This window comes from Acomys minous (genome assembly GCF_964271855.1).
Source record: "Acomys minous genome assembly, chromosome: 1".
Taxonomy (NCBI): domain Eukaryota; kingdom Metazoa; phylum Chordata; class Mammalia; order Rodentia; family Muridae; genus Acomys; species Acomys minous.
The window spans coordinates 25,601,049-25,871,047 of record NC_140483.1 but is presented as its reverse complement, the minus strand read 5'-3'; the positions used below and the strand labels follow the sequence as shown (position 1 = coordinate 25,871,047).

The 269,999-nt window shown below is 45.7% G+C and overlaps 1 protein-coding gene across 1 annotated transcript; it reads left to right on the top strand.

The window, feature by feature from the left end:
• Positions 1–45,124: 45,124 nt before the first annotated feature.
• On the top strand, positions 45,125–191,137 carry LMX1A (LIM homeobox transcription factor 1 alpha). Its single transcript, XM_084776742.1, has 10 exons — positions 45,125–45,506; positions 45,640–45,794; positions 46,256–46,352; positions 48,485–48,671; positions 148,811–149,043; positions 180,578–180,750; positions 182,719–182,796; positions 184,223–184,292; positions 187,259–187,429; positions 189,052–191,137. Exons 3-10 carry the CDS (start codon positions 46,277–46,279, stop codon positions 189,210–189,212), a joined length of 1,149 nt encoding a protein of 382 aa, XP_084632868.1. The 5' UTR covers positions 45,125–45,506; positions 45,640–45,794; positions 46,256–46,276; the 3' UTR covers positions 189,213–191,137.
• The last annotated feature ends 78,862 nt before the right edge of the window (positions 191,138–269,999 follow it).

Here is a 269,999-nt window from a genome sequence, read left to right as displayed (position 1 = left end):
ATTCTCTCTTGACTTCCGTGTGACTGGCTGCCTCAAGTTCCTATCTTGGTTTCCCCACAGTGATGGACTACAACCAAAATTGTAGCCAAATAAGACCTTTTTCCTTAAAGCTGCGTTTCTCAGAGCATTTGATTACAATAGCAGGCAATGAATGTAGCTCACTTCTTCAAACACTCAGTTCTCCAGTGGGCAGAGGAAAGGAAGACACAAAAGAGAAGCAATGGTAGGGGAAGTGGGACCAATAGAATGCGCCATAAACTTTGGATGAGAATGCATGTTTCAGTGACTGAAATGAGTTATTTTGAGCATCATCCTAGGTACTGTCAACAGGCAAGGAGAAGGAGCACAATGGAGCTGGGTTGAAGGCTGTGTAGGGGGAAAAAAAAGCCTTTTCCAATTCACAGTCTATGTGTAGGAGGCACCGCTTACAGAAAGCATTAGGGGAAAAAACCCCACAGAATTGTTAAATGTGCAGGCTTCTTTCTTCAAGGGAAGAAAATGACTGATACAGTGGATGCTGTCTAACAACTTGGTGATCCTTTGCTGTTCTATGGGGCCAGGTTTCACCTGAATCCCCCCCCCCCCAAATCCTGGTCATTGTTTTGGCCCTAATATGAGCTTTGTCTGTCAATGAATAGAACCTTTCCTGACGAAAGAGGTCCCGTGTACTTTGCATTCTCAGTTAATAGAACTCCTCATTCTTATTACAAATCCTTCCTCCTTAGGCCCTTATCCTAAACACTTTCTCTTCAAATAAGAACTCATTCTTACTTTAAAGGTCACAGGTGCTTCCCTAGAGATATACTTTGCAAGAGAGGTTTGTTTGTTTGTTTGTTTTTTGTAGTCATGTTGAAAGCTTTGTTGTGATAATTGTCACTTGGGAAACTTTTTTCAAGGTTTTACTGGGTTTAAATGTGTAAGGAAAACAAACCGCTTGGTCAGACTCTGGAAATTTTTGACCCAGTGCCTGCTAAAATGGCACTGCTAAAGTTTCAATCTTTACTACATGCAGATCACATCCCTGCAGTAACATTTGCAGGGACCCCAACAGTCTATATACTTTGGATGCCTAACTATATGAATTGCTCTAGTAAATGCCAAGGCAGCCTTCTTAGGGTATTCACACTTTCAAGCTCAGTAAGATCATTCCCACTCCCCACCAGAGGGATAGCCTAGCTGAGGTCTCCTGTCCAAGACATCAACTGTTAAGGAGAGAGGCAATCACAGTTATGTCCATAGCTGAGTCTTAGAGAAAACAAGCCTTAGTGTTTTCTTCCTTCTTCTCCTCATCCTTTTTCTGTTGATGCTAGTTTTAAAACTCTATTTCATTTGAGTTATTTACTCCCTCTACCTCTTTTCTTCACCTCAACACCTTCTGACACCCCAACACTAGGTATGAGAGAAAGAAGGTTAGTAGAGAGAGGAGGTGTAGACCTCTTTACTTCTCCCAGCAGTTTAGGGTCAATTGAAGCCCCCCCCCATCTGGAAGCCCTGCCCTCCTTTCAACCCTCATCCCTCTTTCTCTCTAGGCTCTCATACTTATACCCTCTCAGAGTCCACCCAAGATGTCTTCCAGCTGGCAAAATCCATGCTTCTGCACAAGGCAATCTCTTGCTAACAAAGATCGCATAACCTCTCACGAGGCTCTTACTGACTGTGGACAAACTGGAGCAGCCTCCATATCCTATACCTGGGATTAAAGCCAAATGTGCTTACATAACATAAAAGAGTTTTTAAAGCAACCAAAACTTCCTCAACCTTCTTCTTCTTCTTCTTCTTCTTCTTCTTCTTCTTCTTCTTCTTCTTCTTCTTCTTCTTCTTCTTCTTCAGACAGAGTTCCTCTGTATAGCCTTGGCTCTCCTGGAGTTTACTCTGGAAATCAGGCAGGTCTTGAACTCAAAGATTTACCTACCTCTGCCTCCCCAGTGCTGGGATTAGAGGCATGTGTCACTATTACCTGGCTAGTTTTTTAGTTTTCTCTTTTATACATCTGCAGCATACTCATTCCAGCCAGGCTAGCTCTTCCACCAAGCAGCCACTGCCCATGTGTTTGCGTTGACTTCTCTGTCTGGCATGACCTCCTTTTCTAGTGGCACATGTTCCAGCTCCACTTGTCCTTTGAGCCTGTCACGTCTCTACACAACCATTCATGATCTCCTTACCTCTGTAGTATTTCATATTATTTTGTGTCTTCACTTGAACACCTTTCACACTATGCCATAGTCTATTAAGTTTGCTTGTAAACTCCTTGAGCAGAGATCATGTCTGACTGAACTATGTCTCCAAAACAGCTTGAAACCAAGCACCCAGTTCAAAGTTGGCATTCATTTTTTCCCACAGTTGGTACCTTGGGTTTCATTATTAATAGGAGGCATTCTATTGCAAACAGAGCAGTCCCCTTGCCAGACTAGGAGGTGGAGAACCAGACTGTGAACAGCCAAGTTACTCTTCAGGGGCATGGTGGGCAGCGGCCAAATAAATTCATGCATGTTCATTGCCTTAAGGGAATTCATGCATGAGCCAGGCAGAGAACATTAAGATCAAAATTAATTATGACTTACATATCAAGGGCTGAAATGATGGGAGATGGCCTGGTAGGTAAAGTGCTAGGTGCACAAGCATGAAGACCTGATTTTAGTTACCCAGCTCTCACACAGCAGCCTGGTGTGGCAGTGTGCGTCTGGACTCCAGCATGGTGAGGGGTATACAGGTGGATTGTGGAGAGCAGCCAAAGCCCTGACTGAATGTATACTGTTGACATGAGCCCAGCCATGTCAAGGACCCCAATACTTCAGACCATGGCAACTGGCAAAGCTGGATCAGGCTCAGGGAGCTGGTCAGGCCTTCCTTTAGTGCCAGTGCAAATGTTGACAGTGTATGCAGCAATGGTGAGTCATAGCTTCCTCTCCAGGGCTCATTCAGCCTGAGACTTCTCCCCACAGAGACTTCTTACCAAGATTAGCAAAGCCTGCCTCCTTGTTCTCTGTATGCCATGGACCCACCTTCTTATTCATCTGCTTACAGGAAACCCAGCTCCTTGATTCAGATGTATAAAATAAGCAGGCTGAGTTTCTGGGTTGCTGTTTCTCCATCAGAGCAAGCACAAGCCACGAGATCCCAGTGTTTCGGTACATGCAGCCGTATGCCTGTCCTCCCTTCATTCTCTCACAACCCTGGTTAGATAAATCCTGAAGCAGTGCAGGATACGTCAGTGGATCCCAGAGGATCCCAGGCCAGCTCGTGTAGCTTCGGGTTTAGTAAGAGGCCCTTACACACACACACACACACACACACACACACACACACACACACACACAGAGAGAGAGAGAGAGAGAGAGACAGACAGACAGACAGACAGACAGACAGACAGACAGACAGAGACAGAGTACAGAGAGACAGAAAGAGACACAGAGCAGAGAGAGAGAGAGAGAGAGAGAGAGAGAGAGAGAGAGAGAGAGAGACAGAGACAGAGACAGAGACACAGAGGTGGAGGAGAGAGAAACAGACAGACAGACAGACAGACAGAGACAGATACAGAGACAGAGAAGCGAGAAAGACAGGGGGGCGGAGAGAGAGAGAGAGAGAGAGAGAGAGAGAGAGAGAGAGAGAGAGAGAGAGAGAATAAAAATGGTAAAGAAGGATAGAGGAAGATGCCTCTGGTTTTCACATATCACACTTGGCCAAGAGAACTCACATATATTCATATAACACACACACACACACACACACACACACACACACACACACACACACTCCTCAACCACTAAAAGAAAGAATGATTTGTCTATAGCACTAAAGTTTACAACATTCATAAAAATCTGGCATTATAATTTGGCCTTGGAGAAGTAGGCAGGGAACCATGATTATATGGGTCCTAAAAGATGATATTGATGTGTGTGTGTGTGTGTATGTGTGTATGTGTGTGCATGTGTGCTTATGAGATGTCTATTCATTCTAAATATGAAGAAACAGATCTCTGAGGTCAGTGTTGGTCCCATGGCACACATACACCTCAGGAGGAAGGGCACGACTACTCTCCCTGCAGATGCTGGTCGTCAAGATCCCTACTCTGTGACTGAGAAGGGCCCACAGGATGAGGTGCTGGTAGATGCAAGGAGCACCTACATCATGAAAAGGAAAGATGCTTCTTAAATAAATGTGGGTCGTGGACAAACCAACGGTTAACCAACGTATTCGGAGCCGTCATCTCACGGATATTTTCTTTGGCTCGTTCTCTTTTAGACTTTTGGCTTTAGAACCTGTTTGGAAGCTGCCTAAGAAAAGTGATCTCACGATTCTACACTAAAAACCCATTAAATAACCACAATATACCCACGTGACCCAGATTCTCACAGCATCTACCCACCCTCCACTAGCACCATGCTGGCTCTTTCATTTTCCTACCGTTCTTTCCTACATTATTTAATACACTTGGGGATGAGTGGGACTTGCCTGTTGCCAAACATCACATATTTTCTCTGAATGATCACTGCCCCCACCACTGTGGTTCTAACAGCAGGCTGGGCTCCTGGAGGGTCCTCCTCAAACTGAACTAAGGCTTTAGGCTATCAGGTCTTCCCAGTTGGAGATTCAGGGCCATTATAGGATTAATTTAGGGCTTCGCTGGGAGGGGGTAGGTAGAGAATGGAAAGGAAACTGCAACTCTTTTCCTTTTTTCAAGGCACCCAGGGAAAGCAGATCAGGGAAAAGGGCCCCTGCCAGCTTGGGAAGAGACTTGTTCCCTCCCTGCCCCCCACCCCTCAAAAACAAAACAGAACAAAAAACAACCAACTTTTCCAGCTAGAGAAGAGCCACTCTCACCCTTCTGGAAAACTCCATGGAAATGTCTCCCGTGACAGTTTTGGAGCACATAGTCATCTCTGACCACAGACCACAGAGGAACTGGCTCCGGGCCCGGAGTCCCCATGGGGGAAACTCCTTGGGCTGTGCAGCTGTGGCGCAGCTAGTCAGTCTCGTCCATGCCCAGCTGGATGCTGCGTTGTGGAGACGGTTAGGCACGGGCGCCCTCTGCTGCTACTTCATGGTATTAGTCGAGACTATCTGAGCCTCCAACCCTGGCCAGAAGCTCTGAAACCTGTGTCTTTCAGTAGAATGTTTGTTTCAGACTGCGCAAATGGGCCTCAAAGAGGAGTCAAGGCGAGGCCACGGAAATGCCCACAGAGGAGGCTTGGGAATATGACTGCAGGTCGGGAGATTGTGAACCCTTCCTCAGCCGCTGAAGAGGACACAAACTGAAAACAACCCCTCACAAACGCTTCCTGGATCCCACTCAAACACGAATACGAATGTTCCCACAAGCAGAACCTGGGACTTGGAGTAGCCGAGTTAATTTTCCATGGGAATCAGGTTTTCTTCTACCCTATCCATCACCTTTAACCAAAGCCACGGGAGTTGTAAAAGTGCAAGGATCGCTTCCTGCATCTGAGGAGCCAGATGCAGAATTTCTGAGGAAGATAGAGTCGCTTACGGCAACCCTAACCCTAACCTAACAAAGTTAGCAAAGGTCACGGTACTGCTGCGAAGAGCAGAGGCCCAGAGGAAGGGCGGAGGCTCTCCTGATGGTAACAGGACAGCACAGTACGGCGCCTTGAGCATATCAGATATTTACATTATGATGCATAACAGCAGCAGAGTTATAGTTATGAAGTAGCAACAAAAATAATTTCATGGTTGGGAATCAGCACAACATGGCAGACTCTGTTAAAGGGTCACAGTGGTGGGACGGGTGAGAGCCACTGCTCCAGTTGGTGGCACACAGGACACTCAAGCTACCTCCTCTCTCTCTTCCCTGCCTGCTGTTACATATTTAAATCCCCTTACGGTACTCACGTCTCCTTTTTTTTTCCTTGTAAGCCTTGAAAACGTACTTTACACATGTTTAGCTGTACATATGACATGCATGGAAGTCACTAGGACTACGACATCATGCTCTTAAGTGTGTGTGCGGCTTGTCATCTGTCTCCACGAGGTTTTGCTTACTCCGTCCTGTGCTTTGAGCTCCCTTGATGGTGCCCTGTGTAGCACTAGCTCATTTGTTTTGTGCTTGCATAGTGTTCCCGCAGACACACAGTAGGTCTGCACTGCCTTGTCTTTGTAGACATTCTTGCTGGTACCTTCCTTTTCCTGTATGGGGTTTGCCTCAGTGACACAGAGGCAGGAGCAGGCCTTGCCCACAGCCACGCATTCTGTCTCACAATCTCCTTCTTATTGTTCTCCAGACGTGTGTGTGTGTGTGTGTGTGTGTGTGTGTGTGTATGTATGTGTTGTGTGTGTTGTTTGAATACGAATGGCCCCTATGGGATCACAGATTTGCATGCTTCATCCCAGCTGATGAACTGTTTGAGAGGGATTAGGAGGCATGGCCTCACTGGAGGAGGTGTGGCATGACCTCACCCACTGAAACTGTAAACAAGCTCCAATTAAATGCTTCCCTTTATAAAGAGTTGCCGTGGTCCTGGAATTTTTTCACAGCAATAAAACAGTGACTAAGACAGAGTGTGTTACATACGTGTACATATATCTAACACATGGACACACATCTATATCTCCAGGTCTTACTTATACAGTCTTCTTAGCACTGAGTATAATTCACACACCTTGTCTTGCCAGTATGCTACATATAAAATGGCCTCTCTGTGACGTAGCGTTCCGTGAGTTCTAGGAACACTGACTTCCTTTTGTCTTCTTTCCACCATTCCCATTTCTCCTTGGTTGCTTCTCCTGAAAAGATTAAAGAATTATACCTGGACTGGGACTGGACATTGCCATTTTTTTTCCTGCTCATGTACCCATGTATGTGTGTATCAGATCACAACCTCAGGAATCATTCCTCAGGCACAGTCCATTTTTTTCTTTTGAGACAGGATCTCTTAAATGCAGTCTGGGCTGGCTGTCTAACAATTCCCAAACCCCACCTGCCTCCCACTCTCCACAACTAGGATTACAAGTGTGTGCCACCATGCCTGCCTTCTTTTTCACGAGTCCTTGAGATTGAACTTAGGTCCTTCTGCTTGCAAGGCAAGCACCCTACTGCTTGAGCTATCCAGCCACTATTTTCTTACCTGGGTAAGTACAAAATATACATGCGAACCACTAAAAATCCTAACTGACTACCCTCAATGATTTCCGTGTTGATTTCCTGACTGCTGCCATGCTGGTTTCAGCTATGGGTTCTGAGGGGTTGCCTGGGGAACCTTAGGAGGGCTCTGGCCTCATGAATGGGATTTGTGCTGTTATGGAGGAGATGCCAGAGACTTCCCAGACCTAAAGCCATGTGAGAACCCGGTGAGATGGGATCTAGAGGCAAGAAGTAGCCTTCGCCAGACACAGAGCCTGTCAAAGCTTTGCTCCAAAACCACATGTCTTATCACCGGTCTATTGATGTGAAGACGCACCATGGCCAAGGCAAGCCTTACAGAAGAAACATAGAGGTTTTGCTTACAGTTTTAGAGGGTCAGCCCATGATTACTATGGTGGAAAGCAGACAGGCTTGGCTCTGGAGCAGTAGCAAAGAGATTTACATCCTAATCCATAGATGGGGGTGGGGGATGGGGGTAAGGGTGAGGGAGGGGGGTGTGGAGGGGGGGAGTGTGTGTGTGTGTGTGGGGGGGATTTTGAAGTCCACTGCCAGTGACACATCTCTTCTAGTAAGACCACTCCTCCTCCAACTAGGCCAGACTTCCTCCCAATCCTTCTAAGACAGTTCACCAGCTGGGGCTTAGGCAGGCAAATGTATGATCCTGTGGGGGCATTCTCACTCAAACCACAGGAATGACACTGCAGTTATTCACTTGGTCCTTTGGTTGCCACACTCAGCCATAAACAGAATGTCTTTGTCAATGCCCCCACCCTTCCTTCCAAGGCTCAGGGGCTCACGCCGAACAGGAAGCAAACTGATTGTAGAAGCCAGAGGTGATGGATGGCTTCAAGGAAATACCATCTTCCAGACACAACAGGACTGATAGACATGAACTCACAGGTCCAAGCAAGACAAAAGTCCCAGCGCTGAGAAGGGCAAGCGGACACAAAGTCCCACCCCTAACCAGGAAGCTATTTACAACTGATAACACGCTGAGAAAGGGCAAATCAGTTTTCTCCAATGGAGTGTCACTCCAGGGCAGGCTCCATGACCAGGAGTAGTTGGTCAATACAGAAGGGACTCCATTTTTGTATGTGTGCGTATGTCTTCCTGATATTTTCTTTGGTCTGTTTTGATTTTTGTTTGTTGTTTTGAAAGAAAGAGGTGTGTGTGTGTGTGTGTGTGTGTGTGTGTGTGTGTGGTGGGGGAGAAGTTGGATGAGAAGGGAGATAGGAGGGATCTTAGAGGCATTAGGGGAGGGGAGATAATATGATCAAAATAATACTGTATTTTAAAAGTCTTTTTAAAAATGCCATTTGGGGATGGGAAGATAGCTCAGCAGTTAAGAGCTTATTGCTCTTGCAAAAGTCTTGAGCTTGGCTCCCAGCTCCCATGTCAAGCAGCTCACCATCCGGGGGATCCCATACTCTCTTCCGGCTTCCACAGGCATCTGTAGGCAAGTGGTGTACACTCACATAGACACATACACACAGACATGGATTTTAAAAAGGAAAAAGACTGTGCTATTGTTCTGTCAGTGTTTTTTTATTTATTCCTATTGATTGTCACAGGTTCCTCCAACATTGTTTAGATTGAACCTCGCCCCTGCCGCCCAAAGCTATAGATGTAGCATGTAGCTTCCTTTCCCAAGTCCAATACCATTGATCAGCTTGAGCTCAGACCCATTCACTTCTCATTCTGTGATTTGTGATTGTAGAGTTTTGGGGGAGAAACTATATAACGTCTCAACATCCCATGGTGGTTTTCTCATTCATCTTATGACAGACTCAGGAGCCATGGTAATGAGAATGTCTATGGTCTAAGAGACATCTGTGGCTGGGGATTATGACAGGCCTTCAGGCCCTTTTCTTCCTCCAATTAGACATGCCCAGGGTCCAAGGCAGTCTGACCTGATGGCCAGGCATCCCAGGTGGAGAAGCCAGAGGATAGGTCCTCCTGTGGCAGGCAAGGTCCTGGGAAGGATCTATCTTGTGGGTCCCATAAATAAGCCCCAGCTTATCAAACCTGAGCAAACACAGGTCCCCACAGCAGGCCTAGGCTTCGCTCATATACCTGGCCACAGGAGTGGATGGTCCCTCTGCCTAGTCAGGCCCAGTCACCTCTTTTCTACAAGATGGAAGACTGGACAGATAGCAGAGGGCTTCTTCAAGGGCCTCTAGCTCCTGAAGAAGATCAGGGTGCATCAACTTTGTACTGAGATAGAAGTGTGAGATTACGAAAAATGTAATAATCATTTTCATCAGCTTATCTCAGTATGTTCATATCATAGTTGACAAGAGCAAGGTTCAGAGAAGTTTAGAAACTTTCCCGTGGCTGTGTAGTAAGTAGTGCAGCCAAATTTCAAAACCAGCCTCTACAGTTCTCTTTAATACAATACAGCCCCCACCACTAAGACCTGAAGACTGACCTGTGCTCACTCTCCTACAAGCCAAAGACTATGAACACTACTGTATACGCCCTACTGAGTCTCAGAGACTCAGAGAACAAGGGACTTAGAAGCTACCAGCAGGTGGGAAGTGGAGCAGTCTGTGCTTTGATTTCCTGCTTCGGGGTTGAACACTTCTAGTCTGGAAAGGAGCTGCGTAGAACAGCAGCAATTCATCCCTAAGTGCACAAGCCAAAAAGAACCCTTATAAAGCTACACTGCTGTATAAAACTTCCAAGTTCAAAAGCAGGGCCCGCATTGGAGGGTACATCTTCGGAGTTTTGCCACCTTTTGGGTCGGCTATGTTGGAGACAGTCCTGTCAACCACCAAGAGGTCTGAGCCGACACCATGGAGCCATCTACCCTCACTGGAAGCAAGGAGAGAGAGAGAGAGAAATCCTTGGTGACCAAGTTCTGGCAGGAACCTGCTGCCAGTGGTCACAGTTCAAGCTATTTGGAGTTAAATCCCAGCTACACCTGTGGGGATGGAACCCTTAGTCCTATGGCTGAGACAGGGAGGGCTGGTTTCCTGAAGGTGAAACAGAGGGGCGTGGTCACCAGCACAAGATGAAGAGCCAAGATGTTGGCACAGTTGACAAATGGCACTACAGCCATGTGGGCACATGCGGTTATACCTCTAACCTACACCAAGACCAGCATTCTCCTTTTCTCACCAAAGCCCTTATGGGAGGTGGGGGACTGTTACCACTCCCATTTCAACAGCGAGGGTATCAAAGCTTTAAAAAGTTATTAAACCCAATTAGCTATTTAATTTGATTTGGGGGTCACATAGCTAGCTTTGGGCAGCCCCCACTCCCCCAGTCAAACTCAGAAATGCCTCTTGTTCCGTCACATACTTTTAACCGCAGCACACTATTACAGATAGGATGGCTAGCCCAGGAAAGGGACTTTATTCCAGAGATAGTTCAGTGTGAGTGTCTCCGCCTCCCCTGACGTCCTAGGACGGCCTGATGCTATCATTACCTCTGGTTTAGTTCTTCAAACCACTATTTCCACCCCACGCACAGTACAAATACTGCCTCCCCAGATGAAGCTGGCCACCCACATGGGGGGGGGTGCCTGACACGATAAGGGGCATCTGTTCTGGGGTGTCCACAGGCAGAGATGCATGTTATTTGTTTTTCAGCTGAAGGATATTCTCCCCCAAGCTGCCTGATTTCAAACTGGCTTAACCACTTGTGTTCAAACTTTCCGAGCAATTTCATCCCTGGGGTGGAAACAGAGCACGGAATGGTTTGGAGCAAAAGGACAATTTTTGGACAATTTATAAGTGAGTGAAAACAGGAGGTTATAATGGAAGTTGTCTCTCAACCCCTTAACTTTTAGCATTTTGTAACCAAGAATTCTGTCTCTCAGGTTTTGGTGGTGGGAATACAACGCTAAGCAGCTGTCCGGAATAGCTTCTAGAAGTTCGATAATTAGAAACAGCCACCCTGACTAGGAGCCCATCAGCTGGGTAGCAGAGCATTGCTGCACACAAAAAAAGGGGGGAAAGCGGAGGAAAAGGCTAGAAACGTGTACAAATAAAAATTGAGCAAACTGTCAGACATGTTCTTAAAGTGACTTGGATTTCTCTTTTCAAAATTGCAAAGTCTGGTATCTAATATTAATAATTCTGTGTGAGGAGTGAGCAGGAAGAGAAGTCAGTAGTCTTTACAGTGATGGCCAGCAGGCCCAATCTGTTATTTGGGGGCACACGGCCAATAGAAGGAGACAGAATGGTTAAGGGATAAGTCAGGTGACACAACTAGGAAGTTAATTTTGTCTGAAAAAAAAAACTTGCAAAAAGGAGACCTGTCATCGTCCAATTTCCTCAAACAGATTTAAAAGCTGGAAAATACCCAGCTATTGTGCAGGCCTGCAATGTGGGCTTCCTGGAAACAGATACAAGCTTTTGGGGGTGTCCTTGTCTACTCGGTGGTTTCTTGGGGCTTTTGCCTTTGGTCTTACAATGGGTGAGATAACATGGACCATATGGAGAGGCTGTGTTTGCACATGTGGAGATTTTGTGGGCAGAGAGGACACCAGTATGCAGCAGAAGCAAAAATACAGGGTAAAGGTGGGAATAGTATTTCCACAGCATGAAAATGGGCTGGACTTGGGCAAGATGAGTGCACCTAGTGTGGCAGACATCATGGAACCCGCCACCTCTGCCTTCCCAGAGTGTCCAGGGCAAGTGGAGCCAGGTGGCGGGTGGGAGTCAGAGCTAAGGTCTTCAACTGTCACTTTACTGCACCCTACAAGTGGTCTGGAGGTAGAACTGGCTGGGACAGGGGTTTTCGTCTGGCATGTGAGTCTACTCTGTGAATGTCCCCAGAGGAGGAGCTACAACTATCTTTCGGGCCAAGATTAAGGAACGGAGCCTGGGACTCTCTCACATCCTGAATGCATGCTCTCAATACGAAGAAGCTTCCTGCCTCTCCAGGAAGAATAGAGTGACAGAATGTGGGAGCTGGGGGTAAAGATGTCCTCTCCACATTGGACACCCGGAGGCCTGCAGAAGTGGGACAGAGCTGGCAAACAGGGCCTTGTTTATACTTATTTATACTTGGAATGCACCAAAGCACCCTGCCATTAACAGGGGGAGCAGAGAACATGGCCCAGGTCCTGGGTATCAGCATGGAGTGGGGGCTTGTGGGAAGGCCTAGAAACTCAACAGTTACTAATAGGCATTTACTGTGGGTACAAATCAGATATTACTCTGAGATTCCACACTGAGTCACAGGTTAATGAAAGCATGAAGTATGACTTTATTTCTACAAAAAAAAAAAAAAATGCCTGCAGGGGCATTTGCATATATCTGTAAACGCATAGGAAAACAATAAAGGATATGCATTATTAGTAACAGTTGTCTGTGCAAGGACAGGGAAATCCAGGCTGGAACTCAAGGGTATTTTCACTTGGCTATCTTCAGTCTTTTAAAATTGTGAAACAAGAGTGACTTACATTATTTTACGTGTATGAGTGTCTTATCTGCGTGTTTGCCCACTGTGTGTGCACCTGGTACCCTCAGAGGCCAGAAGTAAGCTTTGGATTCTTTGGAACTGGAGTTAGGGATGGTTGTGAACAGCTGTGTGGGTGCTGGGAACTGAACCCAGGTCCTCCGCAAGAGTGAGTGCTCTTAAGTGATGATGAACCAATTCTCTAGTCTCTTCTCTTCTTCTTACAGTGAGTACGTGATTGATCTCTGTTGCTGTGATGCAATGCTTGACTAAAAACAACTTGGGAAGGGAAGGGCCTTTTGCCTTAACATGTCCCAGAGTGGGTCCAGGTAGGGAGTCAAGCAGGAGCTCGAAGCAGAAACCATAGCGGAGCACTGCTGTCTGCTCACTCACAGGCTCATATTAATTAGCATTTTTATACAGCCCAGGATCACCTGAGGGACAGCGTCACTCACAGTGGGTTGGCCTCCCTACACCACTTCAATCTTTTCCAGTCCATTATAGTCTTATGGGACTCTATTGTTGACCAAAAGGTCCACAGGTAACTTGTTACTGTATATATATATATATTTAATTTTATGTCTTGCCCATGAGGGTGAGGACTGTTTCTGAGACATCAACTTCTCAGGGCATCTGCTTTGTTTACTGCTTTATTCTTCGTGCCAGACGCAGAAGTAAGTTCCCAACAGATATGTGTTGATTAATGGAGTGAATTAGTTATCAGTTAAAAAAAAAACTTGGACAAAATATATGCTCCAATCTGAGGTCTTGAGTATCAGGAGCAGAGATACATATGTACTCTGTGGATTTATTGAATAAGGCTTGGGGTCTGCCCCCTGAGAATCACAATCCAGACATTCATATTTGTAAGCATATTATAAAACAAACTATAAGAAGACACAAAGAGACACAAGTGAAGGGTTAAAGGAGAAAGGAAGAGCCTTCGGTTTCTGTGGGAGGTGCTCATGGATGGCTCCATGGGTGCAGGGCCTGGCAAGACTGAGCATCCTTGGTGTCTTAGTTACTTTTCTGTTGCTGTGATAAAATGTCCCGACACAAGCTACCTAAAGGAGAGAGGGTTTATCCTACCTCACAGTCCCCAAGGAATATAGTTCATTCTGAAAACAAGAGACAGGGGGCTGGCTGGTCAAATTACACTTACACTGAGGAAACAGACTGCGAGCAGGAAGTAGGGCCCAGCAACAAAATGCCAAGCTCTAAAGGTGGCCTTCCCAAACAGTGCCACCAGATGAGGACCGAGTGTTCAAACACATGGGCCTTTGCAGAACATCTCACTTTGGACCATAACACATGGCGTTGTGTAGCAAGAGACATTGGAGGCTACAAGGAATGATCATGCTGTGAGAGAGCCGGTGGACACACTAAACCCCCTCAGCCCTTTCAGAGAAAGTTCACCTACTTACCACCCCCATGGATGTTCCTACGTGGCTCAGAATCTTTTACATTGCCCTGCTAAGCCACCCTGAGTCCACAACAAAGTGGGTTTGCTTTCTGATTGTCTTAATTGGGTAGCTAATTTGCTGCATGCTTCCATTAGACTCCTAAGGACTGGAATGTGCACACCAACCGAAGCAGCCACACGCCTCTGCTGTGGAGTCTGGCACAAGGGCTGGGCAAGGACCCAGCAGCCTGGCCACAGCACACCAGCCCAGAGGCCACCCTGGGCTCTGCCAAGAGGCTGCTGGGGAAGACGAAGGTCTTTCTTCTGCTTCCTTGGCATGGCTGCAGTTTCTCCTCCCAGCAGGCCTGTAAATAGTGCCACTCACTCATGGCAAGGGATGGGTCTAAAGGGCTCAGAGAGCTATAGAGAGGCAGCGAGAAGAAGGCCTGAAGGGGGACTAGACAGGTATGTGAGAGCCTGGAGAATGTCATCCAGCAGGCATTATGGAGAGTAAAAACAGTGTACAGGACAGGAGTATGAGGATTCCCTGGGTTGATGGTTCACCCCTACCCCAGCTTGGAAGTGCTGCCTGCCGTGATGCCTAGGGAGGCCTCTACACAACTTTCCTCTCCCTCAAGTTCCTCATACATAGGGAAGGAGATCTGGTTTCCCTAGCATTCCAGGATAAGGATGCTCTTTAGAAGCCTGTTATTTCAGAGCCTCTGACTTAAAAGCCACACAGTCCTGGCAGATGCTTCAGGCATATTTATTCCTCCTTAGGACTGACCTGGACTCCAGGAAGGAGCAGACCCACCGTGATGACGTGTTTCAAATGTGGAAGCAAGAGAAGGGTAGCCTACAACGATGTAGTACACGGCACACAAAGCTGTCTCGGCATCAGTTCTTTTCAAAGGCTGAGTGCCTACCCTTGGCCCACTGAATCTCTAGGGGTTGACAGGCCATGGCCTCTTTAAAGCTCCCAAGGTGAGGCTAATGAGAAGGTAGCATCCAGTCTCTCAAATGAGGCCTCCGTTATCTCAGAAGTAAGCCTGGAAAGGCAACACATCAAGGTTGGTCCAGCTAGACTGGAACTCAAGGTTTGTAAGGCCTGGCCCAATCTCACATTACCTTGATGACAGTAGGCTTGGCTAGGCAAAGCTGTGCTGGCCATTCCAAGCTTTCTTGGCCCACCCAACCTCACTGTAATATATGCTCAATTCTTCCACAGCCTCACAGTTCTATGACGGACCTGTTCTTCTCAGGCCTTTCAGGGCTTCTTCTTCTTAGGGAAAAGTAAAGTGTTTATTATGTCTTTGCATTTTTTCATGAAATCATCACGCCTGAGGTACTGTAGACCACAACAGATCAAACTCTAATCCACAGTTTCAGAACAATGCCTGGCTGTGGGCTTTGCCGGCTGGGGAAAAATAGAAGAGTTGAATTACTTCCAGAGTAGAAGATAACACAGGGGAGAGGGTAAGAGAACCTAATTTGGCATCAAGCAAGTCAGCTTTGGCTTTTGGGTCTGAGCTCTGAACCCAGGCCTCGCGCCCTGTAAGATTTGGCTCCCAAGGCTGCAGGGGTGATCATAAGGGTGTGTGAAGGAGCAGGAAAAGTAGCTGGCTGGTGTAGTCAGGAGAGGATAGGTTTGCTGCTATAACATACAAGCCTCACAGCCTCAGTCGTACTACAAGCCCCACAGTACGACGTCAAGGACGGGTTAGAATGGAGGAGGGTAGGGGTCTGCTGACGGAACATTCTGAGGCTCAAGCTGCAGTCTCTACCTCTATCTCAACACCAGGGTCCACGTTTACTCTGACAGGAGAGAAGAAACAATCACAAACCAGCTCCAAAATGTGCCCCTTCACCAAGGCACCCCGTTATTCCATGCGCATTTTGTTAGGACATGCATAACTCCAAGAGACATGCACTTAGGGGAAGGAGAGGCCTAGAAATCATAATGCATTTGAAAACTGATAAGAACAAGTGGTAGCAAGGGACACCGCCAGAGCCCAGGTTTTCTTTCCTGAGTTATACAACTACCAAGAGACACTTTTCTACTGTATGGTCTAGCCTCCCTTTGGAGTCATTTGCCTTTCTAGACAAACACTGAAAAAGAAACGCTTTCTTTTTTTCTTTTCTTTTCTTTCTTTCTTTCTTTCTTTCTTTTTTTTTTTGAAACATTTTCAATGGGTTAAAACTGTCTGAGTAGACACAGTGAGATTCCATGTCAAGCCTTCCAGCCCGAGAATTGCTCCTCTGTCAGGGCTTGTGATGCCTGTCATATTTCTAGGTGGCTTATGCTTGTCAGCAATAGTACTTCCTCCGAAAACAGTGGAATCTGAGGTATGACTTACAGAATATATATTGCTCTCCAGTACATGCTTGTGACTTGGGGGTGTCCGTTTACCTCCCCGGTCTCTGCGGTGTCATTTGCAGAGAGTCTGTCTGTCAACCAACCTCCTTCTGTAGCATCTTCATTATTCTCACTGGGGGAGCCCTGGCTTTTGGGGGGCATCTCAACTCTGCATAAGCTAATTAGACAGCATGCCACGGAAACGATTACCCAGTTTAATAAAGGTGAAGAGCTCAGTGGGAAGAGGGGAAAGGCTTGTCCAGTGAGCCCCTTCAGCTTACACCAAGTGCTTCCTTATGAATCCAAATGCATCTACCCAGGGCGCTCAGTGCATGGTGACACTTCCTGCTAAGCCTGATGACCTGAATTAATCCCTGGGAGCCACAAGACAAAGGAAACCCATGAGTTGTCCTTTGACCTCCACTTGCACACTGTGGGGGCACTTGTGTGAGACACACACACACACACACACACACACACACACACACACACACACACTTTTTATTATGTAATTAGAAAAACATGCCCTGGCGCTCTTCTGGTAACTAAGTCCACACACATAATGTTCAGCTGATGGTGAGCCAGGCTGTGCACAGACTTTGCATCAAGCAGTAAAACAACTCCCGCTTTCAGAGACATTCTGGGGAAGGAAGAGGAAATCAAGGCAACTCACAGAAAAAGAACTCTACTCTAGATAGGGTGAATAGTGAAAATAATGCAAGGTGGGGTAGGAGAAGACACCTTGGGCTGCGGGAGGGGCCTATTTTAGATAGACATTCCTGGAGAGGAGTCCGCTAGTTAAAGGCATGAATTGTTGGAAGAGGTCAGCAGCGCTAAGGTATGTAAGGGCTATTCAGTGTGTGTGTGTGTGTGTGTGTGTGTGTGTGTGTGTGTGTATGGGTATGAAGTGTGCCTGCAGATGGTGCAGGTCCTAAGTCCAGCACACCTCCTGTAGCTTGGTTGATACACAGAGTATTGAGTGCAGCATGCCATATGAACAAGGTAACAAGGCACTTTATTCTACTTTTCTGAACCCCTAATCTACCTCTCCTTCTTTGCTGAGGCAGGAAAGAGCTAGTTATGTGCAGCAAGGAGCAGGTAAGAGGGACTAGTTCCCGGCGTGCAGGAAGAGGAGAAGGAAGAGACAAGAGCTACAGTAGGACTGACATCCTGATGCATCTCATCTCATTCACTTCTGCATCCCCCTGTGACATCCCTCACCCACTCTACTGTTCTGCCGTTCAAAGGGGCAAGTTGTAAGGAGAGCTGCTATCGATGCCCCAGTCCTCATGGCATCTGGGGGATGGACAGGATGGAGTCCCTCAATGAGGCAAAGAGCATCACTGGCTAGCTGGCCTGGGAAGAAGGCAGACCGCACTTCCTGCACCCATTCACTTCTGCTCACTCCACTAGCCAGACTTTTACACGGTTTTGGATTCACTTACTAGGGAAGAGTCTGAGGTTCTCACTGAGCTCTTCTGGGGGCCTGAAGGAAGGGGTGGGAGGGCAAATCTCCTGCCTCTTAGGAATGGGTCATGGGACCCTGATGAATTCAGTAAGTGGGGGTGCCAACAGCTTCTAGAAGCAGGACCTTCTGGTCAACCCTGGGGAGGAGCAGGAGTTCAGAAAGCAAACCTGGCTCACCCACATCGGCATCTGCTCACTGCGCTCCATCACCCCGGTAATTGTTTTTCTTGGCATTCTGGGGTAGTGGGTCAGTTAGATTCTTTTCTTTCAAATAGTCTACTGACATCAAAGTGGAAGGGATGGAAGGTAAAGTGAAATAAATCGGGGAGGATCTGCAGGTTTCACAATCGCTTTCATGTCCAGGATGCGGAGGAATGCCGGGGTGGGCACAGACTCCCCCAGTTCGCGGAAGTGTGGAGTGGGGGGTGTGACGTCCAAACACAGAAATGATCTGGACTGATGGGAGGGCAGCAGCCTGCACAAAAGCAAGAGTCAGGGGCAAGATTTTTCAAGTTGAGATGGTGTGGTGGATAACACAGGGCTTAGGTGGAACAATAAAACATCCAGCTTTAGGGAGGAGACCTGATAAGACAGGAGGAACGTGGAGAGACAGAGGTGGTGTGTGTGTGTGTGTGTGTGTGTGTGTGTGTGTGTGTGTGTGTGTGTGCGCGCGCGCACGTATGCAGGGGGAGGGCAGGGAGGTGTGCATGCTTGATGCAGGAGCCTCAGAAAGGACAAGTCTTCTGAGACCTGGATGTTCTTCCTGGTGAATGGCATCTATTCAGAGTCTCCTGGATTCTTGTAACTTGATTGAGCCTCTTCCCAAAAATTTAACAAGAAAGTGAATCAGGGGGAGTGAGGGGAAGTGGCTCAGTGGTAACGTGTTTGCAGGTAGGCATTCAGAGCTGCGGCTGGGTCTCCAACGCCCATGTAAGTGGAATGGGCACTTGTCTGTAGCCCCATTGCCGTCAGTGGCAGAGACAGGGATACAGGAGCTGGATGGCCAGCTAGGTCTGCTCAAAATGGACAGTGTCAGGTGTCAGTGAAAAGGCCTTATCTCAAAAAGTAAGATGGAGAGTAATAGAGAAAGACCATTGGCATTAACTGCTGTCCTTTACACACGCTCTTGTGGGTGAGTGTACCACATATTCCATACACACATGCACCCACATGTACTGTACACACACACACACACACACACACACACACACACACACACACACACACACACACACTTCACTTTTATTACTCAGCCTTTGGACTTCAGAGTGAGTCTGAAAGAGAACCTGTAAGCATGTGCCTGCCCTACAAGTTCCAGGTGACTGAATGTGAAGATCCTCCTCAAATATCCAGAATTTTTTTCAGTGGATGTTCCCTGAACGAGGCACAGAGCACCCACCTGGGAAACCTCCACCCAGGAGAAAACCCTTAGGAGAGGAGGCCCTGAAGCTGGCAGCAGTCAGTGTGTGTGTGGGGGGGGGGGGATAAAATGTGGGAGATGGGAAGGGGTGAGTGTTATAGCCAGAAGGCAAAGGCAAATTACAGCCATGTGTAGCAGCGCCCTGAAGATCGTATCTTCCCACTATGTTTTGGGGCCCCCAAATGAGCTTAGCCTTTAACCCTTCTACCCAGTGCCTCCTTCTTTTAAATAGAACATACATTTTTTTTTTAGTAGTATGACTTGGACGTGTGCCTAATGACAACAACAACGACACCTTTCAAAATGTCGAACGTTGCCCCAGAGAGACATATGCTCAGAAAACAATCAAGGCCGATACTCCCTGTGGATTGAGGTCCTTGAGCCAGACCTGACAAAATCAATTTATGCTGTTTTATTTCATTCTCATAATAACCCTGTCAGGATTATATCATTATCCCCTTATCCATGTATGAGAAAAGGGCCTAGAAAAAAAAAATGCAGTGAATTTGGTGGAAGTTATGTCTAGCAAGTGGTAGCAGAGAGGGGATTTAAATCCTGGTGATCTCAGTGTTCACTCCCAGCTTTCCTATCTTTCCCCTTTAGGGACTAGCATGACGTGTTATGTATCAGCACTGACTAAACTGGTGGTGGTTCATTCCTGTGAAATATTAGGAAGGAGTGAAAAATAATGTTGTAGGGCAGTTCAGTGTTGTGGGAAAATGATTCATTATCGTCCATAAAAATGTGAAGTGTGAACCCAAAATATAGTAGTTTGCTGCTGACAAAACAAAATATCGGCATTGTTAGTAAAGTCATATTGGTCTTGTAGGTATTTTTCTTACCAATGCATTCTGTAGTTTCGAAGTTTTCTTAAAAGAAATGGCATTGTTGTTTTGCTAACCAGTTTTTTTAAAAAAGTATAATAGATATTTGCTTTTTGTCATGGAAATTGATGCCTTGTCAGAAATTTTGGGAGCTATTTTAGAATCTGTGACTCAGCTGCCCCACCATTACTGTTCTGGGAACATTCTGTTTAGTCTTTCATCTGGGCATATCTGTTCCTTAGAGGATGCTGCAAGGGCGTGTTTAGGTTTAAATGTGAGAGCTATGTTGTTCAACTGGCAAATAGGAGCGAGAAAATTCCATTCCGATGTAACTGTCTTTCTCACTTGAGCGTGAAGTCAGCATGAACTGGATGGTTTTGCTTGCAATTGTATCTGCAGCCCATAGTTTAATGCCTGGCACTTTATAGACGCTCAGTAAACACTTGTGGAATGGCTAAGGGGCGGGGGGATTGCTGTTAAAAAAAAAAAAAAAGAGATCACCTCTGCTGATATTTTGCATTGGAGAAGACCACTGATCCCTAAGGCAAGATGGGGGGCCATGGGAGGAACCTTAATGCTCACGGCTAGAAATTGAGATTTGACATATGAGGCCATTGGGACTCACTTTGGTCTTCCAAGGGGGAGGATGCTACATGATCAAAACCCTGGAACGGAAATGCGATTCTGGCAGCTGTGCGGGTAGATGGCTAGGTCAGGGGAGCGGCAGAGGGGAAGATGTTGAAGGCGGGAAGGCATGGATACTGCCCCCGCTAGCTCCTGCCAAAACTCTTTGCAGTTAGTAATCCCTGCCTGGAGAGACCGAGTTTGGCTCGGGGTTGGAGGCTGCGAATGCGCACACCAGGGAAACAGTACCTCGCTGAGCTCTGCTTCTGGGGTGGGGCCAGTGCAGCCAAAAGAAGGAGGGAAATCAGAGCCAATGGGGTGGGGAAGGCCTGAGAGCTGCGGAGGCGCTGGTGCCAGCAGTCCGGTGCAGCCCAAGTTGAAGCACCCCCACCCCAACCCCCATCCCGCACCCGCCCTCATCTCTTTTGGCTTCCTGGTTGCCTGGGTGTACGGAGGAACAAATTTGTGGTGTGGACGGATTCCAAGCCAGTCATCCATCATCCACAATGAATCCTCACCAGGCACTCACCGCACACTCGGCAGCCTTACCCTTTCCAAGAGAAAGCGTTGGCGGCCGCCCAAGGGGTCTGCCAAGGTGACTCGCCAGATTCTCTCCCGAACTTTGCTCTGGTTCCTGCTCAATTCCCCGATTTCTTTGTAATTCAGAAAAAGCAACAACAAACCCTTTTCAGCACCCTAGGTTCTGGGCCCCCGGTCCCTCCCTGTGGTTTGGCACAGAAAGGGCCTGGGCAGTCCCGGGAAGATTATCATCGAACTTGCTGAGCTGCGCCTGGGCAAAGGGCTGAAGCGCCTGGAGCGCTTAGATCTAGGCTGGGTCGCCCCAGGGCCCAGGGTGTGGCTGAAGGACTAGGCTCGGTCCCTGGAGTTGGGCGGGACCGATGGTCGACTTCCCCCGCTCATGCGCACAGGTGGGCGGGGCTGGCCTGCCAAAGACTTATGGCCCCACCTAGCCATGCCTCAGTTTCTCCATGAATAAAAGTGGTTGAAAGACCCCCCACCCACCCACCCTACTGACAACTGGGTGTCAGTCGCAAGTGCAGCAATAACCGCATTTAATATTTATTAACTAAGTCCTTGTATGTAACATAAATTATTAATGTTGAGAGTGTGTAAGATTTCAGGACCTCATGACCAGTTCGTGTTGTACGAGTAGCTTACCTGTCACTTCAGTCACAATTCCCAACCCTAGCTACTTACGGGTGGGGCTCATTCCAAGCAACCTTACAGGCCCACTGGGCAGAGCCCTTTAGGACCACTGGCTGTGCTGGGTGGTGACTGAACCGCTAAATAGCTAAGTGAGCTAAGCAGACCAGAGCAATGGGGCTGGGCGATCATTTGGAGGTCAGTGTGGTTTTAGAGGGGTGGCATAGAGGGATCTTTTACCTTAAGCGATTGTAGGGTCTTCCTTTTCTTCAAAGGAAAATCTCTTCATTTAAGGGCTACAAAGATGTGAGTAAGCTCTGATCTTGTAGTGGATGGGGGAGGGGCTCTTGTCTTTGGAAAGTAACCCTGAGAACTGTGTTTTCAATTCCTTTCCTGTGGCTCCTGGTGGAAGTCACCCAGAAGGCTCTAAAGGGAGTTTGGGGGAAATCTACCATATGATTACAGCCCAAGGGATCAGTCTTAAAGGCCAGATCATGAAACTGTTAGTTCTCCTATGTGGGAAATCCACTGGGCTTTAACTCTCAGCAACTGGGGTTCACACCTGAGAAACCAGAACTACTGTGTCTGGCCTTTGTGCCCTTCTCAGGGTAAGGGACTATCTATCTATCTATCAATCATCTAGCTAGTTGCTATCATCTATCAATTTTCTATCCATCTATCTGTCTGTCTGACTATCTATCATCTATCAATCTATATATGTAACTATCTATCATCAATCAATCAATCTATCTATCATCTATCTGTCTATATCTGTCTATCCATCTATCCGTCTATCTCAAAGGCACATCTTGAGAACAAGTCAGGTCTGGGTTCTCTGTGTTTCCATCCTACCTCTGTCTGACAGCCAGTCAATGGGAAAGATAGTCTCACTCCCTTTCTCTCTAATAGAAATATCTGAGTACATACACATAGCAAAAGGCCTGGATGTTCAGAAGGAGGTGTCACTTAGCTATGTATAGACACTTGAGTTTAAATAAGATAAACTTGGAATAAATTAATAAAATACTTAATTTTAAAAACACATAAAGAATCTGTTCCTTTCGAGCCTGAAACCAATGCATTACCTTTACTAAATAGTTTTTCTCTGATGAGCATGCATTTATGAGAAAATGCTGTCTTCACAGAAAAGTAAATGGAAGAGAAAGAACCCACGCTGACATACCAGTATATTGTCTGATCATTAACTTGGTGTGATCTGCAGCATATGGAGGTAAAGCAACACAAATGTCACCTGTGTGGGAAATATAAGCACAAGACTTCGTTTACCTCTGTCATTCAGAGAGCAGAATGACTTAGCGTCACAGTGGCATTCATCTCTGGAAGCTAGACAGATTCTCTTTTCCCTCTCTGCTAGGCCCCGTGCAAGCGAGAAGCATGCTTGCTGGCAAAGGCCATTTGCCACAGGAAGGGGCAATGACATTTTGTTTCTTAAAGGACACAGAGGCCTCAGAAGAGGACAGGACACTCTGGAAAACAGCAGTCCCTACATTTAGGTGCCTATGTGCTTCTGGGGCCAATTGAGGACACACATCCATGACTGGATTTTAGCTCCACCCTGGACATAGTTTGCAGGCCTAGAATCAGGAAGTGCTGTGAAAGACAACTTCCCCACCAGTGCCCTGTAAAGCAGCCAGGCCTAGCTGGGTTCAGACAGGGTCTAAAGAGATGCTCTTACCACAGAAATATGGCCTCCACGGTAAAATAGATGCCTTCAGGCTGGTGGTGCGGGGTGCGGCAAGGGTCCAAGTCCCTGCTGAGAGGTGTGGCATGTGTGAGTGACAGGCTTAGTTTATGTGGGTGTTCTGGGGCCATACTGTCAATTAGAGAAACAATAGAAATGTGTTTGTGAATGGGAGTAATCATAGAGAGCTGCCTTATAAGTTACTCTACGAAACCTACATGAAAGAAGTCACTATCAGGCAAAAATGTTCAGCACATCACAGACCAGACCCAACCAAGCACCAGGGCTGAGGAGCTTTTGAGGGGTGGTGTCGTTTGCAACATTTTTCAGCAATTACAGTCTGTGCCAAGCCCTCCTGTGAACAACTTGGAAAGAACCGTGGTGACCCGGAAGGGTTCGCTTGTCCTTCTTAACCCGAGCCTGAGAGGTAGAGGGGTTTATGGTTACTGAGAAAGGTCCAGGTGTGCCCTAAGACCTCCAGCCTGACAGCCCAGGCCTGCTCTTGATCTGCCCTGGGATAGAGGGAACTCCATTTGGTGTGTGTTTCCTGTTTTCAGATGACGTTGCAGTTACAGCAAGGACTAAAAGCTGTTCCGCTTTGACGAACAAGCACACCCATGCATATGCTCCGAGTCCTCTGCATTCAGAAGTAAAATCGTAGAGAAGTGTCTTGAAACCCATTTCCCACTGAAAGAGGGGGCAGTGGGGGGGTGGGGTGGGGTGAACGCAGACAATCAGGGAACAAAACTGTGGGGAAAACTTTAACTATGGACAACCAAGACCCTTAAAAGGCATGCTCTGCATAAAATAAGCGTGCCAGTGATAACCTGAAAGTGTAGGGCAGCTGCCGTAATAGCTGAAGTTGTCTGCACATCTTGACCACAAGTGCTTGGAAAGTGTTACTCCGCATGATCGGTTAATGAAAAATTCAAACAAACGCAGCATCCTCCAGCTCGGCTAACCAATGGGGGTTTTAATGGGGGTAAGGCTGACTTAGATGTGCTCCCAATTACAGAACAGTGGCACCGTCAGTGTTACTGAGGGGCTCCCACACTGAGCCTGGCTGGCTCATATGACTTCTCTTTCCCGTTGACCACCACTGTCCTCCACCGCCATTTTCTTGGGCTGACAATGAGGTTCTGTCACAGCTGTCACTGGTGCCGCTGTGGTCACAGTCCTCTGGCCCCCACCCCTTTAGTATTGTGCTCTTGGTGCCTCCGTGTCTTGTTATGGCTTGCAGTGCAAATGTCATAAGCAATACAGGGAAAGCAACTGGAGACAGGCTCACTTGTAGTGGGGCTCAGTAGGTATTAGTTGCTGCTGTTATTGTTCATCTGTCACCATTGTGTGTCCCTCCCTGCCCCACCCCCTCCACTGATAATCAGTAAGGGGAGGTGCATAGCGTTTTGTTTCATAAAATAACTAATTTCAGCAACTACCCTAAGTTTTGGCTCTTTCCACTCATTGCTTTGAGCACTTCCAGGTTTGTGGAATTTCTTGGCTGTTCAATTGAATTAGATTGAACTGTGATTTTTTTTTTTTTTTGAGTCTCGGTGCTGAATATAAGAGTGTCTCTGAATTTGAAAGTAATAAAAGCAAGGTTCTACTAGAATACAGTTTGCTCAGAAAGTGTCATAACAGTCTCTAATGCCTTGCATGCTCAATTTGAAAATTAAAAACCGAAGATTATAAATATTAACAAATAAGTACACAGTCAGGAAAAAAAGAATGAAAATATATTTTAGTTAAAGAGCTTGGAAGGGAGGTGGAGAGACGGCTCAACGATCAAGAGCTCTGGCTGTTCTTCCAGAAGACTGGGGTTCGATTCCCAGCACCTACACGGTGGCTCACAAGCACCTATAACTCCAGGTCCTGGGAATTTGACAAACATGTAGACAAAAACACTCAAAGGCTTAAACAAACAAACAAACAAACAAAAAATATTTTTTAAAAGCTTAAAAGTATGTGCTTTCTAGTCATTCATTTTAGCCTTATTTTCAATTAGTGTGTTAGTGCCTATCTTTTTTTTCCCCCCGTTACTGTGATGAACAAAACAAACCAACAACCCTAAGAAAGGCAACTTACATTTTTTGTTTTAAACTTCAGCTCAGGGTTCAAGGACGTGCCCCATCACAGAGAGCAGCAGTCCTGAAGCAGAAGTGAGTTGAGTGCACACATACTAGTGTTTAGCTTGCTTTCACCACTCTTACACACCCTAGGACCCACTGCCTAGAGAACTGTAACACGCACAGTGGGTAGATTGTTCCACTCAATGAGTGCTATCAAGAAAATCTCACTCAGTCGTACTTGGAGGCCTGCCGTCTATGAGGTAGGTGAGCCTAGACTGAGTCAAGTTGATGGCTAATACCAACTGTCACAATGAAGGATTATTACTTGTTTGTTATGGACATTGCCCGTCTTGGCTTATGCCAGGGTGGTGCTTTGAATAAGAATGACCCTCCTCCCCCATAGGCTCACACATTTAGTGCTTTGTCACCAGGGAGATTATTTGAGAAGGATTAGATGGTGTGACCCTGTTGGAGGAAGTGTATCACTGGGCTTCGAGGTTTCAAAAGCCCATGCCAGGCCCAGTCTCTCTGTCTGTCTGTCTGTCTGTCTGTCTCTCCATATCATAATGTAGTTGTCAACTACTTCTCAGCACCAGACCTGCAAGCTACCATGCTTCCTGCCATGATGATAGTGGACTAAACCTCAGACACTGTAAGCCAGCCCTCAATGAAGTGCTCTCTCTTATAAAAGTTGACTTGGTGACAATGTCTCCCCACAGCAATAGAACAGTGGCTAAGAGGGATAGTAAAAATGGAAGTGTACTGTTAATAGCAACACTTAAATTATCACTCTGAACTTTGTTCAGAGGGAAAAGTGATGGTGTGTGGGAAGAGCTCATTTGGGTGTTGGCCACTTTTTTTGTCTTGCCTGTGTGACAGGACACTCCGTGCAGAGTACAGTGATTCCTTTGCAGCAAGGAGAAAGGTTTCCCATTTACAGAATTCTTCATCTCTTTATTCTTCGATTCACGGATTCATTCACTAAGCATGTGTTTACTCATAGGCTACTGTGGGCCTCACGGACGCAGCAAGGGAAGTGATGCCTGCTTTTACAGACCTTGTCTTTTTAACTCGTACAGAGTCACACAGGGTAGGGGCCATATGCAGAAAGAGCTGAAAAGGGAAAGCCGAGAAACAGAGGCAGGGAGGCTGTAGTTTGTTTAATCCTGTAGAGGCTGGGACAGAGACCAAAACCAGTTCTTTAACAACCACGCAATACATTTGATAATGATTGGTTCTAGGAAGAGGACCCTGGGCAAGAGACAAAATAAAGATGGTTTCAAGTGTGGATTAATCTGGGGGCAGGCAAGAACAGCTTATAAGCCAATGGTTGAGCAGATGCATGAGGTCACAAGGTGCGAAGGTATCCAGGAAGAAAGAGGCAGTTTGTGGGGAGGCAAATGTGAACACCTCAGGGTGAGGCCAAGTGCAAGAACAAATTGCAACAAGGAAGACACCCATGTTTTAGACTGAATGGGGGAACATGATATTTGAAAAATGAAAAATGATAGGTGAAGGAATTCTGAGCTCAGATTTGCAATAGTGCATGTTCCTGTTACCAATAAATTATATCGAAGGTTTGAAGATCGTATCTCTAAAATAGTCCAGGACCAGGAAGACGGTTTTTATCTTCTTTGTCAAATGTAATTGATTTAGGGTGGATGTATTTGAAGTTCGAAGTAGAGCAGGAATCAATCTAAAATCGAATGTCAGGGCAGGGAGGGGGCAAGAAGGAGGAGGAGGAGAAAGAGGAGGAGGAGGAGGAGGAGGAGGAAGAGGAAAGGCAGGGGCCTGATAGAGAAACCACTTAGTGCCAGCCTGGAACTCCATGATAAGCCATTTGTCTTATATATCTAGATTTCAAAGTGCTCTCTTGTTCGCAGACACTGGAACGAGAGTGAATGTGTGGTGGCGAGGGCAGAGTCAAGGCTTTGTTTAGCTCTGGCTGCGCCCGTCCACCCTAACATAGCCTCCTTACGAAGTGCGGTGTGCTTTGACAGCTAGAATACAGAGGGACTTTAAGAATTCTTGTATCTTCTCAAGATTTCCTTCTTGAGAAACTAAAACCAAAAGATTTTTAAAAATTACTTTTGTATCTGTTCTCTCCCTCCCTCCCTCCCTCCCTCCCTCCCCCTCTCTCTCTCTCTCTCTCTCTCTCTCTCTCTCTCTCTCTCTCTCTCTCTGTGTGTGTGTGTGTGTGCTCATGCCACGGAGGACGTAAGGAGTCAGATGACAACATGCGGAAGCAGGTTCTCTCCTTCTACCATGTGGGTCCCAGGGACTGAACTTTCATCACCAAATTTGGCAGCAAGTCCTTTACACAATGAGCCAACTTGCTGAGCCCTAAAAAAAAAAAAAAAAAATATATATATATATATATATATATATATATATATATATATTGAAATCTTGAAACTGCATCCTAGTCTTGAGGCATCTGCATACTTCTTCTGAGCCATGATCCAAAGTGCCCAGGGCTAGGAACTGAGAGCGGTTGACCAGTTGGCTATTCTGCTCCAGGGACCTCATAACCCAATGTTGGTTAACACAGTGGGTCTGGGATGATTTGCTCGATATGGTTTCTATGCTCTCTTCCTTTAAATGCCTGAGAGTCTGCGAGTTTGGAGAGAATCCCCCTTTTTCACCTCCAAGCTCCAATAAATGTAGCAACTTCCAGGAAACAAAGCTTGGCTGGGCCAGGTAGGTAGTTTTAAAACAGGAGAGAGCCTGATAGAGAGAACAGGCTTGCGGGCTTTATACAGGAAAAAACTTGAGTAGAAAATTCGGGTGGAGGTGGAAAGAGGAGGAGAAAAAAGAGGAGGGAGAAAGGGAGGAAAAGGAAGAGGGAAGAGAAAAAAGAGAAAGGAGAAGAGGGGAAGAAGAGAAGAGGAGAGGAAGAGGAAGAGGAGGGAGAGGAAAAGGAGAAGGAGGAAGAAGAGGAGGAGGAGAAAGAGGAGAAGGAGGAGGAAGAGAAGGAGGAAGACAAGGAGGGAAAGAGAAGGAGGAGGAGGAGGAGAAAGAGGAAGAGGATATTACTTGTTTAACCCCATAAGAATATGGACAGAAAATAAAAGCTCTGTGTAAAGCAACGTTCACGTTAAACCTAGGTGCCAACAGATGAGCAGCTGAGTCAGGAAGATGGTCCTTTGCAGCTTTGGCCACCAGGGTGCACTCAAATTCAGCAGTGTCCCAGTGTGTAAGGAACTTTGGTCAGTGAGTGGAATTCTGGGAGAGGAGGGTCAAGACTTCACTGTCGGGAATTTCTGTGGGGTACCTAGGGACTGTGCAACTGAATGAGGCACCTGAGGGAGGGGCTTGGGGTCGCCAGTGCCATGACCTGCTGGGGTTTGTCATTTCAATCAATGGCTCTTTGAAAGAGAGCAGAAAACGAAGCTGCCGGTCTTCAGTGTCCAGCTTGGTCTGAGGTTACAGAGTGCCTTTCTCCCGAGGCCCGCCCCCCACTCCCCACCCACAGAAGTCTCATAGACTTCTTTCTCCATTCTTCCAGAATCAGGAGCTGCTATGGAGTTCACTTCTGTGCCTACTTCTCCTCAGATGGGATGGTTTCTTTTCCTCCCCTTATGGTGCTGCCTTGAAAGAGCCAATATCCGAAATAGCTAGGGCTGTTCGCCAGACCAGACACTATTCCCAAAAGATCAGTGAAGCGGCCTCCTGCTCAACAGGCATTTGCGGGGCCTGGGTCACCTTTACTTTTCTGCCTTTCTTGGTGTGGATGCTGGGGTTGGGTGAGAAAGAGACAAGAACATGTGTCAGAGAGGGAGACTGCCAGCTCCCTACCCTGCACTCTCCACTACCCCACAGTGCTATCCTGCTGTCAGGCAGAAGGCTAGGGTCAGATGGACCCAGGATGTCTTCAGATACAAGACAGTGCCTTTTAGTCAGTCAGTCCAAATCCTAGTGCCTCTCTACAGCTGGCATTTCTCACAGGCTGCCAGAGTGTCTATGAGCTAATAATTCCAATTAAGTCTCTCATTCGTTTTAGATGGTAGGATGCTTCCCTGTCAGATTCCATTTAGGAAACATGCTCTTCTTGGTTAGTCAGACAGGGAGAGTTTAGCAAAGAGTAGCTACTTAGATGTAACATGTGCGTGGGGGAAACTAAGCTATAGTTCGGTTGGTAAATGACTCTTGAAGGTCCAGTGTTAAAGAATTGTGCCCCCACCCGCTAGCTTCACGCTTTGGGGAATGGTAGAAACTTCAGAAGGTGCATCTTGGTGAAAGTCCCTAGGTTGTTAGAAGCATGTCCTTGAGAGTGGCCCCTGGGCCTCCTGGTCTTTCTCTGGAGAGGTGAGCCCCTCCACTCCACAGCAGCCTCTCACCACAGCGTCTCTCCATCAAACACAAGGGCCCAGAGCAACATGGTGAATTGGCCATGGGCCAGCACCTTCCAAATTCTAGGTCAAAATAACCATTTTCTTTCTGTGAAATGGTTGATCTCAGGTATTCATTACAGTTAGAGAAAAACGGGCCAACACAGCTGGGTAGCAATGAGAGCAGCCCGAGTGCCTCTGGGGATAGAGGCCAAGTTGGAATTGTGAGGATTAGATTCATAAAGGGGATGACCTAGACTTCCAACCAAGTCATGGGTATCTGAGGTGGGCCTGGAGCTTGCTCTGCCCAGTGCTGGGGGAGGCGAAGGTTCAGCTGCAGGCAGGGGAAGTGATTGCTGCTTCTGGGATGAAGATGTGTTGCTGGGTATAGCAGGATGGAAAGGCATCGCTGGACCCTGCGGGATGAAGAAGAGCTACTGGGTAGAAAGGAGGTCTAAAGAAGCAGACTTGGAAGAAGAGACAAATGCCTCTCTTTTCCATCCGCGGAGCCAGCTGGCAGAGCACAGATGAAGTTCTCAGAACCCCAGGCCCTCAAAGCAGATGATAGAAGCATGACAGGTTCAGAAATGAAAGTTTAAAGATTGGTACAATGTGACGGGACTTGCAGGAGTGGGGTCGGGGGTGAGCAAAGGATCGAGGGGGACTCAGGCGATATTCATGCATATGTGGTGTGCGCACGCGCGCGTGCACGTGGATGTCACACAGTTAAACAACAGATTTGAAGATAAACCACCTGGCTCGACGGGACCAATAGAGTTATGCGGGCTTCTGTAGAGTAAGATGGCCCCTTCGCCGCCATCTAACTAGAGAAGGCTCCCTACAGGCTACAGAGCACTACTTGGGCTTGCAGGGCTGGAAAAGCCATCAGTGAAGTGAGAGCAGGACAGCGCTGCCCTCTTGTGGTCACCTGTGGTTATGCAGGAGGGTAGCTTAGTGCTGTAGACAGGCGTCTGTTGTCTTGACTCTGGGAATGACAATTCAGAAAGGTTAATGTGAGTGAGACTCTGATGGAAGGGAAGGAGATCTCAGCATTGGTCCATGACCCAAAGAAGCTGTCATCCCTCCTTCAGAAGAAAGAAAGACTCTCACTACTGAGACCCTCTGGACAATTACAGACACCTGAAACTGAAGAGATAAACCCACTGTGGCATTTTGGAATCTTTAAAGCAAAGAGTTTTTGTTTTGTTTTGTTTTCCTGTTAGAGACCAGAGTCTTGTGAGATGACCCAATACTGTGCAAGCATAAAGGTTGGAGACTAGATCCCTAAGCCAGACATGACGATTTGTATCTGTACCTCCAGCATGGGGGAGTGGAGATGGGGAAAACCCTGGGATTGCCAGCCAGCTTAGTGAGCTCCGGACTCAGCGAGACTCTGCCTCAAATATACAGTGGAGAGTGATAGAAGAAGAAGCCAGTGTCAGTCTGTCTTCTGCAAGCACAGAATGTGCGATTGTACCCACAGGCACACTCCCTAAGCATGTACACAGACACACACACAGTCACACACACACACACACACACACACACACACAGACACATACACACACACAAACATACACATACACACACACACACACATGCACACACAGCAAAAAGAAGGACCAGAGAGTAGATATTTTAGGCTGAAGAGTAATTAGCTGAAAGATTATGATCACACTCTCCACTAAACTCTACCTGGGATGCTGATTTTTAAATGCTAGATAATTTTCACACATCAGAAAATATTATTATCTTCATTTTGACTCTTGACAGTCACTTTAAAATATAAGTTCCATTCTCAGTTTGCAGGGACGAGGGCAAAAGGCTGGTCTGGGATGAGGACTATAATCCCTAGAGCTCAGATGAAGGAGCTCCCTTTCATAGGTAAGCCATCAAGCTGTGCTACGGCAAACTGTGAGGGTCCGTCAGTGCCTATGCTCTGTCACTGCATCCTAGGAAACTGCTTGTGTATCCCCTCAAGAGCTGTCTCAATGAGTCCCCAAGGTGAGGCTAACTGGGTCTCTATTCCCTGCTGGCTGTTTTTGGGCAACTGTGAGAGGAACTTTACTCTGAGGTTTGCACTTCTCCTTGGTGCACAGAGAACTTTGTCCTCATGTTAACGTGTGTCACTTGGTTCTAAGAGGTAAGAGGTTTGCGGCTCACCGGGTTGCTGCTGCCTCCTCACTAACAAGAGCCACCAAATCTGTAATGGGTAAGTATTGTATCACTGCATGCCCTGCACACAGGGCTGGTGTAACAAAAATGTAAGGTTTTACACGATTTACCAGAAATGCAGTAACACAGACATATCTTTGTTATAATTTCCATTAAACCCACAAGTGGGGATATATAAGTGGAGAGAGTATGCCAATGGGGATTTGAGGGGCTTAATAGCCTTTTGTGATTATTTTATCTTTTTGTTGTTTAGGATACTGTTATTGTTTGGATTACAGGCGGTGTATTTGTGTTTTCTTAGATGTATACAGAAACTCTCTAAGGTTTCTTAGGGCCTCCAGGAGCTGATGTGGTACATGCTGGAGAAGGCAGGGAGGCAACTGGCAGGAAGCTACCCTGCATCCTGTTTGTCCCCGTGGTTTGAGCATCACAGTCTGCCTTTCTCCTTCTCCTGCCCACTCTGCAGGGTTAAGGGCAACAGACATCCCAAGACACACATGTACGTTTTCCAGCGAAAGAGGTAAAATCGGCTGGTGATACTGTGGGAGAGACTTGCTGAGGAGCCTGAGAAGGGGCAGGCACAGAAGAGGTGTGGTGTGAATGACCCATTTGAGGGCCATTGGGTACAGAAAAAAGATGGACAAAGGCGCCGCCTGCACCCAAGCACTGGGTTGTGTCCAGGAAGTGGCAGGGGACCCTAACTGGTGGAGGCTGAACTCTGAGTGCCCAGTGTTGAGTGGGATGGAAGAGAACGGATGTGAGGCTAGAGATCCATGTCTGAAATTTTGGACTTGCCTTGGGACATGCTGGTATCACGGTCCATACTACAGTCTCACGATCCTGTCCAGAAAGCTGTTGGAGGCCCTGGTCTGGGAAGGGGAAGGCGAGCCTAGCTGTGTGCTAGGTCCTGTGACTAGAGCGTCTTGTTATGGGATGGAATCCAAAGCAGGCTCAGCCAAGCAGGCCAGTGGACTCACAAACGCCCAGCAGTGTAAGGAGGTGAGAAATTGCATCTACCCTGTGGCTCAGGGGAGCCGGCTCAGTCTGGGGTGAGGCCAGCGCCTATGCCTGGAAATGAGTCAGTGTGAAGATGAGATGCTAAAGTCCTCTGATGGCCTTGGTCCCGTCCCCCTGCCCAGATGTGGGAGGTCCAGCTCAACTCTGGGCCACACCCATCTCCTCTGCTGGCCAGTGTATCAGACCAAGCATCTGCACAATCCAGCCTTTAGCTGGGCTGGCTGCTGTCTTACCGGGAGCTGGATCAGGTGGCCATGACCTTATGAAGCCTGGGGCTTCCTGCAGCAAACAGTAGCAGGCAAGACACCTGCAGGGCGGGCGCTCGCTGCCTGGAGGATGGCTGGATTTTGGCAGGGATGGACCAGAGCGGTTTTCTGCTGACATCCAGGGTGGGTCTCCCTCTGTTCACATGTGAAATCAATGAGATAATAGATGTGCAAACACTTGGGAAAGCCACCAAGCTCCTCGCTGCACTCTGCCCTGCTGCTCCTATTTCTGCCCGCCCCACCCCCACTTCTCACCTCATAGCTGAACAGAGGCAGAACATTGGTTGATTTGATTTCTAGAAGTTCTTACATTCTGCTCACTTCAATGCCAGTTTCTGCTGTCTCTGCGCTGGTACAGGCTTAGGATTTCTTATTTATTCATATTTATGTCTACTTTTGAAGACAGCCTAATTGACACTGGACATGTAATCACAGACCCTATTCCTGATTATGTAACCCTCCCTGTATGAAGCTTCCAAAGGCTTCTTGCTGTCTACAGAGGAATAAACTCAGAGGCTGGCCACCCTGATCCTTGTATTCCCAGAGGCCGTACAGCTCTCCTTGGCTTCCTGCCTTGTCTTGGCTCAGCCATGCCATCCCCCTGGGATGCCCTCACCCTCACCATCCTCCTGACAAGTTCCTCCCCTTTGAAATTCAAGGTTCAAAGGTTGTGGATAAATTAAGGATGGGAGAAGAAAGAAAGAAAGAAATGATATTTCAAATACTGCAAGGAATTAAAAAAAAAAAAAAGATAGAGTCTCGTGCATTCCAGCCTGGTCTGGAACTCACTGTGTAGCCAAGGACGGTCTTACACTTCTGACCCACCCACCTCCACCCCATGCCTTGTTCATAGGCATGCCTCTCCATGTCCAGGGTTATGTTTAGGTAGGCAATCTACTCTCCAAGGCACATCCTCACTGATACCTTATTTTTAAAGTACTGTTTTTAATATGTTCATGCATGAAATATGCGTTTTATACAAGTTCTCCTGAAGACTGGGGTGAAGTTTCAATGTGATTCATTTTCTACCCACTTGGGACTGAAAAACAGTATAGAGCCATGAAGATGGTGAATACACTTCCTTTGCTTTTTTGTTTCTCAAGCAAGTACAGTCACAGCTTCAATTCTGGCATCCATGTATCTACAAACTAGATATCTCCCCCTTCTCCCTGGTTACTAAGGAGCTCAGAGACAAGTTTGACTCTTAGTTACAGTATTCATTTGTTTACACGAATACTCCTACATGACAGTTGCCAACTGTGTACTTAGAACTGTGTTAATGTCATGTCACCTTGGTTCTTTCCCGCCCAAAGCCAAAACATATCCGTGGTACCTGTTTACCCTGTCCTTGATTCTGTAGCTCTAGTTTATTAATCTGTTGCCCATACCGTTAGTTTGGTTTACTACATCTTTTCAGAAGAGGTGAGATGCAGTCACTAAAGTAAGCCTATTCAAAACATGTACCCACTGCTCCAAGTCACATATTTTCCAATCTTTTATTATAGATGGTCTCTCAAAGCCACCTAGAGACAGAGACGTAGTGCACGCACCATTCGATGCAACTGTGACAGTTTTGTATGGCTTTCTTTACATTTTCCTGTTTCACCTTGTCGTACAGAGTGACATTTAGCAGCCCAGCCTTTATTCAAATATCAGCTTCAGGGTTACGCTCTTGGGGTGATGAATTGCTTTTCCGTTTCTAGTATATAATTTTAATTTTAAAAGCCCATTTTAATATTGATAATGTTTATATACCACCTCAGATCCTGTTTGGAAACTGAGTGAGGTGAATTAAATAAGCTGATTGACAGTTTATCAATGGCACAGCCCGTCTTCCCACTGTAGCTTAACATATCGGTGGATGTGATGTGTGCAGGTCCACGCTTTCTGAAATTATCCAGAAGAAACTGGTGTCCCCTAACTGGTGGGGTGGGGCTGGGGGGCGGCAGGCGTTGTTGTCTCCATGTGGAACTCATTTACACCTGTTGCCCGTGTCCTGGCCGTTGCCTGCCTGGAGGCTTGTTCTTAGCTGCTGGGCCAGCTGGGTTCCCATCATTATAATGCATGACATGGGCTGTGTGTGAAGGTGATGGCACGTTTTGACTCAGTCTTTGCGTTCCTGTTCATGATCAGTCACCTGCTGCTTTCAGCCCTCCGATGAGGCAGCACCACCACAGCAGCAGCACAGGCAAAGCCAAAAATGCCTCGTGTGGCTGAGAAAAGAAAAAAAAAAAATGAAGGGGAGGAAGAGGAATGGGCTGAGCTCTCCTAATGCTCCTTAAGAACTCAGCTACTCCAAATAACTTTAAGGCCTCCCACTAAATGCTGTGTGTGTGTGTGTGTGTGTGTGTGTGTGTGTGTGTGTGTGTGTGTGTGTGTGCTCTTGCATCCATGTGTGTGCATGTGAAGGCCAAAGGCCACCTTTGGTATCATCTCTCCACTATAACTCACCCTGCTTTTTTGAGACAGGCTTTCTCATTGGACTGACACTCGCTGAATGGGCTAGGTTACTTGGCCAGGGATCTGCCTGTCTCTGTGTCCTTGGCACTGGGATTACAAACGAACACCGCTGTGCTCTGCTTTTCTATTGGGTCCTGAGGATTGAACTTGGTCCTCGTGCTGATGAGCAAGCATTTTACTTCTGATCTATCTCCTCAATCCCCCAGGCCCCATGTCTTTAGGATTCTACTGCCCCCTGATAGTGCCGCAGGCTAGGGAACATGAACTTCAAGGGACCAGCCCAGACTCAAACTATATTAACCACTGTCCTCTATCACTGGACACCTCACTAATGCAAAGTTTGTACCAGCACCCCAACATGCAGAGATCTCTTCCTGACTTGATGACACATTTGTTGCATAGCAGCCAAGAGGTGGTAGTTGATAGCAGACCACGCCTCCTCGTGGATCCCCCTGTGCTGACCCCACCCAGACCACGCCTCCTTGTGGATTCCACCCCCCTCCCGTGCTGACTCCGCCCAGTCACTCATGTCCTCTGCCTTCTTCTGGTTATTTCCAAGTCTCTCTGCATAGTGTGAAGTGTCACACATGAGTGGCAAATATAGGACGTGCTGGAGCTTGCAAGTGAGAGCCTCATGGAGGAAGCCTGCACTATCAGGATGTGATACAACCTACATGGGATTAAACAAGGAGGTAATTGATCGCAAGTTGTGCATCGACCCTGCAGCTGCGATCTATGTGAACCTTAGAGCTGATGGCTGCTGTCACTCACTTTAATGTCAGGTTCACACATACATGGGCTTAGCACCAGACCTTCAGATTTCAACAAAACAGTCTTTCAGGAGCTTATCGTCCAAAGGGATGAGATAACAGTAGCAAGTGAAGTGCATTGATTCCCTGCCATGCACGGTGTTAGTCCTTTCATATGTATTATTTCACACACACACACACACACACACACACACACACACACACACACACATACACACACACACACACACACACACACCTCATTTATCAAATGTGGAAACAGAGGCTCCCTAAGGTTAGGGAACTTTCCTAAAGTGTCTATAAATGTCAAAGACCAGCCCACAGTCATTCCAACTCCACAGCCCATCGCCTTTATTGTGATGCCCTGTTACCCTCTCAGCCACAGAACACAGTCTGAGCTAACATGCCTCAATCACGCAGGGTGGTGTTCTGAATGAGAAATGCCCCTTTAGGAAGTAGAGCCTAGCTGGAGGAAGTACGTCACAGGGCATGAGCTTTTGGAGCTCACAACTGCCCCAGTTCCAATTGCTCTCCCCGATTCCTCTGTGTGGTTGACCCCAGCTGCCGGCTGCCATGTCTTCCCACCATGTGGCCTTGCCCTCTGAAACCGTAAGTCAAGATAAACTCTTCCTTCTATACGCTGCACTGGTCACAGCATTCTATCACAATAGCAGAAGAGTACAGTGAAAGTGACAGCTGCTGTCCTTTGACACACAGACTCTGAACAAGGGCAGAGTTTCTGCTTATACTTAAGAGGCAAGATGAAGAGCCAACTTCCTTCAAAAGTTCCATCCCCATGTGTATGGCTAGGTAAAGGGGAGGCACAGGGGTGGGGGTGGGGTAGGAACTGACCACACTCGCCATTTCACGATCTCAACTACTGTCTTATTCTAAAGAAGAGACAAGAACACGGAGAGGTGGAACGGATCAGAAATGTCCGGGCTGGTTGAGCACTGAGGCCTCTCAGTTTCCACAGCTCACTCATAATAATTCTGGAACATTATTGTACCATAGTGTAGACCACAGCTACATGGCTTTCTCCATGCACGGAACAAATGTGCAGGTGGTATAGCACAGTCCCTTCAATGTGTGACACACAGGAGCATCACACAGGTGGATCTGACCAGGGTGCTTTTCTCAAAGGAGAAGGCAGAGAAGGTGGCATGAAGTCGATTCTGCCCTGAGTCTGGTGCAGCTTCTTTCTCCCCTGGGGCTGTCCTTGCTTGCTGGAGAGGAACCTCACTGATGATCCTGGAGCAAGTTATATAGACATCACTTGACCTTCCGCCTGTTGCAGAGACTGGGTTGAAATGCCTCCTCTCACCCCCCGAAAGAGCTGTTGCACTTGATGGCCCAGCTCAATTAAGAGATTTGAATGTTAGCTTGGCGCCAAGAGATTCATTGGGGAGTGTGCAGACCATGTGTAGCCCCTACCTCACAGTCTCCGGTAGGCAGCAGTGTTTCTGCTTATTTTCCTGTGGTCTAAAATGAATTTTGGCATTTCTTAACAAATAACACAATTTCTTCCCCCTTTGTGATTTCTTTAATAAAACACAGAAATGAGAGCGAGAAGAAAAGAAAATAAAAAAAGTGTGTCTTTGTCATCTCTACTCTACCGCTGGATGGACATTCTGATCTCTCCCTTTCTTTTTCCCTCCCACCAAACACCGGTCTCTGGCTGCTCCCTCCTTTTTCTGAATCTGATTTTTGTGTGTGTGTGAGTGTGTGTTCATAGGTGCCTAGGTGCACATGTGTGCCTGTGCACACATGTGTGGAAGGCAGAGGCCAATTCAGGTGTCATTTTTTTGTAAGAGATGTCTACGTTGGTTTTTGTTTGTTTTGTTTGTGAAACAGGATCTTTTATTGGCTGAGGGGCAGTCACTAATTAGGCTGGGATGCCTTGGAACTGTGTCCCAAGGATCCTCTCAGCATTACCTCCCCAGTGCTGAGATTACGAGTGTGTCCACCCCGTCTGGCTTTTGAAACATAGGTTCTTGGTACTGAGCGTGACAAGTCCTCTACCAGCTGAACCCAGACCCGCCTGAGGCTGACATGTTAGTTTCTGTTTTCTGTTGTAGAAGAGGTGACCCCTACAGTGGGTCTGCATGCCTCACCTCATCTGCAAACTGCAAAATGAGCAGATTGATCAATCTTGGGACTGGAGAGACGATTAAGCAGTTAAGAGCACTTGCTGTTCTTCCAGAGGATGTGGGTTCAATCCCCAACACTCACATAGCAGCTCACAATTGTCTGAGACTCTAGTACCAGGGGGATCTGACACTTTCCTCTGGTGTCCACAGGCACCAGGAATGCTTATGGTGCACAGACATGAGTACAGGCAAAGCATTAACACACATAAAATAAAATGTTAAGAAATCAAAAGAGTCATAAAACCTTAGCTAAAATAACTAAAAGAAATAGACTATCAAATTAGAGGCAAACAGTAGACATTATAATAGATAACAAATAACACCTAGAAAATTATAAGGACATACTTTAAAATCTATATTCTTATAACTTAGAACATGTAAAAGAAGTGGAAAATTTCTAGATGCATATGATCTACTAGAACTAAACAAATTAAATAACTCAAACAGAATATAAACAGCAACTAGATGGAAACAGTAATGAAAAAAAAATCTACAACCAGATAAACTCACTTCAAAATTCTTCCAAACCTCCAAAGGGGAACTAAGATCAATACTACTCAAAATATTGCATAAAGTAGAAGAAAGAATGCTTTGAAACTCTTCTTCTGAGAGTGTCCTTACCCTGACATCTAAATCAGATTAGGACAAAACAACAAGAATAAAACTACAGGCCTTTCTCCCAGATGAACATAGATGCAAAGCCTTCAATAAAATACTGGCAATTCAAGATCACATCAGAAAGATCATTCATCATCACCAAGTTGGCTTCATTCCAGATGTCAGGGATGGTTCAACATGCATAAATCAATAAATGCAATGCATTATATAAATGGACTCAAAGACAGAAATCACATGAATATCTCAATAGATACAGAAAAAGCTTTCAACAACAAAATCCAGTGTCCTTTGTGATTAAAGTCACGGAGAGGCAAGGGATTGAGGAATACCTCAAGAAGTGATATATATATATATATATAGTGTGTGTGTGTGTTGTGTGTGTGTGTGTGTGACAGACCTGTAGCCAACATCACAGTAAATGTAGAAAAACTCAAAGCATTCCCGCTAAGATCATGAAGAAGACAAGAGTGCTCACCCTCTCTCCTCCTCAATAGAGTGCTTGAAGTCTTAGGCAGAGCTAAGGCAAAAGAATTCAAAGTATTCTTATTTGTGGATGACATGATTCTATACATAAGAGACCCATTAGACTCTACCAAAAACTCTTAGAGCTGGAAAACAATTTCATCAGCAAATGACAGGATGCAAAATTAATACACGAAATTGGCAGGCCTTTCTATATACTGGTAGCAAACATGTTGGAAAAAATCAGGGAATCAACCCAATACATAATAATCACATGCAAAAACATTAAAATCCTTAGGACTACACCTAAGCAAGGAACCAAAAGACCTGTGCAAGAAAACTTTAAGGTACTGAGAAAGATGTTGCTGTCTAAATATTGACGTTTTTTCCTATAGAATTGTCCTAACAAAAGCAATCTACAGATTGAATGCAATCCCAATAAAACTTCAAAGACATTCCTCATGGATATAGAAAAAACTTAAAACTTATATAGAACCACAAACTACTAAGGATAGGCAAAGCAACCCTGAATACAAAGGTTACAGTAGAATCATACTATACCTGAGTTCAAGTTATATTGCAGAGCCATAGTAACAAAAACAGCATGGTACTGGCATAAAACCAGACATAGAGCAACAGAATAGTAGACTGGAGAACCCAGATAAAAGTTCATACAGCTACAGCTATTTGACTCTCGACAAAATGCCACAACTACGTATTGGGAAAAGGACAGCATCTTCGACAAATGCTGATGAGAAACCTGCACGTCCAAATGCAGAAGAATGAAGCTAGGACCTCTATCTCTCCCCTTCACAACTCAACTCGAAAAGGATTAAGGGCCCCATCATAAGAAAGACCTGGCACTCCAAAATGGCTGGATGAGACAGCAGAGAGTCCACTTTAACATAAAAACACAGGTAGAGACTTTCTAAGTAGGAAGTAAAGGGACCAACTGGCAATCAAAAAGCTTCTGCACAGCAAAAGAAACTGTAACATATGATGGGAGAAAAATCTTTGCAACCTATAGATCACACAGAGAAGTAGTGTCTAGAGCATCTAAAGAGTAAAACAAAACCAATCAACCAAGCGAGCAAACAGAAAACACAATCATCAAAAAATAATTCAGTTTTAAAAGTGGGCTACAGAAACCAGAGAGGCAGGTTTCCTGGCACCCACACCAGGCAGCTCACAAACTCCAGCTCCAAGGGATCTGACTCCTCTTCTGCCCTCCAGGCACTGATAGATCTTCAGACAGACAGACAGACAGACAGACACGATTTAAAGAAAAAAACCTTTCTTCCCAGTGATACCTAAAATATATTTATTTTGTTTGTTTGTTTGTTTATTCATTTATTTACTTTATATCTTGATCATCCCTTCTCACCTCCCAGTCCCACCCTCCCTTCCTCTCCCTCTCCCCTATTCCTCAGAAAAGGGGAGCCTCCCCTTCCCATCCACCGCAGACCATCAAGTCACACCAGGATTGAGCACTTCCTCTCCCCCTATGCCTTGCAAAGCTGCCCCGACAAGGGGAAGTAATCAAAAGGCTGACAGCATGTCAGAGTCAGGCCCCATGCCCCTGACTACAGGATCCACATGAAGCCTGAGCTGCCCATTGCCTACATCTTTGTAGGGGGCATAGGTCCAGTCCATGCATGGTCCTTGGTTGGTGCTTCAGTCTACGCAGGCCCCTCTGGGCCCTGGTTAGTTGGCTCTGTTGGTCTTCTTGTGGAGCTCCCATCGCCTCCAGGACCTTTTCTCCTTTCTGCTCTTTTCCACAAAACTCTCTACATATTGCCCAGTGTTTGGCCGTGGGTCCCAGCATCTGTTTTGATCCACTGCTTGGTGAAGCCTCTCAGAGGACAGCTCTACTAGGCTCCTGTCTGCAAGCATAGCAGAGTGTCCTCAATAGTGTCAGGGCTTGGGTCTCTCTCATGGGGTGGGTCTTGGCTTGGTCCAGGCATTGGTTTAATGTTCCCTCAATCTCTGCTCTATCTGCTCTATCCAGGTGCATCTTGTAGGCAGGGTGAATTTTGGGGGGTCTTATGGGTAGATTGGTGTTCCCCTCCCTCTACTAGGAGATTTGTCTAGTTAGAGGATGTCCTCTAAGAAAATATGTTTACAGAAGTAAACAAAGAATATTCAAAAGAAGCACAAATGTCCAGGGGGAAAAAGCATGTAATATTGCTAGCCATTCAATAAATGCAGACCAAAGCACTTTTTAAGTAGATTCCATCTCACCCTAGTTAGGTGGTTATCATCAAGAAAACCAATAACTTCAAATGCTACGGACATGATGTGAAAAAGGGACTCATATATAAAATACTGATCTGCCTGGCCAGGTGTGCCCACTGGTGCAACATGGGTGTTACCAGGGTAACCAACCTCTTTCTGATTGGATCTGAAGCCTTCTCCACAGGAGGGAATTCTTGCCTGATACTGTAAGCCTCCCTGGTCAAGAGTCCATGGCTGTGGAGGCCATAGGCCCTTGAAGGGGAAAATGTGGAGGCCATAGGCTCTTGAAGGGGAATGTGTGTGTGCGCGCACGCGCGCACGCACACACACACACACACACACACACACACACACACACACACACATACACGCACACACATGCATTTCTGTTGCCAAACTGCCTTCTGAACATTCATGCCTATAGCCATCAATCAATGCTGCTATCAACCTTGGTTGGAGAAGGTTCACAGTTGGTAGCAATAAATGCAGACTCACAAGTAGCTCAAGTGCTTAAAATAAATGACTGACTGCATTACTGTGTATGCTCAGACCTATATGGGGCATCTATATCAATTTCTCCTCCCCCCTCAACCCCCCCACTCTGCTCATCAAGGCTCGGGGTATAGGGAGCATCATGGCAGAAGAGGTTTAACTAATGTAAGAGCTGGCAGATGAAGAGGAGCACTGTGAAATGTTGTCTTCTGGGTTCGACATGGCTGATGGCTCTCGTGGACTCAAAGCGGGTATTTTGCTTGCACAAGACCTATGCAAGATCAGTCCAGTCTAAGTTCAAGGCTGGGAAACTACTGGCCGGCTCGGAATGGGAGAATTCTTTCCCTCCGGGAGTGCGGCCACTGGTGGGTTTCCCTTGCTCCTGAGGATGGTCCCTACAGGCATGCACACCCTGACAGCACTGATTAGACTCAGTAGGTTGCATTAAAAAGCGAAAAGAACAGAACACAAGGCGATGCGTTGGGGAGGTCTGGGAGGAGTTGGACGAGGGGAAGTGAGGATGGCTATGATAAACATATATTGTGAATGTATTTTTAAAAGCCACTAAGGACTGAGACTTTTTGCTTAAGGACCCCTTCCCTGGAAGGCTTCAGGCCACAGCAAGACGTCCGTCCACCTATCCCGCAGCCAAGTCAACACTATTTGCTAATCACATTTATGTGCCTGGCTCTGTAGTAAGAGCATCAGGGCGTACAATGGGGTTGCCAGACATGGTGGGTATCTGAAGTGCCCAAACCAATTGGAAGAAAGACATTCACGCCTCAAATGTGGGTGCTTCATAATCAACAGGCTTTCTCCCTGATGCCAGACCACTGGAAGGACTCAGATGGAACGACTATGTATTCATTTTCTATTCGTTTTTTTCTGGCTATTCGCTAAAAAGAACAAAACACCCTTACTCACTAACTATATAGGTTTCATAAACTTGAGACTTTTAGTTAAACAAAAACTCAGGTGAGCACTTAAAATTATATTTCTCGTGGTTGTATTTGCTTTGCTCTTTTTTTCCTTAACAAATTTCTATCTTATATATTATCCCAGGAATACTCGCAATTTATCTTTTTCTTTTTTTCTTTTTTAAATCCTGTTCTATCTGGATAACACATAGGACCTAGATCAAATGTTAGGAGACACGACACTAGCCACCTGAGCAACAGTAGAGAAATCCCCTGGCTTTATTAAGCCCCAAAGATTTGTCTAGGACAATAGATAAAATTATTTGTTCTGTCTTTCTCACAGGTTTGTTGTAAAGATCAAGCAAAACCACGTATATAGAAACCCCCTAAAAAGTTTAAAGCAGCATTCTAATATGAGGTATTAAATTCTTTGCCCTTTTCCTTTCTTCCTCTGAAGTCATATTCTGTGTTTGGCTTGTGGTTGTGGATTGAAAACACTCAGGATGGTGATGGGCGGGGCGTGTGTGTGTGTGTGTGTGTGTGTGTGTGTGTGTGTGTGTGTGTGTGTGTGCGCGCGCGTGCGCGTGCTCCTAAACACAGCGGAGCTTGTCCAATTTCTTTAAGTTCAGGAAGAGATCTTTTCCTTGGTGAAGGCACTAGGGAATCCTTGCTGACGTGGCATGTCCCCTGCCCTGGTTGACTATGCTACAGTGCAGGCTAACTGCCACTCTTTTCCTCTCAGGGTAGAAATGACGGTGACCTGAAGAATTCCATAGAATTGGACCTTCCAACGGTGTTCAGGAGACCAGGCTGGAATTTCACGTGCGAGAGTGTCCCCATTTCCTTAGGGCGACCAGAAAGTTAAGGCCACAACTGTCCCCACCTTAAATTGCAACGATTTGATGAGTTGACTATGGAACCAATATTGGCACGAAATTAATGGTCGATAAAATGTTAGCCAACCGAATGATGTATTTATTGAGTCACTTGGCCCCAGGCTCTTCTTGGAATAGAGGAGCAAGACCCTGTTCCTGCCTCTAGAGAGGCTGAAGGGCTGTCGCTGCAATCGAACGTTATGAATCATAGGGAATTAAAAACTGCCCCCAGGAACTTCTTTTCTAAGAAAAGTCCACTTGGCTGACTTCTAGTCTAGTGTCCAGCCGGCAGGATGGGATAGAGGAAGCCTGATTCAAGGTTTGGCCATGGGTCCAATTATTTTCTTTCCCAGCAGTCAAGCGGTTTCGGTCAGAAACATCGAGCTGAGTTTTAAGCCTAAACAAAGTTGTAAATTGCAGGACCCAGTGGGTGGATGAAAAAGTCTGAGGGGCTTGGGGTGGGAGATTGGCTCTAGGCGCTTCCCGGGGCCTCCAGGTGAGGACTGACAGAGGTTAGTCATCACTTACGGTGCAGATCCGAGAGCAACCGGATCACCATCCCGCCTGTGCGCACTATCTAGGTGGCACGGACCTCTGCCGAGAATCCGGCTCAGCTTCCCCAGAGCAACAGTTCCACGTGGAGAAGAGGAAAAGTTTGGCGCGCCCGGGACGTCCGGGCAGCCGACTGGAGCACCAGGCTGCAGCCTCGCGGTGGGCCGCGCAGCCAAGCCGGGAAACCGAGCACCGCGGGCCCCGCCACGGGACGCGCTCCCAGGCCCCCGCCCTGCGCACCCCACCCCCTCCCCGGGTAGCGCACGCAGCCAGCGGCCGCTGTCAGAAGCCGCCCAGAGCCGCCTCGGAGTAAGCAGGGCGGACTTTGCACCCAGGACCCCGGGCCTCGGATTTCCCCGCCGGCCTTGGAGAAGCAGCCCGGCCTCCCCTTCCTGGCTGCAGAGCTGCGCGGCTCGGCGGGACGGCCCGAGAAGGCTGGCGGCTTGTGGCCAGGGCCTCGGCTCGACTCTGGCGCGCTGAGGAGCAGACTCCGGGGCCCGCGTTCGCTCCCGGTCTCTCCCGGGCGCGCCTGAGTCCCGGCTGCTGCTCGGGCTGCAGTCTCGGGGACGCCGCCTTCCTCCGCCAAAGCTGCACTAGCCTCTTGGCAACTTGGCGCCGCTCCGGACGCTGGTTGCGAGCTTGCCCATCAGGTAAGGAAGGCTGCGGGGGTTCCTTAGGCTTCGGCTCGGGCGGGCGTGTTTCTGAAAGTTGATTTGAAATGCATCCAAGAGTGAGCCCGGCCAGTCGCGGCTCCTCCCCGAGGCGACTCCTTTGCTCCAGCAGACGTTCCCGGCACTGGCCGACCGGCGGGAAGACCTCCCCGCGCGCCCCGCACGCCCACTCCCGAGCGCCCCCAAGCAAAGCGCAGCGCCAGGAGTACGGAAGCTGACCGGACAGTCTCCTGGTCCCTTACTCTGCCTCTCTCCAAACCAAGACAGGTGAGGGTCGAAACTGAGTGGCCGGGCTACAGGGTATGGATGGGACCTGTTTGGTCCCGCATGCTTGGTCCTGACTCTCAGAGCAGGCGCACCCCCACCCCAGCCCACGCAGTAGCGTAGTTCCAGTAGAGGGGTCCCTAGGGGACACATTAGTATAGGATGGGGCGGAGTCGGTCTTGGAAAGGGAAACCTGGGGACAAAGGTGGGGGGTGGGGGTTAGAGAACGCAGTTAGGGGGCGGAGGCCTAAGTACACAACGCGTTTGACTTCGAGTGAAATCAGATCCGTCAGTGGCTCTTCTCTCTCCTCCCACCCAGCATTTCCCTCAGCTGGACTCTACCCTCTAGGTTCACTCTTGTCGCCCTGGACACTCCTTCTGTCCTTCCCCAGGAGTGTGGCAACTGAGGGCGCGGAGTCCTAGCAGGCAAGGAAGCTAGACGCAACCCTTTCTCCGCTCTACAGGTCCTCCAGTCTCAACCGAACATGTTGGACGGCCTGAAGATGGAGGAGAGCTTTCAAAGTGCGATTGAGACCTCGGCCTCCTTCTCCTCTTTGCTGGGTAAGTGTTCAACGCCCTGCGCCCTGGCTCATCACCCCTCTGCTGCCAGACCGGGAGGTCAGGGATGGTAGCTGATGAGCTCCGGTACTCAGCTAAGCCATCAGGCTAGCACCCTCTTCATGCACTCAGCAGCGCCCACTTTCTGCCTTTCCATGCCCACCAGTCTTTTTGAGTCGTCCCTACCCAAATACAACCAGCAAGCCTCCTCAGGCCTCAGGAGCTCAACATCGAATTCCCCAAAGCCTTGAGGGGCGGGCGAGCACGTTCACAGGCGTTTGAGTGGCAAGTGATTAATAATACCCAGGGCTGGATTTTTAATCATGGACCTGATCGACGGCTCATAAATGCCACCAGTTTCTTAGAGGCCTGTGGCCGAGTATTAGAGGTCCGAGGCCCAGAGCGCCCAACTTCTTCTCTTCCTCTACCAACTACAGCCCCAATTTTAGTATTGGGCATGGCCGGGAGGCTTTTCCGGGCTGGTGGGCAGCGCTGCGCTGGGATTAGTTTGCGCAGCGGGGCCCTCGCCTGGTCTTTAATTAACTGAAGCCAGAGCCCAGTTCTGCAAGCTTGGTATCCCTCCACCCTCAATCCCGCCGCCGCTGCGGAGGAGGAGAGAATAGAGGGGTTCAGAAGAGTCACACCCCTGGGTCTTCCAGAGTCCTTGTTTTGGCAGTGTCTCAACTCTGCTTTTGGGAGTTTTCAAGTTCGGAGAAAAGGTGTTTTTTTTTTTTTTGTTTGTTTGTTTTTGTTTTCTTTCTCTCTGCCTTCTTTTCTTCTCTCCTCTTTCTGCAGGAGAGATTTTTGTCATTTAAACCCGGCTCCCTTTCTCTAGAACTAATAGACTGGGTTGAAATTTCTTAGTGGTAGAAACCATTGAAATCGCCCACCCCAACCTAACGGTCCAGAGGAAACGAAATCAAGAAGTCCGCATTCCCTTACTTCAACCCCACTCCACACACACACACTTTCGAAATTGTCAGGATCCAAGAAGTCGCCGGTCAGAGCGTGTGTGCACTGGTGCACCGGATTTGGTTCCGTGCGCAGAGCGACCCACGCTCTCTCTGACACCGGGATGGTGGCCTGGGATGCTGAGACCAGGAAAACAGAAAATTACAATTGAGTAGGACCACGTCTTTCCCCAGCTCTCTTTACTATCTTCTCATCCCGAAAAACGACCCGTCCGGCTTACAAGCTGACATCTGCTCCTCAAAGCAGAGAGTAAGATTAGTGTAGTTGTGGTATGGAGAAGGATCAGCCCTTCGGGACATCACGGACACGAGTGTTCTTGTGGGACAAGGTTTAAAAGGTTGTGAAAAGTGTCAACAAAAGAGGTTAAATATTCCTCCCTCTGTCCAGTGTGCATGTTGGGCAGGGAAGCAGGTCCTCACTCGAACAAGATCCAGAGGGAAAAAGTCAAAAAGGTCAAGGAATGGGCAGAGAAGATTGTCTGCCCGCGCTAAGAGGTTTGTCGCTCCAAGCAGCGCTTCTGAGCGCAGGACATCTAATACTCTCAGGATCTCTGCGCTCGGCTATTATTTTTCCCAATCTTGATATTTCCTAATTGTAAAAAGCCACGGGCAATTTGCACGCCAAACAAAATGTAAGAGGGGTTCAGTTTGAACTGTACTGAGCTTGCTTGAGGACTTTTTTCCCCTGCACCTACAGACTTTTATGAAGAAAACAAAGTGTTAATTTTTCTTTTAAAAATAGAACGCAGTTGCAACCAAATTATTATTGATCATTTAAAAGTAGTCAAAGGACACAGACAGAGCAATTTAATGTTGATTAATGGCGACTTGAGAGTCCTGGGACCACAAATTTATATGTGATCTAATTTTACAGGATAAGTGAATGCTCGCAATGGATCTGGGGCTGTGTAATAATTAAGACCATTTACTGACTTCAGCTCCTTCCCTCTTTAGAGCTTATGCCTTACTACTTAGTCTTTGTTTATTAGTTTGTTTATTATTGGCACTTGGTTTGATTTTTTTCGAATCTGATCATCAAGGGAGCTTTCCTGAAGGTGCATGGCCCCCGGGGTAAATCTGTGGGTCTGGTTCGATCCAGGGCGGGTTTGGCGGCGTTGGCTTGCCATTGTAGCTCACCGGCAAAACCGTCTGTTGCTGCTGTAGGCAGAGCGGTGAGCCCCAAGTCTGTCTGCGAGGGATGTCAGCGGGTCATCTCGGACAGGTTTCTGCTGCGACTCAACGACAGCTTCTGGCATGAGCAGTGCGTGCAGTGCGCGTCCTGCAAAGAGCCCCTGGAGACCACCTGCTTCTACCGAGACAAGAAGCTTTACTGCAAGTACCACTACGAGAAGTAAGTGTCTGCGTCTCACGCGCATCATGAGTATGCGCGGGGTGGAATGTATCCTCCGTCACACCCCTTCGTCTTTCCGCAAGACTCTAGAGACGCCAGCAGGAAAGACACGTAAATCTCGCGCACCAGCGTTCGGCACGCGCAGTCTGGGCCTGAGAGTCGGTTTTTTTTTTTTTTTTTTTTAAATTATTCCAAGTTCCTTAAACCGGAGACCAGCCATTCCCAGAGATCACTTTCTATGGGCCCGGGGACATCTTCAAGCTTAGTTCTGGGTTCAGCGGGAAGCCCGGCTGGATACTAGTGACCAGCAACCCCTTTCCGGTCCATCTTAAGTATTTGCGCCGGTCAGGGGTTTGTGCCTAGTGGTAAGGCGGTATGGTTTCTGTCCCCTGGGTACATTTCTTGCTCAGGTTTGGGCAAATCAGGTTTGGAAATGGCTTTACTGCAGCACACTGTTGCTTTGCGCCTCCAGTCACTCCCCTCCTCAGATTTTCTACGAAGCGGGCAAGTGTAGGGGGTGGGGGTGGGGGGTGGGGGGGAGAAACCCGAGGGGTTGCTAGGCCAGAGGGGTCTGACCTAAAGCTCCTTGCAGCGGCTCCACTCAGTTCTAGATTAGGGAAGTTGTCTGATGCGCAGGAGGTTTGATTGGCATCTGGCTGATCTGGGAGGCAGGTAATGAAGAGAGAGGTTCTTTTCCAATCTGGAATTCTAAAATGCCTCAGGGACTGTGGTGTGGGTAGGACAGACCAGGAGGAGCCCTCCGCAGTTAGGAGAGAAAACCGCTTTGCCTTGCAAAAATCGGTCAATTCATAGGGACATTGCGTTCCTGGGATTGTGGAGGGCTAAAAGGAAAGAAAAGTGGCTTAGAGCGCTCTGGTTTTGTGCACCAGGAATTGTGTATGTTGACTCTGTCTGTGTGCGCGTGCTGCGTGCGTGTGTTCACGGAGGAAATGCAACCACTTTCACTGGTGTACAGAAGAAGGCAACCACTATGCAGAGAGAGTCAGAGGAAGGTCGGTGTGTGTGAAATGTAGCTGCTATAATTACATTAAGACTGACAGTGAAAAGGATGTGCAAGAGAGATCTGGCTATCACAACAAAAAACACGAGGAAGAACAGAGGTGTCTTGTTCCCATATTGTCTGGGCTATCAGACTTACTGAAAAATAGACCGAGTTGGACCTAGTAACCACCACCACCACCACCTCCAGAACACCCCTCTCTGCTACTCAGTACTCCTTTGCTATACATAAAATGCTTGACTTTTACCCCCATGTGGCAAGAACACTAGGGCTTTCTGTTGTTTCAGAAATGCTTTACATTTTTTTTCAGAACTAAAAAAAAAAAATACATGCTTAAATTTATGTGATTCAGACAATACACAAATCGGCAAAGAGGCGAAAATTCTCTCTGATCTTTATGGTAAACAGTTTTTTTGGGGGAAAAAAAAAGTCAGTGTCTTTGCTGCCTTGTCTGCTTGTAGGCCTGGAGAGTCTGAGTAAAAAAGTGTGATTTTTAGGTAATTAAGCGGATTTGGTCTATACAACTTCAAGTAGACAAAGCCTGGTGACTGCTCGCTTTTTTTTTTCTCCCTCTCTCTCTTGCTTTTCATGGAAAGGTTTTGGTATTGTGTGGGCCCAATCTTTATCTTTCTGCTTATAGATTAGAGAAAGGTCCACATCCTTCAGGCACAATACTAGCAAACGCAGAAGTATTGGAGCTTAGGGAAGGATTTGGGTTGTGATTTTTCCATTCTGTTTGTTAGAAAAGAAAAATCATGAATCAAAGAAGGCGCGAGGGTCAACACAGCTGTCTGGCCAGTCAAATCTTCTTTAAGGAAGTCAGGCTGTGTCAAGAGGAGAGGAAACAGTTGCTGTAAAGTACTTAACAGAACAATATCCCTTCCATTTCAGCCCTCCAGGTTTGGTGACGTTTTTGGGCTTATTAGCTGAGAGGGTCCAGTCTCCCCTCACAAAGCTATTTCTGCGAAGAGAAAATTGCAGGGATCAACTCACCAGCTGTTGGCCAGAATCAAGATTTTATAGAGGGTGTGAGCTACATCGTTCAAAGAGGTGTTGGTGTGACAGTGAAGGCTTTTTTTTTTTTTAAATTTAAAAATACTTACAGACACAGGGATATCCAAAATCGGTTTGCTTGGACTCTTTAGCTCTGGGCACATTCTCAGAGTCAGTCTGCTCAGCCTGTCAGTGGCTGTTTTAGATTCATTTATTCATCCCTTAAATTCTATCTCTCCTCTATTCCCCATCTCAATCCTATTCTCCACTCAACAAGTCAGGATTTTGATGTACTCGATACTCTTAATTGTATTAGGATACTTGCTGTAGGAAAAAGTGAGCAATGATTTCTTTCTTTCTTTTCTTTTCTTTTTTCCCTTCTTCAAGTTGGGCTCAGGAAAAAAAATCCTTTATTCAACAGGCTTTTTTGCAACTTCTATATGTAAAACCTTGGTTGGGATGAAGAGAGAACAATTAGAAAAGTCTTGGAGCCTGACTGCAGGAGGTTTCTAGCTTGGCAGGTTTTGAGACTCTGTTTTACCTAGACTAGCAAGGGTTACTTGAAAAACTTCCTCCAGTTATATAGGACTAGGTATGGACCCTAGGCTCTCTGGAATGGCCACATCACATGGTTATACTGGAGGGTACAGCGGTATAGCTCAATTTGAGGCAATAGTTATGAAACTCGAAGAAAGCACTTTCCCTCTTTATTGCAATAGTAAAATCTCTCTCTCTCTCTCTCTCTCTCTCTCTCTCTCTCTCTCTCTCGTGTGTGTGTGTGTGTGTGTGTGTGTGTGTGTGTGTGTTTCTCCAAAGCTAAGGTCCCAGACAAAGTAAATGGAGAGGGAAAATAGAATGTATGTTAGAGGCTAGGATAGCAATGGTGGCAATTTATGGAGCATTTGATAGAAAAGGGAATATCAGACAATATGTTGACCCTCCCCCAAAATATGTAAAGTTCACGTGCAATTTCTACATGTTGAAATGAAAGAATATGTAGCTGATGTTCACTCTCTGGTGACAGCCATGAACACAGTTTTAGCAGCAAAGGTTATCCCATTTATTTCAGTCTTTTGTACGCATTTCTGGATATTGGGAAATTCTGAATTTGCTTTTGAATTATTACTTATTTATCCCTGGTGTGTGTGGGAGGGGGCGTGGATAATAAGAGTAGGAAGGAGACTGGGGAGGGGAGGGGCTGACAGGAACCAGAATCACTTGATCCATGTATGAAATTGTCAAAGCACCACTTCAATGCAAGTTATTTAAAAAGCCAAAATTCCGTTCTGTCAACTAGCTGTTTTCACTTCCACCATGTGAAGCATCAACTGCTCTTTTTTTTTTTCATCAAAGAAACAGATTGATAGTGGCATCTTAGACAAGGTTGTTCATTTGAAACCTTAGGATGTTTTAATGAAGTACTGGCCTCATCTGCTATGAGACCCTTAGGAATACCTTATTTTTCAGTTATCCAAAACAAATAAGCATTCAAGGCCAGAGTGTAGAATGGTGATTTATGAACACCCTGAAATCAAGTACTGGGCACACGCGCGTCGTGGAGTGTATATGTGAGGGAGTGTCGCTTGTTGCTTATGATGTCATCAAAGAAAAGCAACTGGTTGCATGAGAAGACAACACTGATGAAATGGAAGAAGCTGTGCGCTGAGGTAGGCCACTGAAGGCGGCGTAGGTGTGGAGATTGGGTAAATGGTTCAATCTGCTTCATCATTCCTGAAAGTTAGCAGACAACCGAAATATTTTTCTGCCTGGAAGACTTCTATTTATGTAACTGTTGTTCCCTGTTTCAGCGAGCCTTCTGTGATCTGGCTAGCTCAGAGTTTTCCCTGAACTGGTTCCAAACAAGCACTGTAGCCATGCTTCAGTCAGAGAGACACGACTGTGGGACCACAAAACGTGGCAATGTGATAGGTAGTTGAGCCTTCTGGATGGCGTCCCACTTTTAAATCAAATTTATATTGCTTCTTTCATGTGCCTGGTGGCTCGTGGGTCAGGCCAGGCCTTCTCTCCTCACATATGAAGTTTATCATTATTACTTGGATTGTTTTGGACATCCTGGGAGCACGGTGGGGGTAGCATGGCTGTCATCAGTGCTGTTGCCACAGCTCGCTAAGGCCACACATGCCAGCAGATTGCAGCTTGGGGAAGCAAGCGTTTCCTCTGAAGATCTGCTCAGGTTTTCTTCTCTGCCTTTTAGAGTAGACCAGTTGTCTGTCCAGAGAAAGGGACAGACATGGGGAAAGTAGGTATCACCCCACTGACAGTATTCTTTGTCTCTTTCCTTTAGCTTGAGCCCCAGGTGAGAAAGACTTAGGGCCTCCTCTGCGTTAGGACTGATAATGAAAGCATTGTGCATCCTGTCAAGGTGGTGCAGGAGGGGTGTGTGGAGGAATTAGTATTTTTTCTGTTATTATGATTATTATTACTGTGTCATTATTTGGGCACATGGTTCTTCATAAGAGGAGCCAGAAGATGAAATTACAGATGTATGGTTAGAGTGCTGCTCTACTTTACTTTTTCTTGGCCTGGCTCCTGGAACAATAGCATTTAAGGAATATAAAAATCAAACACAGCTAGGTAGTAATTTTTGTCTGCATTCAATTGTAGAGGCTTAGCTCACAAGCAGCATAGTCCATGGTCATGGTTATGTTTATGCAATGGACTCCTCTCTCTTTCTCTGTTTTAATTTTAGAAGGCAAATATATTTCTTGCTTAGAGCTGTTTTCTCCTTTATGTGTATTGGTCCGTGGATAAGACTTGCTTGGAATCTTAGACTTAAAAAAATTGGAATTAGTTAGAGTAGACATGTGTAGTGTTTTGGGAGTTGGGACACTGGGGGGTGAACATGGCTAGGGGCTCTTTGGATCCTTACTTAAATGGACCGCATTGTCAAAACTGAATTATCCAAACTGGTTTTACATAATGTGGAGGTCTGAGCCCTTTGTTTTCCACATGGCTAGGAAGTAAGATTCAGTACTGAGTTCATTGACAAGAGCTTTACCTATACTTAATTATTTGCCTTACATTTTATTTATAGTGTTTGCATCAACCAAAACTTATTCATATCCAAGAGGGCTATCCACTGTGGCTTTTTTTTAAATTTTATGAGGGCTTTTGAACATAATGATTGGCTACTTTCTATACTAAGAACAGTTCCATTAATTTAATCACATTTTTTTAATTTCAAATAAGTTACTTGGGCTGTAGTATTTAAACATGAGAAAAATAAAGACCCTAAAATATACGTTGTATGAACAAAAATTTTAATAACTTCTTGGAGTAAATGCATATTACAAAATGCGATTATTGGACATTACCAAGGTCAAAACAATCAATATTGAATCATATGAACTGGATTATTAAGTACAGTTGTACAATCCTGGAAAATAAAATATGGGAGATTTTAAAAATTAATTTATTCATATTACATCTCAGTGGTTATCCTATCCCTTGTATCCTCTCATTTCTCCCTCCCTCCCAAAATATGGGAGATTTTTTAAAAAAGTCACATCTGTATAGTTTTTAAAAAATATTTTGGTACTATTGGTCCTACTATGAGAATTTAGCTCTGTTTTACTGGTTTTTTTTTTTTTAATTAAAAAACAAACCTCTTTGACTCATTAAAAAAAAAAACTATCCTTAAAAAACAAACAAACTGTCTTTCATGTCTTCAGTGGCATTCTTTAATATGTCACTTCAGGGTGAGGTAAAGAGGCCTTGGGCCATGTTGAGAGGGAAGCCCCTAAGTAGAGGCTTCCCAGGGAGGAGCTCTGCTCTCCTCCCAGTCTGACTGGGAGCATACTGTATGCTTTCCTGAGAGTCCCTTGTGGCCCTTAGGACAGTGTTGTTAATGGTGGCTTTCCCATACTCAGGGGAAGGAGGTGATTTTCAGGACATCACAGGGCCACCCCTCATGCCCTTTTGAATAGCCTGTTGTCAAAGAGAGAGAGAGAGAGAGAGAGAGAGAGAGAGAGAGAGAGAGAGAGGGAGGGAGGGAGGGAGGGAGGGAGGGAGAGAGAGAGAGAGAGAGAGAGAGAGAGAGAGAGAGAGAGAGAATATGAGTGTCTTCTGGTGCTCTTGAAGACTCATTTTCTCCTTACTCTCTTAGACTGGCGTGACATGGAGCATTTAGTCCACAATTAGAATTAGTCATGTTATCCTCAGCCAGCGTTGCTTGCAGCTTTGCGTCTCTTTGTCATATCTTAGAGCGGAACCTACCCTACAGTCTTGCAGACACCTTCCAAATGTCAAATTGTTATTTTAGTAAACCACAACGGCCTGCCTCTGTATTTTTAACCAAGATGAAATTAATAAGATTGCTATGGCCCTGGCATTAATTAGTAGGAGGATTAGCGCCGTGTCGGCTAAAATGGAGGCGTAAACAGTGTAACCTTGCTACACGTTTGTTTTCACACCACTGAAAAATAAATAAAATGAGTCTTAGGGTAGGGATTAAGTTTCTCTTGGCTCTAGATAGCAGATGCAGTTGGAATGCAGCAGAAACAGTGAAGTATTAGGGAAGGTATTATGTAAGGAATAAAACAAAACCCACATCCGTTCCCTACCTCATGGGTATACTTGGTCCTGTCACACTAGTCCCACTTCTGTACTTAAAAGGGGATTAAAAAAAATACACCCCTGTCTGTGCTCTTTTTCTTGGTGGTGGTCAGGACAGCTGAGTCTTCTGTGGAGCGTATCACTTGGCTGCCGTGCACAGATTAGACAGAGTTTAATGAAACCTTGCAAGGGCCCTGTCATTGCACCTCAGTGATCCAACAGCTAAAAATACGAAGGAGACCATGCGTTTCCTGGTCCCGTAACCGGAGTCACATGGAAGAGTCTGGTCTCCTCCAGCCATCCAGAATGCCAGTTCGAGGATCCTATTTTTGGATAATAGCAACTAGGTCTGGCTTTCCTGCCTCTTTGGGCTCCCAGCACCCCTCCACACCATCATGCTTATGGTTTGTCATCGTTGTCACTTAACAGACGAGCTCTGGGCGATATCTGGCCACCGTGGACTGGACTGTGCTTTCTGACTCATCCAATAAATCCTGTCCATATAAAAAAATATTGTCATCTTCCGGTCTTGCTGCGAATGGACCACATGCTGCTTCTAGACTCACATCTGCCTCATCCCATTCTGCCTTCCACTCCCTTCTGCCCTGTGGGGTTTTGTTAACATGGCTTTTGTAAGCGTTAAACATCATTTAAACCCTTCCACCAACTGCCTCATCTCGACCCCAAACCCATCCCCTGTCTTCCCATGGTCCCTCTATTTTCTCATTTGGGAAAACCCAATTAGGTTTTTATTTCTGTCTGTCTGTCAGTCAGTCTGTCTGTCTGTCTGTCTGTCTTTGGGTATGGTATATGCATGTACTTGTGTGTGCTGAGGACAGAGCTCCACAAGTGATTTGACTGCTCTTTACTTTTAATTTTTGAGACAGGGTCTCTCACTGAACTTGGAGCTCTCTGGTCTGCCAGACTAAATGGCCAATGAGTTCCATGGATGCCTCTGTCTCTTCCTTTCCAACACCGGGGTTATAGATCTGTGCATCTGCCCCTGGCTTTTACGTGCTCTGGGGGATTTGAACTCAGGTCCTCATGATGGCTTGGCTAGCTCTTTAGCCACTGAAATATCTCCCCAGCCCTCAATTTAGTTGTGCACAATAGTCCTACCACGGAGCAACCCAGTCATGGAGTAGTACTCAGCTTAGGAGCTGGGCAGTGGGCCTTCATCTCAGCCTTATGTAGTTCCATGGCCACTATTCTTTGGGTGGTCCTTTGGGAGTCCCCCCACCCTACCCCCATAACATTTCTGACTTTGCTGGCACCTTAGGAGACATTAAGCTATGTCCTGCATTTCTATGAGTCAGAGATGTGTCTGGTTCTGTGCTGTCCCCAGTAAAATGGGAGAATTCATCACTTATCAGAGTGGTCAGTGGTTGTCGTAGGACATCTGTGTATCACTCATTTCCAAAGCTGTTGTTTCTCTGGATGCCTTTGTCTTCTCACTGTGCTGGGGCTCGAACCTAGAGCTGTCTGTGCATGTCAGGCCGGCCACTGTGCCTACCTCTGGGCTTGAGGTCCCACTAGCGTCTGTGGGGCTCCCTCACAGAGGGGCCTCTCCACAGTGCTGCAAGCCAGGGATTTGAAACAGCAGCATGAGAGGCTCTTTGGAGCGGTTCTCTGTCCTCACTCCCTCCTGCCCTTTCAGCTACAGGAGCCACTCAGGACTCACAATCCTGCCTGTCAAGCCTCAGGAGCCTTTAAAAGGATTTCTCAAAACAAAACAAAACAAAACACCCCCTCCTGAACTCGAGATTAGCCACTTAAGCTCATTAAAGTTCCTTTAAATACTAAAATGTTGGGCTCCTGGGGGCTATCCCCCCCCCAAACCATATTTTCATTCTTAACATTGTTGTCATTCACTGTGCAGCAGATTAAGGCCAGCTCGCTCTGGGTCCAGAATCGTCCCCCTCTCTCTCAGCAGGAGGGTCCCAATATGTCTTTGTTTGAGCTCCAGGACAGCCTGAGCTCGAGGGGCCACTGGAGCTGGCACAGCCCGGTGTTTCCATCTTTAAGGTACAGGAGTCTATGCCTCTCCTTAGAAAAGGGCCCAGAGAAAGAAATGACTGGGCAGCCAGGAGGGCAAGAGTGATTTTGCAGGGTTCAGAAGCAGCAAGTCACTCAGTCCTATACCAGTCACTGGACAAAACTGTGAACAGGAGAGCCCTGTGGTAGTCTGGCTTTAAAGAGCCAGACCTTTTCTTAACTGGCAGGATGGTGAATTGTGTTTTGGGGGCCAAGCAGCAGCGCTAGAACCCCCTGTGCATATCCCAGGCCTTTCTGACTCATCACAGCGCAAAGGAGGATTTTTATGGCCCCACCTGCCTTGCCTGCTACCCAGAGCATCTCTTCAGAAGCCTACAGTAGGTCCTCCCAGTTTTCCTGCCCTCAAGCTGGCTCCGGGGGAGCTAGTTTTCTGGTTGTGACAGTGGAACAAATCCTTTTTAACATAACCATCTAGAGTTTCCTCCCCTGCTGTTCTCTCTCTCTTCCCCTGGCTTTCTCCTCCTGGCCCTCCTCACAGTGTGGCAAGGATTCCCTTTATTCTTGTGTCTCTGTTAGTGAGAGCCACTTATCTCCTTGGGGATATGGGCATAGTTGTTAGTGCCAGGGGTGTAGACTTAACAACCCCGAAGGGAAGACCGCCTCAGGAAACCCCGTCTTGTCTTCCCACACCTCATCTTCCCCGAGGACAGGGCTCATTCTAGGTGCCTTGGTTCAACTACAATAATACCTGTCTTTTAAGGCAACACTTTACTTGCCTTCTGCTCTAAACCCATCTTGAGAATTGTTACATTTTAAGTTACCCTACATGTAGACCAGAGACTCCCTTACTGTCAGATTGCAAAAGGATATTATAATATCATTCACGTTGGGATGTAACTTAACTATTTGTGTGAAGACACTCCTTACTTGGCATGGCCTTGAGTCAAAAGAAAGAACATCCAATGCTGAACTCTAGACCCTGGAATGGACCAGTAACAGACGAGACAACTTTGCACAGAATGGGCGTAGCAGCACCTCACCGGAGGTTCCCCTGTTTGTCTGTCTGCTATGCTGGTTGTACTTATGCACTCACTCATCTTTTCTCTGGGTTTTATTTTGTCTGTGCTTACTTATTGGTCATGTCATGTCATTTCAATAGTCTATATTCATAGATGAGAGCAGTAGACAGGTGGGTGTGAATGGCCTGGACACATTATGACCCTCTCCAGAACTGGAAAAGTATTTAATCATTTTTCTTATTGTTAAGAGATGTTCTCAGTACAAGTCACTCATCTGTCAATGTTACACCATATTATACCAACAGCAGAGACCATAGAGGATCACTGCTTACTAGCTGGATCACCTGGCCTGCTAATTCTTTCTTCCCTCCCTCACTCCTTCCCTCCCTCCCTCCTTCCCTCTCTCCCTTCTTTTCCTTTAAAAAAGTAATTAGTTATTTTTTATGTGTACCAGTGTTTTGCATGCTATGTCTGTATACTATTTGTGGGCAGAACCCACAGACAGAACTACATCTTCTGAAACTGGAGCTGCAGATGGCTGTTTAGCAGCCACGTGGGTGTTGGGGATCAAATCCAGGTCCTCCAGATGAGCACCCAGTGCAGTTAACTGTTGAGTTGTCTCTCCAGCCCCTCAACTAGTTTTTTGATACAGGCAAGGGCTGCTTGCCTAGGGGTAGCACCACTCACAGTGGGCTGAGGCCTCTGACATCAGTTAACAATCGAGAAAATGTGTTCTTGTCCTGCCCTCAAAGCAAGCTGAGAAGGCAATTCCTCAGTTGAGAGTTCCTCCTCCCAGCTGACTGTAGTTTGTGTTAAGTTGACAAGGTTATTGTAATAATTATGCCATCGGAGCCTGGGGTGGTGGTACATGCCTTTAATCCCAGCACTGGGGGAGAGGCAGGTGGATCTCTGTGAGTTTGGGGCCAGCCTGGTCTACAAAGCGAGTCCAGGAAAGCCAAGGCTACACAGAGAAACCCTGTCTTAAAAAAAAAAAGGAATTAGGACATCAACTCAAGAGGCCTTTGGTCAGTCATAAAATAATATATAGGACTGTGTATCGTGATTGCTGGTTTTTATACAAATAAAAGCCTAAATCTATTCATTGGAGCTGTACACACAACATCATGTGACTGTTAGGAGCAGAGTCTCAGGAGCCAGTGTGTCTGGGATCACATCCTTGATGTTTTCTTGGCAAGGGGGGTCACTTGCTCTTTACAGATTTCTTCTTCCTATAATGGGGTGATAACAAGCCCTGCATCCTTGGGTCATTTTGGTTTAATACTCCTAAAGCATGTAGATCGATGCTTGGCTCATAGAAAATGCCATAAAGAATTAACCAATAGGGTTAAAAATGTATCCTCTTTCAAATTTCAAAGGACCTTTGCATATATTAGGGATTGATCCTTTATAACATTAAAAAAAATGGCCAAGGAGAAAATGTTGATTTGCCCCTGCATTTGTACCCGAGGAAACTTAAGCTCACAGAATTTACTCAAGTTATACTATGGGCAGAGAGAAAAGCTGGGATGCTTTCTCCAGCCAGTGACCCTGGCTTGATGGCCTTTCCACTAAAATCCCGCCATCTGCTGCTTGGGTTCTGGTGTTCACACCCCGGTGAGGTCACAGTTCTCAGTTCGTCTTTTTGACCGAGCTCTTGGAAAACAAGTTCCCACCTGCTGGATTCTTGTGTTTCAGGCAGTCTTCCTAAGGCAGCTGTTGTAGCACTCCATGGCTTTCAAGGGTTTGTTTTTTTTCAATCAGGCTATTGCCTAAGTGTTTGTGTGTAGAAGCTTCTGGAATAAGCTCATCTTCATTCCTTATCAAACTGCCCGACAGACACAAAGCCACCTTAGCCCATCCTTTTCCTGGATTGTGCTGTGTATATTAATCTATGATGTGCATCTTGCCCAGTTGTTCCTCCCCCTGCCTGGAAAAAGGAGGATGAGTAACAGAAGGTGATCAGCGTCCGTCTCCCTTCTCCCAGCTCTCAGGGTTTGCAATGGCGACTTTTGTTCTGCGAGCCTGCCTGCACATTTGGCAGCAGAACTGTTAAATATCAGATCCAGAGGCTTCCAGACATAGCTTCCATTGGGACCAACCAGCAGCTGCCTGTCCATCCCTCAGATAACCCCTTTCCAAGTTTTCTTCGGGATGCTGTTGCTTTTCTCAAACAAAGCTCAGCCACGGCTAGAAAAGATTCCCACAGTGTCCTGCCGAGGCCAATTTCTAGAATCAGTGTCATCTGTCCTGTTTGGTGGATGTCACTTGGCTGGGCTGATCTAAACGTGACCGTGGAATGCTGGTTGTCTCAGAAACCACACATTCCTTTGCTGTGTTATTTTTCTCTCCATGGCCCAAGACTTTTTGTTTCTTTAAAACTAGTTCCAGCCAATTTTAGAGAAAACAATTGTGCACATGAATTCAATCTTTGTAGTGTTTAATAAAATGAGATTGCAGGTGGTGCATAAACAGTGAGGATTCACCTTGTTTAGTTGTAGGTAGATTTCTCAAATTTGAGACTAACTGGACTCAGACAGGTGGTTAATTAATGAAATTATTCATTTAATCAAGCAGACAGGTATGTAAAAAGAAAACAGAATGCAGATGTGTTAATAGTCTACCACAGACTATTGATAAGTGCAGATTAAACAGCATTATGGCCAAAGTAAAAATCCAGGTTAACTAAACCCCTGTGTTCTGTGTTATTATGGGAGATTTGTAATCTTCAGTATTTGTCACAATTTGAAATATCTATAAACATCTACATATAGTTTTATACTCCATGTCACCACCATATCCCAAGACATAGGAGGGAAAGGAACTTCCTATCATTCTAACTCTTTATCTCTAGCATCTTGTACAACACTAAAGACATTTTGGCTACAGAGATAGGTACATTTATCAATAAGTGACTGCTTAGAGGTGTTGAGAAGGCTTTATGGAGAGCTGAGGTTAACTGGCTCTTAGAGGATGGATGGGGATTCAGGGTAGGGCAGAGCGTAGAGGGTTCCAGAAGAAGCATGTGCAACTGAAGAGAGTCCCCGGAAGAAAGGATGTGCGTTCCAGTGGTCATTAATCGTGGGGATGGTGCTAGTGACACCACTGTCAAATACAGTGGAGGTCGGGCTGTTCGTGGACGGCAAACATAGTACCAAACAGTGAGGAGCATTATGTGACACGTGAAGGATTTTCAGCTATGTCCCACGGTTAGCAAGCAGCCAACAGAGCTATCTCACTGCAGTAGAAAGGCGTGGCCCTCATTCCCCTCCCCCCCCCCCAAGAGTGATTCTGGTGGCAAGGTGGGGCACCAGAGGGAGCTTTAGAAGAGACTGGTCAGCAGGGCCAGTTAGGCAGCTGCTATAGGCTGTGAGAGAGGGTAAGGATACGAACTAAGGAGGAGGCCTTGGAAGTGGAGAGCATAAGCATGATCTAGAATATTCCTGATACAAGGTTGGCTAAACTTAATGACTTTGAGAACCGGGGTGTCAGCAGTGGAAGGTTGGGTGATATTCTAGAAGGGAGGAGATGATAAAAGGAGTCAAGAAGTGGAGCGGGAGTTTGGGGCAGGCAGAGGTGCATAAGTGAGGATATGCTGCTCTCAGCTGGATGGGTCCAGAAGGCAGGCATGAAAGGAGCTCTCTGGGAGCCAGCCCGAACACACATCCCATCAGTGGTAAGAAGAGGGTGTCCAAGAGGATGTTGCATAGACCAAGGAGAGGGCAAAAGATGTGCTTTGGGGAAGCACTGTTTTCCTGGAAGACTAGGGTGACATTCACCGAAAAGCACATCAGGAAGGCAGGGCTCAACAATCAGGACACTTGTGGGGAATTGGTAATCTGGAAGAGAGTAGTTTTGTCGGAGCATAGGGTGGGAGTGGGGGAGGAGGCCGGGCAGGATTTAAGAGGATGCACAGCGAAAAGAAGCCGGAAAAGCAGAGTAGGGAGATGTGGCCAAGTCTTGAGAAGATGGGTGGTGAAAAGAGGGGAAGGCAAAAAGATAGCATTTGGGGGTGAGGAAAGAGTGGGGAAAAGATGTTTGCAAGTAGGGTAGCTTGAGGCCTCTTGATGTAGACCGAAGATCAAAGAGAAAGAAGAACACCCATCTGCAAATGCCTGAAGAAGGGTCACGGGCCATGCAGGGTGCAGGCTCTGCCTGTGGCTCATTTCCCAGGATAAATCTCAGAGCCTCCCTATGCCAGAAACTAGTCAAGTGTGTTTGGGAAAAAAAAATAAAACACCAGCCAAAAGCCTATCAATTGAAGAGCTTTGGCTTTCTGTGGCGTTTGGAGGTATCTCAAAAGAAGGGCATGGAGGATGTGGGACAATCCTCCTTTCAGGTTATAGCACCCTGGCTTGGCCTCTTCCCCTATATAATCACTATTTTATAGTCTTGTCCTCTGCTTGATGTAGTGGTCAGTCTACTGTTGCTATACCACAACACCCAGGACTAGGAGCTTTATAAAGAAAAGAGGCTTATCTTGTTTGAAGTTATGAAGACTGAAAGTCTAAGATCAGGTGGTCTCATCTGTTCGGCCTAATGGTGGATGGCATCATAGTGGCAGAAGTAAGTGTGTGCAGAAGAGATCACATAGCAAAGTGGAAGTCAAAGAGAGTTGGGTTGGCTTGTCCTCTTTGTGACAACTCACTCTTACGAGAATGGACTAGGGTCCTTTCCAAGGGCATGCCTAGAGACTCAGCTTCTTCCCAGTAAGCCTCATTTCTTAAAAGCTCCACCATCTCTCACCCTCATCACGTGGAGGATTTACCTTCTACCATAAGCACCTCTGAGGAGTACACTCAATCCACAGGCAAACCCTAGCACTTGTCCCCAGACTGGAGGCTGACTGATTACAGATGGGTGAGCTGTAATTCTGTCTTTGGTCTTTGCTTCGTCTAGGTGGGCAAATCATTTAACCTCATTAGACGATCCCATTGGCCATTTACTTATTTTATCTTGAGGCTTAGAGGTGTGAAGTACAAGGTGTGATCAATAGTCACTGTTTAGGAAGAGGCTGGCAAAGCTGTGTACAGTTGGATGGGGGTTCTTAGGATGAAGAGCTCTCCACGCCTTATAACCCAGGAAATAAAGAGACAAGGACATAAGGGGCCAGGCCTCTTAGCTCAGGAGAGGATGAAACTGAGCCTGGTATTACCAAGGCTGCTGAGCGCTTTCTTGTGGCCAGTAAATATAGTGGGAAATATATTAGTGATGGGTTATTTGATATCACAGATACCTAGCTGATTCATGGAATGAAATTTTCCTCTTGTCAACTGGTTGTTAGGGCTTAGTTTAGACTGAGCTCAAGTGCTAGGAGGGAGCTGTGAACAGAGATCTATCTATAACACAAATTACAATACTTAATGATGTATTATTTTTCAATTTCCCTCTTGACAGTTAAAGAGCAGGGGCCAAATGGAAAGTACTCTTTTAAATGGCAACATGGACACAGTGGGACTATTGAAAAGCCATTAGTAGCCAAGCCTAGTTAATATGAGCTCAGGTAAATGCTACCCACCACAGGCTCCTTTCCCCAGCTCAATTACTGATGGATTTAAAGGACTTCCCCTAACACACTCTTTTAAAAATTTAATGATGTTTGGTATTGCAGAGGTTACGCATTGTACTGTTAAGGTGAAGTGATTTCAGCTTCGCCTTGACGTTGCTGGCTAATCAGAGAGGGAAGAAGGTCTCAGAGCTCATGTTTCCTGTGATGTGGTAAGACTCGCCATCACTGAAGTCACATGCTGGAATCCGGGGAGCTGACGTTGCTGACTTTGCCAGGCTGTGTTAACGGCTGAGGACAGGATGCTGCAGGACCTCCTGCAGGTGGCCGTCTAATATGACTGATATCCATCCTCTGGGTAGTACCTGTTCTTCCTAGAGATGAGGCGTGTTTTCAGAAGATGCTGATGGGAATCGGTATGTCAAGGCCTTAGTTCGATGTTGTCAGTGTGTAAGAAGTCACTTGCAGGCACTTGCAGCTTCCTTCAAAGGGAAGCATGAACTCTGAGTTGCCCTTCCTGTGTTTGCGCACACACAGGCATGGGCACACACGTAGGCGTTGTCCCCCTTCCAAGGATCTTCATACATGGGACTGATGGATGTAAAGTATGAGGGTGTGTATTTCTAGGAAGCCAGATCAGTAACTCTTGGGGAAACCAAGTCATGTCCTCAGATTCACCGACACCAGGGTCGAGTCAGTGATAAGGTAGCTTAAAATTCAAGGATATCAGCGTACAATGAGTGCTCTGGAAATGGAGGCCTGTACTGGGGTCCCAGAAGAGTACACTGTGGAACTCTGTGACACCTGTCTGGAGTTTCCCAGGTAGGTGGCACCCATCTTACCAAGTGTACACAATTGAAACAAGGTAAGACACTGACAGCCTTTTGCAGAATCGTGCTGCATTCAGAAATCCTAGCATCTAAGGACCATTTCCAGTCTCAGAGCTCAATTTGCAGCAGGATCTACTGTCGTTGGTTCCTTATTTGATTATTCTGAAGTTGGAGTTCAGATTAGTGTATATATATTTAATCTCCCCCTCTAAAATGAGAAACTATCTTCAGTCCTTGTCTTTGCTCTTTGTTCTAAAATCAGCATTTAATTAAAGACGCTTTAATATTAAAGTAAGACTTAGAATTATGGCCTTAACTCTTGGTTTTGATCAGTCTGGAAAATAACCTCATTCATTTATTTTATTTTTAAAGATCTATTTACTAATTATTTATACAGTGTTCTGCCTGTATGCCATAAGAGAATGCCATATTTCCATTATAGATGGTTGTGAGCCACCATGTGGTTGCTAGGAATTTAACTCAGGTCCTTTGGAAAAACAGACAGTGCTCTTAACCTTTGAGTTATCTCTCCAGCCCCTAATTTCATTCATATTTTGTTTAAATTAAAATTCATCAATCATTTGGTATGTGCTAGGCATTTTTTTGTTGATTTTTAGGTTAGAGTACAAAGTTACCCACCCTGTCCTGATTGGTTCTCTCTCCACTAGTTAGACTTCTTTTCTGCTTTCTTTTCGTATGTGTTGCCTTGTCCTTTCCATTTCTCACCTCCTACAAGAGTTCTTCCTTTTTTTTCCTAATGATCTCCGTTCTAGTTTTATAACGTAAGAATGCTGTCCTCGGCATTGTCATAGATACTTGGACTACAGACCACAGTGAACAAAGGGTCCCCGGCCTTGTGGGGTTTATACTCAAGAGGGAAGAAAGATAATAAACAGAGAAAGGCTTTTGGCCAGGCAGCCCCTCGCTGGACTCCTACTCATGTGTTTACTGATGTGTCCACCTTTCCCTGCTCCCACCTCTGTTTGCTGTTGTTCCGCACTCCTACACTCCCTCTTTCCCCATAATCTCTTTATTTCCTCTCTCCCCACACCACCGTCTAGCATGTGCTGGGCTCACTTCTTTGGTTTGACAGTGTATTGCCTGCTCTATAAGCCTGAAAATTCCAGGGGTTTTCATTGCCTTCCTCTCTGCTGCGATGCCTGGAACATCACAGGTCCTTGGCGATTGTTGTAAGGCCTGGAGGAGCTAAGCAAGGGGGAGAATCCAAGGGAGCCTGGAAGAGTGAGTCTAGGGTATCCTACCTGAGCTGGTGTGTGGCGCTGAGTGCCTCGTACGGAGATGGTGAGGGTGATGGAGGAATGATTCGATTGAGGAGTAGATGGCAGCAAGGTTTTTTTGGGGGGGGTTGGGGGTCACGGCTAAGGGCTTCTACTCATTAGCTGGGTTGTTGTTCTTTGTAAAAGGAATCACATAAGCGAAAAGCCCAGCAGTATTGCTTTTTGGGAACCCTTTGGATTGGTTTGAAAACTGAATTGTGCTTTAGAATATTCGAGAGTCCTTTGAGTTGAGTTATTTTCTGGAAGATTGTGTGTGTGTGTGTGTGTGTGTGTGTGTGTGTGTGTGTGTGTATGACATGAAAATAGAAAGTAGCAGGGGCATTGTTGGGAGAGAAAGGTTTCTAATGGTAGGGGGACTCTATGGGAAGCAAAGGTTCAAGTTGAGGTAGAGGAGGGACAAGAAAGGTAGTTTGTAGCTTGTTATGTGCAAAGTACAGTGATATATGTTTGCAAATGTCATAATGAAGCTGTGTTGGTACATCAACTAAAAACTAATTTTTAAAGAGGGTTAGTGATCTGGAAGAAATACCAAGCCCTAGGTATGTTCTCCTGTGGTGATTATACCACTGTGCGAATGGCGGACTTCCAGACACATTGTCAGTCCTGGTGCTGCAGCGTGGCTTCAAGTCTCAGTTCTGATAACGTGTAAGGAATGTCTCCTGTTACAAAAACCCAGTAACATCCCTCTGAGCGCTGTGGAAATGAAAGCTTATCTACATCTGCCAAGCATCAGTAAATAGCCTTAACAAATGGTAGCAAAATTATGCTGATAATTGACTTGCTCATGTTTCCAACAGCAGCTGGAGACCATGCCCATGTGAACAATGTTATCCCCCTACCAGAGGGTCTGTTTGTGGCATTACCTTAGACCTTTGCACTGCTTTTATAAGACTCCTCAGTGACTATAGAAGGTAGGCTGATGTGTAAAGTGAAAACAGACCATCAGATTTGAATAAAGAAAGATGCAGAACAAGTGATATTTGTCTCGAGAACCTCCTGGTTTAAGGCAAATGAAATGCCAGCATTGCAGGTTCTTAGGAACAGACTGGTAAATGTCAGTGTCTATCCGTTACATGAATCCTACACTGCAAGCTCTCCAGCACACAGTAAGCACAGCCTTCTTTTCTAATTGTGATCATTTGTTGAGAACAAAGGTGCAACTCGTTCAATGGCTTGGTTATAGCCAGTCAATAGGCAGTGATGGGCTTGGATTTCACAAATGTGAAAATTTTAGGTATGAGGTCAATGGGACTCCCTCTCGGAAGATGTATGTGATGGGGGTACTAAGTTGTCAGGCCACTGTTTGTTAATAGTACATTAGTGAGTAGAACACACATGCAGCCAGGGTTTAGATGCACCGCTGACATTTATCAGTTTCTGCACATTATGTGTTTTCTCTTTCACAGGAGAGTTCAAAGTCTTTTGAAATGTACCTCTAGGGCTGGAGACTTAGCTCAGTAGTAGTTCAATTCAGTTGCTTTGGTTACCTATTTCAGGAGAGTCACAACTGCCTTTAAGTCTAGCTCCAGGGGATCTGAAGCCCTCTTCTGACTTTCACAGGCACCCACATATATGTGAATGTGTGTGTGTGTGCGCACACACACACACACACACACACACACACACACCTCACCTCTGGTTTTCACAACCTTTTTACAGACTTACTTTGTTAGTATCATGAAAAACTGGACACTCAATACTGAAAGCCAAGGCTAAAGGACATGTATTAAACGAACTAAGCAAATTATTTCTAACTTATTGCTATTTTATGCATTTCCACTTCCGAGTCCAAACTATTTGACATAAAAATGTAATGCAATGTAATATCCAAGTTAGGATATACATTAACATCGCTGTCAACAAATGGTATGGTTCTTTTTTTGTCAATAGGTGTCTTTATTCACGTTGCATCCTGGTTCTCTCCTCATCCCTCTTTACCTCCTAGTCCCGCTCACCCCCCTTATCCCCCAGTCTCCTCACATATCCCTCAGGAAAGGGGAGCCCCACTTCCAGTCCACCCCCCCCCCCCGCTCATCAAGTTGCATCAGAACTGAGCACTGCCTCTTTCTCTGTGGCCTGGCAAGGCAGTCTCACCAGGGGGAGGTGATCAAAAGGTTGGCAACAGAGTCCATGTTACAGACAGCCCCCGCTCCTCTTACTAGGGGACCCACATGAAGCCTGAGCTGCCCATCAGCTACATCTTTGTAGGGAGCCTAGGTCCAGCCATGCACTGTAAATGGTATGTTCTTAACACAATTCAAGGGAAAAGAAAAAAATTAAACCATTTGACTTATGGGAGAAAATGCCTCATGGGTTACTCCATTGGTTCTTTGCCTTCTAGTGTGTTGGCTAGGCTTTGTCAACTTGAAACTAACATAGACATAATTTGGAAAGAGGGAGTCTCAGTTGATAAAGGTAAAAATTTAATGTTCTAGAAGAAATTTAGCTTGCCCTAGATATCCCCCTGTCTCCACCTCCCCCATATGGGATTACAAGTACAAACTGCTGCCACGTCTGGCTTTTACATGAATAACAGGGATCCGTATTCATGTCCACAGTACCACAGGGCTTTGTGGCCAGCTAGTCAAGGGGAATCTATGAGCTCCAGGGCCAGTGAGAGAGGCTGTCTCAAAAAATTAGATGTAGAGCAATTGAGAAGGATACCAGATGTTGACATAAGCTCATACACACCTGCACACACAGACACACATGTGAGCGTGTACACACACCAATAAGTAAAATGAAAACTGATTTACCTGAAACCTGAAGGAATATCACCATGAGTAAGGTAGAATTTAGCAGAGACTTAAAGAGTAAAAACTGCATTTGGAGCAGAGACAGGGAAACCCAGGCAGGTGGGTCTGCAGAAATAAGCCTGGAGCGATAGAATCTTCACCCACTTGAGATGGGAAATAGAGTCTGGAAGAAGTGACGTGATTGTGCCAATGTCCTGTGGATTTTAAGTGGTGGATAGTGGAAGCAGGCTAGCTAGGCTTTCTCAGGGGAAGCACAGCTCTCTCTCTGTGCTCAGTCACAACCTCCTTACCTACAAGGGAAGCCTGGGGGCACTGTTCCACTCATCAGGCTATGCAGAAGGAGCGTGCCCATCTCTTCCATGAAGACTTAAATCAAAGCAGTTCTGATGCTCATTGTATAGGTTTAAATCACCATCCAAGAATAAGTACAGGGAAGCTCCATCCAGTTGACAGAATAAATGTTAACTGAGAGTAAGAAACAAAGGATGTTCTTACCTGGAAATTATCCCTTCTACTGACTCTTCTGGATTTAGGCACACATTAAATTTGACTGTTAATTGTTGTAAATGTATCCTGAGTATGAAATCATTTACTTACTATATGCATATTCTTTTATATACATGTGGAATCACCGAACTTCAGAAATGGAAAGTACTGCCTGATTTCCTAACTTGTGTTTCTTAAAGTTAATCTCCTGCAGGCAGTACATAGTTGAGCCTCACTTTCTAAAGAACTCAATTTTGATAATCCCTTTCCTTTAAGTCAGATATCTAGTCCATTAACATTAATATAATGATTGATAGAGCTAGATTTAGGCCTACCATTTTGCTATTTGCTACTTAAATTTTTTGGAGGGGAATGATGTAATGCTATAATTTTAAAAAGCAATAAAATTATTATTAAAAACTCTTCTATTACAGAAAACACAATAATCAAGGACAATCTCAAATTTAAAATAATTTTATTTTTCTCCTCCTTTTTGATTAATAAATTTAACATAGAATTTCATTTTAATTTATTACTTACTACCTTTTCTACTATACCCATTTACTTTAGTTTTCAATTGCTTTTAGTAGTTGCCCTTAGGATTGCAATATGCATTTTAAACCATGTACAATATATTTGGTATTGATATTTTACCACTGCAGGTGGCGTGTCAGACTTTGAAACTAATAAATAAATAAATAAATAACTTATTTTTTCCCTTCTCTTGTTTTTTCTATGGTTGTCAGTGGTTTTCTTCTCTCTGTTCTTTGAATGAAAGACTTGGATTGATCTATCACTCACATTCTTTTCCATTTCCAGTCTATTGTTAATTAATCTGGTGAATTTTTTTTATTGCTGATGCTGTGCCTTTGAGTTGCAAAGATGCACTGTTTAATATAAGAGCCATCACTAACATGTGGCTATCTAAATACACATTAATTAAAGTTGAAGAAGAATAAAGATTCCTAAGTTGTGGGGGCCTTCTTTATAGTATTCAGTGAGCACAAGTGTTTAGTGGCCCCTGGTTGAACAGCAATGATATAAAGCATTTCCTTCACTGTGGAACATTACATTGGGGTTGGGCATATATCTCAGTGCTAGAATACCTACTTAGGACAAGGGAGGTCATGGGTTCAGCCCCCATCACCCGGAAAAAGAAAAAAACAATGTTTTTATAGAATTCCCTTTTGATTATATGTTTACAGTTTGGATTTCTCGGGGATGGTGTTTCCTATATTTTTCATATTTTTAAAATATGCTTTCATTTGCATCATTGGGGATGGATATAATACATATTTTAAAAATCATTATCAGCTAATAGGCCATTTTGGGGTTGGCCCTCATTGGTCAGCTTTGCTTTAGAGTATAGACGACGTTGGCGATTGTAGACTGTATCCGAGGAGGCCTGAATTTGTGTGTTAATTTTTTTCTCAATACTCAGTCCATTTGGCTGAACTCCAATTGCAAACTGTTTCTCTGTGGTGGGATACTGCTGGGATTTCAACTTAGGTTTCTGATTGCCTGTTGGGTTGCTCGGGGTCTACCCAGGCTGTGTGCGGTTTAGCAGTCAGGTAGATAACTGGACAAAGCTTACACACAGAGCTCGCGATTCCTTTTCTTTGTTTTAAGTCCAGACTTCTCATGTTCTAGATGCTGTTTTTGCCCCCAAAGTTTCCCCCTCATTCTTGCAGTCAGTAAGACTCTTTCTTTGTTTTTGTTGTTCTTTAATTTTAGTTTCTTAGTCACTCTGTGTGACTAAGGTGGAAAAACAGTGATGCCACCAGGTTTAAACTGCCCTTCAATGTCTTCCTTCCTTTGGGCCACTGTCCATTGTGTTCCCATAGGTGTTTATTTTGTCCCGAGAGTATTGTTACTTGAGGAATGTTGGTCATTACTCAGACATTCCTGAAAGAGGAACAGTGTCTCACACTTGATATAACAACTTATTGTGTGACCTTGTTGCTCACCTCGTATACCTCAGCTTTCTCATCTGTAAAGTGGGAATAATACTTATGAGATCACTGGGAAGATGAAATAAGGATGAGCATACTAAGAGTGTAGACTTGTTTCTGGTGTAGAATAATTCCTCCGCACCAGCTCTTGTTTGTTTTTTCTGTGAGTTCAATCTTCTCATGTTTTATCTATGGAAGTGATTGGAACCCAGCTCCCCAGAGGGGCCAATAGAAAGTCCATTGAAGTATCCATTGCCACATTAATAACATTAAAAAATTAATATGCTATAGCTAATAAGGTAGTTTATACTTCCCTGATTTTTTTTTATTTCTTCAGGAATGGGTGAGAGAGCAATGTGACAGCTCCTGTTAAAACCAGCCATGAATTGTTGTTTGTGTATTTCTTTATCTTTCAGTCACCTTGTTTTTTTGCAAGGCTTTTAAAACTGTTGGATATCGTGTGGTTTTGTTTTGTTTTCCCCCACGGGACACTTTCACTTGAACCACATTGTTTTCTTTTTACCCTTGGAGGAGAATGTTCAGTGTCAGCCCTCGATCCCGTGCACGGCATCGCCTTCCCGTTCTAGTATCTTATGGAATCCCGTTCAGGGTGGCTGATGTGTTCTGGGGACAGAGGCCCTGTCTTGCTTACAGATGGTGGTATTCCATTTACGGTCATTAGGACCAACTTCATAGAGAAGCTAATGGTGCTGGAGATTCAAGACCATGGATGCCATGAATCTGCTTGGTGTCAGGAGTGGGCACTGGAGGGAGAGATCCCATGATCAGACAGGAAGCCGGAAATATTTGGCTTGGAGGGATTGACTCCTGTTTTTTTTTTAAAATCATAACCCACTTTTTTGATAACTAGCCCACATTCCAGGAGGACTACACCTAAGCCAGCCTACGGCGACCCTGGTGCTGTAGTTGCTTTCCACAAAACCTCACCTCTGAGTGTTCTGTCATGTCACATTTTAGTCCTCATATGGAGAGTTAATCTTCTAACACACAGATTCTTAGACAAACCGCATCCAAGCCAATAGAGGCCAGGTCAAGCGTCTTGGCTTTTTGCATGGCTCCTCTGAGTGGGTGACCTCTGTAGCTCTCGGTTTTGGGCCCTCTCACTATCAGACAGGCTGTGGTCCACGATGCACAAACTTCAGCATCATTTTGTACCTGGAGATGCTTACTCCACAGAGACAAATTGCTTCTCCGTTTGCTAGTTGATTGCTTTCTGAGTGCTACTGGCCCTGGGAGCTACGTTCTTTGCATACAGAGTAAAATACAGAGAGCAGTGAAGGAATATGGTGTAAATATTTCCTATTCCTATTCAAGAAGAAACTTACAGGTGATTGGAAAGTTGAGATCTGCCCCATGTTTTACTCTAGTTGTGCCCTCTGACCATTTGAGAGGGCGCTGGATCTCTGACACTGCACTTAGCTGACTCTCATTTTGTAAAGAACTTCCTTCTATCTTCTTTCACTCCAGTCCCCTGTCACTCAATCTCAGCCCTAGAGGCAGAACAAAACTGTGCGATTTCAGGGTTTCCTTGTTGTGCTCTCCAAGAGGCGATGGCTCACAGCAGCGCTGGTCTCTCCTCACCCCTGAGACTTCCCCAGGAAGGGCCTCTCCAAGAGACCTCGTTGCATCACAGCTTTAAATTACAGTTGGCTCCTTCTGGAGCCACCTACCTTGTTGCAGGGGAATTGGTGTGAGCACCTGGCAGGAGGAAGGCTCTCTCTTCCCAGCTGGGTGGCATATCCAGGCCCTGTGTGTCACCTGTGGTCCAGCTTGGGCAGCACGGAACTGATTCCTGAGTATGGGACATTGGAAGTGGCAAAGGAACGCGCCATTTGTCACTGGCCTTTTAAAGGTGAGCTCTGGATTAGGATCTGAAGTGTGGGGCTCAGCTCCAGGACTCGGCAGCAGCCTAGACCAGGATTCCTGGTGGTTTTGCCCATCAAGGGACTGGCATAATAACACAGTAGTGTCTTTGTCTCTGTCTCTGTCTCTCTGTCTCTCTGTCTCTGTCTCTGTCTCTGTCTCTGTGTCTCTGTCTGTCTGTCTGTCTGTCTGTCTGTCTGTCTGTCTGTCTGTCTCTCTCTCTCTCTCTCTCTCTCTCTCTCTCTCTCTCTCTCTCTCTCCTTCTCTTTCTGGATGACCCAGGGCTTAATTTGACTGCTCTGTATTCTCTGAAACACACACACACACACACACACACACACACACACACACACACACACACACACACACAAACACACACACACACAGCATGGGTCCATGGTTGGCTCAGAATTATAGGCAGAGGAAGTACTCGTTGGTTGGTTAGAAGGATGTCTTCTGCTGTGAGCACTGTTTCTTTCTGTTGTCCCCCCTGTAGTCCTTCACCACAGTTCTTTCAACCTCTCTTTTGCTCATCTCCTTCCAGCCACGGAGCTCCTCTGTGCCCTGAGTTTCAGCTGGCATCTCTAGGACAGCGACATTTTGATGTGAAACATACTCAGTTGACTTCTACCCTGGCCTCCGAACCAAGGTTTTCAGCAATCTTTTGTGTGCGTGTGTGTGTGTGGGGGGGCTGTTGATGGCAGAGATGCTGAGCCAATTTGGGTATCATAGAGATCCTCTGCCAGCATCACTGCCACAGTGGTGTGGGTGCTACTCCAAGCAGTGTTTAATGTTGAATGTTATCCCTGGCGTGACCGCTTTAGCAATTTCTGACACTGCCAGGTTCCCCCTGTGGTTGGCATCATCTTTTCCATTTCAGAACTACTGGATGTAGTAATATCCCTAAGGTGGTAGCTACACGGATACTGAACAGGCCTCGGGGAGATATGTGAGTGTGGTCCTGCAGGTTTGCAACCAGAGGTGCTGACAGGATGAGGAGGTGCCCAGGGAAAGCCAGGGAAGAAAAAGATGTGGCCACTGGCATAAAGGAACTCTGGGGACTATGAGCCAAGGCTGCAGTTCAGGGGTTCCTTTAACCCAGCTAGTCTAGTCACTTGCCCTCACGGGTCTTTAGTGTCTCCATGCGTAAAGCAAAAATTTGGCCCTTAAGTGAAACCTTGAGGCCTATGCTGTCTGATTCTCCCTCTTCCATTTCCCGACATTGACCAATCCAAAAGGACCCCCGTCTCCACGGGCTGAGTGAGTTCTCCCAAGGGAAGGAAGGTGTGTGTGAGAGAGAGGAGCGTGCTCACAGGCCATCCAGAAAACAGTTATCCTTCTTATGATCCCGATTTGCAGATATTCCAGCCGCTCCTGAGAGAACCACACCTTGCCTAGAGGTGCAGAGAAACACTGAGCCTCAGATGCTTTCCTATGGAAATCAGACTCTCTGACAGCTCGGGCATGTCCAAACCCCAAATATCTTCCCTCCCATTTCATCCACAGGCTCCCCCCGCTCCTTCCCCTTAGCTACTTTAATCATCATCTCCAACTAGCCTCCTCCAGCCTATTGGAAAGAGCTAGGAGGCCAGTGATGGATTTGACTGAACAGTATGTAATATAAAAGGGCAAAGCTGAGCCTGAAGGGACCAGGGGCTGCACGAGCTCCAATATTGCTTCCTACAACAGGGCAGTGCCGGGGACTCCCTCTGGGATTACTCACATATTATTACTGCCACTGGTAAGGGTAGGAGAGGAGGGGGAGGCAGGCAGTAGTGGGGGAGGGTCTTGGATAGCTGCAGATGAGGCCAAGAATAACAACAACAACAACAATAACGTCAACCTTTTAATAATAGTAAAAATAGCAATAATTGTCTTTTCCGGGTTTATTAACTTTGGGAAGTCTGGTTTATTAACTCTCCCGGCTTATTAACGCCGAGAAGTCTTTGCTCGTCACAGCAGATGCCCGAGGCTTGCTGGTGTGTTTGAGTTCATCAGTCTCAGGCTCTCAGAGAGAACGAGAGGCAAAGGAGAAAGGGGAGGAGGGAGGCACAGTGATATTTGAAGTAATTAGAGAGACTTTATTGAAATCAAATGCGCAGGCAAGAAATGGTAATTAACTGAGAGGATGCGCCATTCTCTCTTATCCAACGACCACTGGGTTGTCACAGATAATCCTCATCTTGGGAGCACTGGGTAGCTTGTGAACAGGCTGTGTTGGAAGGAGTGTATGCATATTCCAACTAGAGATCTAACGTGAATGGTGCAGGGAAGATGGGCATGCCTGTCTATCCATGTGAGGTTATTAATTGCTACAAAATAGAATAAAGGGGGAATGGATAAAAAAAAGATAGAATGGCTTAATTACAAATTTTAGTTCCTGTCCCTAACTATCCTGTGATCTGATGTTGACTAAGGGAGAGAGAATCCCTGGTTATATGGATTTGGAGGTCGGATAGGCTTTTGTTTGTTTGATTTAATAATTATAATGGTCAAGCATAGCATCTTAGTAGTAAATATAATTTTTGAAACAGACATCGTATTGGGATTAAGAACCTGGTGGGTTGTGCTTCCTCTGGTTCATTTTGGGGTGTACAGTGGCCTTAGAGGGTTCTAGAGATGTGCTGAACTCCTGTGGCTAGGCAGTGGGTAGGGGTTCCCAGGAAGACTCCATGACACCACCTTTCAGATTGGGGTGAGTCTTTTGTTGCGACACTGGAAGAACAGGTATCAGAAATCCCCCTTGTAGTAAATATTTGCCTGCTATCTACTATACTTTAGTGCAAGGAAGAATGCTGGTGGACCTTATGTTGAGGCCAGAAGACTCTCCGGATTGGGCATCAGAAAAACAAGAGGTGAGACTTCCTTTGAAATTCAGTTTCTTTATGGAGAAGTGACACATTGTGTCTCTTACAGGGTCGGCAAGAGGTTGGTAAGGAATGGTGAATTCTGGTTGCTGGTGTGCAGCATGTAAAGAAAGATGTACCTTTAGGGCTAAAAGCAATTGTTGGTATTTACTGTTATTTTATGATTCTGGGGCTCTGCTTTTCTGCAACCATAGCACCCCTTTCTCCACACATTTCTGGTGGTTTTGCCTTTCGCCCACCCTCCTGGAGCTGGACGGTACAGAGCCACTGTGCCAACATTAACATAAGGATTGCTCCATGTCTGGATGTATTCAATCAGTAATTTCACTTGCAGCATCTTTTGTCAGTTCTTTGAGACTCATGGCCAGAATGCATTGTGGACTTGCAAAGACCCTCCGGTCTTACAGGGATTTACTTCTAATTAGGAATCAAGTGGAGGGCTGGGCTCCTCCTCAGGGTAGAGGGCTGTTCTTGGGTTTGTGAAATGAGGCCTTGACCAGAGCCTTGGGTTCAATTGTGTGGTCTAGGCTTTCACAAGTCCCCCAGTTAGCCGGAGTGGGTGTTAGTCTTCTCATGCTGCCTAGTCTTTGCTCATCCACTTCTGTAGACATCACGTCTAAGCTCCAGGGTCTGTTAAGTAATTATTGCTCTTATTTGATATCCATTTCCTAAATCTAGCCACTAGCTTCAGCTTCTTGCACCAGAGGCTATCTTTCCTACTTATTGGTGCTTGTTAAGCTATTCTGCTCTCTCTCTCTCTCTCTCTCTCTCTCTCTCTCTCTCTCTCTCTCACACACACACACACACATACACACAAATAGGAAATAATATGGGTGAATTTTTCCCATCGATAGGAATAAGAAAGAAAGAGATGGTCAAATAAACCGACAGGCACTTTTCATGCATCTGACTTTTGCCCATTCTGTAAATGTTTCTGCATTGTAGTTGGAACTATGCAGAGAATTAAAACAAACAAACAAACAAACAAAACAAACAAACAAACAAACAAACAAAACAAGACAAGATGTTCTATGCCCTGACACAGGAGCTTGAAGTACAGATGTGAAAGCATTGAGAACAGTGTCACCAACATCAGCAGAAGTGACATGGTGGAAATGTGACCAAAGGGAGACCTGCCGGGGCTGACTGCGCAGGATACAAAGGTGTCTGTCTCTACAGTGGGCTGAAAAGCAGAGTAGCAGAGGTTTCCAGAGAAGATCAGCTGCCTTAGGACCACTAGAAAGCAGTAGGCAGAGCCTGCTGTCCCCTGTGTGCTTAGCAACAGCATGGAGGCCACTAACAGCATTCAGGTACCCAGTTAATACTGTAATTGCACTGCTTTTTAAAAAATTTTTTATCATGCATGAACATGCTAGAAGACAAACCAATTTATATCATACTGGTTTCCCATTTTAAAAAGTCTATTTAAGTCAAATAAGAATAGCAAGCAGTAGGTTACATTTACACACATGAGAGACTCATGGCATGTACTAGGTCTGCTGTGAGAAAAGTCTCGAAGCTAGGGAACACTGGTGTAGATGATGTCATCACTTTATGTATGTTTGGTGCTTTGTGGTTAAATCTATCACCTTCTGCATACTAGGCAAGTACTATAGCACTGAGCTACAGCCCCAGATATGTATGTATGTATGTATGTATGTATGTATGTATGTATGTATATATTAAGTTTTATTATCAGAACTACTCTATAATGTAGACTTGTCAGTATCATCACTCTAACAAGAACTAGAACTTTAATACAGACATTTATTAATCAACTTTGCCCATTTCAGTGAAGTTTGGAGAAGACAAGGCGACTAATCAGTGGTGGCTTGGCCTGGCATCGGAGCCTGGCTTTTTGATCCCATTATATTCCAAGATATAAGTGAGGTTTTCTAGTCAACAGGAAAGGCCTTTGGACAATGGACTTCAGGAGTAACTGATTGGGTTTGGACACGAAGGGAAAAACAAGAGCGCACTGGATTGGAACATAATAAAATATGAATTGAAAAATCAGAGAAGATGAAAGAGGGAGGAAGACTGTTCAGAGCCAACATGCAGAACCTTGGTGGGTTATTTCCATTTTGAGTATTGAGGTAAAATGCATATGACATGAACCTGAACCAAACATGGTGCTATATACCTATTAATCTTAGCACTCAGGAGGCAGAGGTAGGAGGATCGTTGCAATGTCAAAGCCATCCTGGTCTGTATAGTGTGTTCCAAACCAGCCACGGATACATAGCAAGACCCCATATCTTACCATTTTAGTTATTTAAAAATGTAAAACTTGTTAATAATGTCAAGGCTTGGCACTCTTCCATAGGAGTGGGACTTGGATTACTCTGCTATGCTTGCAGACAGAAGCCTAGCAGAGTTGTTCTCTGAGATGCTCCACCCAGCAGCAGTTCAAAACAGATGCTGAGACTCACAGCCAAACATTGGGAGAAGCATGGAGAGTCTTGTGGAACAGTGAGGGGAGGGAGAAAAGGACCTGGAGGAAACAGGAGCTCCACAAGAAGACCAACAGAGCCAACTAACCAGGGCCCAGAGCAGCTTGGGAAGACAAAAGCCCCAACCAAGGACCATGCATAGACTGGGCCTAGGTCTTTCACACAGCTCAGGCTTCATGTTGGTCCTTCTAGTAAGGGGAGCGTGGACCCTGCTGCCTGCTTTTTGATCACTTCCACCTGGTGAGACTGCCTTGCCACGGCACAGGGGAGAGGACGTGCACAGTCCTGATGTGACTTGATGTGTTGGGGCGAGTGTGTAGGGGAGCTTTTCCCCTTTCTGAGGAAAATGGGAGGGAGGAATGCAAGAGGAAGAGTGGGACTGGGAAGAGAGGAATTAATTAATTAATTAATTAATAAAAAGAAAAATGTAAAACTCAGTGGTGTTGAATATAGTCATAATTTTATGTAATCATCACTCTGATCTAATTCTAGAACATTCAATCATACTTGAAGGCAATCTTGTACTCATTAAACAACCCCTCTGGTTTCTCCTCCCATCTTAGCCTCAGACAAACCCTCCTCTGCTTCTATTTCTGCAGATTTGTCTATTTTAAGTAGTCTATGCCAATTGAATCTTATAGTGGTGGCCTGCAAGTGTGGCTTCTTTCACCTAGCACTGTGTCTTGAAGGCCTCTCCATGTTGTTGTGAATATGGCTGTATGTATTTATAATTAAACAATAGCCTCCTCTCTCTCTGCCACATTTTATCACCCATCCTTTGATGGACATTTGGATTATTTTCATTGTTATGCCAATGTTACTATGAACATTTGCCCTGCTTTGGTCTTTTTGCCAGCAGTGTGCAAGGCTACCTCCACATCATCAGCAACTTGGATTGTTACCATCCTCAGATGTATGAAGTGGTCCCCTTTGTGGTTTTGATTAGCATCTCTCTAATCGCTAATGATGCTGAACATCTTTTCATATGCTTATCCATGTCATCCCGAAAGTGATGTCCATTTAACTTCTCTCCTTATCTTTTAAATGAGTAGGGCTTATACTTTGTATTTTTGTGTTTGAACTTCAAGAGTTAATCAAATTTCTGGATACCAGGTCTTTATTAGTTCTATGACTTATAAAAAAATTATCTCAATCTAATTCTATAGGTTGCTTTTCATTTTCCTGGTTGTATATGTTTTTATTTCTGAGGGTACCCTCTCTTTTTTCATTCTCTTCTTCTTCCTTTCCTTCCCTTCCTCCCTCTGTGTTCAACTTGTGAATTTTATTTTCTTTCTTTTATTTCATATCCAATAATTCATTACCAAAGTCATGAAGACTCACTCATGTTTCTAGCAAGAGTGTCCTTAGTTTCAGGTCTTTGTTCATTTGAGCCAGTCAAGTGTGATGTGAAGTTACACACGGTGGGCCCTTGATGATTGAACTGAAAGTGGCATTAGAAGGTTTATTCTGGAAGTTAGCTTTGGCATGAAATAGAAAATCTGGGAGGAAATAAATACACTACTATATACAGAGAGGAATTGAATCCTATGGGTTATCTTAAAAAGTTTTATTAAGATATAACTCTCATACCCCAGGAGTCACTCTTTTGTTGAATTGTATAGACGGCTCAGTGGATTTTTAGCACATTCAGAGCTGTATGACTATCACGTTGATTTTTATTATTAGAATGTGATTGTCACCACCTAAAAGGCACCCATACTTATTAGCAGTCTCTACCTAGCTTAAAAGGCTTCATATACACACAGTCTGTATTCATCCTGGCTCTTGATTTTAGAGAGAATAAATGGATTGCAATACCTATACTGAACTTGTACTCAGTGTCTTAGCTAAAAGTGACACTGGGCTGTGCTTAAGACCTTAATATATGGAAGACATCACTTTATTGTGGTAGGTCAGATAGGCAATTCTCTCTTTATTCAAGATTATTTGAGTTGCATGGTTTAGGTGCCGAGTCATTTATGACTGCCTTGTGTGTTCATGTGTGAGGGTGTACATATATGCCTGTGCATGTGTGGAGGTCAGCGGTTAAGGTTGTGTGTTTTCCTCAATTTCCTTGTTTTTTTTTTTTGTTTGTTTTTTTGTTTTGAGACGTGCTCTCTCACTAAGCCTGGAGCTTATCGATTTTGCTAGAATGGTTGGCCTGTAAGTCTCAAGGATCCTTCTGTCCTCACCTCCAGTACCAGCATTACAGATGTGTGTCACCATGGGAGATGGAGATCCAAACTTTTTGGCAGGCATTTAACTGACTTAGACATCTCAACAGACCCTACTAGGGTCTGTTTGTGTGTATGTGTGTGTGTAAGTTGATTTTCTCTTTCTCTTTTTAAACATGTATTTCTGGAGATCAAACTCAGGTTGTCAGATTTGCAATTGTTCATTTGAATAGTCCTGTGTGATAGAATGCTGTTCCCACCTTTTGATGTAATGCTAACATATGGAAACTTTTCCTTGTATTTCAAAAGTAGTTTAAGTCTACTACAGAGAGAAAACAACATCCCTTGTTATCCACAAAAGAATAAAATAATCTGAGTGGAGGCAAGAGACTATAGTCTCTAAGGCTGCTAACACAGACCTGTAGCCCCAATAAAGTGGGGGTCTATGTGCTTGAATCCTATAACGTTTACTAGGACAGACTTGAAAGGCAAGAAAAACACAAAGAAAGTGAATATCATCTCTGATCCAGATTACCTGCAAGTGTGTCAGCATATCCCCCCACCCCGCCCTTATTCCTATGCGTGTTTGCATCTTTTCACTTGTCTGCTTTTTGTATATTTATTCATGTTTATATACAGTCTCACAAACATCTGCTTTCATTTAACATTACGTTGTGAACGTGCCACAAGTCCTGGGAAGCTTGACTTGAATGGTTATGAAACGTAGTCGTAGCACAATCTAACCATTGCATTATTAAGTAACACTTAGGTGGCCTTCAAGGTGGCCTACAAATATTGTATTTTGTGTGGACTAGTTTAAATACCAAAGAACATGATTGCTAGATTGTGTGAAAAGAATGTGTTTAGTTTTGTTTTTTTCAGACATGCTCCACCTCGCCCTGCTCTTTAGTTTTATAAGGAACTATCAAACTCTCTTCTAAAGTGGCTGTGCCATTTTTTATGGTGGTGTAATATTTTGTGTTCTTAAAATATGTATTTTGTTATAGCTTGGATTATTTTCTACACATTATTAGAGGAAGGCTTATGCTATGTACACTCACCTTTTAAGAATCTCTTTACATCTGTCTCTGTGTTAATTTCCAGGAATTTCCTGCAAGCTTATCCTCCTTTCAGCAGCACATGAAGGCAGGAGGCTCTTTCCATATTCCCTCTGTTAACCATAACTGTTTAGAGAACTTTTTTTTTTCCGAGACAGGATTTCTCTGTGTAGCCCTGGCTGTCCTGGACTCACTTTGTAGACCAGCCTGGCCTCAAACTCACAGAGCTCTGCCCGCCTCTGCTTCCCTGAATGCTGTGATTACAGGCTTGCGGCACCACACCCAGCTTGTGTAGAGCACTTTTAGGCTCACAGTCATCGTGGGCTGATGGTGCAGAGGTTTCTATTGTCCTTACATATACCTGGCTTCTCCCATTACTGTTTCCCTTCAGAGCATCACACATGTTAGAGCTGAAGACCCTACACCAATGTGTCATTGTGCCAGGATTCCTGGTTTACACTACGATTGTCTCAGTGTTCTGTAGTCTATGCTGTGGGATGATGACATGTACCCACAGTTACGACATCACACAAGATGCTTCACTGTCCTAAAGTCTTTTGTATTGTGTCCCTGCATCCCTTCCTCCTAACCCCTGGGAATGAAGAAAATGTCAGAGAGGGGCAGGACCATGAGGAAGAGTGGAAGGGAGCCCTTCAACTCTCCCCAAAGATTTGCCTTTTCCAGAATGTTGGGCAGGTGGGATCAGGGTATCTGGCCTCTTCAGACTGACCTCTTCAGTTAGCAAAATAAAGCTCCTTCCGTGCCTTTCAAGGCTTGACAGCTCATTTATTTTCATTGCTATCAAAACAAAATCAAAACAAAACCCCAAAGCACCAGAATACCCAAACACCCAGTTTTATCCATTCCCAGAAGATGCTTTGGTTGCTCCCAAGTTTTGTCATTTGTGAATAAGTTGTTGCAAACTTGTAGGCTTTTGAGGAGACACAAGTCTTGGTTCCTGTGGGTGTGTATGGAGGGCCATACTTAGCTGCTAGGTCATATGGAAAGACTTGTGTAGTTTTGTCCTGAGAAGAAAGGCCATGCTGTTTTGCATTCCTCTCAGCAACATAGATCCTCGTTAGCATATGGTATCATCAGTGTTGCTGAGCTGGCTACAGCACGAGATATGCTTGTGATATTTTCACTCTTTTATCTACCACTTTTTACTTATAAACATTTGCTGGTTCGGTAGTATTAAATTCCATTTCTATGTTGCATATGAGTTCAAATCATTTTTCAAAAGCTTGTTGGCAATGTGGTCTTGACTGCTTTGTATTTTGCTTTCTTTTATAGACTTGTGGTTATTCCCCTCCATTTGTGTATTTTAACAAACTCTTTTTTAATTTATTATTTATTATTATTTTTTTTACAAATTCTTTATTGTATATATTAGATGTTTTTAAACCAGTTTTTCATTTAATTTGTAAGTCTTTTAATCCTAAGTATACATTTTAGTTTATAATTAGAAGCTCCCATCTTTTCTCCCATGAATTATTTGTCAAGTTTTAGTAAAGAAACATGCATTGTGCTGTGTTTATATGTGTATAGAAATCACACAACAGTCAGAAAGGAGATCATAAGAGTGGAGGGGAAGTCCTTAATGGAGGATGGGAGAGAGAGGGCGATGGGAAATACATGACAGAAAGCAGAAGCAGGGACCATCTGAGGGAAAGAGAGCAACCAACCGAAGGGGGGCATGGTAGGAGAACAGTCAGCGAGAACAAAGTGTAATGACAATTGCATGTGAAAATGCAGTAATGAAACCCTTTACTTTGTATGCTAACATAAAGCTAATTTTAAAAATTCACAATTAAATGGCCAAGGCTACACAGAGAAACCCTCTCTCCAAAAAAAAAAAAAAAAAAAAAAAAAAAAAAAAATTCACAATTAAATTTTGCCCCGCACTGGAGGGTAATAGTGAAAGATAGACAGACGTGCCAGATAAGGTTCCCTATTTGATAGAGCCTTGGCTTCCTGTAGTTGCATGTGTGTGCACGTGCACTTGTGTGTGCATATGCTCCTGTGTGTGCACGTGTGTGTGTGTGTGGTGTATGTGTATGTATGCTGGTCCTCACCTGTGCAGCTGTGTGTGTAGACCAGAAGTTGACTTCAGGATGCCTTTCCTCAACTGTCCACCTTATGTTTTTGAGGCAGGGTCTCTCCTGGTGATGAAACTTGCTGTTTGGGCTGGACTGGCTGGCCAGTGAGCCCCGATGATCCTCCTGTCTCTGCTCCCCTAGTGCTGACTTTGCAGACACGTTCTCCAGTGCCTGGCTTTTACTGGGAATCCAAACTCGAGTCTTCATGTTTATGTGTCAAGCCCTCTACCTGCTGAGTCATCTCCCAAGCCCCCATCTCCTGCAGGTCATTCTTAGTTCTGAGGCTTTGCTTTTTTACAGCTGACTGTTCTGCATATTTAGAATTATGACTGCATATAGTCAAGCGGTGAAGTTACCTTGCTATCCCCAAAATTTAATTTTTTGACATCTTTCGTCAATTAATCAAGCTCTATCTCTATTGCTTTTTCTTACATGTTGGACTCCCTTATCCCCAGGGGAATTTCAGGGGTACTTAACTCGTCCATTGATGGGTCTGCAGAGTCTAGTGTTGACAGATCCACACTATTTTAACTTTTGCCTCTTCATAATTTCTATTTTACTACCTGGACACCATAGCTCCTTTTTGTTCTTCTCAATTCATGCATATTATGCTTTTTATTCGTTTTGTCAAGTTGGAGGAGTAATATGCTTGGAATTTTGACTGGAATTATCTTAAGCTTTGAGAGGGGATTGCTTCAGTAAGCTAATCTTCCCTCCAGAAACACATCTCTCCATTTATTTAAATCTGCCTTTATGTCTCCTTCCAAGGTTTTCATAACGACGATCCCACATGTAACTTTTTAGGGTATCCCCACATGTTGTATAAAAAGCAAAACCCCTTCTTTATAGAATAAAATTTATTATTGATATATTGTTTGTGTCACTGTATTTTTCTGCATTTGTTAATTTTTAAAGCTTTTCATTCTTTCAATTTTATTCAGCCTCAGGTCTTCACTGCTGTATCTCATTCTTTTCTATGATTGTGTGTGTTTTATAAATATTGCAAAGATGGGATTTCTTAAGTGTTTATATAGTAGAACTTAGAGACCATTCTAGGCTTTAAGGAAAAATAGATGACTTTTGAATTTTTAATGAGGTTCGAGGCTGACATTCTTTTTCATTATTTATTTATTTTTCTGTGTGGTGTTTGCATGTGTATGTGCACATAGAAGCCAGAGATCAACGTCAAGTAATTGTCTTGCTCTATTGTCCTCTCTCCCTCCCTCTTCTTCTCCCCTCCCTCTCCTCTCCCTCCCCTTTCCCCTTCTCTCCAAGGTGTCTCACTGAACCCAGAGCTCACTGACTGACTATATGACTGTACTGGCTGTCCCTGGGCTCCTCCTATGTCTGCCTCCCCAGAACTGACTGGCGTTACAGATTTGTATCACCATACTTGGCTTTTACGTGGGTATTAGGGATCTGAGCTCAGTTTCCCATGACTGCACAAGCATCTCCGCAGCCAAGGTTGAGGGCATTCTTTATCGTGTCGGCATGCCCGGCTGCAGGTTTAGTGGATGCCGTGTTGTGTATATGTGGAACAAGGGAGGGGCAGGAGCAGACAAAGGGGAGAAGGAAGGGTAGGTGAGTGGGGGGAAAAGGGGGTGTTGTCGGGTGAAATACTTTCAGCTTCAGAGAATAGAAAACCTAATTCACACAAATTTGGCCAGAAGGGAATTTTGTTTTCCCACACAATATGACGTCTGGAGGCATACTATACAGAGACGCGAGGAGCGCTGCCGGTAACACCAGCACCCGTTGCCCTTTCTGTATTTCTTTTTTTCAACCCTGACCCATAAGCTTTTGTCCACATGGCTTCATCATCAGTCCAGGAAGGAAGGTGATTGGGGCCAAAGGTAGAGGGCAAAAGCCTAAGCAAATCACCACAGCTGTACTCCAATGTCTTGGAAAGCCTAGAGAAACAGCATGGCATCTTTAAAAAACAAAAAACAAAAAACTCCCCCTAAGCCAGAGTCAGCAGATTGATTGTATCCTGGCTTCTCTGTGACCTGGGCTCACACAGACAAATCAGCTTTCTGCCTGGGGGTGAGCTTATCAGTATAAGAAAACAAAATCATTCTCCTTTTTTCCTTCAGTTAGATAATTTGTTTTTAGTCAATGAATAAATCACTCTTTCCTCTTGATTTTTGTGGTGTTATCATTAAGTTATTGCTATTATTTTTGCCTGAACAAAACCCTAAGATGTACAGGATGTCAAAAAAGGGTATCTGGAAATAGCAAGAAGTTGGGCGCAGTGGCGCACACCTGTAATCCCAGCACACAGGGAGGCAGAGGCAGGAGTGTCTCTGAGTTCGAGGCCAGCCTGGTCTACAAAGCAAGTTCAGGCCAGCTATGGCTACACAGAGAAACCTTATTTTAAATAAAGGAGGGGGGTGGTGGTAGCAGGGACCACCATCAGTAACAGATGACTCCTTTGAAAAGGAGTTTCCACCATGGTGCTAAGAGCAAAAGGCTGAGAGCTATCATGGCTCCTCTCAAGCCAGCAGGAGGAAGACAGAGCACATACCACAGTGATTTAGTGCCCTCCCAAGTGTTTTGCTTCCTTCTCTGCCTTGGGGAAAGAGAAGTGCCTCGCTTCAAAGTTTTATTGGGAAAAACACACTGAATCACATTGCTTTTGTGGCAACTATTAATTGCTTCCTGAATTTATACAGCATAAATAAAATAGGTTGCCAGAGAGCGAATTACCCAGTGGATAAATGATGGGTCATTAATGTAGCCTTGACCTCCAAACCCAGAGGATGACGTGAGATCCGAGAGAGCTCTCAAGAAATTTACCAGAACCCATTTCAGCTGGAGGTGATGTGTTTTAAATCCCCCTGCAATGCAACGAGAGGAATCAAATTAGATAATAGTTTGCAGAAATCTTCTGGGCCCGCAGCCCTACTCAGAAGGATTTTATCCTCTTACATTATCATGCTCCACGTTTCGGGCTGTGTTACAGTGGTACCCAGTGGAGCCCAGGGTGGCTTTAGTTTTTTCTCACAAGGTCAAAGCTCCAGCTCGCAGATCTGAAATGCTCTCTGATGGGCGGGCCTGCTCATCACTCCTGGTACTTTGTACTAATGAGTAGATTCTGATTCTGCCTTACTTCGAAGTTGAAGATCCTAACTTTGTGTAAGTAAAGGCACGTTCAGCATAAAAGCTGTGCACCCTGCCGCCTCCTGTGCCACGTTATAGACTCAAAGAATTTGGGGTGTCGCTGCCTATCAGTGGCCACAGTTGAAGTCGTTAGTGGGGGTGTTAACCGTTTTTTGTGGATCATTGTATTGCTCTGCTCTGGGATTAAAAACAAAACAAAGACAAACAAACGGCAGAATTGGAGACTGGGAAAATGTCAGTGGCCAGTGGGGCCCCCCAACCCCATCCAAGGACTGGAATTCAGATACTCTGAACCCACATAAATGCTGAGTGGATGTGGCAGCCACCTGCAATTATAGTACTTGGAAGGTGGAGACAGGGACCCTCAGAGACAGCTGAGTAGCCAATTGGCTGTAGGCTCATTTGAGAGACCTGCCTTAAAGAATTATGTGATGAGCAATCACGGAAGACGACCAGCATCAACTGTGGGCCTCCATAGGTGCGCGCATGTTCACGCCTCCCCATACATGTGTTCCTCTCCCCACATGAACATATACACACACGTGCACGCATAACGCACATACATTAGAAGGGGGAAACAACCTCAAATTGGGCCTGGGGAGATGGCTCAGTTGATAAAGTACTTGCCTTGAAAATATAAGTACCTGAGATCAATCTGCAGAACCTTAAAAGCAAACAAGCAAACAAACAAACAAAACAGAAAAAGAAAAAAGCTGAGCATGGTGACACATGCTTGTGATTCAAGTGCCTGGGAGGCCAGGTGAGTCTTCTCTCTCACTGCATGGCCAGCCTTGTCTTTTTGGTGAGTTCCAGGCCAGTGAGTGACCCTGTCTCAAAAAGCAAAGAACAATATTCACAGTTGGCCTCTTGCTTCCCATGTGTGCATACATACACACCGGTGCATGCACACCTGCCCAGATATGTGCCTGTACACGCATGAACTTACATATACAAATAAGCACAAACCAGAGGGCTGGAAAGTGCGTGAGCTCTCATTTCTGCACTCTTTTAATCTGACAGGGTCCCACCAATTCAACAGGTCAACTCACATGATCAAGGGCTCAGCATGCATGATGTGCACACCAGGTGCTGGATGGGAGGGTCATGCTTACAAACACGAAAAGGGAAGTTTACTACCCTCTTAAGCATTTGCGACCATAAGTGATCTTACTCAGTGCTCTTTGTCCACTTGTTTGTTGTTGTTTTTTGTTTTTTGTTTTTTTGTTTTTTTTTAGTTTTACTGAAGTGATCCTCACTCCTGAACAGTACAGTATGTGCTCTAGAAGACAAACCATAGTCCCACAGAGAACAGAGGCCTTGTGTCCACTGGGACCCAGGTGGGGAGTGGCTGATGAGGAGAAGGACAGGGACTGGGCATCCTCCAGATATTCCATTGTCTGCCTTCCATGCTCTTCTATACTGTGAAAGTGTAGGCACATCTGGCTCCACATCCCTGTGTGTGGCTCTGAGGACACCAACCGTCATGTTCGTATAAACAAGTGTAGGGGAACTGTAAAGTTGCCACCTCTGGCTCAGAGGCTTTGGTACAAGCCTCAGGCCGGCAACCAATCCCAGCCTGCAAATAGACTCTCTGGTTTTTCTCCCTGCCCAGCACCTCCCCTAGTGATCTCTGCTGATGAAGTAGCTGGAAGGGTCCTCCACCCAAGGATGCACACCGTGAGGCCACTAGCACAGAGACCATGGGTTAGTTGATGTCGGGACCCCAGGACTGTACATCTCTAAGATGAAACATTGATGGCTTCTCATCCAGCTGGATGTTGTGGCCTGTGGTCGCAGTGCTGGACTCCCATACTCCATGGTTCCCTCTTCCATTTCCCCACCATCAGCTCATAGCGTGAGTCTTCAGGGCTGGGAAGGAGACATGCTGTGTAGCTCATCCCTAGCTCAGTGTCTGCTTGCCTCTTTCAGTGCTATGGGCTCTTCCTTCTATTTGCATGCACACATGCATACACGAGAAACCAGCACTTGGGCCACTCACTCTAAAGGAAAAGGCTTCTTTCTACCACTCATGAAGTATCTGACCTACTCTCCATGTTACATGTAGTGTGGGCAAGGAGGATGACTTCACCAAGATCTGAACTTGGCTTCGGCACTCTACAAGAGGCCCACAGGAGGACAGCATCCCCGTCTCTCTTGTCAGTGTTCCAAATCTTAGTCTAGCAGAGTTTAGAACGATGCTCTCCGTCACGACATTGTGATGGGGGCCAACTACCAGCTGCTGGCATCAACCTTCTAGAAGAGGGTGTGGCTTTGTGGATCATCAGTGTCAGGAGCGGGTAGGCCTTTTCAAAGCCTTCTGGTGTTGCTATAATAGTTTTGGGGTGTCTCCTCCTGGCTAAAGGGGCAAGTCTTCAAGATTGCTCAGTGGAATGGAGGGAGCATTGTGGAATTGTGCTGAGCTGCAGACCCACAAGGAGTCAGGGTGACAAGGATTTACTTTTCAACTGTTGGATTAAGGGCCAAATATAACACGACTTGGGTAATTTTCACATTGTTGGCTCCTTCGCTACGAGCAATTTTTTTTTTCTAACCTTCCATAATGCCAGCTACCGCTGTTAGCATGTACTTCAAAGCCGGCATTCAAAGTACAAAGCTATGTTCAGGATTTCTGAAGTTCCTGTGCTGCTGTCCCTAGGGCCTTCCACCAAGGTTGGAGTGGGTGGAGATGAAAGGAAACACTTTGTCTATAGACCCCTCGGTTAGCAGGGATGCTGGGAGTGGGGAGTTTAGGGAAGGCGGGTGGGGCCAGCCCAGAGAAGGGTGTGGGGGATTGTTGTAGGCTCTGTTACATCTCCAGTGTGGTTCTCAATAGCTAGGGAGTGAGGAGAGGTGGAGCTGAGATTAGAAAGGAGAGACAGAAGGAGCAGACCCAGGGTGCGGTGGGGGATGTTGAATTAACCGATTAGACCTGCCCATCAGGGCATGTCAAAAGAGACCAAGGTGGAGCTCCAAGCTGTCCTTTCTTGGATAGGCCATCTGATTGTCACCTAAATTTGCAGACAGGTGACAGAGAAAGGAACGTTAGCCGGCCCACTAGCAGCCAGGGTGTTGACGGTCATGGCTTCTGGCTGGGCTGAGGAGGGCCTGTCTGTAGCTGCGGTGTTTCTAAACTACAGCATAGGGGCCGCTGGTTTTTCTTCTGCTAGCTGTACCCTTCTGCTGCTGTAATAGCCACTGAGTGGCGTTTGCAATGTGTGAAGGCACGTTCATGCAGAAATGAGAGACTGTTAATATTGTTTTAAGGGAATGATGCTGAACCAGAGAAGGCTTGAGGCTCTAGATACTCAACTCTCTGGAAAGAGAGGGAATCTGATGAATGAAAGACGAAAGAGAAGAAGTAAGGATATCAGCGATTACTTTAAGTAGATGAAACTTGAAGAAATAAAACATGGAGCTAGGAGGAGCTAGGGCACAAGGAAGAAAATAGACCAATCAGGCAGAGGGCTGGATAGAGGGGGGGTTCAGTCTGCTTCTGTCAAGCCATTGAGTAAAGATGACTTAGGAAAATGCACCACAAACCTGGAAGGAGCCTCCACTGATGACAGAAGTACAAAAATGAGTGGATGGAGTTATTGCAAAGCATCTTGGGAAGTCTGGTTCATAGAAGCAGATCTCAGAAAGGTTCTCTTGTTTTCCCTTTTGCCAGGCTCACTGATTTGCCCTGCAGAAATCTCAGCCATCTCCCCTGTGGTGTCTGTGCTCCTTGACCCCACAGCAAAGGCATCTCCCACTCTTATAGCCAGGATGGTAGTTATTTCTCAAGGAGGTGTTATTTTGTCGAGATGTTTGCTTGGGAGCTGGCTTGCCGTCCTCTCAAAGTTTGCTGCTAACATTCCTTTCCATTGTCTCCTCCTCCATCCTCTCAGCTGCCCAGCTCAGCCCTGACTTCCAAGGAAGGCGTGGAATGGCAGCTGAGGGTAATGCTATGCATTCATCTTCAGGAGACTCATGGAAAGATGCTGATTTCAAAGGGGAGGCTTTTCTGCCCTCTTCAGAGAAAGCATGCTTCTGATAATGCATGCGCCTGTGAGACTAGCTGTTAGGCCCCGCCCCGGTGCTCCTGTGTTTTCTTGCTTCACTTCATCAGGAGAGTCGAGGGAAAGGTGGATGAGGATGGATGTTTATTCACATGACACCTGTCCTGTGTGGTCCCTCCCTTTTGATTCTGTCCTGTCCATAGCTGCTCACCTGTATCTGTATTCACACGCTACACTCTCTTTGGGTCTTGGTGACCATTCCTGCCCTTACCCCTTTATCGCTGAGGGTAGCATTGATTTACTGAAGTTTGCAGTTCTGGGGTACCAAACCATCCTTTATTGCTTTCCTTAAACTTTTTCCATGCCCTTTCCAAACAATGGACGTAAGAAGAGAGGAACAAAAAGGAAAGGAGAGAGGTTACACATGAGTGCTTAACTGTGAAGTTGGTTGTTCACTGTTGAGTGTTGCTCATGAGAGTGGTGTGTTTTAATGACGCTGTCTGATGGGCTGAGCTGAGCTGCAGAGGAGGATGAGCCTATAGTCAAGGCTGTATATTTCAACCGTGTGACTCAGTGGGCCACAAGCTGAAGATATGTTGTGAGTTGCCTAGTTTTCTCCCCCAGCCCTCTCTTGAAATTCTTACAAATGTTACATGAATGCAAAAACTCTTACTTTTAAGGTCTGACCAGTGGGCTCTGCATTTTCACGTTACCAGTGAGCTCCAGGTTTATAATTTTATGCAGGTTGAAGTGGTAGGTGGGGTATGTGCTGTCTTCAGTTGGCATAAGCTAGGCATGTTGGACCTTCTGCCAGTCATATAGAAAAGAAGAGACTAGAATGCTGCTTATTCAGGGAACCTCGTCTTCCTGGTTCCATCTGTTTCTTTGCATTTAATCAACTTCTTCCTAAAACAGTCCACATCTCAGGACTGGAGGGATGGCTCAGCGGTTAAGGGCACTTACTGCTTTTCCAGAAGTCCTGGGTTCAATTCCCAGCAACCACATGGTGGCTCACAACCATCTATCATGTGATCTGATGCCCTCTTCTGACCTGCAGGTGTGCATGCAGGCAGAGCACTGTATACACAATAATAAAAATAACTTAAAAAAAAAAGTCCACATCTCAGTATGAGTTCCTGTCAGTTCTTGTCACATAGAAAAACCAACCTAGAAATGGAGAACAACCCAACTATTTATTTTGTTTGGGCAGGACTCGGCGAGGGTGCCTGCTTGATGGCTCCCTGGGGAAGGGAGGCTCTATTTCCAAGAAGACTCATGTGTGTGATGGGTAAGGTGGCCCTGGCTCTTGTCTAGGAACTCAGGCAGGCCTGCTGACATCGGAGTTGAGGGATGGACACGCTTCCTTTCCATGTGTGCCATGTGTGCCTTTGTGCATGAAGAGTTTCTTGGGCTTCCTATTAACATGGAGGCTGGGTTCCAAACAGGAATGATCTAAGAGATAGGAAATAGGAGCCACTGGTCATTTCAGACCTGGTGTGGGAACTGCAGAATGTCACCTCCACTGTCACAGAGCCCAGATGTTTAATGAGGGGATGTAATTCCAGCCACGCACTGGAAGACTTGAATGACTTATGACCAGACGATCTTTTATCTGTCATAGTAAGCATACCGAATTTATGCATACGATGACGCAGAACGAATCTCTCTGTGAGCCATATCAAACATAGGACAGTGATCAGAATGTGTAAGCCGAATAAACCCTTTCCTCCTCGTGTTGCTTTTGGTCATGGTGTACACCAATAGGAAGCAACAGCTTACTATAGAAAACAAGCCAGGTAGAATGAATTTTGTGGGGTGTCACACGTCTCTGAAGTCAAGGTTACTGTAGCAGACAAGAGTTCAGGGAGCTCAAAAGTGTGAAATGAAGAGGCCAGCAACAGGCTCTAGTCACAAGACTTGGGTTCAAGTTCTACCTGCTGTTTATTGCACTAGAATGCTGGCAGTATGTCATGTTTATGAGGTGCTGGGCCATCTGCCAACGGGAATAATATTGGTGCCATGCAGTTGTTGTGTACATTTAGCGAAGTAGCTTTCAGGAACTGACTATTTTGGGCAAGTGGACAATTACCTTTCTAATTTCTGGGTTGATTATTTACAGAGAATGGGATGGAGCCCACCACCTTCTTCCCGGCACCTTACACAGTAGTTGTTTTAGTTTGGTTTGTTTGTTTTTCATTTTTGACAGAGTCTGTAATACTGTGTGTGATTTGACTTGTCAAGCTGTGCCTACCTAACTCTAAACTCGGGAGCTGATGGTTTTCTTGGGTCAATGGTCTTCTTCGCTCATCAGAAACTGCCAGGGTCCTGGTGGCTCTTACATGCCTGTCTATATAAGCTGTGCAGAGTCATGTAGGTAGTGGGGGTTTCCCCAGCCACCCAAAGAATAAAACACAAGTTGAACCCGTAAGAGCAGTTTGGTGGAATGCATCTAGGGGTAGGGGGCTTCTGTAAAGCAAAGGGAAACAGTCACCACACACACAGAGGCTGCTGTTGCTGGACATGAGGCAGAAGACCCAGGGAAGGTCACGGGATGCCCTTACATCCTGCATCTCCAGTCGGAGGTAACAAAGGAGCTGACAGTCTGCCCTGCAGCCCCCACCCCAGGACTTGCTCAGTTTTGCCACTGGGAGTTCTTGCTGGGCAGAGGTGCCTTCCTTGCCAGGTTTTTGTTATTAAAGTTGATCCCATGTAGCAGAAAGTGGAAAGCAAGCCTTGGAACTCAGCATCCAAGTGGGATTCCAGGCTAGCTCTATAGCAGCGTGTGCCAAGGGCTGGGGGTGGGGAGTGCGCTGAGAGCTCTTCTCTCAGCATTCAGGAGCGAGCCCTTAGCATCACTCACTCTGTCAGGGCATCTCAGTGGTAATCACTTCCAAATGGTGGTGGGTGGGGAGGGGGATCCCCTGCAATCACCCAAGGAATGTTGACTCCAGGCGGAAAGGGAGGGTTTCCATAAGCATCTCCCCTTTCCAAGGGGATGGACGATAGAATATGAGACGTCTCATGAGCCTCTCTTAGCATCATCTATAACAATATTCATGTCAACAAAATGGAGAGGGAGGGAATAGTGATGCAGAGTGATGCTGAGTCTTATCGCTGACCCTGGAGGTGCTTTCAGGGCTAACATCTCACCTCTTAAAAGGATTTGTACCACTCCCAGACTCTCCTGAAGTGGAAACCATGAAGGCGCTTACCCAGGATCATAGTCTGTCTCTAAATGGAAAGGCTGGGGTAGTGAAAAGCACTATGTTCCAGAGTTGGAGGCCAGCCTGGGCTACATCACAAGTCCTGTCCACGAAACAAAGATCAAACAAACACACAAATAACTTGTAGACATTGCGAATGGGGATAAAAACTCATGACTCCAGCCTCATTTTGCCTTTTACTAGGCGTATGATTTTAATTAAGTAACATACTCTTTCCTAGCTTCATTGATCTTATCTTTAAAGTAGGTGTGGATGCCTATTTTATACCCGAAGCTGAGTCTCCATGTAGGTGCTGAATACAATTTAAAAGACTGTATTAAAGGGGCTGCATCTTTCTTCTTATTTTCTCTTAGTGCCCATGATGGCTTTAGCTCCTGACGTGCTGCATACTCACTAGTGTCAGCACTGTATTTAAATCTCATGCAGGGCTCTGCTGAATTCGGAAGGGTTTCCGTTTGTGGTAACAATTACTGCTTCCACTTGTGGGTTAACAAGCCTGATTCAGTAGGCACACTTGGCCCTGTGGCTTGTATGCCGGGTGTTCGACTCCTGCCAGGGTATCTTGATTTCCTTCCAGCTTCTGATTTTCCAAGGATTAACTCAGGATTCCTTGGAGCCCAGTAGTGTTCATATGTGGGCCAAAGACCAGCCTTCCATACTGTAAGTACCGTGAATATGACATTATCTATTGATTGATATCAGACTTGGACATCATTTCTTGTAGAAACGGTATCTGCCATGTATGATTCTTTTTCTTCTTTTCCATCCTACCTTGATGAGCAAACCCTAGAGTATCTTCTCTGGATGTTTGATCTGCCTAAGTGTTTTTTTTGCAACCCAGCCTTTTTGGAACCAAAGAGGAAGGAGAAGGTAGCATTTGTAAGCAGGGTCAGTGGTTTTCACGGTTAGAAGTTAATTTTCAAAACATGTTGCTCTTCAGAGATTGTTTTCATTGACACCCAAACTCCAAGCGCCAGTTCAAACACAGATTTTTTTTTTGAATGAGGTTTGTGCCAATTCACAGTATATCCCAGTCCTTCCTCCTGTGAGGCAGGTTTCCATGAATGGGAACTTCTGGAGCTTTGTGTGAAATGGCCGCACTATCTGACCTGTGTCAGTGAGGCCGCCTTGTAGGAGAACTCAGATCTGTTCCCTGTACTGAGGTTTGTGGGTTATGGGTGAATTAGCTGATATCTCAAGACTGTGGCTGCACAAGTTATACATATATACCGCCTAGAGTTTCCTGTGCATAGAGCATGATCCTGGGGAACAGGTCCTGATGCCTTTGCTCATTGTTCCTCTTGTACAGACCCATTAGAAGTTAATAATCCGGGGCTGGAGGGATGGCTCAGAGGTTAAGAGCACTGCTTGCTCTTCCGAAGGTCCTGAGTTCAATTCCCAGCAACCACATGGTGGCTCACAACCACCTATAGTGAGATCTGGTGCCCTCTTCTGGCATCCAGGCATATATGAAGGTGAAACACTGTATACTTAAATAAATAATTATTTTTAAAAAGAAGGTAATAATTCAAGTTCTTCTATGGCTTTAGGCATGTTCGAACAAGCTGTCCCCTCCTACACCCTCAATTTGGGAGCTTGGCTACCTAGAATTCTTGTTGGGTGTCATCCAACACCTCTAGATAGCAGATATTTACACGACGCGAGCCGTTTTTGGAGCTGGATGTGGTGAAGTTTTGATGTACTGTCTTGAAGAGCAAGGGTTTCACCAGATTGATTGTCACCTGAGAGTTAGAATTCTGTCCTCACTCTCTTTGCCTCTCACTCTCTGTGGTCTCCCCCCTCGTTTCCTTGCCATATCTAGAGCGGTGCCCCTGGCAGTCGGCTCCCTTGTGCTGGTCAGCAGAACGGCTTTTGTGCCATTTGTTCCACTGTCAGTTATGGAACGAGAGGGAGAGTTTGGCCCATTTTGCCGGTGCTGCCTGTTGGTTTGGACGGAGCCACAGGACTCTCTCATTACCACCATCCATATGCGCAGACACGGCATCTGTCTTCTGCCCAAGAGGACATGGGGAGTAGCTGCCAGAAACTCCAGGCTGAGCCTTCTCTCCCGCTGGCTGCCTCGTGCTGCACGCTGCTTTGGCACAGAGAGAAGGAGGAAGCTGCTGGCTCTTCCAGCTTCCAGTGAGAACTGGAGCGGCCATGCTGCTGGTGCTGGGAAGTCAGACAAAGGCAGCCAGCTCACCATCAGGCCTTGTACACCGGATGCGTGTTGGTGTGAAAGCCACAAATGGGTCCTTGGGGGGGGGGTAATCCAAGACCCAGCTGTACTACTGTGCTTGGGAGGGCTTCATGTGATGCAGAGAAATGAAAAAGGAAGATAGCAACAACTGGCTCAGCTTTTTACAAGAGTCGCTAGCTTTTGCCAAGGAAAATTAGGGGCTTAGAAAGAGCAAGCATTTTTTTTTTTCCTTACTCATGGGCCTCTAGGCTGATGGGGATGAACCTGTTCTAGAGTCACCTGGACTCAGCTTTGGCTCCAGGCTTTGAATGGATTTGTATGCAGTTTCTACTTGCTAGACCAGAGGCTTCTTAGACGAGTTGGCGTGGAGGATGGCAGAAACCAAACCACCCTCTCACATTCACTTACATTCAGCTGTCTGAACAAGTTGTATGGTGAGGCACATTATCAGTGGAGGAGGGGTGTCTATATCAAAGGGACCTGTCGGAGGGGAGTGAGAGTTCAGAAGATAAAGTATCACATCAATTAGGTACCTGCAGATTCCACTAACTCCAATCTGAAGATGGAATGGGCCAGTGAGGGGTTTAGAGCACTGAAGGATGTCTGATGAGTGAATGTGAGTTTAGTTGAGGCCAGTATGATTTAGATACCAGTTGAGACTGTCCAGGGAGAGAGTAGACTTCGTGCTTTGTGCACTTGTGAGTGAGAGGGCCATGTTGGTTTTAGTTTCCTTTTGCCATGGTTCTTGGTAGCTATTCTTAGCCAACTGGTATCCCTTTCTCAGGACCTATCTCTGTAATCTTTTTAAAATCTCTCTCTCTCTCTCTCTCTCTCTCTCTCTCTCTCTCTCTTCTCTTCTCTTCTCTTCTCTCTCTCTTTCTCTCTTCTCTCTCTCTCTCTCTCTTCTCTCTCTCTCGCTCACTCTCTCTCCTCTCTCTCTCTTCTCTCTCTCTCTCTCTCTCTCTCTCTCTCTCTCTCTCTCTCTCTCTCTCTCTCTCTGTGTGTGTGTGTGTGTGTGTGATTCACTCATGTGACATGCCTTGGCTTGGGTCAGGTTGCTTTTCCTCTAAAGTAGTCCAGACACCCTACTCTAAAGAATGCACATACTTTAAAGGGCTCAAGAGGCAAGGAATGGCGAGAGGTGTTGTACTGGGAAGTGGTCTGTGTAGTGACAAAGCTATGTGCAGGCAATCAATGCAACATGAAGTTAAATGTGGCAGGTAGGGGTAAGGAGGGTGTTGGAGACATTCAGAAGTCAAATGTGGCAAGTAGGGGTAAGGAGAGTGTTGGAGACATTCAGAAGATGTAGTGATGGGTCAGAACTGGCAGACAGGGAGAGAAGATGCTCCCAGGAGGCTAGGACAATACCAGGAAAGGCATCAAAAGAAAAGGGCCAGTTTGCCATCCCTGGATGGCAGAGGTAGAGACAGGTGATGAGGCACCATCAAGTGTGGCAGGCCATGCAGATTCTTGGGTCTCATGTAACGTTCTTGAACTGGGAAGCCTTTGAAAGACCTGAAGCAGGGGCATAACGTACTAAGATTTGTAGTATACTCATATACGAGCATGACCCATGTTCAGTTAATTCTCAATTGTCTGCGTTGAAAGGGTTGAAATAAGGCACAGACCCGATAATAATCCCCAAGCCAATACTGAAAGTCAAGATTAAAGAGGACATATGTTAAATGAGATGATCCCTCAACAGAATTTCTATCTTTTAAAAAATTAATTAAGAGGTAGCTGAACTAATTTTTATGGATATTGTATTTTTCTGAGGTTGGACAATAATCTTGGAGACTAAGACATTTTTGGGAGGGAGAGGATAAGAATTATATAATACTTGCTCTGAGCCCAACATCCATCAAGAGCATCCTGATTTCATGAGGTTTGTCCTATTATTGTTCCCAGTTTATAGACAAAGAAACTGAGGCAGAAGAGGTTTAATTAAGAGGTTTCCCTGGATGGTACTGAGAACATGGATCCTCCAACTCTATTCTCGTCACCCCCAGAACTCAGCATCCAATTTGTGTATCAAGTGTTTCTCTCTTGTCATGCTTTCCTCCCTCTTGGCCTGGAGTCTGCACTTTGGATGGAGGGTGTGACGTGCTTCACTTTGGAAGAAACTAACCTGCAAGCTTAGATATGCTTACTTATATAGCAGTCATAATATCCCATGTAGAGGAGTATGAAAGCTTTTTACCCTGATGCTACTGCCTTGAAATCCATCCTAGGTCCCAGAGCCAGGAGCAAGGCTATTTAAAAAGATAATTCTTTGGTCAGAGAAGGTCTTAAAATCTCACAGAGGACCGGGAATGTGTGAAGTGGCTTCTTTCCTGGTGCTTCTTTGACCCCTTATATTTCCCTCTAGCAGCCACCCGTTTCCCATCATGCTCTGCATCCCGGGGACTCAGAGGGCTCGTGGTCTGAGTGAAGAATAGCTGCCTACAGGCTCAGGCAAGGTCTTGAGGAAGAAGTCACTGGGCTGCTGAAGCCAAGTCCGTGACCAGCACGGTCCCAGGAGGGCCAGCAGTTTGTGGTTTCTTGGCCAGTCTTCCAGCCAAGGAATGCATTCCCACTTCTCATCTGTCTTACACTTTTGTGAATTTTGACGAGGATCCATGAACAACCCAGAGCACCAGAGTGGGCACAAGGTCATCCAGCCACAGCACAGCCCCAGCCCCAGCCCCAGCATGCTAGAAATAAGTCAGATGCCACTGCGAGCCATAAAAGAAGGGATCCCAGCCGAGGGAAGTGAGGGAACTGGGAGCCTGTCCCACATTCACCTTCACATTTGGGAGCATCTTGGAGTTCTCTGTTTTGTGTTGTAATTTTGGCACAAAAACGATATTCTCACTAGCTCGACATTCCTGGTTTGGGATCAAGATGTGTGGAAGTTATGCACTGTCTCTTTGTTCGAGGCTTGAGAAGCCTTGAGGGGTTCATTATGATTATTTATATTACAGCATTTCAAAGAAGATTGGAGGCCATTTATAAGAAAAAAATACAATTAAATGATGGAAAGAGAATGAAATCAAAATACCCAAGTGATGAGGGAGGTGATGTGGAGCAAGAAGCACCCATTCCCCAAAAAAGAACACACACACACACACACACACACACACACACACACACACACACACACACACGCTAACCAGCATCATTTTAGCAGAGCTGATAAACCCAAATTCAGAGTTTCCTAGAAGCCAAGGCAAAAGCAACTATGATGGTTTATAGGGAACTTAACTCCAAACCTTGGTACCCACTCTGTACATGGAGAAAGAGAACCATCTTCTGCTTCTCTCTAGGATGAGGTTCAGGAATGATTCTCCCAGAGTCAGTGGGCAACTCCAGAGAGAGTGACCCTGTAAAAGTGACTGTAGCAATTCAGTGATGCCACCATGTCACCAAACACCAGGAAGCACAGGTGAGGTGGGACACGACTGACTAGGCACAGACACTAGGGAAGACAGAAAACGAAACTGAGGAGGACCAGGGCATGGAGCCTCACTGTCAAGGGCAGGCAGTTGTCGAGGAGAATTACGGGCGGGATGGAAGGTGGTAGTGTCGGCATCACCAACAGGACTGCAAAGCATCCTCTTCTTTCACAGGACACGCAGTGTGGGGTGCAGAAAGGGGGGAACAGGAGGACCACGTCGTCCACACTGTTCAAGTGTGTGTTTTCATGACCCTAGGAAAGTCACCGGACTGTGCTGGAGCAAACTGTGCACAGTTTTCCCAGGAATGAGTGAGGTGGAGGAATGCCTTGCAGCCTCTTGGCTCTACACTGGTCCATGAGAGGTGTAGGTCATCTCAGAAGGAGGCGATTCATCCTGAGAAAGCCAGTGCTTTCCAGGGAGGAAATAACTCCACGGTAGTCGAAAACAAAGAAAACCAGGAAAAGACAGTATGCGTTCATTTTTTCTGGATGTCCCTTCGGTGTCCACCTCCCACTTCTTTCTGACTTTGTTTTCTTCTTTTAGTCCGTCTTGGAACCTGGCTGTCATTTTTAACACTGCAGGAACATATTTAGCGAGGTGTTCTTACTTTTTTTTTAAAGGCTGTATTCTCTCAGGTTGGAAGGTGCTTGCCTGTGTAAACAGCAATGAGGGCACTTCTTAGAACAGGAGGTGACAACGCAGCATTTCCTAGCCCCTCTTTGTTCTCTGTATGCATGTGTTTTACCTAGGTTTTCAGACAATTACAACCTGCAGCCCATCATATGCACCTGCTCCAGGATTGCTATAAATGCAGCTAAATATGGAGTCACACACTTGACTTACAACTTTATGAGATTTGCTTTTTAAATAAAAAAATTCCAATTGCGTGGTCCTCAGGCAATGAACTTTGTAAATGATAGTACTATGTCACACTGTCATAAAGTAGTGATGCCTTTTAGGTTTCAGAGAAATCATAGAGTGTTTTAGTCCTATGCTGGCGAAGGGGTGAGTGTGTATTGGGGAGTGGTGGTGTTAATGTAGACGAGGACTAGATTTGGGATGAACCAAATGCTGTGTGGGGTGGAGACTTGGTTCTTCAGCCAAGCATGTGCCAGGTGGGAGGGCAGGCATGTGGGAGTGATGCCCAATGGAACCAAAACTGAGAAACTTCGTATCCTAGAGGGAAAGGCATATTAAAAAATGAACCGGGGGTTTCTACAGATGGCACAGTGAAGTTGTTCCCGTGGCTTCTCACCAGGTTTGGAATTGTGTTAAGCCAGTCCCGAGAGCTGGTATTTTTGAGTCAGTACCACTCTTATTTGCACAGTGGGCAGTAGGGAAATTTTTGCTCTGCTTGAAAGGAAAGCAGGAATATGGGCCCCATTTTGTTAGACACAGAGCACACTCACAGGCTGCCTCCCAGATTCTCTGGTCCTCAACGACGCCAAGAGGGTCTCCAGTTGAGCTCTGCTGGATGCTTACTCCCTCTGTAACGTACCTGGGTCTGAGCGCATCCTGGGACTCAAAGCTGCAAAGAAGCAGGTGTGATGAGGAGAGGGAGGGAGAGTTCTGGGCATTTCTACAATATTATATGCAAGTGCTGTGCAAATAAAATGCAAATTAAAACCGAGCGCTCCAGCACTGAGCAAAGGTGATGCAAATTTGCTTTTAATTTCTCTTCTGTGCAGTTGCAAGCACTGCCAAGGCATCCGGGGAGCTGTCAGGGGCACAGAAGAGTGAGGAGCCTGGGTGGTGGGGGTTAAGGCTGTACTGTGGCTGATGATGAACTTGACCCTTGGGTCTTCTTACTTGCTTTACCCATTGAGGGCTATTCCTCAGGGGAGAGCTGGAAAGATCCACTTTCACACTGGGCTTTTCTAGACACTTAAGAGACAAGGATGACCTTGAGGAAAGGAAGAGAGAGCACGTGACCTGGGTCAGGATGGGGAGGGAGGACAAGCTCTAAAGGTCTTTCGGGTTGGCTGAAGATGAGCTTGGAAGCTGTCCAAGGTCAACATTAGAGATGATAAAGCCCTTCGCAGAAGGTCGAGGGGAGAGTTAAGAGGACAGGCCACACATCAGGCTGGAGAGGGTGAGCACGTTTTAGTTGGTGGCAGGATCTGGCAACTGTCAGCTCCAAATGATTTGGTGGGAACCCTGAGAGTTGTATGGATGCCAGGCCTGGGACAAACCATAACAGTGCGGTGTGGCTCTTTCCACAGGGTGTGAGGGAGGGGCCTCCTGACACTATGGCCCTGCCCCCACCCAGGAGTCTTAGTAAGCTGACCTGTGTGTGAACTGGTGGCCTTATAGTGATGCCGTGTCAAAGCTTAGAATTCTCTGGCCCAGGGGAGAAGTCAGAGGGAAGAAGAGGGGACACAGTAGATGAAGTCAGAGGTCAGGAAGAGTCAATTGCCACCTCTTACACATCACAACCGGTAGAGTTGGTAAAAGAATCCTTTCTCTGAGTGTGTTTCTTGGTTGCCGTGTGTTATCAGCTTTACATGTAAGTGCTCCAGGAAAGAAATATGTTCTACCATCCTGAAACTGAATTATTAAATGGGGATTAACGTGCTGTTGACTTTTCCTCATGGCTGATTTGCAGTATAAACTGGGTTTAAAGCATCTTTTGCTAAACCTTCTGGATTTTAGTAGGCGGCCTTGGATGAGCCATTCATTAAAGATTTCATGCTGATGTTATTTGCTTTAGGCTTCGATGCCCGTTTTCTGCTTTCCCTCCCCTTGTATTCAATAATGATATCTTCCAGGCAGAGAGTACCTTCTGACCTGTGGCATTAAGGGCTTTCTGTGATAGAGAGCGTGGCCTGGTGTCCAGCTTCATGGCTGGAAACCAGCTAACTTTGCTCCCTCGCCCCAGATCGCTGGGACTGGCAGCTAGAGCAGAGAGCAGCGGGCTCTGCACTCTCTGTTTGCCACGTGCTTCCCCGAGCTGCTTGATGAAACTTCAGACCCATTAACCAGTGAGTTCTCTGCTTCATTTTGATCTTACACACCCAGAGAGAGGCTGTAGGTTAAAACCATACTCGTCAGCACACAGCTACTGAAGTAAGAGAAGGCATGGGAGAATGGGGCTGACATATGCTAGAAGGACAGTGGCTTTGTTTTCATGGGTCTGAGCATTGCACTCTTGGACAAATTATCTCACCTCTTGGCATTATTTTTTTTTCATATAAAAGAGGAAATATGCATTGGCATCATTACACAAGTACCCTTGTAAGGAGCTCAGCAGCTAGTAGATGTTCAACATATTATTTTCTGTTCTCATATACAGGCTCAGGTCATATTGCTGGAACCCGTGTTGGCACCAAGTACTTTAATGCATCGGTCTTCCTTGATTCCGCAGTCTCCCCTTCGAACATTGTTAGTGGCCTCCTGATTTTATTAGGATAATTTCCTAAATATATTATGGTTGCCAATTTTGGTTGTTCCCCAAAGCAGCTCTTTCTGTTGGCTTAGGGAGACTCTGTCCCAGGGGAATTTAGATCTTGTGTGGCTTCATAGCAGGAAGTGCTGCCTTGATCTCTTCAGAAGCATCTCAGATGTTGTGGCAGTACTTGTCATGGGCCAGTCACCAAACTCCAAGATGGCGCATACAGTGTTACTCCCAGTCCCTGGGTCCTATCAGCAATGCATGCTTGTACCCCTTTCTCCTGGATGAGTGTCTGAGCTCTGCCTTGCTTCTCTGTGGATATCCTGCTGTTTGTGGAAGATAGTCAAGTGCACTAAGTTCAGCTTCTCCTTTTGATCCCACAGTGGCTGCCTTAGTTTCAGGGTGCACCTCTTCTCTGACTGGTCCACAAACCTCTCAGCTGAAACTTGCATTTGAGCCCTCAGAGTTGGTTCAGCCTTCAGGTGACGGAGGTCCCTCCTGGCAGAGTCTCAGCTCACATCTCTCCCAAACAATCTTGCTAGAGAACAGTGCACCTGCCTTGAGGCACAGATGTGCGGGGCACAGGTATACCATTCTCAAAAGGCCAGGAAGATGCTGGCTTGGGTACCAGCATCCACGGAGAGCCTTTTAGGAAACATTTCAGGTTCAACTCTTGTCTGCTTCGGGGAACATGGCATATTTGTTCCGTTCTGTGCATCTGCTTCCCTGGCTTAGGAAACCAGAGCCAGCTTGGAATGGAACAGATGCTGGGTGTGTACTGTCTTGCTTGGTGCTGTGCACTGGTTTGGGTATGCTTTTTACCAACAAGGAAGCCTGATTACCCTTCTCTCTTCAGCTTTTATTCTGATGGCATGGCTTGGAAGGAGCAGCCCAGAGTGAGGCTTTCCCCTAGTTCCATGGGATTCCCTGGAAATTGGTAGGGATGGATCTCAGAAAGGCTCATTTAGGCTGCGTCTATCCCTGGAGATCAGAATAAGAGCCGTATAGGCCAGCGAGCTTCTTGGGAACTTCTTTTTGGGTTTGCTGTTGTTCACTCTCTATCGGACCCATTTTAACCTCCACCATTATCGTCCAGAGCAGAGTGTCTATGGACCTGTAAGAACATCTACTGCCAACATTCTTTTTGTTGTTGTTTTTTGTTTTTTGTTTGTTTGTTTGTTTTTTTGAGGCAGAGTTTCTCTGTGTAGCATTGCCTGTCCAGGACTTGCTTTGTAGACCAGGCTGGCCTCAATCTCACAGAGATCCACCTGCCTCTGCCTCCCTGAGTGCTGGGATTACAGGTGTGTGCCATCTTGCATTGAGGATTTAGCATTCTGTCCTGTAAGAGCAAAATGGGGACATCCAGATATTTTATCTAAGTTCTTCCCACCTCGTTGCAAGCAGCTTGAAAGCTTCATGAAACGGCAGAGATGAAGGATGTATTTCCTCTTGGAAAGCTTTACTGTTGCCTAGGTCCTACCCAGACCAATTATATCAGAAGCTTTAGGAATGTGGCAAGGGCACCTATGTTTTTCAACACTACCCTAGGAACTGAGAAGCCTTGAATTGAGTCTTGAGATAGAAGTTTTCAGCATCTGTGGGGATGGACAAGCACAGTGGAGAGTGTCCGAGTGAGCAGAGGGAGAAGCACAGCTTTATACAGTCTCTCACTTGGGACCTAGTATGTTCCAATACTATGCTTACTTTTTTGTTATTTTTGAAGACAGGGTTACTCTGTGTATCCCTAACTTTCCTAGAACTGGCTCTGTAGACCAGGCTGGCTTTGAACCCAGAGATCTGCCTGCCTCTGCCTCCCAAGTGCTGGGATTAAAGGTGAGCACCACCACCACATTGGCCTATATTGGGTTTTTGAGATGTGGTGACTGACAGAGATGAAGTGGTTGAGCTGTAACCAGGATACCTGACTACGCCTTGTAGACCTCTGCCCACCTCATTCATCTAGGAGCTTGTTACAGACAGGAACTCTATTCACTCTCTTGCTAATTCCCATAGACTCCTTTTGAATCCACACAACCACCACCACCAACAACAAAAAGATAGGTTGTCTGCAACACTAACTACTCCAGGAAGCCCCATTCTTTGAAATACTAACTCTTTATACAAAAACCTTGGGGAGAGGGAAACACCAGAGTTCTGGGCTCTACAGTAGGAAACCTGACTCAACAGTTTGGTGGAGAGCTTAGACTCAGTTGGTTTGGTCAGACTGAAGGTTCAGCAAGAGTGTTCAGGGGTGGGAGTGGGTACAAGGAAGAAACAGGGAACTGAGCAGAAAGTGGGAGACCTTCTGACCTCCGAGGAGGTGTTTGGAATTGACTTTCTAATAGGCTTGTTTCTTCTGAACCACACTCACCTGTGTAAAGCACGCCAGAGTCCTTGGCAATGTGTGCTGGTACTTCTTTGGGAGGGCAAACTCAAGCACGCCTTGAGAGGCACCTCTCCATCTCCTCTCCTGCCACCTCTGCCACTTCAGGCGAGGCTTGCACATGTGTTTCCCATCAACTCACCCTACGTTTGTTCCCTCATTGGATCAACTCTCTGTCCCGTCACCCCACCCCATGGAAACATTGGCCAGACCTCTTCCTTTGTTTTAGCTGAGCCTTTCATGTTGAGAAGCATCTCACGTACATTTCATATTCACCATTTCATCTTTCAACAGGAATAGTATGTAAGGGTGATGGGCATTTGGTAAGGGGAGGAGGAAGAAGAAGTTGGGGGATTTGCCTAAGTTCCATTTACTCCACTCCTGATATTGACATTCTAGGGACTTCCCAAATGTGACAACTGTTTCCACCAAATCTTTTCAGGGTGAGGAAGTATTTAGAATAAAGGAAGAATAAACATGCCCATCTTCCCACTGCTCAACACGGTGTCCCAGACCTGTTGCACAGATTCCAGACCTGGCCGTTCAGTTTGCTCCAACCAGCAACATGAACTTTCTGTTCATCTCTGCTCTCTTGGCAGTCAATGGGGTGGGGGGTGTGTTCCTGGGCACTGGCAGAGATCTGACACTTTTGGGAAAGTCTCAGTGGGGACGTCTGTCCTTCTGAGCTCTTGCCATGTAAGTCACTCTTCTGTTGCCATGGAAGTACGGCAAATTCGCCAGCTTGGCAGAGCACGTACTTTTGGTTTGGTGATTTTGATGTAGACATCCTTCTACTTGGAGAGGCTTGGGAACCAGGGAGAAAAATGAAACTTTTTAAGCCCGTCAAGGCACTGTAATTAGGTTGTCTCTCTTTAAAAAATACTTATATCTGATTATAAAGGGACTACTCATTTATCACAACAAATTTATAACATATGAAAAAGACATAAAATTTATCTGCATACTTCTACCCAGAAGTAATTAGTGTGATTGCTCTGGTCCATACCCTCTCATGTTTTCTTTCCTTTCATGCACTGGTCATATATTTTTATGGGGATTGTTTTGTGCATCATATTTTATAATCCTCTTCTATATTTAACAATCATTCAAGAACACTTTCCCATGTCACTGAAAGTCTCTTCATAGTTTCCAACATCAATTTAAATGGCTACATAATATTAATTTGAATTGATATATTACTTTGGCCAGTGATTGGACATCAATGCTCTTTAATTCTTTGGGGATTCATAGCTGAAGCTCACAGATGAGTTTCAGATTGATGTCCATACATTCTCTCTAATTGCACATAAATGTTCATGTGCCTTAGACTTCTATGAAGAGGCAGATCATAGCTTTTTAATCAGATACACAAAGGCTTAATGGTCGAAGGGTCAAAATCATAAGACATTTGCTTAGTTTGGATTCCTAGAAAAGAAAGTTTGGGTTTTAAATGATCTGTACTTATTTGGGGGGGGATTTTGATGCCTTTTCTAGGTAGCCTTCTCAGGGCCTTGGAGTGGTTTACATTATCACCAGCATTAGCTAAGGTGACATTATTTCCTGTCCTCTGGCCAACTTCGTTCAACCATCACCAACAATGGGCCTTTCCTCTTTTGAAATTTATTATAAAGCTATTCCTAGCTGTGACATCCCTTTGCTTGTAACCCCTCCCACCCCGGCATGGTAGAGCGAATGCTACTGTGTGAGTCAGTCTCATAGGGGTACTGTAAAGGGATCTGAGGTTCAGCATTAGTGCGTGTGTGCAGCTAGCGACATGCATTTGTGTCTGAGGCTCCCTGTCTTGCTCAGCTGGGCCTCCACTCTAGTCTCTCCTTCCTGGCTGTGCCACTTTGCATAAACTGCATAAACGATGTGCCTCAGTTTCTTCGTTTGCAGAATAGGGAACTCATACTGATAATGCCTGTGTGTTCACTGAGAACCAGTGAGAAAATCCATGCTTGTGCAGAGCATTGAACGCTATGGCTGGAATGTTGCTTGTTGAAATTCTGACTCCAGTGTGATGGTGCAGGGAGGGTGTGAAGTCACGGGGGCAGGGGACTCTGCTCTTCTTTCCTCATCATTCTTCTGATGAGGAATGGAAGTCTTCTAAAAGAGGCCAAAGGAAACTCCATCTTTCTTTCTACTATGTACAGGCCAAGAAGGAAGGTACTGTTCATGCACTAAAAACAGGACCTGTTATCAGACTCCACATGTAACCTTACATGCTTTCCAGCCTCCAGAACTGTGAGAGAGAAATATATTTCCACTATAAATCACCAGCATCCAGTCTTTTGTCCTAGCAGCTCAGACTGATGAAGACAGGGAACGAACCTGATAGCATCCTCAGGTCTTTTCTGTGCTCAAGCTGTAGTTGTGACACTAAGAACCATGGCTTCTAGTGCCGACGGAGGTTTCTAATAACCACTCATCCTGGCTGTCTGATTTTACAAGTGTGCAACACAAGGTAGGAGTGACAACACGATTTATCCACAGGGTTAACAACATGGCTATTAGAAGGCAATTCTGGGGACCAAATATATGTGAAAGTCCTTCTTTGAGCTTTTACACATCAATTAAACATTAATTATTTCTGTGCCATCCAACAGAAATCTCAAATGAAAATGGGAAAAATCAGAATCCTTAATTAATTGGATACCTTAGTCTTCAATGTCTTTTGAGGTCACTAGATCTAGTGCCTTTTATATTATTTTTAGCCTGGTAAAAAGCTTTTTTGTTAGTTTATATCTTGGTGTGTGTGTGTGTGTGTGTGTGTGTGTGTGTGTGTGTGTGTGTGTGTGTGTATAATGTGTTTGTGTGAGTGCATGCTGTGTATGTGCATGTGGGAATGTTGGTGAGTGTGCACTTGTGTGTGCACGTGGCGGCCAGAGGTCAGCATTGAGTATCTTCTTGGGTTACCTTGTTTTTTGAGACAGGGTCTGTCCCTGAGGCTAGAACTTACTGATTGGTAGACTGTCCAGCAATCTCCAGGAATTCTCCTGCCCCCCCATCCTCAACCTAGGGTCACAGATGCATGCCCTCATGCCCAGCTTGTATATGGGTGCCAGGGATCGGAATCGAGGCTCTCATCGTCACACTTTACTGACTGAGCCACCTCCCAGGCCCCCTTTTCTTTTCTTGTTGAATTTGTCCATTGATAATTCCATGAGGTGCATAATGCGTTCTGATTGTACTCATTCCCACTGTCTTTTCACTTCCTCTTTCCTCTAGAAATATCTTCCTCTAATTCTTAATTGTTTTGTTCTGCAGCCCGTTGAGTTTAACTGGAGCCATGAATTGGGACTATCCATTAGCGCTTGGTGGGGTCGGCGCACAGCCGACAGCAATGACTGGCTGTAGGACCCACAAACCTTTCCCCTAATCCATGAACAATTATTGACAGGGCCAGCCTGTGAAGGCCCGGGACATGTAGCCCCAATGGTTGTGAGTTCATGATTGCCGTGGTTGTGTGTGTCTAGAGGGTATCATTTCACAGCCCTCCCTGTTTTCCAGCTCTTAACATTCTTTTCCCGTCTCTGCTTCTGTGGTGTTCCCTGCAGGGGAAATGTAATTGTTTTGCTTATGGCTAGGCCATCAACTGTCACTTATAGTCAGCATCGTGGGCATTTACTACTATATACTGCAAAGAAAGGCCTCTATGATTAAGGCTAAACATAACAGTTATTGGGTCCAGGTCAAGCTACAGCAACCACAGCTGGGTACCTGTTTTCTTTCCTTTTTAGTATGTATGTGTATACGTGGAGGTGCAGCGCATGTGCACACATGCCAGAGCAGGTCGCAGCTGAGGGCAGATGTTGGAAGCCTTCTTCAGTCATTTGCCACCCAATTCTTTGAAGCGGGGTCTTTCAGTGGAAGCCAGATGTCGATGGCATTATAACTAGTTAGTCTGGTTAGCCAGCTTACCGTAGGGATTCCCCTGCCTCAGCCTTCCTAGTGGTAGAGTTACATGTGGACCACAATCCCCACCTGACACTTGTGGCTTCTGGGGACCTGATTTCCAGCCTCCGTGATTCCACCAAGGCCTTTCCCACGTCTCCTTGTTTTTGTTATTGCTTGTTTTGTTTTGTTTTGTTTTTCTTGAGACAGGGTACCTGGTATCCCAGGATGACCACAGAATTACTATATGTAAATAGATGGCGACCTTGAACATCTTATTCTCCTGTTTCAATCTTCCAAGCGCTGGCTTGTAGGCGTGCACTGCCATTTCTGGCCCAGTAAGAGTCTTTGATGCTAACAGTGAGTGTGCTAAGTAGGTTAATCCCGAGGCACCCAACTTGGGCAAAGAATCATCTCTGTCCTTGGGTTGTATTTGTTTGTCTGTCCCAGTTTCCTGGGATTTGTTCCTGTCTGAACCCTGCTGTGATGCACACATCTTCCTAAAATGAGCAAATAAGTGATAACTACCTAAAGGAAATAAAAGGGAATGATTGCCACCAGGCACTGTAAAACACAATCTGTTCAGGTTGCCCTGATGGAAGGTGGGCACGCTGAGGCTGTAGCCATAGCACACTTACTGTCCAGGTGATCCTCTGGCAAGAGGATACTGCTGTGATAGGCATAGGCCCCCAGAACTACCTTCTCTGCCTCTTACCTATTTCCTTTCCCTCTCTGCACTGTTTCATATATAAAAAACTTCTAGTCCTCACTCACTTTCCAGAGCTTCTAGCTCTTATCGGTGTGGGTGTCAGAGCTTTAATAATGAAAACATGTGTCTCCGAGAGAGGGCAGCCATGAACCCAGACATCCAATCGAAGAGTTGTTCTCAGTAGCCACACTCATTCTGACCCACTTATTGAAAAAGAAAACACTTCAGCATCTTGTAGGACACATGATACTTGATTCTGATTTTGATAGTTGTTTTGTGCTGGCTGTCATCCAAAGCCCAAGTGCATGACTGCATCCCAGGCAGCCCTGCCCAGCGTAGACCATGGTTGGGGCAGAACCTGTGATTCAAAACACAGGTTCAAAGCTCGGCTCTTCTGCTTACTAGCTGGAATAACATGGGAAGGTTATTTAGGAATTCCTTTTGCCTCAGTTTCTCCTCTATAAAATGGAGAATAATGACAAATCATGGGTTTTAACATGCTACTTGCCACAGCCATTCAGCCTTCCATATCACCACTGCCCTGAATTCTGGTGGCACTTCTCAGAGCAGTGGCTTTCAGTGTGGCCCCTGGACCATCCTCAGCACCTGACCTTATGTTAGGAAAATCCATTCGGTCATGGATGATTAAATTTTTTTTCCCATCTCACTTTCCTTATTCTCTACACAAAGAGGCTGAGATGCTGAGACGTGAAGGGCTTAATTCAGTGAGCAGAGAAGAACCAAGTGGAATGAGGCAGTCCAGACCTTTGGATGATGCTCTTCATGCCCAAGCCAGTGATGGGCATTTGCTGATGCTTTGAGGCAGTGATGCTCATGGCACCAATTAGAGTACAAATGATAACGTGAAAAAAAAATACAACAATGCTTAAAGGGTTCAAAAGTGCCTTCTGTGTCTTTGGTGGCTTCCTCATTCTGTCAAGTTCTTTTAGCCATTGTTTGTGTGTCATATCTGTTTTCATCCCTTCTAGGATGCCATACAGATCAGAAGAGGGCCTTATCATTAGCATCTATGTTGCTTATGCTCAGCTATCGGGTGGGTACCACTGCTGAGGAGGATGGCTAGTGATGCCTGTATTTGAAGGATAACTGGGTATAGCATTTCTCAGGTCTTACATTAGCAACATTAAGCCTTTGCTTACTGTTTAATGAGCAGAGGGATATAAGGGTATGTAATGTGATGGTTTTCAAGCAGAAGCTGGATACTGGGTTAGCAAAAATACTAGAGGCAGAACGGTAGAACAAAGGAGCCCTGTGATATCTATTCCAGCAGTCCTCAAGCATTAGCAAGCATTAGAATTGTCTGGAAGGCTTGCTAAAACATAGATGTCTGGGATGTCAGATGGGGTGGGCAAAAATGCTCTTTCTGACATGTTTCTAGGCCACATGGATGGTCCTGGGATCACACTTGATTCTCTAATGTGTTTCCAAAGCCAGTGGAGCTGCCATTCCTTTCTTTACCTTTGCTTCTGGCAAGGTCTTCCTATGTAGCTCAGGCTGACCTGAAACTTGCTACACATCTCAGGCTGTCCTTGTAGTCACCATCCTCTGCTGTGAGATGTATATTGCCATGTGATCAAAGGTGTATGTTACCATGGTTGGCTATGATTTATTAATGTTCATTGGGAATACAGTTAAGATCTTGTTACAGGGTGCTCTCTCAGGGTCTGACCAATGGGAGGCTGAAAATGTCCCTTGTTACCTATGTTTCCGTATGTGGGAAAAGTGTCTATACAGATGCGATTTGAATGATGAGTCTGGGCATGAGCCATGATCTTGGATAATGTGGGTGGGCCCTGATGTCCTCCCAAGTCTCTTTTGAAGAAAAGGGCATAAGGACAATGCAAAGGCAGAGGTGGAGACTGCAGTGAGGTGGCCACAAGCCAAGGAGTGTTGGCACTGGCAGCTACAGCAGCCTGGCTCTGCTGCTTCCTTTCACTTCGGCCTCGGAAAATTGATCTGGCTTCCAGAAGGCAAGGGCGGATTTCTGTAGCTTTAAACTGTGGGCTTTGTCAGGGAACACAGAAGCAGGTGCCATGATGCCCATTCACCTGGTACACAAGCAAAGGCCTGGATATATATATGTATGTGTATGTATGTATGTATGTATGTATGTATGTATGTATGTATGTGTATGTATATATGTATATATTCCAAGAGTTCCCTGTGAGCTCACTGGTAGAGACTTAGTCTGTCTTCTAGTTTAGTTTTCACTCCAATAGCACAATGGGTTTTCACCAACTGCACGTAGGGATAATTAAACTGGGGTTCCCAAGGCTGGGGTCTGCTTTGTTGTATTATAGTTTCCCAGTGAGGGTGAGATACCACAGAGAGGCTGGTCACAGCGATCAGTGAGAGCATACATGGGAGAAGAATCGGAGTTTGCAAGCCCTGCTGGTGAACTTGGCTCCCTGTGGCCCTCACACCCTCTGTGAGTATGGGTGGGACATCCTCTTTTTCTAGATGAGTAAGTCTTATAAAATACTGTAGCACCATAGACTCAGCCCTGGAGTTGACATACCCAGGGCATCTCATGCAACAGGCTCAGTCTCACCCTTGACAGCTGTTGTGACTGTGCACTCAGTGTTCTGAGATTTTGGAACTGGGACGTGTTGTAAGTTGAATTTCTTTATACTTGTGATGGGAGAAGAAGTAGTAAAATGAAGTCTAAGAGTCCTGTCCACAAGTCTTCCGAATCCCACATCCCCAAACTTCAAATCTGCCTTTGGGTCATGGATCAGGTGACAAATGGCCCTAGGCATGCTAGAGCCCTGATGTGTGATGCCAGTCCTCAAAGGACTCTCCTTAGTATAGGACTGACTGAGCAGGGCCACTTTGCTTGTGTAACTATTAAGACAACTCTGTCCCTGTCTCTGTCTGTCTGTCTGTCTGCTCCCCCATCTCTCTGTGTGTGTGCCTGCGCGCACACACACACACACACACACACACACACACACACACACACACACACACACACACACACGCAGGTTGTGGAGGATTGGGTGCAGAGGACAACCTTGAGTTGTGTTCCTCAAGAGACATCCATGTTTCTTTTGAGACAGGGTCTTTCACTGACCTGTACCTCAGCAACTGGCCATTAAGCCTCCAAGATCCACTTGTCTAAGTCTTGCCGTTGCTGGGATTATAAGTACATCACCAGGCCTTGGCTTTTGAAAATGTTGCTTCTGGACTTTGAGCTTAGACCCAGCGCAAGTGCTAGACCAAATGAACTATCCCCCTTTCCTAACCCCCTCACCAGCAATCAGCGTAAAGCAGTTAAGTACACATGTCAGTGGCTTGGATCATTGGTTATGAAGGTCAACTAACAATCAACAATCCCTCTCCCAACTCCATATGGACACAGAACCACAACTTCATAAACAGGACTACAAAAGATTAGATGAAGCCACGGGGCAAAGAACCCCGAGTCTATGCTGTGGGTGTAGTTATAAGACACCCCATAAGTGCCCCAGGGCCAAGGTCTGTTTGCTCTGTCTGCAATGTGCAGCTGCCAGCCACAGTGACTCCCTTTGCCAATTGGATATCACCTAGTGATTTTTTATTGAGCTGATTGGAAAGGAAATTTGAGCAGGAGATCACTTCCTCTGTTTTAATTAGCATCCTGAGACTGCTTCAAACTCAACTGCGCCTCTGAAAAATCTACAGCAGGCTAGCTCTCCACAGCAATAAGGTGCTGTGAATTTTAACTACCTGGAGAAGGCTTTGGGGAGAATTGGGTTGGACGCCCTACTTACCTGAGGTAGGTTTGCGTGCATGTGCTCCCGCCCCTCCTCGCCCCCACCCCCACCCCTCCTCACCTCCCACTGCATGCCTCACACAGATGTTTGACCAGTCCCCGGGGAATACACATTTGCTGTTGTAATAAAGGAAAAACACAGTCTTCAGTTGTAACCTATGAGACACAGGATCCCAGCAGAATTGGAGTCTTTAACCACATCTTGGCTGCTCACAGGACAGACCGAGGAGGGGTTTCCTAGCTCTGGCTTTGGCGGCCTCACATTGTCTTGTAGTTCCCTGTGGCAGCCTCCTCCTCAGAGGAGACAGCTGCCTGCTGTTCCCTCACACATAAATCCCCTGGGAGACAGAAGAGCTAAATGGTTGTTACTAAGGGGTGATAGGTTTGACTCCCACGGCCGGCCAGTCACAGCAGCTTGTCTGCTATCTCACACTGCACATTCTCAGATGCCGTTCTGTCCCCAGCCTCTATAGGGTTTGGAACCTCCAAGCTGTGGGTTGACTCAGAGGGCTGTCCCCAAGTCCCCCACCACATGTCAAATTTTCATCCCGTGACCCCCCCAGGATGGACGTAAATACTGTTATCTCCATTAAACAGCAAGGGAGAGCTTGTTTGTTCCAGGGGAAATGACAACGGTTTTAAGCCTGGTGACTCGGAGGTGATTTAAACCCCTTCATCTGGATTTGTTTAACACACTCCTGTTTTATTATTCGGTTTTCATACAGGAAGTTAATGAATAACTCTATCTGGCTCTTCGGCTCTCCAGCTGAACAAGGGACCCCGGCTGGAAGGCTGAGCCTCTGGCCGAGCATACCCCACTTAACACAATAGTAAGATTCCTGGGAAATTGTCTATAAATCAGTTTTTGAGAATAAGAGAGTCGTTGGAGGAATATAGTAGCTAGTTGTTTTTGTTGTTGCTGTTGTTACTTTCTTTTTAAATGAGGCCAAGGTGCTCTTGGAGTATGGGTGATTCCCCCCCCGCCCCCCCCCCCAACCACACAACTGACTACTTAGAGATTGTTGAGACTTGCTCATAAGGAGACTGTTTTAAACCCAGAAATGGCTCCGGTCGGTGTGCCCTTGCAGGAAGTATTGCTAGGTGTTGAATGGAGAAATAAGCCAGATCCTGGGGTGGCTAGGATGGGGGTTCTGGGCTGAGGGCCCACGCCTTGTTCTTTCCAGATGAACAGCTGGACTATGCCAGAGAGCTGCAGCCAACGAACAAAAGAATTCACAGTTCCGTGGCATCTTGGGGGCACTGTTCCAACCACATCTTGCCATGCCACTACCTTTTTTTTTTTTTTTTTTTTTTTTTTTTTTTTTTTTTTTGGCAAATTACTCCCTGAATCTGAGCCTGCTTCCTTGAGGAGAGGCGTACTCCAAATCCCACCCATAGGATGGTAAAGTTAAATTCTCCGGAGTCCCTTGGAGAGAAGAGCCATCTGTCAGTCAGGAAGGGGATTCCTGTAGTCAGTGACAGCATTCTGCCCTTACAGCCACCTTTAAGGTTTGGGGAAGGGAAGGGAAGGGAAGGGAGAGGTCCCCTCTGGGGGGCAGCTTGGCTGGAGGGTTGGGGGAGGGTAAGTCAGAGATGGGGTGTTTTACAGGCTCTAGGCTTTCCTATTATCAAGACAAATGTGTGGGGATTGCCGGGAGTATTCCTTCTCAACATATTTTAGCATGGCTTTCCACTGCGCTGACCTCCTGGATTTGGGTTTAGTTGAGTGATGGGAGAGAACACAGTGGTTTAAGTTAGACTGATGTGAACTCCGTGGTACTTATGACTCACTGCCTCTCTTCCAGCGTCAAACATCCTTGATAGTGTAAAACTCTCACTTACTTCTCTCTAACTATTTTCAAGGCAAAGTCTTGCCCAGGATACCTCTGTGGGGGTGCTTAAGGATTAAAAAGGGGTCCCCTCTTTAGAGCTGAGCAGTCTTGGTTTGGAACTGGGTGCTCAAGTAATTTGTTTTAGTGGACCTCAGTTTCCCCTTTTGTGAATAACATGTGGATCAAGTAAGGAAGCATGTGGAAGCACTACATTTAGGGTGGCGGGGATACCCCTTTCCCTGTTGGGTATTCTTGCCTCATCTTGATGGAATCAGGGGAAAGGGAAGTACAGGGAGCTGAAGTAACTTCCCATGAGGGCCACTGTGAAATCTTTTTCCTCTTTTATTGGCCAGGTGTGCAGATCTGGGGCATCTTACAGAGGGACCATATGATGCCAGGCAAAGGAACTGGCATGCCAGACCCATTCTGTCTTGTCCCTAGTCCCTGACTCTTCCAGGCTATAATTCTACAGTCTCTTGGGCACCTCCTATATAGACCCAGGGCTATCAGGAGCAGTAGGAAACTGACACTTGCTTTTGTCCATGCAACTGGTACTTTTACTACATATGAGCTCATCTTGTGTGAGAAGCTTCCAAAGTGGGCGTTCTTGAGTCTGCTTTAGGATAAGGAAATTAAGGTTCAGGGTTTCAACTAGTTTGTCCACACAGAGGCTGTGGAAACAGTAGATGTAGAAGTCAGACTGCTTCTGGGCTCTGGGCATGGCCTTTGTGCCCTTTTCCCTTCTGCCCACACGATGACTAGTCAGGAGTCTTGCTCTCCCTCAGATCTCAGCACCTGAGCCCAGGTATCTTGGCACTTTTGTTATGTTTGTATGTTCTTGTCAAGGAAATGGGCTGTAGTCTTCCTCATAAGGTGTCAGTATTCTGGTAGATTCCAGGGGACATATCATGTTGTTAGCAAAGGTGGTGTATTTTGTGGCTCGTGACCCTTCCTCTCCAAGTTGTACGTCCGACAACCAGAGCTAATAGGCAAATATCCAGCAGATAGCTGAAGGCATTTGGGAGAGAGGGTGACATACTTCTCTTAGTAATCTGTTGCTGTGCATAAGCACCTGCCTTGGCTGGGATCGAGTCCCTGTCTATTCAGTCTAAGCCCCAGTGTATCCACAGACTCTATCCTGTTCTTTTGATCCTAGTAGATCGTAGTGTTTAAAACCGGAAGAAGTGCAGCCCCTGGTGTGACCCAAGGCCAGACTCACCCAGCATAGGTGAGTAATTTGGGTCTAGACTTTTGGGGCTTTCCTTTTAGGTGTATGATGTAACTGAATCAATGGTGAGAATTTCTTTTTCTTTCTTTCTTTCTTTTTTTTTCTCACCGGTTCTTCTCATCTAGGCTGGGAGTTCCTTATTAGTGTTACAAATTAATATTTAAATCATGTTTATATTTTCAGTCCCTTCTTAAGAGCAGCATGGTGGGTTTATGACTGAGCTTCAGATGATATTCCTCCGTTGTCACCAGACCCTGGTGAGGTCAGCCTGCTTCTTAGGTGCAGAGATGAAGGCACCTTGGCTCTTCCAAAAGCAATAGTCATGCACAGTTTGACTCTGGCTGTGGCTCTTGGCTCTAATCCTTCTACGAACTGGACAGAGATCTGAAACCGTCCTGCCATCCCTCCACAGGGGAAGAACACCCGTATTGGAGGCTGTCTTTTCTTCCGAGAGGTAGCTCAGGAGGGTGCTAGGTGGCCAAGGTTTGCAAACGGAAGGGCTTCCATGTTGGAAACCCTGCTTCAGTGTAGCAGCCATGCCCATAAATCTTGCTGAGAACAAATGCTTTAACTAGAGGAGGACAGTTTAAAAGGCCCTGGGGCATATTCTAATCACTCGTCTCTAATATCAGCCAGCTCGGAGTTAGAATACCGGCTGCTCCCAGTGGAGCAGGCCTGGGTAGGCGCTATGTAAATGGCTGCTGGCTGTAATTAACTCTGACCCGTGCAGCCTGTCTGCTCACTCGCTCTTAATATTAGCTTTGACTCCCCAAATGAGCCTTTATGTGTTTTTTATCTTTTGTTAGAATGCGTTCTTCAAAATTCATCAGGAGCAGCCCTCTTTATCTTCTAGCCCTAACACACACACACACACACACACACACACACACACACACACACACACACATGCACGCACACACGCCAAGGTAATCAGATGCTGTCAAATGAAGTGGACAACTGTCCTTGAAGGAGTCCAGCTGTTTCAATAATGCAGTAGCCGCATTCACAGCTCACTCCTTATTGTGCAAAACGCAAGTGTGTAAAGGGCTTTACACTTGCTTGTTCCTCCTTCCTACCCTGACCACGTGGCAGGGCTTGCCCTTGCCGTCTCTTCATCTAATAGAGGAGAGTAAGAACAAAGCTCAGGCACCTGTTTGATGTCTTGTGAAATTATCTGGCTGGACTCCAAGATCAAATTTAGGTCTTTTGACCTTAGCACCATTTCTTAAATCATGGCGTCTGAGTGGACCGTTCAGAGTGATTGTAACTGTGAAGGTTGAGGTGAGAGGGACAGACCTGTATATTTTCTTCCTGCAGATTTTGAGACAATAAGTATTCAGCAGTTTCCTTTTTTTTCCTGCCTCCTGGTAACAAAGACGCATCAGCTATAAAAGCAACCATTAGCTTGTGGCTCACAGTGTATTTTGCAGACACAGAAGATGCTGAGGCGTATCCCACCAATGTGTTAGAAAACATTATGCCAGTGACTATATACAATTATATTTTGTTGATTAGATGAGTCACACATTTGACAAGCATTTTTCCAGTCTGTCAGGTGCCTGTTCTCTTCCTGTTGTTCGGGAGGGTTCTTTCTTTATGGGGTCAACACAGGAACAAACCTGGAATGAACAACCGTGCTGGGCAGGGAGTGAGGAAAAGGAGACGGATTGTTGTTATAGGTTAAAGGACCATTGGTACCTATGTGAACCAAGAGCCCAGTACCAGAGGCCTTCCAGGGAAAGGAGGAGGAGGGGAAGTGGGGTAGGGGGAGGAAAAAGAACAAGACAGGATGGAAAAAAGCCCTGTGTTGGTAACATGCTCGCCATATCTGAGGCACTTAAATAGATCGGTGTGCAGGAGGTGAGGGTGGAGAGCAGAGCTGCATGGCTGAGCTGGAAGCAAGAAGGATGGAGTTGAAGTTTGTTTTCTTGCTTTGTAAGTCAGAGTGTACGGGGTTGACTTTCCTTCATATTCCTGTTTCTGTTCCCTGCTCCCCTTCCCCTCCTCCCAAGCTTTTCAATATGCAGTACACGCTGACCTGGAACTCATAATCTTCCTGCCTCAGCCATCAAGGGCTCAGATGACAGGCATGAGCTTTTATTCTAAAGCCACAGAGAAGCCACTGGAAGGATTTTCTTAGGAGAGAGATGTCTGATTTGCCTTTAAGGGAAAAAAAAAATATCATTGTGGGGTTGGGAGGGAGCAGTGAGATGACGGCCAATCCTGAGGACCTGGGTTTGATTCCCAGGACCCCCACATGACAGAAGGAGAGAACTGCTTCCTGTAAGTTGTCCTGCAACGCACACATGCACATGCGCGCGCGCACGCACACACACACACACATCTGAAAACAATCACTGAGTGTTGGAGAGTAGGGTTAGTGGGTAAGTTACTTGCTGCCCAGCACTGAGGGTGGGGTGACAGGAGACAGGTGGAAGCCTAAAGCTCCATGGTCAATCAGTCCAGTCAAATGATGAGCACTGGCTTTGCTGAGAGACTCTCATCTCAGAAAAATAAGATGGTGAGTGATAAAGGAGGACGCTTGACATCGGCTCTTGCTTGGTCAACAGAGATGCACGCATCCAAACATACAAATCCACACACACCTGCACACACTGCGTGCATGTAGGTGTATCTCCCGCCCCTGGAAATACATGTGCATGTAGCTGAGTGGGTGGTTCTCAGCAAACAGTCAGTGTTTAACCCACGGACACCTACACTGATTTGCCGCATACAGTTGCCGCAATCACATGTGCAGCCTGCTCTCCTCTCGAAGCCTGTGGTCAGCCTGAGATCCTTTCTATAATGCCAAGCCCCTAGTTTTCACCCCCTCTGTGATCCTGGAATCTCTTCTGTCTCCTGGGGCAAGAACTGGGGAGTATGGTCAAGCTGCTTTTGACATGTCTCCTGGTCTCTGTGTTTGCAGTGGCCACCACTTAAGTCTTCCAGCCTTGTATTGGAGACCATCAGGTCAGAAGTCCAGGCAGGCTCCAGTTGATCTTACTGGCTGATCTTACTGGCAACTGCGGGCTGTACTTTGCAGCCAGATGGGCTTCTTCAGTTGACATTTTCACTGTAGACCATGGGATCCAGAGGGTCATAAGGATTTTTCCAGAAGGCTTATTAGAATGCATTTCTGTGCCTTCCTTCTCAGAGGCACTGGTGGCACATTTTATTCTTTTCCCACACACTTAAGAATGGGAGTTCAGTCGTGAGTAGGATGGCCCCTAATGGAGAATCTCCTTGGAGTTAGCAACGAGTGCGACGTTAGCCCCCTGAGCTTGTGTTCCACATTTTGCTGCTGAGTGATGCTGCCTTCTGAGGCGGAAGTGGTTATCTCAATTAGGCTTGCCGATGATGTTGGGTTCCTACGTGGTACCTGATCGACGGAGTATATCCAGCAAACATATGCTGCAGAGTCAGGGCAAGGGATCAGCCACAGGAAGTGAAGAAACGGCGGAAAGGTGCATAGAGTAATGATAAAGTTTAGCCATGTTTGGGTTGACCCCAGATGTGTAAGACTGGTCAAATCCCTCTGTCATCTCTACCTAGCCCTGAGAATTCTGCAATAGAAAATCAGACTGAGCCACAAAAGCATGCTTCCAGGTTATGGAGCTGATACATGGATACTGATTATGCTAATGGTGACCATAGCTTTAAAAATGGCAAGAGACAGCTGTAAAACCCATTAGACAGCAACAAGTTGAACATTCAGGGTCATGGGACTAAACAGCCCCAAACAGCCATCACCTAAGTACGAGACACAGAGGTGAGTCCCTGAACAGCATGTCTTTCATCTGTCAGAAGTCACCCCTAAACCCACTGAAAAGGGCTGGTTTCAAGAGCGTGGCTCACAGGGTGAGTGACTTGGAGTGGGGGGCAGTGGGGTTTTTTTTAAGGGTAAGGATCAAATTTAAAAGTACCACCATTTACCTTGGTTGCTAAGCCTCCCTGAGCCTGAGGTGAGGAATTCTGATTGGCAGAATCGGTAGGAATTCAGACAAGGGGAGCCGCATGGAGAAAAAAACGGGGAAGCTTAGGCTGGAGACCCTGGCTGCAGTGCAAACGGCACTTCAATACGCTCGAATCTGCTGAGAGTACATTTTACGAACATGCAGCTAAGTTGGCTGCCTTTGTTCGGGGGTTTGTTCAGCATTATCTAAAGAATGCCATGGTTCAGCCTGCTCGGTGTGAAGCCTAATTCTTCCCCTTTCTGGAGCCACAGCCTGGTGTGTTCAATTTTTCTCTCTCTGTAGGGCTGCGGGCTCTCTGGTACTCCAGCCAAAAAAACACTCATATTTTAGCAAGCTTAGTCCCAGTCTGGTTGCCAGGCAGTAAACCGAGCACTTGCCTGCCCTGGGGAGAGGGGGACCGAGAGATGGAGAGGGGCATGTAAATGACTTACTTGAGCCCTCCCTTCAAATCTCCACTTAGGATCTTTGGAGCAATTGATATGTTTATTGATGTCAAGAGACGCTGCTGCTGAGGCCCAAACTGTGGACCTGGGTCAGAACTAATAACTCAGACTAGCTTGATTCTCATAGAGATTTTATAGTGCGCTATGCTTAACCCAGCCATTCTGTTCTCACTTGGACATATTGTTCTGAGCAGGCAGCACTGGCCCCTCCAGCTAGAGGGGAAACCGAGGCACAAGTGGCTCCTATAGTCAGCAAGCACTCGAGCCAAGCAGAGGTACTGGTGTGGTTATCACCAGTGTTTGGCTCTGTTCTTCACTCACTCAGTGGTAGAATAAAAGCTTGTAGGAGGGAGAATTGCAGCTCTGTTCTGGAAATGGTTAACCGTGACTGTTATTATGACCTGAACTGGGCGCTGGGGCTTCCTCTAAGGTGCAGCTGGAGCAGGAAGCTAGCTCAGGCTGGCTGGCAGTGGTTTCAGGGGACTCGGCCTCCTCTGGCTGGCTGGACTCTCCACCCACGTATGGCTCACAAACCGCAGAGTCCCTGTCAGAGGGTAACGGATTTCTGCCTTTATCCATCGGGCTTGTCGGTAACCCAGGGCTGACCGACAACGCGTTCTGTTCTGGAACTCCTTGATAAATGGAAGCATGCTGAATGCCCACAGGATGTACAGCTGGGGGTGGACAGTCAGCCAAAATTCCAGAAAAGATCTGCGTGGAGAGGAGCCTGTGCTCTTTGCTGCCGAGTGGCTCCTACCTGGCGCCCCTTGCCTGGCTGAGGTTTCCTCTCGGGAGTGAGGAATAGTAGCAAGGCTCACGCCTCTATCCACCCCTCCTCCTGTGCCTCGGAGACCTCAGCTCCACGTGGGCAGTGAACACATTCATGCCACGCTTACGGACCCTGAGCAGCTGCCCCCGCAGGAGAGTCTCCCGGGTGAGAAGTAGGTTGCATCATGCTGTGCTCCAGGCCCAGCTGCCCCCATCCAAAGTGGAGGAGGCAAGGAGATCTCTGTGTGTGCTCCTGCCACTCAGAGGCCGGCCATTCCAGCACAGGTGATGCACACTGCCTGATAAGTGTGATGTGGAGAGACTGCAAGCGAAGGAGCGAGACTAGGGAGGCAGAACACAAAAGAAGACGAGCCCAGCAGGCAGGAAGAGAGGGGATGCCTGGGACAGAGGCAGCACACAGGTGCTGAGGAGACCTGGGAGAATGTAAGAAACATCCAAGGAGGAAAAAGGACACACACACACATGCACACACATACACATTCACACACATACACACAGATACATGCATACACACACACGCACACACACACAAAGAACCTCCATAAAACACATATGCACACAGATCCAGACACCCAGACCCTCCCCCACAGACATAGACCCAGATACATAGACGCCCCCATACACAGACACACATATACACGTACACACACATACACACACAGACCCCATACATACACAGACACATGCACACACATGCATACACACATATACACATAGACTCAGACACATAGACCCCCCCATAAACACACATACACACACAGATCTAGACACCCAGACCCTCCCCCCACATAGACGCAGGTACATATACCCCCCCATACACACAGACACACACAGACACATGCACACTGACACACACAGAGACCCAGACACATAGAACCCCCCATACAATCACAGACACATACATTGAGACCCAGATACATATACCCTACACACACACACACACATGCATGTACACAATCATCCTAATGATACATTCTTGAGTACAATGGCTGCTAAGGCACCTTGTGTATGCCAGACTCATCTAACTCTCAGTTTATGCGTAGGGCAAAGCCATGGGCTCAATGTTAATGGCAAGAATGTTTTTAAACAGCTTAAGTCCATAAGGCTGAGGGCCAGCCCAAGAACACAAATGAATTGTCATATCAAGGTGAGTTCAAGAGCAGGGACTCTGCAGTCCAGTGGCCTGGGCCTGAACCACCTGACTCCTCTACTTGCTACGTCTGCAGCCTGGCATGAATTACTTAAGCTGTGCATGCCCGTGCCCTCACATTTATGTGGGAGTTAAAAACAGTTCCTATCACTGAGGCAAGTACTAAATGAGCGGATCTGCATCTCGCTCTTAGGAGCCAACAGCCATGTGGAACTAGATGCTATTGCCTGTTGCGGTTATTCCCACCCTCCCTTTTTCTGCTCTTTTGGTAGCAAGTGTTATAGGTAGTCAGGTGTGCTGTGGAGTTTGGATGAGGGACACGCAACATAAGTATTGGACCTGCTTGTAGGCACAGTGATGGGGTGGATACAGGTGTGTCCAGCCTGTGGTCCAAGTATTCCAGGATGGCCACGGATAGCATCCAGCTCAGTTTACTATGCTTACTAAAACACAGTGAGATTACTTGTGTGCGATTTCCTTTTCTGTGGCACTATTGTGTGGCTCTCTGGTGTGAACTTTGTAGATGACAGCGTCCTGGAGCAATGTCAAAAATGTTGTATAAGCCTGATAGATTCCAGGAGCCGGGAGCATGAAAAGGCTGGGCTGCATAGGAAAACCTGGGATTTTGGCAACCAGGTTGTTTTCACATAGAACTGTGGCAACCTGGATAAATTTCTCTGATGCTGACCCACACCTGACCATGTTCGTGAGAAGGAATGATAGAAGTGGGAAGACCCAAACTCTGACGTGGTTACACTTCAGGACCAGCCACAGTCTCCCAGATGCTTGGCCAGTCCTGGAATGTCCCTTCTCTCAGGAGGACTTGGCAGAGGTTCCGCTTCAAAGCTGGCACTCCTCAGAGTGAGCCCTGGTGGATAGGGGAGGTGGGCAGATGCCAGGACAGCTTCATTGAGTAGACGTGCCACCCACAGAGCCTTTTGACTCACACCTCCTGTCGCCATTTCCCTACTTTGTCTTACCCTTTGTTTGCAATTCCTCCAACTCCAGCAGCCTTGCCTGCCCCACTTATACACTTATACCTCACAACCCATAGGGACCTTCCCTTGGGCACACACTACACCAAGCAGTTTTTTTTTGTAATTCTTCAAAGCTGTTACTCTTCTGCACCCAGATGCTGGTAGGCATCACTTGTACCCTGTGCAATTGCTGGTCACCAGAACACAGCTGTGGCACGTCTTCTGTCTGGCAGATTACAGATCTTAGAGTCCAAGTCTTGGGCTCAGTTGAGTCTCCCCATTTGCTTCATCTTCCCTTGTTTCTTCAAAGCTCACTTTCAGTTCTAAACTGGGTTTATAAAAAAAAACAAAACAATACCAATAACCATATCAGATCACATTGACAGCCCTCATGTATTTTATAGAGCATGTTAATGTTCTTTTTCCTCTAGGATAACACAAGAGGCTGGGTCAATATAATATCTCCACCTTCCCTTCTCTGCTAGTCTAGCCAGAAGCATCTTTGGTATGATGGGGTGAGCCCCCTGAATACTGAGAATATAAGCGTGTGCCAGCATACCTGACTTTATTCTCTGTAACATTGTGGATGCTCACTGCCTTTGAAGAGCTGAGAAATGTATTTGAACCCGGAAACATTCCCATCAGTCATGGGTTATGGCATCAGAGTGAGTGGTCAATCTACATTATTGAGAAAAGGGAATTGCTACAGCTATGGGGTTAGGAAGGCTGATCCTTCTTACGACCACAGTTGCACACTTATCTCTGAGCTTTGCCCAAGACAGAAAGGGCTAGGGTAAAAGGGTGGCCATCTCTTGGGCAGGGCCATCTGGCTGTAACTTTTTTCATATATATAATCAATTTACAGCATGATCCCAGCCCCTTCCCTCCATCCCCTCCCCATCTCCTTCTCAGAGAAGGGGAGCCCCCCGGGGGGTTACAACCCACTCAGACACCTCAAGTCACAGCAGGACTAAGAACACCCTCTCCCACTGGGGCCTGACAAGGCAGCCCAGGTAGGGGAAAGGGATCCAAAGGCAGGCAACAGAGTCAGAGACAGCCCCTACTCCCATTATTACGGGACCCACATGATGACCAAACTGCACATCTGCTACATATGTGTAGGGGGCTTAGATCCAGCCCATGCTTGTTCTTGATTGGGGGTTCAGTCTCTGTAAGCCCCATGGGCCCAGGCTAGAGTACTATGTAGGTCTTCTTGTGGTGTCCTTTACCCCTCTGGCTCTCTCCATCCTGCTTCCCACTCTTCCACCGAACTCTGGGACCTTGGCCTATCGTTTGGCTGGGGGGGGGGTGTCTCTGCATCTGTTTCCATCAGCTGCTGTGTGGAGCCTCTCAGAAGACAGTTATGCTATGCTCCTGTCTGCAAGCACAGCAGAGTATCATTACTAGTGTCAGGGGTTGGTGCTCTCTAATGGGGTGGGTCTCAAGTTGGGCCAGTCACTGGTTTACCATTCCCTCAATCTCTGCTACATCTTTTTTTTTTAATAATAACACATTTTTATTGAAAATTAAAAATAATTCCTATTACATCTCATTTTCTATCCCATCCCATGCATCCTCCCATTCCTCCCTCCCTCCCACTTTCACCCCAATCCCCCTTCCCTATGACTGTGACTGAGGGGTACCTCCTCCCCCTGAATATGGTGCTAGGGTATCAAGTCTTTTCTTGGTAGTCCGCTATCTTTCCTCTGAGTGCCATTGGGCCTCCCCAACAAAGGGACATGGCCAAATATGAGGCACCAGAGATCCTGTGAAAGTCAGTCCCCAGTCTCCACTTAGCTGTGGAGAATGTTCTGTCCCTTGGCTAGATCTGGGTAGGGGTTTGATGATGACTGCCCGTTTTGTCCATGGTTGGTGCCTTAGATCAAGCAGAATCCCTGGGCTCAGATCTAGCCCTCTGCTACATCTTTACCCATACACTTCTTGTAGGCAGGACAAATTTTGGGTCAAAGATTTTGTTCTTTGGTGTTCTTATCCCTCCACTGAAAGTCCCACTTGGCTACAGGAGGTGGCGACTTCAGGCTCCATATCCCCAGCTGTTAGGTGGCTATAACTTTTTTTATGTGTAAAATTCCCTTACCTTAAGAGTCGGTTTTTAGAAGTCCAATCAGGTTCTTGGCCTCAGAAAAGGAGAAGCTTCTCACATCAATTAAGACGTGTCTGTCAACTGGTTGATCCTGGTGCAGTCGCCAGAGAAACTTTTCCCAAAGATGCTGTGACCTAGGAGGTTAAGTTTGGCCAGGAGAATCAAATGTGCTGTCAGAGGTGCCTACTCTGAAAGGGTGGCCTTCTGACTTGGCCTCTCTTTTGCATGGAGTCTCTTAAGCCCTTACACTCTTCCTTCCTCTTCCAGCCTCAGTGCTGTGTGTACGCCATCACTCAAGCTCTGACTTCCCATTGTGAAAAGTCATCAATGGGCCCCAAATACCTGTCCAAAGTCCAGACTCCTACCTACTCTGTTTCCTTTTCTCTCTATCTCTGTCACTCTATCTGTCTTGGTCTGTATGTCTGTTTCTCTCTCTCTCTTTCACACACACACACACACACACACACACACCTCACACATGCATGTACATGCATGTACACTCTGCCACCGTAGATATTCCAGTGACAGCAGTGATGCCTTCCTCAGATCCTGTATGTTTCAGATCTGCACTCCCCTCTCCCTTCCCACTACACTGCCCTCCCAGCCCTGAGTAGTAGCTCCTCTGTGCCTGAAGGGTGACTTCGTGTTTGATGTCTAGATGTGTTACATCAAGGAGCGAAAGTAGATTTCCCGAAGAGCAGGACATAAACTGGGATGAGGTTGATGTGGGTGAAGATTAGGATGGCGTTGGAGGGGATGCAGAGTACAGTGGAGAGGAGCCAGCGGGCACTCGGGGAGGAAGCTGGTGTGAGGCAGATAGAAGTTACCTGGAAGTGAATAAATTTGCCACTGACTAGTCGGACTTAGGGTGACACACTTGGGCATTTTAATTGTCACCAAACTCTGGGCCCTCTCGCAAAGCCCAGAGGACTGCTTATTGGGGGTGTTATTCACACTTGCTAATAAGTAACTACCATTAGCGTATTAACCAACAAGGTCAAGCCAGTGCACAGAGGGACCCAGAGACAAATTCCTAGCCTGGAAGAGGCCTAGACACTGAGAAGCTGGGGAAAGTTGACTTCTGCGGCTCTTTTGCAGCAGTTTTATATAGCAATCTAATCATGTTTGATCAGTGTGAAACCTCATGTTTTGGACACATAAGGATTCGTCAGTTATCAACCCAAGAGTGCCCATTAATCTGGAATCTGTGTTAAAAAGTAAAACAAGACAAGTCCTCACTCTGGCAAATGAAATCAGGCTAGAGCACGATTTCTCTCACATAGAAAGAGGAGTGCTTCAGATTATTAAATACCTACTATGTGCTAGCCATTATCTATCTATCTATCAATCATCCATCTATATCTACCTATCTATCTATCTATATCTATCTATATCTATCTATCTATCATCTATCTATCTATCTATCTATCTACCTACCTACTTACTTATAATTATATTTGATCTTTCCAGCTGCCATTTAGTGAGGATCGTTATCTCCACTTTACAGAAGGGGAAACTGAGGCTCAGAGAGGTCAGATAACCCATTGTTGCTTGTGAATGAGGTCCTGCCAGCATTTCACCTCTAGGGGAATTTCATTTTTTTGCCTCCATGGTGCATTACATCCGTGACCGCCATGGCAACCATGCCATAAAGTTCCAAGGGACCAGCAGCCCTGAGGCTGTGGTTGTGGACGCATCCCACAGCTCTTTATGAGGATGGTGGCCATCCATCAGTCCCACTGCCACTTCTGATTCTGGCAGTAAATGCTCACCGCTGGAGGCCAGCGTGGAGAAGGTGGGTTAGCTAAGGGCAGTTCCTCGGTTCCTAGAGAACCTGCAAGAAATCCTGGCTCCTTTGCTCACAGTCCGTCACTACTAATTAGTTCAGCTTAATCTAGTTGGCCACTGGTTATTGCGTGCCTGCTTACATTAGGCACCATGCTATGCCCTAAGGAGACCAAATGGGTGGTTGTTCTTTCAGAGCAATGGCCTAGTGAGGGGGACAAATACAATCTAGGACCTGTAAATCTGTGGGGTAAACCAGTATAGATGTAGAAAATCCCCCTAGAACACAAATATGAAAGTGTGACTGTGGGGTGTGTGTGTGTGTGTGTGTGTGTGTGTGTGTGTGTGTGTGTGTGTGTGTGTGTATAGAGTGATACTGTGAGTGACACGGAAAGTGGGAAAGCTAATGGAGGACAAAATTAGACCCAAAAGGTAGAGAGAAAAGTCATTCCAGGACCCCAGGCAAGAACACATTGCCTAAAGCCTTGGGCACAAGTTTATACTAGACTGAGGCAATTATATGGTTGCTTTTCTTTGTGTACCCAACTTTCCTGCCTGTAAAGGGCAGGGGGTGGATAATTATATCTGACTTCTTAGGGTGGTTATGAGGGATACATGACTTAGTTTAGTGCATCTCTGGCTCAAAAAAGTTCAGCAAGGGTGACAGTGACAATGGGTATGTCTTTCTTTCATGGTTCCCTTTTCAAGTGCTTTCCTACTGGCTCCTGACTTGTGGTCAACGTTCTATTGAGGGTCTTCTTGTATCCACAATTTGAACTCTTACTTATTCCTTCGTGTGTTTGTGTGTGTGTTTGTGTGTGTGTGTGTGTGTGTGTGTGTGTGTGTGTGTGTTTTGTGCATCCATGTGAGTATACATGCTCATACAACTGTGGCTAGTTTCTGAACTTCAGTCTTCCTACTGGTGCCACAAGATCTTGAATCACTGGGCCCACCTTTCTGGCCTCTTTTACTAACTCTAATATGATCACTTGGGTTTTTGCATCTGCATGCTGAGTTTCCAGGTAGAAATTAGATTCTTTCTTGTTGGGGACAGTATGTGTTTATGACACCCATAGCGTGAGGTAACAATACAGTAAGTGCTTCATCAATAATTCCTTATGATGAGTAAGTTAGTGTGCAGGTAAGGCAGAATGCATATTCTGAATTGGCTGGGCAAATAGGACAATGCAGACTGGATGTCTCTAGACCTGCTTCCATCTACAGACTCTACTCCTGTGATTGACCTATTAGGTCAGCCAGTGACCATACTGTCTTCACACACACTTTGCCCAGAGAATCCTGTCAGGCACATATGCAACACATATTAGACTCAGCTAAATGAGAGATGCAAGTTATCTGGAGACAACCTAGTGTCCAACCTCTTTCTGAACCAGGCCCTTTGGTTATGCCTTCAGGTGGTTGGTGCAAAAGCAGATAGCAAACTACTGCCCTTGGACAGGTGGGCATGTGGGTGCAGGGAGCATACCTTTCCTTCATGCTGCCTGTTGGGGAGCCACAGAAAAAGGCTCATGGGAGATCTAAGTCTGACCTTCCTCCCAGCTGTCCATACTCTTTGGAGACATCCCCCAGCTGTGTTCTAAGTGGAGGGCCTTGACAGCCCCGGGCTTACCCTCGTTGCCTCTTCCTAAACCACACCATCAATAATGTGGCTCTAAACCCAGTGCAGACTGCCTCCAGAGCAGCCTGACTTCTCTGAGTGCCTCCTGGCTGTTGAGTTTCTCTGTACTTCTCCACCCCCCACCACCCACCCCACATCCTCTGCTGGACAATGGGAACACGCCAGCTGACTCCTTTGGGTTCGCACTTGTTTGTACCCAATAGAAACCATCGAGACAGGCAAGACAAGACAAGAAGCAGGGAGGGAAGGAGCAGTGAGTGAGGTGTCCTTCCACGACTCAGCTGCGCTCTCTCGCCTTGGCCCTGCTGCTTTCAATGAGTGAATGAGGGTGGTGGATGCTTCAGCCACCGGTGTAACCAGATCTCTGTGGCTCTTGAAAAATGGAGCTCTCTTCAGCAACAACTGTTTGCAATTAACTTTAACATATGGTGGAATTTGTTTTTGTGTCCATAAAGCATGGTAGGCAGCGAGGATCTGGCAAGGAATGCACCCTGCCTGTTGGGCCCTGGGCCTAGCTGTGGGAGGATCTTTCCACCCATTAGGGAGCACAGAGATTCTTGGTGAGCTGAATAGTCGGAGGTGACTTGGCTGGCCCAGAGTCCTCCCTTTTGGCCAGCCCATGTAGTTTGACCTGAGCGGCAGCATGAAGGAAGCCTGGCTGTCTGCTTTTTCTAACGGAGGCCAGTGGCTGCTGGCCTCAGTCAGTGACTCTTACTTCAAAGTCTCGGGTGCTGTCTGGCTTCCAGCTCTCTATGACTTTGTGGTTTTGCTTGAGGGTCACCCTGCAGACTCGCTCACTCACATGGTTTGACAAACACCATCAGGAGTTTATAGGTTATTTCTGTGACCAAATCTCAGGAGATTGGGATGAGCTAAGAGATCCTGGACTAAAAGTTACAGAATTGAGGAGCAGGGTCTTAAATAGACAGGAGAATTATTCTTACCGAGCCTGCACTCTGGGGCTTTACATTAACCATATTGACTCTGCAGCTTTACAACATCAACAGGAATGGAGACCTCCCCCCTTCCTCCCAGCCCCCCCCCCCCCCCCGCCACTCCCACTCCATTCCTACCTTCTACCCTCAGGGTGTTGACTTCACTATCTGGTTTGTCTCTAGTGGCTCCAGGACAGCTCCCCATCCTTAGGGCAGGGCCCTAAGTGAGAAAGCAAGGCTGGGACCTGTCTCTTACTCATGGAAGATAGTCTAGCCTGGCTGACTTCCCCTTATATCTCCTTGGCCTTCACAAGGCTGAAAGAGAAAGAGAGAGGTCTGCTGGTTGAAGAGGAATCACGATTCACCTCTGGGAGGGAGTACAGAGTTCACAGAGAAGAGGAACACAGTCAGAGCTCTGAGGGAGGGGTAGGAAGGGGGCTGTTGAGAGGGTACCCCACCACCACCTGCTGCCCATCACGGAGATAGGCTGAAGCTGCAGAGAGGAGGAAAGTCACACCTGGGAAACGTGGTGGGTGGGCATGGGGCTACAGCGGCCCAGCTTATTCACAGCTCTTCTCAGCATCCTTTTAACAGTATTATTTTCCCATTTTATCCCTCTGCCCCAAAAAATGTGTCAAGACTCCCCATTTCCTATGAAATAAAGGTTGGAGACAGCTTAGTAATTCAAGGCCTCCCTCCATCTTACTCAACGCAGCCTCACATCTGGCAGGAAGCACAGATTTCCTGTTTTATCTCCTGGTGCTCCCCTGTACAAAGCAGGTGTCAGAGAAGAGGCTTTGTCTGCCCCTGCCCCCCCTTAAAACTCCTTGGAGTGTTGAACCTCCTCTGCCTTTGCTCACCCAAGAGCCTCCATCTGACATGGCCAGCTGTCACTCAGCCTTGTAAGCGAGGCACAGTTATTTCTAAGGCTCTCCTTTATGTCATCACTTCTGTGGAGAACACTCGCCTGACCGGGAAATCCTCCACTGGCTGTGAGTTTCAAAAGCCCTGGTTGTTGGTGTATGAATTAGTTACTTCTCTTGTCACGGTGACCAAATACCTAACGAGAGACAGCTAAGGGAGGAAGGGCTCATGTGAACATATAGTTCAAGAGGTATAGTCCATCTTTGCAGAGGATGTAAGACAGCAGGAATAGGAGGTGTCTGTTGGTCACATCACACCAAAGTCAGGAAGCAGAGAGAGAAAGAGAGATAACAGGAAGTGAGGCCAGAACACAAACCTCAGGCCCCCCACCTCGACCCCCTACCCAGTGAGTGACTCACTTCCTCTAACAAGGCTACGCCTCTAAAAGTTCCACATGCTTTCCAACTAATTGAGGACCAAGTATTCAAACACAGGAGCCCATCAGGGACATCTGCATTCAAACCACAGCATACCCTGTGAGTCACAGATAGCTTGGCAGGTTCAGGTGGCCATTCTAGAGGGCACAGGCTGGAGCTGACCACTGAAGGCAAGGGAAGATGAAGTTTGGTGGCGAGGACGAAGCCATGTCAGCTCGCTGGGGGATGGTTGAGAACTGCAAGAATGTCTGAGTCTTTGCTTCATGAACTCTGCTTCTCTTCAAACAGCAGTGACCGCACTGGACAACACTGACATTTCTATCATCATGGAAAGAGCTGATAGGTTACTAGGGATCTAGTGAGCCTTGAATCCAAGCATCCTTTGGTGCAGGGGCAGTTGTCACAGTTACAAGTTTGCCTAATTCTGACATGGTGATGGCTACGGTGGGGAATGCAGACCCTGTGCCATCAGGCCATAGGGAAGCTAGCAGGATGCTCGAGGCAGCCTTGCCCTCAGCACTTGGATGCATAGCAGCCTCTTGAGGCAATCTCTGACTAGTCTAGAGTCCTTATCTTAAGACCTCTTGTGTCAGCCCCCAGGGTGCTGTGTGAGGAGGTGGGAGCACTGAGGAAGCAGGTCATCCATTGTGGGGAGCCCTTGGCCAGCCTTTGGCAGCATAGCCAGGGCTGACGTGACCAGTCTAGATTCCCAAAGAGCCCGTATGTCCGGGCTGTTGCAGCTTCCATCTGTCTTGCTCTTTAGCTTTTGTCCGTGTATATAGAAAGTAAAAACATGCTCCTGTCACAGTGTTTGCCATAAGTATTAGAAACTTTCATACAGATGTGAAGTACATGGAGAAAACTAAAACCTGGTTTTAGCTGACTGTGAACCGCCTAACCAGCTGCCTGTAGGGTACCGCCTCTTTCTGATGGTGGCTAATGGTATGGGTTATTATTGATCCCCTTTTAGAAATGAAGAGGTTTGGGCTCAGGGAGACTAATTAGCCCGAGTAAGGTCATAGAACTAATAAGTGAGAGGAAGGACTTGAACCTAAGACTTCCAGTGTTCCCCACAACACCAGTTGCCTGTTAGGTGATATATGAAAAGACACGCCGCTAGGTCCTCCACCTTTCTTCCTCTGTGTACATATTGGAGAAATAGATGGGAATACTTCCTCACCATTCTGCCAAGATGGTAACAGTATCATTCCTGGGGTTTGATAACTGCGCCTGCGCCTGCTTAAGATGAGTTCACTTTGCCTCGTCAATCAACTCACCCCTCAAACCATCTACTCCACATTCACAACTGTTCGTGATGCTCTAACATCAGTCCATAAATACCCCGGAAGGGGAATCTGAGGTAAAGCAAAATGATTTGGTATACTACAGGGTGGACAGTAGTGCTTTAGTCAATGTGCTGTTTTGGCTGCAGCTTGGCTCCCACTACTAACTAGGTCAGACAATCCTGAGTAATGCAAACTGTGCTCCACCCAGAGTGACTCCAAGTTTTTACCTCCAGCACCCATGACCCATGAGGCATTCCTTGCTGCAAGTAATGACAAGGCTTGCTAGTTCCCATCTGATCCCCTCTCATTTCCTGGTAGGTCATTTCAGTGATGCTCTCTTGCCTCCCTCCTCCACACCAAATCAACCACACCAGCAAATGTTCTAATACTACTGTGGTCTTTTAATCCTAGGTGTCTTGGTTAGGGTTCTATTGCTGTGAAAAGACACCAGGACCACAACAACCTTTACAAAGGAAAGCGTTTAACTGGGACTGGCTTACAGTCTGGAGGTTTGCTCCACTATTGTCATGGTGGCACAGGCAGACATAGTTGTAGAGAGGCAGCTGAGAGTTCTACAACCAGATTGGTAGACAGCAGGGAGAGTGTGAGACACTGGCCCTGGCTTGAGCATCTGAAACTTCAAAGCTCACCCACCCCCCAGTGACACACTTTCTCACCAAGGCCATACCACCTAATAGTGCCATGCACTATGAATCTATGGGGGCCATTTTTAATTGAAACCACCTTGAGTGAGACATTTTTAAAGAGATGCTAATTCTTACATGCGTGTATCTTTCTGCTCTTGTTATGGCCTTTCTCCTGGCCTCGCTATTTTTTTCTGATCTTTGCATGCCTGAGTCCAGGTTTGGTGCTGCTCAGTAGCATGGCAGTGCATTTCATCACTGTTCATCCTAGCTATGGAGCCCAAAGTACTGAAACAAACGGTGGAAACTGTCCATGTCCCTCAGTGGATGAAGGTATAAACAAGATGTGCTGTATCATACAGTGGGATGTTATTAGTCCAAGGAACAGTGGCATACACTGTTGAATGCTGTATCTAAATGCATGCTACTGAGTGCAAGAAGCCTAGAAAATGCAGCCACATGTGATTTGTGATTATATTTAAGATCTATACAGAACAGAGAGACTGCCAAGAGAGACTGAAAATAGGGTGGATGCTGTGTTAGGAAAAGGAAAGAAATAGGGGCAAAGTGCCTAAGGACAATGGGTTTTATTTGGAATGATGGAAATGCTTTGGAGTTGGACACAAATGTTTGTGTTGGTAAGACTCATGCCTTGTTAGTTTTCCCAGGTCTTTGCTCAGATGTTAACTCTTTTTTCCCCCCAAAGATTATTTATTTATTTTATGTATATGAGGGCTCTATCTGCATGTACACCAGAAGAAGGCCTCAGATCCCAGTATAGATGGTTGTCAGCCACTATGTGGTTCCTGGGAGTTGAACTCAGGACCTTTGGAAGAGCAGACAGTGCTCTTAACCACTGAGCCATCTCTCCAGCCCCGAGATGTGAAATCTTTGATGAAAATTTGGAGTCCTCATCCTGGGGCTTCCTGTTATTGCTCCTTTATGTGTTTATTTCATGCATCTGCCATTTTTGTTGCTACCTGTTTGTTTTCGATCAAATGTAAACACAAAAGGCAGGATTTTAGAAAGATAATATCTGTTCCTGTATAGTCCAAGAACACTAGACAGTGCCTCAATATGACCAGCTAGAATACCGAGCACTCAGGAAATGGTTGTTATTAATAGGATTAGCGCCCTTTCCTAAGATGCTCTATAACTTAGATTTCCTAACTTCTTTTTTGTTTTTTGCTGTGCTGGAGACTGAGCCCACAGTATCACACACACCAGCCAAGTGTTACAGTAACTTTCTTGTCAGCATTTGCTGGTTATAGGGATCCCATGTCTCTGTGTAAAGGGTGCCACAAAATTCATGATTTCCTCCAATGTGTCCACCCTCAGTTGCCCGTAACTGGAAAGCAGTTCTCTGGGTGGTACCCACGTGTGGTGTGCTCGGTCCCTTTCCTCTCCATTCCTCTTGTGGATGTCGTTTGTGGAGGGAACAATTTTCCTTAGGGTGAAAAGGACCTATTAGAGGGCCTGAGCTGTGACTGTAGTCTACAGGGCAGATACTTCTGTAACATTAACAGTGACCACAGTTCCTTCTATGGCTTTTATTGGTAGAGCTGGGGTGGAGGCCACTGCAGTAATACAACTTCATCACTGAGGAAGAGGAGAGACACTTGTGTTGGGTGTGAGAGAGGGCCCTCTTCCTGGCCCATGAAGGCAATGGCTATAGGCCTTCTGGAGGTGGCTCTATGATAGCTCGTTGGCTTCTGCTTTGCCCAGAGGGGACCAGCCCTGCCTTCGTTCCCGAGTGCAGCTCATCTGGTGGACACCAAGCAATGGTGGCAGCCAGCAGTGCTCTTAGAACCAGCCAGGGTGCTTCTGGCCTTTCTTGTGATGCGGAAGAACCGGCCTCCAAGTTCCTAGCTGTTCCATGACTCTAACTCACACTTGGAAGATCTTCAAGAACAGGGAATCAGAGGCAGCTGTGGACTTCCTGTACTTTATCAGTGTCCTTTCTTGGGCTCTATCTGAGGATTCTGCAGGCTCACAGAAGACATCCCCAAAACCTTAAGACTTCCTCTGGTTCTGACGCCCCAGCCTGTCATTATTTATTCCCACAATGGGCAAAGGTTGTCATAGTCCACCCCCCCAAACTTGAATCGTAGAATAGTATGAAACCACAACAATCCCAAACCATTGTGGTGTGTGTGTGTGTGTGTGTGTGTGTGTGTGTGTGTGTGTGTGTGTGCAGGGCACAAGCGTACAGGTGCTCTTATGTATGTGAACACTCATGCCTGTACTCAGGTCTGAACACATAATTTGTCAGTGTGGTTTCAAGCCAGGAGTCCTGTTTCATAGGGATTCCTGTGGTTCTGTGCCCCTCATGCTATTCCTCTCCTCTAATCCATATAAAAGGCCTCCAAGATGGAAATTCTTCTGCGGACGCGTGCACGGTGTTGTGGTTGGTTGGGGTTATGGGAGTGTGCTGAATGGTGTTGCACACTTGCCATCATGTGTCCTGGTTTTTCCATTTTCCCCCACTCCTCACTTGTTTCATCTTAAGTTCCAAGGCTAATGTTTCTCCTCTGGGCTGGACTCAACATCAACCATTGATTTGAGCCCAGGCTTTTTTTTCCCCCCCTAGTAGTCCAGTTCAATGTTGGCCTCTCTCTCCTGGGTCATATATTTCCTGAGTGTTGATAACCTCATTTGTTCAGCTCTGTTTACTGGAGGGGGGGGGCAGGGGGGGGTTGGTTCAATGGTAATGAGAGAGTTACATAGAGCTTTCAATTTACAGATTATCATCCCACTATTAGACTATCTCAATTCTCAAAGCTACACTGGACAGTGATATGATGACAGATCCCATTCAGATCCTGGCACTTTCGTAGGCCTCTATTTCCTCGTGTGTAAAATGAGAGCGAGTTCTAAGCAGATGAGTGACATGATCTGATTTAGTTCTTAGTGGGATCATCTGGGTTGGTGTTTTGAAAAACCAACTTGGCAGGTGGCAAGAGGAAGCAGGTGGCACAGTAAAGAGGCTGCTGAGGTCACCCAGCGAAGATGTGGCAGCCTTGCCTGCAGTGTCGCCAGTGACATGAGGACAAGGGACCGATTACAGCCCCACTTTGAAAGTGGGGCAGACGCTGTGCATTCATCCACTGGATGGGAGTTTGTGGGTGAGAGAGTAGGGAATTGTTCTGAGATGCTGGTCCTGATACAGGTGACCTCGACCAATGGGAAAAAGAGGCTGTAGTTGGGGCAAAATTGAGCCGCAGTGAGGCAGATGGGATTAGAAAAAAAAAAAAAAGTAGTGAGGGGCTGGGAAGATGGCTCAATGGTTAATGGTACTTGCTGCTCTTTCAGAGGATTTGAGTTTGGATCCCAGCACCCTTATGGGAGGGTCTGCAACTCCTGCTCCAGGGGATCTGATGCCTTCTTCTAACCTATTTCCACATATTCCCATTCTCTCTCTCTCTCTCTCTCTCTCTCTCTCTCTCTCTCTCCTTTCCCCCTTCTCTCCCTCTCCCTCTCTCTTTTTCTCAAATAAAAATATTTTAAAAATCATTAATTAAAAAATCATAAATTGTCTACAGTACCTTATAAGCAAATGTATTAATATTATTATGTGTATCTTTAAATGTTTACTACCAATTACTACTGTGATTGGATAATTGTAGGTTATGTATCAAATTATCATATTGAACTCCATTAATAAGTACAGTAAAATAAAGATAATTTAAACAAGAAGGACAAAGTGAAGGTGTCCAGTCAGTAGCTGGGCATACAAGTTAGACTTAGGAGAGTGAGCTAGGGCAGAAGTAGAACTGTTGGCCTCGTATTTGTGTGCGATTTACAGTAACGACCCTGGATAAGAACACCAAGGGAGTTCGTGTAGACAGGAAATGGGGATGAACATTCCACATTTGGGAGATGTGGAGGAATTAGCAGAAGAGACCAAGCAGGAGTGACCAGCAAGGTAGGGTGAGAACAGAGAGATGGGGGAGGAGTGGTCCTGGAGGCCCAGTAATGGGTGAAGTTAAGTTCTGCTCCTGAGTACAGTGCAAGGAGGACTGAGAAATATGTTGGTTATTAATAACATTTTCAAGATGACTTTGCTAGAAGAATAAAACAAGTGCCTAATGGATGAGTTTTAAAAGAGATGAATAGCAAATGACAAAAATCATTTCTAAGTTTTTATTTTGGATTTTGGAAATAAATGAAGCAGTGGGTGGTGGAAGAAATAGATCATAGCAAGTGTAATTCGTCCAAAATATGGAAACACTATCTATAAAACATTTTTGGAAATAGGGAGACTATGATATATTTGAGCAACTCTGATCGGTAAAAACGTATTGCCAAAGTGGAGGAGTTGGCTCTAAAGAGGAGTGCAGGGCACACCAGACAACCACCAGAAAGGAAAGTCCCTGCAGTGACCCAGCATGCGCAAGCTGGGGCAGGGCTCATATGACTTCCTCAGCTTGAACCTGTCCTCACTCCAGGCTGCTCAAAGGGAACTGCTATCTTCCTCACCAAGAGGGAATCCTGAGGTAAGAAGCCCCAGGTTGACTCCACTGCTCATTTACTCCTCTGGATCTTCAACAGGTAGCATTCTTTCTTGGCACCAAGAGTGCTGTGCCGCCGTCTCTGGAAATTGCATTTTGATTTCCAGTAGGAGAAAGAGAAACAGCGAAGGGTGAAATGTGTGCATGCAACATGCAACAGTTGAGTCTGTCTTACAAAACAATGGTTTTTCCAGAGTACCATCCCTTCCTCAGCTCCACCCAATAAACCCTGTGTACCACTTAGAAGGACACTCTACGTGTGCAAGAGAAGCTGGGAAGTGAGTGTTTCAGCTGGTATACTAGCCATACATTTTGGTACAGTGAATAGAATATGAAGAGATATCATTATAGCTTTCAGGAGATATATATATATATATATATATATATATATATATATATATGCACACACATATATATACACACGCACATATATGCTGACATATATGTATGTATGTATGTATACATAGTATATATGTATATATGTGTATTTACACATTTTAAAAAAATCCTAGTAAAATATACAAATTTACCATCTCTGTCCTCAGTAAGAACATTTCAGTGCCATTAAGTTAACGCATATTGCCGTACTGTCAGTGTCTAACTTATATAAGTAGCATAACATTCTCATCAAGTTTAGTGTGCATCAGAATTTCCTTCCCTTTTTAAGATCGGTCAACAATCTGCTGCCTATTTAGACCCTTTTTGTTCATCTATCCACCTGCTGATGGGTGCTTGCACTGCTCTCACTTTGTGGGAACCAGAGCGTACAAACACCTCCTCTGAGTCTCTGTTTCCGGTTCTTCTGGTAATTATGTCCAGAAAGAGACTTTTGGGTTGTATGGTACCTTCTCCTTCGATTTTTTTTTTGCAGGAATTTCCACAATTCATCTGGCAGTGGCTCCACCACTTCACACACTTGCCATCAGCACACAAGAGTTCCAGCCTCCTCGTTGTCTTTGTGAACACTTGCCTTTTTCTATCTTTTTATTGGTAGCTGTCCTAATGTGCACAGCGTCTTTTAGTTTTGATAGGAGTGGGAGGGGTGAGTGAACACGTGGGAGGGACTTGAAGAATTTAATGAACAGTAGAAGGTTTAGAAATAGAAGAGTGAGCCAGGTGTGGTGGCCCATGGCTTCCATCCCAGCATTCAGGGAGGCAAGAGGCAGGTGGATCAGTGTGAGTTCCAGGCCATCCAGCTCTACAAAATCAGTCTAGGACAGCCAAGGCTACACAGAGAAATCCTGTCTTGGCATAAAAAAGAGAGAGGGAAGATTGAAAATAAAAACATCAAGAAACAAGGACTGTGCCATACGTACTAGTATATTTGGCTACGTAGCATACCTTATGGAGCCCTCAAGACACCTCAAGTCTAGGAAGAGCATGGCCCTGCTGTCTGTCCATCACCATCTCTGATAAGAACAACAGAATCAGATATCCAAATCTGACCTCTTTCTCGTTCTCTCAAGCTGGACAGTTTTTGTTTTATTTCATTTCATGTCTGTGTTGCTGAAGATTGGACCCAGGCACGTGTTACACAGCCACTCTACCATTAAGCCCCAGCCTCAGTTGTACACAGACCTGAGATGTTATGCAAAATTATACCTGCTTTGAGGTCCATGAGCTAAAAAGCTTTGTGGGAACTCAAATAACTCAGAGCTGTTTTTACCTTCTACATGGAAATACCCTCAGCAACAGCCTATGGCTTTCAAGTCTTGGTAGGGATTTTCATCCAGACTGACAGTGGGTAGTTTTCATTTGTTTGTTTGTTTGTTTCTCTTAGAAGTCTGGGTTGTTACTTGAGGAAAGGCACAAGTGGCTTTGGAACACACTTCTTTGTCTTCAGTGCATATTTAGTTCCTTTTATACTACTGCTGGTATCAGCTAATTCTATGAGAATCCTTGAGTTCTGACAATATTATTTTATTCTTTCTTTCTTTCTTTCTTTCTTTCTTTCTTTTTTTTTTTTTTATGAACAGCACAATAGAAATCATGAATGAAAAGTGATGGTAGCCAGAGCAAATCTGACGCACTGAGCGCTCGGTGATGCCCCCGCTGGGTCTCAGAATCTTTCCCATCAAAGTGTCATTAATAATACTCTGTCCTTCCTAACACCACACACACACAAACGCACGCACGCACGCACACGCACGCGCACACACACACGCACAAACACACATGAGAGAGAGAGAGAGAGAAAGAGAGAGAGAGAGAGAGAGAGAGAGAGAGAGAGAGAGAGAGAGAGAGGGCGAGCCCAGGAAACATATATTCTTTGTAAGAATATACATTGCACTGGCCTCATGCCATGTTGCTAAGCCAAAAATTGTGGAAGAATGGGAATCTGTGCCCAGAATATCAGCTAAAAATACCTCTTCCTCCACCCTCTGTTGTTTGGTGGGTGTGCTTAAGAGCAGCCCAAGAGGGCTAATGAGGATAAAGAGAAAGGAAAACTGGCATTTTCAAAGGAAACCAAACCTCCATCCCTCCAAAAGAAAGCATATACTTTCCGTATGTCTGTTTTATGTTTCTTGCTGTTTTTGCATGCCTGTGTGACGATATGGAAAGTCTATAATGTAAGTCCTGCCACCTTGGCTTGGGTTGTTGGAACCCATGCTTTCACCACAGTCTTTTGCTCGAAAGCATGATTCGCAGACAACTTTGGCAAAGGAAAAAAAAAAAGTGGGAAGGAAGGAAAGAGAGGTCCACTGTCCTACCCTCTGTCTGATCACCTAGCTTTTCAGACACCGTCCATTCATTTTAGGAGCCCTTGGGGCAACATTTCTGCCCTAGCCAGCCTTCAGTGTAGCAGCTTTCGTTCCTGACTGCTGAGCCACAAGCTCTGGCTGGCCCTTTCAGTAAGCTTAGCTTTCGTTGTGGTCAAGCTCAGGGCTCCTTCTGCATCTCTGTTTCTATCCCTTTATGAGGAATGAGGATGACTGATCCCTTGTGCGGGGGGCCGGGGGGCTAGTTAGGAGAGTATGGTAGGGTCTTGATGCAGGTCCAGACAAAGGCCAGTGGTCTCAAAAAGAAGCAGTCAAGTGAGAACTAAAGTGACGTGGAACAAAGGTCTGTTCCAAATATTTGCTAGATAATCTCAGTATTAATCAAATAGCAACCGATGGCTCTGGTGGGCTAGCCATACAGCGGATCACTTCCTGAACATATGCTAGGTCATATGCAACGCATGTGCCTGCTATTCGACAGTGGCTGAGTACTATCAATATTTGCTGTGGCCTATCATAGTCATAGTAGCCTGAATGAAATTCACCCCCTGTTTCCTCTCAAGGCCTGGGCCCTTCTTATTTGTTTGTCGGTCTCTTCCCCAATAACATGAAAGGCGTCCCGAAGGTTAATTTAATTTGTTACCATAAAGACGAACAGAGTCTTGGGATAACACATGAGGATCTGTTTCTGGCTCAATGACCATCTCAAAATATATTACCTTAGACAAATATTTACATGGGTAGATATGTTAAATTGATTTCAATAAAGGGAGCCAATAGCTACTGCTTATGGCGAGCAGCCAATGTGTGTCAGCTCTTTCAGACGAATTATCTTATTAAGCCTCCAAAATGTGCCACATGACGTAGCATGATCTCATTTTAAAAAATAGAAACCGGGGATCCAAGAGGGTCTGAAACTCACTCATATTTGGAAAAGTAGAACCAAGTGTTGCGTACATCTTTATTAGTCTTAGAGGCTCGACTTCCCCCCTAGTATGTCTGGCTGACCGGAACACAATCTTTGTGAGAACAAGAAAGACATAGATGGCCTGTGATTTCAAGGTAAATCCACTCACTGCCAACAGTCTTTTGAGAGGCAAAGAGCCACACACCTATTTCTTAGTAAGGTCTGGCGGAGCTTCTGGGTTGCAGACATCACTGTTAACAGTTAGTCATTTTTCCCATCCACTCATCCCATTGTATGGTCCTCTGCGCAGTTCCCCAGGAGTCACCCGGAGACAGAAACTCTGATTGGCTCTGCCAGCCACTTATTGTTTTCCATTTTTCACCACAGCAGAGTCTCGAGACTGTCTCCTATAGATGATCTTGCCACGTCTATTGTCTCTGCGGACTTTCCCACCGCCTCAGGACCACGTGCTTCGTTGCTTATTGTGGTGCTGTTGGCTCAGCCTCAAGGACAGAGACCTTGAGCCAGCTGACAAGGTTGCTCGTGTCACTTCTTCTAAGGCCACAAGCCATGCTTTTGGTTCCCAACACTTTTGAATACTCTTCTTTCACCATCTCTCCTTCAGTTTAGCCACCCGGTCTCCCAGGCTTCCCAGCAGCAGATTTTCCAGCAGACAGTTTTGGCTGATGGCCAATCCCTGTCTTTGCCTGGATGACCTCAGTTACCAAGTCAACAAGGTACTTAATGAATGTTGCTATACTGCCCCCTGGTGGAAAGGGTGGAAACAGCGCTGATTCCTGCCTCATTAACGAATCACCCCCAGACCCTCACTCCCATTCTGAACTGTGTTCCGGTTTCCAAAAGGAAAGGATTTAAATGTGAAAGGCCATGTGACCTGTTATAGTGTAGTTTCCAAAGCTAAAGTTGAATTGTCATCTGTACACTATAGGAGGCTCAACTGGAATTAATGTCTTTTACACTTTTTCTGGACCTCCATTCCTCTGTCTGTGATCCAGATGCTTTGTGAGTCTCCCTTTAAGGCCTTCAGGACTTGGCACCGAGGTTAAGGAAGATCCTATTTTTTCCAAGCGTGCTTCTGGTCTGGAGCTGTCTGGAGTGCTGTCATGGGAGTCCTCTTTATGTTCTCAGTTCTGTCAGGTCTGGGGGTAGCTTGTGAGTTTACACAAGGTTGCCATGCACTGCTGTTCCTGTTTGTGAGAAGTTGTGTCATCAGCTTGGAGGGTGAAAATGGGGATGCGAGGCATGTGTGGGTGGGGTCAATAGGGCACGGATGCGGGGCATTGGAGGAGATCGTAAGGACTCGCGGACGAAAGTGCCAGAAACAAAACGAACTGGCCAGTGTCCCTCTTGGTTTCACGTTAACGTTTACAGAAAGCAGGCTTTTAGTCAACGATGCTGGACCTGTTAGGAGAATGTGCTGCCTCAGGCTCCTCCAGAGGAAAAAAAACAGACAAGATAGATGCAGGAGGAGATTTATTAGGAGAATTGGGTCATGTAGATGCAAAGTGGCCACCACAGTCTGCCATCTAGAGCCAGAAAACCAGAGCACCTGTAACAGTGTAAAGGACTGGGCGTGGTGGGGATTGTGCAAGGCCCAAAGTCTAACATTTAGCTGAGTGCGACTGTTCCTCGTTCTTTTTTTCTTTTTTCTTTTCTTTTTTTTTTTTTTTTTTTTTGACTGTTCCTCATTCAACCCTCTGGCTAAATTCCATTCTCTCCAGATCCATTCCCACAGGGACACCCAGAAGTGATGTTTCACTAGCTACCTGCACATCCCTTCATCAGGTCAGGCTCCCGTCTAAAATTAACTATCTCAGTGAGGTAAACCCAGGTGACGACTGTGTGGCTGGCTCCGTGGACACTCTCTGCAGGCCTGTCACAGCAGGCAAGACCTCAGACCCGGCGAGTTTTCTCTTCACTCATCCTGCCATGCCTGGCTTGTCAGCCCACAGCCATCCCCCTCCCGCTCCAAAATCTGAGTTTTATAAATTCCTTAATTTTGTTCAAAGCCTTGGTCCGGAACTCCCAGCTCCAGCCATTTTCCAGAAAGCTGCTCTTTTCTAATTTTCCCCGCCTTTGTCACTATGATTCGTTATCTTAAAAAAAAAAATCCTTGCTTCATATTTATTTCGTTTTCATCCCCTTTATCCATTGTGAACATCATCATCACCATTGTAAAACCATCCTGTTGAGGAGTTATCATGTGCCAAGAACTGTCCTAACTGGTTTCAATTCATTACTTTATATCGCACAGACTCTGAGGTGTGTGTGTGTGGGGGGGAGGGAGTCCTTGTATCATTCCCATTTTGTAGATAAGTAAACCAAGGCTTCCATATTTTGATCACGGTCACAGAGCTAGTAAGGGGGATAACAGAGACTTGGTCTTGGGTTTGGCTGGTAGATTCTGTTACCTTTCTGAGAACATGTAGGCTGGGAGTAGAGAACCGACCTGTGCATTTTGCATGCCCAAGATTCCTTCTTATGGAGACGGCATGCGTCAAGTCTAGCTGAAGTATGATGCTCTCTGTAAATTCATAATGTACCTCAGGCCTCTACTCAAATATAATGAAATACACACTGCACAGTTCCTGACCCTTCATGGCGATCTGACAAAGTTTCATCCCCCTTCCCTGCCCTTCATACATTCCTTTTGGTTCTCGTCATCCTGTTTGGGGGACTAGTGTAGGGTCTCAACAATGAAACATCCTGTTCAGAGTGGTGGAATGGCTTTTCCTCAGACCACACAGCAGGCGCGTGTATCCAGGTGTCCCCGAATGTCTCAGCAGGCCACCACCTTGCTACTGTAATTCTTGCGGTGCTAGAGTATATCATTGCTTCCAAGGGTCTTCGCTTCTTTATGGTTGCTTTGGACTTGTTCCTTGTGGTGATTCAGTGTCAAGTCTTTACAACTGTGTTTGAGATGCTCTTGTCTCTGGAGTTACAAGCCCTCCCACAAGACAGAAGTAGGAATGAATTAAGAGCTTAGTGGATTTTAAACATGGCTTAGGAGTAAAATATTATTTTCCAGAAGACATTTTTTCTAGACTATATAAAATATACAATGACTCTCAGGAAATGCTTTCTGGAAGATTTTAACTGCGGCGACACTGGTCCTTTCTTATTCACCGCCAATTTCTTAGCTCCAGTTGGCCAGTATCGAGTATCCTGGCAAAGCAAAGGTTTCACTTTAATAGCTCTGGTCTCTTGTTAAACACAGCTGATTCTTCACCTCCAGCTGACCAGAGCCACAGATGCTTCACACAAAACACCTGGTAGAGTCTTTGCCCCTCCCCCCATCCCCGAAACTTTCCATGCCAGGCTGCCATTGTCTGCACTGCTCTCAACATTCTTATCTCCCAAGCTTCTCCGGGGCAGCTCACCGAGCTCTCAACACTCAATGGTTTTCCAAGCCCAAATTTCCAAAGTCTTTCCCCAGCCCTCCAAAAAAAAAACATGGTCAAAGTCTGTCACAGCAGGACCCCCGTTACCCTTGTACCAACTTGTCTTAGCTAGGGTTTCTATTGCTGCAGTGAAACGGCATGACCAAAAAATAGTTTGAGGAGAAAAGAGGTTATTTGGCTTAAAACGTCCATATAACTGTTGATCACTGAAGGAAGTGAGGACAGGGCAAGAACCTGGAGGCAGGAGCTGAGGTAGAGGCCTTGGAGGGATGCTGCTTACTGGCTTGCTCTTTATGGCTTTCTCAGGTTGCTTTCGTATAAAACTCAGGACAACTAGCCCAGGGGCGGCACCACCCACAATGGGCTGGTCCCTCCCCCACTCACCACTAATTAAGAACATGCTGACACAAATCCAGCCATCCCAAGCTCCCTGTCCACTGTGGCTCTCTAAGGACAAAGATAGCTGCATTTCTTATGATGTCCCTCCTCATCCCTCCACTCAGAGAGTGATCTATCTATAGACAGAAGAGACCACTAAGGGCTTAATGCCTGGAACCATATTGCACAAGATGCTTTTCTACAAGGAAAATGCTCCATTGCCATCTTACAAGTGAGAATGAGAAACAAATAAGAGATGCGGATGACTCCAAAGGCATCACAGGGAGGGGTGAGGGAGGATTTAGAATGCTGAGTAAGGTTGGATGCCATCATCGTGTCTACGTAGGAAACCTTGACCAGCTTTTCCAAGCGCAGCAGCATCCTGCCAGACTCCGAACCCAGAGTGCAGCCTCATTAGCATTCAGAGGGGGAAGTAACCATGGGGGACACATCTCAAGCACCAGGAAGAGACAGGCTGTGTTTTAATTATGACCTGGACTTTTGAACAAATCCTTTTCTCTGCTTCTCTGAGCCTTAGAGAAAACAACTTGCGGGAGGCTGTGCCGTCGGCAGCTGGGTCCACAGCGGTACCCGTACAGCTGTGTACACATCTGGCACCCAGGTGGTAGATGGCATGCTCCTCTTCTTGAATTGCTCTTGAAGGTTACAAGAGACAGGGGAGTAAGGTGCAGCTGACCTGGTTTGGATCCAGGGAGGGAGAATGGAAGGAATCAGGCTTGCCTTGCCTCTTCTGGCCTGCAGCCCTCGTGGGGAGGAGGGGGGCGACATGGCTGCTTCAGGATGTGAGCCTATGTGGCTATTGTCCCTTCTACCAATGCTCCTGAGTCAACATGGCAGACTGTTTTTGTTGTGTTCACTCCTCCAGCCCTCCTTTCACTATCATGGGGGAAATTTATGGAGGTGGGGGAAAATTTAAGGGGAAAGAAAAAGAGGAGGAGATTAACAGGGTGGGAGTCAGACAGGCACAGATGCTACCATCCGCTGCTGCAGCTTCTTAAGTGTTTGTCGACTCCCTGGGAACGTTTGCCTCGAGAGTCTGTTTAACAGTCCATTCCAAGGGACAGGGAACAGAAGCAAGGCTTGGGGACAAAAGGCCTTTGACTGGCTCCTGGAAAAGCATTGATTAGTTTGCTCAGGTTGGCAAACAGAGACCAGGGACTTGGGAGGCCAAGGGACAAACTAGGTAGATTTTTCTGCACAACGCATGGCCTCTAGCAAAGGGGAGAGGGTGTGAAAGAAAATACTGGAGGGGCTCCAGTAATGGGAAACCGCAGTGGGTAGCTGGAGGAGAAGATGAGGCGAAGGGAAAGGCTTCTGGTTCTTGCAGTTCTGGGCGTGGAGCTTGTTAGTGCTGTAAGGGCAACACCAGCCAGTTGGATAGGTCCTCCGCTTTACTCCATTTCAGAGCCTGAGAGGCAGAGAGGGAGGATATAAAATTAGCTGCTTTGTAGGGGCTCCTGCTGGGTGGGGGATGGGCATGGTAGTTCCCAGCCTGTGTTGCAGGCCACATAGCATGCTCCTTCCAACCCTGAGGACCGCGTCCCATCCCGGGAGGCTGTCTGTGGGTGGCTCCAGGATTCATGGCAGGTGACCTCATTCTCTTTTTCAAGCTTTGGCTTCTTCCACTCAGAGCTTCATCGCTTTCCCTCTCTCCTGTGCCAATCTGTGTGTCATGCTTCCTTGGGACTCTTCCCAAGCTTCCTTTTCCACTCCACCTTTAAAAACTGTTCCCTTCTTCAGGAAGCTTCCAAGGTAAACTGGCTGTGTGAGGGCATTGCCTTATCACCAAACAGGTACAATTTAATGGTTGGGAAGTGATTGAATATTATAATTCCTTATATCTGCTCTAGCTTTGTGTTATGCTATTTTTGTAATCATGGGGCACCTCTGCATTGCTCTTTGTAAATTATTAGTGCCACTATTTCATACACGCGAAGGTCATAGGTCAGCTTTACGAAGTCAGTTTTCTCCTTACATCTTGGAGAGTGGCTCAGGGTTTGAGCTCAGGTTGTCGTCAGGTTTGTCCACTGAGCCAACTTCCTAGTTGTATTTATGTTCTTGCACAAGCACATGAGCTTCAAACAATGGAGGATTTGTCTTGTATACTGCTGCGTATACAGCAATGCCACACACACACACACACACACACACACACACACACACACACACACTACACTTGACTCCATATGTGGCCACAGTCAGGATGTGGTTTCTTTTTCTTTCCTCCTTGTTCAGACACAGAGTGGATAGTGTGTCACAGCACATACAATGGGTGCTCCTGAACTAATGAAAATAAATGAATGAAAAGGAGAATAAGTGATTGACAGATGAAAAAGCAAAGAGATAGGATTGGCCCCACTGTAGGCCAACACGGTACTTGGCTTGTCTATAGGAAAGTCCTCTTCTTGATGTTTATGTTTCCGTCATTCCTGCCAAAGTGGGACTTGTTAGCAGAACAAATTGGCATCAGCTCCCTAAATGTACTTTGTGTCAGCTCCTGTCTGTCTTTGTGAAGAGGAGAGCAGTGCAGGTTTACGACCCCGCCTCCATTGCTTCTCTCTCCCCTGTGCCAGCTGACCTTCCTGTCCATCAGTCCCTCTGGTACGCAGGGACACAAGGAGAATGTTTGAAAGGATCCTTCCTGCCCTTGCAGTTGCGTTACTGTTTTAAAACAAGAAAACAACTCTTTCTTGTGAAAATGCTAAAAGGAATGCTATCATGCGTGAATCCCACAGAGATCTTTAGGTGTTTATCGTAGTTTTTACACATGCAATTATGGTCTCATCAGATAATTTCAAAGTGAAAAAAAAATAGATCTATAGATTTTGGGGACTCCCGTGAGTGAGCCTGAGTTGTCATGGGCCTTGGGGGACCAGAAAGACACAGTTACCCTGAGTCTGAAGTTGGCTCCAGTACAAACATTCCCGTCCCAAGTCTTAAAGGTCTCTCCTGGCTGTTGACCTGTGACCTCATTGCTTTTCTTTGTTTCCCACGTGCAGACTGTTTGCTGTCAAATGCGGGGGCTGCTTCGAGGCTATTGCACCCAATGAGTTTGTCATGCGTGCCCAGAAGAGCGTGTACCACCTGAGCTGCTTCTGCTGCTGTGTCTGTGAGCGACAGTTGCAGAAGGGTGATGAGTTTGTCCTGAAGGAGGGCCAGCTGCTCTGCAAAGGCGACTATGAGAAGGAGCGGGAGCTGCTGAGCCTGGTGAGCCCAGCAGCCTCAGACTCAGGTGAGTGCCAGCTGGGGGGAACAGCTGCCTGGGATGCAGCCTGGCTCCTTGGCAAGGCAGTTTTGTGCCTCTTAAGATCTTACGTTGCAAGCTCAGAACCATGTTGTATCAGTGAGCTATTGTCATGACAATGGTGCGTAACAATCGTACCCAGCTTTCATGGTATACAACAGAAAGCACGTGCTCATACATTTAGAAGTCTCTGGGTTCACTGGAGTGATGACTTTGCCTCAGGCTGGAGTCTGTTGACCTCAACTGAGTTTACCTCCAGGCCCAGATCAGGTTCAGGTCTTCTGTGATTTGCTCTGGGGTTCAGGTTAGAGGGGGCGTGGCTGTGAGGCATGATCTCCTGCCAATCACAAAAGCACAGAGAGGCATGCCCTACCATACAGACACACTTCAAGCCTCTGAAGGCATCATGTCTGCTAGTATCCCATTGGCTGAGGCAGATTATAAGAGCAAACCCATGGAGTGGGGAGCTATACCTCATGCAGCTTGAAGCCTTGCTAGCTAAGCTTTCATACCACATAGACACACGCCATTCCTGATGGAGATAGGGAACTGAACAGAGAAGGTGCAACAGTTTCACGGAGCGTGTCTCAACAGGTGAACTAATTCTGTGCTCCTAAATGAAGCTTCCCACCACGATAACTCTACAGTGCTGAGTTGGTCTTTTCCCAGGAGTCTGTGAGAGGCCATGGGTGGTGTCTGTGTGACTGCCTTTTTATTATTATTATTATTATTTTATTTTTAACTATGGTTTCATTTTATTCCCAGCCTATAATGTATTTACCAGATGATTCACTGGTTCAGGTGTTTGCCACACAATGGTGAGGGCTAGATTTTGGTTCTCCAGCATCCATTTAAGTGCTAGCTGGGCACAGTGCCCCACCTATAGTGCCCCACCTATAGAACCTTAGGAGATGGCAACAGGCAGGGTCTCCAGAGCAAACAGGCTAGCATGAATAACAATGTTGTGAGCGCTGGGTTTGATTGACAGGCCCTTGCTAGGTGAACAAGGTGGGAGAGTAATAAAGGATAATTCTTAGACTCAACCTTGGGCGTCTACATGTACTGTACATGTACACACACACACACACACACACACACACACACACACACACTGAAAAAAACACCAAAAAACCCCCCATCATGGATTTTTATTGCTGAACTGAATAACAGGGGGCTCCCAGAATCACCCTCCTTCTCAAATACTGGCAACAGTAAGCTAGAACCCTGTTTCTTAAGTACTTCAATGAATGATCTTCTGTCCTGTCATCTTAATATGTTGTGTGTGCATGCATGCCTATATGTGGGTACATGTTTGTGTGTGCGCACACATGTGAAAGTCAGAGATCAACCTCAAGTATCATCCCCCAGGAGCCACCCACCATGTTCCCAGAACACACAGCCTTTCAATGGCCTGGATCTCACCTCTGTGACTGCACTGGCTTGCCACTCAGCCGCCCAGGATCCACCTACCTTTGCCCCTCCCCCCCAGTGTTGGGATTACACGCTTGGAACACCACACACAGCTGTTGTTGCCTGAGTTTAGGAATCACTCTCAGGTCCTCAGGTTGCTAAACAAGCTGTTTACCGACTGAACTGTCTCTTTAGGTTACTTTACTGTTTTGCCAATGACTTTGATGAAGACACAAAAGGTAAGTGGCACAAGTCAGGCAGGACATGACCATGTGGCAGATAGAATTTTCTATGGTGAGAAGAGTTTTGGCAGCGCAGCATTGGCAGAGAAGAAATCTGAGCCCCAAATTTGATTATGGGTGTATGGAACAGGGCTGTTTTGATGGGATAACATGTAAGGGTGTAGGTGATGGTAAAGTCAGTGGGCTCCAAAAGACACAGTAGTTATTAATAAGGTAAGGTGAATAATGGGTAGTTCTGGGCTTTCCACATTTATTGGAGGAGGACAGAGTTTTCAGGCTAATTTTAAATGATGCAGTTTAGGATGTCCCTGGTGTGTGTGTGTGTGTGTGTGAGAGAGAGAGAGAGAGAGAGAGAGAGAGAGAGAGAGAGAGAGAGAGAGAGAGAGAGAGAGAGAGAGAGAGAGAGAGAGAGAGAGAAGGGGGAAGGGGGAAGGGGGAAGGGAGAGAAGGAGAAAGGAGAGTAGTAGTTAACTTTAAAATGTCAACTAAGGAAACCTCACATTTTGAGGAAATAAGGCTAAGGAAGATATGAGAGCCATACCAAGGTTGTAGACTCAGTGTTGAGGGTGAAATGATAGGACCGTGGATTAACATAGGGCACAGCTGTGCCTAACAAGGCTGCAGACTGGCCTGCCTTTATGAAGGATGAACTGATGGCTTGACCCTGCGTCAAGGACTACTGGGGCAGCCTAATCTAGGATGGTAGAATCTATGGGTGCAAACTCAGGGGTTGTCGGCTGCTACATGCGTCTCTCTCTTTCTCTCTTCCTCCTACTCCCCTTTGTTTTATTCTTTGTGTGTGTGTGTGTGTGTGTGTGTGTGTGTGTGTGTGTGTGTGTGTGTGTGTGTGTTAGAGTCTAGTCCAGTGGTTTATTGTTGGACATCATTCTCAGTTGCTCTCTGCCTTGTTTCTGTTTTTTTGTTTTTTCATTGAGCCCGGATCTTGTCAATTCAGCTAGACTGGCTTACACGCAAGCCCCTTACCTCAGCACAGGGTTACAGTTGTTCAGTGCCACTCCTGGCTTTAACATGGGTCTTCAGGATTAAACTCAAGTCCTTTTGCTTACATGACAGTCACTTTTCTGAGTCTTTACCCACGACTTCCTGATCATTCTAGGCAGGGTGTCACCAGGCTAACTTTGAGTGAGCAATCTTTCTTCCTGAGCTTCTCAAGTTGTAGGTTTACCGGTGTGGCCCACCATACACAACTGAATGCTCATTTCTGATGTGGCCCAGTCTCTTTTTGTCCCGGTCCCTCCTTTGCCAATAGCCCCACAGCAGTCTCTATAGCAGTTAGATGCAACTAAAAGCCAGAGGCAGCCTATTTTCTTTAGGGTTAATAGGTGGTAACAGATGCTCAGTGTCCGTAGGGGAGGGATCATATGAGGTCTTCAGGCCCAAACTCTTTCCCTTCAGTGGAGAACAAGAAGAATTTGTCATTGCTGGGCATCTTAGAGGGGAGGTGACTTGCATTCCCATCACAGGTTCCATCAGCTCCCGCTTAAGCGTCTGGACCATGAGGAGCTGGAGATGTTGTAGGAAACACACTGAAGTGCATTTCCTGCTCGCTCCTCTGTAAATCCAACCCTGACTCCAGGTGTGTGGGAGCTTTATCCCCCAACTCTCACTCAAGTCAATTCTGACACTGTCTGCCTGGAGATAATAGTAGATTGAAGGCTCCGTCTCATATGGCTGCCTCCCCACTTTAGATGCCAGTCACAAGTTGTAGGCTGCCATCTGTATTTCTGACTGGCTATAAATTGGAGTTCCCAGGACACCCTCCTGCAGCTCAATTAATTTGTTAAAGTGCATGATAGAAGTCAGAAAAGCGTTTCACTCGTGCTCTGCCATTTCTTACGAAGGAATTCCAAAGGGTACCAATGGCAGGTGGAGAGACAGGCAGGGCAGGGTGTATGCGAAGGGGACCAGAGCTCCTAAACTCCCTTCTGTGCACCAGCTTCTATATGCCTCCATGCATTTAGCTCTCAGGAACTTGCCTCAACCCTGTCCTTTTTGGTTTTTAATACAAGTTTGTTACATAGGCCCAATTTTATCATTAGACATTCATGGTCAATGTATCCTTTGGTTCTTTTGCCTTCTTTGAGGATGGAGACTAAAATGGGCCCTTTGCTGGCAAACTGGATGCAGGGCATCCGTAGTGTCCCATTCCACGATGTCACGGGAACTCTTGACCTTACGTTCTGAAGTAGATTGTCGGATTGCTAATGTTGAGCCTCAACACCCATCTTGATCCATGTATAACCTCAAACCTTGGTCCTGGCTTTAATTTTGAAACCACACAGTAGGAGACCATGCCTCTACAGCTGTGGATAGGAACCCTCTCACAGGTCTAGGGAACACTGAAGCTTTTCTTCGTTCCCTTTCTAGTAGCCCATAGAAGAGATGTTTGACTTATCTGTGAAAATACTATGCTCTCTTGAAAGGGTACCACCACAAACAGGGTGTCATTTTTCATATGTGGTATGTGGTATGTGTAGAACATTGTTATTGTTGCCGCCTGACTCGGGTATCACATTCTGTTGACATACTCGAAATTGCATTAGTCTTTTGACCTGGGAGTGGAGGCAGGGGCTCCGGGCCCCTGACATCCAACTGTGGACAACTATAGTCCCTAGATGGTCCAGGTTGCATTCCTCAATTTTTTTTCTTTTAGTCTTCTGTTTCCTTTCTGAGAGAGAGATTACCCAGGTATCCATGTCCATCAATTTTAAAAGCTTAAGTTTGATTTAAAAATTTCAATTTACAGAATAGTTGAAAATAAGACAGAGGCTCCTGTTCCCTTCCAGCTCCCTTGTATGCTGACGTTGCACATGAGTGCAAAGAGTAAGAACAGTAACTCTGCTAGGTTCCTGCCAACTGTAGTCTTTGTTTGTTTCATGAGATTTTTCTCTGATGTCTTTATTCATTTAAAGATCCAGAATAGAGTACCATGCTGCACTGCATGAAGTTATAGGCTGTTTTCAAGCAAAACAGCTTTTTTTTTCCTCTTTCATTCCTTGATTACTGAGGAATGTCTAGTTTGAATTATATACATACCTTGTTTATTTCGACGGTATTTTATTTTTGCATTTTATTTTCCTTTTTTTGTCTCTTGCTGTGGAATCTAACTATAATTTTTGCCTTTCTTATTTGGGGTTCTTCTGTGTTTCTGAAAATAGGATATTTAGGTTATCCCTGGAATTCAGCCCTAGCTGTGGTTGGGCTTCTTTAAACTGATCTTCTATAGTAAAGAGATGTCCCATCCCAGGACCCCTTTCTTTGAAGGGCACTTTATGTTTTATGGGATGGCACAGCAGCTTCACAGCCTGCATTGCGGAGCTCCTGTCCCTGTATTCTGCATCTACCTGCACAGTGTGACCTGGCATGCCACAGACATGTGATGATTTTTGTTTCTTGCTTGAACACACTACATTGTTCATATTAATCTCTTGTTCATATTAAGCTCTGAGGCCAAGAACCACAATCATTGGAGTAGTAAGGCAGGTTCCCACACCCAGTATTTTTAGTCCTCTTTCTTTCTGGGTTTTTCTTAGTATGTGTGTTGTTGTTGTCTCTTAGGTTCCAGAAGCCTCCCACTCATCTCCTTTTCTCGGTCATACTTATCAACTCTGGTAGCTAGGCTCTCTTTTATTGTTTGTTAAGTTATTGTTATTATTTTACCTATTTACAATTGGTGTGTGTGTGTGTGTGTGTGTGTGTGTGTGTGTGTGTGTGTGTAGTATAGTGTAATGTATTCTCTCCTTTTACCTTTATGTGGCTTCTGGGGATCAAATTCAGATTTCCAGGCTTGTAGAGCAAGCATCCTTACCCAGAGAGCATGGCTGCAATGGCTCAGGCCTGTAGGCTCTTTCTTCATTTTCATCTACAACACAGAGAATGGTATTATTGCTCCATAGTACGGCAGCAGTTCTTCAAGCCTGTGTTGGGTTAATCTTGTTCTCTGATAAAGTAGATTCATGAGCAGCAATTACCTCATACATCCTGGAAAATTCCTTGGAATTGCTCCTGTCAGTTTCTTCTTGCAGTGTAAGGCAGGAAAGACTAGCAGGCATGGGAGGAAGTCTTATCTATTTGGAGATCTACAGTTAGATACGTCCAGGAGCGAGGCTAGCCCCACACTCAGAAGCAGTATGGCCTTGGCCAGTGACCCTCCCATGTCAAGACTCTATTTCCTAATCAGTAAAAAGGGGGCTACCATGCATCCTGTGGGGGTTGCTTTTAGAATGAAAAGAGATAATGTAGACCAAGGCATGAAACTTGATTGGTGTCTACTAAATGACAGTTTCTATCATTATGTCTTGGTGAGGTGCTCATGGACTTCTGGGTATCTCATGCCTTCTGCACTCATTTTGCAAAGGATTCATAAGTTAACAGTTACTTCCTCATCCCTCTTTGCTCTTCTGTTTCAGATGTGCCCGGAGAGCTGGCAAAAGGCATCTCAGGGTGTTATGGGGGGGCTTGCCATTTGGAGTGGGGTGCATGAGCTGGAGATGGGTGGTGGTTTCTACTCCATAGTTTTGTGTGTCAGAGGCAGTCTTTAGTTTTAGAACATTCTGGCTCATATCCCATCCTGAGAAGTCAATGCAAAAAAGGAGGGGAAAAAAAGCCACCCTGGGGTATGTCTCTCTGAGGTTGTTGGTCTGATGGAGTGGTGCATCTCCACATCTCAGCAGTGCATTAGGCTCCTGTCTGGCAAGCCCATGCAAAGTAGCAGTTACCTGTTATTGCATGTGCTGCAAGACTGAGGCCCAAGTTGCTTCTTCTGTCCCTCAGTAGGGCTGGCTGTTCGCACTGCTCTCATACCTGCTGTCCTTTCAGATGTCCTCACTGGTGTCCTTCTAGCCTTTACCAGCCTTCCATTTGGCATTCTTTTTTTTTTAAACAGACTTCTGCACTATGTCAGTCTGTAGCCTAAATGCTGTTTCTTAGCTACAGAAAAGCAAATGCCAAGGGGACACTGATTCCCAAGCAGTACAGCTGAGGAGACATCTCAAAGTCAGCATAATCACATCAGAACAGTGGGCACAGTTTGTGATATAAAGGGGCTGAGAGATGGACAAAGGGATATCACTATGGAATTTTTATAACATTCATTCTTTTCTTTAATAAGCAAAGGGATTATTCTTGGTGGGGGGGGGGACGGAAAGATTAGTTACTGCAAGTGCTCCAATAAACATTATATTGGTGAAATGTATTTAAATCATGTTTTCTATGCTCTTACAGGAGCATTTTTGAGAAAAATTTAACTGTATTTAAGTACAGTAATGATCACCTTTTTTAAAAATCAGGAACATGCACATATATAGACACATACAAGCAAACATACATACACACACTCACACACACAAATACATATATACATAACTCACACACACATTTTCACCTCTCTTTCAACACATAGACAGACAGCTCACTGTTTGCCTTACACTTTGATGTGTTTAAATTCTAATCTTAGCACATTGTGTTAATTTCATAAGTTTCAGCTAGATGGTAACCTGATGTTTGAGAAATCCTGCTTCATCACTTCTTGGACTTTTGCCTAAGATCAAGTGTGGAGAAATACTGCTTCAAAGTGGAGTTGCCTACAGATCTATTCCCCATGGTTTGGAACTGATGTAAATTCCTGAAACTTCAGGCTAATAAATATATTCTAGTCATATGCCATGTTGTAAGAGTAAAGCAAGAGACACAGATGTCTTGTCTTGAAGATTTCTGTACGGCACTTATCTTAGAGTAAACATGCAGTCGCTTCCATTGTTTTTGCAGTCGTTAGTATTACCAAAGAGACGCGAAGAGTTTACACTTATATCATGACTCCACAGAGTCTTCCCAGACTCTGCCTGGTTTATTAACCTGGAAGCAGTTATAATTGCCTGGCCCTTTAGGTTGTTTTCAAAATCACCGGTTTTGTTTCTTGCTAGAATCAGCTATATGGTTCATTAACAGAACTGTTTGTTCTCCGTAAGGCTTAAAACTTATTTTCTGTGTGGAATCTTTCTCTTTTAGTGTATTTGTTTTGTCTTCGTAATGTGGAAGGAGAAACAAAAACACAGGACACTTGAGTCAGGGATAAGCCAGAATAAGAACTTAATTCTACCAATTACCAAGTCCGGACACTTGATCCTGAAGCCGAGGGCTTCGGCCCCTCTCTGTAATTAGAACTTGGGTAGAGTTGATCTTTGGTGCTTAAAAAGTAACAGGCAACATTCAGATTTAGACAATGCTTATCTCTTTTCCACTGACTGAAACTTGGTTTTGGAAATGCGTTCGTGTGCTTAATAATGTTGATTAAAATGAAAGATAAAAATAGAAAAGTAGTGTAGTTGCTTCAGGTATATACAATCTGTATTAGTGTTTATGACTTGTCATTTCCCATGCTCAACCTCTGTAAGAAAAAATGGGCACATGTAAAACATACAATTGTGTTTTACATAATGATGATGGATTCAGGTCTGTTCATAATTACAGGACCCTCTCCCTACAGAAATTATTATCTTAAATACTTCATGGGCACTGAAAAGCCTAACTTCCCATGGAGCTGATGATTAAGGCAGCTTTGTGCATCTTCCCATTCTGCATGAGGGGACATTAATAAAGTGCTGCAGGCCCCACGGCCTCAGTTCAAAGCCAAGGTCTAGTTGCCGAGTCTGCCTTGTTAAAGCCGTGCGTGATGTCGTCATCCTGGTCATCAGAAACACACATGTAGATTAAAGTAGCCCTCGCATTGTCGTCTTCTGTTTGACTAAGAGCTCCCTGGCTGACTGTGGCGGTGACCTAGGCCTTCACCAAGACTTCCTACCTGAGAAATCCCCACCAGAGCGCCTTGCACTTATAGTTAAAGCAGTGAGAACGAGTTGATATGAACTGAAGTTACACTCCCATTCAATACCAGTCACTTCCTGCTCTAACATAGCACTTCCTTAGACCCATGTAACATCTTCTGGGCTTCTCCTGCAGCAGTAGGACAGAAACTGGGAAAGAGGCTGGATCAACATAAAGTGTAGAACTATAAACAATTAAAAGGGGGCACGCAAGGAACCATTAGTGGTTTTTGTTTTGTTTTGCTTTTACAATCATTCGTCCTACTTCTGGTTCTGTGTTTTTTTTGTGTCTTATTTGATGGCAGCAGGAAGATGTCTTCCCCTTAGCCCTCATTAAGTGAATCATGCCTGACAGTGGGCTAAGTCAGTACACCTAGCAGGCTTCCACAAGCTGACCTGTAGTGTGGTCCCTGTCTCAGGAGACAGGAGCTCAGATTTGTTTCTCTGTTGGCAGAAAGGACACTGTGCCTTAATCTCTCCACCTCTCAACAGGGTCCTGACAGTCCCTGAACAGGCAGAGAGGCTCATTTCCTGTGCTACATGTCCCAGGGACTCAGTTTCTCCACACTGTAGTAAGTGAAAGGCATGGAAGAAGTGGGAGAAAGTGCTGGTTTTCTTGCCTTGGCAACCCAGACCAATGTTCTGCCCCCCTGCCAAATGCCCCCTGGCCACTTTGAATTCCCAGCCAAGGGGTTTCGAGGTGATCCGGAGGTGCTCTAGAAACTGAGACACATCACCCAGGCAGTGGAAGACTCCTAGCCCATATCTCTCCAAGCCTTTGTGTTGGTGACTAAAGAAAACCACCAATGTTTTCTAAAGATGGTAGCAAACTAGTGTATGGCTGCTTCTGAATGCTGTGGGATTTTATGCAGCAAAAGCAAATGGAAAAGAAAGTAATTTAAGACCCATTCAGATTCTCAGTGGTCCAAACCCAAATTTGTACACTGGAGCCAGGGGTTGTGTGTGTGTGTGTGTGTGTGTGTGTGTGTGTGTGTAGAGGGGGGGGGAGGGAGACAGAGAGAGAGAGAGAGAGAGGGGGGGGGGGAGGGAGGGAGGGAGGGAGGGGAGTTGGGAGGCAGGCGGGCCAGAGGCTTGTTTAGGTCTTTTGGTGATGAGGACCAGGAAATCTGAGTATTTTAGCTTGTGTGCATTAGGTGGGCAGTGGGCCCAGGTGGTATTTGAGGTAAGACATCTAGGTATTCTTCCTCAGAAACCTGAGAGGGTAGAAAAGCTGGTGGGGCCAACTCAGCCTCTAGTTCACTCAGGACTTTGCTGAGTATTACGTTGATCAGGGCCTGGGTTTGGTAGGTGGAGCATATAGAGGCATACACTTGGCTAATGGGCAAATATCTGGGGGCACAGACAGTTTAATGGGCCTGTTGTACATGCTGGATTGATAGGTAACTTTGCCCTCAGGAAGCTTGCAGTCTAGTGGAGGAGGACTGCTAATAACCAAGGCGCTCAGGCTATGTGTTGTGTTGCTCCTCAAATTAGCCCTCCCCTTAAGGTCTCTTCTTATGTACTTTTAAAGGTGTGTGTGTGTGTGTGTGTGTGTGTGTGTGTGTGTGTGTGTGTGTGTGTGTTCGCGAGCACGCACTCCTGCAGAGGCCAGAGGAGTGTCAGCTTCCAGAACTGGAGTTACAGGTAGTTGGGAGCTGCCTTGCAAGGGTACCCAGAACCAAACTCTGGTCCTTCCCAAGAAGAGCATGCGCTCCATAACACTGAGCCTTTCTCCAGCCCCTTCCTGTATTTTCTTTTTCTTTTTTTTTCCCCCTTGATTTTGGGTCTCTGTGGAATGGGCCTTAAGGATTTAGATAGTCTGGTGTGCAGCCTGAGAGCTGGGGTTCTGGAATCCTCAGGTGAGCGGAATGTTTAGGAAAGGAGGTTGGGTTGGTGAGCACAGCTCCGGGAAGTGGTGGGGCTTCAGAGTTGGGGGTACCCCCATCAGCGCCAGGGAGAGTCTGCAGCTAAGACAGAAGGTAGGGAGATTGTCCCTAGAGTGCACAGGTGTAGTTGGGGTCGCAAGATGAAGCAAACAAAATTCTAAGGAGCCGGGTGACATCTGCATTTTGGAAAAATTAACCTGTCCTAAAAGGATGTACAAGGCATGGCAATATAAAAAAAAACTCCACACTTAACAGTTCCCTGTGTTTTATCTGACAGCCTTAGAGACAGTAAGAATGAGCAGTCCTGAGAGAGGGGAACCAACAGGGTAGTGAAATATCCAGCGACCAGGTGGATATTTCATTGATTGGTTGCTTAACGACAAAGAGAAAGCAATGTAATTCTGTCCCGAGACACGCGTGGCGTGTTCCCACTTCTGCTGTGCACTTGGATTGGCCCCAGCCAAGCACACGAGGCCACCCCTCCTGAGCCTAGAGTGGGAATCTCGTTGCCTTGGCAACTCTCTCCCGCTGTTGCTTAAAACCGTTTGAATTACACCCCTGCCAGGCAGCTACTAGTGGCTTTCTTTTCTTCCCAGCTCATTTTTCCCTGGCAGAACCCTGGCTGAAGGCGGCTTCAGTGCGGGCCTAGCATGGGGAAGCATCCAGGCCCAAGGGCTGCGGGCTACTGCAGCCCTGCGCATGCATTGCATCCTCCTCTCTTCAAAGGCGCTTTAGAAATGGAAGAGCCAGGCTGCAGAAACACACCCGGACAGCAGTTTTTATGAGAAAATGCAGATAAAGAGCCCGGCGGTAGGGCCATATGTTCCCCATAATCTCCAAAGCCGTCACTTCAATTAGAGCCTCCCCCGAGTTCTAATGCCCGATCCTGAGTAAACAAGCCGCTCTGAAAGAAGAACTCGCTTTCCAATTAAAAGTGTACTAACATTTCTGCCTCCCTTAATTCCCGCCGAGCAAAGCCCCGCGCGGGCGGAGGCGCGGGCCAGGTCGCGGCGAGGTCGTCGGGTCCGCGCCTCCCCGCGCCGCCGCGCCTTCCCAGGTGACGTCAGGCGGGCCCGGGATTAGGGCGCACCCCGCGCTCCCGCGCCGCGCCACAGACTTAATTAAAAGTAATGCCACGGTAAATCCGCAGGCTCTGGCTGGCGGGGCCGCGCCTTCGAGCTGGCCTGCGACTGGAAGCTTTCAGAAGCAGGTGCTATGTGTGTGTGTGGCTTGCGTGTCATTCGTTTGGAGATGGACGTGGCTACCCTCTCCTTCGTTCTCACCGCCATCCCTGCTCTTAAAAATACAGACGCAGACACACGGATTTCCTCCTTATTCCCAGTTTTATGTGTTCTGTGCCGCAAATACCACTTTCTGTATAGTCTCTTCGCATCCCCATTCCCTTCCTTGTGCCTCAGCCTTAAGAACGCTAAGGACAAGAATAGATGGGGGCCAGGTATGAGGTCCTTGAAACATCAGTCAAATAGCACTACCATCAAGGCATTCCTTAGGAGTTCTTGAGAGCTCTGAATGTGAGCCATCCACCGCAGACCCTTCATTCAGCCCTAGTCTCATGACATTCCCGCTGAAAACTTGGTTTCTATGGGTGTCTTCTGTCCGGCAGAGCTGCTTGGAAGCTGCTTGGTTTCAGATTGGGAGAGGGATGGATAGATTAACTTTCTGGCCTACTCTCCACACCATCAAAGAATCAAAGAATTGAAGCTATTATTTGAAAAATCCCAGAAACATCAATAAGGCAGAAAATCCTCACCAGATCATTCAAATGCAAATGGCTCTCCTTCTTTCATGAATTATCTACCCAAGTAATTACTTTAGTTTTTAGTTTGGCCTTGACGGTGGTAAAGACTTCTGAGAAGTGGTCTCAGTGAGACCATGGCTGTTTGTTTACTCCTTACTCTGTGATTGATGCTAACTAAATTAAATTGAGGCCAGTTCAGCAAATGTCTAGGGGCCTAGCTATCTGTTACAGGCTGAGTTATAGCCTCCAGGGATTGACAGTGGCAGGAAACCACCACTGGGCTCCACTGGACAAGAAAATAACTGCTATAAGAACTGTGCACTGGTTATTATGCACTGTGTGTGTAGTAATTGACCTTGGTGTGGTGGTGGTGGTGGTGGTGGCGTGTGTGTGTGTGTGTGTGTGTGTGTGTGTGTGTGCACACACGCGCATGCGCGCTAGGTGTAAGTGAACCCTGAACTACTCCAGGTATGGTGGCACACTCCTGTAATCAGAGCATTTGGCAGGAGGTAGGTTGGGAGTTGGGGTGGAGGAAGTAAGAGACTCAACAGTTCAAGGTTATTCTTGGTTCTATGGCAAGTTCAAGGCCAGCCTGTGCTACATGAGACCCTGTATCAAACAAATAGGCACTAACAAAAATCAGGAACATGTTCAGAAAGCGCTTCACAATGATATGACACTGTGAGTCTGCAACACACACACACACACACACACACAGAGAGAGAGAGACTTCACAAGTCCCTGTATATTACCACCACCTGCATGTCATTCAGGTAACAATTGAGTCCCTCTTGAATTTAACAGAGTAGGTGATTTCTAAATGGTGAAGGGCAAGTGAGTATGTTGCTGTGGAAGTTGGGTTGCACCTAGGCCCTGAAGGAAAGGCTGGACCAGGGTGGGCGGAACACTGAGCGGCTAGTGTACTCAGCAGGAACTGTTCATTTTGTATTGCATTTGAATATATTCTACACCCAACCTTAGCCAAACAGCAGAGAAGAGATCGGATTCGTTCTGATGGTTGTGGAAAGACTGAATGGAAGTTTGTGGCAGGATGAAGTTGCCCTGTCAGTTCTTTTAAAAGAGAAATGGGGAAGATGGATCAGAGTAGGTTATAGCTGCTGCGTGCAGAGGAGAGGAAGCAAGCTACGGCAGTGAGAGGAGAAAGTGTGAGTCAAACTACAGGCTAAAGGTGTCAAGTAATTTGTTCATTTTCATGTTTAGTCATAGCCGCGTTTCAGTTCACACGGTGGTGAATGCCTAGTATGTGTCAGTCATCGTTCTGACTGTGGCGGCATAAAGTGGTGAAACAGAACGGGCCACACAAGTGCCGTCTAGCTTGAGTTCTAGAATCTAAAATACTATTCGGTAAAGTCAGGGGTGCTCACTTGGAGCTTTCTAACATGTGCAGATGATGTCACAGCAGAGGAAAAAAATGTTCAGAAAGTAAAGAGCCTTCTAGATAATTAATTCAGGTGGGGAGTATTGAGTGACTTGGTGAACAGTGACTGTCTGGTCTGGTGGACAGTTGAGCAATTATATCTAGAGCTTAAAGGTGTGTGTAACACTCTGTGTGTGTATGTGTGTGTGTGTGTGTATGATACACACTTAGGAATCATAGAAAAGCTGCTAAAGCCTGGTAGTGTTTCTACAAGTGTTTCCACGGATGTTATTGTCTGACTCTGCGGGACTTTAAGAAACACGAACACACACATACACAGACACACACACAGACACACACACACTGACAACGACAATAGAGCAGCGATTTTCAAAATATGCCTTAGTCAGATTCTCCTGGGAGCTTGCTTGGTCTTAGGTATGATGATTTGCATTCTGCAATTTGCATTCTGGCAGTGGGGGTGGAGGGAGCAATAATCTGCTGCCTTGGGAAGTTTAAGTTCTATCCCTTAGCATCCACCAGACAGCAGTCAGAGACTAGCCCAGTCACAAGAGTGGTCCCCTGCACTTCTTAGTGACGTTGTTTACAGAGACTCACCTTTCTAAATTCCCTTGGGCAGCTGTAGGTTATTCTAACTCAGCTAGGTCTGATCTGGGTTCAAATGCGCACCAAGCCTGCAAGCATTAGGACTGTCCTTCTGAACTCCTCTCAGTCATTCTGTAACATCGTGGGGACATCATGGGGACTCCCTTCACCACCAGCAATGTATTTCTGTGGTATCCTAGCCATATAGTGAATAAACAGATGTAAAACAATGGGGACATTTGGTAAGATTTGCACAAAACAGCTTCTGGATGCCTTTAACCTCTGAGTCTGCAACACACGGGCGGGCGCGCGCGGGTACACACACACACACACACACACACACACACACACACACACACTTCACAAGTGCCTGTATATTCTCATCACCTGTATGACATTCAGATAATATTCGAGTCCCTCTTCTGTGACCAGCCCTAAGCTATGTAGGGAGCATACAATAAGTTTTAAAGAATTACCCTTTTCCATAGCCCAGATAGACTTCAATACAAGGTACAATCAGGGAATAAGAGTTCACTGTTTGACTGTATCAGCAACTACTCAGTGTGTAAGTTTTTAAATAACACAGAGAAGAGAGGACCTGGTGAGGGTAGGAGTGGACAGTGAACAGGTTAACAGTGTTTTAAAATAAAGGCTTCTGTGAGCGTGAGTGCCTTGTTTGATTTCCAGTTCTTCCTCATGATGGCTGGCGACTTCGAATAAGCGTTTGAGTTTTTCCCCTTCAGCACCTGTGACGTGGAATGTTCTGAGGTTTGCATGCAATGGTATGGACTGTGGTGCCTGGCACCAAGTAAGTGTTCAGTTAAAGAGCTACATTATTGTGCACACGCATTAGGGACTTATTCTGGTCCTTAGACATCCTGTTCATGCACTGGCAAAGAGAGGGACAAAACTCCAAAAGAGTTCCAACACTCCAAGGACGTCTTCTGACTCATCAAAATGCCCTTTTTGTGTGAGTGATCGGGAAGTTGCGCCTTAGATGGCTTGACAGAGATGCAAGGAGCCACAGCTGGTGTTACCTAATTTAACAGCTGGGGTGTGACCAAAGGGATTTGGGGGCACTTGGAGGAAAGACAGAGGCCACCATACTTCTCTGTGAAGTGGAACATGCCAAAGGGAATGTGACACGGGCTGCAGTACTTTCCTTGAGAATTGGCTTAGATCTGTGTGTACAGGACATTGCTTTATTTTTGAGTTACCTTTTATGTTCTCTTAAAATAACCAGCTACAATGTGGAGATGCCCAGTTTTCCACAGAAGGGTGTGCCTCCTTAAAAAGCAGAGTTGGCAGTGATGGTGGAAGGTTTCCTCCTGGCCAAGGGCATGGGAGGTGTTCACCATTCCCCTGTGCTAGGTCTTGTGGCTCTCCAGGAGGCTGAGGGCCTGGTCCACACTGAGCAGTAAGGGAAGTCCTGGAGGGCTGGCTTGCCCCTGAAGAAGCTGGTTAGAATCACGCTCTGCTCTGGCATTTTCCTTCTGCTTTTCTGAGGGCAGAAGAAAAACAAATAGAAATGGTCTCTCCTTTTTTGCTAAGCCCTGAATTTCAGGAACTTCCAGGGCTTTGTGACACACCTGCAGATCTGCAAAGTGACATACTCTACACCCTTGCCTGGGGCTGCCTGCTGCTCCTGCACCAGGATGCATCCCAGCCTTCCTATGCCTGTCTCCTTTGGGCTGATTACACAGTGCCTACCTCCCTACACCTAGTCTGTGTTTCTTGCATGTAAAGGTGGAATATGAGAAACTCATGGGAGAATACTGAGGCTAAAGTTACAAAACAACAAACTGAGTGGTTTGCTGAAGCTCGGCTCAAGTGACAGCTACTGCAGCTGCTCACACTGTGGCAAATAAATTAGAAGGTAAGTCATTATGGAGACCGAATGTATGTCTTGTGGATTTTGTTCGCTGTCATAAATACTTGGCAGAAGATTTACATCTTGATGTATTCAGGCATCTGTAACAAGATGTCACAGGCTATGTGGTTTATACACAACCGAAAATTATGCCTAATATTCCTGGAGGCTGCAAGTCGAACACTAGGGTGCCAGCACAGCTGAGTTCTGGTCAAAGCCTTTGGGGTTGCAAGTTGTCGACCTCTAATTGTATTCTCATGACCTGGAAAAAGACTGCATCCTTTGGGATCCCTCTTATAAGGGCACAAATCCTACGTGTAAGGTCTCCATCCTCACTATTGTGTTACCTTAAGTAGTTCTACCTCTAATGCCGTCATGGTTGTCGACTTGACACACTTAGGAAGAGAGAACCTCAACAGAGGAGTTACTCTGTCATGTTGGCCTGTAGGCACATCTTGGGGGCATTTTCTTGATTGCCAACAATAGCCTACTGTGGACAATAGCTTCCCTGTGAAGATCATCCTATGCTGATAAGAAAGCTTGCGGAACATGACCTTGAGAGTGAACTAACGGGCATCATTTCTTCATGATCTTTGCTGCAGTTCCTGCTTCCATGTGCCTGTTTGAGCCCCTGCCTTGACTTCCTTCCATGATGGACTGTGTAGCCTACAAGATGTAATAGACCTCCCCCACCCCAAGTTGCTTTTTGGCATGGTTTCTATCAAGGCAACAGAAAGCAAGCTAGAACAAATACCATCACTTTGGGGCTTAAGATTGTAATGAATGCATTTTAAGAGGATTCAATATTTGACCCATGATGGTCTCAATATTTCTCACCAGAAGCACTTTGGCATTTGTGGTGTGACAGCTGTGTGTGTTGTGTTTGTGTATGTGTGTGTTTGTGGTTACCATTCACTCACAACTAGAAAAAGAACCTTCAATAGATTTGATTTGCAAGTGCTCAGTGGGACAGAAGATGCTCCTGACTGAGAAACCATGGATAGCACACAGTTGATGTGGTCAGAAAATATTTAACTCAGCTTTAAAAATATTTTAAAAATTATTAATTGACAACTTCATGAGTCTATATATTAAGTGTTTTCATCATTTTCTTGTTCCACAACCTCTGTACCTCTTCTTTCTAAAGTCCCGTCCTACTTTCATGGCATTAAAAATTATCTACTGAGTTTAGAGTTGCTTGCATGAGCAGAGACATGAGATCAGTTACTCCAGCACAACGTATCAATGGCTACACCCCTGAAAAAAAGTTATCCCCGTAAAGTGTGTCGAAGTTTCAGTGGACAAATTTTACCTGCTTGGTAGTTTATAAAATAATGATATATCTTACAATTAAATGTGCCTTATATTGATTTGATAAGGTAGTTGATTTCCAGGACAGATTTCAGAGATTGTATCAATGTTAATTAGCCCTGGAGGTGATGCAGGATGTGGCAGAGCCTGTGTTCTTAACTGCTTGGTCTGTACATAACAGTCCAGTACACACTAACTGAAGAGATGCTTTAAAAGCGAAGGGAAAAAAAGTGACACTCTCCCACTCTCTGGAATAAGATTTCTTCTAGATTCTCAGGGGCCTCCAGCTTTCTTCTTTTGGCCTCTTGGATCTGGCCGTGGTGCTGACCGTCCACTTCTGGTACTAATTTCCAAAGACTTCAAGTCTAAGTTCCAGAGTAAATGCCTTTCATGCTCCAGGGCGTACTCGGTCCTCTTGTATAAGCTTTACAAATACAGCGTCAAGGAAGCTAACACAGGGAGATGACTTGAGCTAACTTGGACTTGAGTGTGGCCAGTGAGATGGAGCGATTCTAGCTGCTTCCCTGGCAGATGAGGCAGTCACTCATTGTTGAAACCCCTTGTCACTCCGAAGAACTGAATCAGCCAGGGCTCAACCTTAAAAGGATTCTCAGCCAGTAACATTTAGAACACCAAAATAGCTTAATTCAGAGAACCAATAACACGGCTGGTGAGATGAGAGACTTGAAGGCAGATCAGGACGGCGGGCAACCTCCAAATTAGCGGGAAAGCATGCTGCTGGGTCCCCTAAGTTGACACATGGAGGAAGTGATATAAGTTCTGGGGCGTCTGGTGGAAGCTGGAGCTGCCAGGTGTGAGCTGCCACTGTGGGAAATGCCAACAGCTGCCAGAGACACGGCCCGAGGAGTAGAGAGGTCATGGAAAGACCTTGGCTTCCCCCTGTCTTCTGACTTCCTTGTAAATGCTTCCCATTGGCTCATGCAGCAGCCAATGGGATTGTTATTCAGGGGTTGTTATTCAGGGGACGCAGAGCAAAGAAAACCTGTAAAACAGACAAGGAAAAGTTAGAGGCATCTAGTACGGTCGAAAGAAAAGAAAATTGAAGCCAGCATATTCGTTCAGCAAAGTTGGAGCCCTCTTTTGTAGTGGGTAGAGAGCAGGTGTCTGGGCATCCACGATGAAGAGAAAAGGGGTAAAACAGACAAAAGCCCTGAATGCAACAAGTGGTGCCATGTACTTTGCCTGTTCCAGTGTGTGCTGCCGTTCTTTTGAGGAACAAGACTTAGGGAATGAATCAATCCATATGTCTGTCTATCTATCTGTATCGTCTGTCTGTCTGCCTGACTCTATCTATCTATCTATCTATCTATCTATCTATCTATCTATCTTCACACACACACACACACACACACACACACACACACACACACACATATATATATATATATATATATATATATATATATATATTTCCATGTACTTACTATTAGAGTGGCTCACAGGCTGTAGTCCAGCCAGTACAGCAATGGCTCTCCACCAACAGATACTTGATGTCTCAGCTGATTTTCAGTATATGCCAGAGTCTCAAAGAAGAGGGCTCTAATTCCAGTGAAGGAACAGACTTTGCAGTGGGAGCAAGCAGAGAAAGTGGGCAAGCTTCCTTCTTCCATGTCCTTTACGTAAGCTGCCAGCAGGAGATATGGCCCACATTAAAGGTATGTCTTTCCCACCTCAAAAGATCTGGACTAAAAGTGGGTCTCTAAAATAAAAATCCCTCACAGGTGTACCCAGCCATTTGGGTTTTAGTTAACTCCAGAGGTAGTGAAGTTGACAACCAAGAACAGCCACCACACAGTTTCTAGCTACACTTTCTCATCCTACTTACATGTGATCCAAGCGCTGTGCCATGGTTCCTGTTCACCTGGATGCTCTACTGCCTGCTTTGTTTCTCGTTGTTTTACCTTTATCCTCTCATCCTCTTTGTGTAGAGACTTGGCTATGATGGCTGATCACTTTCAGCCAGGGGCATTCTGCCATGAGCTGCTCACTGCTTTCTTTTGTCACCTCCTAATGTCATTTTATCATCAGGGTCTTAACTCCTGAGCATTCTGGCCACACTCTAAAATACTGTCCACTAACACTGACACTTCATAGGCATTCTGTTTTCAATATCTGCTCATCACTATTTAAAGTTGACTGGGATTCTGAAAGGATTAAATTCATTATTTATTTATTGGCCATGGCTTCCCCAAAGGAGGGTAGGCTCTACTTGAATAAGGGGGGGGGGTCCATCTGTTCTATTCACAACTGGACATTCAGGGTCTGCAATAGTGGCTGTAACATTACCTTGTGGTCAGTGTTTGATGTAGGCGTGGGCTAAATCATCCCTCTAAAGAGCATTTTGATTATTTGTTTGTATGGCTGTCTTGCTATTTGTGAATAAACTGTTTTTTCCCCATTTCCTTCCTATTTTTAAATTAAAATCTCTCTCTCTTATGCACACATTCATTTCTGAGGCAGGTCTTCATTTCAGACTGTTCTGAAACTCACAAGCCTCCTGCTTCAGCCTCCTGAGTGCTGGGATTGCAGAACGTACCACAACATTCATGACTTTGCTTTTCAGTAAGATCCCCTCTATAGGATATATATGAATGACATCACTTCATGAATATGCAGTTGTGGTTGAGAATATTAGTAATGGTTTGAATTTCTTGGGTGTCAACTATGAGAGAAGCTACAATATGGAGGAATTAACTAAGTTGCTCTGAAAAGAGACAGCATTAAACTCAGCTCTCTTGACTCCAAGGGCTTTTACTTGCTCTCAGCAGTTCTTCATGTGGGCTCTGTATTCTAGAACACGAACACATGTGGTCCTTCCTGCCCAATCCCCGCCCATCACTCATTGGTGGTAACAGAGTCCTGCATCTTCTCCTTTACTTGGTGTCCATTCTTAACACACCCATCCTAAACTTTTTATAGGTCGTCTTTCAGAATACTGCCCCGATTGATGCAACCACACATCGAACTCTCCTCTACCGTATTCTCTAGAATATTAATTATGTTTTAATAAAAATTCTTCATGCCATGTTTTGGAAATGTTTACTCTTTCATCTTCTCCACTACCCAGTAAGTTCTTAGAGGAAGGGACTCTGTACTATTTATGGGTGTATATTAATCACTCTGCAAAATAAGTATTTTAGGTGAATGCATGAATGATGGTTTAATAAGGAGGCGCCTCCGCACATTGAAAGATATTTACTTATTCATGAAGATGATGTTCATAGAAAACTAAGAACCCTATTCTGTGGAAAAATAAGTTCAGCTAAGAGAAGCGTGGTCCTCTCACTCCTCAAGTACAGGGCAGTGAGGTGATAGTAACACAGACCCAGCTGCCGCTACACTCACAGCCACCTCCATTTCCCTGAAGCTCAGCTGCACCCACAATGCCAAGTTATTTCTCATTTGTCAGCTCTTGCCATATCAGAAGAGATGAAACGGCTAACCCCGAGGGAAGACTCGTTTCCAGACGTGCTCTAGGATGCTAAAGGAGACAGACACATTTGGTGACATCCGTGGAGTGTGAGCGATGCCCACGCTGAAGTCATCTGGGCCCTGCAAACAGAAGGGCTGATCAGCACTTTGCCTCAGTCCTAGAAGAGGTGATAATGAAGAGAGGTGGGAGAGAGGCGCTGGAGCTTGAGGGTCAAGGAGAGACGTGACGCAGAGGCCTCTCAGCGCTTCGCTGTCTCCTGCTTGCTTGGGTACATCCACAGCTCAGATGTCTAGTAGCCACACCCCTGACAAGGAGGAGGGTGATTCACCCATATGTGGTACTGTCACTGAAGGTGATGGATGCCAAGGCCAGTTTGGTACATGACAGCCTTGTTTCGCAGTCCTATGTTACCTCTAGTCCTCCCATTATGATTTAAAGGAAAAAAACCAGGATTTAAAAAACATTTTAAAATTACACTTCCTCCAATTATCAAAACTGACAGGAAACCCCAAAGATTTGGCTGCAGTAGTTAAAAATGCACATAGGTCTTAGCTGCCTGAGTATGAGAAGAAGGCCTCACGATTGCTCAAGTCCACTCAGAAACTCTAACCAGACCTCCTGGGAGGCAGAGCAATGCAGTGGGAGAAGGGTATAGGGGAACATTCTAGATCAAAACTTCTTAAACCTTTTTCTCCTCATGGTTATCTTTTTCATGAGGAATTTTATATGACCTCCAGGTATATACATTTTCAAACTAGCTATTCCAATTAAATATTTACTATTAATAAATCACAATGAAGTTCATTATCAACCATTTATTAAAGACAGAAGCAAATTTGCATAGTAACAAGATGGATAGACGTGTTTATATTTATGTAAGGAATTAAAGTATGGCTGAGCATTTGATACTTCAGAACATAGACCCTTCATTGTTTTCCAGAGTTGATATTTATTTTGTTTTTATAATTGACAATGCTGGGAATGCTGTTTTGCATAAATACATGCTACAAAACATCAGGATATTTTTAGGGCTGTATCGCAAATTGTCAGAAATTCTGTCCTAACCCCAAGCCAAATGATTTTCCCCTCTGAAACTCAAGTGAGCAACGAAGCAACATTTTAAAAAAGCAAGCATTCTAACAACACAATCCAAAGCTATACTAATTTCATTCATGCTGAGGAGTGATGGTAGGGAAACATTAAAGGTCCTTGGTTTTTTCCACAACTAAATCATTGCTGTGAGAGGAACAGAAATTGTTTTATATACAAGGAAGACTCTCCAGTTCACGAAGTGTGACAGTCTTGAGTGTGGGCCCAGTGTCTTCCAGGCAGCATCCATCGACGTGTGCGATGGAAAGTATTCACGTTGTGTGTTCAGAACCCAAGCTGCCAGGAGGTCACAGGGGTTCAACATGGGGACATAGGGTCAGAAATACCTCTAGTTCATTCATTATATCAATAAGAAGACTGGGAAGAAGGGTGTTAACAGTAGAGATTCAGGGCTAATTAATGAAGTGAAATGTTAGCAGTAGTGCCATAAAATCAAGGCCATCTTAGTGTGCCCGACTTCACCCAGGGGACAATTACAGAGAGTCTCCAGAGGGTAGCAATCAAGTTTGTTGCATACAATTACACAGGTGTGCGCATGCGCGCGCGCACACACACACACACACACACACACACACACACACACACACAATTTTTTTGAGACAGAGTTTCTCTGTGTAGCCTTGGCTGTCCTGGACTTGCTTGTAGACTGGCCTGGGCTTGAACTCACAGCAATCCACCTGCCTCTGCCTCCTCAAGTGCTGGGATTACAGGTGTTCACCAGGGTGCCTGGTTACTCAGTACATTCTTAATGTAGGGAAAGCTCACTCTCCTGCAAATAAAGTCTATGTGATTTTCACCCAATCTTGCCTTTTCATCCATAAAGAACATTGTCTGTTGAAAACCCTCAGTTGCTAAGGGTAGTCAGCCAGCCAGGACTAAGGGCTCCTCTACTTCCTGTAAGCTGACCCTGGAGAGTGTGATCCAGTTCACACCAGCTGGACCAGAAATTGCATCATCACCCCTCTTCTCCCTCTCTGTTCATTTCCACTTGCTTTTATTCACGTCCTTCCCTTTTCTCTGTATCCCCACTATGACAGTTCTCTGTGTTTCCATGACTTTCTCCTATCCTTCGTGTGACAGCATGACTAGGTGTGTGTTGGTACAGTGGTGGAGCATCATTGGCATAAGTATAAATGTGAAGGAAAAACTGAGGCAGCTAATAAGTCCCTACTCTTTGAAGATGGCCTGCCAGTGGATTATGGGATGGCCTGGAGTTGGAGGCCACAGGTTACTGGCCTCTGCTCACCTTTCCAAAGCAGGGGAGGGTCTGTTCAGAGCTAGGGTGTATTGGCCAAGAGCTTTAGTGGGCTAATCACCTGTGATCACACAGGCTGACTTTGTGTTAAAGTCCACTGCAAGTTTAACTAAATAGATCTCGCTTCTTCTGTGCATCTAACATGCTTCTCATGGGCCCGAGTGCCTCAGGATAGCCATGAATGTGGCCCAACACAAACTACGAAACTCACTTTCATTGTGAGCATGGAGAACTTGTGGTATGTGTGTGTGTGTGTGTGAGAGAGAGAGAGAGAGAGAGAGAGAGAGAGAGAGAGAGAGAGAGGGGGGGGGGGGGGAGGGAGGGAGAGAGAGAGAGAGAGATTTTCTTTGTAATTTTCTATTGCCAAGTTAACTGAAAGTGAACTCCATAGATGACAGTGCAGTGTTGCTTTGTAAAAAGGTTGCATACTCTTGAGTCTTTAAATGTATGTCCCCCGTCTCTCTATCTTTTGGTTTTATCAACTTGAAGGGAATCATTACCTCTTTGTTTTCCAGCCTTACCTGCAAATAATTTAATTTTACACCAGACAGTTTATCCTCCCAAAGACTACTAGTGAATGCAATAAAATCACATCACTCCGAAGAGAGATAGCATTTGGTCCACTGAAGTCACTTTCCAAATCAGAGCAAGCACACTCATCTTATTAATATAAGCTAATAGGATGTCATGCATATCACACCCTGTGCCTGTGACCACTGGGCAGCTGGACTAATGAGCTTTTATCTAGGCTGAGCTGTGAGCCCCAAACAACTGAATTAACTTGTTAGGAGCTTCACAGCCTCCCCCTTGGAGGCTGGCCAGATGAAAACAGAACCAGTTACAGGCTTTGTTCAGTATGTGAACTTGAGTTTGATTTGAGTACTTTGCTGCTGAGGCACAGCAAACTTCCGACACCCTGTTTCTGGTATGTGACAAAGGCACCCACTGGCACAATTAGCATTTTTACTTCTGTTCATCAGTTTGGATTGCACATGGTTCATGCAGCTGTGCTTTGTCAACAGATAAGAAAACAGAAAAAAAAATGAGGAGGAAAAAATATGTGTGCATGAGTGCATGTATCCGTGTGTGTGCATGTGTGCGTATATGTGCAGGAAAGAAGCAAGATATGTGTTAGCCTAAGAACTGTCCCAATGTGTAATTCAACAGCACTTTCACCATTCGGAGCCAATACCATCCTGTTTCTTTTCCTACCTCTGGAACACAAGGTCTCCCTTCATGAGCACCAGCCTGCTGAGGAAGGCAGGAGAGGCATCCAACTGTGGCCAGCAGCCAGAACTCAAGAACACAGACACAGCTCCCCTTTGGGGCCTGCCTGGAAGCCTGAGCAGGATGCCCTGGCTGTGACCTGCCTGGCTCTGACCCACCTGGCCCCTCCCCCTAGCCTGGTACAGATCCTCCATCTGCAGTGACCATCTCTGAACAAAGGTGTCTTTCTTGGAACACCGTAGCTACAGCCTCACTCAGGAGCCTAGCTGGGCTTTTGTCTGCTCTGCTCTTGCCTGTGTCTCCTGGAGCTGAGAGCTCCCTTGGGCTTGGCTGAAAGGTGGCATGGGGAGGGAGGGGACGGTGGGGCTGTATGAGGAACAAACAGAGTGTGTTGGGGATTTAAGTGAGCTCTGTCTCTTTGGGATGGAAAAGAATGGCTTCTAGGATGAGCATTAGTAGATGTCTACTCTCTAGGAGAAGCCTCACTTCAGGCCTTTTCTTTCCTCACAAACTGCAGATGTCCAGCACTTAACATTTTCCAAGCAGGAGGCTTCCTTGGGCCCTCACAGCATCCCAGGAAGGCCTGACAGGCAAGCAAGTATGTGTGTGTGTGTGTGTGTGTGTGTGTGTGTGTGTGTGTGTGTGTGTGTGTATGTGTGTGTGTGTGTAAGGGTGGTTCAACAGAGGAAATAGAGTTCTAGCTGTGTGCCTCAGAAAAGAGATTACTTTACCCCTCCTGGGCCTCAGTTTAGTAACCTGGAAAAAGGACCCTGGCACACTTTCTGCCTCACAGGACTGTAGCAGAAGCAGTGAAACAGTTCAGTTGTAATAGGGTGCAATTCTGGTACTATATACTTGAAGGTACAACTATCTCATAGGTGAAGAAATTTCAAGATTGGTGGAGTTTTGATCCAAGTAGTCAACGGAGTAGCAGGACCAGGAATGGGACCTTCATCTCCTTTGCGGTTGGAGTTCTTTGCTCCACTTGCGTGTTTCTGAACTAAACAGTCAAGCTGCAGAGTTGTGGAGGCAAAGCATTAGGACTTAGCTGCATTTGGGCCTGAGTATGCGTGGGTGACTCATTTCTCGTTCCTGATTGACAACCTCCTAAACATCTCTGAGGATGGTTGTTTAGCCATGAAGAGAGTTTCGTGCTGTTTTGAGCCATGATGAAACATGTCATCTGGGCAGGAAGTTCGCATGGACATGGTGCTTGAACGGTAGACATGTTCTTACTACTACAAAAATCCATGTGTGGCTTGATGCTGCCATCCACATGTGAGCACAGCAATTCACTGATCCTCAGTGTCCTGTACCCTAACATTTCCCCATTTGCTGTGGCAATGGATCCCCCATCTGCAGTACCCATTCCTCATCGGTGCTAGTAACCCCCAGACAACCTCTCCATCCTCCATCGCTCTCCCTGGGGTGAAATGTTCAGCCTGTGTCTGAGGCTGAGAGGCCCCTCACATCCCTGCTCTGTCTGGCTCCCCAACCTTCCCTCTAGTCCTGAGCATGCTGAGCTCTTCGGGAACTCCTGCTTCCTCCCTATTGCTTTCCAAATCCTTCCCCAAAATTTCCCATTCACTGCAACATGGTTTCATCCTCCACGTCTCCCTTTTCTAAATACATTTTTTTTTTAATTTCCACTTTCGGCTCTGTATGAAGACTTTAACCAATTACTCCTTCAATTTCTGATCACCTCCTATTGTAAGCTTTCATAACTCATCGTCCCATCCTTTGAAGATCAAGGGATCATCCCTGCTCTTCTTATCTACTCCCTTGGTGCACACTGTGATGCCGGAGGTGTGCAAGGAGAGTTAATGTGAGGCGCCTCCATCCTGGGTAATGCCTGGCTTCCCTACTACTAAACTATTTGCTCCCCTGACTTTTTCCACCTGAAAAACTCTGACAGCTTTTTGTCTTACCCATTTTACGCACCCATTCAGCCTGCACCAAACACTTTCCTCCCTGAGCCTTTCTGGGTGCTGTGTCTTTTTCCCTTCTGAGCACAACTTGGATCCTCCTCGCCTCTGTGTCTCAGTTTGACCCGTGTCACACACAAGGCTGGTTAGCTCACTTTTGCGAACACTACTTAATGAATATGTTCTCAGTCAAGTCAATCTCTTCCTCCTTCTACCTCTCTCTCTCTCCGCCATCTCTGTCTCTATCTCTCTCTTTCGACCGTGTGTGTGTGTGCATGTTGTGTGTGTGTGTGTGTGTGTGTGTGTGTGTGTGTGTGTGTGTACATGTGGAGGACAGAGAGTAACCTTGATAAGAATATACAAGAGAAAGTGGTTAAAGTCTTCCTAGAAAAAAAGTATTTAGGAAAAGGAAGAAGCAAACGGATGAAGACTGTTGTTCTCAGCTGTCATCCGTCTTGTTTTGAGGCAGGATCTCTCACTGGCTTTGAGCTCACCAAGCAGGGCAGGCTGGCTAGCCAGTGGGCTTCAGGACCCCACCCTTCTCAGCCTCCTCAGCACTGGGATTACTAGTGTGAGTCACAGTGCCTTAAACGTGGATCCTAGGGGCTTGAACTCAGGTCCTAACACTTAAAAGGTGCGCAGTTTGCTGACTGAGCCATCACCCCAGTTCCCAGTGAGACCTTTTTCCTGGTGTGAGTTGAGCTCCTTGAAGAACTGTGCGTCAGGCAGTTTGAGAACAGAAGCTACATGGACTCTGTGTCTGAAGATCTGCACTCTCGCCTCTTGGACGTGAGACTCTATTTTGAGTTCATTGTATCCTGAGATGACCACTACTATTCTCCGGAAGAATGAAATTCCAATCCCGTACGTGCTAGGCAGTGGCTGAAATAGCTTCCTATAGATCCTGTCATCATAAATCCCTCCCTGATTTCTTCTCCTGCTCCCTCTACCTACAGCAAATCCCAGAGCCTTCCTCCACTCCCCCAGCCCGGGAGACATTTATGAGGCTCCTCACTGGGGAAGCACCGAGGCCTGTTCTTGTCTCCCCCTCTTCTAGCACAGAGATCTTTTGTACCCCCTCCCTCCCTCTCACCTCCTGGACCAAGGTCAGTTATCTTATACTCTCTTTATGGGCTGTTGGGATTTTTCCAACAACCTGAAATGAATCTGCAAGGCCCCACAGGTAGTGCTGCTTGGTCTCCTGGCCATAAAGTATGGCTGGCTCTTTCATCTGCCATTGCTTATGTCATAAATGAGTGGGCAGATAGACAGTGGGGAAACAGCTGCTCTGAACCAGTCCAGACTTGAAAGAAAGAAAGAAAGAAAGTGAGAAAGAAAGAAAGAAAAGGAGAAAGAAAGGCCCTGAGAAACATGTTCAAGCTTCATGCCAAACCAATTCACTTCACTCTGGTAGGCTGTACAGAGAGATTTAATCTCTGGCCTTCCCCACTAGGAGTCAGATGTATTCTGTGCTTGTGTCTAAATGGCCCCCAGGGATGCTGACATTTGTTGCTGGAGAGCTAAGAGCGGTGTTCCTTTCATCTCTGCTGAGGGGTGTCACCTTAAATTATGAGGGATATCTCCAGCCCACATCTGGGTATGGGAGGCTCTGGCAACGGAGGGGTGCCTGCTCAGTTCACTGTTTGAAGGTTTACTACTGACTTCTGCATCCTGGTATTCCAGCTGGCTCTGGGAGAAGTATTCCACACTACATGTTCTCACGGAGAAGTTTGTGGAGTCTGGCAAGTCTGCTCTGCAGAAAGAGAGAAGAGAGCGCCCTCTGTGAATGTCACAGAACAGCTTAGAGCGCCCCCTCCCAAGAAGGTCACAGAACATCCCTGCTAGTATTGATACACCATAAACTGGACACGGTTGAAGGACAGGGATAGACAGCTCCTGAGATTCCAAATTACCTGTCACTCTTCATCTTCAGCATTTGACTCACCTAGACCCACCAGGATAACTTGGAGGTCCACACTGGTGACTGTCCAGGTAGCAACATCCCAGTTAAAAGCATGCACGCTATCGGCCACGGCAGAGAACATACCAGATCCTGCTAGCTGTCTCCGCTTCCTAGTGTACCAGTTGAACAGTTTCCTCCTTCCCCAGAGTCACAGGCCAGAAGAATGGGGCCCGGGGCACAGGATGCATTCGCTTAGATGCAGAGGCAGGAAGTTAGGTGAGGTGTGGGCAAAGGTCACTAAACTGAAGCACACAGACTGTATCTAGCCTGGTGTCTGTTGTGCAAATGCAGGTCTACTGGACCCAGGTGTGCCCATCCCTGCTGCTCATAGCTGTCCTTGTGCTGTTGTGCAGTGCTGGTGGGAGAGAAGTGGGGTGTGAACTGAGACCTTGAAGTCCCCTGAGAAGTTTCACAGAGAAAGTCTGGAGACTCCTGTGGAGGGAGAATGGGACCATGTAGACGATGTGTCCCAGTGCTCTCCTGGAGAGGGCAGACGTATATGGGCCGTTGCTAACATTTTAGATTTTCCATGTTCTTTAGTTACATGATCCAAAGTTGCAATCTCCATTTGCACCAGAAACACGTGGGAAATGACTAATGGAAGCATCAGACTTACTCTTGAAAGGCACTTGCAAACACCGTTTTATTGACAACCCTGGCAGAAGGCAGGCTTCTGAAGATTTCTGGATTTCATTTTAAAGCACGCTCTACTGAGGCAGCCTTGGTGCTCACTTGCAGTGCTAGTCTACTGGCTCCACCCCTCCTAGCTGCCTGCTTTCCGGAGAGCTGGATGTCACTTGGCTAGGATGCCAGTCATTCCCTTTTCCTTAGAAGTGTCGCTGAAGAATTAGAAGTTCCTTTGTCCCCTCAACCGTGTTGAGGGAGTCTCCGACCTGCATTAAGGCCTTTCGTGGGTGAATATATACAGATATGACTTCCATTTTTCTACCTTCAGCCTCTTGGGGGAATCATCTTATTTTACTGAGGCTTTTGCTTTCAGTGTTTATTTTCTCCTTTCTGTTCTGCAAACCTCCTAGGATTGCCTTGAAAACCCTTTGCACAGCCATGACTAAGATCAAGTGCGACACCACTCCTGGGAAAGAACAGGTTCAGAGCTGAAGGATCTAGGGGCATCACCTTCCTCCGTGAGGGCTCTGGCGCTAATGCTCCTTAATCTCTCAGGGTCGTTTGTTTGTACCTTCGGTGGGGAGCGAGGCAGAAGGAGAATATAACCTTTCTACAGCATATGTTAAGCATTACCTGTGTGCCGGGGTCATGTGAGCTTTTTTGTACAGAGCATCAGTTCTTCTGGGACACCCACAGGGTGGATGTTACTGTCATCAGTATGTAGTGGAGGAAACCAACTGGGGGACTGGGGACATGATAGGACTAGCAAAGGGCTGACAAGGCGGGGATGCCTGCCTACCTCAGCCTCCTTCTAGTTCAGGGTACTCACAACTGAGTGCCCCTTTGCATTCGAGTTACATGTTTTGAATGACTATAGAAAGGTAAAAACATCACTCTTTCACATAAAAAGAAATGGTTGGTTCTGGCCAAATGCCAATTTAGAACTCGGCTCCTGTACAAATGTGTGTCCTCTGTGGGAGAGGTAGGAAGAAAATAAATTGTTTGTTTGTGTGTGTGTGTTTGTGTGTGTGTGTGTGTGTGTGTGTGTGTGTGTGTGTGTGTCATGCAAGTGGTAGGTCTGCCTTGAGGGCTTTTTAAAAGTAGCCAAAGGGACTTCAGCTGCAGCAGGGTAAGCCGGGAGGTAAGGGTTTCACTGCAAGGAGGGGAGAAAGCTTTCTAAGACCCAGAGATGATTGAGGGTCTCCTTAGGGTAGCTGGATCCACAACTCCCAGTGACTCCTAATGCACAAAGTGAAAAGAAGTAAGTCAGCTCGGCATTTCTTAGACCCTTGAAACACCTTCTGGGCCCCTGAGAAGTGCCTGTATGAGAGATGTCTTTCCACTTTGGGCATTATGAGCCATTGTCAATTGTATGTCCTATGAGTGCTCAGCTCTAAATGGGGCATCTTAATGGACTACCTTCCCACTGGCCAGCCAAGACTCCGGAAACATCACGGAAGAAGAGGCAGAAAGGATGTAAGAGGCAAAGGAAGGAAACGGGCTCTGAAATGTTCTTTTCTGGACATGATGTCGCTGTTGCACTCATGAACTCATAGCTCCTGTGGCTGCCTGCGCAAGACCTGGGCAAGGTCAAGCCAGCCAAGATTCTGGCATACATGGGGTAGGAACTCTCAAGGCTCCACCTCTCACTGAGGACCTATTAGTAGTTGATGGCTAGTCTGGGAGGGTGCATCCTTTTTTTGGAGATGTGGGCACTGGTAAGTTGCCCAGTAGATGATCCCACATCCATGTAATACGGGAAGCAGTAAATGGACTTGGTGATTCTCATGAAAAAATATAAAGAACCGTGAAGTTGGGAGATAGATATGTATGAGAATATCTGAGAGCAGCTGTGGGGGGGGGGGAGGATGGAGGTATATATTATTATTTTTCATTGTATGCATGCATGAAATTCTCAAAGAATAAAAAGGAGAAAACATCCCTATCTTCCTCACTGATCACTGAGCTGAAATAACTCACAGACTTTTCTTAGGGAGTTGCTTACTTTATTAGAATAGAAGTTTTGATGAATTGTTAGTGTCATTCCAAGTCGTCTGTGCTGACAGATGACAGGATGCTGGATTTTGATGACCCTTTAAACGGCAACATTTTCTACCTCCTGGCAGTAGCTACATTTTTTTTTTTTTGGACATAGTTCTGGGAAGCTATGCCTGAGTCCTTTAGGTCAAATAATAAAACGTGACATCAAGGAAATCCCAGTAGTAACCAACAGTTACTGGGCATTGGTTGTTTACTGAGGAGCATCTTGAGCGCTTTACTAAGAAAGGCTCGTCTCAGCACCACAGTGAGTCCATGGATGCAGGTTCTCTTGTGCCATGACTCTTCACATAAAAAAATGGAGTCAGAGTTGATTAGCCCCCTTAAGGCCGTACAGTTGATAAATGTGCAGCCAGGACAGGATGCTGTGATAAAGCCCCGAGAGTAAGTATGGCTGGGAACTTTCTAGCTCTTGCCTCTGAGCTTTAGAAGTGTATTTTTAGCCTCGTTCTGGAAGCTTTTAGATCAGCACTGCACAAGCTAATGCACTCACACTTAAAGCCGTCTTGGGAATGTGGCGTCTCAGGGCTGGTTATGGATCAACATACGGCGGCTCCACGAGGTGCATCTGGGGATAATGTTCTCTGCTTCTTTTTTAGGCAAAAGTGATGATGAAGAGAGTCTCTGCAAGTCATCCCATGGGGCAGGGAAAGGAGCCTCAGAGGACAGCAAGGACCATAAGCGACCCAAACGTCCCAGGACCATCTTGACCACTCAGCAGAGGAGAGCATTTAAGGCCTCATTTGAAGTATCCTCCAAGCCCTGCAGAAAGGTATAAGCAGGGCCAAGTCAGGAGAAGGGAGCAGGGCCCCTCACCTGTGTGCAGCTGGAATCCTCTGGGATATTAGAAGGGGGGGGGTGTCTGAGTGGTAGAAGATGTGGCTCAGAGCCTGTGACAGTCATGGACCCTACAGGGGTTCCAGGGATGGCTAAGCTTTGGCCTGGGAAGTAACAGACTCTTCCTCCAACTCCCTGTGTGCATGCCAGCTCCCAAGGACCCTGACTAACAAACACCTCTCATTTCACAAAGAGCAATAAGGAACAGCAAATAGTAACTAGGTCATTGTGATAATAAGTACTGGTTGTGATAGAAACAAGATGCCTTAACAAAGACTATAAAGAAGACAGTAGCTTGCAATATGGGCTTTTTATGGTTGAGTCTTGGCTTGTTCTCCTTGGTGGTGACTTGGGGATTTCCTGGGTAGTATTTCTTTCCTTCCTATGATATTTTCAACTGAATAGATGTTCTCTGGCTTTCCACCCACCTACTGATGAGGATTTGGATTGTATTTTTGTTGGGGCTGCTATGAGTAGGGTTCCTGTGAACATTTATATAAAATTACTGGGAGGGCAATCCTGCTATCCATCACTTGGGTTCCAACAGTTGCTCCAGCTGTCTGCATTTTCCCAGCCACCATGGTGGAGACAATAGAAGTAGAGGGTGAGCACCTGTCATTGTGAGGACATTTCTGGGGATTGTGTCCACCTGTTTGTGCCTCTCCTGTCCACCGAGTAGGAGAAGGAGGATTAGGTATTTGTTGAGAAGTAATATACTCTATCACAACTTTGATCTTAGAAAATATTTACCCATGCACTCTTTCCTTTCCCTGTCCTTGTCACTCCCTACACTCTATGGTAGGTACAGGTAGGAAGTGAACTGTCCCAGATAGGCTTACACGTGGACCACTTATAGTAAGGAGGACATAGTTATCCACAAATGTCATACCAGGGAGAAAGCTATGGTGACATAACAGAGAGGCTGCCAGGAGCTCTGGGAAAGGGGAAAGCCATTTCATCTGGGCTTCTGCCAGGCTTCATGGATCAAGTGGCTTCTGATCCTAGCCTCTGAGGCATGGGTTGGGTTTCAGCAGGTGCAAGGGCCCCTGTGTCTACTCCTTATCGTGACTTAGTAGACGCATGCGCTGCAGCAACCTACCTTACTCATCTTACTTCTAAGCTTCAGCCCAATTCATGGTCAAGGTGAAGTGATTCTGGCAGCATCCGTTTGGTCTACACATGCATATATTCAGGCCCTTTCAGTCCACCTTCTCTGGAATCTGTCAAGAAGGGACAGTGTCTCGGACTCCCTCTCACCTTCACACCAGCCCATCACCATGTGCCTGGATGGCCTACATAACCAACCGTCCTTATCTCCACATGATCCTAGTACATCTACCAGCATCAGAGCTGTTCACCTGGCTCTGCTCGATTCCAGATGGCCCCCGTGTTCTGTATTCCCCCTGGGAAGGGCTCACTCAGGAAAAGAGTGAGCAGGAATATTCACAAAACACACAGAGTTACTTGGAAATAGATGAAGGTCAATTTTGAAGTCAATGTCAAGGCAGGAGGACAAGAGAGACCCATTTGTTTCCGCAAAGAGATTTCCACTTTAGTTCACCATAAGTAGATAAAAGCATATGAAGACTTATGCTAAAGAGCAGTCAGCTCCAACAGACCATGCAAAGCTGTGACTTCAGAGTCCAGGAAGCCCAAAGTACCTTCTGGGGATGTGCATATAAATAAATGAGCATCTCTTCCTTCCTTTACCTTGTGAAAGACGCCTTCTCTACCAGAAAGGAAGCATAAGCTTGTGTTTGGATATATTTGGACATTAATCATGAACTAGTCTCTACTTAAGCATGTGACCTATGCCCTCACCTGGCACCATGCAGGAAAATGGCTTTCCTCCTGTCTGAGAGGTCAGTGTGTGTTTAATACTCATGTGTTCTATTTGTTCAAGGTGAGGGAGACCCTGGCTGCGGAGACAGGGCTGAGTGTCCGTGTGGTCCAGGTGTGGTTCCAGAACCAGCGAGCCAAGGTAACCTGCTTCTCGCCTTTACCTGTCATCATCTTACTGGTTTCTTCCGGTAACAGCAGATGGACAGTGAGTTTACTGTCAGCCTCTCTAAGCTAACTTATTGGGCAGAGCAGCTCTCTTGATTCCAAACGTCTGCCGCTAGCAATTATTTCAGCTACAGCAGCCCCGCATTCCTGTTAGTGAAATGGCTTTTGTCAGGGCAGGTAGAATGAGCGGCTTCACTCGCAGCTTGCAGTGTCCTAGGTAACAAACAAGGTTACTTATTTTCTCCCTGACTCTAAAAAATATACATGTCCTAGCCTGCTTCTCATAATGTTGGCTTTATTTATTTTTCTTTCTTTCATGTGTGTTCATGTTCAGGTGTGTACATGCAGGTGTTTACATCTGCATGAAGGTCAGAAGTCTTGAGGACAGTAATTCACTTTGATTTTGTTCTTTTGAACAGAGTGTCTCACTGGCTCCTGGAGTTCCTCAGTTAGGGCCAGGTAGCTGCAAGGACCTTCCCTGTTTCCTCCATCTGGGCCTACAAAGTACATATGGATACCTCTGACTTAATGCTAGATTTCTTAAAAATTGAACTCAGGCCTTTGTGCTTGCACAGCAGCACTTTGCAGGCTGAGCCATCTTCCCAGTCTCCAGAAAGTGATAAATTACCCTCTTTATTATGTCATAATTCTGCAACAGAGTTCCTCAGAACAGGGCTGTTGATATGTTGCTATTCCGCCAACAAAAGACTTCATGGTTTAGTGACTGTGAGAGAGCACAGTGTGCAGGAGTGCACTTAAACACACACACACACACACACACACACACACACACACACACACACACACACCTCAGCAAATATCACGATCTCGCTGAGTGCTAATGTTTTCCCAGAGCACAAGTTGAGAAACACTGGGAACAAAACACTAGGTGAAACTGTCGCTTTGGTGGTCACGCTTCTGACCTAGAGGTCTGGCTCTCACAGGAAGTGCCTCAAACACAGGGCCAGCAGATGAGAAGGAGACAAAAGAATGTCTGGGCTCATCCCAAGTCCCACCCATTGGTCAGCCCATACTCCACAGCTATTTGAGACCAGGAAACACACATCTGCACACTCACTGCCTCACATGAAGCTGTCCCAGAGAAAGCAGCATGTGGTCCTTGCCGGGAAGAAGTCTCTTTCTGAGAAGTCAAGTTGCACTTCGCTTCTCTGTCAGCCGTGTGCCCGCTGCTGCAAAGTAGGAGAGCCCTTGCCAGCATGCATCTCAGTCATGGTGTCGTGCCTTATGTGTGCTTCCTGGACAGAGGAAAAGCTGGGGGATTGCGTTAGAAACTGTCCTCTTGGGTAAAGGGGTAAAGGTCACATCCTTTCTGCTCCCCCTTACCATGTGGACCCACTCCAGGCCTCTGACTTCTAACGCTGTGGTCCTCTCCTCATCAGATGAAGAAGCTGGCCCGACGGCAGCAGCAACAGCAGCAGGATCAGCAGAACACACAGAGGCTGAGCTCTGGTAAGTGATGGCGCTTTCCAGCCAGCCCTCGCTGGAGTCCAAGGCTCTCCTCCCTTAGGCCTTCAGCTGAAGCTCTTTGCATGACATATCCCCAGTCAGTGACATTCATCCACAGCTGTTTGGGAGATGAGCGATTTAACGGAAGACTGGGCTGTTGGTACCTTCTGAGAGTATTGAGGGCACCTGAGCTGCACACCTGGAGGAGCTGATTGACAGTTGGCCAAGCCTCCTGTCTGGGCCCTGCCAGTGTCAGGACTATGTGCAGAGTCACAGACATGTCCAGGTTCTCTTCTTACCCATTCCTAAAAGATAACTACCGACTTAGCCCTTCTGGTAGCTTTCCATCACTGTGGTACATTTCTTGAGAAGACCAAGTTTAAAGGAATAAACGTTTGTTTGGATTCATGTTCCCAAGGGTCTCAGTTGATAACTGCTTGGCATGTTGGTTTAGGGCTTATGGTGAAACAGCATTATAGCACAAGTGTGTGGTGGAAATCTGTTCAGCTCTTGGAGGTCAGGAAGCTGAAAGAGGAAACCGCCTTAGAGGTGGTGCTATAAATGTTCTTTTTAGGGCCCAGTGCTAAAACAGCCACTTACTCTCAATGTCTTTAATAGCCACGAGTCTCTTTCATTCACTGCCCAGAGAAGCCTTCCTGGTTATGTCTGAAAGTATCATTTGCCTAAGGGTACAAGCAAATCATTGACATACAGCTTGATGCCATATCAATTTAGCTATTGAACGGTAGTAAGTTTTTCTGTAGGGCCTATGTCCTCCTCAGCCAGTTTGTTTTTTTTAAAAACAGGTTTACAGTATCCTGTATGCATTTTATTTTAATGGAGTTAGCCTCAAATCCAACCTGAGAGCAGTTGGTTACCCCCATACCAGCCATGCCATTGTTGCACCAGTGGGCACATCTGGCTTGACAGGTTGGCATCCTAGGCCATAGGATTCTCAGCTGGGTAGGACCACTGATGAACTTTCCCCCCCAGTGCTATGAAAGCGACCCAGCAGGGAGGAAGCTTCCAGCTCAACTACAACTTGACTTCTCTATATCTTGTTGTCAGGGTATACGGGTTTATGATGTCTTCTGCAATAGGACCGTGTCATCTAGTGTTGAGGACAACCAAGAGGAGTAGCAAACACCTACACTGTTTGGGGGAGTCTCTGGGGCCTCCCTGACCCACAGCTCTTAAGAAGGTGCCCTACACCTGGCAGTGGAATTCTTGTTTAGTAAACAAACAGTGGCTTCTGGGAGCAGTGGCACCTAGCCATGCAGGATATCTCGGTAGGCTTCTACATGGCCTCTCTCATAAATACTTCATTTTGATTAGACCTTGGTGCACCCTCGTTCTCCCCACTCCTGACCCTCATTCCTGCTTACAGCTTTCCACTCTTTCTACTTTCCTATCGCGCGTCTTCTGTCGGCTCCCCTCCCCCCACGCTACCTCTCTAGTTGCTTGGTTTGTATAGGTGCTCCAAGTTAAACGCACAGATCTAAACCTTCAAAGATCGGGTCATACATGAGAGAGAACGTGATCTTTGCCTCTCTGGGCCTGGGTCACCTCAATCAGTATGATCTTTTCGGTTTCCATCCATTTACTTGCAAAATTCATCATTCCCTTTCACCAGTATTTGTACGAGATAGACAGTGCTACACGGAAAAACGGATACAACAGTAGCTGTGGAGGGGTGAGCATCAAGTTGAATAGGATCCTTGAGTTCTGTTCTCACATCTACCCCACTACAAAGTTATCTGATCTGAGACCGACCCACTTTTTCATGTAATTGTGCTGTAAGACGTTTGCATCCACAGAGAGGGGTGGTCATGCCTGCTATCTTTGTCACATAGGCTCTCTGCAGCCTTCAAAGAAGGTCGCAGATATGAGGGTGGCTTCGCAAGACGCACGTCAACTGATTGCATGTAAACTCACAAACTCAGGAGAAAATTGCCAGTGCATCGTGAAGACACACAGACAGCACTAAGGACTTTGCCTAAAGACTTCTCAGGGTCGCTGCTAGAGTAGATTGAAGGAATCAGGAACTCCAGAAGGAAATCATCATCACTAGGAGTGCACAGAGCCATGCTCATATTGAGGATGAGGAGGCAGGGACGATTTCTTTTCCCATAAACTTCTGTACACAAGCAGAGCAGGGCACAATTGCAGAGCGTGCCTGCTTTCATGGGATCTTCGTACCAACCCTGTGACGTCAGCTGGTCCAGTATCAGGACTCCCATTTGACTGCTGAACTTATAATGGGTTGTTTCAGGAAAGATCCATTCCCTCCAGTGGCTGCCAAACCTACATAGTGTCCTGAAGTTTAGTGTCCAAGGTCCCATCTCTGCCCTCCATTGTCATGGCCTTCGGTAGGCACAGTCTGTGAAACGCCGATGCCATCCCATCTGATCTTAGTTAGTACATGAGGAAATTAGGACTCCCGAAAGTAAAATAGTGTAACCACAATTATACAGTTGGCTCAGTCACAAGCCTCCAAAGCCTCCATGACTTTTACAAAATGCTGTCTATGCCCTTTGGTAGTCATCTCCAGAATGCAGTAGAAGTGAGGGAAAATATGACTTCCAATGCTGGGTCGTGAATGATGCAGCGGTTTCTCTCAGCCCCACCCTCTCAGGATACATTGTATACATGAAAGAAATTGTCCAAGATTAAATAAATAAATGAATAAGAAACAGGGTAGTTCCTCTCAGCCTTCACCCACTCAGACTACATTGTATTTGTTAATGAAATTGTCAAAAGGACAAGTGAAATAAATAAATAGGATAACATGTTGGTTTCTGACTTGGGTTTTTTTCCCCCCTTGGGTCACTTGCTCTGGGGGCCACAGGCTGCCATGTAATGAGAACCATAAACAGTGGACACTGGTAGTGAGGGATGTGGGGGTCTTTTGTGGTGATCTGGGATGCAAGTTGAAAATGATCTGTCTTCTTTTTTTTTTTGTTCGGCAGCTCAGACAAATGGCAGTGGGAATGCCGGGATGGAAGGGATCATGAACCCCTACACAGCGCTGCCCACCCCGCAGCAGCTGCTGGCCATTGAGCAGAGCGTCTACAACTCCGACCCCTTCCGACAGGGTCTCACCCCACCCCAGATGCCTGGCGATCACATGCACCCCTATGGTAAGAGGGACTCAGTCCCCAAGGGCCCCTTTCAGCTTGCTCACGCGGGCTTCCCATTTTTCCTTTAAATGCAATTCACATTACTTGCTGAACTACCAAGTAAGAGTTCGTGTCCCACAAAATACTGCTGGCACCATCTACCTGCTGGGGACAGAAGATTCCCGCGCACATTCTTTGGTGATATTTCTAGCTATTGTCATTTTTTGAGGCCCCTTTGTTGAGCCTTTCCATGTCTGCCTTGCCACGTAAGCCAGTGCTCAGGCATGTGGCCCGGAGACTACAGTGGGACCGAGTGAATGAATGCAGGGCTTCGAGGCCGCTGCATCTACGTTAAGAAAAGGCGGTGTGTGACTTACACTATATGTGACTTAATAAGCTATGTAATCTGTCATAAGTTGCTCTGAATGAGCAGCCATACAACGAAGTATGGTTCAGCAGCTCTGTAGAACTGAGTAGCAGAGACTCGAGGTGCACACTCTTTGCCATCGTCTTTCTTTGAGCTAATGTTTTTGGTTGCTACGATCAGGAGTGTGGCTGATTGGGTAAAATGCTTCCAACACACACATGAGGACAAGACTTCAGATTCCCAGCATCCATTGTTAAAACTCAGGCACGACTACAAATATCTGTAGCCCCAGTGCTTGAGTGGCAGTGGAAAGTGGACCCCTGGAGCTTGCTGGCCAACAAGTCTCACCAAATTTGTGACCTCCAAAAATAAGGTGGAGGAAGATAGCTGACTAGCTGACATTAGCTTCTGTCCTATGTGTGCACACATGTCCCCAACGCGCATTAACATATATAAACACCTAACACACACACCCCACAAATTTGTTACCTTTACTTTGGTATGTCACAGATTCAACAAGCACTTTCTGAGGTGCTTGCAGACCCTCTCTGACTAACCTCAGGGACCATGTACCTTCTAGGTCTGTATATATGTGTGTCCCAGTGATGTCTGCCTTTTTTTCTCTTTAGAAGGGGCATTGTAACATTCAAATGATATTCACGCTTATCACACAGATGAGCAGGACAGATGAGGTTTTGTTTGTTTGTTCAGATTGCAGTGGTACTCCAGCTGTGGTACAGTGGGACCTCCTGGACCCTCTCTCCAGGGTAAAGTTGAGGCCAGGTGCCTAATATTCCTTAGTTGTGACGCACAAATATGGGGAGCCAGCAAAACTTTAATACACCTCTGCTGTTTGAAATGACCAGCGTTACCAGCAAGGTAGAACTTCGCTTGAAGAATCATATTTATTTCTTATCATCTGTCCTTGAAGAGCTTTTTGTGGGGCCAAGGACCTATGGGATCCCCATCTGTGTCCCCCATCCCCAGCCTTTGCTGACGAGTCCTGTCCACCCCAGGTTCACTGTGTAGATGCCCTCACTGCACATAGCTTAGCTCACATGGCTTAACACAGGCCCAACTTTGGACATGAGCTCTTTATTATACCACTTACACTTTTTTGTGTACTTGTCTGTACCCCAAACCTCAGCACTTCGTAGGTTCTCATCCCCGGGTTGTGTTCAGGCAACACCTGTTGAGTTCAGCTGAACTTCCCAGCACACCAGAGAGTCACTTCTTCCAGCCCCTCATGTATGTCCATGTTCCATCTTTATTTCAGGTGCCGAACCTCTTTTTCATGACCTGGATAGTGATGATACTTCTCTCAGTAACCTCGGTGACTGCTTCCTAGCAACCTCAGAAGCTGGACCCCTGCAGTCCAGAGTGGGAAACCCCATTGACCATCTGTACTCCATGCAGAATTCCTATTTCACCTCTTGAGTCTTCTCCTAGAATTTCGTGGCTGGGCTCCCATATGAAACAACCATACTGTGTGTGAGGGGTTGCTGACTTTAGGATGGGGAGGCCAGAGTGGGCTGGGGAGGGATGTTTGTTGGGGATGCTGTTGTAATAATGATATGGTGTAGATCAGCATTTCCAAAGACTGAATACATACATTATGGATCGCATAGTTTAATGTTTCTAATAAGAGTCTTAGTGTTAGATATGAAGATGTGTTTATCATTAAGGACAGGGAATTTTAACATAGACATTCTCACGCAAACTAGATATGTAGGGACTCCTAACAGCTTCCTACCATTGTGGAGAAGTGCTTGTCAAGAGGTGCCGTATGTCTATTCATCTACACACCAATAGACAGATAGATGTGTGTGTTTGTGTGTGTGCGTGCATGTTTGTCTGCGTGTGTGAGTGTGTAAACCCTTCCTACTTTATCATCAAAGTTTATTCTTAATTATAACAGACATCAACTGTACAGCAAAAGTAACTTTATTTTCCATGTGAACTATATTTAAGGAAATTCTTGATGCACTTAAGTTATGAAATGAGATAATTTACTTTTATAAACTTTATTTTTTAGTTTGGCAAGGCTCATCGGCAGGGCAGAGAGGGTTGCTCCACCCAGCCCCATGGCTTTGAGTGCTTGAGTTTGTTCTGTTTTCAGGGTATCATTGAGGTCTAGGAAACAACTCTCCATATGGCCGGCAGCATTCTGTAGTGGCCCCATGCTCATCCTGGGGTTGAGTCACTGGGCCTGGGTGGGACAGAGCAATCCCTGAACATGATTCTAGGTGGCATCTACAAGGTTGTTTCTACCCCGCTCTCCCTTCCCAGACTCAGCCTCAGTGAGTATGGATGAAGTTGATAGCCAGACCTACCTCCCTCTCTGTGAGTGTGGATGAGGTTGATGCCACACCTACCTCCCTGGGGACACCGAGGCTCCACACCAGGACACGATTGAGTTGAGACTAAAATCTGATACTGATTTACAATTATAACCAGATCTTGTATCTGGTGATAGAGGATACCTGGGACCATAGAGCAGGAAGTTACAGAAGTTCTGGTACCCCAAGTCCTAACCCTCTGCACAGCTCACATGACAGAAACACAGCTCGAGGGCTGAAGACAGCCCTCCATCCGGGAAGGTAGAAGAGGCGTGGTGGATGGAGTCCTAGAGCAAGTGTCGAGTTGCACGTCTGTTTTTGCCTTTTATTTCCTTTTCTTTTGCTTTTACTTTTTAAAAGGTCATTTAAAAAAATGACTTCACACCCAGAAAAGCCTGAATTACTTGTGATCTCTGTTTGTCTATTTCTTGAGGGCCCAGAGTAAGGGTGGGGTGGGGGCTGTTTATAAGCAATCTCATGGAGCGCATAGATGCAGACAGGACCCAGGGGCTCTTCCTTTCGACTCATTTTGTTGACCCTGAGCACAGGAAGACCCGGCAGCCATTGTACACAGGGACAGTTCCCTGCCCTGATCTCCAATTATGGTGCTAGGATGGGCTCTTCTGTGTTAAGATCCTGCTGTAGATGAGGAGTGAGTCAGGGGGAAGAAAGAAGGACTCCATTGAGAAGAGCTCTGCCAGGCATGGCCTCTTGCCTAGGGACATCACCAGAGCCTTGAACGCACCCGCATATCTACTTCACTCCCTGCAAGGCCAGAGGAAGCATGTCCCTTAGTGGTAGAGTCTGTGTTGTGTGATTTTTTTTTGTGCTCTTCTTTATAATTTATACAAACCATCAGGAACCCCAAACCGTCTGTTGAGTGAGAATGAAGCAGGTGCTGGCGGCACTGAAGGTGTCTGTATTGCTGTTTGGTTGGAGAATGTAGCAGATATTATGTGAATGAAAACAGAGATCCTTAATTCTACTCTTTAATGACATACCGAGATGAAATTAAAAAAAAAAAAACTCTTACAAACGAGCTGTTGTTTATTCCGGAGAGTATGGTGGGCAGGGAACCAGGGGGCCATGGGAGTTTCTTCCATGGAGGTGTGAGTTTCTTCTGCAAAGCCATGGGGATGTGCTTGTGGTGAAACTCTGATTCCACAGGAGGCTAGAGGAAAAGGATTTTGCAGCCTCTTGCTAAGATGGACAAGGTCCTAAAGATTCACTTCTTCCTTAGCTTCAGAAGGAGGGTCTAGAAACACTCAATGATCACCATACACGTGCCTCATGGTAGAGATTGCCACACGTACTGTGTGACATTAGCTTTGGATCAACATGGAGGCATGATGGAGAAGCCTCAGTTCCCATGTAGAGTTGGAGACAAATGCCTTCCAGGATGAGCGAGAGAGCAGCAGCCAGTGTGGCTCCATGCTGGCTTCTCCCAGAGCTCTCAGCAATTTTACAGTTTGAGTTGTCATTCGTGTAGAAGGGACTTCTCTAGTACACTGAGAAAACTTTGCTCGGGGCCCCCAAGCCTTCCTTGGAGACTATCTATCTCTGACCTTCATTTTTCTCCCCTTCCAACTAACTTGGAGTGGACCTCTTCAGATCCAAATTCCAACTCATTAGGTGTTGTGTGGCCCCTGAACAAGGTACTTCACTCTGCTGAGCTGATCCCTCATAGAGTGACAAAAGTGACACTTGTCACCCTCTTCAGAGCAAAAAGGGCAGTGAGTACAGCACACAAAGCACTTTGCCTGACAATAGGAGCAAACTAAGGAGGGGGTTGGCTGGTCTCAGGACTTGATCAATGGTGGATGGCTTATGGAGGTCTCAGGCCATCTTTGAAGGAAATGGAGAAAACACTGGCCCATCTGAGCTGAAGAGGATCTTCTGTGCCTGTCACCATATGGTTATTTCTTAAATCTCAAATGGAGTATCATGTAATCCAAGGCAGACATGTAGGGAGTAGCTCATGTTGTGTGTAAGACATGTAGAAAAGAATCCAATCTTGAGAACATGTTAACAACCCTTCCCCCCACACACACACATAGAATGAATTGTTGGAGCATAGGAGATTTCTCCTGCTATCTCCAGGGACTTGCATGGGGGACAGGATGCTGGGAGAAATGTAGCTGGGATCAGAGGGGACACCCAACAGTCTATAGGAGAAATGAGTGGACTTAATGTCAATTGAAGTGGGAAGGAAGTGGAATTAGCTTCTCAGCTCCAAACTCAAAGACAAAAAAGTCCAATTAAAAATCAGTTCTCTTCTCTTCTCTCCCTCTCTCTCTCTCTCTCTCTCTCTCTCTCTCTCTCTCTCTCTCCAACGTAAGATGAAAAACTAATACTTCAATAAAATAGTCCTACCAAGAGGCACAATTGAATCAAAACCAAGTGGACACATTGTTTTCCCCACTCTTGCTTACAATAGTACAACCTTCATCAAATGACAAGGGGAGAATCATTGTTATAACTCAAGAGAAGGCCTTGAGGTTTCTATGCTTAAAAATATACTCTCTCTCTCTGCACACACAGAGTTGTGTAACATAGAAACACCCTTGACTTGACTCCAAGCTGGGCTCTCAACTTTCACCTCTTTGGCAGTAAAATGTGGCCATTAACACTTGCCTGTCTGTGAAAAGCAAAAGCAGTAAGTACAAACGAGGTTTGTGGGCTCTGTCACTCTGTGCATATTGAAGGACACAAGTATTTACTCTCACAGGGTACACATGAGTCCTTCTGTGTGCTGTGAAAGCTTTGCTTGCTGCCCTCCATCTTTCCCTGAGGACTAGCTGTTCAGAAAAGAACAGATACACTAAGTCAGGGTGAAAATGACCTCTGCCCTCTGCCAGCAGCTGTAGTCACTGAAGGTACTGGCTGGTGGACCTTCCTCTGTCCCTCCAGGGCAGGATTCTGAAAGATTGTGGGGTGACACAGCTCTAGTAAGGGACACATCAACTGGTCTCTTGGTGCCACCCATGTGCTTAGGAAGGGAAGGATGGAGCCTGTCTCTCATCTATGGTGGGAAGGAACCATCTAGATAATTATGCAGATTACCAATTTATCTAAACCATTTAACATCCTTTTCTTTCACTTATTCACTCCTTTTACTCAATCAATAAATGTCTGTAAGGACTGGGAATGTGCTGTGTTCTAGGATAAAAAATCAATCAATCAAACAAACAAGCAAACAAAACCCAAGAGGTAAGCAGAGAGAGGCAAAGTTCCTGCCTGATTAGAAATGGCAACGTATGCAGGAAAGAGCTGTTCGTCAAAGACTAATCAATTGAGCTTACACAATATGAAGAGCAGCAGAGATTTGCCTCCTTCATGGTCAACTGCAGGTAGAAAGAATCCCAGGGCTTCTCTGGTCAGGTCTAAAGAAGTAGCTTGTGTTCTGTGCAAACTGTCCTTGGAATCAAAGGAAAGGGGCCACTGTCAATCAACACATGTTATTAAGTCTGAACATGGACATTTGCTGCATTCAGGCTGCACAGCCTACTTCTGATAACATCACTCTGAAGGATGGAGTTGCTATCCCTTGGGGACTCGACCTTCCTCAGTTGTATGCGGTCTTAGAGGACTGCAAGTCAAGGTGACCTGATCTACAGTCATCTAGGGACAGGTGTCACATAGCCAGTGCTCAGCCCACTACCCTCTCCAGACTTCAGTGGAGCAACACTAAGCAAATCTATTGGGAACTGGTTCCTTCCTGGAGATGTCCACAACAGGATGGTCAGATGGTGCCTACTAACCTAGACACTAGAAACTGCCCTGCCTCCACCTGCTTCTAAGACTGGTCCACAGACAAAAACACTTGGAGAAATCTGTCTGCTATTCCCACAAACTTTTTCTTCCTCAGGTTAACCAGAGTTGTTCATTTATTTTATGTCTTTTAAAAAATCTCTGACACAAGCCACACACCTATGTGTGAACATGTGCATGCGTGTGTACATATGTGCATGTGTGTGTATGCACATTCGTGTGTGTTATTATAGCTCTGGGCTAGGTTAGACAGGCATTCTTCGTTTTATAGATAAACTCAAAGATCAAAAATTTAATTGTTTTGACCAAGGTTACAAAACTAGTTGTGGTCAGAACTGAGTTTCTGGTTTGTTTCTTCTAGCTCTGGGTAGTATATTTCCTCCCCTAACCCTGACATCCGAGGGGATTGGGCACATAGAATTTTTAGGACCATAGGCAATCCTACATACAAAGTCAAGATACCCTTCCTACATACTGGGTGCTTACAGTCTACTTGAAAATGGATGCACATGCAGTTAATGTTTCATGTGGGAGTTCAGGATGCAGAATGACAGATTGGCACAAAAGAAGAAAGGAGGGGCCATTTACAAAAATGGGTGGAGCTTGGACTAAAATGTGAATAGAATTTGGATGCAGGAAGGGGAAGAGGGAGGGCATCTAAAGCAAATGCCCTCATATGAGGAAGGCAGTATAAAGAACTGGATGTCCCACATGTGTCCAGTGTATGGGGGGCACTATGGTTGGAGTGGTAGGCAGACTATGGGGAAACTGAGGTACCAAGTTAAGCTGAGTAGACATTCTGGAGTTACATGGTGCTAATCATTCCCTAATATGGACACCTTCCTCAAAGTGTGCCAAAGACCTCTAGGCATCCCACATAATCCATTATCCTCTGAAGTAACACACTCTACATGTCTAGCTGGGATACACTGACTTGGAATAAAGCTCACATTTCTTGGGCTATCATTGCAGGCTACATTCTGACTAATGAGATAAAATAAAGTGTCGTCTAACACCTTAAAACCATCTTCCTTAAAGGATGACTGGTGTGTGCCTTTTCCCTCATCGATGCTACTTCTTTTTTGTGAGGGATACAGCGGTGATAGCCAAATCCTATGAAGTTATCCTTGAATGGAGTCCATGTGTAATGAAGAGAAGAAGCAAGGGACCTGGGTCCCAAGGGAGTCCGGAAGCCATTCACATGGGCTCTGACGCCTTGAGCTATCCTCACACAGATGAGAAATAAACAGCTTTGATTTTTAACTTTCTGTTTCTCTGTGCATCTCTGATTTATAGCCAATTGTGTGTGTGTGTGTGTGTGTGTGTGTGTGTGTGTGTGTGTGTGTGTGTTATTTATGTGTGTATATGTGTGGGTACATGGGTGGGTGCACAGCATGCTTGTGCTGAGATCAAATGACAACAATAGGTGTCTTTCTCAGTTGCTGTCCACCTCATTTTTTAAGGTATTTTTATATGGATGGGTGAGTGCCTCTGCATTTGTATGTAGGCCATGTGTTTCTTGTGCCCTTATAGATGTAAATCCCTAGGAATTGGAGGTATAGATGGTGGTAAGCCACTGGGTATTGGTGTTGGGAACCAAAGACAGGTCCTCAGTGCTCTTAGATGAGTCATCTATCTATACAGCCTCTCCAGCTGAGTTCTGAGACTGAGGCTCTCGCTGAGTCTGGAACCCACTTATATAGCTAGGCTAACCTGCCAGTCAATGAGCTAAAGGATTCTGTCTGTCTCTACCCACTCAGTACTGGGACTGCTGCTGGATGCGCTTGGCTTTTTATGTAAGTGTTGGGTGCTCACGCATGTGTGGCAAGTACTTCTTCTATGAGTCACCTCACCAGCCTGTTTTGTTCCCCTTCTGCTGCTGATACGAAGAAGAATGGGAGACATGTGGGTCACAGCAGCTAGAAGGATGAGTGTGTGTGTGTGTGTGTGTGTGTGTGTGTGTGTGTGTGTGTGTGTGTGTGTGATAATCTTCTCTGGTATGTGTAGGTTGTAATGATTAAAAAAATAAGATGCCACACAACCTATATGAATATGGAGGCAGAGAGACAGTGGGAGAGAGAGAAAGGAAAAGGGAGTACTTCTTATAGATAGTGCAAGAAAATGTAAGAGAGGGAGAGAGAGGGAGGGAGGGAAGGAGAAAGAGAGAGAGAGAGAGAGAGAGAGAGAGAGAGAGAGAGAGAGAGAGAGAGAGAGAGAGAGATGAGATGGGTTTGCCAGTTTGCCCTTTTTATATTATGGGCAACTGCCACACCTAGTGGTGGGCAAGTGATGACAACACAGGTTGCTAGGCAGACTGGGGGCAGGTATGCTAACATAGATGACTCCAAAAGCCTAGAGTTTAGAGATGATCTTTGTCGCTTAATGGATGGGAGGATCCTGTGGTTTGTTCCCTTGCCTAGCCCATTGCAACAAACTTCTTTGAGCAGCTATACACATCTCTTGGTAGCATCCACTCATCCAGCCTCCTAAAAGAGGAAAAAAAATCAGTTTTTGGCAGGGCCCAGCAGATTCTAGCTATCAGTGGAAGTTCACAAATTAAGTTTGTGTGTGCGCGCGTGCGCGAGCGCACACACACACACACACACACACACACACACACACACACACAGAGGCTTGGACAGAACTCTCTATTACTTGGATGGAATTCCCTGTTACTCTTAACCCCAGCTCTGAGTTATAAGTTTGGGCAAAGCTTTGGAATGGTTGGAGATCTGGTGGGAACAGAGAATCGGGATGCTGTCCTGTAATGTGAAAAACTTTTCTTCCCACCATCTTCTATAATTTGAGGAAGAGAGGGAGGAAAAAAGAGAAAGGGAGGGAAGGAGAAAGAGAGACTAGAGATAAAGATGGGCATAAAATAGGGAGAGAAAGAGAGAGAGAGAGAGAGAGAGAGAGAGAGAGAGAGAGAGAGAGAGAGAAAGAGAGAGAGAGAGAGAGAGGGGGAGGGAGGGAGGGAGGGAGAGAGAGGAGTCAGTCTCTGGACTATTCCTCCAGTTGGGAAAGCAGGTAGAATTGAATTCCTCACAGTTCATTGACTATGCCAAAACTAGTTACTCATCCATTTTATTTTTTTATTGTGCATGTGTGATGTACGTATGTTATTGGGTATGCATACATGTCATGGTGCATGGGGTAGTTTCTTTGCCTCTCTCTTTCTGCTTTTACATGGATTCTGGAGATCTGGAAGAATCGGGGGAGGATAAACATAAACAAGGACCGAAGGAGAAAAAAATGTAATGTGGAAAATAATGGAGATACCTAACTTTGACCTCTGGCTTCCACATGTGCTGCACACATGTGCTTGTACCTGTGCATACACATGTGCACATACACACACATATATTTTTTAAAAGTCTCAAAGACTGTAAAGGTGTGTTGTTAAGTATCCACGAAACAAAATTATCTTATCTGTCTGGATAAGACAAATAGATATTAAACGAGTGGAGTCCCCAGTTTAATAGAGACCAAAGGAGAATATAACCTGATGGGTCATAACTGTCGTACATCAGCCAACTCTGAGATACCTGAAGCCGTGTTATGGACGACAGTTTTTACTCTTCATTCATGCAGTAACCAATGGGTAAGCTGATAGAGGCAGAAACGATGCCAGCCATTTCCCCTCTTGTTTCTCCAATATAGAAAAACCAAGAAGGAAGAACACAAGCTTTGAATTCAGACATCCTGGAGCAGTGATCCTGCTATTTACCCACACCATCCCACTCTTAACCCTCTCTGCTTCATTACCCACACGGAGCACCCCATAAGGATGCTTCCCACCATGTTGGTTTGAGAAACGGAAGTGTAAAATGGATTCCTTTCTGGAATGTAGGAGTGGTGATCACAGTTCTCCATGCAGAGCAACCCCTTGTGTAGGACAACGGGAGCGAGGAGGGATGGGCGCTGTGTCCAGGAGTCATTTGGGGAAAGACTGGGGAGGTGAAAGGCATTTTAAAATGGGAAGCACAGTGGCACCTTAGGAACCACTGAACCTTTCTTGGTATTTCCTGTTCCTTCCTTGCCTGGGAGGATCACTTTTGATAGGTGCAAACACACTCATGGGCCTGGGGTGTTTGTATCAGGCATATGGGGTGTCATCACTAGTCCGTAGCTGCTGATGAGATTAGCTCTGGATGGGCTCCGAGAAGAGAGAGAAGAGAGCTCTGTGGGGAAGGACTTTTCAGGGACGATGCAAGTTTGCTCTGCCTCAGAAGGGTGAGGAGAGGAGAGGAAAGGAGCGGAGCGGCACTGACCTTCCTGTCAATATGGAAACATTCCATCAGCAACCGCCCTTTGTCCTCGGCTCTTGCCAGATGGCCAGACTGAGATTTGCTGGCAATGCTTTCAGGTGGGGTGTTCCATGTGATATTATCAGAAGACAGTAAAGGCTGACTTTGAGAGACCTTATTTCAATACCGTGCTTTGCAAGGACAGACAGAGACTGTAGCTTGGGGTCTTTGGAGGGACTTCTAGCAGAATGAGCGGGCAGGTTATGGTCGAGAAATGACTTGAACCAGGCCCTCTGTTAACCAGAGAGTTGGTAAAGCATTATTAGGCTTAGATCTTTGTTGTCCAAAAAAAGTAAGATGGCATCTATCAGTGTTATTTTCCAGTAATCATGTTTTAAAATGGATAAATGTAATTGTCATAATTTTAATAATTTATTTTATTAAACACTATATACTTTTCAACATTTAGATAGACACATTCCAAATCCCCAATAGCCACATGTGGACAGTGACTAGCACAACGGACAATGCACATTTCAATAATCTGGACCAAAATATTTTTTTTTCAAACATTAGCCCAATAGCCAAAAGGAAGCTTTAGTTTTAATTTGAAATGTGTGCACAGATGTAGCTTGGATACACCAACATTTCCATGTGCTTGCTGCCTAAGCTAGCTGGAAGTTGAACTCCTAACTTTTCTTGCATCCCATCTCTCTGTCGTCTGCTTCCTTCTTCTCTAATGCCCGCCAGCAAGGGAGTGCTGAAGGAATGAGAAGACAGGAACCTGGCCAAGGGGCTGCATTCTTTTTCAAGGTGAATAATGACAAATAGTAGTTGAATCTGAGTGGATCTTCTGACTCTCAGGTCTTGTTAAATATTTTGTATGTTTTATTCCTAGGGTGGCTTTCCCATATTTTTTTATTCATTGACTAATTGCTTGCTTTGTGGATTATTTATGTCCCAGGATTAGGGACAGATTTGGACTGAACTGACTTCTCTCTGTCAGCTCACTGACCTGGCCACCCTTGACCATAGAAGACAGAGTAGGGGAACCATAAAGATGACAACCACTTGCTGCTGAATGCCTACCCCTTCCACACCGTGAAGGACCTAGCTTAATGATAGGCATAAAATAGACTCTTGGAAAACTATTTGCCGAGTTCAACTAAGTATCCAAGAGAAAATAGGCATCTGGATTTTGCTCCCATGGAGGAAGAAGCAGATGTCTGCACTCAGATGGGAAGCCAGCAGGAGGGCTTGGGTCAGTCCCTGCAAAATATGGGTGTCACTGGGTCAGATGGCCATTTAGTCTTCCTGCAAATGAATCTTAGGCACCAACTGGCTGTCTGGCATTATATTCTTCAATAAAGTGAAACAATGAGATAGTCAAGGTTCCACACTCCCTCAGGACAGAAACAAGCACACAAAATTAGAATAAGTGTGTGTCGTACTTCAAGATAGAAATTTTTATCAAGTTGTATGAAGCTGTAAAGAAGGACAAACACACCTGGGAGTCAGAACAGGATCTCCAAAAGCTATCTCAATGCTTTAGAGGGATAAAGAAGGGCCTAGAGACAAGGAAAGGAAGCAGGTTCTAGAAAGAGCACCAGCATTGTGCCAGGGTGCTAGGAAGGCAAAAGAGGAGGCAGGGAGACAGCTGGCTTGCTTAGGCTACTGCCTCTTGAAGGATTGCTCAGGACTCCAGAGGATTTTTCTTTTTTTAATATTTATTTATTTATTATTATGTATACAGTGCTCTGTCTGCATGTACACCTGCAGGCCAGAAGAGGGCATCAGATCACATCATAGATGGTTGTGAGCCACCATGTGGTTGCTGGGACATGAACTCAGGACCTCTGGAAGAGCAGTCAATGTTCTTAACCACTGAGCCATCTCTCCAGCCCCAGAGGATTTCTCATGTATGTCTTGTCTGTATTTTAATTTTAATAAAATGAAGAAATGTTTATTAATAAAAATAGTAATGATTACCTTATTATGTTTTAGCATAAATGTCGTATTTAAAAGAAGAAACCCTACTCTATTAAAAACAAAGACTCCATGCAATTTGCAAGCAAATGAATGAAACTAGAAAAGATTTTCCTAAGTGAGATAACCCAGACCCAGAAATACATACATGCTATGTAATCACTTATATTAGCCATAAAGTACAAGATAACCATGCTACAATCCACAGACTCAAAGAAGCCAAGGAAGGCCCAAGGGAAGGGACTTTAATCTCACTCAGAAAAGGAAATGAAATAGACATCTGAAGGAGATGGAGGGAAGGAAATGGGTGGGAAAAGGGGTGGGGAGGGTAACGGAGGTGGGGTGAGGACCAAGAGAGAACAGAAATCAGTGTATGTGGGGTCATCTCTGGGACAGGGGCTCCTGAGAGTCTATGGGGGTGACCCTAGCTGAGACTCCATCACTGGGTGTGGGGAGTGTTAAGGAGTTAAGGAGCCTGAAGTCGTCATCTTCTGTAAAGTGATGAAAGAAAGAAAGAAAGAAAGAAAGAAAGAAAGAAAGAAAGAAAGGAGGGAGGGAGGAAGGGAGAGAGGAAAAATACCTTATACTTGAAACAGAAGTGGGTTGGTATTACACGTGTTTGTTTCACACACCTGCATATCTCCTTCAAGTCTGATAGGCAGATTCTCTGACCCTCTTCCATGTCCACTTTGTCTCACTCAGTTAAATTTTCTTCTGGACACTTAATATGCTTTTCCAAGGAAGAGAAGCTTAAACCTTTTAAAAAGACCAGTTGGGTATTCTTCTCTCACACCACATCCAAAGAACAGATAAAGAAACTATGGTACATTTATACAATGGGAAACTATTCAGCTATTAAAAACAAGGAAATCTTGAAATTTGCAGACAAATGGATGGAACTAGAAACGATTACCCTAAGTGAGGTAACCCCGGCCCAGAAAGACACACATAGTATATACTCACTTATAAGTAGATATTAGGACAAAATCTCCTCTGAGAGACTGCACCAAGTGGGGGATCGGGACAGATACTGGGACTCGAAGCTCAATTTCCTTAACAATTATACTTTATTATGAACTTATTAAACAAGTGTACCTTCCTTATTACCCGACTAGCCTAAACAAGAGAGAAACTTTCTGGGTATCAGTTTCTAGGAACGATTCTCCTGGTATTGTCAGCAGGATTTCAGCAATTCCACCAAGGTTGCCGCTGGAACTTGGAGCAACCGGAACCTGGAGCCTCAGCCAGAGCCCAAAGCCTTGAAGCCTTCCCTGGAGCAGTTCTCTCTAGGAGCGTCTTGAAGTGGAGTGATGAATAGCCAAATAATACCAAGTCCCAACAAAAAGCCCATCCTCCTGTTTTGGGCTCCTATGTATACCCCTCCTAGTCTGTTCAAGGATGCTTTTCAGCTGGCAACAACCAAACTCCCCCAGGAAGTGGTTCAACTTCTAAGTGGATAAACATCCTGCTCTTTCACATCTAGGTGGATAAGCATCCTGATCTCTTCCCCATCCCACACTTGGGATCAAAACAAAAACATGTTTATCTCCCCTACAGGCTTGGGCTGGTGAGATGGTTCTCATCACACAAGCCTTGCAACCCAAGTTTTGTGAGGGAGTTAAATGACTCCCCCCAATTGCCCAGACTTTCTCATATGCATGTACTATGGCTATGGCTCTCTGTCTTTGTCTCTCATAGTAAAATTAAATAAACATATTTAGACCGTCTGTTTTTCCGTTTTCTCACCTCTCTTTGCAGCATGGGTGGGTTACAGAGCCAGACCTCTAGTGTATACAGCCTGCTCACCACTCTTCTGTTCACACATGACCTCTGTCCAGACTGATCCATGTTCGCATGATGTATAGGTTCTTCAGGCTTCTTGCTACACATGCCCCAGCCTGTGTCCTTCTGGGGGACTTTCATAGTTCCCTATAGAGTACATCATAGGCTACAGGAGGGTGGGGTTACACCTTCCTTGCTCATATTTTCAGGCCCAACTCCCAGCTGGTCCAAAGCATTTCCGGAATCTTCCAGTGTTAGATTCTGGCTCTGCTTATGAGCTTGAAGGCCTGACATCCTGAGGTCCAAGGTAAGTAAACCAGTCATCGATTGATATCCATAGGAAACCTTCCCTTTTCTAAAGAGAAGTGAAGGAGAGGTGGATGAGGTGGGAAGGAAAGGTCCGGGGAAGGACCGGGAGGGGAGGAGCCTGTGGTCAAGTTGTAAAAATTAGCTTCAAAGGAAAGAAAACTGATCATAACAGAAGCCTGCTGTTTTCAATGGGCTGAAGAGCAGAAACAATGGGAGCGACCTTGCCTGTGTGACCTCTGCATGGACTGACCTTGTGAACTTCTGACATCAGAACGGAGACAACAGGAGCGCACCTACACCCGCATCATAAGCATGGGAGGACATCATCTCAGACAGCCCCACGCAGGGCATCTCTCCAAGAAAATAAGGTGCTTCCTAGGAAGTGCTGCCATGGTTATCTCCCATCTCTGCCTGTCTCTCTTTGTTCCTTCACTGTGGTCAGGCTTGGCTCCACTCTTCCAGTGGCCCCACTTCCTGTATTCCTGGAGATCGTTGCCTTACGACTGTTGTCATTCCTGTTGTGACCCTGAGTTCTAGCGGCCCTAGCAACTTAGCAGTGGGTGGGACCACCTTCAGGTGCTACTCAAAGGGGGATGGTTCTATCAAGTAGCTGCTTCTGCCCAGGAGCTGGTGGTGGGAGGCAAATCCCTTGGGAACAAGTGAGCGCGCCTCCTGCGTGCATGCCCCAGGGATGGATGGGAACACTTGAGCTTTGAGTTGGTTCCTCTGTCCCTGTGTCCTACAGCCCACCTGCCTGGGATTGCAGCTGGGTGACATTCCTAACCCCACCCTCCCCCACCCCAGCCATTTAGACTGAGGCCCGGTGGTGAAGGGAGCAATACGAGTCAATGAGTGACACAGGTGAGGCCTTTCTCTGGAGGCGAAGAATGAGTTTGGATTCCAGCTGACCCGCTAACCCCCAGAGCCCTCTCAGTTTCTCGACCCTAGCTGGTCGTGACCTGGCTATGCCCCCTGAGGTGAGCAGGTAATCCTCACCCCTCCACAGCCCTCATTCACACGCATTCAGCAGCCCGGGTTCCTAAGCTGATCCCATAGGGCAGGTGATGCTTGTTGTCAACACCCTTTCTGGACCCTTATCTCTGAATGCAGAAGAAAGACTTTGCCATTCAAAGGGGTTGGGGCTGTGGCTGCAGAAGGAAGGGGTTACAGACCCGGGGCCCTCCAGGGACCAGTGATCCTGAAACTTGTTTACAGAGAGGTCTCAGACCTCAGGCCTGAACATTAGAGCAACGGTGAACATTTACATAAACCCTGAAAGTTAGGTACCCAAGCCCCAGCATGGCTGCACTTGATCTCCAACATGACATCACAGGGTCGGCTCCCTGTTCAAACCAGAAGAAAGATTCTCAACACATTTACTCAACAGAAAATTTAAAGCCCTGAGCCTTGATCCAGCCTCCAAACACACAAAGGCTGACCCCCCCCCCCAGGCTTTCTGTCCATACACCTTCCCACTCCCTTTCCTATTTCAGCACTTTTCTTCTCTCACGCTTCTTCATTCCTTTAGTTCTTCCAGTCTTTGTTAAATAAATAAATAAGTAAATAAATAAATAAAATGACCCCAACTTTATATGGCTTAATTTATTCATTTATTTTGCTATAAATGATACAAAACTAATTCACTTTCAGGAAAGACCCTTCTTTGCACTTTGAACTTTTTTTTTCTGGTATCCATACTTTATCTCATCTGGGGATGCTGGACAGGGCTATGACACATCTGTCAATCACAGAAGCCCATCCTACAGTATTGTTGCTAAGCTTTGAGGTTCAGTAGCTTAGGTGGAGTCCATGAGTTTTGTTCTGTTGTTCTGTTTTGTTTTTACCTCTATCTCATCCTAAACTGAAGAACATCTGTAGGCACCAAGATTCAGCACTGTGGTGCATAGGGACAGCACTGAGGACATAGGAGAAGGAAAAGAGATTTCCTCTTTTGGAGTTGGTCACATAGGACCTCCCCACCCCCCATATTGGAGAGCACTAGTAGAGAGTTTCTTCAGGGGGCTTTTAATGCCTTGAAAATCTGCAAATTAGGTCACAAGATGTTCTGCATTTATGCACTCCCGCTTGAGACCCAAATTAATCAGAGTCCATAGGCAACAATCAAATAAGGCTGTGTTATAACATTTGCAATGTACTTTAAAGTAATTCTGCATAGGCAGCGTGGTACTACACTGCAAGTTTGTGCCTGTGGTTTTCACAAACTCTTTTCTAGTCAGTTGTAGCTGCCCTTTTTTCCTTTCGGCAGTTGAAAAGCATTACACTGTGAAACTTGTGCACAGTATCTTTGCCCACTCCATGGCTGGACACTTGATTTGTTTCTAATTTGGAATTATTTAGGAACAACACTGCCATGAGTAGCCATACCTGCTTCCTTGTGCACGTGTGCCAGAGTGATTTGCAAACTGTGGATGGAGGCTCCCTTCCTGATGAGCATCTTAAAATAACCATTATGGTTTTTTTCTTATGCACTGGAATCTTTAACTTTGGTGAGAATTGTTTTCACTGCTTCTTGGTTTGCTTTTGGATCCCCTTTCAAGGCCCGAAGCCCTCATTTTTCTGTGACTTCATAGCACTTCAGCTTGCAGCGTTGTGTATGCCACCAGCTCTTCCGGCCTGTTCTTCTTGCAGGGCTTGGCTGATGGCAGGTGCTGTGATTAGCATAAAATTTCACACTAGAAGTCCTTTCTGGTCCATCCTTGAATACTAGGGGCCTGAGATGGAGGGTTTCTTTGGTGTGGACTTGCTTTTGTTTCTGTCAGTCGCTGATGGTTCTGAGTTCTGGGATTGCATATTGTGAGGTCTCCTGGTGGTCAGAGAACTTGCTGAGTTTTGATGTTTCCTGGAGATAATTTCTAGCACCTTTAGTCGTCTAGAGTTTGATGCAAATAATTTGATTTGGTGCCGAGCATGCATTCACCTGGGCCCTGGCTCTGTGTATAGATCTTCTGTAGACCGCCAAACCTGTAAGTGTCTTTGTTGACTCCAAAAAAGGCTGAGAGAACCGATGCTGCAGTTCATGGATCTGGCTTGGTCCCCACTTACTCGTCTTGGTAGGCTCCGTCATGTAGATATCACAACCTGGCTGACTGCTCCTTACATTTTTGTCAGCTACTGGTTGTAAACTAAGAGATTACATTCTATCCAGCAACTTTATTTAATGGGGGATAGTTCAAGTGTATAACGCATAATGTTGCTGGAAGTAAGAGCAGCTTTAAAATGTCAATTATTAGCTGAGTGTGGGGCAGCACACACCTGTAGTCACAGAACTCGGAAAGATGAGAAGAGACTATCCCAAGTTCAAGGGCACACTGGCTTACAGTCTCAATCCTCCTCACCAAAAGCAGCCAAAGAGAGTTGATTCTTCTGTTTTGTCTAGAAAATTCATGGTCCTAGATGACTGAAATCAAGTTGAAGAAGAAAGACAGTACAAAGGGTCGTGGTTTCTCAAGGAAGAAAACAATATTTTCTCAAAGTAAGTTGACTGGGGATTAATGTCATTTAGGCATAAGATGATGGATAGTAAATCTTTTCCCTTAGTTCCATGTGTCATGTGTCGTGTTAGAGTGGTTCAGGCAGGAAATGGAAATAAAGCATACATGCTAATCAATCTGTACCTGCGTTATATTTAACACAGACTTGTTTAGAAAGTCAAAAGGGTGGTTAGGAACATTAGTAAAGGACCTTAGCAGTCAGTACTTCTTCTTTTTTTTTTAAACCAAATTTACTGATATTAACACAGGTTTGACCATTCAGTCAAGAGGAAATAATACTAAATCAGAATTATTCACATGAACTAGGCAGCAGAAAGACGATCCTTTATGTAGGCAGCAAGAACGCTGAGAATGGTGTGGAATTTCTTCCTTAATTTCATTCATTAGGTGTAGTGTCAAGCTATTTCTTCTTGTTGGTAGTTTACCAACCTCCAAGTTTGGTTTTTTGCTTTTCTACCTGAACATGTCAGGACATGAGTGAGGTAACGTGTGTACAGGCTCCAGAGATGGCCCACGCAGGTCTAAATCCTATATCTCTATAATGTTACTGGGCTGTGCAGTTTCCAGGAAGTCTGCTTTATGACTTTAGGCCTTGGAATTTTTTATATGTGAAATAGGTACAAATAATAGAGTTAGATTCACCTTGACATTGTGAATATTAAAATCTATAATGCATAAACATATCACAATAATATAGGGAACACGAAAACACACTTCAAGAAAATCAGATATTAAGGAGGTTTTTTTCCACTCTTTCAACTTTCTGAATTAAAATATAATTACATTCTTTCCTTCCTTTTCCTCTCTCTCCAATACCTCTCATATCCTCTGTCCCTTTCCCCTCTCAAAACCATGGTCTCATCTTCTTTCTTATTCCAGATTTCTATAAATACCTAAATATATAAATACAACCTGCTCGTTATGTTTAGAATTGCTTGTATGTTCATGGTTTCAGAGCTGACTACTTCGAGTTAGACAACCAGTTGGGGAGAAATTAAATGCTAAGTTTTAAATGAACAGTGAAGAGAAAGGGTTACCCACAGCAATCCAAGACTAACAGGCACTCCTCAGCCCTATCATTGTCACTAACAGGATAAATACTCTGGCCTTTTCCATGGCATTGATGCCTCAGTTTTATTCACATAATCTTCAACACCCAAACAAGCTTCAGAGGCCACTAAAATATCAGGTAAGTCCAACCTAATCAACTGCATAAAGCTTGGAAAGCTGCCTTCTTCTAAGTGGTGATACGTGTGTTCTTGGTTGCCCAATCATCATCCAATATGTCTGGGCTTGGAGAACTGGAAACTCAGAGTCTCAGGAGCCACCCGCACACTGAATTCCTTTTTTGGCAGTTTGGGAAGATTCTTTCATTTCTGGTGGGGAATGTTCTCCACATCCACAAGATTATTGGGTTCACTTAAGAGGTGTGTCACTGTGGGTTCCCCCCAAAGTAGAAATGTAGTTCTTTAAAAACTCAGTTATGTTATGCAAACAGGATTTTGTTTTTGGTTTTGATGTTTCAAGACAGGGTCTCTCTGTGTTAGCCTTGGCTGTCCTGGGCTCACTTTGTAGACCAAGATGGCCTCAAACTCACAGCGATCCACCTGGCTCTGCCTCCCTGAGTGCTGGGATTAAAGGCATGTGCTACCACCCCCAGGTTTTTGTTTTAATGTCAAGTGTGAGATATGAAGTTGCTTTTAGTTTGTCCACATCTGATAACTGCCTCCTGTGACCTGGAGAGGGGCATGGCCTTTGCCAGCTGCAGATAGTTGAATGCCGATGATTCAGAGCCCAGAGAAAGAGAGAAAAAATGCTTTAGAGAACCTTCGAGGGATGGAGAGAGAGAGAGATACAGACAGAGAGACAGAGACAGAGACAGAGAGAGAGACAGAGAGACAGAGAGAGAGACAGATAGAGAGACAGAGAGAGAGAGACAGAGAGAGAGACACACACAGATAGATAGATAGATAGAGAGACAGATAGAGAGACAGAGAGAGAGACAGAGAGAGAGAGACACACACACACACAGAGAGAGAGAGAGAGAGAGAGAGAGAGAGAGAGAGGGAGGGAGAGAGGGAGAGAGAGAGAGAGACACAGAGAGAGACAGAGAGAGAGAGAGAGAGAGAGAGAGAGAGAGAGAGAGAGAGAGAGAGAGAGAGAGAGAGACTTCAAGGAAGAAGACTGCTGCTGGATGTCCTGGCGACTGAGATTGGTAGTGCTCCTAAGAACTCAGCAATCCTAACCAGCCAGCACTAAGTCTCAGGAAACCTACATTCCTTTTCCATTCCAACCTTCGTTCTTTCCTACTTAGGGTTGCAGGGTTGGGAGGGAGCTAGAGGCTTAGGGAATCCCAAACAAAAAATAGTTTTAAAAGACGTGTTACATAGAAACAAGTCTCAGATTTGACCATGGAGTAAGGTGACAGGGGTAAAAGTGAGGTTCAGGCAGAATAAAGTGTGTGAGGAGTGAGCTGACCAACAGGCAGCTGTTTACTCCTTTATTTCCTTTTTCTCTTTTCTATGTATGTGTGTGTGTTTACCTGTGAATAAGTATGTGAATGCATGTATGTGTGTGCACACATGCACGTGCCCACATTTGTGTACATGAATGTGAAGACAAGAGGAAGATGAAGGATTTTCTTTTTCTACTGCTCCTTACATTATCTCTTTGTTACAGGGGTTCCTCATTGAACAAGACACTTGCCATTTAAACTAGGGGTTACAAGCAACTGTGGCCATGCCCAGCCTTTACAGGTGCTGGGGTTAGAACTTAGGTCTTTATGCTTGGCAGCAAGTGCTCTTTCTAGTGAAGCCCTGCCCCAGTTCTCTTCTTGAAAATGTTTCATTTTGTAGCTCAGGTTGATCTCAAACACTTACTTCTTCTTCTGCCTAATCCCCTGAGTGCTAGGATCATAGGAACGCACAATTTCTAGATCTCACTGGAGAGTCTGAAATCCCTATGAAATGCGTGTCAAGAGCATTCGTGGGAGAAGCAAATGGGAAGACATTTACCTGAAATCTCCTGTCGGTCATTAGTTAGGACTGGCCTTGTGGGACATCAAACTGTTTGCCTTTTAGGTTGTGTAGGTAGTGAGTGTCTTCAAAAAATGCAATGGTGGTAAATGAATGGGGAGAATCTGGGACAAATAGCTGTCACTTACTCTTCTGAGAAATTCATTGCAGCAGATAGACCGAGTGGATTTGAAGAGACCTGAAAGTGAGTTTCTAAGAGACAGTGTTGGGAAAACAGACTCATGAATATGTCTATTGTTCCAAACATATGAAAAACATGGATAAAAAGCTGAAATACATGTTTCTCAACTTCAGCTGTTTAGATTTTGAAGAGTGGCTGGCTCTGGGAAAGCAAATGTTAACCTGGTATATTTTTCTTCAGTAACGGCTGTAGAACTGACACTAAATCAAACTCTTTAGACAGGTCTTACCTCCATTGTCCATTAAATGCATCTGGTACATGAAGAAGCTACACTCTGTCCGTACCAGCTGATATGAGCTTGGTTTCCAGCTGAGTTCATATTAGCACTCTACTCTTTTGATGGAGTCCCGATACCCACCTTCCTATTCCAGTATACTGTGCTCTGAGCCTCTGGGTCTGAGTTGATGGACAGTTGTGAGCGTCCCAGCCTCCTGCCCCATCTGGTATGTTGCTGGGATCCTTCCAAACTCCTCCCACACAGAGAACACTCTGCTCTCCTGCCACAGTGCGGTGCCAACATTTCATGATGGAGGATGATGCTCCCAGCATGACCTTCTTGCCCAGGTGCTTACATACGTGACATTCCTCCCTGCCTCTGGGCCACTACACAAATGGGCTGTCCCCACTTGAAATTCCCTTCCATGTGTGCTCTTGCACCTCATGAATCAGCTGAAGGCTTTTAGTCTCACAGTGCTGCCCTATACCAGCCCATCACACAACCACCCTTCTTTTCCTCAAACTTCTAGAAACACTTGTTCTTCATTTCTCCACTTTTTCTACATCTAAGGTGTGTGTGTGTGTGTGTGTTTGTGTGTGTGTGTGTTTTTGTGTGTGTGTGTGTGTGTATGTGTGTGTGTGTGTGAGAGAGAGAGAGAGAGAGAGAGAGAGAGAGAGAGAGAGAGAGAGAGAACGTGTTCTTCATTTGTGTGTGAATATGTGGATGCCAGAGGCTGATGCTAGATTGATCTATTGCTCTCGTCTTATTTTCTGAGACAGAGTTTCTCACTGAACTTGGAGCTCACCAATTGGCTAAGCACGATAGGCTGCAGCTGGGCTGTTTCTGCTCTCTTCGGCTATAGGTTTAGAGACAGGCATCATGCTTGGCTTTTATGAGCTCTGGAAATCCAAACTTGGTCTTTCATGCTTCATGAAGGCACAGTGCTCTCCAAATTATTTCCCCAGGTCCTACCTGAGGAATTGTTAACCTCAGCAGTATATTGGCCAACTTGCTTTGCAGTCTAAAACACAAAAAGCCTGATTTCTCTTCAACATTTGCTAATTTCAGGAGAAAATTACTCCCACCACCACGACACATGTCAAACTGCCAGCAGACTCTCTGCCTGGGACACCACTGATTTCTGCCTCTATATGATTGTTTGTTGTTATGTTTTTAGCTAGTGAGTCTAGTTGTTTTTGTATTTTAACTCCGCAAACTGCACTATGGATCTTTGGATAGTGGCCCACTTCTTTCTGTAGAGAAGAGCATGGTGTGAGAGTCCAGCCTCAGGAACAGGATGCCCTGGGTCCTAAGTCTGGCTGCCTGGTCTGGCTGCTCACTTACTTGCTTGTGCTTGTGTTCTGATCTATAAAGAGAGTTTATTAGCTTTTGACAGCTGTTTGCTTGTTTGGAGTGTGGCTTGTTTTTTTTTTTTTTTTTTTAAATTCCACGCTGAAATCAGATGGCCACTGTGGCATTTTATTTATTTTATGGTTTTTTTTTCACAACAGGGTCTCTCTGTGTTATCTTGGCTGTCCTGAACTCACTTTGTAGACCAGGCTGGCCTCGAACTCACAACGATCTGCCTGCCTCTGCCTCTGGAGGAGTGCTAGGATGAAAGGCGTGCACCACCATACCCGGCTTTGTGGCATTTTATAAATGTGAAGCCTCTACTAAATGATTGGGCTCCTGAGAGGGATTAATGCTTTCCCCAGAAGACTGTATTACTTATCTTGAGGCTAAGTGGGTGTAGAGAACGGCCATCTTGTTTTGTTTCGTCTGTATTCCTGCACTCGCCCTTTCACTTTCCGTCATGCCATGATATGATAAGGAGGGTCTTGTCAGATGTGACTATCCATCTTTGGACTCTCAGACTCTAGAACCAGGAGCTAAATACATTTATTTTAAATAACTAAAAATATAGAACTAATTTACTATAGAATATCCAAGCCTGGGTATTCTGTTATAGCAGTAGGCAACAGACTATGCCACCATGTAGCAAATCACCCATTTATTGATTCACATTTGCAGGTCAGAGGTCTGAACACAGTATGACTTGATTCTCCTCTCAGGTCTCATGAGGCCACTAATGCGTCAGCCATCTGTGCGCCCTTCAGGAAGCTTCGCTGAAGAAGACTCTGCTCCCAGCTTCGCTCACGATAGAGGCACATTGAGACTCCTTGAGGCTGTAGAGCTGGAGTCTGGACCTTCTTGCTGGCTGCCCAAGAGTTACTCTCAGCTCCTAGATGCTCCTTGACACCTTCAGCTGTGCAGAACCCCGATATTGCTCAAGACAGCAGTGCAAATCTCCCTCCCAGGAAGACTCCAAACTCCAGTAAAGTGTCATCTGATTATGTCATCTTTGTTCATGACAGTTCTCACCTCTGTGTGAGTGAGTGAGTGAATGTGTGTGTGTGTGTGTGTGTGTGTGTGTGTTCATATATGCTCATTTGTGTGTTTGTGTATGAGGAGGCCATTTGTCAACCTTGGATGTCTTCCTTTATTACTCTCCCCCTTATTTTTTGAGACAAGATCCCCCACTTTACCTGGAATTTGACCTTTTGGCTAAACTGGCCACTCAGTGTGTGGTGTATGTGTGCACTGAGTTGCACAGGTGTGTGCAGGTGCACACAGGCCAGAGTAGAATACCAGACATCCTGTTCTTTCACTCTCCACATTTTTGCCTTGAGACAGGGTCTGTCACTGAACCTGGAGCTTTGGCTGCACTTTGCTACTTGCTGGCCAGCTAGCTTTAGTGGTCCTCCTGTCTATGACTCCTCAGTAGTGCTGTGGTTCCAGACAAATGTGTGGCCATGCCCACCTTTTTAACATGGGTACTGGTGTCTCAAATTCAGGTCTCTGTGCATGTAGCAATTTTAGCCACTGAGACATTTCTGTAGCCCTCCTTGCTCTCTTAAGATCAACCAGTTAGGGACCTTTATTACAACTGCAAAATTGTCTTTGCCATATGACAGGACATAATCACAGAAGTGGCATCTTGTCAAAAATCAAAGGTTCCACCAGCTTCCTACAAAAGGGAGTTACATGCAAGTGCGAGTCATGCATGTTCAAGCTTAGAATTCTGCCTCCAGCATTATGGCTAATAATAGCATCTCTCTCAAGGGCTGTGTACCACATATGAGATGCATTCACGATTGCTTTTGGTGCATAATAAATGCTCAGTAAATGTTAGCCCAAGTATTATAGAGAAAGGTTCTTGGATTATTTATCTTGGCTCCCGAACCAGGTACCACTGGGAACCTGAGATATTTGGTAGATGAATGAACAAATCTCTCACACAAAATTATAACACAGAAGCATCTGTGGAAGTTATCTAGTCCAACGTCTGCATTTTAAGTATAATGAAATAATGAAATCAGGGTCCAGGCAGGAAGGGCAGTGCAGAACTAGATGCCGAGCCTCCCCGTTCCCAGTCGGCTGTCTATCATGTACCCGCAGCACTGCATTCACTGACCTGTAATTATTTTCTTGGCCATTTTATTGTTAAGGATTCTTAGTTGCTCAGGAAAGGGGAAGAGGCTTCCGTCTTGTTGTATATCCTTCTTACACCTTGCATAGGACTGGGAAAACAAAGGATGAGCAGACTAAATTACACTAGATTATAACAACACAGACATAATCTAATTATATAAGCAGTTAGGGTACTGGAGACAAATTCTGCTGCCCTCTGTTATCAGAAAGTTGCCTGGTATCATCATCTGTAGAGAACTGAGTGGTTCTGGGGAGAGACTGGCCTTTGGGGGCATACTTTGGAGGTTTGAAAGCAGGTCCAAAGGTAGTCAGTCCTCAAGAGCACTGGTAGTGCATGGCTTCCTTGGAGCCCAACATTCCTCCACTGCCTGTTATACAGCGGATGCCATATGAGTTCTTCCCAGTGAACCTCCAGTTAATAAAATGTTGCCTAGTGTAATGAAGGCTCCCAAGTGTGTGTGAGGGGGAAATGAAAAGCAAAATAAACAACAACAACAACAACAGCAAAACATCTAGAGTTGGCATAAAGCTGTTGAGAGAAGTTAAGCTGTATTCTCCCATTCAGAATCTCTCTGAGCTTGTCTGAGATGAGTCATGTATGAGATGCTCCACGGATGTGCGGGGTAGTATCCTCCAAGTAGCACGCCCCAGGGTACCACTTGGCAGTGTAAAAGAGGCTTTCTTCAAAGGAGAAAGGGAGGCCCATAGAAGACAAGAAGCCTACCCAGGTTCCACGCCTCATTCTTCAGGCTGGACCCTCAAGTCTGTTGACATGCAGGCCACTGTTCTTTCAGCCATCCTCTTCTTGAGGCATTATTAACTTCGTTTCTGCTGGATAATGGCTAAGGTTTTAAATGATTGGCTTGGTCCAAAAATCTTTTATCAGGTGGAAACATGAAACTCACCAGAGCAGCTCCACAACTATGAGGAGGCACACAAGATACCTCGGAGGACGTATAGATCAAATCTCAGCATTAACAAAATAATGCTATTAGCCATCCACATTCCGTCCCTGTAATGGAATTTAATTATGATTACGCTCACCTGAAGTTCCATATCCAGGAATTTAAAGAGAACATATCGGGCATCTGACCTCAAGGATGAATTTGAAAATAAGAGCATGCAACGAATCCAGGAAGGAAGGGTGCCACTACTTCTGCACCTTCCCCAACTCTTTCTCTCGTACACACTTTATCTTGCTTATGGATTATTTGTCAGGTGGGGAGAACTCTTTGGAAGGGGGATGGGAGGCCTCTAGAGAGGGGGTTGGAGCTGGAAGCATCTATGTTATGTTTCTCTGTCTCTACTATTGATTTCCTAGGGGGATTTGGGAAGTCATTGGGTCTTAATGGCCAATGGGAAAAGGCTATTTTTCTGTCCCTGATAGTCAGTGGATCTGATAACTGGTTTTTGTTTGCTTGATTGTTGCCTTTTTAACCCTGTGTTGCAATAGTCAGGTTAGGTCTCTTTAGACACCCCAAGACAAAAGAACTCAGACTTGAGAGCACATCAGAATCAGCTGGAGAGTCCCCAGGGATGCACACTAGGATCCTAGGACAGGGGCTGAGAATCTTGACTTCTATATATAAAACTGGAGGTTCTGGTGCCTCTGAACAAGAATCGAGCTTTTGGGGAAGTTCTGCTCTAACACAGCAGATTTCCACTTAACTTTGGCAATGGTTCAGCATTGTAGAGCTGAGCAGAGCTTGTAACTCGGACTGGGTGTTCTTGTCACCCAATCTCCTGGAGAGAGACCGAGGGGGAAAGAAAAAGAAGAGAGGTTCCATGAATCCCAAGCACATTAGTGACTCCCAAGGGCAACACTTAATTTTCACAACTCCCTGCTGGGTTGCTATGATTTATTATTGCCCATTTTTTCACAGGAAGAGAAGAAGACCAGAGACTCAATGGAGGTCATGCAGCTACTGAGCAACGGGAGAGATATTTGAAAGCAGGGCTTCAAAACCTTAGTTCTGTCTATCATTACGCCAAAATGGCTTTACATTAAACAATGCCATGAACCTATACAGGGGCACTCCAGCAGGCTTGGGGTTGATGGAATAGAAAGCGAAGCAGAAGAAATCACATGAAAAAGATAAATAATGAAGAGACAAGTAGAAAAGGCAGAGAAGGGGACAGGGAGTACAGAAGTACCCACACGGGACTGGAGAGATAGCTTAGTTAAAAGCACTTGCTGCTCTTCCAGAGGGACCCCAACTCATTCCAAGCACCCACACTGGGTGCCTCACAAGTGCCTATAACACCAGCTCCAAGGGATCCAATAACATCTTCTGACCTGCACACTTGGCACACACAGACATAGGCACACATATACATACATTTTAAAAAACTTAAAAAGAGGGTAGCAGGACTGCTAACCTTTACCATCCACACACACATACCAATACACCCTAGGAGAGGTGGTGACACTTAGCAAGACTGAGAAGGTGCACACATCGCTTTGGGAACCCGAAACTCCCTACAGAGTTCTTCCATTGCCCTGACCTAGGTACAAATCCCCTTGTTCACAAAACACCCCGTCAACTGATAAATCGTGAATGACCATTCAAAGCCCGGGTTGTCGGAATGTTCTTATTCTCAAAGGGGCCAAGAAATGCACGTGTGGTGGTTGAACTTCATACCACAGTGAACAATTATAAATGAGTGAAGCAGCCTCCCCCACGGGAAGAAAACAGTCCTGAGATGTGATACTATCCCTGCTCCGCAGAGCCTGGTGGGACATCATCCAACAGGTTAGACACTTTTCGAGGGGCCAGGCTGATCTGCCAGCTACTTCCTGGACATTATTGACGTTACTGTGACCTTAAAGCCGGCTGACCTCAGGCCATTGTCTTCTGATTAATGACCCATTTCGGATCCCCACCCCCACCCCCCACTTCTATTCCTGTGCTCCCACAGTGGGCAGAGGCCTTCTTCCTGTTCAGAGTAGCCTCAGGGCTGTCCACAGAGTGAATACTATACCTCTTACAGACGCCTGCAGAGTTTTCTATGGCTGGTCACCCAGCAGGCAGGAGGCCTGTGTTATGGGGAAGCACACCTGTACAAGTTCCCTTCACTCAGTGCTACAACCTCCGCAAGCCCTTTTAGGTCTGGGGTCAGTGCCCTCAACAAATAGTGTCCGTGTTCTTTGAAGAGTGCCCTCGGGGAGTCAGCCCGTCACCTTTTCTCATCAGATAGGAGAAAGTGTGTGTGTGTCTTGATCCCAGAGCACAGCTCAGAGACTAGTCCCACCAGATTTGCATGCTTAGGCAACCTGGTCTGCATTCCTCAAGGGATGGGATTATCAGCTCTTTCTCCCAATTTTGTGCATGCACTCTCTGACAAACAGTAGCTGAACTCTAGCGTGTGTCATTCACTCTGGTCAGCGCTGTGGCTTTCAGAAGTGTGCAGGCACTGGGGAAGACGGACAACTGAGATGACAGTTAGAATCCTGCGTGTGGAGTGCAGAGGAGAAGAGCAGGCCGCTGTGGAGGCACCTGGCTGCGTACCAGGGTCCACTCTATACAGACGAGGGTGTGAGAGACAACCTCCTAGAGGCAGCACCAGGTGAGCTGTGCTTCGTGGAAGGTAGCTAAGCAAAGACAGGGAGTGTGGGATTTGAGCCTTCTACCCAGAAGCCAGGGTTTACAAAGATTTGGACTATATGAAGCCAACATTTTCTTTGGAGGATGCTGTGAATATCAAATTAGACGTGGAGGGCTGGCTCTTGTCTGGGGCTAATCAAGGTACAGCTTTTCTTAGATTAGGGTCATACTCAGTAAGGGGATTACGACTAGATACCCACAGAGTGGCCATGAGGAATATAGATGTGGACGAAGTCACGGGTGGAACCCGACTTACGCGAGAATCTATCAGTTTCTGATTCCCGTGGTTTCAGGTGCAAACTGCTTCGCTGGTTTAAAGCTGAAGCAAATCTGTGCCCACCTGTTTGAGCAGCCTCCTTATCAAGTACAGCAAACAAAATTCAACCTGCTCAGCTAAGCAGAAGATTGTTATCTTTTTTTGTTGTTGTTGTTCTATTCTCTTCTTGGAACATATCACTAATCATGTAGGGGAAGTATGAGTCATATGTTTATATATTTTCACTCTAAATAAATTTTTATTTTAATCTATATCTGTAGATATAGAGCAATAATTAAAGAAGAGGTCATGAATTTGAGAGGAATGTGAGGCACAGGAGGAGTTGCAGTGCGTAGAGAGGGGAATAGATATAATAGAAAATAGTATTCATGTTTGAAATTTAAAAAAACCTCTTAACTAGAAACTGACCACAATTGTTTTCATTTAACTCACCTTTTCTAAATTTAATTAAGTGACCTCAGACAACCTGAGGCTGCCCTGGCCAGGAGCACGATGCCAAACCAGGGCTGCCTTGGTGTCCTGGTCACTGTTCTATTGCTGTGAAGAGACACCGTGACCATGGCATCTCTTATAAGAGAAAGTATCTCATTGGAGCTTGCCTACAGTTTCTGGGGTTTAGTTCATTGTCATAATGGCAGACATGGTGTTGGAGAATTAGCTGAGAGTTCTGCATCCAGATTCACAGGCAGCCGGAGGAAAAAAGACACTGGGACTTGACTCGGGTTTTTGACCTCTCAAAACTCACCTCCAGTGAGGCAGTTCCTCCAACAAGGCCACACCTCCTAATCCTTTAAAAGTAGTCCCACTCCCTTTTGGATAAGCATTTAAATCTATGAGCCTATGGGGACCACGCTTCTTCAAACCAGCACAGCTGGGATGGCAGGGCTAGGCAGCATCTGGCTGGGGCGCTGCAAGTGCAGCTGTCTTTTAGGAAAGGATGAAACTCTCTAGTTACCATCCCAACAACAATCTATGCCCTGGTACCCATGATGTGCTAGTGATGGTGACCATGGGGAAAAGTGTACAGAGTCAAGAGTGGATCCTACAGAAGAGGGACCCAGACCTACACACACACACACACACACACACACACACACACACACACACACACACACACACAGTATCGAGCTGGTCTTCTATGAGTGACAAGGACAAAGAAACTCGACTCACTGAGACCATGAAGCAGAGACTGCTGTAACTTATGGGGTAGACAGATGGCCTGAAAGTTTGTCAGATAGGTATGTTGGCACAGGCTACCCAAGTGCCAGCTACGCCATGTTGCAATCCCTGAACATTTAAAGCACATCCATTTTCTTCCGCTGTCTCTCTAGACAACAAACTTCCTTAAATCTGGTCTCACAGCGTTGCTGTGAGAGGTGCACACCACAGTCTGGGTGAAGCCTCTCACACAGACCTGAACCCAGCAGCCTAAAAGGCAAACGTTTCCTCCTCTCTGGAGCAGTGACTTAACTGAGCTCTAAGCTGCCAAACACACTCAAGTTTGGTTAGGAAGTACACTTCACCTCCTGCCTCCTCAGCATGATCTGGGGATGCCACACGATGTCCCTTGCCCTCAGTTATCTCCTCTTTGGCCTAAATGCTGCTCTAGAAGTCATTAACTCAAATATTTACTGACTATGGACCCGGCCCTTTCCTAGCAAACTAATAATAAGACAGGTATTCTCGCTGTTACTATTTTACCGATCAGGACTCCAAGGCTTAGAGAAGGGACAAGACGTGCTTAAATGACAGCTGGCTGGTAAGAACGGCACCACACCACGCTGCCTCTGTGTTTGTATCGCCTGACTGTCATGCTTGGTTTCTTTCCCAAGCACATGAGGCCTTGTGACGGTTGCTTCTACAGGAGGGGCCCAGGAGACTTTGCCCAAGATGTGCAGAGCCAAGAAAGGCTGCAGGCAGGAGACCGGAAGTCACATACATCCAGTTCATTTTTTCTTGCCCAGTGGCACTGCTGTTTGGAACAACTGAGCTTCACACACGGCCCGCAGTGAGTACCTCAGAAGTGCTTTGCTGTTACTTATAGCTTTCAGCTGTAAGGTGCCACAAGACTATAACCAATACTTAGGATCAGTGGTTCAAAATCACCCTTAGCTATGTGGTAAGTTTGAGGTCAGCTTGGGCTACATGAGGCTTTGTCTCACACACACACACACACACACACACACACACACACACACACACACACACACACACAGAGCCTTTAATACTGTTGCTGGTTAATTTGCTTATTTTCTCTTGACTTTTGCTAAGGTTACCATGCCATATTGTCAAAACCTTAAGAAATGTCTCCAGCTGTGTGGTAGGGCTGCTAAAAAGTTCGAATTGTTAATCTAGTCCATTTTAATATGAAAGCTACTTAAAGATGATGTGGGGGGTGTGTTTTGCCTGCATGCGTGACTGTGTACCACATGTGTATTTTATTTGCAGAGGCCAGAAAAGGATGTCAGATCCCCTGGAATTGGCGTTATGTACTGTTGCGAGCCACTGTGTGGTTACTGGGAATCAAACCTGGGTCCTCCGGAGATCAGATAGTGTTCTGAAATGCTCAGGCATTTCTCCAGCCCTGAGCTGCTGTAGTTTGAGCATTTTCCCTATACTTATTTGCATTTATCATTCACAACAATCACTGACGTCATCCCAGGTAGGTCCTGTCATCTGTATTGCACAGGGGAGGACACTGAGGCTCAGAAAGATCAAGAGACTTGCCCAGAGCACACACCAGGTTTTTGGTAGAGTATGAGTAAATATCTAAAGTTATATGTTTCCCAAATTTACAACGTCTCCTGTTAAAAAAAAAAAAAGACACACTAGTTCCCTCTAGGACACAGAATACAATCTTCCAGTCAAGTTTTGTGGTTTGGCCATGATGTTTCCTGCTCCTTGAGGATCATAGCACAGCTAATGTTCTGATGGGTCTCTAAGATTGAAGCTTGGCTAGGCCTCCTCGTCCCTCTCCATCCAATGTCAACTCCACTCCTGAGCCGCATCCTCCAGAAGCCTACACGGGGCTCTGGAGCTGGAAGTCAGGAAAGCAAATGCTGCTCCGATGACTGCAATGTTAATAAGGAACTAGTAGCCTAAATATGATGTGTCCCTCACAAAGGCCACTCTGTCCCCAGTCGGCAGCTCCGGGGGTCCTGTTTCAGTGCTGGGTCTGGCCACCCTGGCTCGGCTGCTGTCTTACCTTGTGGAGCAGGCCAGGCCTGCCTGATAATATCACTGGGGCATAGTGGTGCTTTGTGTACATTCAGGGTTCCGGTTACCTGGGGCAGGCAGGATTCAGGCTTCTGTGCCCAAGGCCAAAAGGGAGGCAGTGACTAAGTAAAAACAAGCATGAAAGGGGAGTGTTTTGGAAACCCCAAAGGAAGCTTTCTTCTTCCCTGTATCCTCAAGGTGCTTCCCAAAGAGGCTGCTTGATTGCTTGCCTTCCCACTGGGCGAAGAAAGGGGATTCAGGCAGGACCACGCTTCAATCGCATAGATTGTGTGTGTTCCCTGCTCCCCACTGGATGTGTGCCAGCCTTCCAGTTCAGACACCTCTCTCTTGTCCCTGGGGCTTTCTCTGTGTGACAAATCACATGCAGACTGTCTTCTGAACTGGGCTTGGGTTGCTCGTGACTTCTTCATCTGAGGCCAGCAGCTGTGAACATGCCTCAGAGCAAAGTCAGGCGGGGCTTCAAGTTCCCACTTCAGAGAAACCCGGGCAGTGAAAATGTCTAATGGGTCTTTGTGCTCAGCCCAGAGATGATTCTAGAAACTCAGCTAGATCTTCAGATGCTTTGGACAAAGGTGAAGTCCTTTCTAAAGGGAGTCTGTCTTGGAGCCTTGAGTCGGCAGCTGTAGTGGTATGAAACTGTTAAAGCTTAAGACCAGGCTACTGGGGCTAGAGAGATGGCTCACACCCTCTTCTTTCCCGGCATTTCTTTCTACATCTTCCTATTCCCTATAAATCATGCAGATGCACAGGCCCAGAGGTCCAAGAAATGAGCCAGCAGCCTCTGCTTCCATTCGAGCACACACGTGAGTGTGTGTGTGTGTGTATGCACGCGCATGTGTGTGTATGTATATGTACATGGGTGTATGATGTGTGTATGCATCTGTGCATATGTGTGTATGTATGTGGGTACATGTGTGTATATGTGTGCCCATGGGTAGGCATGTGTGTGCATATATATGTGCATGTGTTTATGTGTGTATGTATGTGGGCACATGTGTGTGCATGTGCCTATGCATGTGTGTATATGGGCACATGTGTATGTAGGCATGTGTATGCATATGTGTGCATGCATGTGTGTATGTGTATGCATTGTGTGCATGTGTATATGTGTACTTATGTGTGTGTGTTACTTTCTCATTTGGAAGGGTATTTATAAATTCACAGGTTTAGAGGCTAGGATATCAATATCTTAGGAAAGTTGTGAGTCAACCAACCATAGGTCTTTAAAGCAGATAACATTTTAATGTAGCATCAACATGGTACCATATTTGCTTTGTACAGTGTGTGTGTGTGTGTGTGTGTGTGTGTGTGTGTGTGTGTGTGTGTGCGTGCCCATGTTAGTATATGTGCATATGTATGAGAGTGCATGGAGGCCAGAGGGTGATTTTTCAGGAACTATTCATATTGTTTTTTGAGACAGGGTCTTTTTCTATGATTCAGCTTTTACCAATTAAGTAAGCTGGCCGGCCAGCAAGCAAGCCTCAGCCCTGGGATTACCAATGTAGGCCGCCACATCAAGCTTCATTTGTGTGGACTCTGGGAATGTAGCTCAGGTACTCACATTTGCAAAGCAAACATTTTACCAACCGAGTTAGCTCCTCAGTCCCATACTGCATTTAGAAAATTCTAAGTCTCTGTTTTAATTTACAACAATGACACATATGAGGCATCTCAGGATAAGATCTTTTACTTTTATATTGTGTATTTCTTTCCAGTCACATTAAGTGTCCCACCTTGTAAGTGTCATTCAGGAAACAAGGATTATGTGTCCTGGCAGTAAGGGAATGTGGCTCCCAAACCAAGGTGGAAACCACTTGTAGGGCGCTTTCTGAACTGTCCTGGAAGATGTGCTATTATCCTCTACCCTCGGGGGAGCTGAAAGGAGCCAGTGGCCCAACTGGTCCTAAGGTTCTCTGCACTAGAACATCACAGGAACACAGAGGCTCATCTGAAGATGGGGTCTGGGATGCCCCTGTGCAGACAGATGACTCTATTGAAGCCAGTCCTAGAAGGAGCAAGAAAGGAGAAATAATTATTACCCCTAATTGTTGTCAATGTTTGGTTTTTTCATGACAGAGCTCTCAAGCCCTCCCACTTTTTAGGACAGGAAGACAGGAACAGACTCAGGGGACACTCCATGGCTAGAATTGCGTGATGCACCCACACTATCAGCTCAGATGCACCCACACCATCAGCTCAGATGCACCCACACCATCAGCTCAGATGCACCCACACCATCATCAGCTCAGATGCACCCACACCATCATCAGCTCAGATGCATCCACACCATCATCAGCTCAGATGCACCCACACCATCATCAGCTCAGATGCACCCACACCATCATCAGCTCAGATGCACCCACACCATCAGCTCAGATGCACCCACACCATCAGCTCAGATGCACCCACACCATCAGCTCAGATGATGGACCAGTCCCATCCATTCCTTTTCCTCCGAGCATTCATGAGGCTTAGCCTCAAGAGAGACCTTGCTGAAGGGTGGCCCTCTCTGACCACCTGTTGACAATAGCATCCTCTTGGCTACCCTTCCTGCTCTTTCCTGACTCAGAATTTCCTTTCTAGACTTGGGAACTGACTCATAGGATACAGAGGCCAAGAGTTAGAACTAAGAAAGCTAGTGGTACAGCCCCAAAGTGCCATTCGTACAAGTTCAAGGGTCCAACAGTTTTTAATCTATGATGGCATTGAAGGAGAAACAACTTCTGTGGAAGGAAAGTCCCAAGAGGAAGCTTCTTTCTCCTACTTTCCTGGCCCATCTGAGTTCCCAGCTGACTAGATGGTGCTGTGCCCATTGAGGGCAGGTCTTTTCCATTTATTTACTGAGCCATGTGTCAGTCTTCTCAAGAACCTGCCCCCTCCACCCCCTCCCCCACCCCAAGCCATGCTTCAGGAGCATTCTGTACTCACTGGGCATCCCTCAGCTCTGTGATTATCTCAGATTATCTCAGTCCATATGAGGGAAAAACCATAAAAACTGAATTAGAGTGAATAAAGCATATGTATAATAGAATATATACAAGAGCGCCCAGCAAAATGTTCAAGTGGATCCCTCTGTGTCACAGGCTCCTAAATAATTCCTGTTTTCCTCTTCGTACCTTTTAGTATTTCTTTAAAGCCAATACTGGGGGCATAATATTTTCATTCAGAAAAGGAATGCTTTTCCTGGTTCTTTATAGAACAATTATAAGATAGACTATTATCCAGGGGCCCACAAAGATTAACAAAGAAATCTACTGCCTACCTATGACAGATTCTTACAGAAAGACATTAGTGGGACACTGAAATGAAATATCCTGGTTATGAGTTGAGGGGCTGGGTACATGGCTCAGGTTCTACCCAATTATTCTGGCCTTAAGTTGTTCCCTCATCTACACACTCTGTAATTCTCAAGTGTAAATGAGAGAGAGGCTCACAGGAAGCATTCTGCCCAGTTGAGGAGTAGAGCCAGAGCCAATGATTACTATTAGCTCTACCTCACTTCATCTGCCCCAGAAACTTACGAGGATGATACCACTGTGCTTATTCTCAGACGAGAAAGGCAAGGGTTTGGGGTGCTGGGTTTCTTGCCCCTGATCAAGGGTAAGTGCCACACTCTCCCAAGCATGGGATTTGAGAGGTGCAACTCACTTCTGCCCCCTGCTGGACGAATGTTGAGTATGTTGTGTCTATGGACACAGAAGGCTGGACAAAGCATTTATTCCCTCCTTTTATTTTAAATAGGAATTAAGATATCTTCAGTTACAGAGAAATCAAACAGTGGTGTTTAGTGATCCCAATAAAGGAAAGAAAGAGGGAGGAGGAAAAAAGGAAGGAAGGAAAGGAGAGAGGAAGGGAGGAAAGGAGGGAGAGGAGTACCTGGGAAGTTTGTAGAGTTTTCTACTTTCACATGGCTGGACCTGGACATAATAACCACCATTATTTCTGCCCCACTGGACCCAGCCACAGCCTTTTCACCCACATGCCCATCCATGTGCCTGGGCAGGCTTGTAGGACCACTTCTCAGCCTTCCAGCCCTGGAACAAAAGGCCCATCTTTCCATCCTTTCTGTTTTCCTGTAAAGCAGGGCACTTGTCTAAGCCTTTAATCAACCCCACAGCTCTGTCTGGACCACAAGCCCAACTAAGAAGTGGTTTCCTATAAAGAATAATTCTCAAATTAGGAAAGACAGAAGACACATTTGTTCATGGGCAGCTGAGATGTGGTTAAAAAAGGAAAAAAGGCAAGCATGACAGGTGGATCATTGTACCTGGCTGGGATCAGTGGGCATAAGGGCTTGACCCAAAATGGGGAACGAGAGAAAATAATGAAATTCTAATTCCAAAAGCTCTAGGAATAAAGTTACTGTGGTGGGGTGGGGTGGGGTGGGGTGGGGTGGGGTGGTCCTTGTAGAAAGAGAGTTCATTAGGAGCTCTAGATTACTATGGAAACGTTTGAGCATTGTTTTGGCTCCTTCTAACACACACTAGCATATTCGTTCAGTCTCCCCTCTCCCCTTTCATGTATCTTTCCTCCTCTCATGCATATACACACTCCACTATTGCTACTCGCACTCCAATACTCCAGTATAACCCTACTCAAGATATATGCAGGGACTAGGGGGACAGCTGAGTTAGTAAGATGCTCGCCTTGTAGGCTCAAGATCCCGAGTTTGATCTCCAGACCTCTTGGGAAAGCAGGTATGGTGGCATGTGCTTATAATCCCAGTTGTGGGGAAGCAGAGACTTAAGGTTTTCCACGCTTACCTAACCAATGAGTTCCAGGCCAGCAAGAGATCCTATTTAAAACAAACAAACAAACAAACAAAAAGCAAATTGGTCAGCATCTGAGTAACTACACCTATGGTTGATTTCTGGCCTACACATACACACACACACACACACACACACACACACACACACACACACACACACGAGGGGAGGGTGGGGGAAGGAGGGAGGAAGGGAGGGAGGGAAGGAGAGGAAGAGAGAGAGAGAGAGAGAGAGAGAGAGAGAGAGAGAGAGAGAGAGAGAGAGAGAAGATTTGAATATTGCTATGAGTGCTGAGTTTACCTGGACCCCCATTCTGTCTAAAGAATACCTCCAAACACATTTCCCACCACCCCTACAACTTTCCTTACCCCACACCCATGACAAGCCACCAGATAATGAAGTTGGACACACAATTGAAGAGAAATTAACAGCACCATTTAATGGTTAAAAGCAAGGGTCTGAACTGAAAAAAAAATCACTGGACTCCAGCTTTGCTTCTTCACTTACTAAAATTGTGTGACTCCAAGGCCTCACTTCCACTCCTTGCAGCCAACTCTCACCCGCATCTGTGCAGTAAGGATCATAATAAATCTGCATCTACCTGAAGGCAGATGGTCTTATTTTGGTGCACTTATTTATCTTCTAATGCACATTCAAGCTCTCCCACTAAGTACTCCACCGGGAAAGCAGCTTAGGATAGTATGCTCCTTTTGTAAAGTTGCTTGTTTCAGAGTGTACACAATTTATTTCATGCATTTTGCGTGCACTTATTAATATATGTGTGCACATGTGTGTGGAGGTCAAAAGTTGTCGCCTGCCTTACTCAAACACTTTCCACCTTGTCATTGCCCTCAAAGTCTCTCTCTGAACCTGGAGCTCACAGGTTGGGTAGACGGACTAGTTAATCAGCCAGAAGGATCCTCTTGACTCCTCCTTGTCAACCTTGGGATTCCAGGCCTGTGTCATTGGGCCTGACTTTTACATGGGTGCTAAAGATCAAGCATGGGCCCTCACGCTTGCACACTACGCACTTTACCCACTAAGCCATTTACCCAGCATCCCCCACTGTGCTTGCTTTCATTATTATTTCTACTTTACTATTTTATAGTGAGGATCTCTATCTTTACCCTCGAAACTAAAGCTAGCATTTTATTTGTTTCTGATTATTGTACTCACTGAAAATGCATCAAATAAATGTGGAAAAGCACAGTTGGAAAAATCGCTAAAGTTCTAAAGGAATGGGATAATTCACCAATTGCTTTTGGTAGACTACTCTTCTAGATGCCTAATTTTCTTTGTGTAGTATACGGCTTGTGTTTATGTATCCATCATAACTTTGCCTAAACGAGATCATAACCACACCAAACAGATGGTCTATCATCTATTTCTTCCACTCAACAACAAGACGTCACACATTTAGAACATTTCAACAGAACATAGCTCACTTTGCCAGCAAGATGATTGTGATAGTGGCGTCCCGGCACACATGGCCATGTGGCCCATTGTGTTTATCCAGGACATAATTATCGGGTACCCTTTGTGTCCTGGGTTCTATGCTGCCCCTCTCAGGTTTTATACTGGGAGTCCTGGCATTTCTGTTCATTTCTCATACATGCTAATATGGAACCACCAGCTTGGCCTCCCAAGTGACTCCGCTGGATCTGAGGCCTCTGGCTGGTCCCCTGAGTGAGAAGTACATGTGCTTACACAAAACACCCTGATTTTGCACTTGGATGCTATTATGCCATACCCTCTCCTACCCTAACCAGCAGTGTTTATCTAATGTATTTGTGTCTTTTTCTTTCCTTTTAGATTTTGTTGTTGTTGTTGTTGTTTGAAACAGAGTTTTTCTCTGTAGCCCAGAGTTGCCTGGAACTCATATGTAGGCTGGGCGAACATCTGACTTACAGTAACCTTGTCTCAGTCTACTGAATGAAAGGACTACAGATGTGCACCATGTCCTGCTATTAATATATTTAACTATGTCTTACTCATAAAGAGACTTTCTTATTTGGTATGCTCTATTCATGATTTTTCATTGAGGTCCAAAATAATAGATTTATGTCTGCTTAAAGCCTGGTGGGGGAGAAAGCTTGTAGCTTAGTAACTGACGACATATGACACATTTATATTCATATGTTGGCTGCACTTTGCACAATTATTTCCTTCTTAAAAACAGCTTAACCTACATTAGTTATAGGTCCAAGCAAGATTAGAGAAAACTATTGCTGACTGAGCCATCAGTAAGGATCTGGACCTAAGAACTCGTTAGTACAACAGGCTTCTGAAGGTAGGTCTACGGCCTTTTGCTCTCTGGTCTCATGTTTCCTCAGCTGGGATTCTGGGATGGCTAACCTTGGTTGTCAACTTGATTCTATCTGCAATCAACTGAAACCCAACCTGCTGGTCACTCCTGTGGGGAATTTCCCTGATCAGATTACTTGAAGCAAGGCAACTCATTCTTAATTTGGACTACATCTTCCCACATAAAAGGGCATGGGAGAAAGCTCTGCTTTTTGCCTGTGTGGTCTCATTCTTGATAGCAAGAGCATCTGCCTGTTGCTGTGACATCCCTTCACTGACATTAGAACCAGCTTCTTTGGGCTTCCAATGTACACTGAAGGCCAGCAGCTCTTCAGGAACCTTCTGGACTCCAGTACCAGATTGGAAGCTAAAACACACAAGCTCCTGGACTGAACAACCACCAGGTTCTTGGCCTTCTGTTGACTCAATTTTCTTAACCAATATATTTTATTAACAACTTAGTAACCGAGCATACATCACTTATAACCCAACTAACCAAAACCATAGGAAAAGAGGATTAAGGAACACAATAACAAAACCATAAGGATATCAGTTCCAAGGAATGATTCTCCTGACATAATCAACAGAATTTCTTCTGCTGGAACCCAAATAACCAGAACCTGGAACCTCAGCAGGATCCGGAGCCCTGAATCCTTCCCTCCAGCAGTTCTCTCTAGGAGCTTCTTGAAGTGCAGTGATGAACAGGCAAAACTATCCGAAGTCTCCAAAAAGCCCCGCCTCCAGTTCTGGGCTCATTTATATATCTCCTCCCAGAGTCTGTTCACGGGATCTTTTCAGCTGGCAACAATCAAGCTCCTGCATGAGGTGGTTGGTCTTCTAATGGATTAACCTCACCTGTTCTCTCACAAGACCATTCTGATCCCGCACTTGGGATCCTAAAAAAACAGGTTTATCTCTCATTCAGCCTTGCTGTCATGACTATTGTCCAACAACATAGCTATTGTTGGAAGACTTGGATTACATCTTGCAAGTCAGTATAATAAACCCCACATATGCGCATCCCATCTGTTTTGTTCCTTTGGAGAATCATTTAGAGTACAGACACAGAAGACTCTCCCTTGAAGTTTGACTTGAAGAGAAATCAAGACACACCATCCTACTGAAGTGCTATGGCTGGCCCGAGGCAAAGTGCCCACTTTTTCCTAAGACTGCGTGTTTGCCCACCCAAGTCTGAGCAGACTTTAGGGCAAAGTAAGGGTGGGAACTAAACTTGAGGCCTGGGTTCCTTGTCCTTTTGTTTCCAGAAGAGAAAAGTTAAAGTCCCGGGGTCACATCAACTGAGGAGTCACAAGCAAGGGTTGCTTGCATAGGAGAAGACCATGAGAAGTCACTAGACCAACGAGCACTGGGAGATTGGTGCAAGGGACAGTAAATGTACTTGACATAAAATGGCTAAGCAGATAGTGTATTGAATTTTGGAAATTTTGTGAAGCCTGGTGTCTTTTGGCTCCTTTGCTTGAGGGCAGAATAAGGAACAGTGTGTGGAAATTAGAGGAAAGGAGACAAAGGCTCAAAAATAGGTTTTTAATGAGTGTGCTACTTTAAAAGCACGGTGACCTGGCTTAGGAGCACACATTCGTCTGTGATCATTGCTGGAACATCTTCTAGGCATCTGGTATTGCGCTAGGAGTCGTGGATGCAAAGATGACTAAGACACAGCTCTCTCCCTTGAAATGTTGTGAGGCCAGTAGGGGAGACAGATGTGGATGTGGAAAGATAGATCCCAGGGCAGCATGCTACCATGAGGTGAGAGCGAAGTGCTAAGTGATGGCAAAACATGTAGTAACCGATCTGCCTGGGCGAACTGGGAGAAGCTTCCCAGGGCAGATGACATCCGATCTTGGTCTTGAAGGATGAGTAGGGGTCTGCCATTCAGCAGCACAGAGCCCCTTATCACTGGGAGTGTTCAGACAGACTCTGAATGGCCACCTGTCAAAGGTGTTGCAGAGGGACCTCTGGGGGAGGTGGGGGACTGGCCCCTCTGGTGACCTCCACAGTCTTTCCAAACCCAAGACTTTCTAACAGGGCCACAGCAATGGGATATTATCGCATTCATATATATGTTACCATCCATCAACAACTCCTCCCCCCGGTTCTTTACCTTGTGAGGCAGACGGGACCACCTGTCAACCCAGAGAGGGTTTAAATCGGGACCAAGAAGATGGACAATTTATCATTTCTTTGCCTGGGGGTGGATATCTATTTACACTTTTCATCTGAGTATAGTGAAGAGGGAAGGAGAGACTTCAGGGATTTGGAGGGGGGAACCCCACTGAGTGCTGGAGGTGGAGGGAAGGCTCTTGTCTCTTGTGTGTCTGGGATAGTTGTCGGGGGTGGGGGGGGAAGGCTTCTTTGTGTCAGTCAGTGTGAGCTTGGACTACTCCTGGCTGCACTGAACAGTTGAAGTGGCGTCCTTTGCTGTGGTCCTGCTCTCCAGAGCCAACGCAGCCATCTGAGGCTCTGCATCTGCCATCCAGTGCTAGCTGTGCCCGTCTGCCAAGACAACAGTGGCGGACAAAGGAGGCATACCCCAGAGGATGGTGCTCCCAGCTTCTCTAGGCCACGGGCATCTCAACTACTCGGTGGGCTGGCTGGAGAATGCTTGAATTGTTCACATTCTTGACTCCGTACAGGTGAGCGCAGGTGCGCTCAGGTGGAGCCTCCATTCTTTTTTTTTTTTTTTTTTTTTTTTCACCTGTGGGGACAAGAGGCCCCAGTGACAGGCAGGCAGACAGACCCTCTATTGTCATCCTGCATGGGATGCCGTATCAAATGCTTCCTAAGAAGGGCTTGGGGCTTGAGGCTTTGGGCTCTCTTAAGTACAGACTTATGGGAAAGGAATGAACCGGTTAAAAGAATAGCAACTACGACAAAATATAAGCTTTTCCTACAGTTGAACCGGGCGTCTGAGTCTAGCTATGCTCTTGGTGACTTCTCTCAGCCGTGTGCCGTGGAAGTAAATCACTTTCTTCCCGGGCATCCCCAAATGCAAACCTTGGCTTTCACACTCGTTAAACTCTGGAACTAGTTAACACATCAAGTTTCTTCTGGGATGTCTGTCAAGAAGGATTAGCAGGCAGTTGATGGATGTGAGTTCAGGCTGCAGTGAACTTGTAATATCCACTCTTGCTCAGGAGAGCTGGCCCAGCGTCCCCTGCTGACCCCTACAGGCTCCTTGGAGTCAGTGGGAAACACAATCTGAGCCCATTGACTGTGTGGTGTGAGCCTTTTCTCTGAGCTAGTCAAAAATCCCAATATTAACTACAGAAGAAAAATCCATGAAGCTGCTTGGTTTCTTTGTTTTATTTTTGATTCTTTTTTAAATCAAAGGGAACAGTACAAATAAACCTGAAAGGTGCATTTGGTTATTTGTAGGGTGTTTTGGGGGATGAGGTACAAGGAGTGGGGAGAGTGACAAGGCTTCAAATATACCTTTTGAGTACAATCTTAACCTTTTGAATCCTGTCAATGCTTTACAATTCAAAAAAAAAAAAAAAAGTCAAATCAATAAGACTTGGGAGGGGAAGCAAGAAATGAAATATAAACAGAAACAATGACGGGATCTATTTGCTTTTCATATGAGAAATACAATGACACTGAAGGAGGAAGCGGAATTAGACCAAGAAACCACACAGCACAGTGTTTTCATTATATATTTTGATTCAAAAGAGTGCAAACAAACATTAAACTCATTAGTTCACTTGTTCGTCATATTGGAATGGTGAGCGGTTCAGAAAGTACCGTGTGAGTGTTCTGGAATTGTGGACATCAGTAGGTACACTGTGTGGGGTGGGGGAGGGGCATAGCAAGTGCCTCCTTACTGGACAAAGGAACACCGGTGGGGAAAATGGGAGAGCCAGAGTGAGCTGGTGTTACTGGCTTAAATATAGTTGCTACTTTGAAATCATTCTTCCCTTATACACACATCACTTTCTATTTGTGTGAGAGTGTAAAACATGTATTCTTGTGTAGATATATATGAATTGTGACAGGATAACATGCTTATCTAGGAGTTTATTAATGAAAAGTTTAATTTTTTAAATTCTTAAAGCTAAAATATAATTACATCATTTTACCCCTTCCCTTTTCTTCCTCCAATTCCTCCAATGTACTTCTCTCAAATTCATGGTTTCTTTTTCTTTGACTATGCATTACCCCCCAAACACACACACACACACACACACACACACACACACACACACACACACACACCACACATACACCACACACCACACATACATTCTAAAATGTATATGAGTACAACCTGGTAAGTCAGTATAATGTTACTTGACTGTATGTTTTCAGAGCTGGCCTCTTGGGATTGGATGACTGCTGTGGGGGGCTCTTCCCTGGCGAAGGCTATCTGTCCCACTCTCAGCAGTCCTTAATCTTCTGTAGTTCATTGTTTAGGCCTGAGGCCCCATGAGATTTCCCCTTTTCATATTAGCTTGTCTATTGGTATCATTCTTGTTCAAGTCTTTTTTAGGTGGAAAGGTTTTTGTTGTTGGTTTTTTTTTTCTATAGAAAGTTCTTAATGAGGACACCTGTTCACTGAGGGAACCCGGCTGTAGTAACACCCAGCAACTGTAAGTGGGCAAGTGTTGACCTCCATGCTTGGCACTCAGAGGTCCGCCTAAGACCTGTAGAGAAGGGGTTGAGGATTTAGCTCAGCGGTAGAGCGCTTGCCTAGCAAGTGCAAGGCCCTGGGTTCAGTCCTCAGCTCTGGGGGGCGGGGGAGGGGGGAAAGACCTGTAGAGAAACGTAGAGTCAAAAGACAGAAAAGGTGCATGATCAACCTGGACTGACACATTATTCTAGAAAGAAAGGAAATGCTAGAAACAGAAGGTATAAGCACAGGTGGTAGGAGCATGCCTGAAAGGCAAGCATCAGGACTGGAGTAGCAGCCTGGTCACCTGGAGCACCCATGTGAGTCACAGTTTGTTGAGCATGATGAATAGACTAGGAATACATAACCCATAACCCCCAAAATAGCATGAATGGATGGGTGTTAGATAGACAAACAGACAGACAGATAGATAGATACAGTTTGTAGATAGACGATAGAGAGATAGATGATAAATAGATACATAGATAGATGATAGATAGATAGATAGATAGATAGATAGATAGGGAATAAGGAACTTTACGATTTAGTCTATGGGTCCAATAAAAATGAGAGAAGATTGAATTAACAAATTATCCTATGTAATTACTAGACCAATACTTTATTCCATCAAGAATTGCCAATCTATATTAAAATCAGTGGGTGCTTGCTTTCTGAGGAACATTTATACCATCTCGAAACATGTCTCAACAAATATTTTGTGAATTACAAAATGTGAAAAAGCAACTTTAAAACTTCTCTGGTAAAAATACAAGGGCTTCATTTTATGCAAGCAATCAGAGTGTAGAAACCACACACTGTGCTGTGCTTCCTGGCACGGTGTGATGGAAAAGACAGCACTTCTAACATAGTTCTTTAGTGTTCCACAACTGCAATCTAACTGTTCATGAAAATGCATCAAACGCCAAAACACGCTACAGAATAACTGGCTGGAACACCTCACAAATGCCAGAGTCGTGACTAGCAGAGGAAGACCGAATGCCTGTTTCAGGCTCAAGGACCCAAAATTGTACAGTAATCAATGCAATTAAGCATCATAGATTGGATCCTGGAGTGGGAAAATAGCTATAAAGGGCACCTTGAAACAACTGATAAAGTCTGCGTTCTGATTGTGGCTTACATTCTATTAAATTCTATAGTTAAATACAATCTGTTTACCAGTCCTGATCAAAACTCTGGTGATGTAAGAGAAATGTTCTTGGGAAATTTGTACTATAGTAGTTAGGGGCTAAAAAGCATGAGGAAGAGAAGGAAAGGGTGAGGGGGATGGAGAGAAGGAGGGATGGAGGGAAGGAGGGAGGGAGGAAGGGAGGAAGAGGGAGAGAGAGACTGATTATTGTTACCAGTAGGTGCATGTGAGTTAAGGATCTATGGGCTTTTCCTGTGTTTTCTTACAACTCTTCTCTCCAAGTTACTTTAACTTAAAACATCACACAATAGAAGAAGACAATGGAATTGTTACGAAGGTCTTGTCTTGCCCTGTGGGGTGAGTTTTGGTGAGAATTACATATCAATTACATTAGAACTTCCATTTATGATTAGTTTAGAAAGTGTAACATAACTGGACACTCTTATTAATTGTCATCATGACCTTTTGAAGTGAACCAGAAAGGAATTGTATCGATCTAATTTTATAGAAAGCCCGAAATTAAACACCCAAATTACCTTTCTCAAAGACATAGAAGTAAGCCCACCCACGGCAAGGTCAGGACTTAGACCCAGGTTGTCCACACTGTGCTCAGGCCAGGTCCTTAACCTCGGTAGCTTGTGCCGGTCCCCTGCAGGTGCTGAGGACACTGACTGGGTTGCAGTGATGCTGTGGACATGTAATTATTCCCCAGTACCTGAGGCTGTTTTGAAGTATTTATATTCCCTCCTGCAGCCTACACCTCTAGAAAAGTCTTGCTGTTGTGCTGTTTAATGACTGTCTTGTGGAAGAGCATCACACAAGTGTCAGAGCTCAGACATTACTGTGCACTTAGACTTGGGGTCCTAGCACAGACCCTAGTTTTATTCTCATTTCTGTCTTGGGATCCTAATCCCAAATTGACAGCATTAGGATGCAGGGTCTTTGGCGGGGGTGGGGTGAGGAGAGGGGCAGGGTTGGTTAATGAAACTCTACTATCATGAACGGAATTAATAATCATTGAAAAGAACTCCCAGAGAGCAGCCTTGCCCCTTTCCACCACATGAGGTTTCAGGGAGAAGGGGGGCACTTATGGCATCAGGAATGAGACCTTACCAGACACCCTATCTGTAGGCACCTTGGCCTTGAACTTTCCAGCTTGCAGAACACCGAGAAATAAATTTCTCTGCTATTTTAATACAGCATCCTGGCTAAACCAGCGACGAAGAGACCATCAAGGAAGAACCATGGTCAAGAAAAGAGATGTTGTGGGACCCATAGTTACTGAGGCAGAGGGCTGAACGATGGGAAGGTCAGCAATGGTCCATGGAGGCTGTCCTGTGGTGTAGGTGCTGGGAGGGTGTACACTGCTGTTCAGGCTCCTCCACTCTAACAAGCCAGGGCTGGCCCTACAAGGACCTCCTCTGAGGAGAAAATAGACAGTGAACTCCCTAAGCTAAATCTAGAGTTCTTCAGTCTTCCTCCAGGCTCATTGCAAGCCTGGACTTCCCTTTATGACTTTGGTGGCCTTATCCTTTGTACAGCGGTTTTCTCGGTTTTGAATACTTGCCAACCCTCTGGCTATTTGCTGCTGTTTGATTATCATCACATTTGGCACGAGCTGTGGTTGTTCAGGGTTTGCACTCACCTACCACACACACACCTTTATCTGGAAATAAACGGAATCAGCTTTCCACTGGCCACCAGCTCCAGACATCTGCCCTTGCATAAACTTTAGACTTTAAGCAGGCCTTTCTAACCTTTAGGGACAGGACCAAAGTGCAGACACAAATGGTCATTGCAATTTATCTGTAATTTCAGTCACTCCTTGTTCTTAATTCTCTATAGCAGGACTATGAGGGATAAGGGTTTTGTTTCTTTGTTAAACCGTATTATACGGGGAAGTAGAGTTCCAAATGCTTGGCTGTAGGCAGAAGTAAGTGACCCTGTGTGTGCTTTGTCCATCGGAGTAGCGGCCATCATGCCCTCTCTTCTGCCTCTCTCCTGACTAAGCAGGCTCAGCTATAGTCTCACCATAGCAGGCTTCCCTGAAGGATGCTGTATGAAGTTCGCTCGTCTAGGAAAGATAGTCTGGAAAGGGGCAGCAAGAAGGCATGTCTCCTGCCTCAACTTCCACCTCCAGATTTTTTTCCACCAGTCAGTCCAGCTCCAAACCACCTGGATCATTGTCCCCTGTGATAAAAACAAAACAAAACAAAACAAAACACCAGAACTGACTGATGAATTGCAGAAATTGATTAAATGCTTCAATATTGGGCAGACCTACCTTTTAAATACACACTGGGAACTTCCAACACGGTCTCTGCTTCATTAGGGATGTTTGGAGATGGATTATACCACATCTGGGAATGATTTGAGCTCTCTTGGAGAAACTCTTGCACAACACTCTTCCGAAAAACCTTTCCCAGAACTCCTAGGTCACCAACCTTGTATTTGCCCCATCCAACTGATGTTAGCATTACCTGTGTTTACCAAAGCCATAGCTTAATCACTAGGTGTCCCCTCCAGTCTCTTCTTACTTCATGGGGATGTGTGAGAGCCCAGGGTTCTGACCCCCACATCTGGGACATTGTCTACCTCAACTCCCAGATCTGTTGTTCAGGATGCAGTGCAACATCCAGCAGTAATCTGTCCAATTCAAAGAAAAGCACCTGAGCACTCTGCCTTGAGGAATGTGTGTGGACTCCAGGGTGAGGTTCTATGTGCCAAATCTAATTCTACACACCATGTTTCCCAAACGAAGTTCCTTGCCTTTCAGTTTCCCAGAAAACTGACTTGAGTCACACGAGAAAGAAAACTTTTCTATTTCTCTCCACTGGGCAAACACCAAGCATCTAAGGTCAACTGGTTTTAGGATGCACGGACATGACGTCATAGGAACCTAGTGCAAATCTGTTGAGTGATGAACGAATAAAGCTGAGTGCCCAGATGAATGGCCCCTCGAGTTACACAAGGCTGAGTGGGAGTCTTTATATCAAGTTCCCCAGAAACAGATCCTTGGAGAGGACTGTATAAATTTATAAAAGAATAGCTCCCCTCCAAAGCCAGAAGAGGAGGAAGAGGACAAGGACAAGGAAGGAAGAAGAAGGCAAGACTGCAATTTCAGGTGAAGACAGTGCCAGCCCATGGCAGGGGACTCTTAGCCTTCAAATACTTCAGAGACTTTGTCCCACCTCAAGGCAAGGGTCTTGCTTTACAAACTGCTGCCCATTCTTGATAGAAGCTTCCAGGAGATGTGAGCTCTTAAGTCTCTTAGGCTTTGTGGGCACTCACAGTTCTGTGAGGCAAGTTGTGAGGAACATGGAGGCTTGAGGCAGGCAGGAGGACCTGTGGGGTTCCCACACGCATGGCTACTCACCAGCAACTCCTTTGCCTCCAGGCACTTACCATGCACACCCATAAGGGACCCTAAATCAAATACTCGGTGTTGGAAAAGCCATTAGCCACTCTACACATTTGTTTTTCTTTCGTTGTTTCCCAAACTGGTGTGCACGTGTCTGCCTGTCTGTGTACATCTGTGTGTGCCTGTCTGTGGGTACTTGCATGTATCTGCGTATGTGTCTGTCTGCTTGTGTATGTCTGTGTGTGCCTGTCTTCGTGTATGTGTGTCTGAAATGTGTGTGCATCTGTATAGGTGTGTATATGTGTAAATACTTTTTGTGAAATTCTGCTTCTAGTTGGCTGTTATGCATATATCTTAAGGAGTGGGATATTGCGTGAATGGGTGTAAGTTTGCTTGTAATTCTCTGAGTTCTAGCACATTTTAGCTGCTTGCCTTAAATGTCAGTGTGTGTGTGTGTGTATGTGTGTGTGTGTGTGTGTGTGTGTGTGTGTGTGTGTGTGTGTGTGTCTAGAACCTGGATTCTCATTCATGCTAGACAAATGTTCTACCGAACAGCCATGGCCCCAGCCACATATGCTTTTTGGAATAGGAAGCATTTCATGTCCTTTGGATCAAATAAGAGGGCCTCATTTTTTTTTTGTCATTTTGGTCTTGTCTTTTGGGGATCTAAAATATATGTATACCAAATGAATTAGTGGCGTGAAGTGTGCGTGTCTACAAAAGTTGTAAAAAATTATAAGGAACTAAAAGAATCCTTTTTAAACCACCTACTTTCAAAATTCAGCAGAATCAAGCAGTTCTACCTCCTCCCCATCATTAGCTAAGGCTGGGGCTGTGGTTGGCTGATTTTTTTTTTTTCAAAGAGCCGGAACCTTGGAAAGAATGATCTAAATGTAAAATAAATCAGTCTCAGGGCTGGGAATGAGAGCAAGAAGGGGCCGGGTGGAAAAAGAAGGAGGGGACCTATGTCTCTGGGAACAAGCAGCTGGTCACTCCTGAGGACCCGTAGGAATTGTTCTTAAAGAAGTAAGGCAACTGGTCAGTTAATTACATTTACTTTCAACCATGGGCCTTGACCCCACAGGGCCACGGTTGCTAAGGCCTCAGCTCTCTTTTGTTTATTTATTGTTTTAATTGTAAATAGGTCTCACTAAGTTGTCCAGGTCAACCTTGGGCACACTCTGCAGCGCAGGCAGGCCTTGAACTTGTAATCCTCCTGCCTGAGCATTCACAGTAGCTGGGATGACTGAGTTTGTGTTTTTAACGCACGTTTCCACATTCAGACGAGAAGAAAATGCATCCTAGTTCCCAAAGCACCAAATGGCAGAGGCAGCCCCTCCCTGTAGGATGGGGCTCTGCAGAGGCAGAACAGGCCATTGGGTTATCTCATTTGCATAGCAAGACAGCAGCAAAGCCAGAACCAGTCAGTATCCCGGCTCATCTCTCTCTGTTCGCAATAACTTTTTGAAGTGATTCTGAAAATTCCAACACTGTACATGCTTTTGCTGGCCAAAGTCCCAGAAGAGATGGTGATTTTCAAATGTTTCCATTGTGTTTTGGACCTAGGTCCTGTCCCAAAAGCGGAGAGTTTGCTCGGTGAGCTGCTCGGCCTTGGAAGTATGGAGTCTGAGTTTACCCTGAATGTTTGGTGGTGACACAAGCCACTGGCTATGAAGCCAGCAGCAGCAGCTTTGAAGAAAAGGTGCCAACAAGCTCGAGGACGGAGACAGGTAGCCCCAGGCCACAGAACTTTGACTTTCATTTATTTGCTTCATTTCCATTTATTTGCGGCACCACCACCACCCATGCACGCACTTGTACGCATTCGTGCCTGTGCGTGCACGTACATTGCACACATCTCTTTTCCCTGCGAAAGCAGCATGTATCTCTCTCAGTGTTCTAGAATAGACTGAACTACTTCAAATTAAACTTTCCATATACTTAACAGTTCATATTTGGTTGGGAACCTACTCAGTTAAGAAAGACAATTACCCCACACTAGGAGTAATCCCACAGATGAGGATGCCAGATTTCACATGGAATCTATCATACCAGTGTTTGCTTTCTACACACGCTTTTAGCACTAACTCAGCTCTGGATGCTAAAAATAATCTTCAAAGTCCTTAGCTTCTTGCTGGGGTCAGTTTTCCGTTTTCAGGTGTGTAGACTGCCCTCTGGTGGGCATCTGTTGTAAATGTAGAGGCCAAGTATGCTTGCTCCCTAAGGAAGAGCAGGATTTACAACTTAGAACATAGAACCTTTGGCAAGTACCAGGCCCACGGGAACCAATATCTGTCTCTTGCTATTTCCACCTGGACCTGGTAAATCGGTGTTCTCCAGTAGACTTCCTACAATGATGCGAACACTCAAGTTCTGTGCCCCCCAACATTCTGATCACAAGGTACTGAGCACTCGGTGTGGCTAGTGAGAACGAAGGGGTGAATTTATTTCAGTGAAGTGACTTGCATGACACAGAGAGCATTAAGCATCTGAGACCATACGGTGATGCAGTGGTCCAGCAGTGGGCAGTCTACTCCTCCTGCTGTGCACCGGTATCTTGCTCAAGTTCCAAAATGTTTTAATGCCCTCTGCCTCACTTTCACCTTCACGTCAGTTCCTGAAAACCGCCAATCTGTATTTGATATCTCTGAGATATCTATTCAGGAAAACCTATATAAATGGAAATCATCTGTGACGTGACCTCATGCATCTGGTCCCTTGACCATCATGTTTTCAAGTCCTCCTCCTGCCCTATAACAAGTATCAACACCCACTCTTTTTTTATGGCTGCATATTTCTGTTCATGGGTCTAGCACATTTTACCAGTTTATGCGTTGTCGGTGGAATCTTGAATCATTCCAGCTTTTGCCTTCTGTTACTATGTCACAGTGCACTGTGGACATGCTTGCAGAGGAATCTGTTACAGCCCCTGTTGTCTGTGCTTTTAAATATATATACATTGGAGTGGACTTGCTGGTCATATGTAAGTGTGTTTTACTTTGGGGCGACCCACCAAGCCCTTTTCTAAGAAACTGAATTTTTTATTTCCTATCATTTAAAATTCTAATTTCATGTATCTGCGTGTGTGCCTGTGAGTCGACGTGTACCACCTGTGTGCAGGAGCCATGTGTGTACAGCAGCAAGAAGAGGGAGCTGAATTCCTTAGAGCTGGAGTTACAGGTGGTTGTGAGACAGTATGTGCGTGCTGGGAACAGGACCCAGGTCCTCTGCAAGAGCACTAAAAGCTTAATCCCAGAGCCATCTTTCTAGTTTCTTTTAGACCATTTTAACTAATAGCAATGGTAAAACCAGATTCAAACACATCCTGATTTCTGTCTGAAGACTAGTTCTGAGAAATGCCAGTGGAAGCCAGGCAACATGTAGCAAGGTGGGATTTTTTTTTTGCCGAAGGGCCCCAAGAGGTCATTGTATGACGCTTTGAGTGTGGAGCTTAAGTTGAAACAAAGATGTTGGAGATGCTGGAAATGAGGAATATCTTCTGAAGAAAACTGCAGGCACCAGCTGTAACCTGCCTAAGAGAAAGACCAATGTGCCGCAGGAAACATGGCTGTAACAGCAAGCTTGAGAAAGCCCATGGGAGCCCACATCAGGCCAGCACAAACTCAGGACACTGTCGCTAAGCAGAGAGCCAGGAATTTCTCTTACTAGGTTGTCTTGGTCTTGCTCAAGTCTGCTCTACCTCAGTGCTCCCTTCAGGGCCAGAATGTCTATTCTCTGCCATCATGTATTAGAAGTGTGAGACATAAAAGAAAATTACAGGATCCCACAGATAAGAGTTTCCCTTGAGTCTCAAGAGACATTGGGCATTTGATGTGGAGCCTTGATAGATTATATATAAACTGTGTTATAATCATAAATGCTTAAAATGCAGCGTTAATTTTTAAGGAAGCAGCTTGTTAGCGGAGAGTTAGTTCACTCTTTCTCCCAGGCGTTTTACATTCTTTTTCTCCCCTAAAGTAACACATGCCCATTTTTTCTGTTCTCTGAATGCTTTTTTTTTACATATTTACTTATTTATGTGCATGTGTATGCACACATCTGTGTGCGCTCACTTGTATGTGTGTGTGTGTGTGTGTGTCTGTCTGTCTGTGCATGCACAAGCCATGACTTATATGTAAAGGTCAAAGGGCAATTTTGGGACTATGCAGCCTAGGAATCAAACGTGATTTGACAGTGAGTGCTTTACCATCTCACTGGCCCCTTTGGAATGTTTAGATAGAAGGATCCACGAGGCGTTGCTGAGATATTTTTCATGGCATAGAAATGTGCATGTTTTCACAAAAAGATGGTAGCAGCCACTTGCCACGAGTTTCTCTGATTTTATAAAATCTGGCTTATAGATAATAGGGGTGACTTTTTCTGAAACCTTTACTCATTCTAATGCTTCCATGCCGAAGCAAATGCAGTCCTTACAGGAGGCAGGGGCAGTTTTACCTTATTTCCCAATAATCAATATGAGGCTGCATGAAAGACATCTTCATTTGTCTGAAGGGTCTCATGATGACTGATTTGCATTCTTGAGGCTCCATCATTTTTTGGCACTTAGACCCACCTTGACCCAATGATTACCCAAGGACTCATGACCTTTCAATTGACAAGATGGTTGTATGTGAAAAAGTGTCGCTTTACTTGATGTTGCCTACAGTAGCAGGCTCGGGTCCTCTAGGAGCCTGTGACTGAGGCTGACAATTATGCTTAATAATAAGGTTGGCTTAGGGATTGTATAGCCAAATATGCAGTCTGGAGAGTTCAAAAATTCATCTTGTGGCTGCCTCTCTGTTCTTCATTCCTCGACCAGCTTTCTCGGGTTACTCTCCTTTTGACCAAATAAAGTCATAATCACAGGGAGAGGACTTCAACCCAACATCTGCCGGGGAAACAAGCAAGGCTATTCTATTCACCTGCATAATCAAAGAGGTTCCTAAATTACACAGGGCACTGTGATGACCTGGAATCCAAGCACAGGAGCAGTCATGCTGGAGGTCCATAACTCTTGCGGGGGGGGGGGGGGGGAGAAGGACAGGAACAAAGCCTGGTGGGAGGTGCTTAGGCCTCATCACTACCAAGTCACTTTAGCTCAGAGATCCAGGTCAGAGCAGGTCTTTGCTCAGGTGGACACACACTCAAGGCAACAGGAGCAAGTGGTAGGCGACAGGATGCTACTACTGTCTATTGGAACACACAGTGGCTAAAGTTAAAATCCACTTCTGAACTGGAATTCCCTGATGACTCCCAATTGATTGAATGATGATTGCTATGTTTCTTTTCACACAAAAAAAGAGCTATGCGAATAGATTGCCTACTGAGCATTGAGATCTTAGCTGCTCGACAACCCCTCCCACCCATCCCCGCCCTTGCAGAGGAGCCAGGGATGGATTGAATTGACAGAGACACCTCTCTCCTTGGCTTTCTGCCCAATGAGACCAGCTTATTCCTCCACCCATGAGTGATGCTGGCTATGAGATTGTGGGGACATGACTCAGGGGAGCATCCCAACATTTGTGCGTAAACAGTAGGAACCAGGTAGATGTTACATCTGGGCAATTTGAAGAGTGAAGTGCAGATGATGAAAGACTGGTTTCTTCTTCTTGGCTTACCTGGTAGCTGCAGTGTGGGAGCTCCACACATGCGCTCACACCAATCTCTGACCACCTCTTTGCTATGTCTTCTAAGTGTCTTTCCACCATTCGCTCTCCATTCTGTCCTCCTCCTTGCCCTCTTCTTTCTTCTTCTTCTTCTTCTTCTTCTTCTTCTTCTTCTTCTTCTTCTTCTTCTTCTTCTTCTTCTCTCTCCTCCTCCTCCTCCTCCTCCTCCTCCTCCTCCTCCTCCTCCTCCTCTTCCTCCTCCTTCTCCTCCTCCTCCTTCTCTCTCTCTCTCTCTCTCTCTCTCTCTCTCTCTCTCTCTCTCTCTCTTCTCCCCTACTCCATCTGTTTTCTTCTTTGTTTTTTACTTTACTTAGCTATTCTTTTATCCAGGAATGATGCATGATCCACGGGAGAGAAGAGTGGGAGGCAGCCTTACATAGCCACAGAAAGCAGCACTGAACCTTCTGTCAAGCCATCTACCTATTTTCTCTTCCCCTCCTTTCATTCTCCTTTCCTTTTTCACTTATATCTATGGTACTAGAGATTGAAGTGAAGGCCGTGCGAATGCCAGACAAGTGCTGTATCCCTGATTGACAGCCTTTCCCCTTTTGAGATGGAGTTTAGGGGTATAGCCCAGGCAGTCCTTAAGTTCAGAAGGACTTTGAGCTCTCAGTCCCTGATCCTTCAAACTGCTGAGTGCTGAGATTACAGGTGTGCAGCACCAAGCCCAGCTTAGCTATGTCTTTTCCTTCTTTGTGTGTGTGTACACTGCACACATGTATGAATGCTAACCCATGTGTGCGCATGTAGAGGCCAAAGGTTGACAACAATGTTTTCCTCTGCTGCTCTTCGTCTTAGCTAAGTGTGGATGCTGAGAATCTGAACCCAGGTCATTGTGCCTAGCAAGCATGTTACCCAGTGAGTGATGCTTTCAGCTTCTGTCATGTCCAAGTCTCAGCTGAAGCAGTGCAGCTCCTTGAAAAGCTTTTCTCTACAAAGTGTTCAAGGGGACGCAACCACACCTTTGCCCAGTCTGCACTGCTCTTATTTGGAATTCTATCTCAACAATTTCTCTCTGTGTGAGATTGCCTGGATTCATGGGGTCTTTGTAAGGACAATGAAAGGCTGAGGAACAGTGACTGACCTTCTGACTTCCGAGGCTGTAAATTACCATGTTTTTGGTCCACACCATTTGCTCTCTAAGTGTGGATTGCACAAATAGACAAGTACAGCACCAAGTCAGTTTCAGGCCATCTGGAAAATAATGTCAGAACTCTTTAGTAGCCTTCAACATTTTCTCAAAGTGGGTCAAACTCTCACTCGGCCTAGCAAAACCACACACTGCCTCTTTGATATGCCATGTTCCTTCCTGTACTCTATCTCTTGTCTTTCTTCTTTTCCTCTTTTGCACGGGCTCCCTTTCCCTGAACCCTACAGCACTAACTCATTTTCCATTGCGTTCCATCTCACTCCAGTCCCACTTTCTATAACCTTACTTTCCTGTACTAATGCGAAGGGATCTTAATCATTTGTATCTTGTTTTTGAAACTGTTAGCCAGTATATATATATATTTGAGAAAATATAAAGATGGTTGGGTAGGAGATGAGCAGGCTCTGGAAGAAGTTGGGAGAGGTTAAACATAATACATATATTGTATTAAAAGTACTAAATGGAAATACAGAAAAGAGAGAGCTTTCTGTGCTTGCAGAGGGCCTGGGTCCAGTTCCCAGCACCAACATGGTGGTTCACTTCAACAATATCCAACTACTCCTCTTTGACATTCAAAAGCTCTTCATGTAAATGGCTCACATACTTATATGCAGCACACACATGCATGCATACACACATTAGCTGTAATTCAAACAGACAAATGAGATGTGTGGAGACCCAGCCAGAGCACCTGCACACCTCTGGCTTCAGCTGGCATCCTAGGCAACTCCATCTTGGGTGCTCAGAACTGCAGGAGGATTTCCTCCGCTCTGGAAGACTGTTTAACTCACACCGTTCAGTTTGGTCTCTACCATCCACCCTTGCCCTCCAGGAAAAAGATGATGTTTGTCAGCTTTCTACGGGCTTGCCATTTTGAGAATTCTCATGTTTTCTTTTTGAGATATTTCTCTGTGTAGTTTTGGTTGTCCTGGAACTTTATTGGTAGAACATTTTTAATCCAAAGACATTTCAGATTATAGAAATGAACAGAGAAAAATTATTGCAAGCACTGTTGTATTTGTTACACAGAAGGACAAATCTAGACATAATTTTCAGATGTTTGTCTAAAAGAACATGAGGTCACCGGAAATAAAGTTAAATCTCTGTCTTTTATTTTTCACCCTGCTCCCCTCCGTCAATACCTGGAACAAGCCACTGTCCTGAATTTTACATGTTTTCTTTGCTCACAAAATACTGTTCTGCGTGGCTTAAAGTTTATACAGGGTTATTGGAATTAAAACTTAAATTTGAAATCTAAAAACGAAAGGGGCCTTTCTTGTCTCTTGCAAGGCAGATGTAGTGTCACATGCTACTGCCCTTGAAAATGCTGTCACAGGCTACCCCCTTTGAAGATGGTGTTACAGACTACTTGCTTTGTAGATGATGTCATAGGATACCTCCTTAATAGATGGTGTCACAAGATACCCCTTTAAGATGATATCACAGGCTACTCACTTTGTAGACCAACACTTACTGGCAACACAGGAAATGTTCAATGTTGTTTAATGAATAAACAAACAAATGAATGAACGAACGTAAGAATGGAGGCAAACTCATGAAAGGAGAACATGAGCAACCATGGGAGTGGATTCTCCTCTTCTGTTCAACTGCTGGAATATCTAACAGAAGCCCAGGAATGCACAGACTGCTCAAGGCGAAGGGAGGGAGGTCACGTGGTGATATGGAGGAGGCCTTGAGGACCCACAGAGACCCAACTTTCACAAGTATCTAAGTCAGACTATAGAGAAAACCAGGGTCAGGATTACTTCGTCTCCCTCACCCGGTTACACAGAAGCAGCCTCTGACTTTCCTTTGCCCTTTGGGCCCCATCTGTATTTTCTCACCCTCCATCTATGGATCTCCATGAAAGTGCAACGTTGCTGTGTCTCTGCCCTAAAAGTACATTTAAACACAGAGAATCAGTTCTCTGCCAAGCTTCCTTTCTGAATTGCCCATCTTGCTGGTCCCTGATGGCACCCAAAGGTACCTTTACCTCTTCCTTGCTAAAATGACAAAAGCACTCTGCTCCTTTCCCCAGTGCTCTGCAGGCGTTATTCGACAGCTGTGCACTTTACATGGGTCCTTTTCATCTTGGGTACAGCTGCAGTTTTTCCTCATTTGAAGACCTTCATCTCTGAGTGTGCAGCCCCAGCTCCCATAGATCTCAAGCGTGTCTTACTACTTACTGTGACGGGGAGTGATGTAAGACTGATCTCTACCCTACAGAGTACCCTAAAGCTCTGCCTCTACTGCAACAGCCACATCCGGGAGGTTGTTAGAAAGGAACAGTGCCTGGGCCAGACACTCAGAGTGGGGAAAGAGTGTTTTAACAAGAACCCTGGGTGTTTCTGCTGACTGTCTGGGGCTGAGGACTGCTGCTGATGCGCATCCTTCGCAGGTGATCTCTTTGAGCAACTAGTTCTTACACATTCAAGGATGCAAGAGCTACACCCGGGCTGGCTCAAGGTCTCCCTTGCTTTGACAGGGCGATCATACATTGTGTGTAAATATTCAGGGGGCAAGGTGGCAGCTGGAGTTTGCTTTCAGTCTCTGATGTTCTTTCAACAGGGGAGAGAGCTGCCTGTCTGTCAACACTCACACCCCGCTCCCACTGCCCTCAGTTTGCTCTTAGCTGCTCTGTCCCCGGCATCCAAGGGATAAGAGGAGTTATAAAGACAGCACTTCATGCGAGCCAGCCTTCCTCTGGCCCCCTGTGCTATGCATGGCATTTGAGTAACCTGGCCAAGCCACCCAAACCCCTGTTCTGGTAAGATTCACCTGCACCAGGCAGACAGTGAGGGATTGTTCGGAGCAAAACACTGTGCAATCAGTTGGAGATAACAGAGGCACGGAGGTCAGGCTGGCTGCCCAGAGCATCTTTCATCTTTGACTTATATTGGTAGGGCCTAAAGTGTGGCATCAGCCTGGCCTGCCTGGCGGTCAATGGCTGCCTTGTTCTGTCCCCCCATTTATCTGCCATCTCTCTGATGTCACAGGTTTCATCTGGGTAGCTGACTTCAAAGATGCTTTTCAAATTTTTTTTTAATTTTTCTATTTCAAGGATAATAGCCCTGCTTTTCAAAAGCATTTTGCTCTGCAATCAAATCAAATATTCTTAAACGGACGGGGCCAAGTTAGCCCAGCCCAGGCGCAGAGGTTCCCAAAAGGTGGCCAAAGCTTGGTGCCAGGTCCGACAGGTGGACAAAGGGAAGCTGTGTTTTCTGTCCACCTCAATTGTGTTCTTTTCTCAAGCCTGCCCCCGTGCTGAGATTCACAACACAGAATCCATTTCTTACTCTTGTCTGCTCTCCAGGCACGTTGACTCAACTGAGGACGACTCCCTCGGGATATTTACAATGGTCTTCTCAGGAATATCTGGAAAATGGGCTTAAACGATTTGGATCACTGTGTTTTCCAGTGGGTTAACTTTGAGCCCGTGGAAAAAGCTCTGGCCTTCATACCATACACCTTGGGTTTATTAGGTTTTAAGCTTAAACCTGTATGGAGGTGGTAGAATCTATTACTTTGTAGTCTGATTGAGTGTGTGTGTGTGTGTGTGTGTGTGTGTGTGTGTGTATGTGTGTGTGTGTGTGTGTGGTCTTCTCGAACTCTGTGATTACTTCAATGGATGGATGGTCCATTGTGAGTTGCCTGGATCCCATGGTGGGTGACCTGATCAGGCTGAATAGGCAGGCATGATCTGGGTCTTTTCACGGAAGGGACATGTTCCCAGGGAAGAGTAATGGCTAATCTCAGTTGGAATGTGCATTTTCTCATTCAATTATCGTTCAGTTCCTATAATATTATATCAGATTTTTAAGTTAATGCATTGTCAATCATCTTCCCATCCGGCATCTATGATTTTTGAGGGAAGATTATACCAGGAAGTAATGTAAGCCTGGAGAGGGCACGAGGAGTGAAGAGGCGTTGTGAGCCTCTGTTCATTGATAACTCTCCTGGAGGAACAATCTGATTCTCAGTAGGAGAGAGCTGGTTGATGAACTGGCCAGAAAGGCTCTCAGTAGCTTTTGAGGACCGTTAGAGACATTGGCCATCCATCAGAAGGCTGTTTTGCGAGCTTTTGGATGTAGACGCAATGACCTCGGGATTACATCATGACAGTAATATGAGTCCTGATGCCAGGCCTGGTATCGTCAATGTCTAATGAAATATTCAACAGACGCACATGGCTTGAAGTTAGGTGGACTAAGATGCTGGATGAGAGGATCAGAATCCCAGAGGTCCTAGAAGATTAAATGAGCATAAAATCAACACCTGTTCCTGTACAGACTAGAGGAAAGGTAGCTTGATAAGCATAGTGGTCAAAGACTCTAAGGCTTTTAGGTAAACGTAATGAAAGCCTGGGATATAATATCGTTGCCCAAAGAGTTAGTACAAATTCTGTCTGCGTAAATGGAAATACAAAGTTAAGAACCAGAAAAAGAAGGAAGCCAGCCTTCTCTGATGCCTTCTTTCTACGAATGTTTTCAAACATATTATCTTGTTTCCTTATAACTTATGAATGTTATTCTTGTTTTTGCAGGCGAGTCCGATGTTTAAGATGCAGAATGCTGATTAATTTGCTCAAGATCATATAGGCAGGAGATGGAAATGTCAGAGTTCATACTCAGGCCACTTGGCTTGCAAAGCTCAGATATTGCCAATGGCCGACAATGAGGCTTCCAGAGAACACGAGGGGTTCAGTTTACATGGGGTCAGGATGAGAGGTGAGAGGGACATTCCCTAGGCGGGCGTGGTAGCCTGGGGTGCTTTCTGAAGCTGATTCCCTGTATTCTAGTCTGAAGATGCTTCAGGGCATCCCATTTTCTGCGTTGGGATGAGGACCAAAATACAATGACTTATAGTCAGGAGAGACCTGAGAACTCTGCTGTCGAGAGTGGTGGCAATACTCACGATTAACTAGCACACTGAGGATTTGTGGCCCTTGAGATGCACATCACAACAGATGAACATCTGTCACGGCCAAGAACAGATCTTGAGCACTGGGGAAAGTTACTGGGACACTGCTTCCTGCTATGCGTTAAGCCTCACACTGCTGCTTACAATAAACCGTTCCGATTTTATTTGCTTAAACAACATGCATTTATTTATCTTGTAGTTCTGTAGGTCAGCCATTTGGCAGGGAACTCATTGAACTAGAGTCAAAATGTTCTCGTAGCTCTAGGATATTTTTTCTTTTATTTCTGCAGCATCTAGAAATGACATATTTTGGCTTGTTGCTTCCTCTGTCCGTAGCAGAAACTCTACATCTTTTTGCACACTCACAGTGTTCTTGTACTTGGAGACTCGTAGCTTTGACGGATACAAGATAACTCAAGATGACTCAATTGGGTCCACACAAATAACCGAGTAGGATCTCCCTACATCAAGATTCTTAAAGCCTTTCATCACATCTACAAACTCCCTTTGGCCTGCAAAGTGATACATCCACTGTTGGTTCATGGCATCATTAATTCAGCATCAGACATTCAGCATGAAAGAGGATCAATTAGAGAGCTGTATAGCAAAGGAGTGGACTTCTGTGACACTCTGATCTTGAAAGGAATCCAACATGAAATGAACCGATTTCTGATGCTGATGCTGCAGATTGGATTGCAGTGCCTCGTGGGAAGTTGGCCAGATGTCTTTACAAGGCTGCTTCAACCCTGGCACAATGATTCTGTTAAAGCAAATGGCATAGTATGTTGAATAATGTCCCTCCAAAACTGTTACTCATGGCCTCAAGATGTGACCTTCTTTGAAAATAAGATCTTTGTAGATGGAGTTAGTCAAATGAAATCTGGCTGGATAAGGGTGTGCCCTAAGGTTAGTGACAAGTGCCCTTATAAAAAGAAGCAAGGCCCATGGAGACAAGAGGATGAAGTGTGTGTGAAGGTGCAACAGCATCTGGAGTGAGAGACCACGGTGCACCAAGTGCAGTAGGAAGCTCCCAGGACTGAGGAAGAGGTTGGGAGGATTCAGTCAAAGGCTGAGAGGGAGCTTCTGATGCCCTGATTTCAGACTCCAGGGCTCCTAAGAAATAGCCTTTCATCTTAAACCACCCCACGTGTGGCCATTTGTGGGAAAGAAACTTGTGAGAGATCAGGTGATGTTTATCCACTAGAACAACAAACTACCTCCTGTGTGTGTGTGTGTGTGTGTGTGTGTGTGTGTGTGTGTGTGTGTATAAGCCCCAAACAGGAGGCGGGGCTTTTTGGGTCCTGGTATTGTTTGGCTGTTCATCACTCCACTTCGAGATGCTCCTAGAGAGAACAGTGACAGAGAATGCTTCAGGGCTCTGGGTTCTGGATGCTGTTCCAGGTTCCAGCAGCAACTTTGGTGGAATTGCTGGTCTGCTGAAATCCTGCCGACTACACCAGGGAAATTGCTCCCAGGAACTGACTCTAAAAAGGCCTACTTCTCCTGTTCCCCTTACCCTCTTCTTTCTCCTGTCTAGGATAGGTGGGTTGAAAAGGAGGTATAAGCATTGAAGAACCCCGAATAAAGTAGGTTTGGAAAACGTCAAAGCCTATAGGGAAAAGTTATTTTTATCACACATACTTTAATACCCTGGTGCTTTTTAGCCTGCTGTTCAGTGTGTCTGCTGCCTCATGTCTGTCTATCATCTTGGCTAAGAGATCAGGCAAGTGCCTAGTCACCCAGACCTAGGACCCAATGTCACTACAACTTGGTTCTGTTGTAAATCAGTGATTACAACCTTATCTACCCTGTAGCACTGTGGTGCAATTTAGATAAACCACTGTTGGTAAAGGACACTCTCAGAAAAATCTGTTCACTCTCTCTGTGGTCATTCATGGGTCCTGCATCATGTTCTGGTACTGTCTTAAGTTCCTGATGTATCTCATAAGCAACACTGGTGCCGTTACCATGATGGTGCTTATATTGCATCAGGGAATGGACAGTAATGAACAGAAAACATAGTCAGTGTGTAAATTACACAATAGGCTAGTGCATAAGAGCTATAAAAAACCTAAAGCATAGAATGAGATGCGGGGAATATTTGTGAAAGATTTCAGGCTGAAATGTGTGTGTGTGTGTGTGTGTGTGTGTGTGTGTGTGTGTGTGTGTGTATGCACGTGCACATGCACGTTTGTAAGATGTGCATGGTTGAGGTCAACATCAGGGATTGCTTTTGAGGAATGTCTATATTATGAGATGAGACAGGGACTCCCACTGTGACTAGTGGCTGGCTAGGCTAGGCTGGGTGGTCAGCACTGCCACCATGCCCAGCTTTTTTTTCTTGATATTTAGGTCCACAAGATTGTCCAGAAGACACCTTACTGGTTAAACTATGTCCACTGTAGGTCAAAATTTTTAAATAGAGAAGTGAGGGTAGACCTTGGGACAATAAGGCTTGAATGTAAAGGAAGGAGTTAATTTATGCAGGCATCAGCCAAAGATGGAGTAATGCCCAGAGACAGGCAGCGCGGATGTTCTGGGGTTAGGAACAAAGCTAATACGCTTAAAGAAAGGTGAGACTGTATAGCTGGAGCAAGCAGTGTCCAGAGAGATGGAGGGAGGACACGAATGAGAGCACAAGGAAGAAACAAGGAGACAATGGAAGGGCTTTGTAGTATCTGTACAACTTACGCTACTGATACCATGGAGTATAATTTACAGAAGATCATAATCCTGTTAATTCCTATGTGAATCTGGTCTGTATAACAGAGAGATTTGAAATGTCCCTGTCTGATAAGTTTTGGTAATACATTTGTTCCCTGAAACAATAACGAAAATACAGGAGTGACATGCTGAAGGCTTGTCCTATGTCTCTGCTATGAATTGCTGTTTGATGGCCACAGGGGAGAGCAGATTGGCTCACTTACAGGCACCACTTGTCGCCAGCCCTGAACCTCATCTGAAACGTCTGAGTAACAGCACTCCTTCAGTGCATGCACCAAGGAGAACCTAGAAAGTACAGTATTTAAATGTTAGGTAAATCTGTTGGTTCCCTGGAAATAACTATAAGGAAAGTCTGCTACTCACCATTCTGAAAGTTCCTTGAGCCTTTTATTTTTCATGATTATTTTTACCTTAAATTCTAATCCCAACCTCTTTTCTTCTATCCCAGCACCTGCTCTGAGCCCTACAGAGGGCTTTTTCATCTAAGAGCCTCAAAGAAAGAATGAAATCATGATCTCTTTGGAGGCTTAAACCCACTTTATAATCTCGAGTATTTAAAACCAGGGGGGAATCAAGCCAAACGCTCAGTATCTCATTCATCTTGAGCTTAGCGAGGCAGGTTTTTCCTGACCTGAATCCAGGAAGAGAAGAACTTATTTGCCAAGCAGACCCACCTGACAGATCCCCTTATCTTCTGGGTCCCTACCACTAGAGATGCACTAGTCACCCATGGGATGTTTCATGAATACAAACCCCAGGACAACACCTCAAATCTGTCATGAGAGAACTGCTAGCAATGGGGATGAGGACACTGTATTTTACATCTCCTCATTAATTCTGACACAGATGTTCCATGGACTTTATTCCTACAACTTATACAATTTTCTAACAAGATGGTGCCTGCACCTGCGGTATCCTTCCTGTTTTATTAAAGTTTGGGAGTGTTTGTGTACGCACGTTTGTGTGTGTGTGTGTGTGTGTGTGTGTGTGTGTGTGTGTGTGTGAGAGAGAGAGAGAGAGAGAGAGAGAGAGAGAGAGAGAGAGAGAGAGAGAGAGAGAATATGAAGAGGTCAGAGGTGGTGGCTGTTGGTTTTTTTGCTCAGTTTTCTCTACCTTTTGTGGTTCTGAGGCAATTTCTTGATGAACATGGAGTTCATCAATTTGGCTAGATTGGCTGGCCAGTGAACTCCGGTAGTTCTCCTGCCTCTGCCCCCTCCCCCCTCCCCCCCCCCCCCCCGCAACCAGCCAGCTCTGGGATGAGGGGTGCACACTGCCACACCTGGCTTTTGATGTGGATCTTGCATATTCATGCTGTCTTCATGCTTGTGTGGTGAGTGCTTTACCAACTGAATGACCCCCCCAAGCCCCTTCTCCCTATTTTTAAAAGCACCTCTGAAAGAAGCTGTTCCATCTCTACGATTTACTCAGTGTTCTTCTTATTTTATTTTTAAAGCAAAGCCTTGGTTTTCAATGATTTAGCAACTTCCTTTTTAGTAGAGAAGAGGTTGTCTAGAACGATTATTTATTCATCTTACTAATATTTATTAATCTGGGAAGTTTGCTAGCCCCTAGGAATATGACGATAAGACAGACCTGGTCCTGGCTTCTGGGTCCTTTGCCTGCAGTAGCAAAGACGGTAGAGAATGCATTGTGAAAATGCTGTGAGATTTCTACCTGATGTGGATATTTAGGGAGATTTCTAGACAGATACACGATATATAGCTGTTTTCTCACAGTCAAAACAATTTGTCCCAGAGAGATGGAAGAGGCTCCTAAGACTCCAGAGCCTAACGAAACTTCAAAAGCTCAGTGTTGAATAGACATTTCCTCCAAGCCTGAGCACTGCCCTGGAGGGAGGCTCCTTCATACTCAAGCAGTAAACAGTAAACTTCCCAAGTCTAAGAAAGTTCCTGAAATTTACAAGGCTTACAAGGCTCACAAGGCTCTGCCTTAAGGAATCTGCTAAGGAGTAACACTGTTAAGGAGTAACACTGTTAAGGAGTAGAGATTCTTTCACCTGGGGGCTTGTTGTCAAGGAGTCACCAGCACCTCTAAGGATGTACACCTCCAGGAGTGGGATTTTTGGCGATACAGGTGTCTTTCATAACTGTGATTTTTGCACTGGTTCACATCTCTAGGTTTGTGTTGGATGCTCCTTGGGTCTTGTTGTTGGCACCCTGTCTAGAGTGAATAGATGTTTGCTCACATTTTTTTTTTTAGGAAAAGTCTCCCAACTCAAAAGTTCCAAGATTGACAAGGCCCATCTGCAAGGTTACAACTGGACGAAACAATTGCTGGTAAGAAGAGACTCTTTGTGGCGCTGCCTGCTTGTGCCTCCTTGCAGCTTTTGTAATTTGTCCTTTGGGCTAGGTTGGGCCTTTTGGTGTGCACCCATGTTTCCGTAAGCAGGCCTAGTAGCGCCATTGTGTGGCCAAGCTATATTTCTATAGAATTGTCTCATTGGTCTGCTCTCGGCACCTTGTCTGGAGTGAACAGACATTTGTCCACACTTCCCAGGAAAAGTCACAAAACTATGTGCATCACAGGAGATACGTGCACTTGTTCTGTGTGCATACTTGGACAGATTGTGCACAGATCTGTTGTTTTCAGCAACATCTCAATCATTCGATTTTACCAATAAAGACTTGAGAGCCAGATGCTGGGGTAAAAGCCTGCTCTGAGCTCAGAGAGTCAGAGAAAACACCCAGCTGGCCTTCCTCCTCTGCCAAAAGAAGCATTGGTCCCGCCCTTCTACTTCCTGTCAGTTTCTCTATCTGTCCTCCTGACTTCCTCTTACTCTGTATTGTTTTTTTTTATTGTTTTTGGGGTTTTTTTTTGTTTGTTTGTTTTGTTTTTGTTTTTAATTTCTACTCGCCGTCAACTAGTTATTTGCTCTGCCTCTGGACATACCTATGGTTGACTTTATTTAATCCTGTTTACAAAATTCCAGCAGAAAGCTCTTGGATTAAAGGTGTGTGCTAGGGCTGAGCCATATCACAACTAGAAACAGGTTTTCCCAGTAAACAACACAATCTCCGGGTTCACAGTCTGGTCAAATATCCTGCAACATGGATCCATTTGCTCACAAATGTTTGACTTACATCACCTTCAATGAGTGAACCCAATTGACATTTTAGGTTTAAAAAGTATTCCTGGAATACCTATTATACACATCCCCTTGTGTAGGCATTGGAGCTGTCAGAAGAAGCTCCCTACACAGCCAGATGCTGATGTCCACAAGGAAGACAGCAAATTCCGCAGCCTGTGGCACTCGGGCCAGCAGAACCGGTACCATGAACAGCGTACTTTTCACTAATGCTTATCAAATGGGAAGCAAAGGTCTCTGCTGTGCTCTGGGGATTCACAGCCATCATTCTGTGTGTCATGGACAATCTTTAATGTACTTTTTTCATCAAAATTTCCCATAACTGACCTCTGCATCTCACATAGAACAAATCTATTCCCTTGAATGTCCTTTGCTTCAGATGTGTTGAGGGGACGCAAAGGGGCTCTGTGCTTTCCTCAGGTTGCACTCTCTTCATAGAATTGTGGCAAAGGTTCCCATGGCAGCCAGGCAAAGATTCCCTAAGCACTGCTGAGAATTCTTAACGATGGCATTATTAGTGGTGCTTTGCCTCTGTGTGTGTGAGTGTCTGTGGAGTGTGTGTGTGCATGTGTGTGTGTGTGTGTGTGTGTGTGTGTGCATGTGTGAGTGCCCATGGTGTGTGTGTGCATGTGTGAGTGCCTGTAGTGTGTGTGTTTGTGTGTGTGTGTATGTGTGAGTGTCTGTGATGTGTGTGTGCCTGTGGTGTATGTCTATATGTGTGTGTGCGTGCATGTGTGAGTGCCTGTGCTGTGTGTGTGTGTGTGTGTGTGTGTGTGTGTGTGTGTGTGTGTGTGTTTATGCCCATGCATGAATACATGGGCTAGTGTCTGCACATGCAATCTCCCTGTAGAGGTTACTCATTATAATTAGGGCGCCTTTTATTTTGTTCCACCTTTGCAGACATAAAAGGAATCAGAAGAATATGAATTTGGATCAATTTCCATCTTCAAATTGAAGTCTCGCTAGTGTGTATCATTGATGCTGTTTTTACGTTCTTTGACTATACATACCCACAGCACTCCATCAAAGGAAGATGGTCACTTCTGTGAACTTGCCCCCTTCATAGTGTGGAGGAAACCTGATGTTTTCTGCCTGAATAGTCTATATGACTTTGTGCAGATGGGCCACCTGACTTTTCACACATGTTAGTGTCTTCCTACAGGTACCACCTAGGATTCTGTTCATCCCTGTTTATTAGTGGCTGAAAAGATGATGTTTGTAAATTGTTCTTGTTTGTTTCTGTCTGTACAAAATTAGTGTATCATTAATAATTAGGATGTGTGTGCAATATAAAAGAATCTTATTTCACTTAGGACAAGCCCAAAAGTAATGAGAATGGTGCACAGTCTCCCTAAACCACACACCCACGACATGGTGTCATTTACAGTAATGATTTACATGGATTAAGCCTGAGAGATTCAAAGGTTCTGGCTGGGATAATTTTGCCTTTATGAGATGTCACCCTGAGGTCAGGAAATAAATGTCACAGGCACCTAGAAAAGCAAGTTGAAAAGGTGAGGGGCATGAAGTCATGCCTCTAGGGCGACTGAGTGTGTTCCCAGCTCTGACAACAGCCTGCCCCTTTTGTCTTCAACGGTGTGTGTGTTGGGTGGGTGGGTGGGGGGTCGTGTGCAAATACCCTGAAGCCTTCGATTATTAATGGGGCACCAGCTGCTCTGTTTTTATTGCTGTCAGTCACAGTGTCCGCCTTTGCCAGTCTGCAGAGACACGGCCTCCGAGATCAGAGTGCAGGGTTGCCTTTGCCTTCCTGGGCCCTTTCCTGTCTTCCAACCAGAGCTTAGACTGCCAGTTCCTCTCGTTCTGCGAGCTGCTTTGGAAACAACAGATGTCAGACAGCGCCCCCTGCTGACCTAAGGAGGGATATTTGCCACCACAAATCTGTGAGCATCAAAACCCAGCTAGCCAGCCAACCCTGCCATGTCCCTGTTAGCTTACTGGGTGACCCATCTGTAAAATTATATCTCAAAAAACAAAGTAAAACCCAGTTTGAAGCGGAAACAGACATCAGAATGGTGGCTTCCAGACAGTGGGAGTTGACAGGACTAAGAAATTACTATTTAGGCTTAGAGTTTAGGTTTTACAAAATAAAGGATTTGGTAAAAATGCTCGTTGCCACCACCACCAGTTCTGCTCATCAGATTTCAATCCCTGGAGCCCATATTATGGAAGTGGAAAACTGACTCCTATGAGCTGTTCACTGGCTCACACACATGGCTCCTGGCACACATGTCTGCACAAGGGTGTGTAAGTGTGTGTGGTATGTGTGTGTGTGTGTGTTGAAACACACATGAATAAATATTTTAAAAACATAAAGAGTTCTGGGGCTAGCTGGTGGTAATGGCTGCACAATACAAATGTATTTAGCATCATGGACTGTATACGATAATAAATTGTATGTGTCACAATAAAATCCTTATACAGGAATAAATGAAGGTATTAAATGAAGTAGTTCATTCAATCACTAAAAATGAACGGACAGCTGAGTAAATAAACAAATAAGTGCAATTTGAGGACCTCCCAGGTAATCAAAAGTCTTCATCTATAAAAACCTTTCTCCTTATCTCATTAACCTTGACATTATGAAAGGGCACAGTCTACTCACTTAGGGAAAACACAAAATGATAATAATGAGAAATGACCCCATGTCATGAGAGCTGGGTTCTGGTCCCTAACTCTCCTGTCAGCTATGCTAAGGACTTCTTTTCCTGCTCCGACTTATTCACTCATCTATGAAAACAGAAAGAGCTGAAAATGATTTCAGCTTCAAGAACAAAAAACCCAAATGTTCCTTTTGAAGAAAACAATTTGATTCCTTTAAAAATATGAACTTGTTATTTGACTCTCTCTGTGTGTGTGTGTGTGTGTGTGTGTGTGTGTGTGTGTGTGAAAGAGAGTGTGGGAGAGTGTGAGTATGTGTGTGAGAGAGAGGGGGTGGGTGGGAGAGAGGAAGAGAGAGAGAGAGAGAGAGACAGAGAGAGAGAGAGAGACAGAGAGAGAGAGAGAGGGAGAGAGAGAGAGAAAGGGGGAGGGAGAGGAAGAAGGAGAGGGAGAGAGTGTGTTTACTGCACCATGTGCTTGCAGGAGCCCTCAAAGGCCCACAGAGGCCATCAGATCACCTGAAACTGGGGTTACAGGCAGTTTTAAACCACCGTGTTGCTTCTGGAAACTGAACCTGGTCCTCTCTGAGAGCAGTAAGCACTCTTACCTATGTAGTTACTCCTCCGCTCCAGAAATGTCCTCTTTGGCTCAGGTGGTGTGTGTGTGTGCACGTGTGTGTGATGTAAACCAGAGACTGATGTGTGTCTTCTCTGATAACTTTGCACCAGTTTTTGAGACAGAATCTCTCACTGGACCTGGAACTCAACAGATTTAGCTTGGCTGAAGAGCTTCTGTGAATCCCGTCTCCATCACCAACAATCACTCGGTGGTTGTAGACACATGCCACCGCAGTTTGCTTTTTTGTATGTGTGCTAGGGATGTAAAACTTCTCAGACTTGTGGGATAGGCACTTTGCTGACTCAGCCATCTCCCTAAGCCAGCCTCTAGGATAGGCCTTATTTAAGGCGAGAACACAGAGAAAAAGTAGATGTGACAGTTTTCAGATCAAATTAGAGGATACCATAGTGGGTTCTTAAAATGGTGTGTAGCTTTCAATCAGCTTCTTATAAGGTAGAATGGGGCAGAAACAGACTGCTACACATTGCCATGGAAAGTGCTAGGCTTGTTTACTCCACGCTATCCACACGAGCCCTTCCCTACCCCCACCCTCAGCCCAGTGTGGGAATCAAGGTAGGAGAAAACAGGTGAGAATCCCACAGGGAGGAGAGGAGGGCAATACCACAGCCTCTGAGCTGGTAGATGCCAGCTGTTTCATGTTCTGCACACCATCCACATCTGGCCTGATAGCATCCCTTTTCATGAGTTAGATATACCTTAAGGCCGGAGGACATCAGCCCAAGAAACTAAATGGACAGAGAAATGGTCATTACTAAATTTTCTAGACCTTGAAGCGTATTCTTACGAAACATTTCCATCCAGCCTATGACTTCATTTACTGTCAGTCCTGAGATTTCATGCTGTGAACTAGTCAGTTGGCTGCAGGACACTTGATCTCAAAAATCTGTGTCTTCAGTGCTCCCCAGCATGCAATGAACTCAGGCAATGTTCTTATTCTTTTCTGAGAGTTTGCTTCATGGAAGACTTTTAAGACCCAAAGAGGGCTTTACAAACTCCAAGTATTTTTCAACAGACGTATGTGACAATGGACTGAGGTCATAATAATAGTGTGGCCCTTTGCCTCAGTTAGTGAGAAGTTCAGAATTCCCAAGACTTTGAAATTAGTATTAGTCCAGACAGGTTAAAATGATGCAACAAAACAATCCAACCCAACAAAACAAAATAGACGTATTTTTCTTGTTCATGTTTTGTCTTCTCTGAGAGCTCTATGAAAATGTCTTGTACAGCATGCCTCAGTGTAGCTTAAGTAGAGTTTTCCTCAGGAGGAAGTGCATGGGTTCTAGCAAATTTGGGAATTCTTCAGACTTGGACCTTCATATTGGCTTTATCTATAACCAAATATTGCTTGTCTAGGCTACGGCGAGGGTCTGCGGATTGAAAAGGCAACACAACAATGGGTCATTTGTGCCAAGAGAATGCCGTTTATTGGGAGTAACAGAGCTGCTTATATAGGGGAGGAACCAGCAATCCAACAGCACTGTGGAAAGTCCCCAAGAGGGAGCAAACCAAGGGCCAAATAATGAGACTCAAAACAGGGAAATGAAGGCAAAGAGTGGAGCACAATGTTTCAACTGCAGAGGAAAACAAGTAATGTTTCAACTGCAGACAAAAAACAAGTGAAGTTTCAACTGCAGACAAAAATAAGTAATGGTCAGTACCAGCCCAGCTGCAGTTCCCCACACCTCCCCCTTCTGTATATAAAATGAGCTCCTGTCTTAGGTCGTCCGGGATGTCAATGTATGTCTTACCCATCATGGGAGAGCCCACGTATATCATGAACTTCCTGTCCTAGGTTGATCATACATCCCCCTGATCTTACCCGTCATTGAAGACTCATTTATCCAGATTTGGGAAGTGGATTGTCCATAGCTAGGGACAAGACTGCTTGCTTTAGCCTGAATTGTTGAGCAACCAGTTGTGTGTAGTTCACATAGAAGCATAAGGGAGAAACCCGCCTATGCCACAGCCATAGTATCAATGGCCAAGGTTCCATCCCACTTCTTCATCAGGTTGCCAAAAATCTGCAATCCTTGCAAAAATGTGTCTCCTGTAATAGGGAATATCCGAGTCTCGTTGATTTTAACCATTTGGGAAGCCAATTGCCCTGTATAATTTGTAAACTTTACATTCCAAGGTCCGGCCAAATACTGATTGAGTGTGCGAAGGTGACGGGAAGTGTGAGTGGCTGGAACAGGGGTGACAGGAGTATGGGAGTGCACAGGGGAGCAAGTAACCATGTGCATGTCCCACAGCACGTCAAACTGCTCCTGCAACAACGCAGTTTACTGATTCAAATTTAAAAATACCATACTATATTACAGAATTCAAATGATTCTGCGTAGCCAAAGCATTGGAAGCATTGGAAGCTTCCCTTGACAACTTATCCACAGTGTTGACAACGGTTACTGATTGAGAAATGGCAGTCCTTGCCGCTGTGCCAGCAGTTGCAGCCAATGAAATGACAAGGACAATAGCTGTGATGCTACTAAAGTCTCGTTTCAAGGTAAAGGCACAATCCCAGGGACTCGAACATCAACAGCTGTTTCCTCATTAGTCCAACAGCTGCGAAGATGGCATGTCTGCAGGGAGCAATTACTTCTCTGCGAATCCTCTGGTATCGCTGCCTTCCCCAGGTTTTCTTTCACTTTCCTATCTTCGCTAAGTAAAGCGTCTCTCACTAACCTCCAGGTAGCTATAGGAATCATCTCTGGGCCTTCCTTATGTAAGGCCTTTTGCAAATCTGATTTTACCTGGTCCCAGTCAGAAAGATTTAGGCCCCCAGAGACTAAAAACCATGGGCTGCTCTGTTCTGCAATTTGGATAAAATCTTTTGCCGTCTTATACTTAATCCTGGTGCCTTGTTCCCTAAGCAGTTTCACTAGTTGTCCCACCAGAACGGTGGAAGAGCTAGCGGCATCCATCCCAATACACCCGTGTCTTACCTCCAAGAGGGCACTGGCCAGCAATCCAACAGCACTGTGGAAAGTCCCCAAGAGGGAGCAAACCAAGGGCCAAATAATGAGACTCAAAACAAGGAAAACGAAGGCAACCAATGGAGCACAATGTTTCAACTGCAGAGAAAAACAAGTAATGGTCAGTACCAGCACAGCCACAGTTCCCCACACAAATACACTTAGCATCACATTTTCTTGAAATTGTGTTTTGTTCAGCTCCTCATGGGACTTGGATAGTGAGGCCAGCCTAATCATTGTTTATCAAAATTATTTGAGGTCAAATAGGCCAATGAAGGTGCAAACCATTAAATTAAACAATAACTGGATTTTTATTCTTCGATGAGCTGGTGGTTAGTTTTAAAATCAGAACTGAGGGCAAAAGAATGCCAGTCAGTTGGTAGCATGCTTGACTGACACACATGAAAGCCAAGACCTTTATGTTAATGCTACATAACAGGGCATAGTGGCTTATGCCTGCCATCCCAAAACTAGTAAAGTGAAGACTGAGACAATTTCAGGACACACACACACACAGTGCAGAAATGGAAAGTTAACAGTCATCAGCAGTCCTCAGTCCGTCCATCAGAAAATGAGAAGTACTCAGCACTTTGCTTGAATTCTGTCACTGTGTGGCCGACAGAGATAGTCATGACACCTTCTGTTGCCTGAAAGAGGCGCCTTTCAAGGTGGACCTGGTTGCTTTGGTGGAATCCTCTCTGCTCGTTGCACAACTGAATTACTTTGCAGACACTATTGCTTGCTCACCCTTAATCAATGAGAACTGAAAAACACTCTCTTCCCCCCCCCCCTAAAACTCAACACCTGATGTGCACAGTGTCACTTATAGAACAGGGCGGAGAGTCAGGCTTTCCAGGCTCAGGTAACAGTTCTGAGGTTGTCAAGGGACGAAGCCCCTGTGGGTTTCTGCTCCGTTGTCCTGGAAAGTGACTGCCACCCTCCAGGTCCAGGGTAGCCTCCATGGCTGCAACCATTTGTCAGCTCTCACTACTTTCCTTTTAGAAGACTGCTCGGATGCAGCTCCTGTGGGCGCGTGTGAAATGCGATGGGCATCTGTATCACTTGTAGTGGTCCTCTAACCAACATGTCCAGATTAACAATCGGTAACATTCTACAAAATCCGACCAAAGATTTCTAGCTCTTTCCCATGGCTTTGGGTGCAGGACAAGAAAAGAATGCTATGAAGGATGAAACGGAGAGTTCGTTGGTGTGTGTGTGTGTGTGTGTGTGTGTGTGTGTGTGTGTGTGTGTAGACTGTGGGGATAGCAAAGTGGCATGTAGTTTACTCCTCAGCACTGGCTTACATGAGAATGTCTTTTCTCACCTGGCAATGTGATGATGCTTGTGTACGGGTACAAAGTAGGGTAGCTTTGTCCTCTCCAAAGGTATTTGTTGTTCTCTTGAGAGTAAAGTGCTTTTTTCCCCAGGACTTTCAAAATGGCCAGGGAGCATGCACCTGATCCTTTGATGGTCCCTGAAATGTTGCAGTCCCACTTATATCCCACTGGCGACAGTGGCTCACATATGGCCACACCTACTGCCTGGGTCACCAGCTGAAATGGTTTCTGTGGGAGCAGGGAAGAAGGGACACATGGATTGTCTAGCATCTCTTGGGAGGCATTTCCACTGTTGAGTTGTATCATCTCTGGATGACCAGGTGGAACCCAGTTTTCTGGGCAGGTACATTTTAACAGCAAAGCCTGGACTGTGGGGAGCTCCCTCTTCTACAGCCGATGATTGGGCTGTAGTGTAATGAAGATAAGCAAAGCCATGGGTCTGAGTTTTTAAGTGACAACAGAGTCAAACATGCCACCACGGAGCTGAGCACAACTCAAAGCAAAGGCTATGGGATGTTCATTCTTCCATCATAGTGGCCTTATGGGCGGACTTGGGTGTCCTGTGGACTCAACACACTTATTCCACATAACATGTTGTCTTGCTTTAGTTGTGCAGTTGCATCAAGATGCTTTCTAAGAGAAAGGTTTACATTTCATGGGTGAAAACCTTTCACTGTGGTCTTCATCATCACCAACTCAGTCTGCATCGATGAATGTTTCCTGGAGAATAAGGGGCTAATGCTGGCCCTGAGAAATGGGCAAATGAAGTCCCTTCCTTCCCTGCCTTCACCTTCTTGCCATCTCTTCTTCTTTAAAACAAAGGCTTTGTTGAGACTTATTTAATGGAACTAACGTTCATCTAGTTGAAAAATAAAGCTCTTTAATGTCTTAAAGTCCTTGACATATTTAGTGCTGTGTAACCATCTTCATAATCAATTTTAGAATATTTTAATAACTGTCCCTTAAAACTCATCTCGTTAAAAGTCTAACCCCAATCCCCACTCCTTTCGTTTTGGAAAATACTACGGTTTTGTCCCTACTGCTTTCCCTGTTCTGAACATCCCATGAACTAGAGTCATCCAACATGTGAGTTTCAGGAAAGGTTTCTTTCACTTAGCCCATTTGTTTTCAAGTCTCATTCCTGTGTTAGTCCATGCACTAGTCTGTCATTTCTTCTTACAATCAAGTAATATTTATTTTGTAGATACGACACACTTATCGATTCATGGACTGGTGGGCATTTGAGATGTTCCCTCCAGGAGTCTATGAACGATGTTGCCATGAGCATTCGCACATGCAAGCTTTTGTGTGAACGAGTTTTCTCTCCTCTTGAATACATAAACCCAGGATTGGAATTGCTGGATCATACTGCAATTTCCAACCTCGTGATGATGCTCTGTCAGGATGTGGATCAAAAGGGTGCATACCATGTGTAATGCCACCAGCCATGTATGAGGTCTCTAATTTTGTCACAAGCTGGAGGATGTTTAGTATCCTTTCATTTTATTCCAGCCATTCTGACAGGTGTGAGGCGGTATTTCACAGGCTTTGATTTGCATTTTTCCTGGTGGCTGGTGATGGCGAGCATTTCTTAGTGTTATTGTTGACGGTTTACACGATTCTTTCAATGAATACCTAGTTAGGCTGTTTTATCACTTTAAAATTACATTGTCTGTCTAAAATTCTGCTAGAGACATTCCTTACATATTCTAGATACAGATCTCTCTCTCTCTCTCTCTCTCTCTCTCTCTCTCTCTCTCTCTCTCTCTCTCTCTCTCTCTCTCTCTCTTTTTCAGATATATGATTGAAACTATGTTCCCTTGCACCCATGTGGTACTTCAGTTCCGCTCCTGAGTCTGGGATTTTTCCTTTTTTTCTTTCTTGATGTTATCAAAGACAAGTAGGTTTCAGGCAAAAGTAATGCGTGAATCCAATACTAGGACAAATTTGATTATAACAAACAATACAAATCATACTAGGTGATGGACAGGTGTCCACGGACTCCTCAGATAGTTCCTGTGAGCTTGGCTCATTAAATCAATCAAAATAGCAGTCAATCAAAAGAGCCTATTTGGCTCAATTTTCTTCCTAAGTGTGTTAACAAAATGTTTGAGTCAATAGGATGCGTGAAAAGGAAAACTGCCCCTTCAGTGTACTGACCACCCACCTATTCTACTTGGCTATGAGGATGCTAAGGACATGTATGCAGTTCTCTCGTGCTTTGATATTTCTGGGAGCCATAAACACCTTTACCCTAATTTCTGGCCATATTTCCTCCATTTTGTCTTTCTGAAAAGCAACTTTGAAGGGTAAGGATTTCTAAGCAGGATTTAGAGTCTTAGCTGAAGCAAATGGTGGGTGGTTGTTAGTGTCCACGGTGGGAATAGCTGGGCACATGGCTATGGTACATTTCCCTCTTACTCAGTGGGCAGACCCTCCCCACTTCCAAAGGGCTTCAGTGTGCAGACTGTCAGTGGAGCATTCTGGCGGAGGCTTGCTATAGCACAGGAACAGATGACAGGACCACAGGCCGTCCGTCCCCTTCTAGGGAATAAGGCGAGAGTTCCTTTAACACAATGTGACAACTAATCTCTCTATAGCCTCTGACTGAGAGGTTTTAATTACTACTGTGAGGCACACACCTGATTTCTTCACACAGGCAAGCAGCCTGTGCTTCCATGTGGCTTCTTCAGCACTATAGTCAGTGAGCGCTGAGTGAGTTGATGCAGGCGCCTTCTGTTCTCATCTCACCATGCCTCTTTGCTGTGTTTCTCTGTCCTTTCATTACCTTTGATTTCATGAGGAAGGTTTATTGATGTTATTCTTTGAACATAAGGCTGAGTCCTTCGGCTCTCCTTCCCCTCTCAGCAGCATCAGTGACCCCAGTGGTCACAGGGAAGGAGGTGTTGTCACAGCTTTGCTGGCATGTGGATGAAGACCCGTTCGAGAGACGGGGTGTAGGCTGCGATGGGACTGAGTTGTGCAGCAATGGCAGGAGTCACAAGCAAGCACAAGCACCGCGGGGGTGGCACACCCTTCATGGTGGCCAGTTCTGCTCCCTCACCGTGCAAAGCCACCTGTGTCCTTCACCATGTGTAACTGTATCAACACTGTGGCACAGATGAATGAATATTTAGAAGCATCGGAATATTTGATGGAGATAATTGTGTAGCCTGCAAGTGTGTTTGCACATTTTGTGTGTGCACAAGTGCGCATGGAGGCCAGATGTTAACCTTAGGTGTGTTTTCTGCCTTGGCATTTTCTTTTCCTTTTTCTCTTCTTTCTTTCTTTTTTGTTTTTTGTTTTGTTTTGTTTTTGTTTGTTTTTTGTTTTGTTTGTTTGTTTTTTGCTTGCTTGTTTGTTTGATTTGGTTAGGTTTGATTTTTGTTTTGTTTTTTGAAACCACGTCTCCTGTTGGGACCTGAGGCTCACAGAGGAAGCCCCACGCCATTCTCCAGCACAAGGATGATCTGCATGCTTCCACTTTGGCTTTTTTTTTTCTCTTTACACAAACCGAGTCAAGCTCAAGTCCTTGTGGTTGGATGATGGACATTTGACTGCACTATTTCTGCAGATCCTTTAATTATTTAGTTATATTAACTTATGGGATGGCAAAGATCACACTGTGGATATAAATCTTACCTATAATTGTTTATAATTGTTCTTACTGTACATAATTTTTAAACAAAAAAATAGCCTTTTTAATTAGATTTAAAAAGGGGGGGGGCGGGATTGTAGCAGCATGGTCTAGTGTTTTGTATTTGATTGTTAACTATGTTGCTCCACAAGTCTATTGTTGTCTTTTAGGAGCAGAGCAGACACTTACATACCCTAGTACTGCTGTGGAACCTTGCCTCTCTCAATTGGCTGAATAAAAGGCCCGCACCTGGGCAGGGCAGAAGTGAGGGGTGGAGCTAAGGTTCATGGGCTTTGGGGACAGAGGGATCATGGGAAGGAGAACTGGTAGAGGGGAGGAGGAAGAAGAAGGAAGCAGAGCTGCTATGGGTTAGTGTGGAGAGAAGTACATGGCCATGGAGGAAAACGGTCCAGATGAGGAACATGTGCAAGTATTAATGAATGGGAAGTAGCCCAAATAGGAAAATAGGAATGATTAGAGAAACTGGCATCGGATGTGGGCCTCGGAGTTAAAGGGTAGTTTAGGAGGTTAATATCTGCCCAGCCCCAGGCAAAATAAGGCTTATTCTAAAAATCTGTCAAGTATCTGTGTCTTTTATTGATTACGGTGGCAGGTTAATAATAACCACCATAGCCAGGCGCAGTGGTGCACACCTGCAGTCCCAGCACACAGGGAGGCATATCTTTGTGAATTTGAGGCCAGCCTAGTCTACAAAAGGAGTCCAGGACAGTCAAGGATACACAGAGAAACCCTGTCTCCAAAACCCCAATAAATAAATAAATAAATAAATAAATAACCACCGTAATAATTACAGAATTTAATAATAAATATTATTAGCCATTTTTACTGCAACAATCACTATTTACAAATGCTACTGCCTCAAGGCAAAACAATGTTGCAAATGATGCCAAGAAGTCTTAGAAGATACAAATGCCAACCATACGTTGTAGGCATAAGATTATTGTGTAAATTAAATGCTGATTTCTGTACCTCAACCCTGCATATCTAGTTTCAATCCTTGCTCTGAGAATCTCCTGTCTCAATGTTGTGTAAACATTGCTCCCAATTGTCCCCTGATAAGCCAATTGCTGAGCAGGGGAGAGAATAGGACTGGACATCCTACCAATCGGAGAGAAGGACTTAGAGGAGGAAGAGAGGATTGAGTTACGGACAGAGGTCCAGGAGACATCATCAGTAGAGAGGAGCTGGAGCAGAAAAGCTACAAAGTGCAAGCATCTCTGGGATGTATGCTGGGAGGAAGCCAAATTAGCTTAGAGGGTTAAGAATAGAGTAATAACTGCCCAGTTATTGTGTTGTGAAGCTCATAATTAAACAAATATAAGAGTCTTAATTATTTGTGTGTGAAAGCCGAGTTAAGAGAGAAATGGAAAAAGAAGCACAGTTTTATAAAAAATATTTATAACAGTACCTAACTTATTTGTCCATAGTAAAAGCAAGATCTTTCAGTGTGAGTCATTACCCAGCAGCCTAAAAATAGAGACACCTGTTCAAGAGAAAAGGTGTCAGTTAAAGAGGAGGAATATAAAATAATTATCCTGATGCCACCAGTCCAGAGAAAGGTCAACACGGGGCACTCCTTTGTGTACTCTGGCAAATCCAGGCTTTGGGAGGATAATTTCTGCCCAAAGTTCCCATCAGCACATGGGCTAGGAAAGTACTGGAAGTTTATAACTCTTCCCTCTCATTAAAGTGTCTAGGCGGGCACACACCATGTCCACTTTACAGAGAGGAACTGACAAGTGACACTAAAGCTGCCACTAACAGTTGTAACCCAACGGAACCTAACTCGCTGTTCTAAAAATGCTTGTGAGGGGTCCAGGCAGCCTTCCTCCTGAGCGCTCTAGCAAGATTCCCTCGGCCAAGTCTCCTAAATCCCTTGCTCCTCCCCTTAAGGGGCCGCCCACCCCCTTCTTCTGCATGCCTGGCTTTAGATAAACAAGCAGTGACCTCTGTGGCTGTTACATGTGGCTCAGACAATGTTCTCCTCACCCTGTTTAGTCCTCAGTGAGTCTCGGCTTTCCAGTGCCTTGCCTCTCCCTTTCCATTGCAAAATACCTACTCTTTACCGGGCATCTTAGAACTGGACTGTTTTCATTTACTCCGAACCCATACTGCACTTTTGTGTTTCTTAACCTTTGTGTTCAGCGTCACTCTTCCTGAAGATTCCATCGTCAGGGCCACCTCAGCCCATCAAAACCCTGCTCATTTTTAAAGATGCAAACTGCCTCATTATGAGTTGAGGGGGGCTTCTCTTGGGAGCATTTATATCACTTTCCTTGCCACTCTTTGGGGCTCAGGTCTGAATATACAGTGGAGGAGGATGGATAGAGACCAAGAGGAAGAGGACTTAGCTTCAGCTTTGTTACCAACATCCCTGTGACTTTAACGATGCCGTAGACTCCTTGGGTCTCAGTCCCATCATACACCAGTGGAATGGTTGTACATGACGTGACTTCTGGGAGTCTTTCTTCTGATTTTGTAATGATAGCTTCAGAATCTACCTGTGAGCTCTCCGATAAACTTCCTAACTCACTTATGTAAAGATTAGTAATGCCATATTCACCTAATGTTCCCTGCTGCTTTGTACACAGGTCTCTTGCACACAGCAGGCGCCAAATACTCCATGAATGAAACCAAATCTCTGGCTGCAGTTTTATCTTTTATGCTTTTGCTTTCAGACGTGATATGGAAGAGAGATGCTGTCTGACATGTATTTGATTACTATTTATGACTTCCTGGTGCTTATACATGATGAGTGTTTGCTTTGGCATACTTACATTTAAAAAGCTCGTCCCCTCTCTTCCTCTCTTTTTCTTTTTCTTAAGCTTTCCTAAAAATTGTGTCAGATCAGCAATGGTTTGTTAGTGGCTATGTTCCAACTTCCACCACAAAGAGGCAGGTGTTGGGTGTTTCCAGAAAGCTTGCTCCCTCTCCTAAGGCCACAGCTAGCAGAGTATGGGACCGGCGTGCTGAATGAGGTAGGTGATCATCCATGTGAAGCGATTTCAGAAGATCTGATGAGGCTGTCATCTGCCTACCATGTGTTTGTGATAAAAAAAAAAACTTTATTCTTCTGGTTTCAGATACCTATGTATCTCAAGGGAACCCTGGTAAAACCCTGTGCCTCTGGCTACCATTGAGAATCCTTCGGCCAGCAAGTTGCTTCATGTGCACCACACAGATCACAAGATCTATGAGATGCTGATGGGTGTTTCATACAAGAGAGCTCTGGTGCTGAGAGAAGCCTGGAAGACACGAGAAATAGAGCTGAATGCCTTTCTATGTGTGGGACCTCTTGAAACCTGGAGACGCCTAACTTGCACAGCAAACCCAGGAGGTCACACTTCTGGCAAGAATGACCAGGAAATCAGTATTTGTTTCCTGTTAATGAGAGGTTAAAGCTGGGTGTGGTGGCACATGCCTTTAATGCCAGGACTTGGAAGGCAGAGGCAGACAAATCTCTGTGAGTTTGAGGCTAGCCTGGTCTACAAAGTAAGTTCCAGGATAGCAAAGGCTACACACAGGGAAACCCTGTTTCAAAAACAAACAAACAAACAAACAAACAACAACAGCAACAACAACCACCCAGAAAGCAAAACAGGGGAGGCTTTCCAAAAATCTTTGTGCCTCTTTCTTTACATAATGTCCTTTAGTTAAATGGGCGAACCACAAACTTTAAAAGAAAGAGTACCCATTATGTAGCTAAGTGAACATTCCTAGAGTGATTGGCTGGAGCGTGAAGTAGAAAACGAAAGACAGGAACAGGCTGAGGGTACGACAGAGAGTAGCAGAGAGACAGCTGGAGCTCTCGGAAGCCCCAGGGCAAACCCTTCTGCTCCCTGGAGTAAGAGAAAGAAGACCAGAGGGTCAGCCAGCTACAGACGTAGTGCATAGCCCACCCTGGCTCCTTGGACAGGCCAGGGTAAGCTCTCTCCACCATCCTGACCCTGCGCCCTCTTCATATCTGCTGTGACCGTTCTTTCCTTTCTGCCTAGCCTGCCTCTTGCCTGGCGGGCATCCCTGCTCTCAGTGTGCCCGGAATACCTCAGTCATTACCTCTATGATGGATCGCAATCTCTAAAGTCCGGGGAGACACCTTCTGAGTTAGTCTCCGTAGCCTCAGTCCATCGCACAGCAGAAGCTGGGTGTTTGTCACACAACAACTCCCTTCTGCCTTTCAGTTCCTTCCACCTGCCCCATGAGCTACTCGGTCAGCATCCGGGTGCCTCTTGTACTGTTGTGCTGACACTTTCCTTTGCACACTGAGGTGTCATTCCTGTCCACCCCGCACTGTCCAGACATGTACTAACTGAACCGATGACAAAGGGGCACACTTAACCAAGAAAGGTTCATCTGTCGATCCATCCTTTGATGTTTATTCCCACAAAGAGTGGATAACTCTATAAGTAACGGGGATGTCTGAGTGCTTGGACCCAAGGGAGCTGGGAAGGAGGCTGAGTCTTCCTCTCCCCACCTTTAGCTTCCTAGTTCAAGGACTTGGTAGACCAAGGGACTGTCCTAGCCATTCTGGGGAAGGCCAGTGCCACCTGCTGGTGAAGCTGGGCTGAGCTCCCAGCAACATGTCCTCATCTGCTTGGGTGGCAGCCCTGCAGGGGACTAATGAGAAGGGAGGTGCAAGGCAGGAGCTTCCCCTGCGTAGGCAATTACAGCCTCTCAAGCTGCTGACAGGGCAGTCAGCTGTAGGGCTGCTGGCAACTGTGACTGCTGTTACCTCTGCCCCAAAGTCTCTCCCTCCTAATGAGGTTATTACTAACCCACCGGCTGGTGGGACCCTCAGGCCTCTCCTCTCTCTGCCTTCCTGCTTGTAGGCCCAGGCTAGCCTTCAGGATAGGTTTAAGGTTTGGTCCAGATAGTAAAAGGGAACAATTATGCAAGTCACTCAGATGGTGCTTCTGCGCCTGGCCTCTGTTGGGTTCTGGGCTTCCACTGAGCAGGCGTGGAAGATTCCTCAGTGCTCTGGAAACTTAACGCCTGGTGCTGCCCTTTGCTGGTGCTGCCCTTTGCTGGTGCTGCCCTTTGCTGGTGCTGCCCTTTGCTGGTGCTGCCCTTTGCTGGTGCTGCCCTTTGCTGGTGCTGCCCTTTGCTGGTGCTGCCCTTTGCTGGTGCTCTCTGTAAATGGCTCCTGACCAATGCCTGTTCCCCAGGCCCCTAGTGTCTCTTTCCATGACTTCTTATCTGGGTTGGGATGTTTCTTCTCTACCAGTTTTCAGCTTC

Excerpts from the sequence above, each read along its gene's own strand:
- LMX1A (XM_084776742.1), top strand. The coding sequence starts at position 46,277 with ATGTTGGACGGCCTGAAGATGGAGGAGAGCTTTCAAAGTGCGATTGAG. Across the intron at positions 48,672-148,810 it reads TGCAAGTACCACTACGAGAA|ACTGTTTGCTGTCAAATGCG; the intron begins GTAAGTGTCTGC and ends TCCCACGTGCAG. Across the intron at positions 180,751-182,718 it reads CCTCCAAGCCCTGCAGAAAG|GTGAGGGAGACCCTGGCTGC; the intron begins GTATAAGCAGGG and ends TATTTGTTCAAG.